The sequence below is a fragment of the Tamandua tetradactyla genome, chromosome 7 (assembly GCF_023851605.1).
Source record: "Tamandua tetradactyla isolate mTamTet1 chromosome 7, mTamTet1.pri, whole genome shotgun sequence".
Classification (NCBI taxonomy): Eukaryota; Metazoa; Chordata; class Mammalia; order Pilosa; family Myrmecophagidae; genus Tamandua; species Tamandua tetradactyla.
Window position 1 is genome coordinate 39,062,324 of NC_135333.1, and position 288,358 is coordinate 39,350,681.

General features: G+C 45.9%; 1 protein-coding gene, 2 long non-coding RNA genes and 2 pseudogenes across 4 annotated transcripts; 1 reads left to right on the top strand and 4 right to left on the bottom strand.

Moving 5' to 3' along the window:
• Positions 1-717: 717 nt before the first annotated feature.
• PHF21B (PHD finger protein 21B) lies at positions 718-140,536 on the bottom strand. 2 transcript variants are annotated; one of them, XM_077169142.1, is made up of 13 exons: positions 140,426-140,536; positions 139,421-139,486; positions 58,355-58,447; positions 56,496-56,846; positions 54,037-54,177; positions 15,853-15,904; positions 12,319-12,395; positions 9,082-9,136; positions 7,310-7,332; positions 5,328-5,486; positions 3,949-4,024; positions 3,538-3,641; positions 718-2,808 (listed from the first exon to the last, which is right to left on the bottom strand). In XM_077169142.1, the coding sequence occupies exons 1-13, from the start codon at positions 140,477-140,479 to the stop codon at positions 2,587-2,589; spliced, it is 1,473 nt and encodes a 490-aa protein (XP_077025257.1). In that variant the 5' UTR covers positions 140,480-140,536; the 3' UTR covers positions 718-2,586. The 2 variants fall into 2 exon arrangements, with proteins under 2 accessions (XP_077025257.1, XP_077025256.1); XM_077169141.1 differs by lacking the exons at positions 7,310-7,332; positions 15,853-15,904.
• On the bottom strand, positions 62,298-66,421 carry LOC143689606 (heat shock protein HSP 90-alpha pseudogene; annotated as a pseudogene).
• Positions 117,975-118,873, top strand: LOC143691115 (uncharacterized). Its single transcript, XR_013179352.1, has 2 exons — positions 117,975-118,406; positions 118,683-118,873. It is a non-coding gene; the product is annotated as an uncharacterized LOC143691115 (long non-coding RNA).
• A 59,152-nt stretch (positions 140,537-199,688) lies between the features above and the next one.
• LOC143689603 (uncharacterized) lies at positions 199,689-255,717 on the bottom strand. The gene is made up of 3 exons (XR_013178847.1): positions 255,528-255,717; positions 200,068-200,137; positions 199,689-199,863 (listed from the first exon to the last, which is right to left on the bottom strand). It is a non-coding gene; the product is annotated as an uncharacterized LOC143689603 (long non-coding RNA).
• A 6,525-nt stretch (positions 255,718-262,242) lies between these two features.
• Positions 262,243-264,922, bottom strand: LOC143690426 (actin-histidine N-methyltransferase-like; annotated as a pseudogene).
• Between the last annotated feature and the right edge of the window lie 23,436 nt (positions 264,923-288,358).

Here is a 288,358-nt window from a genome sequence, read left to right on the forward strand (position 1 = left end):
GAACCCACGGACCCAAAGGGCTGGGGGCTCTCACGGCCAAGTCCAGGGGGCTCCAGAGTTCCTCAGGGCCCACTGGGCAGAGGCCAGGCTGGCTGTCAGAGAACCCGTGAAGACTTAGTTCAGGGAGGCCACAGAGAAGGTAAGTGCATTGAAGGGGTCAGGCAGAGCAGACTTGAAACTGGCCCCCACAGCCCTAACTATGTGACCCTGGGCAGTGGGCACAGTCCCCTTGACATTTGATGCACCTTCACCTCAGCCACAGCTGGCTGGCCCAGGATGGGGCCAGTAGGAGGCCCTTTCTACATCTGCAATTAGGACTCCAGGTCCCGGGCTTCCCACTCTCCTGAAAGGCCCAGTGATAGACTCCAGGGCAGTGTGGGGCCTCAGCTGCCACGTTGCCAGAAAGCCAAAAAAGCAGGTGATGAACCTGCCAGGATGCAGGCTTGGGTGGTGGCCCACCCATCCTCGGCTCTCACAGCATCAGGACCTGGGGGCCTTTCCTGGCTCCAAGACATGCAGCAGCCACTCCCGGGCATGGGAGGCTGTGCGGGAGCAGCAGGGGAGGCCCGCGGAGGGGGAGCCTGTGAAATCTCTTCCCTCCTCCCTCCTTTGGGATGAGCAGGAGGACCCTGAGGTTTGGCCTCCACGTGCTCTCCCGGGGGCCTCCCCAGTAGGCAAATCATGGAAAACCACAGGGCTCAGAAATCATCAATCGCGTTTAATGCATCGTACAGAAGGGAAACTACATTGGCATATTTAGGACAAACACTTTTTCTCTATCCTCACTATTCACTGGACGGTCTTCCTTGGTCAAAAAAGCTAAGTCTCAAGACGCGTCGGCAGCTACCCCTCCCAGATCCAACCTTTCAGAGCCTCCCATGACAGTTAAAAAATAAATAAAATAAAAGCAATTCGATCCATCCGAGAAGAAAACAGACAAACGGAAAAGGAACTTGAAGACATCTACCTCGCGAGTCACATGGCAATGCGTAATCGGCACAGAGTAACCAATATATAAGATGTGTGTGTCACACAGTTCACTTTGCTCATCAATAAAAGAATATAAAAATCTTGTTCAACCCAGTGTTGAGTGTATTAAAATAGATCTGTATCGTACAGCACAGTTTCTCCCGGAAGCATGAGAACGACAGGAGGGACTCTTGGCTGGCCCCCGTGCTCTGCACCTATGTCGATGCGTGTGTGTCTGTGGCCGTGTGTGCACACGCACACGCATGTTCAATGCGATTCGGCACCGTGTGATATGCCCAGGGGCGGGAGCCAGGTGGCTCCTGGGTGCTGTCCCGTTGTGCTAAGTTCCTCGGAAGTGGAGAAGCTGGTGGCGTGACATGCCTGGCACGAGCCCCTCAGAGGTGGCGTGCGGGGTCCCTCAGGCTCTCAGCTAACTCAAGAGACAGCAAGAAGTGGGGTGCAGAGACCCCCAAGGCCAAACTCTCCCAAGGCCACCACCCGTTCCTCCTCCCTCCACCCCAGTTCTTAAAAAAACTGCCTGGATCTCCCCAGATTGACCAGCTTCCCTGATGGGAGGTTTTCCCCATTTGTACCTTGAAGCAGATATTTCTATAAGCAGAAAAGAAGTCAGCAGGTGTCCCCCACCCCTTTCACATTAAATATCTTACAGTAAAAACGCCATACAAAAATGTAAAGTTATTTTTTGGCATAGTGTCTGTACTGGCAAGAAAAGAGTGGAATACTGATCGGCTCTTCCAAAGGAGAAAAATAAAAAGGCTTCAGTCAGAAGTTGAACGATTCAATCCAAAATAGGAAACCTGCCAAATGCCTCCCCTGCACGGCTTCAGCTCCATCTCTGCCCAAAAGCTCCATGAGAAAAATGCATCGGTAGCAAAATGAGTCCAAAAGGTCTGCAACAGGAGGGAGGCAAAGAGCGAGGGCGTGCTGCAAAGGCGTGGGGGCAGGTCCCGAGGCCACCGCAAGAAAATACTGCAGCGTCCCCGCGGGAGCATGCCGCAGGGCTCCTTCCCAGTTAAAGGGCTGCAACTCTTAACCCTGATAATACTGACAGAAAGGGGCCCGAGCAAACGGTGAGCACCTGGGGGGGGCCTCTGAGGGCATGCGGCCCTGAGGGGACATCGAGTCCTATCTAGGGCTCGTACCGATCGCCCACCCCAACACATGGGACCCAACTACCTCTACTACTCAGCTACTCTCTGTGTCCGCCTCCTCCTCCCGCAGGACAGCCTCGTGTATGCAGAAGGGCAGTTGCTTGTCTCCCCACCCCTCTCCTCTGGAGACAGCAGGAGGCTGTGGTGGGTTCTAGGGGACCGTGGCCTGGAGGCTGAAAGCTGTAGCCAGTGCCCGGCCAGGCACCGAGGGCAGTCATTCCCCACCGGCTTCGGGGGTCCCATAAAGATTCCGTCACCACCCACCAGTGTCCCAGCTCGAGGATTCTGACCCAGCTTGCTCTCCCTTCTTTCCTCTCTCTGTCTCTGTCTGGTTTTCGTTTTGTTACTAATTCATAGTGTTTGTGAATTAAGGCCGGCAGGACCCCCAGGTTGTCTGAGCAGGGTCCCAGTAACTCTCCGTGGTGTAAAGATAGGTCGCTGGGGGTCAGTTGTGCCCCTGGGGGTGCTGGAGGGTGGAATGCATGGCTGTGGCGGCCGAGGGCTTGGTCCAGGGTGCGGCCAGCAGTGGGGTGGGGCTGGTGGCCGTCATGGTGACCTGGAGCACCTGCTCGCCCTGCACCAGCCTCAGGAGTGTGCGAAGGCGATCCAGGGACGACTGGGTGCCCCTCTGCCGGGCCAGCAAGCTTGTCTTCAGCTCCAGGCATTTCTGTCAGGGGAAACATCAGAGAGAACAGTTCTCAGACTTCAGCTGTGGGCAGCTGGGCACCCATGGAGAGGCCCAGTCCCCACCCTGGCCCTCCCCTGCCGAGACCTGAAGGAAACCAGGCAGAGGGCCTTGTGAAACCCAGGCAAAGGTAAAAATGGAATTAATTTCAGCCACGGGAGAAGTGTCTTTTAGATTTTAGCATTAGAAAAGGGGCACATTTGTAATAGCATGGGGTGTTCTCCATCCCAGGTCATGATGCTACCTACTGCCCGGCTGTTACCACCATCGCCAGCACCAGCACCAGCACCATCACCACTTTCACTACCCACCGTCACCATCATCACCATCACCATCAAGACACCATCTAACATCACCATCGTCGTCACCATCGTTACCATCACCATTATCACCACTATCGCCATCATGTTTATCATCACCCTAAGGAGGAAGAACTATGTCCCTTGTACAGAGGAAGAAACTGAGCTCAGAGAAGGTCTGGGCCTTGCTGAAGTCACACAGCTGAGGAGGGGCAAAACTGGGATGTTTTCATTGTGTGATAAATATTTCTTGAAAGAGTCACAGAGCTGCACCCTCTACCTTCTGACTCACTGAATGACCTTTATGAGTCTGTCTTCTTCCCTGGGTTTCAGTGCCCGGACCACAAACTCTGGGTCTGCATTTAGTAGTTCTAGTGGCAGGTGCCCCGTCCCCTCCCACCCCAGCACGTACCTTCATGGCTGAGGCCAGGAGCCGGTCCCTCTCCTCCAACTGCTGGTGCTCGCTCTGCAGTTCGCTGCCTCTCTGTAGCAGCTTCTGCTTCTCCTCTTCTTTGACTAGGAAAGAGGAGACCGGGCCCACCCAAGGGAAGGTAAGTGATGGCTCAGCCCTGGGTGAGCAGGAGGGACAGAAGAAACAGAAAACAGGGCCCATACCTGTGGGCCATCCTGACTACATCTTTCTATGCAAGCCAGTAGGCCTGGAAGTGCTCTCCACCCAGTTGCCCCCATAATTCCCAGCACACAGGAGTTCTCTTTCCAGAGCTCTAGCCCAGAATAGCCTGGACCACCTCCCAGCCCCTATCCCTAATTTCCCATGGGCCCAGAGAGAGCCAGAAGCCAGAGCGGGGAGAGGCCACCTTACCTGTCTTGTGGGTGACACAGGAGTGCACGATGGCCAGCATCCCAGTCCAGGGCACGCCCTCATCCTTCTTTAAGGCCTGGGGGACAGAGGTGGAAATGAACAACCCTGAGAATGCAGCAGACCTGAGCCCCGCCAGGACCTGGCTGTGTGATCCCAGAGGCATCCGGCCCTCTCTGAGCTGCAGGTTGCTCAGGGGGTGGTAGCCACATTGTTCTGACTCACAGGGGCGGTAGCGTAACAAGATCAGCTCCACAAGGGCACGAACCTTCTAGGCCTTGCCCCCTGCTCATCACCGGGGCCTCAAACAGTACCTGACACATTCTTGAATGAATCATCACTGTGTGCAGGGACACCTGAGAATAGCCCCATGCAAGTCAACAACAAATGGGAGGACCTGAGCATTGCATGCTGAAAGGCGGAAGGGAATCATCTACTCTCTTCTCAACCCCAAACAGTTGTGGCCCCAGGAGAGGCCCAGTGCAGGGATGCCCAGCCCCCCCAGATCCAGATTGTTTTCTGCAATAAAGGTAACTCCCTTTGACAAGTTATATGGTCTAAGTCACATAGCAAAGCAAGGTTTTGGAAAAGTATTCACTCGTTCCCACCACCCAGTCACACAGAAGCTTAATGTTTTGAAATATTTCCTTCCAGTTTTCTGAAGTTCTACCAAAATTGATAGCAATTATGGAGCTATTTATCTTTTAACTGAATTTCATAGCATGCACAAGTCCAAAGACTCACAAACTATGTAAAAGAACATTTTCAATGGATATATATTTTATTGCATAATAAGAACTGACATTTATTTAACCATTTCCTTTTGTCGGGCAGTTATGCTTTTTCCATCTTTCTCATTTTATAAATGATGGACAAGGGACTTGCTTGTGCATAAAACTTCATCTGTATTTGGATTATTTCCTTAGACTTGATGCCCCAAAACAAGATTCTGGGCTTCAATGGTACACACGTTTTTAGAGCTTGGGATAAAACCCTGCAGTGTGTGACCGTGTCTCTGCCCAGCACTGCCACCAATTCAGCATTGTCACTTCTGCTCGTGCGACAGGCTGCTTTCACTTGGACGTGCTGTTGAGTCTTGGTGAGATGGAATGAGTTGTGGTACGTGTTGCAAAATCTGGTTCTACCTAGGGGGAGGTGGAGTGACTTGTCCCAAGTCACCTGGCAGCAGAGGGACGCCCTGTCACTCACCAGGGGTCTCAACCAGCATGTGTTGAGACTGTTACGATTGAGGGGTGGAGGGGGCTCGCTACCACCTCTCCTAGGTAGAGGCCAGGTACGCCGCACAACATCCTCCAGCACGGGGACAGCCCCCACAGCACTGTGACCTCTCCTCACCCATGCTCTGCACACGGCTCCCATACCTTCTGCTGGCACTTGGGGCACAGCCACACACCCTTGGGTGCCGTCTTGAGGGGTGGGTCTAGGCAGCTGAGGTGGTAGGCCCCTGGACACGTGCCACAGGGCTGCAGGTCGGCCCCTCGCTTGCAGGCTGCACAGTGTTCATCATGGCTAATCTCGTTCTGGAAGGGAAGGAGAGTGGGGAGGAAGGTTGGCCAGGGCCCAGGGACCAGGCCATTGCGACCGGGACCCCCGAGACCCCAGCTCTTGTGCCAGTGGTTCTCAGCAGCTCCAGATGAGATGAGCCCTGGAGGGGAATGGCGCTGGGACAGGCCTGGGGCTCAGGACATCCTTGTCAGAGGGCTGGGCATCAAGGGCTGCCACCGGGTGGCTCTGATTCTTCCGTGCTGCCACCTGGACTCAGGCTGCGGCAGAGGGGGAGAGGGAGACAGCACCTTCAAGTCGCTGTGGCCAGGAATCCACTGGCCTCAGAAGCAAAGCCCTGCTCAGAGTCCGCCCCTGGTCCCAGAGCTCCACATCCTGAGGGGGGGCCCAAGCTCCCTTTGTACCTTCCCCCTGCACAGGAGTCTCAGGCAGGGAGGAAGGGCTGGAACAAAGCCCGGTACTCCTGGGCTCTTTGGTGAGCACCCCCTTAAGTCCTCTCCATAGCACCTCACTCAGCTTAGCCTCGCCTAACAAGCCAGGTAAGTGTCTTCTCTCCTCAACTTCTCCATCTGTTATGCGGGGTAGTGATGCTGCCCCTGGGTTCTCTGGGCAGGATTCAATAGGGTAAGTCTGTAAAATGCCTGCGAAGTACCAGATTTCTGTAGTAGGTCCTTGATAAAGGATAGCTTCCTCCTTTCCTGAGAGGAGGGGACTTCAGATGCCCCTTTCACAAAGTCTTCACCATTTGGTTGTTCTGCCTGTATTTACACACCATCAGTGACAGGGAGCTCACTACCCATCCTGGTAGGCTGCTGTGCTGCTGACAGCTCTGGACTAGAGTGAGTTACGATCTCTCAGAAACCCACCCTCCTCTAACCTGCAAAGCTGGAACAACTTCCCACCCTCCAATGGAAACCCTTCTCCTGCCAGTTAAGTCTGTCCTCTGTCATGGGTTCGCAGCTTCTAGACTCGTGAGACTCAGGGTTTGATGGTGCCAGAGAGCTCCCCTGCGCTGACTCTGAGGAGGGGACAGCAGGCACAGGTGAGGCCTCGTTACGGGGAGGGAAGCCCCTTGCCCAAGTTCACCCAGGCAGCTGGAGGCAGGGTCCTGACCTGCACTGGGAGACCTTGCCTGGAGCCAGCACCCTGAAGGACTGGGGCCCTGTGTGGGCAGGCTCAGAGTGGCTGTGGACATGGTCTATCTGGAGGTGACTGGAACCAGTTACTGAGGCTTCTCAGTGGTCTAACCAGTCCAGAGTATTGGGGCTGGAACTGTTTTTCTGGGGTTAGAAACTTAGTAAAGAAAAACTGGATCTGTCTGAAGCTGTGCCCAGGAACGAGGTTACGGCCAGCCAGTGTCCTGGAAAGCAAGGATAGGGGGTGTGCGTGGGGGTCTCCGAACTGCAGATGTATGGGGTGAGGTCCCTGAGATGATGGAGTCTAGGCCTCATGGGGTGAGCCACAGAGGGCCAGAGAGGGCCGGCCCTGCCTCGGGTCACTCAGCCAGGCCCAGGAAGAGCCAGGGAGAGCCCAGCTTGTCATCCAACCTCAGCTACTTCTGCGTGAGCTTTCGTGGCTGCTGGGGTCACTGCTGGGCAGAGGGCTCCTGGATCCATGAGCTGAACCTGTGGTGATGTCCCACTCTGCCCAGTAGGGTGGAAAATGGACTTGGTGTCTAGGAAGTTGTTGGCACCAAGGGTGAGCCCAAAGGTCTCTGCTCCAATCCAGCACTCTGCCGCCCCCCACCTCGAACCTTCCCAGGACTGCAAGGATGCCCCTTTATTGACGTTGGCAGCATGGCCCCCAACCCCAGCAGACGTGAAGACAGAGGGGCACGTACCTTCCAGCAGGGGTCCTCATTGGCTGGCACAAGGAAGAAGGTGGAGAACAGGTTAGTGGGCAATGGAGGAGTGTAAGTCAGGACTGGAGTCCAGAGGTTTAGTGTCACGGGGTTCTCACCCCAGGAAGTGCTGGGGGTCCCATAAGGCCCCAGGGACACCTGAGTGCTCATCCAGGGCCTGGTGGGAGTTCCACAGGCTGAGCCCAGGGTTCTCACCCAGGGCATGATGGTAGACCCAGCCCAGCACCCAGTAAGGCCCAGGCTCGCCTCAAGGGGCGATGGGAGGAAGGGGCTGCTCAGGCTTTGGCCAGGACCCGGCCCGGGGTAGGCTCCTGGTAGCTCCTGGGCTTCCTGAGGATCATGTAGCAGTGAGCTGCCTGGCCACTGCCCCGTCACAGGGAACCATCCTTCCAGGAGCTCTAGAAAGTGACTCATTTTCAACTCTTTTGCTATCACCTACTCTCACTCTAACAAGTGATATACCGCCACCCAGTTACCGTGACCACAAAAAGGTTTCCTTTTAGTTTCCAGGTGGGGCCCCCTCTAAATAACAACCATCCAACGGACACCACACGACACACGACAGCTCATGAAGCACTTTGATTTCCACATATCCGGTCACTGTCCACTGTAGGAGGCAGCCACTCTTACAGGGCCCATCTTATAAACCAGTAACAGGGAGGTGATGTGATGGGCTGAAGGCCACACAGAATCCTGAGGAAGGAGCAGTCATTTTCTGCCATTAAGACTATTTCCTTCTTTCTAATTGAAAGTAAGATGCACCCTGGGCTGTACTCAGGATGCGGGTTCCTTGGCTCCCTGGGATCTTGGAAAGGGGGAAGAATGGCAGAGGATGGCCTGGGTATCCTCGATGGAGGCGCGGGCCTCAGGCCAGGCCCTGCCTGCCAGATCTGTCTGACGCTTGCCTGTACAGGGAAAGCCTGAGGCCCAGAGGCGAAGGAGGGGCTCTGGTCACACAGTGAGCCGCAGGCAAAGCTGGGCTGGGGACCCAGGGCTCTCCTGTCTAGCTGGGGCTCTCTGCTGGCCGCAGGGCAGAGCCCCAAGGGAGAGCGAGGTGTGGGGGTGGGAGCCAGCCAGCCCAGCCTAGGAGCTATCTGATGCTCCTCGAGGGAAGAAGAAGGAGAAGAGGGGTCTGGGAGCAGGTAGGGCCTGGGTAGGGGCCACATGGGCTGGGCCACAAGGACAGAGGCCACCCAGCCAACGCTCAGGACCTCTGGCAGGACAGGCTGTGGCACCTGCCTCAGATCGTGTTTCTGGCTACCACAAGCTTTAAAGGGATATGCTGGTAGCAGTGGGGAGGTGGGGGTGCCCCTCTCCCTGGCACATCGCCTTCACCCCCACCCGTACCAGCCCTGTGGAGGTCGGGTTCTGCCAGGGCATGACTCTCAGCTCGGACTCATAGCCACAGTGATGCTCTGGGCTCTGGGCCTTCCTGCGATCAGGGACAGATTTCCAGCTCACAGCCTCAGTCTATGCATCTGTGGGGGGACACCCCACGGCTCCCCTCTTTCCTAAAGGGCCCTGAGGACGAAGGGGACAATGGTGTTCGGAGGGCCCTGTACCCACAAGGAAGGAGCTAGAATTGCTGCTGTGGGCATGAAAGCCTCTCCCCAGACAGGGCCAGGCGGGGACACCTGGCTCCACTGTCACCCATGGGTAGACCAGGTCGGGGGCAGAGGGCCAGTGAGAGCCAACAACTTCAGCCAGTCCCGGAGTCCCCTAGGCAGTCACAGCCTGTGGCTGGTGCTTACCTCTTGCTGTGAGGAACAGTGGGTTGTTGAGATAGTTGGATGCCAGCCGTTTCCTCTGCAGGGAACAGAAAACAAAACCACTGGGGTCATCTGGGAGTCTGCTCAGGTACCAGCTTCTGCCACGTACCCTGCCCAGACCCACTCCAGGCCCCAGACACCAGCTGGACATCCCCTGCCAAAGGTAAACACAGGGGATGCAGGTGCAGAGGGGGAGGTAGGATAAGGGGTGGGGTGGTGAGTCCGCAAAGACATCACTGGACTCTGCCCCGGGGGGTTGGAGAAGTCCCCCTCAGCTCCTGGTGAGTATATGTCCAGCTCAGGAAGATGAGTTAGAGATCCCGAATCAGGGCAAAGCAGGTAACAGAGCTGACATTTTGCCCTCCATTTGCCTGGCTCCAGTATCATTTCTCAACTGTTTCTGGGGCGATATGGATTGATCTCCCAAAACCCTGCTTCTTGGCAGGTGGGCCAGGAATTGGTGAACAGACAAGGACTGGTCCTTGGAAGCCAAAGCATCAGTGGAGACCGAGGTTTCTGGTGCATTCCAGAAGGGCGGCTTTAGTCCTGGGGTCTTAGCAACCACAGTGTTTTAGACCTTGGTGGCTGGCAGTGGTCTAGGCTGTGGCAGGAGGGTGGTTCCAAGTCATAGGATGGGCTTCTAAATCCTGTCTGGCTTGTGGCCAAGCTAAGTGCAGGGCTGTGTGGACTGAATTATGCATCACATGATAAAACATGCTCTGAATCTTAGCCCATTCCTGCAGGTGTGAACCTGCGGCAAACAGGACTTTTGGAGATGTTGTCTTTAGTGACGGTGTGACCTGCCGAAGGAGGCTGGGCTTTAATCCTTTTACCAGGGCATTTATGAGGGGAAAACCACCTGGAGGGGCAAGAAACTGGAAGTCACTGGAACCCAGAAGAGAAAGGAGAAGATGCTGCCACATGATAGGAAAGCCAAGGAGCCCAGGGACTGCCGACGGCCAGAAGACAGCGATTCCCTGAGGCCTGGCAGCCTCGGTGCAGCAGTGAACCCACGTGCGGTATCTGTCACAGGAGCCAGGAGCCCAGGCCATGGAGGGCCCCTCGGGGCTGACTGGGTTCAAGGACTAGGGACCCCAGGGCTTTGAACTGACCTTGGTTTCCCAACAAGGGCCTCACACTTCAGGGAACAGGGTCTGGGTACACCCGCAGGGTGGACAGGGTCACAGATGAACAGATCAAAAGAAACGGGCACTTGTTGGACAGAGAATAGGCTGTTTTCTCAGGCGTCAGCAGAGAAAGGCCCGTGCCTGAGGGCTCTGTCCCCGGGAAGGGGTCAGCTCAGAAATTAAGGAGCAAGCAGTGGGATTACAAATAGACCCTTCAGGCACACCCTCCACAGAGGCCCAGGAGATCAGAGGCTGTGGAGGCCAAAGCCCCTCGGGTGGGCTCAGCCCCCAGGCAGGGAAGGTCAGTCATGACTGACCACCACTCCCAGCTGAGGCCAAGCTCACGACACGCGGATTCGGGACCGGTAGCCTGGCAAGGCCCTTCCTCCCAGACCCTACAGAGCCTTGTGGTCTTCAGTGGGGACAGCATGAGTCTGGAATGGCTCTGGGTTGAACAGACTGCCCCCAAAAGGACATCTCACACCCTACCCCTGTGAGGTCCCTATGCACGGGACCGTATTTGGAAACAGAATTTTTGCAGATGACATTAAGATGAGATCACCTGGGTCATCCAGGTGGCCCTAATCCAAAGACAAATGACCCTATAAGAGGAGGACTCAGGTGGAGAAGACCAGATGGAAACAGAGGCAGAGACTGGTGATGGCCACAAGCCATCAGGGCCACAGAAGCTGGAAGAAGCAGAGAAGCTTCTTCCTCTTGAGCCTGCAGATGGAGAGCAGCCCTGCCCTCACATGGATCCTGGCCTCCGGGCCTCTAGGAACTGAGAACACACCTCTGCTGTTGTACAGCTACCGAGCAGTGCTTCAGGAGGGTGGCTCCAGGACACCAGGACAGGAATGTACTGAGCACTGACCTGGGGGGCTCCTTTCACTTAGGACGGCTGCTCCAAGGCATGGGGGTTTGCCCCCAGGTTCACTGTGCTGGGCATGGGGCTGGCTGGGGGGAATCCTGGATTTCCTATGAGCGCTTTGGACATCATTGAAGCAAAGCCAGCGGGAGGCTCGGGGTCGAACTACTGCACTGCAGGACCCCAAACCTAACCACCTCCACTGCGGGGCAGACCCAGGTGGGGCCCCTGAAGAAGCCCCGAGCGTCTGACGGCAGGACATGGGCAGGCCATCGAGGGGGGTCCTGGGAAAGAGTCCTCATTTTAGCCTAGGAACTAGGGGCTTTAATTTACAAAGGGAAAAAGGACTCCACTCCGGACCTGACTTCTCCCAGGAATATAGGATGGAGGGAACCACAGGTACTGCATGGGGCAGGCTCACCTCCTGGCGCAGCACTACTGAAGTGGCCCTTGCTGGGGTCAAGTCTCCCGGCACCACCTGCACCGAGCCACAGTGGACATGGTACTATATTTGGGATGTCCTTTCTACCAGGGCCGAGCCATTTGGGGTAAATGCACACACATCAGAAGCGGGGCCTGGAGCTGGGGTGGGTGGGCTCAGAACACCCTGAGCCACGGCTGTGCCTCTCCCCAGGTGGGGGCCATACTCTGGCAGAGCACACCTGGCTGCTGACCTCCAAGGCTGAGGAAACAGAGAGCCAGCGTGCGTCAGGGGGGTCTGGCTGCTGGCCTGGGGTCTGTTCCTGCCCCTCCTGCTCTCCTCTCCAGGAAGGGAAGAGTGGAAGCTCCAAAAGACGACGTGGGAGAGGGATCTGCCATGCTCAACTCAGCCCTCCTGGGCCTTCCTGCTTGGGCCGGCATGTTCCAGCACGTTGCTCGAGGGCCCCATTCTTGGCTTCCTCAAATGGGTGGGCTTTGTGGGTGGCTGATGGTGGTCCCGGAGGTCTGGGCAGCCCACGGCTCCTGCCTCTGTACCATGCTGTCAGCACAGCTTATGCTACGAACAAAGCCAGCATTCTGACCTTCTGAATCTTCCTCTTGGTTCTGAACTTGGGAGGGCAGAGGGCAGTTATTTATCATCATCCCTGTACCTTGAGCCCAGGAGGGAGGGATGAGGGAGATGACTGGGAGAGTGAGGGAGATCCAAGGGACGCCTACCTCCCACCCACACGGGACAAGGAGTCACCACGCTCGGCCCAGAAGCTCAGGCCTGCCGGTGCTCACCTCGGTCTCCAGGAGGCTGCTGTAGGCAGGGTTGGCTGTGCTTCTTCTCTTCCGCTCTTGGCGCTTGCTCTGGATTTCTGGAAGGTACAGACACAGCAGTTATCAGTTATGTGATTCTTCCTCAACATGTCCTGGCACCACTCCCCAGCCCTCCCCCTGCCCCCCAGAACCTCTGTCTGCCTTAGCCTGCTGCGTGGCTCAGCATCCCGACCCTGCAAGAGTCTCCAGGAGTCACCCACCCGTGGCGGCACAGCTGGGGTGGCCCAGGTTGAATGCCAGACAGGCAGTAGGGTGGCAGCACCCATAATCCAGGCGCCCTCCTTCAGGCTGAAGGTGTCCCTATGTGGTCATCTGTCCTGCAGCTGCCTCTCCTGGGACCCCTTGGACACATGTGCTTTTGAGGCAGCGGCCTGGCTGAGCCACAGAGTGGGGCTCACAGTCCTGGGGAGAGCAGGTGCACACCTGCTCAGGGAGCCTCTGCCCCCCAACCCTGAAGCCTTAAACACACTCTTTTCAAGAAGGTCTGGTAGGTTTTGCTTCATGTACATTGAGGTGGTGTGCCAGGAGGCTCTAAGTAAAAGTCACTGCAGCTGGGCTGGGGCCTGTGACCCGCCTGTCTGAGTATAGCTCTTCGAATGATCCTTTCTAATCTTTATCTCCTTAGATCTCCTTAGATCTGCATTTTCTGTGTTAATGGGTTTCCTATAAGGCACTTCAGACCCTCTGTGGAAGAGAAAAGGGTCCAAGTGAGTAAATAAACAAATATTGAGAATATCATAGGGGAAAAGTTTTCAGAATGAGGACATTTTATAAAATGTTTTTATAAAAACATATTATAATAACCACAAACATAGTAGCAAAGCACTTTTATCTCAGTCTTTCCAACCCTGCAGAGTTTTACAATTTTCCTCACGTCACAGATAAGAAAACTGAGGTTTAGAGTGGGGAAGTAGATTGTCCAAGGTCATCCACTGGGTAAGCTGCAGGGTGGAGACTCAGACCCAGGTCTTCTGCCATCACTGGGAGGGCCGTACCCCCCTGCTCCATGCCACCCCATGCTACCTCGGGCCTCTAAAGGTGAGGCAAGAGCTGCTGGATTCTTTATGCTCAAGTTCAAAGGAATGTGCAAATAGTCAGACAGGAAGCTCAGGGAACATATAACTGTTCTGTGGAGGTGAGGCTGGCTCAGATGGGTCTCCTTGCCCGAAGGCCAGGCAGACCCCACCCTGTCCCTCCCAGTCCATGTTTATGCTGGGGCTCCTGCCAGGAAGGTCAGCTTTTCTGTTTGTGCTTTGGCGAGCTGGGCACAGGGCATGGGGAGGATAAGGCTTTGCTCTCCCTCTGGGGGGTCATCAGGGAAAGGCCTGGGCCCATCTCACAGCACATTTGGCTCACTGGAGAAAAGCTTGAACTTCTGCTGTAACCTGTGGGCTTTAGAAAGCATGAACTACAGAAAATGTGCAGATAATTAAAAAGTATTGGCAAAGACTCTTGAGGGACGGGAGAAAAAATATGGAACAATTAAACCCTGTCACTGGGGAAGCCCCTGAAACTCTCTCAAACATGAGGGACTCCCAAGTCTATAGGCCAAGCCCATGATCATGAGTCTTGCTCTTGTGAAGCTTTTTTATGTAGCAGAGAAGTTAAGCCCACCTATAGTTATGCCTAAGAGTTACTTTCAGAGGACCTCTTTAATTGCTCAGATGAGGCCTCTCTTTCTTTAAGCCCAACTCTGCAAGTAAAATCATTACCCTCTTCCCTATGTGGGGCATGACATCCAGGGGTGCAAGTCTCCCTGGCACCATGGGATTGACACTGACTTCCTAACCAAAAAGGGGGAAACAAATGTAACAAAATATGGTGTCAGTGGCTAAGAGAGTTCAAATAGAGTTGAGAGGCTATTCTGGAGGCTACTCTTACTCAAGCTTTAGCTAGATACTGCTAATTACCATGGTTTGCCAAACTCCAATCAAAACTATTCCTGTTAACCCTAAAGAACACTTAGGGTTCCACAAATGTTCCATGCACTATGATTACTTTCCAGAAACCTACAACCTCCAGCTGGAAGTTCCTAGGCCAGATAAGTCCTGAAACCCAGAGGGGCCAGCCTCTTCAAGAACATCAACTAGTTTCATCCCCCTATCCCATCTTATCAATAGCCATTTTCAACATGGGCATAGCCAAATATCCCTAAAGATTGGGAGAAAGATCAAAGGAGAACAAGGAGTTATAACAGAAGATAGGATTTCTTTTTAGTCTACAGTGTCTTGGAGCAGCTAGAAGGAAAAACCCAAAATTTTGGAACTGTAACTCATACCAAACTCTGAAATCTGTTCTATAACTACTCGTTACAATGTACTTTGAAACCAATTGCTTTTTTGGGTATATGTTATATTTCACAATAAAAAATGTTTGTTTGTGTTTTAAAAATAGAAACCCATAGGCTATGTACATCAGTCAGGTCCCTGCCCTTCCCTGGGTTTTATGAGTCATCTGTCAGGAGAGAGCATCTGCCTTACATTACAGAAGGTAAGTACCTGGAGCACTGCAGGTATTCAGTTCATTCCCTTCCTCTCCTCACTTTTAGAAAGGAAAGCAAATTCACCTTCCTTCCCAAACCCAAATTTAACTTGGGTGCATGCTTTTACTTTATAAACATCTTTAGCACGTGTGCTGAGTGTTCTGGAAAATGCTCTGGACCGAGAATCAGGATACCTGGGTTCTAGCACGGGCCTCATATTGACCAGCCGTGTGACCCTGGGTAAGCGAGTGGATTTCTCTGGCCTCAGCTTCTCCACGTGGAGAAGAGAGTTGGTTTCAATGGTTTCCAAGCCCTCAGATTCTATGATGCTGCTCACAGCTCATGTTGTAATAGACTGCCTCAGTAAAGTCCAACAGCACCTCTTTTCAGGGTCATGGTGATCTGTCTGCTCAGATAAATTAATGCTCCTATGTCCACGGACACATTTGATAGGAAACCCGAGTCCACAGGCTGGTTCCACAACAGGTGGTGGCTAACACACATGCATTGTGGACCCTGCTCTTGCTGCTTTACAACAATCCCACATGGAAGGTTTGGTTATTACCCCATTTTACAGATAGGGAAACCGAGGCAAAGAGAAGTTAAGTACCCTGCCCAAATTTGTGCTGTAAGCAAAGGGTGGAGCTGGGCAGGCTGGTTCCAGTGACCTGCATTTGGGGCAGGGAGCCCACATGGTTCCTCTAATAAAACAAGAAAGTGCAGCAGCAGGTTTTGTGCAGACTTTCACAGAGCCGAGTCAGGAAGAGTGGGGGTGCTTGTCGTTTGACTTTGTGATGACACGACCAGCCTCTGACAACTAGTACAGAGCTCCCAGAAGGTTGGGTCCACGTTAGGCCCTGCCACCTGACCTGGGACATTTTGTGACCTGCTGCTTCTCTCTGATGCCCCCTCTACTTCCAGGCAGGCCACTGGGCCTGTATCTTCTGCAATCATGCCCAGTCACCCCGCCCTGTCTTGTGGACCAGGCCAGCCTGCGCAGTCCAGATCCTCACCTTCCAAGTGTTCTGTTGTAACCAGGCCCAGTGCTACCATGAAGGCGATTTTCTGAGAAGGGAAACAGAGAAACGTTAACAGGGCCTTCAACAGTCATTCATTCATTCACTTGCTCACCAAGCACTTTCTGAGCACCCAACTCCATGGCACGCGTGGGGCTAGAGCTCAACAACTGAGGCCCCCGAATTCTAGATACCAAGTAGTTTTGAAGAAACACTCAGGATATCTGCTTCCCAGTAATGGGGATCATCCAGACGAGCTCTAGGGAGCAACTGAGGGTCCCTGAAAACTCTGGATAAACACCCTTTCTCAAGTATATTTTAAAGCCCTAAAGTGCACAACATTGGGTTGGTCCAAACCATTGATTCAAAACACATTGTCATTATCGGTCCTTTCATGGCTCTCTTCATTTATTTAACAAAAAATTAAAAGCTGAATAAACAATAAAACGAACCACCAGGAATCCACCAATGAACACAAAAACCAAACCTTGTCTGACAGGCTGCATCTTTTCTGAGCTTCTCTTATCTCCTCCCTTTTGCACCCCCTCCAGCGATCCTGCTCTTGAGTTCTCTAATTATCATTCCCTTGATTTTCTGTTGACACATATACTTTTTATCACATATGCACATGTCTAAACAAGGTATTAGTTTGATCAGTTTTTACTTTATAAACAGGCATCCTAATATTTACAGTCTATGCATGTGTTTTTTCTTTCACTCTACATTCTTCCACTGTGGTAGGCAGAAGCCTAAGAGGGCCTCAAAGGTTCTGACCCTTGAAGGTAGAATAATCTCCTTTCCTTGAATGCAAATACGATGGGACAGTCATTCCTTTGGTTACACAACGTTGAGCAAGAGTCCAATGTAGCAGATTAGAGTGAGAGTCTCCTGCTAGCTTGGAAGGACCCACCGTGAGTTCTACAGCACCCCTGGTGTGAAAGGACCCCTGGAGGGGTCCCATCACAAGGACAGAGGGTAGCCTCTGTGAGCTGAGTGACCATGACTGACACCCAGCAAGACAACTGGGACCTCAGTCCTACAACCATAAGGAACTGCATTCTGCCAATGACCTGAGCGAGCCTGAAAGGGACCTTGAGCTCCAGATGGAGCTTCAGATTGGGTGACCCCTTGATTTCAGCCTGAGACCCCAACCAGAGAATCCAGCTGAGCTCTGCCTTGACTCCTGACTACAGAAATGATGATATAATTAATGGGTATTATTTTCAGCAACCAAGTTTGTTATGCAGCAATAGAAAACTAATACATCTGCTGACAGGCATTTCAGTTACTTCTAGTTTTTCTGTTGTTAGTAGAAACTGCTGTTATCCACCTTGTTGTACTTGTCTATTAGTGCATATGGGCAAGAATTTCTTTTGGGCATCTAACCAGGAGCTGGGTCACAGGGTTATAAAATGTTAACATTTTCAAGACACAGCCAAAATATTTCCAAAAACAGTTGTACCAATTTACACGCAACTCTAAGTGCATGAGAGAGATTCCTATGAAGCACCCTGGAGAACCCTGTGCTTCCAGGGGTCCATTAATTAATTAAAGTTAATTAGATGGAATTCTATGAAGAATTCCTCTGTTTAGGAAAATACTTAGAAGTATCTAAGGTATTTTTAAAACATTTGTGTAATCTAGTTACAATGCGCTGTGAGCAAGGAACATGACCTGCACAACTTCTTTCTTTTGTTTATAAACTTATTTAATCAATTTTCTTAAGTATTTCTGTAGGCACTTGAGAAGATGTCACAGCCTTTGTAGGATATATTCTGTTGAAGTCATAAGCATTTATTTCTCCTTATTAATTACATTGCTCAAATCTTCTACAATGCTTTTTTCTACTCGCATATCGCAGGTTCATTCTCAGCAAATATTTGTAGAAAGCATACTAAGTGTTAACACTGTGTCAGGTGCTGGGTGTATAATGGGAAGCAAAACAAACATGGAGCTGGGGAGGGAGCTACAATTTTTTGTTAATTTGTGCTTTAGCACATAAGAGTTCAACATTGCTATGTCCTCAAAATTAATTTCACCTCTTAGAAATACAAAATGGCTCTTTTTTCTTGTTTAATGTTTTTTTTTTCCTTGAGGTCTATCTGATTGAACCTATTTTTGTAAAGTAAATCAGAATATCCAACAAACATTTCACAGCATCTAATAGTGGATAAATGTTCGCTATGGGCCAGGCACTGTCAGATATATTAATTCATTTAAGCCTCCCAATAGGTACATAAGCTGAGGCCAAGTGAGATGCAGTGATAGGACTGGTCTGAGAGGCTGGTAAGGTGGGCTCAGGAGGTGATTTGAGCTCCTGATTACATGCAGCTTAGAAAGATGGAACTGGGGATTCAAACAATGTGCTTCAAAATCCCACAGCATTTGTGAGAGCCACAACCACCTCTGATCCTGCCAACATCAAATGCTCACCAGCAACCTCAACACGTTACAATCACCAGAGAGCTGCTCTGGTTTCTCATGATTTATTACTGAAAAGAGATTCAGCATCAAGTCGTTAGGCCAATGATTCAATTCAATTAGTGCCAGGACATGGTGACTTCTATCAGGATTTGTGCATTTTGTTCCCTGCTGTGATTCTTCCAAGAGTCAAGGAAGGAAGCAGGCACTTGGGATCCACTTGTCCCCCTACACAGGTATAGGAAGCACTGGGGGAAGGGCAGCCTTCCCACTGTCCATCATTCTTGCACTCCAAGCCTCAGGATTCCCCACATCTCCCTCTACCACACTTACCCCATCAGGTGGTCGTCTCTCTTTATACACTTTCTCAAACCCACCCTTCTCTCCATCCCCAGGCCTCCCTGCCTCCAGGTGCCCAGTCCAGCTCAGGCTCCCCTCCCTGCATCACTGGTCAAAGCCCAGACTCCCAGGCTGACATTTAAGGCAACTCAAGCTTGGATCTTACACTTTTCCTGTTTGATCTCCCGGCACAGGTCCTCTGCATCCCCCTTCCCACTCACTGCACACAACAGGCACACATGCTCAGATGGATGACTCCAAGTCCCCTGGTAGACCATGGGTTCAGGCCTCCTCATCACTGCACACACCATTCCCTTCCCCTGTGACAACCCTCTACAAGAATGACTGTCCCACACTACCAGCCCTATGCATCCCCTGCAAGGGCTGTGAAATGGATACAGGCCTGCTAGATTCTGCAAATGAGTGGCACAGGGCCTGGGTCAAAGCAGGTAGGCAGAAGAAATCCTGGTGACTCTTGCTAGTGACCCACTTGCAAATATCTGCACACATGAAGAGGCCATAAACTTGTGGATGATTTAATTATTAATGAGGGCCCATTTGGGTCCTGTTGGCCAATTTCACCTTCAGCAAACCTTCCTCAGCTATTTGAGAGGCTCATTCTGAAGGGAGAAAGGTATTCTACTTTTCAAATTAATTCTCAGTATCGGCTTATTATTATGATTGGGTGAGAGAGGCACTGGAAGGCCTCCTGTTTTAACAAAATTAAGTAAATTAAAAGGAAAGATATTCCTTTCTGACTCCAGCAGCGAAAACAGTGACTATTTACCCAAAGTGCCCTCTGACAGAGCTCAATATTCTTGGAACAAGGTTAAAGATGAGTGAGAAGAGGACAAAACTTATTTCTTCTGTTAAATCCACAAATACAGGATTAAGTCTAGATGATTCTGTGAAGACCGGATGGCTCCCTCAGCAAGGAGTCTGTTGACTGATGCGGAGGGGACTTGACACCCTGCAGAGGAGAGAAGCCCTCCTGAATTATCCAATTTGTAATACACCTACCCTTGCATTAGCACTGTATAATGAATACAGTGGCTTGCTTTCATTGTTTTCCTACCTCAGAAACAGTTTGTAATGTAGAAATGTTCCACTCCTGGAAAGTCTGGTGAACCTTACTGTGCTGGTTTGGAACTATAGTATACCTCAGAAAAGCCATGTTCTTTAATCTCGATTCAAGATTGATGAGATGGCTAAGTGGACTTTTTGCTTAGGTTGTTTCTATGGAGATGTGACATACCCAACTGTGGGTGTGACCTTTTGATTAGATGGAGATGTGACCCTGCCCATTCTTGATTAGTTTGCTGGAGTCCTTTAGAAGGGGAAGCATTCTGACACAGACATTTGGAGATTCTTGGAGTGCTCAGTGAGATGCACAGGGACGCCGTTTGAAACCAGGGCACAGACACTTGAAGAGAAAAAAATCTCCGGCCCTGAGAGATACTAATAACTAAGAGATGAAACTCAGAGTTTTGCCCCAGAACAGCTAAGTGAGACCCAAAGCCATTTAAAGAGGAAGCTACTTGAATCAGAAGGTGGAAGTAACACAACCAGGAATAAGGACCAGCCGCTGCTAGTCACGTGCCTTCCCATGTGACAGACCTCGGCCTTTCTTCAGAGTCAAGGTATCTGTCTCTGGATGCCTTAGTTTGGACATTTTAGGCCTTAAAACTGTCAACTTGTAACTTAGTAAATCTCCTTTATAAAAGCAGATCCATTACTGGTATTTTGAATTCGGCAGCTTCAGCAAACTAAAACAGTTATCCATAAAACAATCTGGGCCCCATTTCGGCTTTAGTAGCTGTTTGGTTTTTTGGAGGGGGATTGGGTGACAGGCAAGCATGGTAACTTTTGGATTTCTAGTTTCATTTCTTTAATAGTTTTTGTACTTAAAGATTTTCAATTTATTTCCTAAAAAAACTATCCATTTTATATTCTAAAATTTGCCAATGCAAATTAAAATTAAAAATACTTAACAACTGAAAATACTCTGTGACTTAGCCATCTCATTCATTCATTCATTTTAAAGAAAAACAAGGAAAGAGCATGAACACCTACTTCACAAAGAACTCTACTGATGCCCAATCACTCTTTTTTTCTGGGCCCAATTTAAAAAAAAATTCTGAATAGTTTTTCTTTTCTTTCTTAACCAGTCTTGCTAGACATTTACACTTTAAATTTTTTTAAAGAACTTTCAGTGCTCTTAAGTGTGTCTTTTGTGTATTTCTTATTTCACTAATTTCTCTTTTCATATCTCATTTTCGCTTTTCATATCAATCATTTTCTTTCTATTTTTGGGGGGGTTCTGTTATTCTTTTCCTAGCATCTTGCTACAAAACTTGTCATTTATTTTCACTCTTTCCTGACTTAAAAGACAAAATATTTACATTTAAGTATCATTTTAGCTACATCTGACAAATTTTAATGTTTAATATTTATATTATAGTTTAGTTTAATAATTTTCACAATTTCCATTGTAATTTCGGAATAAACATGTTCCTAAATGTGTGTGTTTCTGTCTCTGGCTGTGTTAGGGGTGGGTGCATGTGGCAGAGCACCTCGCTGCTCAGAAGCTCCAGGGACCAGCAGTTTTAGCTCACTGGGGGCCTCCTGGTAATGCAGAGTCCCAAGGCCCACCTCAAACCACCTAACTAGAATCAGTATTTTAACAAGACCTTCATGTGCCTGTTAAAGTTTGAAATGCGCTTAGAAATTAGAGGAAACCGTAAGGTTAAAGAGAGCAATGAACCAATGGTGGCTGTGCAGAGGGGAAAACTATGATCCTTGTCCCAGGTTCTCCAATCACCTAGAGATACAATGTCAGCTCTTCTGGGTAAAGGCTATCACATCTTTGCCCTGACCTCCCTTGATTAGCAGTCTCAGTTAACCAGAGTGTCGCCTAGGATCTGAAGTCACAAGAAAACATTCCGGGAGACCAGTATGCAGGCCTCAACCTTCATACCTGGGTTCCTGGGTTCTAGGTCTTGGAGACAGTTCAGACTCAGACTATCCTAATAAACTCAGGGTTATGGCACCCTGCCCACAAAGGGTTACAAACAGCAAATTTGAAGTAGATGAGAAGGAACTAAGTGGAGTATGGGGTCAGGTGAGGTTTACAATGAGAACTGACAGTAGAATATAAGTATAGCTCTAATGATTTCATGCTTATTTAGTTCAATAGCCCCACTCACACCTCAAAAACAGTGACTTGATTCTTAAAGAGTGGTTCTCAACCCTGGCTGTGCATTAGAATCCCAGAGAAGTCCTTTAAAAAAATACTCATGAAAGGGGGGAAATTCAACTTCCTCAAGTGGAGAATTCTTGATATTCCCACAAAAGTGGGGACAACCAAAGCAATAGGCTAAGCCCCCAATCCTGGGGTTTGTTCAGATGAAACTTAACCCTGCAAAGGACAGGCTAAGCCTACTTAAAATTAGGCCTAAGAGTCACCCACAAAAGAACCTCTTTTGTTGCTCATATGTGGCCTCTGTCTCTCAGGCAACATGACAAGCAAACTCACGGCCCACCCCCTCTCTACATGGGACATGGCTTCCAGGGGTGTGGACCATCCTGGCAATGTGGGACAGAAATCCTAGAATGAGCTAGGACTCAGCACCAGGGGATTGAGAAAACCTTCTCGACTTAAGGGGGAAATGAGAAATGAGACAAAATAAAGAGTCAATAGCCGAGAGATCCCAAACAGAGTTGAGAGGTTATCCTGGAGGTTATTCTTATGCATTAAATAGATATGACCTTTTAGTAAATGTCTAACAGAGAGGGTGGAGGGAACTGCCTGAAAATGTAGAGCTGTGTTCCAGTAGCCATGTTTCTTGAAGATGATTATATAATGATATATAGCTTTTGCAGTGTGACTGTGTGATTGTGAAAACCTTGTGTCTGATGCTTCTTTTATCTACCTTATGGACAGATGAGTAAAACATATGGATTGAAGATAAATAAATAATAGGGGGAACAAATGTTGAAATGAATTAAGTAGATTGAAATGCTAGTGATCAATGAAAGCGTGGCGTAAGGGGTATGGGTATGGTATGTATGAATTTCTTTCTGTTTTCTTTTTATTTCTTTTTCTGAATTGATGAAGATGTTCTAAAATGATCATGATAATGAATATACAACTATGTGATAAAAAAAAGAATGCTCATATTGTGTGTTGATCGGTTTTATTAATAAAATTTTTTTAGAAAACCCAAACTGTTGAACTCTTTAAAAAAAAACTCACACCCAATCCCCACCACTTAGAGATTCTTGTTTCATTGGTCTGGGATGGGGATGGGCTCAGGCAGGTTACAAAGCTTTCCAGGTGACTCCAATAGGCAACCAGATTGCAGAGGGTGCTTTCTAGTTAGCAAATATTGATGGCTGATTTCTAATTTAACTGTATGATGGTTAGAAAGCAGGGATTGCACAATGCCAAACCCTGAAAACAAACAGTTCTTATTTTCTCAAGCTATTCGATTTCTGGGCTGGGAGAGCTGGTTGGGAGTTCACAGAAGGTTAGAATTCCTTCTCCAACAGCTGAGGCCACAGTGATGTGGGCTTTCCAAGGTGCATCTACCAAGCCCACTGTCAGAACATCAGGTCCCTTTAGATTAGTACTCTCTCCTTTACAACAGGAAATGTGCAAGTCATAGGCTTTGAACTGTCAAATGTATTCTATTTAAATGCATGCAAAAAATGAACTGCCTGGAAGATCATGTATCTCAGAATAAAAGGGGGAGGTGAACTCTGGAAAACACACCCAAAATGTCACCAAGGATCTGGTCACAATGTCAGTGTTGGCACTAAACTTTACTACTATTACTATTATTACTATAATGATTGATAGTTTGGCTACGTATAGAATTAGAGCAGACAGAATTCTCTTTTGGATTTTTGAAGGCAAGATCCATTTTTTCTTGCTTCTAGTATTGATGATGAAAAAATGAAAGTTGAGAAGATGGTGGCTTAGTGAGGTACGTGCGTCTTAGTTCCTCCTCCAGAGCAACTACTAGGTGAACAGAAACAGTGCAGAACAGCTCCCGGGGCCACGGCAGGGAATGGACACACAGCGTACCCCAGTCTGGACTGGCTAGTCTGACTGCGAGACTCGGCTGTGCTGAGATCCCCGAGCGGCGCGTGATTCCCCGAGCAGCGGCAGTGGTGGTGGCCGGAGCTCCTCCCTCCCTCCTTCCCGGGCCGGCTGAGAGTCTCGGAGAGGCAAGATTCCCAAGCCGCGGCGGCCGGCGCCCCTCTTTTGCGGGCAGCTTCCTGGACCGGCTACGAGTCTCAGATCAGAGGGCTACCCAAGCTGCAGTGGCCCTCCCCCGCGGGCGGCTTCCTGGTCTGGTGGTGAATTCCCCAGGCCGCAGCGGCCAGTGACCGATGCCCCTCCCCCGCGGGCGGCTTCCTGGTCCGGTGGCGAATTCCCCGGGCCGCGGCGGCCGGCAATCGACACCCCTCCAGGGAGAGGAGGGAATTTCCGACAGTGGCAGGGACTGGGTCCAACCAAACACCAATAGGGGAATTAATAAAGGAGCCACAGGGTCCCCGCAAGCCGTGGAGGCTGACGCCCCCACCACGCGCGGCCCCCCGGACCAACTGAGAGAATTGGACCGGAAATCCCCAGGTCGCGGAGAACGGTGAATGGGGGGATCCCTTCCAAACACGTGAGACAAATGTGTGCCATGAATGCCACCTACTGGGCAGGATAAGAAAAACAGAACCCAGAGATTTCACAGAAAAATCTTACAACCTTGTTGGGTACGACACCCAGGGAAATCTGACTAAATGCCCAGATGCCAGCAGAAGGTAACGGTTCATGCTCAGAAGATTGAGAACATGGCCCAGTCAAAGGAACAAACCAATAGTTCAAATGAGATACAGGAGCTGAGACAACTAATGCTGAATATACGAACAGAAATGGAAAAACTCTTCAAAAATGAAATCGAAAAATTGAGGGAGGACATGAAGAAGACATGGGCTGAACAAAAAGAATAAATAGAAAAACTGAAAAAACAAATCACAGAACTTATGGAAGTGAAGGATAAAGTAGAAAAGATGGAAAAAACAATGGATACCTACAATGATAGATTTAAAGAGACAGAAGATAGAATTAGTGATTTGGAGGATGGAACATCTGAATGCCAAAAAGAAACAGAATCTATCAAGAAAAGAATGGAAAAATTTGAACAGGGTATCAGGGAACTCAAGGACAATATGAACCACACAAATATACGTGCTGTGGGTGTCCCAGAAGGAGACGAGAAGGGAAAAGGAGGAGAAAAACTAATGGAAGAAATTATCACTGAAAATTTCCCAACTCTTATGAAAGACCTAAAATTACAGATCCAAGAAGTGCAGGGCACCCCAAAGAGATTAGACCCAAATAGGCGTTCTCCAAGACACTTACTAGTTAGAATGTCAGAGGTCAAAGAGAAAGAGAGGATCTTGAAAGCAGCAAGAGAAAAACAATCCATCACATACAAGGGAAACCCAATAAGACTATGTGTAGATTTCTCAGCAGAAACCATGGAAGCTAGAAGACAGTGGGATGATATATTTAAGTTACTAAAAGAGAAAAACTGCCAACCAAGACTCCTATAGCCAGCAAAATTGTCCTTCAAAAATGAGGGAGAAATTAAAACATTTTCAGACAAAAAGTCATTGAGAGAATTTGTGACCTAGAGACCAGCTCTGCAAGAAATACTAAAGGGAGCACTAGAGTCAGATGCAAAAAGACAGAAGAGAGAGGTATGGAGAAGAGTGTAGAAAGAAGGAAAATCAGATATGATATATATAATACAAAAGGGAAAATGTTAGAGGAAAATATTATTCAAACAGTAATAACACTAAATGTTAATGGACTGAATTCCCCAATCAAAAGACAAAGACTGGCAGAATGGATTAAAAAACAGGATCTTTCTATTTGCTGTCTACAGGAAACACATCTTAGACCCAAAGATAAACATAGGTTGAAAGTGAAAGGTTGGGAAAAGATATTTCATGCAAATAACAACCAGAAAAGAGCAGGAGGGGCTATACTAATATCCAACAAATTAGACTTCAAATGTAAAACAGTTAAAAGAGACAAAGAAGGACACTATCTACTAATAAAAGGAACAATTCAACAAGAAGACATAACAATCATAAATATTTATGCACCGAACCAGAATGCCCCAAAATACGTGAGGAATGCACTGCAAGCACTACAAAGGGAAATAGACTCATATACCATAACAGTTGGAGTCTTCAATTCATCACTCTCAACAATGGACAGAACATCTAGACAGAGGATCAATAAAGAAATAGAGAATCTGAATATTACTATAAATGAGCTAAACTTAACAGGCATTTATAGGACATTACATCCCACAACAGCAGGATACACCTTTTTCTCAAGTGCTCATGGATCATTCTCAAAGATAGACCATATGCTGGGTCACAAAGCAAGTCTTAACAAATTTAAAAAGATTGAAATCATACACAACACTTTCTCGGATCATAAAGGACTGAAGTTGGAAATCAATAATAGGCCGAGTGCCAGAAAATTCACAAATACGTGGAGGCTCAACAACACACTCTTAAACAATGAGTGGGTAAAAGAAGAAATTACAAGAGAAATTAGCAAATACCTCGAGGTGAATGAAAATGAAAACACAACATATCAAAACTTATGGGACACAACAAAGGCAGTGCTAAGAGGGAAATTTATTGCCCTAAATGCATATATCAGAAAAGGAGAAAAGGCAAAAATTCAGGAATTAACTGTCCACTTGGAAGAACTGGAGAGAGAACAGAAAACTAACCCCAAAGCAAGCAAAAGGAAAGAAATAACAAAGATTAGAGCAGAAATAAATGAAATTGAAAACATGAAAACAATAGAGAAAATCAATAAGACCAGAAGTTGGTTCTATGAGAAAATCAATAAGATTGATGGGCCCTTAGCAAGATTGACAAAAAGATGAAGAGAGAGGATGCAAATAAATAAGATCAGAAATGGAAGAGGAGACATAACTACTGACCTCACAGAAATAAAGGAGGTAATAACAGGATACTATGAACAACTTTACGCTAATAAATACAACAATTTAGATGAAATGGACGGGTTCCTGGAAAGACATGAACAACCAACTTTGACTCAAGAAGAAACAGATGACCTCAACAAACCAATCACAAGTAAAGAAATTGAATTAGTCATTCAAAAGCTTCCTAAAAAGAAAAGTCCAGGACCAGACGGCTTCACATGTGAATTCTATCAAACACTCCAGAAAGAATTAGTACCAACTCTGCTCAAACTCTTCAAAAAAATCAAAGTGGAGGGAAAACTACCTAATTCATTCTATGAAGCCAACAGCACCCTCATACCAAAACCAGGCAAAGATATTACAAAAAAAGAAAACTACAGGCCAATCTCTCTAATGAATATAGATGCAAAAATCCTCAATAAAATTCTAGCAAATCGTATCCAACAACACATTAAAAGAATTATACATCATGACCAAGTAGGATTCATCCCAGGTATGCAAGGATGGTTCAACATAAGAAAATCAATTAATGTAATACACCATATCAACAAATCAAAGCAGAAAAATCACATGATCATCTCAATTGATGCAGAGAAGGCATTTGACAAGATTCAACATCCTTTCCTGTTGAAAACACTTCAAAAGATAGGAATACAAGGGAACTTCCTTAAAATGATAGAGGGAATATATGAAAAACCCACAGCTAATATCATCCTCAATGGGGAAAAATTGAAAACTTTCCCCCTAAGATCAGGAACAAGACAAGGATGTCCACTATCACCACTATTATTCAACATTGTGTTGGAGGTTCTAGCCAGAGCAATTAGACAAGAAAAAGAAATACAAGGCATCAAAATTGGAAAGGAAGAAGTAAAACTATCACTGTTTGCAGACGATATGATACTATACGTCGAAAACCCAGAAAAATCCACAACAAAACTACTAGAGCTAATAAATGAGTACAGCAAAGTAGCAGGCTACAAGATCAACATTCAAATTCTGTAGCATTTCTATACACTAGTAATGAACAAGCAGAGGGGGAAATCAAGAAACGAATCCCATTTACAATTGCAGCTAAAAGAATGAAATACCTAGGAATAAATTTAACTAAAGAGACAAAAAACATATATAAAGAAAACTACAAAAAACTGTTAAAAGAAATCACAGAAGACATAAATAGATGGAAGGGCATACCGTGTTCATGGATTGGAAGACTAAATATAGTTAATATGTCAATCCTACCTAAATTGATTTACAGATTCAATGCAATACCAATCAAAATCCCAACAACTTATTTTTCAGAAAGAGAAAAACCAATAAGCAAATTTATCTGGAAGGGCAGGGTGCCCCGAATTGCTAAAAACATCTTGAGGAAAAAAAACAAAGCTGGAGGTCTTGCACTGCCTGACTTTAAGGCATATTATGAAGCCACAGTGGTCAAAACAGCATAGTATTGGCATAAAGACAGATATATCGACCAATGGAATCGAATAGAGTGCTCAGATATACACCCTCTCATCTATGGACATTTGATCTTTGATAAGGCAGTCAAGCCAACTCACCTGGGACAGAACAGTCTCTTCAATAAATGGTGCCTAGAGAACTGGATATCCATATGCAAAAGAATGAGAGAGGACCCGTATCTCACACCCTATACAAAAGTTAACTCAAAATGGATCAAAGATCTAAACATTAGGTCTAAGAGCATAAAACAGTTAGAGGAAAATGTAGGGAGAGATCTTATGAATCTTACAATTGGAGGTGGTTTTATGGACCTTAAACCTAAAGCAAGAGCACTGAAGAAGGAAATAAATAAATGGGAACTCCTCAAAATTAAACACTTTTGTGCATCAAAGAACTTCAACAAGAAAGTAGAAAGACAGCCTACACAATGGGAGACAATATTTGGTAATGACATATCAGATAAAGGTTTAGTATCCAGAATTTATAAACAGATTGTTCAACTCAACAACAAAAAGACAGCCAACCCAATTACAAAATGGGAAAAAGACTTGAAGAGACACCTCTCAGAAGAGGAAATACAAATGGCCAAAAGGCACATGAAGAGATGCTCAATGTCTCTGGCCATTAGAGAAATGCAAATCAAAACCACAATGAGATATCATCTCACACCCACCAGAATGGCCATTATCAACAAAACAGAAATGACAAGTGCTGGAGAGGATGCGGAGAAAGAGGCACACTTATCCACTGCTGGTGGGAATGTCAAATGGTGCAAACACTGTGGAAGGCAGTTTGGTGTTTCCTCAAAAAGCTGAATATAGAATTGCCATACGACCCAGCAATACCATTGCTGGGAATCTACTCAAAGGACTTAAGGGCAAAAACTCAAACGGACATTTGCACACCAATGTTTATAGCAGCGTTATTTACAATTGCAAACAGATGGAAACAGCCAAAATCTCCATCAACAGACGAGTGGCTAAACAAACTGTGGTATATACATATGATGGAATATTATGCAGCTTTAAGACAGGATAAACTTATGAAGCATGTAATAACATGGATGGACCTAGAGAACATTATGCTGAGTGAGTCTAGCCAAAAACTAAAAGACAAATACTGTATGGTCCCAATGATGTGAATCGACATTCGAGAATAAACTTGGAATATGTCATTGGTAACAGAGTCCAACAGGAGTTAGAAACAGGGTAAGAAAATGGGTAATTGGAGCTGAAGGAATACAGACTGTGCAACAGGACTAGATACAAAAACTCAAAAAAGGGCAGCACAATAATACCTAATTGTAAGGTAATCATGTTAAAACACTGAATGAAGCTGCATCCGAGCTATAGGTTTTTGTTTTGTTTTGTTTTTTACTATTATTACTTTTATTTTTTTCTCTATATTAACATTCTATATCTTTTTCGGTTGTGTTGTTAGTTCTTCTAAACCGATGAAAATGTACTAAGAAACGATGATCATGCATGTATGTGATGATGTTGAGAATTACTGATTGCATATCTAGAATGGTATGATTTCTAAATGTTGGGTTAATTTCTTTTTCTCCATTAATTAATAGAAAAATAAAAAATAAAAAAAAGTAAGTTATTTTATTTCTTGATACTCTGAGTTATGACATGCTTTTTATTTAGATTGTAGATATTCTCTTTGTCAAAAACACTTAAAATTACTCTATTATGCACCCTAGTGCACCTCTATTTTAATCCATTATTCTGGGCATGAGTAAGACCATTCTGTTCGGAAAGTCATATCTTAAGGTGTGAGAAAATTTCCTGCATTATTTCACTGATTATATATCACTTCCATTTTATTTTCCTCTGGACTTCCTGGATTGTCCTCTATTTTTCTTAACTTTTCTTTCTTATTTATTTCTACTTTCTGACTCAGTTTACACCTTTGTTTTGGTGGAATATACTTTTGACTCTACTTTCTGGGAGATTCCTCAACTTTATTTTCCAACCCTTCTATTGAGCTTTTCATTTCTGAGATGGTGCTTTTAAGTTTGCTCTTAAAATGTTTCTCTTTTATATCTTATTGTTTCTTGAATGGCTTAGCTGAGTATATTATTGCTACTATGTGCGTTTGTGTCTGTTCATTTTTTTCTCCCTTCATAGTCTCTGCTCCTCCACATTGCTTTCCATCTTTTCTTTAGTCTCTGTTTTTGCTCAAATGTCTGCAAATCCTTGGATGTCTGCCTGTTATTAGAAGTGGAGGCATGTGAGAGGCCTTGTCAAGTTTGAGGTTCCCAAAAGGATGATGTGAGAGTTTGAAGCTTGTTACATACCCTAGAAATGGTCATGTTCTTTTTTTACCTCTATTCTAGGTTCATGTAATTATATTGTTTAAATAAACTGACCAGACAGGTTAAATTAGATAGTGTGCTACAAAAAGTTTAAATTTTGGATAAAATAAATAAACTCTTCCTTTGATCTCACACAGAAGGGGAGTTTTTAAAGTACAGGCAATATCATCCTTTGCCCTATCTTCTGAGTTACCTTGGTCCTAACTGGGTCCATTTTATTCACATCTCTGAAGTTTGAGCTATTTTTCAGATTCTTTAACAGTTGCTGTATGGAGTAATGCTGACTTTCTGAGTGGCAGAACTTGATAACTCTTGGGTCTCAGGTGTCACAGAAATACCCAAAGTTCAGGGAACTATCAGGTTATACACAAAGATCAGGTTATTCACAAAGAGCAGAGCATTTCAAAATTTAGAAATAACAGTCAAAACTTAGGAATAGATGTAACTGCTATAAGAGCTTATATTCCAGGAACCCTTACAATGAACTTTAGTCAACATTCTATACTCCTTAATCATTGATTACCCAATCTCTGTCTTTATATCCCCTGATAACCTATGCTCTCAAATTCAATTCTCAGAGTTTGTTCCTTACAGTTAGTTTATACTACTAGTAAGACCATACAGTATTTGTCCTCTCATCTCTGGCTTATTTCACTCAACATAAAGTCCTCAAGGTTCTTTCACCTAGGTGGACATCTCACAACTTCATCATAAGGCATGATGCTCCCGCAGCTGCTCGATATTCAGTCATATGTATACACCACAGCTCGCCCTTCTGATTATCAGGTTATGTACCCCTTACCAAATTCTGAATAAAGCTGCCATAACCACCACTGCGCAAATGTCTATTCAGGATCATACAGCAACTCTATACTTTGCCTCCTGTGGAACCACCTCACTGCCCTCCAGAGGGGCTGCACCATTCTACTTCTCTCTATATATATCTTCCTCTCCAACACTTGTATCTTTCTGTTTATTTTTAAGACAGTTTCATTCACACACCTTACAATCCAATCTAGGTATACAATCAATAGCTGCCAGTATAATCACATAGTTATGCATTCACCACCATGATCTATATGAAAATATTTTCATTTCTTCCACAAAGAAAGAAGAGGAAAAGAAAAGGAGAAAAAACAACAAGAATTCCATACCCCTGCTTTTATATCCCCCTCTTAGTGACATTTAGCTTTGGTATATTGCCTTTGTCACAATTAATGAAAGAATATTACAATGCTACTGTTAACAATAGACCCTAATTTGCATGAATTGTATTTTTTCCATATAGCATCCCATTTTTAACACCTTGCAATATTGACATGTAAAAACTTTCTTATATTTGTACATTTAATCCCCATCATTATCCGCTCTAGGTTTTGCTAAGTTATACAGTCCTTGTTTTAATACTCAATCTTTCCTTCTGGAAAGACAGCCCCCCTAGCCCTCCACTTTCAACCATACTCACACTCAGCTTTGTTCATTATACTTACAGCATTATGCTACCATCACACAATACTGTGCTATCCATATGAGAATTTTTTTTCACTTTTTTTTATTAATCAAAGAAAAAAAAATTAACCCAACATTTAGAAATCATTCCATTCTACATATGCAATCAGTAATTCTTAACATCATCACATAGATGCATGATCATCATTTCTTAGTACATTTGCATTGATTTAGGAAAAGAACTAGCAAAACAACAGAAAAAGATATAGAATGTTAATATAGAGAAAAAATAAAAGTAATAATAATAGTAAAAAAAAAGGAAAAAGAAAAAAAAGAAAAACAGACAAACAAAAAAAAAAAAACAACCTATAGCTCAGAGGCAGCTTCATTCAGTGTTTTAACATGATTACTTTACAATTAGGTATTATTGTACTGTCCATTTTTGAGTTTTTGTATCTAGTCCTGTTGCACAGTCTGTATTCCTTCAGCTCCAATTACCCATTATCTTACCCTGTTTCTAACTCCTGCTGGACTCTGTTACCAATGACATATTCCAAGTTTATTCTCGAATGTCGGTTCACATCAGTGGGACCATACAGTATTTGTCTTTTAGTTTTTGGCTAGACTCACTCAGCATAATGTTCTCTAGGTCCATCCATGTTATTACATGCTTCATAAGTTTATCCTGTCTTAAAGCTGCATAATATTCCATCGTATGTATATACCACAGTTTGTTTAGCCACTCGTCTGTTGATGGACATTTTGGCTGTTTCCATCTCTTTGCAATTGTAAATAACGATGCTATAAACATTGGGGTGTAAACGTCCGTTTGTGTCTTTGCCCTTAAGTCCTTTGAGTATATTCCCAGCAATGGTATTGCTGGGTTGTATGGCAATTCTATATTCAGCTTTTTGAGGAACTGCCAAACTGCCTTCCACAGTGTTTGCACCATTTGACATTCCCACCAACAGTGGATAAGTGTGCCTCTTTCTCCGCATCCTCTCCAGCACTTGTCATTTTGTTTTGTTGATAATGGCCATTCTGGTGGGTGTGAGATGATATCTCATTGTGGTTTTGATTTGCATTTCTCTAATGGCCAGAGACACTGAGCATCTCTTCATGTGCCTTTTGGCCATTTGTATTTCCTCTTCTGAGAGGTGTCTGTTCAAGTCTTTTCCCATTTTGTAATTGGGTTGGCTGTCTTTTTGTTATTGAGTTGGACAATCTCTTTATACATTCTCGATACTAGACCTTTATCTGATATGTCGTTTCCAAATATTGTCTCCCATTATGTAGGCTGTCTTTCTACTTTCTTGATGAAGTTCTTTGATGCACAAAAGTGTTTAATTTTAAGGAGTTCCCATTTATTTATTTCCTTCTTCAGTGCTCTTGCTTTAGGTTTAAGGTCCATAAAACCACCTCCAATTGTAAGATTCATAAGATCTCTCCCTACATTTTCCTCTAACTGTTTTATGCTCTTAGACCTAATGTTTAGATCTTTGACCCATTTTGAGTTAACTTTTGTATAGGGTGTGAGATACGGGCCTTCTTTCATTCTTTTGCATATGGATATCCAGTTCTCTAGGCACCATTTATTGAAGAGACTGTTCTGTCCCAGGTGAGTTGGCTTGACTGCTTTATCAAAGATCAAATGTCCATAGATGAGAGGGTCTATATCTGAGCACTCTATTCGATTCCATTGGTCGATATATCTATCTTTATGCCAATACCATGCTGTTTTGACCACTGTGGCTTCATAATATGCCTTTAAAGTCAGGCAGCGCGAGACCTCCAGCTTTGTTTTTTTCCTCAAGATGTTTTTAGCAATTTGGGGCACCCTGCCCTTCCAGATAAATTTGCTTATTGGTTTTTCTATTTCTGAAAAATAAGTTGTTGGGATTTTGATTGGTATTGCATTGAATCTGTAAATCAATTTAGGTAGGATTGACGTCTTAACTATATTTAGTCTTCCAATCCATGGACACGGTATGCCCTTCCATTTATTAAGGTCTTCTGTGATTTCTTTTAACAGTTTTTTGTAGTTTTCTTTATATACGTTTTTTGTCTCTTTAGTTCAATTTATTCCTAGGTATTTCATTCTTTTAGTTGCAATTGTAAATGGAATTCGTTTCTTGATTTCCCCCTCAACTTGCTCATTGCTAGTGTATAGAAATGCTACAGATTCTTGAATGTTGATCTTGTAGCCTGCTACTTTGCTGTACTCATTTATTAGCTCTAGTAGTTTTGTTGTGGATTTTTCTGGGTTTTCAACGTATAGTATCATATCGTCTGTAAACAATGATAGTTTTACTTCTTCCTTTCCAATTTTGATGCCTTGTATTTCTTTTTCTTGTCTAATTGCTCTGGCTAGAACCTCCAACACAATGTTGAATAATAGTGGTGATAGTGGACATCCTTGTCTTGTTCCTGATCTTAGGGGGAAAGTTTTCAAGTTTTCCCCATTGAGGATGATATTAGCTGTGGGTTTTTCATATATTCCCTCTATCATTTTAAGGAAGTTCCCTTCTATTCCTATCTTTTGAAGTGTTTTCAACAGGAAAGGATGTTGAATCTTGTCAAATGCCTTCTCTGCATCAATTGAGATGATCATGTGATTTTTCTGCTTTGATTTGTTGATATGGTGTATTGCATTAATTGATTTTCTCATGTTGAACCATCCTTGCATACCTGGGATGAATCCTACTTGGTCATGATGTATAATTCTTTTAATGTGTTGTTGGATACGATTTGCTAGAATTTTATTGAGGATTTTTGCATCTATATTCATTAGAGAGATTGGCCTGTAGTTTTCTTTTTTTGTCATATCTATGCCTGGCTTTGGTATGAGGGTGATGCTGGCTTCATAGAATGAATTAGGTAGTTTTCCCTCCACTTCGATTTTTTTGAAGAGTTTGAGCAGAGTTGGTACTAATTCTTTCTGGAATGTTTGATAGAATTCACATGTGAAGCCGTCTGGTCCTGGACTTTTCTTTTTAGGAAGCTTTTGAATGACTAATTCAATTTCTTTACTTGTGATTGGTTTGTTGAGGTCATCTATTTCTTCTTGAGTCAAAGTTGGTTGTTCATGTCTTTCCAGGAACCCGTCCATTTCATCTAAATTGTTGTATTCATTAGCGTAAAGTTGTTCATAGTATCCTGTTATTACCTCCTTTATTTCTGTGAGGTCAGTAGTTATGTCTCCTCTTCCATTTCTGATCTTATTTATTTGCATCCTCTCTCTTCATCTTTTTGTCAATCTTGATTTTCTCATAGAACCAACTTCTGGTCTTACTGATTTTCTCTATGGTTTTCATGTTTTCAATTTCACTTATTTCTGCTCTAATCTTTGTTATTTCTTCCCTTTTGCTTGCTTTGGGGTTAGTTTTCTGTTCTCTCTCCAGTTCTTCCAAGTGGACAGTTAATTCCTGAATTTTTGCCTTTTCTCCTTTTCTGATATAGGCATTTAGGGCAATAAATTTCCCTCTTAGCACTGCCTTTGCTGCGTCCCATAAGTTTTGATATGTTGTGTTTTCATTTTCATTTGCCTCTAGGTATTTACTAATTTCTCTTGCAATTTCTTCCTTGACCCACTCATTGTTTAAGAGTGTGTTGTTGAGCCTCCACGTATTTGTGAATTTTCTGGCACTCCGCCCAGTATTGATTTCCAACTTCATTCCTTTATGATCTGAGAAAGTGTTGTGTATGATTTCAGTCTTTTTAAATTTGTTAAGACTTGCTTTGTGACCCAGCATATGGTCTATCTTTGAGAATGATCCATGAGCACCTGAGAAAAAGGTGTATCCTGCTGTTGTGGGATGTAATGTCCTATAAATGTCTGTTAAGTCTAGCTCATTTATAGTAATATTCAGATTCTCTATTTCTTTATTGATCCTCTGTCTAGATGTTCTGTCCATTGATGAGAGTGGTGAATTGAAGACTCCAACTGTTATGGTATATGTGTCTATTTCCCTTTTCAGTGTTTACAGTGTATTCCTCACGTATTTAGGGGCATTCTGGTTCAGTACATAAATATTTATGATTGTTATGTCTTCTTGTTTAATTGTTCCTTTTATTAGTATATAGTGTCCTTCTTTGTCTCTTTTAACTGTTTTACATTTGAATTCTAATTTGTTGGATATTAGTATAACTACTCCTGCTCTTTTCTGGTTGTTATTTGCATGAAATATCTTTTCCCAACCTTTCACTTTCAACCTATGTTTATTTTTGGGTCTAAGATGTGTTTTCTGTAGACAGCATATAGAAGGATCCTGTTTTTTAATCCATTCTGCCAGTCTTTGTCTTTTGATTGGGGAATTCAGTCCATTAACATTTAGTGTTATTACTGTTTGGATAATATTTTCCTCTACCATTTTGTCTTTTGTATTATGTACATCATATCTGATTTTCCTTCTTTCTACACTCTTCTCCATACCTCTCTCTTCTGTCTTTTCGTATCTGACTCTAGTGCTCCCTTAGTATTTCTTGCAGAGCTGGTCTCTTGGTCACAAATTCTCTCAGTGACTTTTTGTCTGAGAATGTTTTAATTTCTCCCTCATTTTTGAAGGACAATTTTGCTGGATATAGGAGTCTTGGTTGGTAGTTTTTCTCTTTTAGTAATTTAAATATATCATCCCACTGTCTTCTAGCTTCCATGGTTTCTGCTGAGAAATCTACACATAGTCTTATTGGGTTTCCCTTGTATGTGATGGATTGTTTTTCTCTTGCTGCTTTCAAGATCCTCTCTTTCTCTTTGACCTCTGACATTCTAACTAGTAAGTGTCTTGGAGAACGCCTATTTGGGTCTATTCTCTTTGGGGTGCGCTGCACTTCTTGGATCTGTAATTTTAGGTCTTTCATAAGAGTTGGGAAATTTTCAGTGATAATTTCTTTCATTAGTTTTTCTCCTCCTTTTACCTTCTCTTCTCCTTCTGGGACACCCACAACACGTATATTTGTGCGGTTCATATTGTCCTTGAGTTCCCTGATACCCTGTTCAAATTTTTCCATTCTTTTCTTGATAGTTTCTGTTTCTTTTTGGCATTCAGATGTTCCATCCTCCAAATCACTAATTCTATCTTCTGTCTCTTTAAATCTATCATTGTAGGTATCCATTGTTTTTTCCATCTTTTCTACTTTATCCTTCACTTCCATAAGTTCTGTGATTTGTGTTTTCAGTTTTTCTATTTATTCTTTTTGTTCAGCCCATGTCTTCTTCATGTCCTCCCTCAATTTTTCGATTTCGTTTTTGAAGAGGTTTTCCATTTCTGTTCGTATATTCAGCATTAGTTGTCTCAGCTCCTGTATCTCATTTGAACTATTGGTTTGTTCCTTTGACTGGGCCATATTTTCAATTTTCTGAGCGTGATCCGTTATCTTCTGCTGGCGTCTGGGCATTTAGTCAGATTTCCCTTGGTGTTGGACCCAAGAGGTTGAAAGATTTTTCTGTGAAATCTCTGGGTTCTGTTTTTCTTATCCTGCCCAGTAGGTGGCGTTTGTGGTACTCGTTTGTCTGTGGGTCCCACCAGTAAAAGGTGCTGTGGGTCCTTTAACTTTGGAAAACTCTCGCTGTGGGGGGGGGGGGGGGCGCCAGCCGCCACGGCTTGAGGGGACTGCCTGTCCAATTCTCCCAGCTGGCCCAGGCAGGAGGAAGGGAGGGACTCCGGCCGCTTGCCGCCCCGGCCCGGGGAAGCCTGCGCCCCTCGGCGATCTCATCGGAGCGGGTTTTCCCAGCCAGTCAGCCCTTCCAGAATGGGGTACGCTGTCTTCTTGATCTCTGTCATGGCTCCGGGAGCTGTTCTGTATCGTTTCTACTCCCCTAGTAGCTGTTCTGGAGGAGGAACTAAGACCTGCGTGTCTTACTAAGCCGCCATCTTCTCCGGAAGTCTCCCATTTCTGAATTTTTACATTCAATCTTGTTGACATTTGTGTATTCCTTCAGCATCAAATGCCAATCTCTACTCTCTATCTCCTGATAACCCGTGTTCTGAACTTTAACTCACAGAGTTTACTCATTCTAGTTAGTTCATGCTATATAGTGAGATCACATAGTATTTGTCCTTTCATTTCTGGCTTATTTCACTCAACATAATGTCTTGAAGGTCCATCCACATTTTTGATGCATCATGACTTCCATCTTCTTGGTGGGTATTATTCCACAGCATAAATACCAGTTTATTTAATCACTCATCCATTAACAGACATTTGGGCTGATTCCGTCTCTTGGCAATCATGAATAATATCACTATAAATATCATTTTGCAAATGTGTGCTAGCGGCCTTGCTTTCAGATACTCCAAGTAAACACCTAGCAATGGCACTGCTGAACCACATCCATATGGCAGTTCTATAATTAGCTTCTTCAGGAACCATTAAACTGCCTTCCAGAGTGGCTGCAATATTCTACATTCCCACCAACAGTGAATAAGTGTACCTCTTTCTCCACATCCTCTCCAGCAGTTATAGTTTTCGGTTTTTTTGACAATGGCCATTTGGGTAGATGTGAGATATCTCATGGTTTTGAAAATTTGCATTTCCCTATTAGCTAGTGAAGCTGAGCATCTTTTCATATGCTTTTGAGCCATTTGTATTTCCTCTTTGGAAAAGTGTCTCTCTGTATCTTTTGCCCATTTTAAAATTAGGTTATTTAGTCTTTTTGTTGTTGAGTGGTAGGGTCTCTTTATATATTCTGGATATTAAACCCTTATTCGATATGTGGTTTCCAAATATTGTCTCCCATCGTGTAGGTTGATAAGCTGCCTTTTTACTTTTCTGACGAAGTCCTTTGACACGCAAAAGTATTCAATTTTGAGGAGATCCCATTTTTCTATTTCTTATTTCATTGCTCGTGCTTTGGGTGTAAGGTCTAGGAAACCATCTCCTACAACAAGATCTTTAAGATATTTCCCTATATTTTCACCTAGTTATGGTCTTAGTTCTAATGTTTAGGTCTTTGATCCATTTTGAGTTAATTTTTGTACAATGTCTGAGATAGGGGACCCCTTTCATTCTTTTGAATGTGAATTCCAGTTCTTCAAGCACCATTTGTTGAAGAGGCTCCTCTGTCCAGTTGACTTGACTTTACCACCTTACCAAAGGTCTACTTTCCATACTTGCGAGGATCTATTTCTTAAGATTCAATTCAATTGCATTGGTCAGTATATCTAGCTTTATGCTAGTATCATGCTGTTTTGACCACTGTAGCTTTGTAACATGCTTTAAAGTCAGGTGGTGTGAGACCTCCCACCACTTCATTTTCCTTTCTCAAGATATTTGTAGCTATTTGGGGCACCGTGCCCTTCCAAATAAATCTGATTATTGGTTTTTGTATTTCTGCTAAGTAAGTTTAATCCATTCCTGTGGGTGCAGTGTCAGTATATTTGCTTCTTTCCTCTTGAGTTGGTCAGACTCTCCAGAGACTAGCCTTTCTAGAGTCCCATCTGGAGTAGGCGGTTTGGCTGCCAACATTCTGCAAGCCAAGTAGGGAAAGGGAGCAAGAGCCTCATTATCCAGTATTCAGTTATTAATTCTCATTTTCAGTACAGGGCCCAGAGTCCCCCAGGCCAGAAATCTTTTGTTTCACCCTTTCCTGAGTATAAAATCCTAGACTTGTGCCACAATGAGCTAAGGGCTGATTGAAAGTCGAATGATGGAGGAAGTCCAGTAATCTAATTCCTTCTCAAAAGCTTTCATCAAACCTTCCTTTCTTTACCCAGCCTTCCTCCTCACTTACAGACATACTAGTTCCTGAGCCTTTTGAGAGCTTTCCCGACTGCTAGTTTAGAATTCAGCATTCTGCAGTCAATCATTTAAGTCAGGTACCACCATATTACTGCTGCCTCCTCTTCTGTATGAGTTACCATTGGCCTTTAAAAAACATCCATGTGGCATAGGCCAAATAATCCTAAAAAGTGGGAGAAAGATCAGGGGTGATGATAGAGTTATATAGAGAAGGCAGGGTTTAACAAATGAGTATGAGCGCTGAATCATAATGACATTTCTTTCAGTCTCCAATATTTTAGAGCAGTTAAAAGTAAAAACCTGAAAGTGTGAAATTGTAACCCATACCAAACTCTGAAATCTGCTATGTGCTTTGGAATTTATCATTTTGTATATACGTTATTTTTCACAAAAAAGAAAAAGCCGATTGCCATAAAAATGTACTTTGAAATTTTTCAAATTTTTGAACATATATTTCACAATAAAATATGTGTTTTAAAAAAATCCATGTGTGGTAGTTTTGGTGGGGGTTTGAGAGGGAGCAGAATTAAATGTGTTCAGTCTGCTATACAGTTATATGGTGTGCCTTTATAGGAACGTACCACATTTTATTTAACTAATCGCCTACTGATGGTATCTTGAATTCCTTTAAATCTTTACTATCAAATAAAATGTTACAATGAATGAAACCGCACATTCCGTTTCATATGTGAGCATGTACAGCTTCAGGACAAATTCCCAAAGGTGGAACTGCTGAGCATAGGATAAATCCATTGGTATTATTAATAGACATTATCTGTTGCCTTCCACAGGGGTTACGCGAATTTGTACTCTCCCAATTACTCCATATTCACCCACAGGTTACCAAGCTTTTGGAATTTTGCTGCTCTTATAAGTGAAAAATGATATCCGAGTATAATCTTAATTTGTAATTCTATTATATGTGAATTTTAATGTCTTTTCCTGTTTTTAAGAGTCATTCATGTTTTCTTTTCTTTGAACTTTCTGCTCATACATTTTGCCCATTTTTTGGGGGGGCATATAAATCTCTTTCTCCTTGATTTCTACTGGTGTTCTTTATACGTTAGGGGAAATAAGTCCACTAGAACATAAGCTCTGTAAAGGCAGGGGGTCATGTTCTATTTCCTCCTGCATTCCCAGTGCCTGCTCGGCATCTGCTCGGTCAGTATCTGTTGAATTAATGGATAAATATTTATTTGGAACATGACTTGAAAATATATTTTCCAAGTTTACTGCTTATCTTTTAATCTACTCATTTTAGGATAATTTTAGATTTACAGAAAAATTGCAAGTGTATTACTGCTAGACCCAGTATACCCCGTACATGTTCTTTCTTTTGTTAACATTACATTGGTACCTCTGTCACAACCAATGAGCCAATTCTGACACATTTTTATTAACCAGAGTCCCAAGTTTATTTGGATTTCCTTAGTTTGTACCTACTTGCATTCTCCTATTCCAAGGTTTTATCCAGAGACCACATTATACATTTAGTTGTCATGACTCCTTAGATTCTTCTCGGCTATCAATACAATTCTCAGACTTTCCTTGTTTATGATAACATTGACAGTTTTGAGGGCTGCTGGTCTTGTATTTTGTAGAATGTCCTTTTGGTGCTTTTTTTTTTTTTCATGCCTACTGTGGAGCTATTGGTGTTTAGGGAAATCAAAGAGGTGAGGCGCCATTCTCATCACCTCGTATCAAGAGTACATGCTGTCAGTATGACTTCTCACTGTTGATGCTGACCTCAATTACTGGCTGAGGTGCTTTTGTGAGGTTTTCTCAGGTAAAGTTACTAATTTTCCTCATTTCCATACTGTCATCCTTGGAAGGGAGTTAGTATGCACAAGACAGAATGAAGGAGTAGGAAATTATGTTCCACTGTGGCTGGATTTTATGGTCATGTAAGCTTTAAAGATAATTATATACAATAGAATGCATCAATACTTTCTTGATTTGTGTTTGGATTTCCGTGTCTTGGCTAGATTCTCTGAGATTATAAAGGAATTTGCTTATGTTTTATCTTAGTACCTATAGTTTTACTTTTTACGTCTAAAGTTTTGATCCATTTGGACTCCTGGCATAATGGTGTGAACTACAGATTCATTTTCATTCCATATGGCCACCAATTTGTTCAAATACCATTTATTGAAAATTCTATCTTTCTGCTTTCTACTGACTAAGGTGCCACTTCAATTATATACTAAATTATAATGTGTATTTGGGACTTTCTGGGCCTTCTATTCTGTTCCTTAACTCTGTCTGCCTGTTTCATGAACTGCTGTTCCACTTGTTGGTTATGAGGCTTTAAGTATGTTTTTAATATCTAATAGGATAATCCCTTTATTGTTCTTCCTGCTCAATGTTTCCTTGGCTCTTCTTGCTGGTTCATTTTCCCATATGAAATATAGAATCATCTCAGGCAATAAACAAGGAGGGGATCAGTTGATAGACGTATTTACTGGAACAATGTTAAAAAATTATATATCAACTTAGGAAGTACTGTTAATTTATAAGGTTGAATTTTTCTATCCAAAATTATGGTGTATCTGTTCTTTCTTTCCCCAGCAGTGTTTAAATTCTTCCTCATACAGGTATGCAACATTTTTATGAGGTTCATTCCTAGGCATTTTATCTTTTTTGTTGCTATTACAAATGGGGCTATCTAGAACAGGTTACTATGTGTATATACAAGCTCACCAATGTTTATATACTGATTTTAATAACCTGTCTGCACATTGAATCTCTGATTGTAATAGTTTCTTAATCAATTCTCTTGCATGTTCTAGGTATAAAGTCACATCATCTGAAAATAGTGATTCTTTATCCCTTCTTTCCAATTTTTACTTCTATTCTGTTAAATATAGTTCTCCCACTCGATTTATCAGCTTTGATTCCCACCTGCTGCAGATGAGGCGATCGGAGAGCTTATTCCAGCCTTCCTCCACCTTCTTCCCCATAGTTTCCTCTCAATTTGCTAGATGACTCTTTTATACATTATTGGGACATAGAATATTTACATTCTATTCTGACATTTTTACTGTTGCAATATTAACGTTTCAGGCTTGAAAGGAGAGGTCAGAAGTGAGAGAGAAGGACCTCATCACAGCCAGCACAGCACAGCTCCGAAATCAGAGCTGCCTCAGACCCAGACATCTGGAGATGCACAAAAGAACCGCCCCAGGGAAAGCTGTTTGAACCCAGAAGCCAGGAAAGAAGCCCAGCAGATGTTGCTGCTGTGCCTTACCAAATTAGTAAGGCTGTAACTAAAAAATTCTCTTTTATAAAAGGCAACCCCGGGGGTGGGCCACCGTGGCTCAGCAGGCAGAGTTCTTGCCTGCCATGGCAGAGACCTGGGTTAGATTTCCAGGGCCTGCACATGCAAAAAAACCCAAAAACAAACTAACAAAAAAACAAAGCCAATCTCTCCCACCTAAAAAAAAAAAAAAGAAAAAAAAAGCCAATCCATCTCAGGTATATTGCATTCTGGCAGCCTTAGCAAAGTAAAACCTACTCAGTATTGGTACGAAGTTTAGGGAAAGCTTCAGTTCCAATCAGCTGCCCTATTTATGCTAGAAGCTCAGTCAAATCTTTTCTCTCTGCTTGATCTACTAGTTGCTATGGAAGTGTGTTCTAAACTCCAACTGTTTCGTGGGTTTGTTAAATTTGCCTTATAATTCTGCCATCTATCTATCTGTCTATATACTTTCTTTAAAAATATGCTGTTACGGAGACATGAGTTCATGATTTTTAAATTATTTTGATGGATATTCCTTTCATATTTATATATCTTTCTCATTCCTATATTGCCAACTTTTCTGTATACTTTTGAGTCTCTTTCAATTTTTGCTATTGAAAAGAAATCTGCTACTTATTGTGGTGACTGATACAGTTGGAACGATTCCTTCATTTTGTTCTGTATTTTCAGTTTCTCATTTTTCTTTTTCCTTCCCCCCTCTTTGCTGTTTGCTTGCAAAAAAAAAAAGTCCTATATTTGCTTTTTCCTCTGCTGATTTGGACATTATAGGTGGAATTTTATTCATCTTAGTAGCTAGTCTAAACGTTTAAAGCATTATGCTAATTGTGCATTATTCCAGTGCAGTCTATAGTTAGTATTTCTTTCATTCTCTCAAATGTAACATGGACCTTTGCATGTTCTAATATCCTCTAAAAACTCCCCACCAACTTGCTATTATTGCCTAAAATTATCCCCTTACCTGTTGTGAAAAATCAGAACTCTTTACTTTTTGCAGTGAATTTAGGAATTCAGCAATCCCTGTATTCACTGTGGTTTCTTAAGCCCTCTTGCTTCTTTTCTTGTCTTCCTTTGCCTTCTCGCTAAAGCACAGTCACCAGTAGCTCTTTTTTTAAAATCTACTTTTATTATCAAACCCAAACAACATGTAAAACTGAACATCCTTCACATACAAACGTTCTGTGCATGGGGTACACTCAATGGTGTACAAAATATCATCACACATTAGTATACACATCATCACAATCACTTTTTAGAACATTTGTGTCACTCCAGAAAAAGAAATAAAAAGAAAAAAGAAATAACTCATACATACCATACCTCTTACCCTTCCCTTTCATTGACCACTAGTATTTCCATCTACTCAATAGATTTTAACCTTTGTACTCCCTATGTTTTTCTTTATCTCTTACGACTCCCTTTCATTGTTCACTAGTATTTTAATCTTCTAATTTATTTTAACATTTGTTCTCCCTATTATTTATTTTTAATCCATATTTTTTTATTCATCTGTCAATACTGTAGATCAAAGGAGCATCAGACACAGGTTTTCACACTCACATAGTCACACTGTGAAAGCAGTATCATTATGCATTCATCCACAAGAAACATGGCTAATGGAATACAGCTCTACAGTTTCAGGCACTTTCCTCTAGCCTCTCTAATACACCTTAAACTAAAAAGGGGATATCTATAAAATGCATAAGAATAACCTCCAGGATAACCTTTTGACTCTGTTTGAAATCTCTTAGCCACTGACACTTCATTTTGTCTCATTTCTCTCTTCCTCCTTTTGGTTGAGAAGGTTTTCTCAATCCCTTAATGCTGAGTCCCACTTATTCTAAGATTTCTGTCCCACATTGCCAGGGAGGTTTATACCCCTGGAAGTCATGTCCCATGTAGAGAGGGGGGAGGGTGGCGAGTTTGCTTGCTGTGTTGGCTGGGAGAGAGATAGACCACATCTGAGCAACAAAAGAGGTTCTCTGGGGTTGACTATAATTTTAAGTAGGCGTAGTATATTCTTTGAGGGGACAAATTACATAGGGACAAGCCCCAAGATTGAAGGGGTGTCCCCACTGCTTGCGAGAATATCAAGGATCCTCCCAAATGGGGAAGCTGAATTTTCCCCCTCATTCACCATTCCCCCAAGGGGACTTCACAAATACTTTTTATTCACTGTTCAAATCACTTTGGGATTTTTCAGGGCATCACTCTGGACAAACCTACAAAATCTCATGCCCTATTCAAGGTTGCATGGACTTAAGATGTTCAATTACACTGTCAATATAAGTTGTATTAGGAAATGCACTAGTCAAAATATAAATTTTGTACCAAATAAACATTTTTTGCTTTAGTCTCACACATAAGTTAAAGTTTTAAAATACGAATTACCATCTATTTTCATCATCTGGCAAAATTGACATTCCTTTGTTATTTCTCATGCAAAAACATTTTTTAATTTGTACATTTAATCATATCATTGTACACTCTAAGCATTCCTAAATTATACCATCTCAGTCTTTATCTTTCCTTCTGGTTTCATTTGTGCCCCCAGCCCCCCTCCCTCTATCATTTTCACATTCAGTTTCATTCAGTGTACTAACATTATTTTGCTATGATTAGGTAGTATTGTGCTATCCATTTTGGAATTTTTACAATCAGTCCTGTTGTACAATCTATATCCCTTCAGCTCCAATTACCCAAAATCTACCCTATTTCTATTTCTTGATGGCCTCTGTTCTTAACTAAAATTCTCCTAGTTCATTCATTGTTACTTCATATCAGTGAGACCATGCAGTATTTGTCCTTTTGTTTCTGGCTAATCTCACTCAGCATAATGTCCTCAAGGTCCATCCATGTTGTTACATGCTTCATCACTTTTCTTCTGTCACACAGCTGTGTAATATTCCATCATTATGTATATACCACAGCTTGTTTAGTCACTCGTCTGTGGATGGACATTTGGGCTGTTTCCATCTCTTTGCAATTGTAAATAATGCTACTATAAACACTGGTGTGCAAATATCCGTTTGTGTCCTTGCCCTTATATCCTCTGAGTAGATACCTAGCAATGGTATTGCTGGATCATATGGCAATTCTAGACTCAGCTTTCTGAGGAACCACCAAACTGCTTTCCACAGTGGTTGTACCATCTGACATTCCCACCAATGGTGGATAAGCGTGCCTCTTTCTCCACATCCTCTTAAGCACTTATTGTTTTCTGTTTTATTGATAATGGCCATTCTGGTGGGCATGAGACAATATCTCATTGTGGTTTTGATTTGCATTTCCCTGATAGCTAGGGAAGTTCGGCATCTTTTCATGTGCCTTTTAACCAATTGTATTTCCTCTTCTGAGAAGTGTCTGTTCATGTCTTTTGCCCATTTTGTAATTGGGTTCTTTGCCTTTTTGTTGTTGAGTTGAACAATATCTTTATATATGTTGGTTACTAGACCCTTATCTGATATATCGTTTCCAAATATTGTCTCTCATTGTGTAAGCTGTCTTTTTACTTTCTTGACAAAGTTCTTTGATGCACAAAAATGTTTAATTTTCAGGAGTTCTCATTTATATATTTCTTTCTTCAATGCTCATGTTTTGGGTGTAAGATCTAGGAAATTGCCTCCTATTATAAGATTTATAAGCTATTTCCCTACATTTTCTTTTAAAAGTTTTATGGTCTTAGATTTAATGTTTCAGTCTTTGATCCACTTTGAGATAAATTTTTGTGTATGGATCCTCTTTCATTCTTTTGCATGTGGATATCCAGTTCTCCAAGCATTATTGAAGACACTTCTGTCCCAGGTGAGCTGTCTTGACTGCCTTATCAAAGATCAATTGTCCATAGATGAGATGGTCTATATCTGAATACTCTATTCTATTCCCTTGGTCAGAATATCTATCTTTATGCCAGTACCATGCTGTTTTGACCACTACAGCTTTGTATTATGCCTTAAAGTAAGGTAGTGTGAGAGCTCCAACTTCATTTTTCTTTCTCAGTATATTTTTAGCTATTCGGGGCACCTTGCCCTTCCAGATCAATTTGGTTATTGGTTTTTCTATATCCAAAAAGTAAGTGTGGGGGATTTTCATTGGTATTGCATTGAATCTATAAATCAATTTAGGTAGAATTGACATCTTAACTATAGTCCTCCAATCCATGAACATGGTGCACCCTCCCATTTACTTAGGTCTTCTGTGATTTCATTTAGCAATTTCTTCTAGTTTTCTTTATAAATGTCATTTGTCTCACTAGTTAGATTTATTCCTAAATATTTTATTCTTTTGGTTGCAATTGTAAATGGAACTTTTTTTTGGATTCCCCCTCAGATTGCTCATTACAAGTGTACAGAAACACTACAGATTTCTGAGTGTTGATCTTGTAACCTGCCACTTTGCTGTACTTATTTATTAGCTCTAATAATTTTGCTGTGGATTTTTCATGGTTTTTGACATATAGTACCATATCACCTGCAAACAGTTAGCGTTTTACTTCTTCTTTTCCAATTTTGACGCCTTGATTTCTTTTTCTTGTCTAACTGCTCTGGCTAGAACTTCCAACAAAATGTTGAATAACAATGGTGATAGTGGACATCCTTGTCTTTTTCCTGATCTTAGGGGAAAAGTTTTCAGTTTTTCCCTAGTGTGGATGATGTTAGCTGTGGGTTTTTCACAGCTTCCTTTATCATGCTGAGGAAGTTCCCTTCTGTTCCTATCACTTGAAGTATTTCAACAAGAAGGGATTTTGAATTTTGTCAAATGCCTTTTCTGCATCAATCAAGATGATCATGTGGTTTTTCTGCTTTGATTTGTTGATACGGTATATTACATTAATTGATTTTCTTATGTTGAACCATCCTTGCATACCTGGGTTGACTCTTACTTGGTCATGGTGATGAATTCTTTTAATGTGCTGCTAGATTCAATTTGCAAGAATTCTGTTGAGGATTTTTGCATGTATGTTCATTAGAGAGATTGGGCTGTAATTTTTTTCTTGTAGTATCTTTGTCTGGCTTTGGTATGAGGGTGATGTTGGCTTCATAGAATGAGTTAGGTAGCCTTCCCTCCTCTTCAATTTTTTTTGAAGAGTTTGAGCAGAAATGGTACTAATTCTTTCTTGAATGCTCGGCAGAATTCACTTGTGAAGTTATCTGGTCCTGGGCTTTTTTGTTTTTGGGGAGCTTCTTAATGACTAATTCAATTTCTTTATTTGTGATTGGTTTGTTGAGGCTGTCTATTTCTTCTCGAGTCAATGCTGGTTGTTCATGTCTGTCTAGGAAGTTGTCCATATTATCTACGTTGTCTAGATTATTAGCATAAAGTTGTTCATAGTATCCTCTCATCAACTCCTTTATTTTTGCAGTGTCAGTGGTTATGTTCCCTCTTCCATTTCTGATTTTATTTATTCGCATTCTCTCTTCTTCTTTTTCTCAACCTTGCTAAAGGTCCATCAATTTTATTGATTTTCTCAGAGAACGAACTTTTGGTTTTGTTGATTTTCTCAATTGTTTTCATGTTCTCAATTTCATTTATTTCTGCTCTAATTTTCATTATTCCTTTCCTTTTGCTTGCTTTGGGGCTAATTTGTGTGTCCTCTAGTTCTTCGAAGTGAACAGTTAATTCCTCATTTTTTGCTCTTTCTTCTTTTATGATATAGGCATTTACGGCAATAAATTTCCTTCTTAGCACTGTTTTTGATGCATCCCATAAATTCTGATATGTTGTGTCTTCATTTGCATTTGCCTAGAGATATTTACTGATTTCTCTTATAATTTATTCCTTGATCCACTGGCTGTTTATGAGTGTGTTGTTGAGCCTCCATATATTTGTGCATTTTCTGGCCCTCTGCCTATTATTCATTTCCAACTTCATTTCTTTATGATCTAAGAAAGTGTTTAGTATGATTTCAATCTTGTTAAATTTATTAAGACTTGATTTGTGACTCAGCATATGGTCTATCTTTAAGAATGATCCATGAGTACTTGAGAAAAATGTGTATCCTGCTGTTGTGGGGTGTAATGTTCTATAAATATCTGTTTAAGACTAGTTTCTTTATTGTATTATTCAAATTCTCTGCTTCTTTACTGATCCTCTGTCTAAATGTTCTGTCCACTGATAAGAGTGAGATGTGTCTATTTCTCTTTTCAGTGTTTTCAGTGTTTGCCTCTTGTATTTTGGAGTATGCTGGTTTGGTGCATAAATATTTATGATTGTTATGTCTTCTTGTTGAATTGTTCATTTTATTAACACATATGTCCTTCTTTGTCTCTTTAAATTGTTTTACATTTGAAGTCTAATTTGTTGGATATTAGTATAGGTACTCCTGCTCTTTTCTGATTGTTGTTTGCATAAAATATCTTTTCCCAACATTTCACTTTCAACCTATGCTTATCTTGGGTCTAAAACGTGTCTCCTGTAGACAGCATATAAATGGGTCCTTTTTTTAATCCATTCTGCCAGTCTATGTCTTTTGATTGGGGAGTTTAATCCATTCACATTTAATGTTATTACTTTAAGGGCAGTACTTTCTTCTACTATTTTGTCTTTTGGATTTTCCATGTCATATCTGATATTTCTTCTTTTTACCGTTATTGATAGTCTTCACTTCTATACTCTTCACCACACCTCTTCCTCCTGTCTTTTCCTATCTGTCTCTAGTACTCCCTCCTCTAGTATTTCTTGCAGAGCCAGTCTCTTGGCCACAAATTCCCTTAGTGATTTTTTTGTCCGAAAATGTTTTAATTTCCTCCTCTTTCTTGAAGGACAATTTTGCTGGATATGGAATTCTTGGTCGGCAGTTTTCCTCTTTTAGTACCTTAAATATGTCATACCACTGTCTTCTCACCTCCATGGTTACTGTGAGAAATCTACACATAGTCTTACTGGGCTTCCTTTGTATGTGATGGATTGCTTTTCTCTTGCTGCTTTCAAAATTCTCTCTTTCTCTTTGACATCTGACATTCTGATTAGTAAGTGTCTTGGAGTATGTCTATTTGGATCTATTCTGTTCGGGGTACGCTGCACTTCTTAAATTTGTAATTTAAAGTCTTTCGTAAGAGTTGGGAAATTTTCAGTGATAACTTCCTCCATTAGTTTTTCTCTTCCTTTTCCCTTCTCTTCTCCTCCTGGGACACTCACAACACGTATATTGGTGTGCTTCACACTGTCATTCAATTTCCTGAGTCCCTGCTCATATTTTTCCATTCTTTTCCCTGTATTTTCTTTTGCTTGTTGGATTTCAGATGTCCCATCCTCCAGTTCACTAATCCTATCTTCTACCACTTGGCATCTAATATTGTAGGTTTCCATTGTTTGTTTCATCTCTTCTACTGTGCCTTTCACTCCCATAAGTTCTGTGATTTGTTTTTTTCAGACTTTCAATTTCTTCTTTTTGTTTGTCCCTTGCCTTCTTTATATCCTCCCTCAATTCAATGATTTTATTTTTATTGAGGTTTTCCATGTCTGTTTGAATACTTTGAATTAATTGTTTCAACTCCTGTATCTTATTAGAATTGTTGGTTTGTTCCTTTAACTGGGTCATATCTTCAATGATTCATTATTTTTTGCTGGCATCTAGACATTTAATTTCCTTAATTAATTAATTTTGGAGATTGTTTTCACTTTTTTACCTAGGATTTTCTTGCTGGATGGCTTTGTTGTCCATCTGTTCTTTGGCATTCAATTCAGCTTATTCTAGACCTCTAGCTTGGGTTTTGTTTAACAGATCCAAAGTTTTCAGTTCTCGTTTTCTTGCCCTGCCTGTATGATACCCTTTTTTTCCCCTTAGGAGGGTCTACTTAGATAATATAGGCCTCTGTCAGATTTTCCCAGTCCAGACTGGTCTCCTTTTAGTAGGAAAGAGTCATCTGTGTCATTTTTCCCAAAGGGTGAGACCCAGGAGGTTGAAAGACTTTCCTATAAAGCCTCTAGACTGTGTTTTTCCTATCCTGCCCAGTATGTGTCTTTGTTTGCCTATGCCTCCCACCAGCATAAAGTGATGTGGTTCCTTTAACTTCAGCAAACTCTTCCTGCTGGGGTGTGGTTGAGACAGAGGAGAGGTTGTAGGCTGGCTTTAATCACTTCAGTTTTCCAGTCCCTGGGGTCTGAACTCCTTGAGGGAGGGATTCTACCTGAGCTGGGCACCACCCCTCTCCTGGGGAAGGTACAGCCTCCAGGGAATTACTTCCTTTCACCTGACCAGCCTCTTCGTCTCCCAGACAAGCTTAATTCCACCCTTGCCTGGGACAGTTGGAGCCTGAGAAGCCTTGCAGTTGTATCCAAAGAATAGTCAACCCATAGAAACACAGCCACAAAAAGAAAAAAAAAAATCCTTTTCAGAGCAAGACCCCTGTTCCTCAGGTTTGCCCATCAAGAGCTTAATTTGGTACGTTGTTCTGGGTATCTCCAGGTCCTATGTGTCCCCTCCTTTCCTTCAGGGCCCAGACACTTTCAAGTATTTTGTGCTGTCTGATCAAAAAAAACCTGTTTTTTTTTTCTTTTTTTTCTTTCTTCCTTTTTCTGTCAGCCCAGCCCCATCTATGGCAGGGCAAAAACCAGCACCCTCAGCTTTTACTCAAGGTTCAGCTGAGCTGGGAGCCTATTTTTAGTGTTCAGAATTTGTTAATTAAGTCCACAATTGGAGCTTGGTTGAGCTCAGCCCTTTGCTGTTAGTAAAGTCTCTTTCCTTTCCCCTCTGGGAAGCAGCCTGTTGGGGAGGGGCACTGGCCTCTGCAGCTTGGGGGAATCACAGTTCTGGGTGGGATTGTAGCTGGTTCAGCTTGTCCAGACTGGCGTACGCTGTGTGTCCAGTCACAAATGTGGCCCCAGCAGTTGTTCTGTACTGTTCCTGGCTATTTACTAGTTCCTCAGAGGATGAACTAAATCCCACACCTCACTAAGCTGCCATCTTGATCTGTCTCTCTTGGTGAGTAGCTCTTTTATTGACAGTTTGTGGGTAATAAAGCTCTTATTTTTTGTCTAAAAGTATCTGTATTTTGCACTTGCTCTTGAAGAGCAACTTAACTGTGTATAAAACGCCTTCCCATGGCAGCTGGCACAGATTCCTCTGCAGTCCTTCTGGCTGCTGTTCTGATGGATGTCAGTCACTCCTCTTGGGTAACTGGTTTTTCTTTCTGTGGCCATTGTTACGATTTTCTCTTTCTCTCTGACGCAGATGTCTAGTCTTCAAGTGCTCTTAAACTCTTCATTTACCAGGTTCAAAGGACAGCCGCAAAGCCCATGTATCTGGCAGCACAACTCTTCCCAGCTCTCTTTGTAGAAAAACTTTAATCAAAATTTTTACCCCAGTGCATATGATAATTGCAAGTTCTTTTAAGCCATTACACATATTTACATTAATTATGTAGTTAGATGTAATTACACTAATTGTATAAATGTACAATAATAGGCTAGGATATACTTGGGAGAATAAAGAGAATTTGCCCAGGAAACCTTCCTGAACATTAAGGGTGCAATAAAACCCCACAGGAGAGCAGAAGGGTGCTTAGAAGCCTTGGGCTGTAAGCCAGGTAGGGCCTCACTGTGCACACAGTCGGTGCTCACACATAACCATAAATGGAACTGATGGTCTCTCGAGTCATATTGGACCTGGGGCCACAGGGGTGCTTGGTTCACTTCTTAGCCTTGGCTAGAAGTTGGCTTTATACCTCCTAGGCAGGTTTTTCTTAAGAAGGAAAAAAAAAAAAAACCAATCAAGTCACTCTCCAGCTCAAAAATATTCCATGGTTCCCAAGTGCCTAAGAATAAAGTTCAAATTTCACAGCCTGCATTCCAGGCCTTCAAGGATCAGGCTCCAACATCTGCCTTTGACCCGATGTCTAGTTATCCCCATCAATACAGTCCTCTTCAGTCCAAACAGACCTCCTGGGCACTGAGGACATTCCTGCTTTCAGGTCTGCCCCCATAGTACCCGCCTGCTGACTCCTCATCATATTCCTCTGCGAAGTCCTACCTATTCCTCCAGCCCTTCTAGATGTAAACCAGCTCTCTCCCTCCCCAGTCCCCTATAGAAATTAATTTGGAGTCTTCTGATGGCATTCAACATTTTCTAACCCTACTCAGAGTGCCCTGTGGCCATGCTGGTCTCTGCAGGAGAACGTGGCTTGTAGGATGATGACAGCATCTGCCCCATCTTGGTGTCCCCAGTACTTCAACAGAGCCTGGCAAGGGGCAGACTCTAAGATATGTTTGATAGATGAGCAGAGAAAGGAATGAAGGAATAACTGATGTCCTCTGATGATGAGGACACACTGACAGAATCCTCTGGGAAGGGAGGAACCCAGATGGGCTCTCAGGTCTGTTGGGGGTGGGGCCACCAGGGAAGGCCAGCAGCAGATGTGTGACCCAACTCTTGCATGATGAGTCAGGCCTAGCAGGAGAGGTGAGCAAAAGCCTGGTGGAGGGGTCCCAGGGGAAAGACTCAGACAGGAGGAAGCAGAGTTGAGTATGGCCTGGCAGGGCCAAGGATGGCGGCAGCACCACAAAGAATGACTGTGGGCTGAAGCACAAGCTCATCAGGGACTGCCTGGAGTTAGCTGCTGTCTCTTTTACCTCCACTAGTGCAGGTCAGGGCAGCTAACCACGTGTTAGGAGGTGCAGCAAAACCTATAATACCCCCCCTCTTTAAGGTGGGGAAGAGGTATTATGTGCAATTTCTGAAACGTTCTATTGGCCTCTTCTGGAGAACCCTGCATCCAGGGCCCGCTCTTCCAGGCTTGGATGCTCACAACTGTCTGGTGGGCACAGAGAAAAAGCAAGGAGCCGCTTGAGAGCCAGGCTGCCAGAGGGGAGGGTGGGCAGGGCCCAAGCAGGGTTCCAGCAATGCTGTCTGGCAGCCAATAGTCCACCAGGGTCTCTGACAAGATAACTTTGCATCAATGAGGAAGACTAATGCTCTCCATTTTATGGAGAAGAAAATGAGTGATTTGCTCAAGTCATGCAGCTAAAGGGGGAGGTGCTGGGACTCAAATACCACAGCTGGGCTCTAAAACCTGAGATGCTAACCACGACCTGCTCTGCAGCTAAGCAAATAAATCGAGAGATGCAAAAGTGGGGCCCTATTCTACTTCGGGGACCCCACCAGGTCGCTGTGTCCCTGGGCTTGTGAGGGCCCTGCCCACCCGCGGCCAACCTACCTCAGGGTTCTCCTGGCCCAGCGCCCTGTCTTCCCTCTTCTTTCTGGTGGCCTGTGCTCCCTGAGATGGCGCCTCTGTGGACGGCTGCGGCTCCGCCGTGCTCTCGGGCTGCGTCTGAACTTGAGGCTGAATGATAATGACCTGGGAAATAGTAGAGGGGTGAGAGGGCCAAAGGAGTGAGAACGGACTGTGGGGTGAAGAGTGAGGAGCATGGGAGGCACCAGCTGCCGGGTCCACAGGGGCCCTGGTCCGGCACCTGTTCCTGCTCCCCTCACAGCCCTTCCCACAGAGACAAGGGGTGGGTGTGGGGAAGTTGGGTGAGATGGCACTGGCCTGGTTTAGGAACCAGAGCAGCCTACTGGTCTCACCCTGCCCCACTCCCATCCAGCTGTGCATCCCCAGGGCACTGACTTGGGCTCTCTGAGCCTCACATCCTCAATCAGTAAAACCTGTACAATACCCACCTCCAGGGAAGCTGTGAGGACTCCTGCAGTAAGGGCTCAAGAGGAACTGGTCTCCATGCCCAACTCCATGCACGTTAACTGAAGCAGAAGATATCCGACTGCTCCTTTTTAAGGCCTTCAAGTTAGGAAGCAGGGGGGCAGAACCCGAGGGGTCTGTCTCTGTCTGTCATATGGCACCTAAGGCCCTGAGGGCACTGCCCCTGGCCTCCTGGGCCTCTGTTTCTGTCACTCTTCTCTGAGGGCCCTGCCAAACCCTGGGGCAGGGGGAAAAGAGTGGGGGGGAGCTCCAGAACCCACCCAGTTTCACCTAAGTGGCCCCATTTTAGCCAACCCTCATAGGGTTCAAGTATAATGTGGTTTGATAAAAGAGTCTGAGATTAAAAACCAAGTGTGAGATCAACTTACTCAGCCCAGCCTGTTTCTGGGCAGGCCTCCCCTCTGTCTGGGGCTTCATGACATTAAATTATTTATTTGGAAAGGGAATGGGAAAGAACGTTATCATTCCTGGATCAGTCAGCAGGGTCTAGCCCAGGCCAGGGATTACCTGAACTTGTATTTCTATTTTGAAGAGTACAAGGTGGCTGGCTGCCTTATGAATTTGAGGCTCTTGAGCATAAACAGAAAAATACATTCCATTTTTCTGCTTGCAAAAGGGAAAACTCTTCGCTCTTTATTGCATCAGATTTTTAAAACCTAGTTTTCCCTGGCTGGAAAATAAAAGCATCCCTTTTTATATTCATGGAAAGAAAACATTAAGTTCTCTAATAGAGAAAGTGGAGAGCCTATCCTCAAACAAGATACACCTAAGGAGATAAAATCCCTAAAAAATATACAGGGAAAACATCCAAGCTTAATGATAATCAAAGGAATTCAATTTATAGTAATAAGCAGCTTGGCTTCACCAATGAGCAAAAATTACTTAAAATGTCAACAACGAATGCTGGTGTGGTTGGAGTGAAATAGGTACTTTCTTGACAAGCCCTATGAAGTACCCGTGTTAACTCAGGCACTGTCCTGGGCCCCCATTCTTCGCTGCTACTTAGGGTTGAACCACGGACCACAATGATACTTTAATTTTAGGCTCTCAGGAGCCCTCAGTAAGCCGCTGGTGGGTGGGAGGGCTTGAAAGCACAGGACTCCCAGGGAGATATTTTATGTGATAATATAATGCTGTATGAAAGTCAAGTGCAGGGGTGCGAGTATCATTCAGTGGTACAATTCTCACCTGCCATGCAGGAGACCCACTTTCAATTTCCAGTCCATGCAGTTTCCAAAAGCAAACAAACAGAAATTCAACAAATGGTGCTGCAATAATGGGATACTTACGTAGAAAAATAATGAAATGTGACCTCACCACACAGCATATTAAAAAAAAAAGTCAAGCGCAAATATTCAGGCGGGAGACAGAAAGGATACAGGCCAGAAGCAAGCAAGGGGTGGCCAGTGGACCTTGAACTGGGAGAGGAGGGAAAGAGGCCAAACTGAGGAAATGGCATCTACTCCATGGCCTCATCCAGTTGTAATCACCAAGGAGCTCAGGGGGCAACAGGGAGGGGATATTAAGCTTAGTTTTGAATCTTGGCAGAGAATCACAGATTTCCCATTCAAGCATCTGGGGTCCAAGAATGCCTTAGATAACCTGATTCCACCAGCAGAGACCCAAGGTCTTAGGCAGGCTTATGTCCATTCACTCAGCCACACGTTTTATTAGTTAATTAGTTATTTCAATGAATGAAGTAATTCATTCATTCATTTGACCAGTCTTTGGTTTTCCACTCTAGTTAATTAACTCAGCCTCATATTCTTTCAACCACATGGTCATTCATTCATTCACACACAGATTTATTCGTTTCATCATTCATTTGTGCTCTTTCCTTCAGGGAGTTGCTCTCTTCCCATTCAGGTACTCACGGCTCAACTACCTGCCATTGCTTGGCCACAGACTTGCTTGGCTCACTGCGCCTTGGTGGTCACCGTGGCCAGGAGGGCACCCACCTTGTTGTCGGCACTGATGAGGAGGGGCTGGACTCTGAGGCTGTCGCTGACCATGGACACGGCGGTGTTGGGGGCGATGGCGGTGGCATTGCTGGGGGAGGTGGAGATGATGGCATAGGCCACCCCAGCACTGCTCAGAGGAGAGGTGAGGGAGGCTGGCTCGGCGAGGGCCTGGGGCTGGCTGCCGGGCGCTGGCACATGGCTGACGGTGTTGTTGGCGGTTGGAAGGGCTGGGCTGGGGTTCTTGATACTGACCACAGTGGCCTTCTGGAATGTCGGGGGCTGCTTGAGTGGCCGGTCCCGGCCCGGGGTGACGGGGAGGCTATCAGGAATCAGAGTCTTTGGCCTAACCTGAGGAGGAAGGGACAGATGCTGGGTAAGACAGACAGACACGCACAGCAGGATGAAGCCTTGGCAGGCGCAGCGGAGGGCAGCCCTGTGTAGAGCTGGCCCTCCGGGAGGCCACAGGACTCATCCACAGTCACACAACCAACATGATCTTGGCTCTCTAACCTCCCAGTAACCCCTACACACCACTTCCCTGACCCAGGCTGCAATGACTGGCCACCCAGGGTCAGGCTGCGATGACTGGCCAACGCTGTGGTCCCCAGACTCTTTCCCAGCTCAATTCAGATGACCAGGCAAAGGACAGAGGGAAGAACAGGGGAGGGCTGCACTGAGAGAGTCAAAGGGAGAGCCCGTGCAGCTGGATTCAAGGGGTCTGGGTCCTCATCAGTCCTTCCCCTGGAGTCCAAACTCCTTACAGGCAGCGAAGGCTGCCTTGTGAAGAGAAGGTCCGGATAACAGCCCCACACCGTCCCCAAGCTGGCTGCACTCAGGCCCAGCCCTGCGGCCCCAGGACACCCGAGTAGAGGGCAGACCCAGGCAGGTCCGGCACACACTGCAGGAGCTCAACAAAGCCGTGTCAGCTGTGGGGTGAGCACTGCTGCAAACGTGTCAGCAGGCTGAGCCAACACTCACACACGTGGACGGGCACCTCGGCGGCCCCTTTGCCGAGGAGGAAACCTAAACCCAGAAAGAGGTCAAGCAGCTTGTCCGACACGTCCAGCCCAGAAACGGGGGCTCCTGGGTCACAACCAGCACCTGCGCTACATCGTGAATGAAGTACCTCGTCCAGAGTTTCCCGCTCTCTCGACCACAACCATAATTAAACATGTACAATACGGCAAGGTTTATACCCACGTCGATAACGAATTGAAGGTGGTTTCACAAGCCTTGTTCTTAGAAAATGTACGTGGGTGTGTACATCCGAGGAGCATGATGCACACTGCCTCTCTAAAACGTTTAGAAAGTAGATGCAGACACAGATGGAGAGAGAAAATGATATAGTACATGGAACAAAATGTTAAAATTAATAGATCTGGATATGGGGGGGTGGAGCATCCTAGACTTCATATTAATTTGGCAACTCTCCTATAAATCTGAAATTATTTCAAAATCAAAAGTTTAAAGAAAAAAATGTATGTATACATTAGGTCGTGATTCAGGACAGAGACACTATTCAAAAAGCCATGCTTATGATGCATCTTCATGGTTTCTAGACTATTCCACTGTAGCCTAGACTATTTCATTAAAAAAAAAAAATCTGGTCCTGACTCCTAAATTGATGTCACAATCGCTCACTACTGAGAAAAAAGATGTGATCCAACCGCTCCTTGTAAGGACCCGAGGGAGAGGTTGGAGGGAGGGTGCCAGACGAGGGTGGGGCAGGGGCTGAGGGGTGGAGCAAGGGGTGGGGCCTGGATGAGGGGTGGGGAATGGGGCAGGGTGAGGGCCAGGGGGCAGTGAATGGGGCGGGGCCAGGACACGGTGGGAGCAGGCCCCCACGGGCTGCTTACCTGAGGTAGCACTGTTGCTCCCTGCCCGGCCAACCTCTGCAAGGAGCTGACCTGAGGACCTGTGGCAGGGACTGCAGTGATGGCTCCCAAGGCCTGCAAGACACAGAGGGCGGTGCTGGGACCCTGCTGCACCCCAGGCAGGCGATGGGGGAGAGGGCAAACTCCCAGCTTGTTTCTCGTTATAACTTTTTGTTTTCATCACAAAAGTAACACATTCACAGAACACATTTCAGAAAAGAGAAGATGAAAACAAAAAAACATCCAGGCAGCCCCAGAAATCAGAAATCAGTCGTCCTTCGTCACGTCTTAGCTTCCATTTCGAAGGGCAGGGATGGTTTTAAAGCAACTATGCAGAGACTTCTGAATGCCGTTTTCCTATTTTTTTCTTCACGTTACAGGTGGCATTTCCTATGCTGAGACACTCTGCATCATCACTGTTAATGGCTGCATCCATTCCCCAGCTGTAACCACGTTTCCTCAACCGGTACCCTCTTCTTAGACATCGGGATTTTATCCCTGACCTTTCCCAATTAATAAGCAGTGCTGTAATAAACATCTCTGGGGATAAAGCCATTTCCACATCACCAAGTATCTCCTTAGAAGAATGTAAGAAGAGGGATGAGTGAGTCAAACCGTAGGAATACTTTTCTGGCCCTTGATGCATATCCCCACCCCTCCCCTCAGGTGGTCTGTGCACCCCCTGATCACCTCTGAACCCACCTGCAGTGCTTTCCACGCATCTTGGGATGGCGAAACCACCAATAGAGTGGACATCTGGGGTGGGGTGCCCTCCCAGAAGCTCCAGGCCCACGTGAATGGGGAAACCAGGCTTTGGGGTGCCCGCCTGCCCAAAGGTACCTTCTGTGGAAACCACCGACAGCCCCGGCTGCAGAGGCAGCTCTAGACGGCCATGGCTGTGCCCCACGGCCCAAAGGTGCCCCTGCCCCAGCCAGCTGGGCCTCGGTGCCGGCCACAGCTACCGTCTCTTGACAGGCATGGGACAGGAAGAGTGAGCAGTGCCTGCTGACACGGATGCAAGTAGCTCAGCTGGAGGGAGGGCGAATGAATGGGTGTGAGGAGAAAAGCTGAGAGCATGTAACAGGGTACAGGGTCTGTGAGCAGAGGTGGGAAGGTCGCCTAGAGACTCACCCCCAGCTGGCTCCGGATGTCATGCCCTTGAGTTCTGGGAGACTTGCTTGCAGCCTCACCACCCCCACCCCCTCAGCCCCCTTTTCCTCCCGAGAGAGCATCTCTGCCCCTACTTCTTTCAGAGCCTTCCCAACAATGGCAGTTTCTCCCTTGTCCAGAGGCAACCTAAAGGACAGCCCATCAGGCAGCTTCCAGAGTTGGCTTGGTGGGTGCCAGCCTGGTGGTTCTCCCCTTCTCAGACCACCAATGGCTCCCCACTGCCCACAGAGGAGCCTGACTGCCTTGGCGTGGCCCCTGGTGACCTCATGCACTGACCTCGACATACCTCTTTGGCAACATCCACCCAGGCCACCCCCACCACCAACCCCTGCATTTGCACCATCTCTGTTTTCACACCTGCATGCTTTTGCCTTCTCTGGTCCCTCAGTCCGAACTGTCCACCGCCTTCTCAGCCTCCTTAGCTCCTGACTCCACGGGCACCAGAACCCTGAGCCCAGCTCTCCATTCAACACTGATCCCGACCCTGCACTGGCAGCACCTGGGCATGAGTGTCCCTGCCCTTGCCCCTTCCCAGCCCCAGACAAGAGCTCCAGAAGCCGAGCCTTCTCTGCATCCCAAGGGCCAGCCAGGGCCATGCACAGAGGACCCAGCAGGATGTGTGTGACAAGCAGCTGCGCAAACACAGGACCTCCCTAGCAGCTCTCCCAGCTCACCATGGCCTTTCAGTAAGGCTGTGGATCCTGTGTGCTAGAACTCACACTTCCTTCCCTACTTACCCCACATGATGCTACAGCAGGCCTGGGAGGAGCAAGGCAAGGCAGGGCCATGAGTCTCTTTTCCCACCTGCCGTGATACTCATTTTTCAAAGAGCATTTACTAAGCATCGCCATGCCAGGCCCATGTCATGTACCTGGCAAGTGGGGGGGGGGGGGGAGAAGAGTGCTGGGCAGCCCCTCAGCTCAGCCACCAGCTCAGCCCCACCACCCTCAGCCCCTCGCTTGCCCTTCAACCTTTCTACAGTCACGATTATCTTCATTCTTAGCAGAGGAACCTGAGACTTAGAGAGGTTAACTGACTTCTCTAGAAGCCGCCCTGTTAGGAGCTGGTAAGAATAGGGCTTCAGCCCAGACCCAGCTGCAAGGTCAACGTTCCTGTCAAAGATGAGCCTGAATCCTGAAGGCTCTTGCAGGGGCAGACCTACACCACTGGTTAAGTGCAGAGCAGGGAGGGGGCATCCAGAGGCCTACCAGCAAAGGGGCACACAGAGCATTTACCAAGATAGACTATATCCTGTACCCCCACCCCCACCCCAAAGTCTCAACAAATACGAAAGCACTCAAGTCACACAAAGTCTGTCTACTACTGACCTCAATCAAATTAAATTACAAATTATCAGCAGAAAGTTATCTGGAAAATCCCCAAATATTTGGAAACTAAATAACACATTTCTAAATAACCCATGGATCAGAGAAGAAATCAAAAAGAAAATTAAGAAGTACTCTGAATTGGATGCAAGTGTGATATATCAAATACCTGTGGGATGTAGTTAAACCCATAGTTAGAGGGAAATTTAAAACATTCTTATACTAGTAAAGAAGAAAGGGTTCAAATCAATGACTTCTGTGTCCACTTTAACTAGAAACTATATATAAAAAAAAAAAGAAAATAAAACCCAGAATAAGCAGAAGAAAAGAAACAATAAAAATCAGAGTGGAACCAATGAAGCAGGAAATAGAAAAATGATAGAGAAAAAGAAATGAAACCCAAGGGTGGGTCCTGGAGAAGGTAAAAAATAAAATACAAGAATAGGGAAAAAAGGAGGGAGGCACCAATTACCAATGAGAAAGGCAACGTCCATACAGATTTTACAAATATTAAAAGCATAGTCAGGGAATCTTATAAATAACTCTGTGCCACCAAACTTGACAATTTAGATAAAATGGACACATCCATTGAAAAACATAAACTCCCAAAATTTTTAACCTGGATAGTCCTATATGTATTAAAATGATTGATTTGTATTTACAAACCTTCAAACAGACCACTGACTCATGAATGGATAAACGAAATGTAGTACAGCCATACAACGGAATACTATTCAGCTACAAGAAAGAAGATACATGCTACAATGTGGAGAAATCTTGAAAACACTGTGCTAAGCGAAAGAAGCCATACAAAAGAGGTCACATATTGTAAGATTCCATTTATATGAAATGTCCAAAATAGGCAAATCATCCAAACAGGCAGAAAGTAGATTCCTGCTTCCAGGAACTAAAGGAAGAGGAATGGGGAGTGACTGCTGATAGGTATAGGGTTGTCGGGGTTTTTTTTTTTGGGGGGGGGGGGTGGTGGTGGTGGTGGTGATGAAAATATTCTGGAATTAGACAGGGGTAATGGTTGCACAACTTTGTGATATAGTGAAACCCACCGAATTGTATACTTTAAAATAGTGAAATTTATGGTATGTGGATTAAATCTCTTTTTTCGTACAACTTTTCTTGTAATTCACCAGTATGTGTTATCACCTTTTTAAGAAGAACAAGATTTGGGCACTAAATTTCCACTCATAGGCCTGGATGAGTCTTTCCTCTGCTTTACAACAGCATAGACAGTCTTAGAATTGTGCTATTCTAAACCATATTTTTCTTTGGAAAACAAGCTCTATGGATATTTGCTCCCATTGAGTTGGTTTAACATGCTAATTTCTAGAGGCCTAGTGCATGCAGAGTTGTTAACTATAGGAGATGCAAGGGTTAAAAAGTAGATTCTCAAAGACAAAACTCAAATCATTAAAGACTTGTTTTAAACATCAAGGTACACGCCTCAAAACACACACACTTCACTGACAGAGAAGTGGTTCACTAAGGAATCTGCTTGCTAGCTAAACACTGAGACCACAAAGCTAACATGAGGTTACATACGTCTTACAACAAGTTACCTCAACCAGTTAAAATAAGCCGACATGAAACGAGCAAAGAACTACTAACTCTGCTTTAGTGCCTCAAGTATCACAGTATCACATTTTGAAGTAGAAAGAAATCTAATCTTCCCCTTAAGTAGTTGTCATGCCATACAGATTTTTATAATGTTAACAGAAATAAACAAAAAGTAATCCTTGAAAATATATTATGATTGGAAATGACGAGCAACTACTGGACACATGCATGCATATTCTGCAAGCAGAGCTCAGTCCACTTCCTCCATGTGTGAGGTATCATTATCTCCCACAAGAGATGGCATTTCTTCAATTATAGCAGCACTGCTATCATCAGCAGTAGAGTTGTCTTCATCAATTCCCAGGCCAAGTCTGATCATCCTGCAGATCCTGTTCGTATGTGTCTGGGGGTCTTCCAGACTGAAGCCAGAAGACAGGAGTGCAGTTTCACAAAATAAGATGATCAGATCCTTCAGACTTATCATTCTTGTCAGCTTCTGCCTTCTGCCTTAAGGTTTCAATAATGGAATGGTCAGGGATTTGATCTCCAGGTGTTTCCTTGCTACCATGCAACCCATCACTGAGCCTTCATGATTATTTCCATAACTGCTGTCCAGTCGTATGTGCTTGTGACAATGCAACATGAGACATGACCAATCGGCTTGAGACTATCACCTTTTTGACTCTTTTCTTCAAGATGTCTTTCATGATTTTGCTGAGGTTTTCAAACTTTGTTTTTTTCTCTTCCTATCTCGTTTTCTCTTTTTCATCTTCTGCAAGTTCCAGACCTTCTTTGTGACAGACACTGAAGTCTTCTCCTCAAATTCCTCCAGCTGTTGGACACAGTACTTGTTGACAGGCTCGATCATATAGATTATTTCTAGACCATGCTTCTGGAGACATTCCACAAAGGCAGAGCTGGCAAACTGGTCCATGGTTTCATCAGGGATGTAGCAGGTATGTTTTTGGTTTTCCTTCATTCTGGTGCAGTAGTCCTTGAAAGAAACCATCTCATCAATAGAATCAGATCTGTAATATCTTAACAGCTCTGAAAGTGTCCTCTGGTTAGAGTCTTCATGGATTCCAAGCTTAATATTTTTAGAGAAATGCTCATTCAACTTTTTGTAGTTCTTTTCTCCTGCCAGTTCAGTGGAGAGCTGTAAGCACTTTTTGACCAAATTATTTCTGATAACTTAAAAAATTTCACTTTTTTGCAACATTCCATGGGAAATATTTAGAGGGAGATCCTCCGAGTCTACCATGCCTCTAAGGACATTCAGATACTTAGGGATCAGCGCCTCAGTTACTCACAATAAAAACCCTGTGTACATACAATTTAATGCTGTTCTTTTTCTTTCTGGTTTCAAACAGGTCAAAGGGAGCATGTCTTGGGACAAAGAGAAGGGCTCTGAATTTCAACTGTTCTTCAAATGAAAAATGTTTCACTGCCAAGTGGTCTTCCCAATTGTTGGTCAAGCTCTTAAAGAATTCTCCATATTCTTCATTAGTAAAGAATTCTCTATATTCTTCATGAGTAATATTGCCAGGACTCCAATCAAGTTCTTCTTGATTTGTGTACTTTTCCTTGAACTACTTCTTTTATTGTATAATATAACATATATACATAGAAAGAAAGAAAAAAGCAATAGTTTTCAAAGCACTCTTCAACAAGTAGTTACAGGACAGATACCACAGTTTGTTGTGGGCCACTATACCATCCTCTCAGATTATTCCTTCTAGCTGCTCCAGAACAGTGGAGGCTAGAAGGAATAAATATTTCAAAGCACAGCACGACAGTTAGTTGTAGAACAGATTTCAGAGTTTGGTATGGGTTACAAATCCATCATTTTAGGTTTTTACTTGTAGCTGCTCTAAGATACTGGGGACTAAAAGAAATACCAATTTAATAATTCAGCAATCATATTCCGTTTGTTAGACCCTACCTTCTCTGTATAATTCCACCGTCACCTTTAATCTTTCTATCCCGCTCTTTAGGGGTATTTGGTCTACGCCCATTCTAGCTTTTTCATGTTGGAAGGGGCTGATGTTCTGGAGAGACTAGACCCTCCTTGATCTACTTTTTCCTTTTGTTTTTGTTTTTTGTCACCAACCTTCTTTTCTTCTTCTTTATCATAACCAACATCCTCTATTTCAATTTTATCATCAAACACCTTTTCTTCCTCTGTATCTTCCTTTTGTTCAGCCTTGCCATCACTTACTTCTTTATCAAGTTATTTCTCCACAAAGAGAGTAACTGGATAGCCAACAAGCTGAGAATGTTTCTTCATGATCACCTTTATTCCTCTTCCCTCCAAGTTTGGTCTTCTTTCAGACGCAGAATAATCTTTGCTCCATGACCCATGGGTTCGCCTGTGTTGATGCTAACCCTGAAGAAGCCTCTGCCGACAACCCCTAGGCATGCTGCTTATCGTCATTGTTCTTGGTGACCACTGGCACCTTCTTGGCCACCAACTAAGCAAAGCAAAAGCTGACACCAAACTGGCCAATCATCGGGATGTTGACGCCTGCCTGCAGCACATGGATGGCCTTGCTGCCCAACTTGGCAATGGTGCCCAGGTGGTTGACTGGGTCGACCTTGGTCATCCCGAGGCCGGTATCCACAATAGTGAACATCAGTCTTGCTTGCTGGGGATGAGACTGATGCACAGCTCCTCTCAGAGTCCAACTTGCTGGGGTTGGTCAAGCTCTCATATTGGATTTTGCCCAGAGTGTCCCACAAGTTTGAAATGAGCCCCCTCAGAAAGATTTCTGTTCGAGTAGAAAGCATTGATGATCAAGGACATCAGCTGGGCGTCTCCACCTCCTCCCCTTCATGGGCTGGTCCTAGATCTAGGTCTCCTTTGGCATTTTGGAGAAAGGACTGCACAAGTTCTGTGGAGCAGCGACACCAGGACACAAAAGCAACTCGGATTAAATCTCAATAAAAAATAACTAAAAAAAGAGAAACAATCACATACACACACACTATAGACCCAGAATTCTACCAAGCACTTAAAGAAATAATAATACCAATTCTATACAAACTTTTCCAGAAAAGTACAAAGGATGGAACACTTCCCAACTTATCCTATGCGGCCAGCAGTATTTTGATACCAAAAAAAGATACAGACAATACAAGAAAAAAATTACAGACCAATGACCAATAACCTTAATGAACTCAGATGAAAAAATCTTTAACAAAATATTAGCAGACCAATTCTTAGAATAACAAAAAGGACAATATAATACATACAAGTTGGATTTATCCTAGAAATGTAATAAGGCTGGGTCACCATTTGGAAAGCAGTCAGTGTAATTTATTGTAACAACAGACTAGAGAAGAAAAACCACATGGTTTTCTTCATAGAGGTAGAAAAAGCATTGGGCAAAATTCAATGAATAATGAATGTTCACGGTAAAAAACATTCAGCAAACTAGGATAGGAAAGCAACTTCCTTAACTTGATAAGCAGAGGCACCAAAAATCTTAATGATGAAAGACTGAAGGTTCCCCCTAAGATGAGGAACAAGGCCTGGATGATACCACCTTGTATTCATCATTGTATTAGTTGAGTGCAACAAACAACAAACAAGAAAAAATTTTTAAAAAGCCCTCCAGATTGGAAAGGAAGAAGGAACACTGTCTTTGCAGACATCATTACTGTCTCTGAAGAAAATCTTATAGAATCTACAAAACAGTGACTAGAACTAAGTTTAGCAAAGTTGCAGGATATAAGAACGAAATGCAGAAATCAATTGTATTTCTATATACTAGCCACCAACATTTCAGAAATGGAAACATTTTTTTCATGCCATTTGTAATAGCATCAAGAAATAAATAATCAGGGATAAATCTGACAGTAGATATGTAAGACCTGTTTATGGAAAATTTCTAAACACTGCTAGAATTTTAAAAGACCTAAATAAAGAGAGAAATATAACACATTCATGGATCAGAAGACATCGACTCTGACCTCTGCCCATAGTGATCTAAAGACCAAATATAACTTCAATCAAAATCTCAAAATCTCAGTGGGCTTTTTTTTTTATTTGGTGGAAACTGACTGGATGATTCTACAATTCCAAGGGCAATACAAAGGACCTAGAATATCTAAAACAACTCTGTAACAAACAACAATATAAAAGTAAGGACTTACACTATCTGACTTCAAGACTATTATAAAACTAAATCAAAGCAGCGTGGTATTGGCATCAAGATACACAAACAGTTCAATGGAACAGAAAAGAGAGTCCAAAAATAGATTTACACATATATGGCTAATATGATATGGTTAACTGATTTTCAGCAAAGGATATGATTTCTATGAATTCTATAGAGTTAGAATAGTATTTTCACAAATGGTGGAAGTGGACACCCATATACAAAAAAAGAACTTCAATCCATACTTCATACCATATTTTTAAAACATTAACTTAAATGGATCATACCCCTAAATGAAAAGTATAAAGCCATATAACTTCTAGAAGAAAACACTGGAGAAAACCTTTGGGACTGTTGGCTTAGGTAAAGACTTCTTAGATACACCATCAAAAGCATAATTCATATAAGAACAAATTACTAAACTGGATTTCAACAAATTAAGAACTTCTACAGTTGGAAAGGCAGTGGTAAAAGAATGAAAAAGCAAGCCAGAGACTGGAAAAAGCACCTGCAAATCACGTATGTAATGAAAGATTTTTATCTTGAATATATAAAAGAACTCTCAAAACTCAACAGTAAAACAAACAACCCAATTAAAATATGAGCAAAAGATTTGAACAGATTCTTCATTACAGAAGATGTACAGATGGTAAATAAACTTACAAAAAGATACTAAACACTGTTAGTTATTAGGGAAATGCAAATTAAACCTACAATGAGCTATGACTATACACCTGCCCAAATCAAGTGTTGGTGAAGATGCAGGGTGATTGGTGGGGATGCAAAATGGTCCACCCACTTTGGAAAATGGCTTAGCAGGTTCTTACCAAGTTAAACCCACTTTTACCATATGATCCAGCCATCCTACTCCTGGACACTACCCATGAGACGTGAGATTTGAACACGAATGCTCAGAGCCGCTTCATTTGTAACAGTGCAAAACAGGAAACAACCCAGATATCCAGCAGCAAGTGCCCCATAAACCAACTGTGGGGTGGCCATCCAATGGAATATTACTCAACAGTTAAAAGGAATGCACTGTTATTACACAACACAACACGAATGAATCTCCAAGTAACTTTGCTGAGTCTAAGAAGGTAGACGATAAAAAAGCACTATGTTGTAGGGTGTCAATTTACATAAAATTCTGAAAAAATGCAAACTAATCTAGTGAGGTTGCCTGGAGATGAGGTGTGGGGAAGAGAGGGAGGGAAGGGGCATCAAGGGGCATAAGGAAACTTTTGGGGGCAAAGCAGATATTGACTATCTTGATTTTGGTGATAGCTTCACAGGTATATACAGCTGACAAACTTCTCACACTGTATACCTTAAATACAGGTAGTTTATTGCATGTCAATTACACATCAACACAGCTGTTGTAAATAAACTCCCTCCCAATTTTCCCTTTATTTTCTCTCTCTGCTCCCCAAATGGATGTCACCTATCTCTAAGTGACACAGTGGAGGGTCTCATGGCCCCCAGACCAGCTTTTCCTGTTTGTGAAAGTGTCCCTCCCTCTCTCATCCAAGAGCAAAACTCTGGGAGGCCCCTCCCAAGGCCAGCTGCCTGCCTCTCTGCACAGAGCCAAAGTCTCCACATCTAACTGGAAATTCTCTTTGGACATTGTAGGGACAGAGCTTTGTATGCAGTCAGCCTGCATTTGCAGATGCGGTCATTTTTTGGAGGAAGCCTCCCAATGCATGGTGCTCCTCTATGGAAGTCACTATACAAGAGCACAGACTTTGGGGGCAGGAAGGAGCTTCCTTGACACTAGCCAACACCCACTTTCCCAAATACACACATTTTAGGAGATACCAGGCCCTGGGGACGGGTGCTTCCCATGAGAGTGGCCCCCTCCACCCTGGCACCCTCCCCTCTAAAAAAGGGAGTACGTGGAAGGGCCTGACCTCTCCCCGCACTGGACCTGCCGGCACCTGGGCAGCACGTGTGAGTTTGGTGACGGCCAGCTCCCTGGGCCTGGCCTAGATCCACCAGGTAGGGACAGACACATGGAAGCCAGCAGCCAGCTTCTAGGTGCTTCTGCCAACCTGGAGGCTCAGGCCCAGGGTAAGCTGGCCCATCCCTCCAGCAGATTCTTTCTGATTTCATTTATGCCCACATTCAGCTTCATTCAGTGTTTTAAAATAATTGTATTACAATTAGGTAGTATTGTCCTGTCCATTTCTGAGTTTTTGTATTCAGTCCTGTTGCACAATCTGCATCCCTTCAGCTCCAATTACCCAATATCTTTCCTGCCTCCAGCAGATTCTATGGCCCATGTGGGGACGCCACTCACATCCCTGGGGACTTGGTGGGAGGAGGATGAAGGCCCTGGGAGAAGGGAGTCCTGCATGGGGTGGGGAGACTGACTGCTCAAGGGATCTTAGGACCCCAGAATGTTGATACACACATAAGACCTGTAGGAGTTGGAAAACAGGGATGAAGCTGCCTTCCCTGGGGAGTCCCTCAGGCTAAGATGACACCAGTTAGCCTGTGAGGGGGGTCAAGGCAGCTTTGACCTCGTTCTTGACAATAAGCAAGAAACAAACAACCCACGACAGGGAAAATATCGGAGGCCTGCACACAGCTTGCAGGAATGTGTGCCTCCCAGCTCGCCTATGGCTCCAGAACTAGAATATTTTAGATATTCTGATATTCCCATCACCCGAAAGCCCTTCAAGGAGGACCAAGCCAGGGTGACCCCAAGTCCATGGGTTCCCTCAATGTCAGGCCAGTAGGAGGACACTGAGGTCTCTGCTGTCCTGAGCACTGGAGACGGGACAATGGTCTGAGTCCAAGGTTTTGGGAGGAGTTTGCCACATGCCAGGCTGCTGACCAGAGTCCCCGTCACCACGTGTGGGAGCAGCAGGTTCCCCCAGGATATCACAGTTGCCGCACTAACCATCCACTCCCTGCTGATGCCCCATGCCCTTTCACCACCACCCCATCCCTTCTCATTGTCCTTCTCTTCGCTAAGGCCCCCCTGGGGTGCATCCTTCCAAGTTCCTATAAACCTTTATTAACAAGCTGGAAAGACACTTTATCTGGCAAGAATGGCCACTACTGTTCTGGGTCGGAATTCACTGGCGGCAGTAGAAACAATAGTCTCTGGGCAATTTCCCCAGTAGCAGATAGTTTACAGTCGCACTTCAGCTGAGATAAACAAGCTCCTTGCACTTTAGCTGAGATAAACAAGCTCTTTATGATGCTGTTTACAGCTCTAAACATTTTAATAGGAAAAAAAGGAGCATAAAAATCAAAGATAACTTCACATTTTCCCTGCATTGGCTGAGCCCTTTCAGCAGCCGGGGAAGCCTCGGAGCCTCCAGCAACCAGGGATGAGTAAATGGCAGAGCAGATTATCTGCCCTCCCGGGGTAGGAAACCACACTGAACTCTGGTGAGCTCAATCTCCAACCAATGCCCACGGTGTGTAGGCTGGGCCGACTCAGGAGAGGCTGAGGGGGCAGCCTGGGTTCAGGGTGGGCTCACATGCCAGCTGCATGGCCTCAGCTCAGAGCTCACTTCCTACTGCAAGGGTGTGTGGGGGAGTCAGTGGGGCTGGTGCTGAGGGCTGGCACAGTGCCTGGTGCACCACCCAGAGGTTCAGGGAGTCCTGGGGGGATGGGGAGTGACTCGGCCTTACCTGGGGCTGGGAGGGGACAGGAGGGTGGCAAGGGTGTGGCCTGGAAGGTCAGCTCTGTGCCAGGGCAGGGGTGAGTGCCCAGACGGGGCAGGAGCCCAGGCCTCAGCATCAGCACGTCCAGGCCACTTCCTTATACTGACCCCTGGAAAACACAGGCAGCAATGTGGGAGGAAGGAGAAAGGGAACCTGCTGCCCATCAGGCAACCTCGGGGACAGGCTGGAAAGCCAGCAGCTTCCTCCCGCACTCTCCTCAATGGGGGTTCCTTCTGGGACCCCTCCCCAGGCACACACATGCCCACTCCATCCCCCCGCCAGGAGTCTATTTCCTGCACCCTCCCCGGCAGGACTCTTGGCTGGGTGGGAATGAGTCGTGGGCTTCTGAAGTGGCCCTGCCTCATCCATGTAAACAGGTCCCAGAGGCAGACAGAGGCTGGCCTTGGGAACCAGGCTCCCCCAGGACCAGACAGGACAGCGTCCTGCCAGCATCCTGAGCCATGCTAATGTTTGACAGACACATGCATCCAAAGGGCTTGGAGTCTGGTTCCTGAGCCTACAAAAGTCACACGTGGACGACAGTGGCAGCCACAGCCCTGCAGGATAGATAGCAACAGAGCAGGTTCAGGGGGAGCCATGAGAACGGCGCTGCTGGCAGGCCAGTGGCTGGACATCCACCTCCCCCCACCGTGAAGCCCTGAGCCTTGTAGCGTGGTTGCAGCTAACCCCGCTGGGACTGGGTGCTCAAGGCTCTGTCCTCATCACGGGAGGGGTGCGAGTGGAGGAGAGTGGAGGAGACACAGTGCATCACCTCGACCCATCCCACCCTCCACCCAGCCACCAGGGGTGAGCATGGAGAGGAAGGCAGGGAGTGGAATCTGCAGGCCTCAGAGCTGGGCCTGTAGTGAGATGCAGGCAGGGAGGTGGACCCCTCCTGTAGTAGTCAGATTCAGGTGTCAACTTGGCCAGGTGAAGGTGCCTAGTTCTGTTGCTGTGGACCTGAGCCAATGGCATGTGAACCTCATCTGTTGCTGATTACATCTGCAGTTGGCTAGGAGGCATGTCTGCTACAATCAATGATATTTAATTGGCTGGTGCTTAAACGAGAGCACTCAACGGTAGTACAGCCCAAGCAGCTCAGAATACCTCATCTCAGCACTCACAGCTCAGCCCAGGCCCTTGGAGATGCAGAAAGGAATTACCCCAGGGAAATTTTTTGGAACCCAGAGGCCTGGAGAGAAGGCCAGCAGAGATCACCATGTGCCTTCTTGCATAATAAAGAACCTCAGATGAAAGTTAGCTGCCTTTCCTCTGAAGAACTAATGAAGTAAATCCCCTTTTATTAAAAGCCAATCCGTCTCTGGTGTGTTGTATTCTGGCATGTAGCAAACTACAACGCCTCCCCAGGCCACCCTTTTCCAGACCTTTTCTCCACTTGTGGGATTCACAGTTCAGGTTGACCGCTGCCCAGACCTGGGCATTTCCCTCAGCGGGTACAAGGTTTCTACTGATCTCAAATCCCAGCTCTGACCTCGACGACTGTGTCCCCTTGGGACTGCTCCCTCACCTGGCCACACAGCCCAAGGAGATCTTCACCTATGAAAACCTCAGGACCTGGGGCGAGGAGCCCACTGTCACCGTCAAGAAGCTGAACAATTTGAAGTGAGGCAGGGCAAGTGGAGGCTGGGAGGTGGGGAGGTGGAGGGCTGTGCACCCCTATCAAGGGGCTCAGACTTTAAATGGGTACAGAAGGGCCCACAGGCTGCAGAGGGATGCAAAGACTCTAACCTGCCCATCAGTCCCTCCTCTGAGCCCCTCAATGCTTCAGAGTGTGGGTTCTCTGCCCCACATCAAGGCCAGGAAAGGGCAGAGCTCCCAGGACCGCCCCCTCCCAGGCCCTGCTCACAGGCACTCCTGGCTCTGAAGCCCATGCTTTCTCTGCTGGCCAATGCACCCCTCAATGGCAGGGGTGTAAGCCAGCAAATGTGGACACAGAAGCAGAAGTTCCCTTTGACCCTGACTTCCCCACAGGAGGAGGAAAGGGACACTATGCCCAAACACTCCACATACCCAGTACTTTCCAAGTGACCGCGTGTGACTCTGGCCTGGGAGGCGGCCATCATTTTCCCGGGTCAGCCTGGCACATCTGGTCAGGCAGCTGGTCAAGGCAGCTGCTGGGAGCTCTGCAGGAACGGGGCTTCAATGTTCTGGCTTCCCAGCCCCGCGTGGGCTTGGGAAAGGCTGGTTGAACTAGCCAGAGCCAGTGGGATGTAGGTGTCCCACACCCCCGAGGCACCTATCTCCACCACAGGGAACATGTCAGAGCCCCCAGGGGAAGGAGGCTTGCTACCCATCCCTCATGGGAGCTGGGCAGGGACCTGGAGTACAGCCATCTGCTTCTGGTTTGCAGCTGTCTGTGCATCTTTATAGAGCTGCGGTGATGTCAGGCAAATGTAACGACTAAACTCCAACATCAATAATAAGAACTAATAAATATTAATACAACATAAGTACCGCTCTTACTACCAAGTGGAACCCGATGATTACTTTCAGGTGAAACTCAGCTGCTATCTTCATCGCTGTCAGGAATGGCTGCTGAGGTGGTGCTGCTTGCTGCTGGTGGGGTGGCCATTAGGCTGGGCCTGGCCACCCCCCACTCCCCTTGCCAGCACGCACCGACCACGAGCTCTCAGCACAGGGCCATCCGGAGGCTCAGAGAAATGCATGGCCAGCTCCTGCCTTTGCAGCTGGTGGCCCCATCCCTGGAAGCCCTTCCTCCCAGCCCATGTCTGCATCTCCCACGGGGCATCACCTGGAATATTTGCTGGGTACCAGCCCAGTTTATGGTTGTGCTTGCCCCGGGGAGCGGGTCCAAGAAGGGCGTCCACTTCACCTGTGATGTTTTAACTCTTGACATTATCAGAAGGGCTTCCACTTCACCTGTGATGTTTTAACTCTTGACATTATCAGAAGCAAAATGTTGATCCATTTGGGTGAACAGAGAGTAGGTGCAGGTGGATATAGATATTTTGCATTATTTTCTAATCAACACAAAAGCATAAAAGGAGGGCAGAGAAGGAGCTCTGTATATCGCTGGGAAGGCTTCCTGGAGGAGGTGATGTTTGAGATAGACCTTGAAAGCTGGACCAGAATTTTTCAAATGCGCAAGTTGGGAAGTGCTTGGGAGTAAGAAGGAAGGACAGGTAGGGGTGAGGAGATAACGGGAGGGGTCAGGGGCTGGTTACAGAGGCCTTGAAGGCCACGGCCAGGAGCTTGGCTATTAGCCTGTGAGCCAGGAGGGCTAACGGACAGTTGCGTGGCTGCCTGGGGAGGCCAGGGTGGCAGGTCATGAGTGGGAGCCAGGACAGAGCCAGCAGGGCGGGGAGGAGTGGGTTCTCCACCTCTCTGGACATGCTGAGCTCCAACTGCTGAAGTTCCTGGTGGGGCAGGGTGTACGAATAGCCCAAGAAGGTGAAGAGCTTTTAGCCCTCCGAATTTCAGATCTCCTTCGCCCAAGACCTCCGTCATGTGAGGTCCTTGCCTGCCCTGCACCCAAACCAGCCAACCCCTTCCCTGACACAACTGCTCTCTCCCAGGGTGCTGGGGGCCAATTTCCAATACACAGCAGCTCCCCAGAGGTGAGGGACCACCCTGGAAGGGTAGTCGGGGGATGCTTAAGGAGTCACAGTGCCAGCTTTTGAAAGCAGGAACCCTGTTCTGGCACAGGCTTCAGTAGTCCTCATGAGGGAACTCTTTCCTAAAGGCTCAGGGCCTGGGATGCTGTGCATGTCTGCAAGGAAACTGCACTCCATGCAGGAGCTTTGGCACGTTGGGTTTTGGCAGTTGGAACAGGTGGTTCCCACCTGGCTTGGTCCTGGTGACCCCAACATAATGGGCCAGGTGCCGAGGCTGGCTGCACCAAGCTACTTAACCAGCTGCAGAGGCCCTGGCAAGGAAGGTTGTCATCCTAAAAGCACACACCTTTATTTAAAGCAGCTCTCCGCAGCCACCAGCACCGGCCAGTGGCTTAATTAACCAGAAAGATGCCATTTTATGCTATTGAGTAGGAAATGCATACTCTGTGTAACCTCATGGACCATGGAGGGGGGTGGGCTGGGATCTCAACGGTGGACCAATATATGTTAAAAGGACCCTGGGTATCAACAGGTGCGGGATGGGGCATTCTGGAAGCTCACAGCTAAAACGGATGCATCCACACCAACTCAACTGGAAAACAAATCTGGCTCTGAGGAGACCTTGAGGCACAAGGGAAGCAGTCAGAGCCCTCCAGGGAGTCCCTCCCACCAGGTCCCTACGGTGCCTCCATGCCCAATGGCAGGGGGAGGGAGATGCAGCTGACCGCAACAGGCACAACCAGCTGCCCGCCTGGAACATCCTAAATCAGGCAGGGAGGGTCCCAGGCTAGAAGGCCTGAGAGAGGCAAGCTGCCCGCCGCCATCGAGGGCCCCCTGTTCTCACCCACATGTGTTCCCTAAGGGAGCAGGCGGGACACTGCTGAAGACCCAGCCCTGGAGAGGGACGGGTGCAATGATGTTACCAGGATGGGGTTTGGCACCACCGCTGGAAAAATGCTGGGATTGGTTTTCCTTCCTCTCACTTGTTCCCTGGAGCACCATGGCTAAATCTGACATTAAAGGGATCTATGGGTCCCAGGGATGCAGAATAGGGGGTGGGTGCAGATGGCTGGGGTCCTCCCCCACCTGTGCTCCCGCAGACCTCCCAGGCACCTTACTGCATGTTTCCCACCTCCTGAGACTCAGAAGCGTGTGCAGCCATCCTCGGAGGATGCCCCAGAGCCCTCAGACCCGACAAGAAGCAGCTGCCCTGGCCCAGCCCGAGTCTTCCAAACAAATCACAGTAACAGCGCAATCCAAGCAACAGGAGCTTCTAACTGCCTCTCCTCCCTCCACTGACCTCCAGACCTCAGTAAAATAAACAGTCATTTAGCAAATCTAATTTCCACGTGTGATTGGTGGACGCTCACTCCCACCAGCCTCGACCTCATCATCCTGCTGCCTCCAACGCCTGCGGAGTTTTAATTCAGGGGCCGCACATCTACCCAGGCACCACGGGAAGCTCAGCAGCCCTTGGCACCTCCTCTCTTCTGAGGGGTCTCCTGGAGTGGGCTGGGCATGAGCAATGATGGAGAGGGCAGATCTGACCCCCACCAACCACTCCTGGCTCTCCAAAGGGCCCCGAATTGTTTAGAAATTGAAATACCGTTGACTTGCAGTAAATGGCATACAGCTGATGTGCAGTTTGAAGTATTATGACAAGCACCTATACTCAGGGAACCCCTCGCAGACCAAGACCAAACATTCCAGCAGCCCTGAAGGTTCCTGCATGACTCTCGTTCAACAACGGCTCAGTTGGGAAGGCAGGGTTCTATGCTCCGCAATCACTTCCTTGTCTGCTTCACAAATGCGCTGGCCCTGGGCCAGCAGCCCTTAGGGAAAGGGTCAGTCACTGCTATTTTCTTACCCTGTCGTTACTACCCAACTCAGCCACTGTTCCCTGAGCGCATGCCTGTGCTGGCCCATTTGTGTACAGATGTAAGCAGGTCAGGCTCCCGTCCACAGTCTTGTGGGGAGACAGAGTCACAGCAGGTGTTAGGCCAGGACTTGAACCCCGATCTGTGGGTGCCGCGTCCACAGGCTGGCCCTATGCCGCTCATGACTCAAGGCCTTACCAAAGGAAGGAGCGGATGGTCAGCCAGTGTTCAGAAGGGGCAACTGGGAAGGAGTGGTATAAGTGGGCACTCGGAAGGGCCGGTAGTGCTGGTGTATAGCACGGGGAAGAGGCGGTGTAGGGCGCGGGGAAGGGCCGGTGTAGGGCACGGGGAAGAGCCGTGTAAGGCGTGGGGAAGGGCCATGTAGGGCAGGGGGAAGCGGCGGTGTAGGGCGCAGGGAAGGGTGGGTGTAGGGCGCGGGGAAGGGCCATGCAGGGCACGGGGAAGGGGCGGTGTAGGGCGTGGGGAAGGGGCAGAGTAGGGTATGGGGAAGGGGTGGTGTAAAGACATGGGGAAGAGGCCATGTAAGGCAGTGTAAACGGGCATTCAGGAGGGGTGGCCGGTCAGCAGGTGTCTGAGGGGTACCTTCCAGGTGCACCCAAGAGGTGTGCGAAATGGGAAGTCAGGCAAACTGGGGTTCAGTTCAGTCCCACCATTTGACCCCAGTTAGGACATGGAGATTCCCTGTGTGGTGGTCTCCCTTCTCCAGGGGCCATGGTGAGTGTCCAGCAGAGGCAGACCAGTGAGGCAGTTTCCTGCTGGCATGTGGGCCCAGAGCCCAGGCTGGCACAGCAGCCAGGGGTCTCGGGCCCCCCTTGCAGGACTTGCCCTCTGGACTGAGATGGGCTCCCGGAGGGAGGTGGAGCACACTGCTATCGGGGTCTAATAGAGGCCACTAGGGAAGCAGCTCCCAGCCCAGATTCTTCCCAGGTAGGCCTCACAAATTGTCTCTCCAACTGACCTCTGCTGGTCGCACACAGGCCTCTGCCCCTCTTTCTGGGACATTAGACACTAAGGCTCCCCTCCCTCTGGTCTGGCCTCTGCCCAACCATGACCCTGAGCTCCCCTGGAGCTTTAGAAAATGCAGCTCTGGCCCATCATACCCTCCTTGGTCCTGGGCCTTTGGCTCAGCTCCTCCATCCTCCCTGGCGGCTGTAGCTCCATCAGGCTCTGCAGCCGCTCAGCTCTGGCTTCTGCCCCCACCCTCAGCCCCAACTTACAGGCCAGAGCCTCTCATTCACAGGTAACTGAGCTAGGCTGGGATCCTGGGACAGCACACACATGTGCCCTGCTCCACCCTCAGGCAGGGCAAACGGAAGCCCAGGCTATGACGGGGGGAATAGAGGAGGGGGTACTTTCCTGTCTCCAGGACATGTCTGGGGTGGAGTTAGGAAACTCTGTGCTAGGCTGGGCCCCATACTCAGCTGTCACGTCTACCCCCACCCAGTCCTTTGCCATCCATCTGGGGGGTGGGGGGAGGTGCTGCACACCGAGGACACAGAGTTCCTGCAGGCTAAGTCTGCCCTGACCCCTGCCTGCTCCATCCGGAGGCGACCTTGATGACTCTCGGTAACGCACCTTCTGCTGCAAGGGCCCAGCCTGACCCCAGGAACGCTCAGACCGGTAATCAAGGTGGGAGTGGGGGCCCGGCCCCATCCAGGCCCAGTCCCCTCGAGACTCACCCCCCAGGCCTCCTGCCACCATGTCCGCATCTCCACCCTAGGCCGCCCTTGGACTCTGGCCTCTACCCACAACCACTGACACCCCCACGTGAGCTGCCCAGCAGCTCCACACACCTGCATAAAAGGGCCCTTCTTCCCAAGCCTCTGGAGGTCAGCGGGCTTGACATCAACCCTGGGTTCTGCCGAGAACTCCAAACGTTTTGAAATTTAAGTAGAAAGAGATGACTACACAGTTCTGCTCATCCAGACTGTACAAGTTTAGAATTCCTGATAACTCAGAAAAAGACTGGACTAAAAGTGACCTTGACATTATGATGAAATTTAGAGCAAATTAACTGCAAATGCAATTGACACAATGACTGTTGAAGCCCTTCGCGGTCCCCGATAACTGCAAGGATGGGACAATTAAGCGTCCTTGTCCATTTGTCTGTGCAAATCCTACAAGCTCAGTATTTGGTCACACCTTTCCAGCTGGTGTGAGTGAAAAAAAACAATGCGGGACCAGAGCAGCCTCTCCTCCAACTCGGGGTGCCACACCCTCCCTGTGCCCAGTGTCTCCTAACCCCAGAGTGGGGCTCAGCACCCCCAGCAGCTGGCTTGCAAAGAGGCTTTGTTCCTCCTGCCACTTGTTCCACCCACTGGGTGCTACAGCTCTCGCTGGCACCTCAGCCAGCCTCTGCACAGGATCTGTGCACATGGCTGCGGTGAGGGCGAAGTAGCGACATCATAAGTGACGTCTTAGAGAAAAGCAGAAGCGGAAGGATGATGCTAATGACAAAAATAATCACAGTAAATATAAATTAGGCTGGACGAGGCCTCTTAAAGACATTCACATCCAAACAAAGGGACTTCTGAGAAGTTTTCCAGGCTGGGAAGAGATAGGAGCAGCCCAGGCGAGGGGTGGCCCAAAGCTGGGAAGGAGCACGATATGTCCTGGAATGAAGATCCCTATATTTGGACTGTTAGGCCCATGGTGGGAGTGACTGAAGGGCATTACGGGGAGATGTCGGGGCTCTGTGCTTGGCCGACAGGGAACCCCAGAGGGTTTTCAAACCTGAGAGCAGCAGGAGGTTCAGAGAGTGGGAGAGGCAAGGTCTTAGACGTGCAGCCTGGGAAAACAGGGCGGTGGGCTGCACAGCATTGCCTCCAGTTCCTGAAGGTGGAGGTGACACAAGTGGAGAGTGTTAGTGTAAGACTCGAATTCTTCCAAAGTTCCTCTGGTGCAGATCCTCCAGGATCACAGGATACCACATCCCCCACCCCCAGCCGACCTGTACCCTTGCCCCATCAGGCTGCCAGGAAATGTCTGTTGACCATGCTGAGAGCTCACAGGCAAGGTCTGCTGCAGCAGACGCTCTGCAGATGTCAGCTCATGCTCCCCCAGGCCAGTCCCTTCAACTGTCTTGTCTGTTCTGGGTAATGAAGGGGGAGGATGAGTCATGTGGTCACCGGCTCAGAGCTACACAGCAGGAGACTCAGCACTGCTCTCCCTTCTCACAGAGTTGAACTGGGTCAGAGGTCCTATTCCAGAGCTGTTCCACCTGCTGGTGACATTAGGGAGAAGCCAGAGCTAGATTCCCTCAGCCCTGGGGACTGACCATCTGAGTGCTTCTGTGCCAGAGAGATCTCCAGGCTACCCTTTCCATAGGAAGGAGGCCCCAGCACCTGGTGGGAAAGATGTAGGGCAGATGCCTGTAACATGTGCTCTTTTAATGAGAAAAAGAACCAATACCAAGTGCCCCCATGTGCAGGCTGCACCTTAGTAAAATATTCATCTAATGCTCCTTGAAACTAGCCTGAAAATCTGCTAGTGCTCTGAGGGTTGACAGATAGTGCCTCATTTAATCCCACTACCTGTGAGTAGGGGTTACTATTATTCCCTTTCACACATGGAGAAATTGAGCTCTGGAATGAATCATACAGCCTGAAAAGAGAAAGGGAAAGGAACCAACAGTTAACTCTTTTGGCCTTTTAAATAGCCACCTGACTACTGCAGTAGTCCAAGCAAATCTATAGGAATAAGAAGAACCAGTGTTTATTGTACTGGGTACTACACACACTATGTCAGTTAAACCTCCCACAGACCCTGTGAGGCAGATTCTTATTGCCCATTTTACAATAAGAAAGTGAGGCCCCAGTACTTGATAGTGCAATTCTACACAGAAGCAAGGAGAATTTCAGCCAATGAGCTTTCCTGGCACAATTCCTTCCCTTCTCACCTGGATGAATGAATGTTTGGGTGGATTTCTGGGGCCCTTTTCCCAGGTTCCCTGAAACACACTCCCCTCCCAGATTCAGGCCCCCACCAGGGTCCCCTAGGATGGGATGCCTCCAAATATCCCCCCCCAGTCCAGTCCAGCCCACAGAGAACACAGTGATGAGAGCAGAGACTGAACCAGGAGACGTGAGGACAATCTCCTCATGATCTCCTGTCTCTGCGTGCACATATGCAAGCATGTATGAGCATATGCCCACACAGACACAAGAATCCATATGAACACAGATACACACATACACTACTCACCACTCCCACCCCCGGCCATAATGCCCTGTCCCAATTACAAGGCCATCAACCCCTCTCAGCCTCACTCAACGGGGTGGGTGGGGTTACCCATGGCCCCCAGCTAGGTGCCCACCAGCTGGGTAGGTTCTGGTCAGGGACACAGGGATTCATTTTCCCTTCCTCTACTAACAGACCCTGGCCACCGGCTTCTGGCTGGGCCCATGACTCAGGCTGGCCAATCACAGCACTGGATTACCCAGAAGCGACTACTGGTCTAATGGACAGGCATGTGACCCTGTAGAGCCAATCAGAGTCCTTCCCTCAGCCAATTCCCCAACATGGCAGGAGAGGCCATGGTCCTGCTGGAGCTTGGTCCCACTGGGGCTGCCAGGGGGGTGGGGGTGGGGCACTGGAGCTGGAACGCCAAATAGAGACAGCACTGAGTGTTAGGGCAGGTATGGGGTACCCACAGCTAGTGCCCACTGCCCTTGGAGACTCACAACATTCTCTGATGTGGTAATTTTAAAAGGATCAGCACTTCTTACTGGAAATGAATAATGTGTTGAAAACAAGACTTTGATTTTGAGTCTAATGTGGTGGGGGTGGGGCAATAAAACCTCCCAGGATAACTACGGTGGGGACGCCTCTGAGAGGAATATCTAGAGAAGCAATACTCCTGCGCCCCCAGGACTAATGGCTCTCTGGAGGCGCTCCTGGGAGAGTGAGGGCAATGGGCTCTGGCTCCAGCTTTGTCACTCCTGCCCTCATGCGGCCTTGAGGGGCACTCCCTCAAGCACCACCAGCTACAACAAGAGGCAGTGGCCGAGGCAGTGGCTGGTGCAGGCAGAGTTGTTGCTGGACTACAGATGGAAAAAGCTGCCAGTAGCAACTCAGTCCTAACACATCTCCTAAAAAGGCCCGGGACAGTCCAGATCCGAGGCCACATGCTCTCTCCCTGGTCTCCAAGGCTTCGGACCAATGTGCTGGGAACATGCCCACTCCTGGTATGGAACGCTCACCTTCTCCCTGCATAGATGGCTCTGTGATCCCTGATCACGAACACTCTCCTCTGACTTCCAGCTCTGTGTCCAGCTTCTCTTGGCCATATCCATCTGGACATGCAAAGTGAGCACTCCCCTATCCCCCACTTTCCTATCAAGCTTATCCCCCTTCCTGGGGTCCCCATCCCAGAAAACAGTGTAATTGCCCCCCCTTTGCCCATGTCAGAACCTGGTTTCATCTTTGCCCTGTTCCCCGTCCCCATACTCCATCTGAACAGTTGGATCCTTCAGAGTCTGTGCCCTTCTGCTCCAGCCCACTGCCAGCACACTGGTCCAAGACCCACAGTCCCCAGGTGCACCCTGCACTCACCACCTCACCCCCCATGGCAGCCACACACCCTCTGTGGCCTCCACTGCCCTCATTTCCACACTCAATGGCTCGGCATCCTGTGATGCAGGCCATGACCAAGGCCCATGTGAAAGACGACCCTGGGGCCAGCTCCCTGCGACCCTGACACAAGTAGCCTTTCAAGCTCTGATCAGTTCATCATGGGAGCCAGCCATGTACCCACCAGGACAGAAGCCAAGGACAGATAGCTCGGCCCAGGCAGGAGGCCAGGGCTCTGGGTAAAGCCTCTGGGTAGGACCCCACTGTGGGTGATGGGGGGGTCCTGCCCTCACCACTGCTTTAGGGTCAGTATCCCAGGCCCTTCCTGTCTGAAGCCACTTTACCACTGCTCAGGTCCCTGGGTCCCAGCAGGCCTTAGAGTTGGGGCTACAGATAATGTCAGAGGCAGACTCTACAGAGAACCTCCCACCAAACATCCTTCTTCATAGATGGGGAGACCAGGGCCCTGCAGGGAGAAGGGCCTTCCAGTACTCAGCCTGGAATGAGAAAGAGGCCCCCGGGCCCAGGAGAGTGAACCTCCACGGTGCCGCCTTCTGCACACAGACCCAGCAGGCTCTCCCTAGGACAGGCGAAGCTGCCCTGAGTCTCCGCCTCACTAGTGACCATGCACACACTCTTATACCTTGAGACTAGACAAATGTGCCAGCTCTAGAGGCTACTGACCTTCTGGGAACCTTTACAAAAGCAAAAATTGTCTGGAGACCCCATCCACACCACCCACCTTTCCATCCCAGGTCACTGGGATGTCTTTCAGGAAACAAGACACAAGAGGAAAGCAACAACCGAGAGAAGTGCCACCGTTCACCAGGTCCAAAGCATTGCTGGCACCAATAGCTCTGTGATGCATCCATTTCACAGATGAGAAAAGGGAGGCTCAGTGAGGGGGTATGGCTGGATCAAGGCAAGGCTGGGTTTGAACTCAGGCCTCTACAGCATCAAAGCCCTCTCTAAGTTCTAGGCCTGAGCTGTCCAATACAGCAGTCACCAGCCACCTGTGGCTGGAGAAGCCTAGAAATGGGGCTGGCATGAAATGAGATGTGCTGTAAGTGGAAGATACACATTGGATTCCTAAGCCTTAGCATGAACACAGATGTCAGTCATAATTTTTCTATTGATTGAAATGATGATAGTTCGGACATACTGTGTTTCATAAAATCCATAATTAAAATTAATTTCACCTGTTTCTTTTTACTTCTTTTATTGTCCTAGAGGTTTTAAATTACATGTGTGGCTCCCATATTTCTACTGGACCACACTGTTCTACAGGAATGTTTCAAAGTAATGAAAGTCACGGACTTTCACTTCTGGTAAGGATGTTGAAGGGTGAAAAAGCTTTCACTCCATGGTAACCACAAGTAACATTCAGACAAAACAAAAACCATACTTTTCTATGGGACTAGAGAAGAATGGTGGCTGCAAGAGAACCCTAAAGAACAAAGTTCCAGAGAGAAAGGAGCCTTCACAGAGTGCACAGCAGTGTCCCCACTGTGTACCTGATCTGGGTGCAGGTGTGCGGAGGAGCAAGGCTGCAGGGATGGAGACACTGACAGGCCAAGGAGCAGTTGGCTGAGCTAACAGTGAGCAACTGGGGCTCTCACCAATGGCTGGTGGTATTGGGAGATAGCAGAACCATTGGGAAATTAGCTTGGTAGTTTCTATAAAGTTAAACACACACCTACCCTATAACTCAACAATCTCACATAAGAGAAATGAAAACATGTCCTCAAAAAAAATTGGGTGCACAAGTGATCAGTGCAGTTTCATATCACCAAAAACAAGGAACAACACAAATGTCCACCAACCGGTGAACGGGTAAATGTGTCGGTATATTCGTGCCATGAATACAGCGAAGAAGGAACTTCTGATCCCACAACGACGTGCATGAGCCTCCAAAGCATTATGTGGACTGAATGGAACTAGACAAAAACGCTATATACCCTATGCGGCTGTTCCCAGGAAGCTCAAGAACTGGCAAAATGAATGTGAGGAGATGGAAACAGAGTGTCTACACCAGCGGAGGGCAGGTGGGCAGGCACAAGAGAATGTTCCGAGGAGACAGAAATGTCCGTGGTCCTAACTGGATCCTGTGAGGGACTTGGGTGCATACAGCTGTTAGAACTCATCAAACTGTACAACTAGTATCATGAACTTCAATGTATCTCAAGGAGAAAATTATATATTTTTTTAATAAAAGGCAAAAGCCTTAGTTCTATCCCTCTTCTAAACTTCTTCTTGGAGATCAGGGAAGAGGGGCAGCTAAAGGCAGTATCTCCTGGTGAGATGGAGAAAGTAACCACTGATGTTCCTACTCCCCCTTTCAGTGGCTTCATAGTTAACCTACTTCACTTGGAATGGGATCAATATTCTAAACGATGTATTAGGGCCTGAAAAATAAGGTGTTTTCTACAGCGGAGGGCCATAGGAAATCAGGAAAAGGACTGGAATGGGGAAAGATTTCTGGGTAGAGCCGAGAAAGCAGCAAGACTCAATATGTGCTGTTTAATAAATCATGCACTGGTCTCCCTGATCACCAACGAGGCTTCAGAGACTTTGCTCTCCTTCCCTGCTAAGCACAGAGAGCAGTCTCTGTTCTGTACCCGAAGCTGTAGAGAAGGGGGAGCTGGTTGTACTGAGGATGACCACATACTTCACACACCCTCGTTCGTGCTCCCCTGGCTCTGAGTGAGATGAGCGGCCTGGCTGGGTGCGGGGGCAAACCCATCCTGACTTCTGCAAAGACCTCTTAGGAGCTTCCAGTGGAAGAACTAAGCTGGGGTCAGACAAGTCTGGGGCACTGGGGACTCCTGCTGGGAGTAGATTGTAGTAATTTTCAATGTATATAAATTACATCTCAAGGAGAAAACATATATATTTAAAAACAAAGGCAAAAACTGCCATTCTAAACCTCACAGAAAGAAGTGACAGGCATCTGGGAGGAGGTGAGCACTCCTTCTACCACTGGGTAAATGCAGTGACTCCAAGGCATGGTATGATCAGAAAAAGAGGAGCAAAGAGTTTGGGGCCAGGCACCGCCCTGGAATTTTCCAGACAGCAGAGGACAGCCGGGGGCTGGATACACTGTGAATCACAAATGGATTTAGCAGAGGGACAGGCGGGAGCTCCTCCGGGAGCTCCCAGGAGGAGGTGAGGGAGGAGACACTGGAACTGAGCCTTGGGAACCAGTAGGATTCCCACTAATGGGCATTCCGGGGACACCCAGCCTGGTCTAGGATCAGCAGTGGAAAGCAGGGCCACAGGGACAGCTTGGAGGTGATGGACTGAGGCTGGGAAGGCAGCACATGGGCAGCAAGTCCCAGGGCTACTGAGGAAGAGACGAGGGCAGGTCAGGGAGGAGGCTACAGGGGTGTCCAGGTGGACAGAGCACAGGGAAAGGTGAAACGAGTGAGCAGGCAGAGGGGTGGGCAGATGAGAGAACTGGGTACTGTGGGGCTTCAAGCAGGTGGGACAGGCTCCTTGAAAAACCCAGCAAGAGATGTGGGGTAGGTGAGAAAGGAGATCAAGCCCCCATCCTCAGAAAGCTCACAACCCAGAGGGGAGACTCTCAGGCAAGCACCAGCCACTTAGAGCCTCAGTTTCCCTATTCATAAAAATGAAAAATCAACCTGTGGCACACACTAGGTGAGAATAATTGTACAAGGGTTTAAATACACGGCCCCCAGCACATCGGTGTGGCCCGCTGAGATCACTGGGAAATGAACCTCTCCTGGCAAGAGGGCCCAATCCTGCCATGGCCTTCAGCAGGCCTTGCCAGGAAACCTTCTGTCAACTCAATTACGCCTACACTCTAACATGAATCCTGGCCCTTGTGCCAGAGCCCGCTGCCTCATTTCTAATACGGGCATGAGCTTTTCTAACCCCAGCTCTCCTGCTGCGCACACACAGCACAGGTCCTAGAGTTCCGCTCCTGCTCCCTCCTGCTAATAAACCAGAAAATAAGCCACCAAGTAGCAGCACCTAACAGGGTGGAGGGACATTTTGATGTCAGATTTAAGGATCTCAAATTACCAGGGATACCTGGAAGAAGAGGCAGGTGTAATCTGAGAGCGGAAGGGAGGAAACCAAAATGCTGCCCCAAGGACTGGCCACAAGAAATGGGCAGGGAAAGGGGAAGGGGTAGGTGGGGGCAGGGGGGGCAAGAGGCAGGAAAGGGAAGATGGAAGGGGGCAAGAATGGCAAAAAGCTATCAAATGAGTTTAGTACAGGGTCAAAAACCACTGGGAGTGAAGTGTCTGTCAGGCCTCAGTTTCCCCACCCAGAAGCAGAGGGGCTTCAGGAAGAGCTCTAAGGCCCAGTAGCTCAGAACAGCCCAGAGTCCAGATCCACAGTTGCAAAACAGGGGCTACCTAAGGACAGTGCGGATTAGAGGGGCCCAGGGCTCAGCCCTCTGCTCAAGTCCCAGAGGTGTGGAACCTCACACACCACTGCAGGGCACACCCACACTCTGCTTGGTTACACTTGGAGCCGGGGCAGAACAGGGAGACCAGGAAGGGGAGGCCAGGCAGAGAAGGCCTCTGCATAGGCCCCAGGCCTCAAGGGGGCAAGGGCGAGCCTCCCTCGGCCATAGACCCTCCCCATGCATTCACCTCCATCTCTGAGCACAGAGGGCTGGTGCCCCGAAGCCCCCAGAGTGTCAGCAGGTGAAATAATGAACGAGAATCAGGCAGCTCTGTGCATGCACTCAGAGAGGAGAATTCAACATGGAACCAAGACCCACCCCATGCAAGGTCATTGGGCCAAGGGAGCACAGCTATCCGGATGGTCCCCTCGAGGAGTCAGCTGGGCCAGGAGCCAACCCAGTCTCCCCACCAGGTTCTCACACCCCCACCACAGGCTCCCCTTCTGCTCACTGACCCCCACCCCCCTTCCTCTGGCCCTCACACCTTTACTCTTAGCTCAAAGCTGAGTGCTCTCTCTGGCTCATAGTTCAGTGGGGCAGACCTCTCTGGAGCAGCCAGGGAGAAGAAAAGTCTGTGGGCAGGTCTAGGACACACGTCACCTTCCCAGAGCTGGGTATGAGGGAAGTGGCCACATTTCAAGACCCAGAGGAATAAGGTTCTGGAGGACAGAGAGGAGGCCGGGAGTGGGGCAAGGACGAGGTGGGAGAGCATACAGTCAGGAGCAGCTCCAAGCTGGACAGACACCTCCAAGTTGGACGGACACCTCTAAGCCAATATCCAAGAGTGGACTCTGCCGACTGGGGCTGAGGGTTAGCCTTTTCCTCTGCCCAGCTGGACTTAGGAGCCAAGAAGAAAATCCAGTGCCAGGCCCATCTCAAACCCGGCCAGAGGGGCCTGGAAGGGAGGGCAGAGGCATGGACCTGCTGGCTTCCTGAGCCCTGGCAGGGCCTTGGGGCACCTTAGAACACCAGCCAGTGGCAAGAGAAGAGCCACAGGATACAGTCCCCCCTGACCTTTTATGCCCTGTCCAGAGTGGCCAATTCTATTCCCACACCAACCCTGGAAGAAAGGCACCCTCATCATCCCCGCTGAACAGAAGGGGAAACTGAGGCTATTGACGTAGTCAAACTTGTTGGTGGAGTAGGTGGATTGGGGTCAGGCAGAACCTAGGCTCCAAGCCCTTCTACCATGGCCACCCCCTCAGGGAACTGAGCCGGCAGCCCATAGGGACAGGCACAGCAGAGGCTCAGGGTCACAGGAGGGGCCCACAGCCTTCCAAGGCCTGGTTCTTGGGCACTCGAAGTGAGCGGGATATCAGAAAGCTGTGCTTAGGGCAGGACACCCAAGCTGCCCAGGGAATGAGGGGCCCACTGGGAGGTGGGGGTACAGTGGCCTGGCCCAGTCCCAGTAAAGCCCTTCTCTCGACTAGACCTGCTTCTCCCTCTGAATAATAGTGGGGCTAGAGGGGCAGAACTCTAGAGTCCAGACTGAGGGTGTGATACAACAACAGGGGGATTGGAGAGCTCTGGAACAAGCCAGAGATGCCTGGGTAGGTGGGTGGGTAACCCATGGCAGGGAGTGGGGGGATTACCCCAGCCTGGGGAAGGCTCAAAGCACACCAAGACGGCATGGATTCCTGTTCATTGTGGCCTCTACCCGCCCCCCCTGCCCTCCACCCCTGCCTCTAGACCAGCGTTCCAACATCCTCCTACCTGGAAGACCTGGGATCCCTGACCCTATCCCACAGCAGCGCACAGCCAGGTCAAGACACAGAGGATAGCAACTGATGACAACAGCAGCACGAGAATCCCCAGGACAGCACCAGGCCAGGCTCTGGGGGAGGGCAGGAAATGCCAGCCCCTGTGCTTCCCACAGAGGGTGGGTTTCTAGCAGTCCTGGGTCAGTGAAAGCCCTGGGGGCGTAATTAGTAAGTTCAGGACTTCTCAAGGAGCTACAGAGAAGCTTTTGAGGCTCTGGAAAGCCTCAGGTAGAGAGGTTAGAGGCCCAGCTTCCCCCAGCACGTTTGCACTCCCTTTTCCTCTGGAGACCCTAATGTTGCTTGGGGTCCCACAGGACATCTAGAATGCTGGCAGTGGGTGGACCTGCTTTGCCTGCTCCAAACCCTTTCTTCCTAAACCAAGCACACAACCCACTGGCAAGGGCTGGTCCCCACATGCCACGACACAAAACAACCCTGCCCGGACCGTTTTCGGCCAAGCCCCTGGGAGAGCCGGCACTCATTTCTGTTGGGTCAGTGCCGGGGTGGGGCTGCCAGGCCCCAGGTCCAGAGCAGAGTTCACTCTACTGGGTTCTATCAGCTCAGCAAACTTTCCATCTCATTTTTTCTCACCTTTTGTCCTTTATTAGTTCAAATTCCTTTGTAAAGAGGCGGTGAATAGTAGAATAAAGATTCTGAATCATAAGTGGCTATGATCTAAAAGTTCTCTGTTTCTAGGACTCTGATTTTAAGATCTTACCATTATAATTTCCTGTGAAGGTATTCATTGCATACTGTTTAGACAATGGAAAATGGAACCAAGGTGTGAGCCCAACATTAAAGAAATTGTTCTGTTCGCTGCGGCAGCCTCCCAAAACGAAACGGCCTAAGGCTGGTCAACAAAAACAAAGTTTTGATGTGGGAAAGTGCTTTTGGCCATTCTAAGAGGGAAATAAAAAAGGTGGAATACACAGAAACACCAAGTATGGCTCCAACCAGACTGAACGACACAAAAGAATTTTCCAACTTTTTGAATGGTGGAATGATCCCCAATGTACCAATAAGGGCTGCTTCTGGTGAATAAAATTATGAATTTCTATTTTTGTTTTTCTTTATTCTTTTCTATACATTTTACATCTTCTATGATGAATATGTATTTTTATAATAGAAAAAATATATCTGAGAAAAAAGAGGGGGAATAAGCTATGATTCTAAGACTCTATGATTTTCTTAAGCACCTGGGGTTAAAAACCTCCTCTAATGAATCCCAGAGGTTCAGAGACCTCAGTCACCCTCTGTGACCACTGGGAAGGTGGTTTTTGGATTGCAGTGGGAGGGGGCAGCTCTCAGGACAGGAGGTGAAGCCCAATTCCAGGACTAGCCAAGTGTAGCCGATAAGACTCGGAAAAGATGAGTAGCGCCCCCTGAACTCCACAAACCAGCCCCTCCCCATTCCGGAGGTTTCTTCTACGGTGGGAAGTAGGGTAGGCCAGGCCGGCACCAGGGAGCCCTGGGCAGCCCCTTCCATCTCTGACCCAGAGCACCCCAGGACACTGGGGCCAGGAAAAGGCCCCTCGGGACCCTAGGCTTAGCCACTGAGGGTCCCAACCAGGCACACAGACGGTTCTTGGGGGCTGGATCCCACACCCTGGAGCAGGAGACACTGCTCATCTGGATGCAGTTTCCCCACTTGCTTGGTTTTAGACAGAAACAAACAATTTGGAGCACGAACCTGGAAATGAGAAGCTGTTGCAATCCCTGCTGTGGGAGTCCTGTGCCGCAACCCCACCCCCACTCCAGTCTTCAGGAAACCCAACCAGGTCCCATTGGGCTTTCATGGTGTGATCACTTCTCATTTCTTCACACCCCCCTTTCATTTTCTTCTTCCTGCTCTAATTTATTAATTAGCCTTCCTGCTCCCAATATAATTTCAGCCCTAGGGTGGGTCTTTAAATACCCATGAGCATCTCTGAATGTTTTCTAGTGTGTCACTGCAGGGAGTGGAGTGGGGGCTTCCTGCTAAGATGGAGACTCTCTAGGGGTGTACCCCTTCCCCACTGAAACTGCAGCTTCCAAGTGTGTGGGGTTGGTCCCTGGGGTCACACTGCTTCCAAGTTCTGACTGTGTCTTATTTGATTTGGTGCAAGGGGTCCCCAGGCAGCTGAGGCTCTGTGGGTACCTCCTCTCTCCTCACTGTTCCCACCCCTGCACCCCAACCTGCAGGCTCAGCATCACCAGCACACCAGGCAGGCTTTATCTGGCCTCAGTCTTGAGCCAATGTCCCAGGGCAGCAGTTCAGGGCCCTCAGTCTGACAGAGGACCACTGGGGTCTACTCTGACCTGCTGAGGTCACTTCAGATGACCCCAGGCCAGTGACACAGACCTGCTCCCTGCTGGCTCTCCAGTTCCGGCAGCTGGCCAGCTCCTGCACTCACACGTCCACACTCCCCAGCTAAGCTGTGGCAAAGCTGCTGTGCCCACTTGGGGGCCCAGAGCTCAGAACATATTTAAAACAGAAAAGGCTGAAATCCTTTCTGGCTTGAAATATCAATGTCTAAAGGCAAGGCACCCCCTAGTAGAATGTAAAGATGAGGCACCTGGGCCAAGAAGGGGGGCCCCAGCCCCAAGAAGGGAAGGAGAGGCATCCGGCTTCACCAAGGGCTGAGTAGCATCCCCACCCTAGTCCAGTATCCCCTGCCTATACCAGGACACGGACCCCTCCTGACCTCCCGGCATTCTCCTCCACCTCATTCTAATCTGTTCACATGAAGAGATAGTAACCCAGTGCAAAGAACACCCCCATGCCCCTATGCTCCCCAAGAGAACCCTCAAACCCCACAAGGCTCTCAGCACAGAACCAATCCCCCTCCTGGTCTCACCTGACAGCCCTGAACTCCCACTGTCCTCATGCTGCACCTCCAGCATCATCCCCTATATCACATCTGCTATGCCTCCCTCACTCAGGGCCTTTGCATATGCTGTTCCCCTGGACTGGGAATACTTTCCCTACTGGTCTCTGCCTGGTCATACCCACTCAGCTCTCACTCAAGTGCAGTATCCCAAGGAAGCACCTGCCAACCCAGACAAGGACGGGATCCCTGGTCCTGTGCTCATGGCACCCTCGCAGGGAGTCACTTGCTTGTTTGGTGATAAACGTCTGCATTCCCTCCAGGCTGGAGGTCTCCCAGTGGCAGGGCCCAGCACTGCTTCTGCCCACTACCTATTCCTCCCAGATACCAATGGGTCCTGGTGCAGGAGAGTGAACCTTGCAGGTCTGAGGCTACTTGCCTCTGAAAAGCTGCTTACAAGCAGAGCCCTTGGCTGTCACCTGGGAACTGGGAGTGTGGGGGGTGGGGTAGTTCCACCAAAACTGTACAATGAGGTTTATGTTGAGCACCTGCTTTCCTCCTAGGAATCTGGAGTTTGGGTACATGCCCTGCAGACAGTGCTCACGTGACCAGCCCCCAGTAAAAACCCTGGGTCTCTTAACAAGCTTCCCTGGCAGTTGGCTGGGCACGTGCTGGCACCACTTGTTGTTGGAGGGTTGACGCATGCCCCGTGGGAATCGACTGGGAAAGGACCCTCAGAAGCTTGTGCCTGGCTTCCTCACACTTCACCCCATACCCCTTTTTCCTTTCCGTGATCTTTTGCTATAATGGATGCTGAGTCCTAGCAAATCACCAGACCATGGAGTGGTTTTGGGGACCCCCACAAGGTACTCAATAAAGACCTGTCAAGTAAAGAGAAACCCAAAGCAAGTGGGTAAGCCACACAGCCAAGTGCATTTAATGCCCCTTGTGCAGGACAGGTTGGAGCCCTGGCAGGGGAAAGGAGGCTTTCATTCACTCATCTGTTCACTCATTCATTCATTCTACAAGTATTTCCTGTGTGTACAGAGGGTAGCCCAGCACTGGGCACGGAAGGACTGGGGTGACCAAGACCACACTCCCAGGTGTGGGCAAGAAAGGCTCCTTAAGATCTTAAGATCATCCTGCCCCAGAGTGTCACCAAGCTTGAGGCCTTAGAAAGCAGCTCACAGCCATAACCACTACCCCACACTGCCTCCTCATGTGTGCAGGCTCCATGCGCTTAGGGGTCCCCAAGCAGAAAGATGGTGGCAGGGTCCAGGGGTAGGGGGCCACGGAGGGCAAGGCAGCTAGGGATGCAGGCTGGAAGTGACAAGTCACAAAGAGTGAGGTGGCCAGGCCGTGGGTAGGCATTTTATCCTGGGTTCAAGGAAACCACTCATTACACGGTGAGCCAAACCTGTGTGCCAGAAAAAGTTCTGCCTTCCTGAACCAACGCCAGGCTCCTGGGTCTGCTCTTCTCCCAGGAGTTACACTTGGACCTCCTGGACTCTGTCCATCCATAAGGTTCTTCTAAATGAACCTACCTACCCCAGCTGGGGACCTCCCCCCAGAGGGTGGGGTCTGACCCCATGCATCTCCTCTGACCCCAAAAAGGGTCCATGTTTACAAGGGAAGGGAACAACAAAAAGACAGCCAATCCAATTACAAAATGGGAAAAAGACTTGAACAGACACTTCTCAAAAGAGGAAATACAAATGGCCAAAAGGCACATGAAGAGATGCTCAATGTCTCTGACCATTAGAGAAATGCAAATCAAAACCACAATGAGATATCATCTCACACCCACCAGAATGGCCATTATCAGCAAAACAAAAAATGACAAGTGCTGGAGAGGATGTGGAGAAAGAGGCACACTTATCCACTGTTGGTGGGAATGTCAAATGGTGCAACCACTGTGGAAGGCAGTTTGGCGGTTCCTCAAAAAGCTGAATATAGAATTGCCATACGACCCAGCAATACCATTGCTAGGTATCTACTCAGAGGACTTAAGGGCAAAGACACAAACGGACATTTGCACACCAATGTTTATAGCAGCGTTATTTACAATTGCAAAGAAATGGAAACAGCCAAAATGTCCATCAACAGACGAGTGGCCAAACAAACTGTGGTATATACATACGATGGAATATTATGCAGCTTTAAGACAGAATAAACTTATGAAGCATGTAATAACATGGATGGACCTAGAGAACATTATGCTGAGTGAGACTAGCCAAAAACTAAAGGACAAATACTGTATGGTCCCACTGATGTGAACCGACATTAGAGAATAATCTTGGAATATGTCATTGGTAACAGAGACCATCAGGAGATAGAAATAGGGTAAGATAATGGGTAATTGGAGGTGAAGGGATACAGACTGTGCAACAGGACTGGATACAAGGGAAGGGAAGCTGCACCAACCAGCAGAGTGGGGAAGATCACAAAGCAGCCATTTCAAGGGCTGTCGACGTTATTTTTTCCTTACTGCATTGAAGGCTACTATTCCTTTCTCTTTACTCAAGTCCCCTTGAGTATAAATACTTTTGCATGTACCCAATGCTTGAACAGTAACTCCCAGGCCTCCTGAAAGAATCCACAGTCACCAGAGTCCATCTCTCCCTCCCTCCTCTGCACCCCCCACACCTTCATTTCAGCATGAAGAGAAAACTCTTCAGGATGTTCCTCCAAGCCCATCTTTGTCCCTGAAGCTAGTTTTCTCTATATCTGAGCCTCTCTTGTGCAGGGATCTTGCTAGATTCTTCTCTCCTGTTCCGGGCCAACACCGCATCCAGAAAAGGTGCTCAAAAAACTGCTGCAGTGAATGAAGAGACCTGGGTGCCCTCTGTCCCAGCCGCCCTCTCCCCTGGTGGACCTCTTGTGGAAATGAGCCACCTTGTGCCAACTGAGCCAAAGGGAGAACTGCAGGATAGATTCTACATTAGGTTATGCCATGATTTTATGATTTTCTCTCCCATTTTGCCTGTTCCTTTCATAAAATTATTTGGCCTTTCCTGAGCAACTAAGAAGGAATTATTCTCACAACAAAACCATTATTTAATCAAAGACATTAGTGTCCCTTAAAGCAGCAAGGGCAAGGAGTTTACCCAAATTGGGCTTCAGCGCCGAAGTCCCTTCCCATACTGCATTTCCAGAACATTCCTGAGCTACACGAGAACACGTGAATCTGGTTCTGCTCCTTTTACTTTAAATGAGGAGACCCCAGATCCTCGGAAGAAAATCAGGATTCTAAGTTGGGAGCTGGGAAGCCACAGCCCACAGGCCCAAACTGATCCACTGCCTGTTTTATATTGCCCACAAACACAAAGGTTTTCAAATGGTTAAAAAAATCGAATGAAGAATATTTTTGTGAAAGTTATATAAAATTCACATCACTGTGTCCACTACTAAAGTTTTATTAAAACACAGGCCACCTATTGCTTTGCTTTACAAACCATCTATGGCTGCTTTCGTGCTACATGGCAGAGTTAAGAGGTTACAACAGAGACTGTATGCCCATAAACCTGAAAATACTTACCACCTGGCTCTTTTCAGAAAAAGTGTGTTCACTCCCTCATCTAAATGATTACAGGAAAATGTCGAGTGTCTACTGACATACAGATGTGAGTGAAGAACACATTTGCTTCTGGGGCCACCTGTGACTTCAGAGGCCACCCAGGAGCACACAACTTCACAGCAGCATCACTCCCGACAGCCACAAGGTGGAAGCAGCCCAACGTCCATCAGTGGACAAACAGACAAAATGTGGTATAGCCATACAATTGGAATATTACTTTCTTTTAATGTCACAGGGGGGAGGGGGCACTTGGGGAGGGTAAGTTCCAGCGTCTATCTGATAAACCCACAACGAGCCCCCAGCTCGGGGCAGGCGGACACTGCACACGCTGGGGACACAACAATGGACAGTTTGGAAAATCTCCCCATCCGACAGCACAGTAGTGCAAGCAGGAAGTAGATGGTCCTTGAGCGCTGTGATGCACAAAGCCTCGACAGGTTGGCCTTGACAAGCCAGAGACCCAGGCTCCCTGTGGGGAACAAAGTAAAACGAAGATCTCCAGGGAGGAGGAAGAGCCATCAGCATTTCACCTGGTGGAGAAGCTGAGTACAAGCGGCAGAGACATGCTCTTCTGAGTATCCCTAAGCACTGGGCACTGAGTGGGTGGGTGGAGGTCTGACCCAGGGCCTACGCGCAGGGCTCGCTTACTGAGACAAGTGCGTCGTCTTCTCATTATTCAACCCTGAACAGGGATGACAGCTGGGATTAAAGAGGAACTCAACTCCAACAACATCCTGACCCTGCAAGGTGGCTTCAAATTAAATCTAACAGTCAATGAAATTGCCAATATTTAATCTATTCATTGCAGGTGGCAATTTAGTGCTCATGATGGTACTGTTTAATGGCAGATTCACTGGCACTTATCATTCGTTGTGGGCCTGCAGAGGAGCTGGGCTTCCTTCAGGAGAGTGTCATCTGGCCATGGCTTCCACGCTGCTCAAGGCTGCTGACCCAGCCCCCAGAAGAGACCCTGGGGCCTCCTGCTGAGCCCACCCAATGCAGTGGTTTCCATCTTTGGAAACAAGAAACTTAGACAGTACTAGGGGAGAGGGTGGCCACACCCAGTGGCCTTTCTTCCTCCTTGTTCTCATGCGAGACATGAAGACTAACCTCGGGATCCACCCCACATCATCCTGCACTCACCGTCCCTGTCCCACGCCCTCTCTGTGGTGGTAGGCACCCTGCTAGTGGCCCACATGGAAGCCCCAGACCCCTGTGATGTCAGATCAACTCACACTTACCCCTGCCTACGCTCCTGAAGTCTTCATCCTTGCTGTGCATCAACAAGGACCAACTCTCTTTGAAAAAGTTGTTTATTTCCCTGATTCTTTTTGCATGAAAAACCCCATGAAGGCACAGAGGTAGATTAATATTGTTAGCCCCTCAACAAGCGACAGACATCCTGTCCGTGGTGGAGGGGCTGGCGTGTGAGGCTGCTTCACAGGGCCCATCTCTCCATCTGCTGCACCCCTCCTCCACTCCACCTTCAGAGGGATTTCCTGCAATTAATTTTCCCTGTATTAGAGTAATGCACGTACATAATCAATAATGAACCATAAGACTCTTATGCAACAGCTTTTTTTTTTCACACCAGATGTGACTAGCGATTTCAAGTTTTCATTTGCTTGGTTTTCTATATCCCTCCATTAATTTCTCCTAAAATCCCATTACTTTTTATCTGCTACTCTCAATCTCTTGGATGAGGCTCCAGCCAGAATGGGTTTCTTTCAAGGCTCCTAGGGCCATTTCTTGAGAATAGAATTCTTGTTTTTCTAGATTAAGTTCCTTTATTTTGGTGGCTGTTTTAGCTTTCTAGCTGCTAAAACAAATACCATACTATGGGTTGGCTTAACAACATGAAGATTGACTCAGTGAAGATGCTTGGAAGGCTTGCTTTCTTCTGGTGACAGTATCTTCTGGCTCGCTGGCAATATTCAGGGCTCCTTGTCTCTTCCACCACATGATAATTCATGTGGTGGATTATTAAGTTACAAGTTTTATGGTTCTAAGGCCATAAAAGTGTCCAAACTAAGGCATCCAGGGTGAAATACCTCAACTCAAGAAAGGCCAATGAGTCCAGAACATTTCTGTCTGCTGGGAAGGCACACGGCTGGTGTCTGCTGGTCCTTTGGCTTCTGCTTTCATACAGCTCCCTGAGGGGCATGTCTTTTCTCTTCAGGTTCCACTGACGTCCAGCTTCTGGTTGCTCCCCATAGTTTCTTTCTGTGTCCAATTTCCTTTGCTTATAAAGACCTCAGCCAAGTTAGATGAAGGCCCACCCCCATTCAGTTTTAGGACCTTAACTGAAAATCCTTTTCACAAATGGGCTCCTACCCACAGGACCAGGGGTTGGGACTGAACATGGCTTTAGTGGGTGTGCTGGTTTGAAACTGTTGTGTACCCCAGAAAAGCCATGTTCTTTAATCTTGATTTAATACTGTAGGGTGAGATCTTTTTTATAAATTGTTTCCATGGAGGTGTGACCTACCCAATTGCTGGCGGTACCTTTTGATGAGGTGGTTTCGCCCATTTAAGGTGAGTCTTCATCTGCCTGCTGGAGGCCTTTAAGAGAGAATGATTTTGGAAAATGCTTCAGAGCTGACACAGAGAGACACATCTGCAGATGCAGAAAGAAAACACCCCCAGGGAAGCTGTTTGAAACCAAGAGCCAAAGGACCAGCAGATGCCAGCCACGCGCATTCCCAGCTCTCAGAGGTGTTCCAGAGCCATTAGCCTTTCTTGAGTCAAGGTTTCTTTCCCTGGATGCCTTAGTTTGGACATTTTTATCGCCTTAGATGTGTAAACTTATACCTTAATAAATTCCCTTTATAAAAGCCAACCCATTTCTGGTATATCGCATTTCTGGTAGTAATAACAAACTAAAACAGTGGTGGACATGATTCCATCCCCAATATAACACACAGCATCTAGCAGCTTCCTGGGAATGGCTACATACGGGACATGCTTCTATTAGACAAGCATCTAATAAAAATGCCTTTATTCCACCCACACATGTGGTTGGTGGGGATGGAATTCCAGGTTGGAAATCATCATCCTTCTGCTTTTTGAACATATCATACTACCATCTTCTGGCACCATCTGGCTTACAGCACCTCTAACTGCCTCCTGTCTTGCTGATTCTCATATAAGTGAGTTTTTTTTTTCTTATTCTTGATCTTCTTGAATCCCATTTTCTGGAATTCCATGGTGATGTGCTTCCGTGTGGACTTTTCTCTATTAATTGTGCTGAGGTCTCTGGGGCTTTATCTAAGTGAAAGCATGTGTCCTTCAATTATGCTCATACTCCCATGATGCTGTCTGTGACTCTCCGTTTTTATCTGGAGTCCTCTCGGTCAGGTAGAACCGCCACTATTTTAACTTCTCTTGTCCATTCCCTTCTATTATTTTATTCTACTTTTCAAGCAATTTCCTCAACTTGACCTTCCAACCTCCTACTGATTATTTAATTCTGCTACAGTATAATTTGTTTCCAGTAGTTCTTCCTCGAGTTAGCACCTACTCTGATTTCATAGGTGCAGCAGTTAATTGCTGGATTTCTGGAAGGGTTAGATTAAGATTTGGGGGAACATTTTTCTGCTTCCTGCATTGCCTCTTCTTCCTTTGACATCCTGTTTTCTGTGCATTTCTTCTCCTTCATGATAGAAACTCTCGTGTGTACCATAATTGCCGACTGTCCTCTCTCATTTTAGAACAAGGCATGGAAAGTCTTCTGGGAGGTCGAGGTTGGTAGCACCTTGGCAGCTCCACTCTGAGGTGACTAGGTAGACTCAGCTCTCTCACCCAGGTCTCCTTCAAAGATGTAGCGTTAGTGGGTCTCATGTGTGGGACAGTTTAGTTTCTCCAGATAAAAATTCTCCAGTCCTTTCCACGCAGCACAGCCCACTGGGGTGGGAGAGCTACTGAAGGTCACACTATTCATTATGAAGATTTCAGTCAATCCCCATTTCTGCAAACCTCACCCCTACTTTGCTATGTCTGGTGTCCCAAGTCCAGGGGGTCTCTAGCTCAGTGTCCCTCATCATTACGACCATGATCACTGTCATCACCATAATGAGGGTAATAAAACCCTCATCATCACCACCATCATCACCACCAAGACCACCATCATCATGACCATCAAGACCACAGCATCACCATCATGTTAGTAACAAGACACTTATCATAATTGCCATCATCACCACCATCACCATCACCACCGCGATTGTAATAAAACCCTATCACTGCCACCACCATCATCATGATTGTAATGAAATCCTCATTGCCACCACCATCACCACCATAATAGTAATGAAACCCTCATTATAATCAGCAGCATCATCACCATCATCACCACAATCATAATTGTAATAAAACCCTCATCTCCACCACCACCACCACCACCACCACCACCATCATCATCTTCATCACACTCCGCTAGAAGTGCTGCCCAAGGATCACAGGAGGGAGTGGACACGAAGGTGCTTTATGAGCAGTGAGGCAGCACCCAGATGCTAACTGCAGGCTGTTTTAACTAAGTGTGGCCTTTCTCTGTAAGCTCCACAGGGTCTTGTCCAGCTGATGTCTGTGCCAGGACCTGCTCAAAGCAGGTCTGAAAACATTCACAAGGGTAAATGCCACCAAGGTCCAGAGAAAAGGGACCACCCCTGAGCCCTCTGTTCAAGGGTTCTTTCTCCATGGAGAGTATCCAAAGACCCTTCACCTGAAGCACTTTTAGAAATGCATTTCATTAACATATATGTAAACTGCCTTAGACTCAACTAATTGAATCCCTCCTGAAAGGTAAGAGCCTGGCATATAAAGAGGGCACTCAAAAGTTATCCTTTGAAAGGGCAGCAACTTCAGAGCCACGCAGCCTTCCTCCGAATCTCAGCCTTGCCCCTGTCCAGCTGGGGTAGAAGTGGGGGAAGGGGGCACTTTAAGCCTCAGCTTTCTCATTAACAAAATGGGCCAATGAGAGCCTCCACTTCACAGAGTTGTTGGGAAGAGTAAAGACTTGTATATATTATGTATATGTGGACAGCAGTGAGAACAGCCTCAGACACGCAGTAAGGGCTCTGTACATTCATTATCCCTAATACTAAATGAGGTCCCCATCCTCTGCCCTCCCTTCACCATAAACAGCTGTTAGTGTCACTAAAATGCAGGCCCACAAAGAAACACAGTGGACGGTTCAGCCACTCTTCTCATTGACAGCCTCAGCCCCTGAAAGGGCATGGACTTGCCTGGCCCACTCCGGGCCCACCCCACCCTCGGGCCCAGCTCTGCTCAGCATCCTCTTTCCCCTCCAGGGTTTTGTCTCTCCACACTAACAGCTCAGGCCTGCAATCCCAGGGCAGCAGAGAATCACTTCTGCACCTCGGATCTCCAGCAATAAAATGACAGCCCCTGACTTGTGGAAGATGTTCACTCACTGCACTCTCAGCATTTAAACGAACAGATTATGCTAATTTCAGCTACAGTGATTAATAACTACATTTTAAAGGGAAATACCTCCCAGGGTGCGATCTTTCAGGGAAAGTTTGTGCCTCCAGCAAATGTTTCAATGTGACTTTCCACAAGGAACGGGTCTATTCGATTCGTTTCTTTATTTGGGGGAGGGATGAAAGTCTCTTCTCCTATCCCCAGGTTCTGGGTGACTTACACACAGCCTGAACAGGAGACACACACAGCCTGGGGGTCCCCGTTCAGCCTTGGCTGAAGCTGCCTCCCCCAGGTCTCAGCACTTGAAGTGACGAGGGTACCAGGAGTTCACAGCCTGCTCCCTATAAGTCAGGGAATGGCCTGGCATCCTGAGGCCTGCTCTACAACCCCAGCAGCTGACCCACACCCTAAAGCCTGCTTTATTTACTTGGTTACTGAAACGGTAAAACAAAAAACACAGGGCGGGCCGCGGTGGCTCAGCGGGCAAAGTGCTTGCCTGCTATGCCGGAGGACCTCGGTTCGATTCCCGGCCCCAGCCCATGTAACAAAAACGGAGAAACAGAATACAATAAAACAAGAAAATGCTTAAAAATGTTTCCCTTTCTTCCTTCCTTCCTTCCTTCTATCCTTCCTTCCTTCTCTCTGTCTTTCCTTTAAAAAAAAAAAAAAAAAAAAAAAAAAAACACAACTAACTTCCCTAAACCTTCATTTTCATCAAGTGAACACCTGCTTTATAGGGCAAAGCCGCTACCGCCTGAGTGTTTATTTTTTCTTTCAATCTATAAAATAAAGTTTATTTTATAACAGTTTTACAGAAAATTTTAAAGACAGTGCAAAGATTTCCCACAGACCCCATACCCAGCTCCTTCTACTGTTAACATCTTCCATGCATGTGAAACACTTCTATCAACTAAGGAACCAGTGTTGACACATTCTTAAACTACAATCAATACTTTATTCAGAGCTCCTTACTTTTCTCTGAATGTCCTTTTTCTGTCTAGGATCCATCATTACAGTTAGCTGTCACATCTCCTTCGGTACCTCTGGGCTGTGACAGTCCTTAGACTTTCCTTGTTTGTGATGACCTTAACAGTTTTAAGGAGGACTGGTCAGGTATCTTGTAGACTGTTCCTCAACCGGGACTTATCTGATGTTTTTCTCATGGTTAGACTGGGGTAATGGGTTTGGGGGAGGAAGGCCACAGAGGAAAGTATTCTTCTCATCACTTCACATCGAGGGTCTGGACGATCCACATGACTTAACGGGTGTTGACTTTGACCGCCTGGCTAAAGGTTGCTGGACCAGGGTCCCCACCATGAAGTTATTCTTTACTCCTTGCCATAGCGTCCTCTCTGGAAGGAAGTACGTGGTCAGCATTTAAGGATGAGGAGTCTTGTTCCAGCTCCTAGAAAATGGAATATCTGCATACCCTATTATGAGGCAGAGGAAATCTGTCTCTTCTCCCCCACTACTTACTTATTCCACCATTTATTTATATCAAGGGGTCACACAATCATTCATTTCAAACTTTGCGGTATAATCCAGTACTCAGCTACTTCTTTGGTCGGCTTCCAGGAACTCTCTCAGTTGGCCCCTCTTATGCACTCCTTGGACACACCCCATGGGCAGGGAGTCCCCTCTGACAGCACATCTGCCTCTGCACAGCAGCCCCTCTGCAGACCTGCTGGCGGCACAGTGGACTCGGCACGGGCAGGGAGTCCTCGCCCTCGAGCCTCTGCACCAGAGCCTGCTCCCACTCCAGGCTCATGTCCCAGTGCTCCCAGCACACCTCCAGCACCAGACCAGGGTGTGAAGGGGTGTCCCTGCATGGCCGTTCCGTGTTCAGAGGTGGATACTCAAGTCATCATCAGCAGGCCCACAACGTAGTCACTGGTGTTGCTGAGTGGCTCTCAAATTCGCTGCTGCCTCTCACCGGCGAGGCATCTCGGGTTCCTTGGCTTTTATCATCCCTTGAATTCTCTGCAACTTTTTCAGATGATGAAAGAAAACACTTGCTCCTGGTAAGCAGCACCACTCCATACAATGCAGCAGGTTTTGGGATTTCAGCCCCTTTCATGGGACTGGTGAGTTGGGGCTGAGGGCAGATAGAGTGACCCCACCAGAAAGAAAGGCAGACGCTGAGAAGGCGCTCAATTTCAACTCTCTCTTGGTCATTGTTATGTATTGAATGCGTCCTCCAAAAGAGACAGGTTCAAATCCTAACCCCCAGTACCTCTGAATGTGCCCTTATTTACAAACAGGGTTGTTACAGATGCAATCAACAAGTAAAGATGAGGTCATTTAGGATAGACCTCAAATCCAATGTGACTGATGTCCTCCCGGGCCGGCTGGGAGGTTCAGATCGGCGGTTCCCCAAGCCGCGGCGGCTGGCGCCACTCCCCCACACGCGGCTTCCCGGGCCAGCTGGGAGCCTATGATCGGCGGTTCCCCAAGTCGCAGTGACCGGCAACCGGAGCCCCTTCCACACACGTGGCTTCCCGGGCCGGCTGGGAGCCTCAGATCAGCGGTTCCCCAAGCTGCGGCGGCCCTCCCACACGTGGCTTCCCGGACCAGCTGGGAGCCTCGGATTGGTGGTTCTGAAGCCGCGGTGGCCGGTGACCGGAGCCCCTCCCCCCACACGCGGCTTCCCAGGCCGGCTGGGAGCCTCAGAACAGCGGATCCCCAAGCCACGGCAACCGGAGTCCCTTCCATACACGCGGCTTCCCGGGCCGGCTGGGAGCCTTGGATCAGCAGTTCCCCAAGCCGCGGTGGTTGGTGCCCCTCCCCCACAGACGACTTCCCGGAGGGAAAAGAAAGAGTCTCCAACAGTAGTAGAGACTGAGCCCAACCTAACACCAATAGTGGCATTAAGGAACAACTTCTGACTACTAAAAATAGGCCCTCAGCTCAGGTGAAACTGATCAAGGCAGAAGTCGCCAATTGGGCTAATTGAAAAAGAGGAAAGGGGGCGAAACAGAGCCTTCTGCGGCTGTTTCTACAGAGGCTTAGTTGCCTCTGGGCTCAGCGCTGGGATTACACAGGTTGCAACTGCCCTGAACGCAGAAACAGGCTGCTTTCAGGGCTCTCTACCACCTAAACCTTCCCCACGGGAGGGGTGAAACGCAACTCAGGTGGAATCCCTCTCTCAAGGAATTCAGATCCCAGGACCTCACAATTTGAAGCCATTAAAAGCAACCTACAACCTTTCCTCTGTCTCTACCACACACCCAGCAGCGAGAGACTTCCAAAGCTAAAGGAGCCACAACATCTTTTGCTGGTGGGACCCGCAGACAGACAAGCGCCACATACTGGGCAGGATAAGAAAAACAGAGCCCAGAGACTTCACAGGAAAGTCTTTCAACCTGCTGGGTCCCACTTTCAGGGAAATCTGATTAAATGCCCATACGCCAGCAAAAAATAACAAATCACACCAGGAAAATTGAAGACATGGCCCAGTCAAAAGAACAAACCAATAGCTCAAATGAGATACAGGAGCTGAGACAACTAATTCTGAATATACGAACAGAAATGGAAAACCTCTTCAAAAACCAAATCAATAAATTGAGGGAGGACATGAAGAAGGCATGGGATCAACAAAAAGAAGAAATGGAAAGTCTGAAAAAACAAATCACAGAACTTATGGGAATGAAAGACACAGTAGAAGAGATGAAAAAAACAATGGAAACCTACAATGGTAGATTTCAAGAGACAGAGGTTAGAATTAGTGAACTGGAGGATGGAACATCTGAAATCCAAAAAGAAACAGAAACTGTAGGAAAAGAATGGAAAAATTTGAGCAGGGGATCAGGGAATTGAATGATAATATGAAGAGCACAAATATACGTGTTGTAGGTGTCCCAGAAGGAGAAGAGAAGGGAAAAGGAGGAGAAAAACTAATGGAAGAAATTATCACTGAAAATTTCCCAACTCTTATGAAAGACCTAAAATTACAGATCCAAGAAGTGCAGCGCACCCCAAAGAGAATAGATTCAAATAGGCGTTCTCCAAGACACTTACTAGTTAGAATGTCAGAGGTCAAAGAGAAAGAGAGGATCTTGAAAGCAGCAAGAGAAAAACAATCCATCACATACAAGGGAAACCCAATAAGACTATATGTAGATTTCTCAGCCGAAATCATGGAAGCTAGAAGACAGTGGGATGATATATTTAAATTACTAAAAGAGAAAAACTGCCAACCAAGACTTCCATATCCAGCAAAATTGTCCTTCAAAAATGAGGGAGAAATTAAAACATTTTCAGACAAAAAAGTCACTGAGAGAATTTGCGACCAAGAGACCAGCTTTGCAAGAAATACTAAAGGGAGCACTAGAGTCAGATACGAAAAGACAGAAGAGAGAGGTATGGAGAAGAGTGTAGAAAGAAGGAAAATCAGATATGATATATATAATACAAAAGGCAAAATGGTAGAGGAAAGTATTACCCAAACAGTAATAATAATAAATGTTAATGGACTGAATTTCCCAATCAAAAGACAAAGACTGACAGAATGGATTAAAAAACAGGATCTTTCTATATGCTGTCTACAGGAAACACATCTTAGACCCAAAGATTAACATAGGTTGAAAGTGAAAGGTTGGGAAAAGATATTTCACGGAAATAACAACCAGAAAGGAGCAGAAGTAGCGATACTAATATCCAACAAATTAGAATTCAAATGTAAAACAGTTAAAAGAGACAAAGAAGGACACTATCTACTAATAAAAGGAACAATTCAACAAGAAGACATAACAATCATAAATATTTATGCACCGAACCAGAATGCCCCAAAATACGTGAGGAATACACTGCAATCACTGAAAAGGGAAATAGACACATATACCATAACAGTTGGAGACTTCAATTCACCACATTCATCAATGAACAGAACATCTAGACAGAGGATCAATAAAGAAATAGAGAATTTGAATATTACAATAAATGAGCTAGACTTAACAGACATTTATAGGACATTACATCCCACAAGAGCAGGATACACCTTCTTCTCAAGTGTTCATGGATCATTCTCAAAGATAGACCATATGCTGGGTCACAAAGCAAGTCTTAACAAATTTAAAAAGATTGAAATCATACACAACACTTTCTCGGATCATAAAGGAATGAAGTTGGAAATCAATAATAGGCGGAGTGCCAGAAAATTCACAAATATGTGGAGGCTCAACAACACACTCTTAAACAACGAGTGGGTCAAGGAAGAAATTGCAAGAGAAATTAGCAAATACCTCAAGGCGAATGAAAATGAAAACACAACATATCAAAACTTATGGGACGCAGCAAAGGCAGTGCTAAGAGGGAAATTTATTGCCCTAAATGCCTATATCAGAAAAGAAGAAAAGGCAAAAATGCAGGAATTAACGGTCCACTTGGAAGAACTGGAGAAAGAACAGCAAACTAACCCCAAAGCAAGCAAAAGGAAAGAAATAACAAAGATTAGAGCAGAAATAAATGAAATTGAAAACATGAAAACAATAGAGAAAATCAATAAGACCAGAAGTTGGTTCTATGAGAAAATCAATAAGATTGATGGGCCCTTAACAAGATTGACAAAAAGAAGAAGAGAGAGGATGCAAATAAATAAGATGAGAAATGGAAGAGGAGACATAACCACTGACCTCACAGAAATAAAGGAGGTAATAACAGGATACTATGAACAACTTTACGCTAATAAATACAACAATTTAGATGAAATGGACGGGTTCCTGGAAAGGCATGAACAACCAACTTTGACTCAAGAAGAAACAGATGACCTCAACAAACCAATCACAAGTAAAGAAATTGAATCAGTCATTCAAAAGCTTTCCAAAAAGAAAAGTCCAGGACCAGACGGCTTCACATGTGAATTCTACCAAACATTCCAGAAAGAATTAGTACCAACTCTGCTCAAACTCTTCAAAAAAATCGAAGTGGAGGGAAAGCTACCTAATTCATTCTATGAAGCCAACAGCACCCTCATAACAAAACCAGGCAAAGATATTACAAAAAAAAAAAAAAAAAAACTACAGACCAATCTCTCTAATGAATATAGATGCAAAAATCCTCAACAAAATTCTAGCAAATCGAATCCAACACCACATTAAAAGAATTACACATCATGACCAAGTAGGATTCACCCCAGGTATGCAAGGATGGTTCAACATAAGAAAATAAATTAATGTAATACACCATATCAACAAATCAAAGCAGAAAAATCACATGATCATCTCAATTGATGCAGAGAAGGCATTTGACAAGATTCAACATCCTTTCCTGTTGAAAACACTTCGAAGGATAGGAATACAAGGGAACTTCCTTAAAATGATAGAGCGAATATATGAAAAACCCACAGGTAATATCACCCTCAAAGGGGAAAAATTGAAAACTTTCACCCTAAGATCAGGAACAAGACAAGGATGTCCATTATAACCACTATTATTCAACACAGTGTTGGAGGTTCTAACCAGAGCAATTAGACAAGAAAAAGAAATACAAGGCATCAGAATTGGAAAGGAAGAGGTAAAACTATCACTGTTTGCAGACGATATGATACTATACGTCGAAAACCCGGAAAAATCCACAACAAAATTACTAGAGCTAATAAATGAGTACAGCAAAGTAGCAGGCTACAAGATCAACATTCAAAAATCTGTAGCATTTCTATACACTAGCAATGAACAAGGTGAGGGGGAAATCAAGAAACGAATTCCATTTACAACTGCAACTAAAAGAATAAAATACCTAGGAATAAATTTAACTAAGGAGACAAAAAACCTATACAAAGGAAACTACAAAAAACTGTTAAAAGAAATAACAGAAAACCTAAATAGATGGAAGGGCATACCGTGTTCATGGATTGGAAGACTAAATATAGTTAAGATGTCAATCCTACCTAAATTGATTTACAGATTCAATGCAATACCAATCAAAATCCCAACAACTTATTTTTCAGAAATAGAAAAACCAATAAGCAAATTTATCTGGAAGGGCAGGGTGCCCCGAATTGCTAAAAGTATCTTGAAGAAAAAAAACAAAGCTGGAGGTATCACGCTGCTGGACTTTAAGGCATATTATGAAGTCACAGTGGTCAAAACAGCATGGTATTGGCATAAAGATAGATATATCGACCAATGGAATCGAATAGAGTGCTCAGATATAGACCCTCTCATCAATGGACATTTGATCTTTGATAAGGCAGTCAAGCCAACTCACCTGGGACAGAACAGTCTCTTCAATAAATGGTGCCTAGAGAACTGGATATCCATATGCAAAAGAATGAGAGAGGACCCGTATCTCACACCCTATACAAAAGTTAACTCAAAATGGATCAAAGATCTAAACATTAGGTCTAAGACCATAAAACAGTTAAAAGAAAATGTAGTGAGTTATCTTATGAAACTTATAATTGGAGGCGGTTTTATGGACCTTAAACCTAAAGCAAGAGCACTGAAGAAATAAATAAATAAATGGGAACTCCTCAAAATTAAACACTTTTGTGCATCAAAGAACTTCACCAAGAAAGTAGAAAGACAGCCTACACAATGGGAGACAATATTTGGAAACGACATATCAGATAAAGGTCTCGTATCCAGAATTTATGAAGAGATTGTTCAACTCAGCAACAAAAAGACAGCCAACCCAATTACAAAATGGGAAAAGACTTGAACAGACACCTCTCAGAAGAGGAAATACAAATGGCCAAAAGGCACATGAAGAGATGCTCAATGTCCCTGGCCATTAGAGAAATGCAAATCAACACCACAATGAGATATCATCTCACACCCACCAGAATGGCCATTATCAGCAAAACAAAAAAATGACAAGTGCTGGAGAGGATGCGGAGAAAGAGGCACACTTATCCACTGTTGGTGGGAATATCAAATGGTGCAACCACTGTGGAAGGCAGTTTGGCGGTTCCTCAAAAAGCTGAATATAGAATTGCCATACGACCCAGCAACACCGTAACTAGGTATCTACTCAAAGGACTTAAGGGCAAAGACACAAACGGACATTTGCACACCAATGTTTATAGCAGCATTATTTACAATTGCAAAGAGATGGAAACAGCCAAAATGTCCATCAACAGACGAGTGGCTAAACAAACTATGGTATATACATACGATGGAATATTATGCAGCTTTAAGACAGAATAAACTTATGAAGCATGTAATAACATGGATGGACCTAGAGAACATTATGCTGAGTGAGACTAGCCAAAAACTAAAGGACAAATACTGTATGGTCCCACTGATGTGAACCGACATTCGAGAATAAACTTGGAATATGTCATTGGTAACAGAGACCATCAGGAGTTAGAAATAGGGTAAGATAATGGGTAATTGGAGCTGAAGGGATACAAACTGTGCAACAGGACTAGATACAAAAACTCAGAAATGGACAGCACAATACTACCTAATTGCAATGTAATTATGTTAAAACAGTGAATGAAGCTGCATCTGAGCTATAGTTTTTTTTAAATATATTTTTTGTATTTTTTATTTTTATTTTTCCTCTATATTATCATTTTATTTCTTTTTCTGTTGTCTTGCTAGTTCTTTTTCTAAATCGATGCAAATGTACTAAGAAATGATGATCATACATATATGTGATGATATTAAGAATTACTGATTGCATATGTAGAATGGAATGATTTCTAAATGTTGTTAGTTAATTTTTTTTTAATTAATAAAAAAAGTTCACAAGCATAAAAAAAAAAAAGAGATAAAGGCTGGGTTTTCAAATTCAAATGCCACTGCTTTCTTCATCAGCTTCCTACAAGCTGATGATGATTCAAGACTGGTTTCTGCAGACCAAACTGCTTTTATGTTGTTAATGAGAATATGAAAAGTGATTAAGGAAGACACTTTTTTTCATTTTAAGAAAATGTATGAGTTATAGATTTGGGCCTTACAACAAGAGAAAGCTGAACTAATGGAAATTCTATGACTTGAGGTCACAGGACAAACTGCTCACCTGAAAACTGGGAAGACAAGTGAATCCAAAGTGTCACAGCTTACCGGAAGCAGAAGCTGCTGGAGCGAGGAACTGGAAGGAGTGCTCACATGGTAATGGATGGGTGGCTGGAGGCTGCATATGGGCTGGCCTGAGAGTGAAAAGCTGCTGGGGGCCAAGTCTAAGGAAGGGGGCAACCACTCCTCTGTGGATTTTATGCCATGTTCTCAGGGATAAGAGTAGAGAAAAATCTCTTCATCATGGCCAGGAGGGAAGATAAAAGTAGCCACTTTGAAGTGTGACTTACACATATTGAATACCTACTGTGTACCAGCTTTGGCAAGGCACTGTGAGTGGTAGGGTGGGGGCACCACGAGAGGGGACTATGGGGCCCCACCCCCAGAAAATGCACAACCAGATAACAAAGGCCTAGTCCAAAGCTTCCTGGAGGAGGTGGCGCTAAGTCTGTTTTTAAAGAATGAGCTGGAATACGGCAGAGGAAAAGTGGTAGGAACAGATGATGCAGGCAGAATTAGCAGAGGTCCAGAGACAAGAAATCGTACTAGGTGTGCAGGTGTGCTGGACACTGAGGAGATGTCCTGGTGGGGAGCTTAGAGGAGATTGTGTTCCAAGATGCCCGCCCCAGATGACCTTCCCCCTTACTCAAGAGCACTATAAGCCTTGGGCTGGGCTGACAGCAGGTATGACAACAGATGGGAGTGAAGTATCAGTCCCATTCTCCACCTGGGTATGTTTATGTGTGATGCTGGAAACACACAGGGGGCTGCACAGATCTGTCCCGACGTGACACACACTTGCATTTTCATGCATACGACTCATACTCATATGTGCTGGTTTCACTCAGTGCACCACACCAGCACAGCGTATGCCAAGTTTTAACGCTAGACTCCACCCATATCTAGTCACTTCCAGTTCTTTTGTCCATCTGCCTAGCTGTCACGGACGTCCCAATGCAGTACGGCATGTGTCGCATCAAACCAGAAATCGGGGAGAAACCCAGCTCTTCAAACAGCAGGCACCATTCCACCCATGCTGGGCTTACAGTTCAAATCAGCACTGCCGTGTGTGACGATGATTTACATTTAATAAGATGAGGGTGGGATATGGAGACACAGATGCCAACCAATTTGTTTCAATTAATGGTATGACAGTCTCTCTGTTATTCAAAGTTCAGCTCATATAAGACTGCTCAGTACCCAATCACTGAACAAATATATCAAAATGAAATGTGAATTAGCAAATGGGTTTTGTTGTGACTAGAAGCAAATGTCACAGGATTTAAGTAGAAACAATCCTCCAAGACTTTGTTCTAAGTCCTGTGAGAGAAGCAAATGGGATTTGTCAGTTTTGGCCTTTCTGCCAGCCTGGAGCCACAGTCTGGCCCATGGCCGTTCTGGATGGGTGAGCTCCCACCTTCTCCTTTCTGCATGCATCCACCAACTCTCCCCTGTTCATCCCCATGGATGACGGAGAGCTTGGGTTCTCATCTCATTGAGAAAAAGAAAAGGAAGCAGAGAACCTTCCTGAAGCCCCTCTGCTGCCATCTTCCCATCAACCTGCCTCCAAGTCCTGAGGCCTGCTTCTCTCCAGTGACAGAGTCAAGAGTCCACCTCCTGGCCAGTCAACCCACTGAGCCCTGGGTCCTGACCCATCTCACCCGGTCATGGCCCCACAACTCTTCCCTCTGTCAATCGTTTGTTTGTCCCTCCCTGCTGAATCATTTCCAGAAGCAAAAATGCAGGTATTTCTCCCAACTCAAAAAAAAACAAAAACAAAAAAAAACTACCTGGACCACTTTTTTCTCTAACTACTGTCCCATTTCCCTGCTTCCCTTTACAAAATAACTCCTCAAAGGACTCCTCCATAATCTGTCTCCAAATCTCTCCTCCAATTCTCTCATGTGCCTTCTCCAAGGTGGCTTTTGCCCTAACCCAGCTGTCTAACTCACTCTCAGTCAGGCCACCAACAGCAGATGGTTGCTGCAGCCAACGAGCACATCTCAGTCCTCACCTTACTCAAACTGGCAGCCGCAGCTGACACAGCCCAACCCTCTCCTCCTGGACACTTCCCTCCCTTGGCCGCTGCCAGCTCTCGGCTCTCCTTCTGCACTTCCCCTCAGCACTCTTGCAGGCTCCTCTTCATTCTGGCCCGTAAGCCCTGAAGTACCCCAGAGCTCAAGTGAGCAGAAGAGGGATGTGGACCTCAGATCTCCCAGGCTGTATTGCTGCAACAGGCAGGTGAGGCAGGAGCAGGGGCAGGAGCACAGGGACATTGACTGGGATGCTGAGCTCGGTGCTGGGTCAGTTCTCATCCCCTTTACCCTCACTCCAGAAGGTAAACGTAAGTCTCCTTGCCAGCAAGACTTGACCAGCTCAGTGCCCACACCCAGAGTTTCTGCCTCAGAAGAATCAGATTCAAATCTCAGCTGTCGTCTAGTCGAGGGATGCTGGGCGAGGAAACAAGTTCACTGCACTTTAGGGGCCACATCAGTAATAGTAAAAACAAGCTCAACTGCTTGCAGAATATTCTCAAATAATGTTCACAGTCTTGGAGTTCCTCCCCTCACTTCTCCTACTAGATGGGCTCACTATCGCACTGCCATGTCCCACTACAAATTGACCCACGCAGTCAAGCCTTGCTGGCAAGAGAGCTTACAAAGTACGTCCTTGAGTGAACAGTTCAAGTTCACCATGTCCAAGACTGGCTATATAAAACCTGTGGCTTTTTCAATATTCCAGGTCTTGTTTCTTTTCTGTGAGAACTATTTGCCATCTTGTCTGCCACTGTCGGATTCCTTGGTCCACCCCATATATACAACCTCCTAGAAGCCAGGTCCCTGCCAGGGCTTGTTAGGCTGCATTCTGATGCCCAGTTGTGGAGAGCAGTGAAAAAATCAGTGCCCCACGTAGGGAGTGTGGGGAGACACAACTAGCCTAGAATCAAACAGACCTGAATTTCAGCTCCCCATTTACTATGAAGCCTGGGGAACGGGCCTTAACCCCTCAGAACTGCAGTTTCCTCAGGTGCAAAAATGGACTTTGTAAAGCCACTGTGAACATCAGAACAAAACACTGAGAAAGCCCCTCTGACAGCTCCTCCTTCTCTGACACAGAGCAGGTGCCTGATAAATGGTGGAGACGATGATACCAGCAGAGACAAAGGCCAGTAACCATGGAGGTCACATTCCTGGGCATCCCTACATTTGCCAATGGCACCCATAGTCAGAGCCCCTGGAGCCCCTCTCCCTGTCCCCAGCCAGCCCCTGCATAGTGTGACCAGTGGGTTTTTCCTCCTAAATCAGGAATGATTTCCACTGTCCTATCACTGGCCTGCACTGACACACATCTGCTTCCTCCATCTGGGCCTTCACTGGGACAGGCTGAGGCAATGCGGATGCCTGCCTGGCCTCCTCCTGTGACTCCCTTGGGGCTGGTCCTGAGCAGGAAGTGCAGGAGGCTGAACAGGCACCTTGCAGGGCCACACTGGGGCTCCCGTGTCCCCCTGCTGCTAGCCAGCCTAGGAAGTGTGGGAAGAGCAGGTGCTCCTCTGGGCGAAACCAGCCACCACTCATGGGTGTCCCACCAGGCACATGACACCAACAAGCAGCACTGACCCAGTGCCTTCTGCCTTGCCCACCCACCCAGGCCCCTTCACCATCCTTCGGTCCCTTCCCCTCTGAAAGCAGAAAAGCTTTTCTAACCAGGGCCACCACTTACAGAACACATGGTGGGCACCGCAGCAGGAGACCCTCACCACCCCCATCTCATCCCATTCCAAGGGCACCAAAGCTCCAGGTCTAAGCGACTCGCCCAAGGCCATATTGCTAAATAGTGCAAGAGCCAAGATTCCAACCCAGGTCTGCAGACAATTTCATTCTCCCTCCCCAAAACTGTCAGCCCAGCTGTGCCAGCAGCACATGCGGCAATAAGCAGGGAAGAAGCCGTGTGCTGTCCGTGGTGCTGAACCAAGGCGGGGCTCCGGCCCAGGCGGTCCTCACAACCAGGCACACCAAGGCTCCACCCCATCCTAACCAGGAGAGGGCGCGAATCAGCTTATCGTCATTTCCAGAATTCATACTGGTTAAAGACGATTCTTAGTAAATGTGGCTTTTATGCTACTTTAGGAAAGAAAACAAAATTACGACAACATTTCACAATTTACATAGCTGGTTTCATGCCCTTTTGACTGTTCTATCGTGTTTTTTTTTCTCCTCTGGGCAGCTGAAGGAACCCTCTCCCCAGCTGCTGTCAGGCAGAGAGGTCAGCCTGACCATGGTTGCCTTGCCCTAAAGCACAGAATCCCACACGCAAAGCAGGAAGCTCCAAGCTCACAGGCCCACTCTGAAAATGTATATGGTTTTATTAAGTACTGAATAGTACCAAAAGTTATTAAATATGAGTAATGTATGAGAGTAACATCATGGACATCTGTGTACACAATACCCAGTTTAAGGAAAGAAAATGAATTTTAGCTTTGAAGTCTTCCCACCCCTCCCTCACCTTTTAAAAAATGTACCATGTGTGTCACTAACAATCTATTATTTGGGAACTTTATATCAACGGTTTCATACTAAAGTACTCTTCTGCACCTCCCTGCTTGGACACAGCCACCTGTTCTTATGAACACTGTTGCAAGCATAAAAACAATGTATTTATCCACCACACCATCCTTGGACATTTTGGTTGTCACCATTTTAGGTTGTCCTGCTGCTGGGAACACCCAGGTCTCCTAGTACACTCATGTAAGAACTTCCCAAAGCAATATACCTAAGAGTGGAATTTCTGGGTCATGGGGTACGGGTACATTTAGCTTTATTATGTAATTCCAAATTGCTTTCCAAATTCTTCAATATCCACACCCTCCAGCCACGTCTGGGAGTGTCAGCTGCCCCTCACACTCACCAGCCCTTTTACATGTTCTTGGGTGGTTTTCACCTGGTGGAGTGAGATGGAATTTCACCATGGTTTTCATCAGCCTTTACCTGACAGTGGTAAGGCTGAGCACATCCCACATGTCAAACGGCCAGTCTTTTTCTTATCTTAGGAAAGCCTGTCCAATCCCCAACCTCCCTCAGAAGGCTCTGGCCCACCATGGTTTTAATCCAAGGAATCAACGATGAATACTTTGGGGAACTGGACAGGCTGGTGCTTTCTGTTGATGCTGCACGGGGACCCTGAGTCTGGAGGCCCTCATAGGGGCAGGCCCCGCATCCCAGGGTCCTTGGCTTGCAAGAGGATACACTCTTTGCCCCTATACCCAATAACCATAATCCCTCCGAGTTCTGAACTTTGAGTTCAGAATGCATTTCCTCAAGCTTTACCCATCTCCAGCTCCCAGACACCTCTACCATGCAGCCTCAGGCAGCTCTACACTGGCAGCCCACTGTCGGTAGACTATGTCTGTCCTTCTCTCACCCAGATCCACAATGCCTGGCACAGATCTCAAGCCCAGAAGATCCTCTTAATGGTCGGTGGGCAGAGGGGGAAGCTGCTATATGGGGACACCCTTCCAAGCAGCTCTGACTCCACTGTTCTGATGGCCTGCTGCATGCAACAGCTGTGGTCAAACCTAATCCTAAACACTCAAGAAGCCACTGATGTCCCTGACCTGACACCTCAGAGTCCAGGGTGGGAGACAACCAGGAGGCCTTGACAAGCAGAGCCATAGGCTCTGTGTCACCTCCTGCACACCCCAGACGGCAGCCAGAGGCAGAGAGGAAGGGAGGGTCTGTCCCTGCCCATGTTCCTCTCCAGCCTCATTCACTTTTCCAAAGGATGTCATCATGGTTTCCCGGGGCTGAGTAACAAAGAACTGCAGACTAGGGTAGGGTAGGGAGGTGGGGGCTACAACAACAGAAATTTGTGCTCTCGCAGTTCTGGAGGCCAGAAGCTTAAAATCAAGGTGTGGGCAGGGGCGCTCCTTCTGAAACCTATGAGGGAGGATCCTGCCTGGACTCTTATGGTGGCTCCCAGCCATCTGTGGCCTTCTCTGTCTCCTTCATCCCATAATGTTCTCCCCTCTGTCTCTCTGTCCAAATTTCCTCTTCTTATGAGGACATCAGTCTTACTGGATTGAGGGCCCACCCTACTCCGTCATCATGACCTCAAGTTAGCTTGCCAACTAATTCCATGTGTACTGACTATTTCCAAGTAAGGTCACATTCTGAGTTACTGAGACGGAGAACTTCAACATACCTTTCTGAAGGACACATCAATCTCTTAGCTGCACCTGTGCCTCCTGAGCCCAGACACTCCACTGGGCCTGGGCCTCGGTGGATATACATATCCCCTCCTCACCCCCCCCCCCCGCCCCAGCTCTTTCCTAATGCAGAGACAAACATGGCACCCATAACAATCTACCTTTGCCAGGTACAAAGGACAGGGCTATGTGATTTCAGGAACTTCACACATCTAAAAATCCACAGTGGATTTACTGGTTTCAGTAAAATCCACACACCTACCCTGAGATGGCCCAGTTTAGTGTTTGTGCTCCCCAAAAACCTCTTAGCACTTTGCTTTCTACTGCAGGACATTTACCTGTCTGAAACCCCCGTGGGAAGATGGGACACGATGCAAGGGCAAGTACAGAGTCTCAGGTGTCTTCTCTATCCCACCCCCAACCTTGTTTATGGCCAGCATATGCTGAAATCAACTAACTTCTAAAGATGTGCTCCCTGAGTATGTCCCCAGCACCATGCATGTTCCCAAGCATCCAACAGATGTAATCGAGACTGTCCTCTTTGGTGGTGAGGACAAAACAGAGCCTGAAAGTAAATGCAAGTGGACAATGGTTAGAGGTGCTGTGCCATGGTAAATATCCACAAGAGGTCAGCGGGAACAAAGGAAGCCAGTAAGCGGTGCGGGATGCCATCGATGGTGCTAAGTCAGGGGCGTCAGGCCCACTGCTCCCCCAAACACCACCAAGTCACTTCACACCAACACAAGTGGGAGCTGACCCGTGTGTCTCTGCAAAGTAAATAGTGGGTGGGCCGGGGTCCTGAGATCTGCCCTCCCCCCCACCAGGAACTGAGTACCTTCACAAGGGTAAAGCCCCCTCTCATGCTAACCCAGGACTAGGAAACAGCTGTCACCCTGCACTGCCACCCCAAGTCATCAGCACAGCTAATTACCACTAATTGTAATATCATTTCTGTCTTGCTGCTAATACATTTAGACTTGCTAATCAAATCAAACTATTCCACCTTGCCGTGCTGCTTTCAAATAAACATTTCAGCAAAGCAAGAAATAAATAAATCCCAAGCTTTGTTCTCTATTTTCTGTGGCTGCATGTGCAGAGACACAGAGGGTTTGCCATTTATTTGTCTCTGGAGCCACAGGCACAGAAGAAACCTGATGAGGAGCTGGACTTCACTGTCCACACTTTCCCATCAGGTTGGAGAAAGAGAGGGAACTAGATGCCTGGGGACAGGAGGGAGGGAAGCAGAGAGGAAGACAAAAAAGTGAACTGAGTCCATACTGTTAAGCACTTTCCCTGTGTCACCTCTACCCTCCTTAGGGATATGGTCTCCAGCAACCCCTGGGTGGCCAGTGGTCCCTTACCCGGACAGCCTCCCCCACCTCCAGGGCCTACCCACTTGTGGTGTACTGATCTGTTTGCAGATGTGGCTCTGTGCTTCCAGAGGGTAGGTATCCTTTGCTGTTGGTCTGGGTTTCCCCAGCATTTAGCCCAAGGCCTGGCATACGCCCAGCAAATGAATGAACAAACAGCCCAACAAGGTAAATGTTCCCCCCCTCATTTGCAGATGTGGAAGTCAAGGTCCAGAAACACTAAGTAACCGCCCAGCATGTGGGATCAGAAAGAGTAGGAGCTAAGAATCACTCTCTGGTAGTGATTCTGGGCCCACACCTGTGCCCTCTCAGAAAAGAGGGAGGGAGAGATGGATGCAGGGAGATACTGGCTCCTCTGCAGCCCTGAAAATAGCCATGCTGGGACCAAGGGAGAAATGTGAAGGGCTCTAGGGCACTCTGCTCAAGGACACACTGGAGTGATTCTGACAATTCTGGAATGGAAACTGACAAAGGTTGACTGTGGATGCAACATAATAACATAGATGAATCCAGTTACTATAGCAATCCTGCTGCAGGACTTATCCCCACACACCATCCCCTTGCTAACAGAGGGGATTATGGACCACAGGTCTCCCCAGCCATGGCTCTCTGCTGGCACCCCCTTCCTTGGCAAACGCCAATTCCTGAACACTCCATCAGCCTCGAGAGAGGACGAATGCGGTGGGGTGAAAACAGCATTTGGCTAGCAGTTGGGAGAGCCAGTTTCTCATGTGGTTCCTCCAGGACTGGCCTGACCATGTCCACTCTGAGCCTCAGCATTTTCATCCAGATGAGAGGAGCTCCATGCCCCCCACCCCTGCCACTCTGCTGCCCAGCCACTTATCTCATGGTGGAAGTGAGCAACCCAGCTGACTGCACAATACATGTGCAGGCTAAGCCTTTCCAGGACTGTCTGGGGCAGGGAGCATGTGGAGGAAAGTGGGAAAAGAATGAACGTTGAGCAATGGCTTTGAGCAGGCACCCCCTCCCTGTCACCCTGGGCACCCCAACGATACCACAGGTTGGTGTTATCAATCCAATATCACGGATTAGGAAGCTGAGCTTGGAAGTGGAGCTTCCCCCAGTCATCCAGCTACTACTAGGGGTACAGGGTGGCCAGCCAGGCCTGGGGAACCCCAAGTCCAAGTTCTTCCCGCCCTCTCCAGAGGGCCAGCAGCTCAGCTGTTCCTTCAGCACATTCCCAGCCTGGGATCTCACGGCAACACTTGTGCCCATGCACCAGCCACACGGTTCACATCCATAACTCAGAAACAAAAGCACAGCCCGCATCAAATGAGGCTGTCGATATTAATTAATTTCAGACTTTGTGTGTTTCTAGCAATTATTTGTAACAAGGTTTACAGAGGGCATTTAAAATTAATTGTGATTTTTATCTGGAAATCAATGCTTATTTTTTAAGTAGCTCATTAGAGGTGAGTATGTATTACAGGAGCAGCAGGGTCTGTGTCAGAAAGGAGTCACCTGGGGCTGGAGGAGAAGCCAGAAGAGGGAAGATGTCTTAACTGCGATGACAAGATCAAAGCCGGCAGAATGATGAACTGAAGCTTCAGTAGACAAAACAAAATCATTCAGATTGAGATGTATGCAAAAGCAAAATTTTTCAAAAATCTTAAATTATTTTTTCTTCTTTGTGTGTTTATTAAATTTTTTTAAAGAAATATATTTTTAAAAACCCAATCTAAGAAAAATCAATACAGATACAATATAAATGAAAACAGTTTAACATCACAGACTATTACAAACTGTTATTCCCCTTTCCTCCTGCTCTTTATATATAAAGATGCCACATGGTTAACCAAACATAGTCCTCTGGGTTATAATAATAAAACCACTAATATGTGATAGGCCTCTACGGCTTATGAAGATTATATTAATTCCATTCTCCGGGGGGGAACTGAGGTTCAGGAAGTTTCCACTTCTTACCCAAGTGTGTGAGGTTAGTAATAGGAGGAATTAGAGATGGGCCCTATTCCATGCTCCAAAAGCCTTAATCTTTCCCTGCAGTTAACAAAATATCACCACCATCATCACAATACACACAATCATCACCACCATCATCACCACCTCTACCACCTCCACCTCTACCACCACCATCATCACCATCACAATACTTGCTATGACTGTCATCACCAAAGAGACAAAAGATCCAATAAGAGCCAAAGAACCATCACATCCACGCCTTTGCATTTGATTGGGTGGTGAGAGATTAGTCTCCTCACCTAGAGCCACCGTTCTCAAATTTAAGGTGTTGAAATTCCCTGAATCCTTCAAGGTTCCAGAATCTTGTATGGAACACACAGACTCACAGGCCCACAGGTTCCTGGTTCCCCAACCAGGGCTTCTGGTTCCCCAAGTGTGGGGTGGCACCAGGCAACCACAGGCAGACAGAGCTACTTGAGGCATTCAGAGGGTCAAGGCACAGCTCTGAGGGATTCTGAGAAAGGCCAAGCAGGGCGTGGGTCTTTTCAAAGCCTAAAAACACAGCAGGTGAGAATGACGTTTCACCTGAGAGTTAAAAATTATATGTTAAGAATGATAAATAGAAGTTATGTTAATGAAATTACCTAATATATGGCTATTTATGTATTTTTCTATTTTTAAATATATTTTAAAATTTCATTCCATAATTTATCAATTAAATTTATAGGGCAGTAGGATTGTTTATCCTGTTATTTTTTTATGTAAGATTTTATTTTTCAAGAAAAATCACCATTAACGAGATTTTTTTTATTCCTGTTTTTTATTCTGCTTCTGGAACCTCAGCTTTACTCACTGGCAACCAACAGAACTGCTGACCCAGCCAGAAGAACAAACAGAATGTAAGGAGCTGAGCTGGGTTTTCTCAGATCTATTAAGTGACCAAAATGTCACAAAAATGATTACATAAACAAGACATACTTGCCCAGGAAAATGTTACCGGACCCCAACAGTCTTTAAAACCAAAATTTTTTGATTGTTTGTTTTATGTTATCTTGTTATTAACTCTGTAGGGGATTCTCAGGAGGTATCCTAGGATGACAAGAAACTTCACTGCTTAAGTATCAACTTCAATGACTTATGAACTTTTAAAGCTATTTGCTCTTTTTTCATACATACACACAAGCATCTTGTCTTTGGGGATGTAATATAACAGCAATAACATTTACATCATGTATTAGTTAGGGTTCTCTAGAGAAACAGAATTAACAGGAAATACTCACAAATATAAAATTTATAAAAGTGTCTCACATAACCGTGGGAACGCAGAGTCTAAAATCTGTAGGGCAGGCTGTGAAGCTGACGATTCCGATGGAGGGTCTGGATGAACTCCACAGGAGAGGCTCGCCAGCCGAAGCAGGAAGAGAGCCTGTCTCTTCTGAATCCTCCTTAAAAGGCTTCCAGTGATAAGATTAAGCATCACTCATTGCAGAAGACACTCCCCTTGGCTGATTACAAATGGAATCAGCTCATGCTGGCATGGATGCAGCTGACATGATCATGATTTAATTCTATGAACTGTCCTCATACCAACACACAGGCCAGCACTTGCCCAACCAGATAAACAGGTACCACCACCTAGCCAAGTTGACACATGAACCTGACCATGACATTATCACATATACAGTTTTTAAGGCACTTCCGCTTCCAGTATTCATTTATTAAAATGCACGTGTTGTACACCTGCTGCATGTCAGACACAGACCTGTACCATACCCTCTTTACTGATGAGGAAACTGGACCTCACAGAGTATGATGTGCCAGAAAGTAGCAAAGGCAAGACTAGCAAAGCTCTAAGGGTTAATTATTTAAGTATTAAAAAACTCTCCAAGGCTCTTTTTCCTCCACTGGGTTAAAAAGGGGGAAATATCTCTTCATACAGATGTGCTGTTCACATGAGATAACTTGTAAAATACTCAGATCTAACACAGGCCAATAAACGGCAGCTGTGATCACCATCACTGATGTTATCATCACCATCGTCACCATGGCACCAATATCAGCACCAGAATCATCATTATCACGAGCACCACCATCATCATCACCATCATCACAACAACCAACATCATCACCACTATCACCTGCATCCCTGGAGCTACCATCACCACCATCACCATAATCACCATCCAGATCATCATCATCCCAGCCAGGCTCCATTCCAGATGAATCCAAAGGTGCCTTTTTTGAGGGTAAAGAGATGAGCTAGGACTTGCTGAATGGGCAGGATCTCAATAAAGAAAAGGGCAACTCAGGCAGGAGAGCTCAACAGGAACCAACAGGTAGGTGGTTAATGTGTTTGGGAAAATCGTTAGATTTATGTGTGATGATGACGACGATGACGTATCTAAAGCCAGGTAATAAAAAGCTCTATCTGGCAATGAAAAGACTGGACTTTATTCCTCAGGGCACTGGTTTCCAAACCGTTCCCTGGAGCCTAGGTATTTCCCCACTTGCCAGTGGTCCTGTAGTTGGCAAAGGGAAGCTTCAAGGTGGGGCCTCTTATCCCAACTTCAAGCTGAGCAGCTCCTCTCCTACCTGATTCACACCTGGGTGAGAGGCTAAGGAAACATTTGAGGCTGTTGCTATAAGCCATGGAGAATTCGAGAAGTTTTTAGCACAAAAGGATAACATAAGATCTAAACTTCAGAAAAACAACCTTGGGAGCAATGTGGAAGACAAAAGCTGGAGGCAAAGCCAATTAAGAGGCTGTTGGACTATTACACCCGAGAGATGCTGGAAGTGGCCAGGGATGGCAGCAGAGAGGGGAAAAGAAGCCATACTTAGAAGGCAAAAATCGGCAAAAAGTAGAGATGAGAGCCAAGGCGATGGGACCTCTGCTGAGCAATGAAACCTAGAAGTCCAGCCTGGACACATGGCGGAAGCTCCCAAATCCAGGGCCCTCACTCTGCCCCAGGCTCTGTGCTAAGCTCATAATATCCATCATTCTACTTCGTACTTTCAGTTTTCAGAAACTAGTACTAGTAATATCTCAACCTTACAGATGAGTAAGTGGAAGGTTCAGGATGTTAAATAACTCACTCAAGGCTGCAAAACTAAACCGTTAGGAGTTGGGCTCTGAAAGGTGAAACCACAGAGAGTTGTCCAGGGTCAGGGTTCAGAGCAAGAAGTTTCCCCATGCTGACCACAGAAGCATTGGTGGCAACCAGCACTGGTCACCATGCCCTGTCCCCAAACTGTCACTTGATGTCTCTCTGTAGTGATGAGGAGCTCCTTAAGGAACAGCACTGAGGTTTACATTTCTTAAATCCTTAGTCCCAAGTGCATGCGTGCACACACACAGAATCATCCATCAGGCCATGGATCATAAAGGTCTCCTCCATGGGATGGATGAATGGATGGATAGATGGATGGTGGGTGAGCGAGTGGGAGGATAAGAACATGGATTTGTTTTGGAGATAGTGAGCTCCCTGTCACAGAAAAGACTAAACCAGTAGCAATGGTGAGGGAATTCCTGGAGGTTTAAGCTGGCATTTGTCAGGTTGATTTGGAACACAGAGCTTAAAAGCAACATCTTTGCAAAACACCATGAGCTACCAACATATTTTGTTCCACAATACAACCAAGGAAAAACTTCACTGTAGAAAATATAAATGCATTTAACTGCATGCATGCAAAAAGTTATTAGCAGAAGTCTCTCAAGTCTTAAAAATAATTATCAACTGTAAATATTTGTCTGTTACTTATTATATCATTTTGTCCTCAGCTAAAACCCAGGCACTGAAGATTTAAGAAATATTAATGCCAGAAAAAAACGTTCAATTGTGAAAGTCTCTAGATGGCTCCTTTTTTTCTGCAAATTGGGAAAAGCCTGCATTGTTGACATTTAGCAGTGATACACCACAAACCGGCCTGGGGCATGCCAGCATATAGCAGGAACATCTTCTGAAGGACCACTTAATCAGGAGATACGAGAACCTTTCAACATTAGATTCCTTGAATCCCTGGGTTGGGGAATGAGTTAGAAGCAGTGGAGGCGTGGGTGAGCTGCCTCTCAATCCCACCATGACCCCCTCTACCCCTTCATTTCTATGTGTAGGTATCCTTGGATTAAGCATGCTTCCCACACCCAAGCCTCAACTTCTTTGTTCGTGAAACATGCAGTCCAAATGGGTTAATGCACATGGAAGTGCCAGTACCCCAAGATGCTGCTATACAAATGTCAGCTGCTGCTAATGAATGAGCAGACTTAGGGGAACTGGCCCCACATCTGTGTTGACAAATCACAAAGGAAAAAAAAAAAGGAAATAGAAGATCTGGATAACCCCCCACAACTGGGCTACATTTTTAAGGTAAACTCAAGTCTCCAGTGGGAGAATTCCTTTACAACTCATGCACACCCCTCATAAACAGCACACTGAAGGGGCCTTACAGATGCTTCTGCGTGTCCCCTTTTTCTTATGTCCATGTCCCCAGCCAGGAGATGCCCCATACTCCCGAGCAGACAGTGATGTCAATGTGGAGCCCCCAGCTGCAGGCCACAGGTCTGATGGAAGGACCCTCTTCCCAGGGACGACCAGGCAGCCCTCAGGGCTTGTCCCATGGCCACTGTGGGCATGTCCAGGATGGGATGTGGAAGTCTACTGCACCCCCGAATGGAATGAGCTCCTGCCTGGAGGTGCAACGAGAGGCTTGTCCCACCTGCCAGCTGGACAACGCCAGGCACGGAACACCCCGCCCCGGCTCCTCTGTGCAGGCATGCAGATGCCCACGTGAAGTTTCCCTGTGCTTTAGGTAGACACTTCAATATGAAAAACTCAAGTACTCACATAACAGCAAGCTCACTGCAACCCACCTTTGGACCTGGTTATTCACGCATGTGTATGGCCTGGATGTCAGGCCACCTCTGCCCTGGGTGACTCAGACAAGTGCCCACACTTCCTGGGTCTCAGTTCTTCCTTGTGAACCAATCCAGGCCCCTCTACCCTGCAGACGGCAAAATGAATCCCTGGTGGAAAAGTTGAAAGGGCCACACATGGGCCCAAAGAGCCAGGATTCAGCCCAGGAGACCAGCCCCATGCAGCAGAGATGCTCCAGAGACCTGCGGCTCACATCAAGCCTTCGGGAACCACTCCTATCAGGTCTACTCACGGGTCTCCCAGTAGGGTCCATCGGGCAGCAAACTGGAAGGACAATGGGGACAGTGGAGAACAGAAAGACAAGGCAAGGGGCCACCTCCCAAAGGGGAAGGACAGTAATCAAAAACTGCAAAAGAAGAACTCAAAGGACAAAGCTTCCAGGCCTGGAGTGTGGGCCAGGTGATGGAGCATGGCTTGATCACTTTACTATCACCCCCCTAAGTCTGAGCTCAAATGCCGGAATACGGCGGCCCCTGTGCCATCTGAGGAGGGCTGGGTGCCTGCTAACTTTACACATCAGCCATTTCCCTGGGCTCCCTAAGAGCAAGGGTCTCATCCATGTGGGACCCCCTCAGTAGCCGTGCCCAACGCCCAGCACGAATCCCCATGGCCTGAATCTACGGGAGGTCTCAGCAGTCGGCTGCAGGACCTGGCACAAGTCACTCCCCCTCCTGAGTCTATTCCTGGGTCCCTGAGAGGATCCAAGACCCTGCCCTGCCCTATTCCAGGGCTGACTGGAGGGTCACATGCCACAGTGGGAGGGGACAGCCTCGGCAAAGTGCTGGGAGAAATGCGATCAGGCGAGTCTCCTCTTCCCACAGGGAAAGAGATGGGTTTCATGTCGTACACAACCACAGGAGATGGGGAGGACGGGGAGGCTGGGCCGGGGTTCCTGGCCTCCCACCAGCTCATTAGAAGTGCCCCCACACCTGCCCACTGGAGGCAGGAAGGCCAGGGAACCCATGGAGGGAGAGCTCCTTACAGACAGCCTGGCAGCAGCTCTCCATGTCCACAGCCCGTGTGGCCTCTGTTCTCAGACTTACTGACAGGACTTGACCCCTGACTCTGCTGGCATGGTCCAGGAATGGAAGAGGAGAGCTGCCTAGGAAGGCCTGGGATGGCCTTGGCCACCCTCACTGGACCTCCGTGCTGGGTGGAGGGGTCCGCTGGGCTGAAAAGGGAAAAGGGTGCTGAGAACTGTCATATTCACTTTCTTTAGAGTTCTCCAAAAATGCACACTGAGTAAATGTAATCGAGTTACTGAGAAATGATTTTTTTAAATGAAGCTGCTGGCTGGGTTGCACAATGGACCATGTAGAGAACTTCAGAGAGGCAAAGCCCACCCCAGTCAAAGAAGCTCACTATGTGCAGGTAACTGAAGATGCAAACATGCCTCCTCCCACATCTTCTGACACGAGCACGTGTCCTTCTGAAGCAGCCCACTCTCTCCCCACACACCTCCACTCCAAAATTGGGTCCCGTGTAGCTCCCTTCCTCCACTGCCCTGGGAGGTCATACAGGGCCCATTAACACCCCTTCCAGGGGAGACATCTCCAAGTGGCTGAAATGAGCCACCCTGATGCAGCTGCCCAAGCACCTGATCCCTAGACAGACCTGAGCTCACGTCTCCCGTCCAGGAAGGCTGTGGAGACCCTAAGTCCACGGGCGCTGGTCCTGACTGTGAACCACTCACCAAGGCAGGAGAACTCCATGAGCGGCTTGGCCTGCAGGACACAGGTTCTGGGTCCTCTCAGCTAGGAAGGAGCATCCCTATGAGAGTGCCACCACACACCTGCTTGACCTCGCACAAACAGGGCATTTCCAGGCTTGCTGGCGGCCACGCACCTGAACAGGCCGAAGCATTCATAGATTCTCATCCAGACCCTCACAATGGTCCGTAAGCAGCCCAGAAATTCATCAGGAAGTATGAAGCTGCCAAGACCTGAACCCCAAACCAAAACTTCACTTGTCAAATTTCCCATCTCTTCTTCTAAACAACGCATACACTACAAAAATCAAAACAGCCAGCCATTATGAGTGTGTTTTGGGAGACTAGAATCCAAGTTCCTCCCCTCCCTAGAGCTGAAAGGGTTTACTGTAGCAGCCGGGAGGAAAAGGGAGGATCTGTGGTCAGAGCACTGCCACGTGTGAGCAGAGCAACCTTGGAAAAGATACCTAACCTCTTGGTCCCTCCAATTTTCTGCAAAGTGGGGATGATGACACCCTCATGGGTCAGGCAGATTCACCCACAATCCTGGTGCTGCCTCTCACCTGCTACGGGCCTTGGGCAACTCATTCAATCTTCCTGCCTCTCAGTCTCCTCATCTGTAAAATGGGGAAATAATACCAAACTGACCACACCTTCCCCAGAGCTGCCACCATCCCTCCAGGGGCTTCTAGCACAGCCCCTGGAATGACCAATGGATGCCACTATCTGTCTACTCTTCATTCAGGTGCCGTGTCTTGTTTATACTCTTATCTCCAAGGCTGCAACAGGGTGAGACTCAAGGATGGGGCACAGAGGCTTTACAAGGCCCCTGGCCCCCAGCTCTCAGAGGCCCCTAGCCCCCAGATCCCAGTCCCCCAGCCCCCAGCTCTTCAAGATCCCCCAGGCCCCCAGCTCTCCGAATCCCCTCAACCCTGCTCTCCAAAGCCCCTGGCTCACAGCACTCCAAACTCCCCTAGTTCCCAGGACCCTGGTCGCCAGTTCTTCAAGACCCCTGGTACCCAGCCCCCCAGTTCTCCAAGGCCCCCAACCCCCAGCTCCTGAGGCCAATCTTCTCCTGTATTTGTACATTTCACCCTCATAATCACCCATAAAGTAGACAGAAACGTCACATCCCACTTTACAATGACAGATATTGACTTGGGAACACCCAAAGCCGCACCTGTGGCCAGAGCCCAAGGGGACCAAGGGGACATGCTGGGGAAACCCCCAACCCCTCGGAGACGCTGTGCTTCCTTACACTCAGTCAGACAGGGGCACCCCCATGTCCCCCACTTCCTGAGATCCAGGGGAGCAGGCATCAAGTACAGGGGAGAACCGTGTGAACCCCAAATGCCACAGATAGCTATGGCAACCTGGGCTGGGGCTGTCAGTACACTGGGCCTGCTCCCAGGGGCCAGCCAGTGCTTCTAGTCCCCAGGTCACCCTGGTTTCACATTTCCATTCCCGGACCACACCCTGTTTCTTCCCTTGAGCCTGGGCTTGCTCACCTGTGGGTGGGGGCAGGAGTAGGGCACAGCGGTGGGACGCAGTCCCCTAGCAAATGTTGGCTATGCTCCCTGTCACGTGGGGTCCTACTGCAGCCAAGAACTCCACCCAGACCCAGGCCATAGTTGAAGGGCAGCAAGTCCAGAACAACCGACGTGAAAGTGGCAATCTGCCGATTACACACATGCCCCCAATTGAAGCATTTACTTCCGCCCCAGGCCATAGAGACCTGGTCCTTCATTGCAGCTATTTCAGAGTTCATGGAGGTGAGCCCACCAGTGTGCCATGAGCCTCCTAAGGGGGGGTCTCTGCCCCAGTCGAGGGATTCTTGACCTTCCAGCAGGCCAAATGGCCACAAGGAGGCTGTACCTCTTTCGACAAGCAGCGTTTCCACATTCATATTTACAACCTGCTTCTGAAGCATCCTTTCCCCATTACTGAATGAAAACGCATCATGATGAAACAGCCAACTGGCTGGTTTTCAAAACCACCCATACAAACCAACATTGAACTGTGCCTCTACAACAAATTATACAACCCTGTTTTTCCGGGATGGTCCTGATTTGAAATATTCCAGCCACTTGCAAGGTAATGTGTTGAGAAAATACAGCCTTCATCCTGCTCACGAAGGAAGCAGATGCAGAGACTTCCTTATCCCAACTGCTGCGCTGCAAGGAAAGGTCCGGGAACATGAATATTTCCTGACCCTGCTCGGGCCAGTCATCAGAGGTAGGCAGGACCAGCTTCAACTGGCAGGTAAGAAGGGCTCATGAGCAGCCAAGCCAGGACAGGCAACCCCCTCTGTCCAGGGCCCAGGATGAGGGCAATCCCTGTGCCTGTGCCGTAGGCCAGGGATCCTCTCTGCCCAGTGCCCCCGGCCAGGGGGGCCATGGGCATACCCCAGCCCTCTCTTCCCCAGCCATGTGCTCCCTTCTCCACATGTCCATTTGGTCTGGGAGTAGCCTCTCCTCGACATACCCCATTCCCACTTACAGGCTGCTGATTACAATGAAAGATTTGCAAATTCTCCTACTTCCAACACATCCAAATTAGTGCCAAGAGAGGAAAGAAATCCAGATAAAAATATCCAGACTCAGGGAGCGATGGGCCACGGGGCAGCAGAACCATCAGACAGCCACAGCCCAAGAGCCAGCACGGGCAAGTCCAGCAGCCTAGCACCCGGAAGGGCCACCCTCCTCTCGGGCCTGGGCCCCGCAGGCTGTCCCCAGCAGCATCAGCCTCCGTTAGCCGGCAAGGTCCCCGCTTCCAGCACCAAGCTGGCCTTTTTCATCAACTGAACAAAGCAGGAGCGATGCAAGTGCAGCCTTGGAGAAGCGGGTCTGTGCATTCCTCCCTTCAGTCACCAAAGGGGAACAAAGTGGGGGGACGGGGGGCGGGGGATAAATTACTGTGCAGCAACTCCATCTGCACAGGATGTAATAAAATGTGTTGCTAAGATACAAGTGCCAAAGAAGTTCATTAAAGGACACTTTAAACCAAGCTGCCAGACTCGTCTCCCTTTAAAGCCTGCTTATTTGGTACTGTCCCTTGGGTTTATAATTAGATCTGCGATATCTGGAGCTGCTTTCGCCATTTGAGCCCACTCAGCAAATCATGAGGACAAAATAACTCCAGCAAGACACTGACTTAGGCCAGGACGAGCGTGGGACTGAGGGACAGTTTTGTTTACAGATATATCTGAGTTTCCCTTATTGAAATGAGAGATAAACACCCATAAAGGACCCAGCAGCTCTCAAGAGGAGTTTGTGTTCTTCTCCCTCTCGGACCACCACCTCACTGGATCACGGGACAATGGACTATTCTAGGCTATTACAGTCTTTGCATCTTGGGGCTTACTTAGCATCTCAGAATCCTACAAGTGCAGAATCTTAGTGCATTTGGGTGTAAGTTCATCAATAACTCCAGGCTACTCTACATAGGCCATGAGGGGTGTTAAATGGGGGCAGAGGTGAAGGAGGCAGCTAATCATCAGATCGCTCCCAGCATGACAGGAGTCTGATGGGGACAGAGCCGGGAGCAGGGGTAGCTGCCCTCACCCCCCTGAGCTGGGCCCTGGGAGACAAAGAGAAGGAGTAAGTGTGAGGGGTTGGCCACTGGGGACGATGGGTCAAATCGGCCTGCAGGAGAAGGCTTTTAATGCCAGTCCACACCTAAACCTGAGGACATTTCATAGAGGAAATGATTTCTAGCTTCTCCTAAGAAATCAAAAGGGCAGGCTGCAGGGCTGGTGCCACAGGAAGTGCGGGGAGAGCTCAGCATCCCCACTGCCCCTGCCACATCATTTGCGGCCCCACCCTGGTCACATCTCAGGCTGTAATTAGACAGCCACAGAATCGGAACCACAGACTTTCAGTGCAGGAGGAAGCAGCCTGGTCACCCAGTGCCTGCACCCACTAATGCTGACCAAATGGTGGTTTGGCACAGTGATGGTTGGGGAATGTCTCAAAGCAGCTGATCCTATGCCTGGGCAGCTGTTATTATCCAGAAATTCCTCCAGCCTTCTGGTAAACTTCCAGCTCTTATTTCAAATGCCCCTTACACTTTATGGCCAGTTGGCAATTTAAAGGCAGAGGTCAATCATGCCCAAGAGGACAGCCCCCACTCTGTCCTAGCAGCTCTCTGACCTCCTCTCTCACAATCACTGGCCACTTGCTCTCTTCAGCCACACGGGCCTCCACTCAATAGGCCAGGCACATCTTACTCAGGCCTTTGCACAAGCTGTTCCTTCTGCTGGGAGCCCTCTTTCTGCACAAAGCCCATGGGCTCAGTCTCACAACTCTTGCAGGCCTTTGCTCAAGTGCCACCTTCTCAATGAGAACTCCCTGGTCACCCTAGAGCTCCCCGGTCTCAGGGCACAACAACCCCCATAAGTCCACTCTGGCCCCTCTCCTTTCCAGCTAGGACACACTCTTAGAGAGCCCTTCGTTAGCACATGTTCCTCTGCAGTTGGAGCGCTGGGAGAGGGATGTTGGTGATGGGGAAAGAAAACTCGGTATCATTAGTGCTGTCAAAAGGGGAATTTAAGAAATATTTCCAGCATCTACCTGAGGTGCATTTATTACGACCTGGGATACATTAATCAGAGGATCGCTGGCATCGTGATTGTCACTTTGTAACTGGTATCTCACATTAAATTGTTTCACAGTCTCTAACAGGCATATATTTTTAATTACGTCTTCAAGTTCATTTACGTGTACAGATTGGCTTTCCGCCTGAATGACATCAAAAAGAAGCACCTCTCCCTCTCTCTCGCTCTCTTTCCCGTTCCTGCTTTTTTCTCTTTTCTAGAACAAAAAGCCTCTCCTAAAATTGATTATAGTTTCACTGAGACAGCATACCCGAGTATGTCTGTTTGGACCTGCCACTACGGCTACATGTAAATGTCTGCTGCCTCCACTCAAGAGGTCAAGAAAACAGTGACTATTTTCTCCCAAAGATGAGTGTAATACCCTCCCATCAGCATCTTTCAGCACTTTTTCTATTTAGGGGAGTGATTCTTCCCTTACAAGCCCACAATAAATCTCTTCCCCTACATTAGGACTCTGTAGTAGACAGGTCATCCACCGAGGCTGGGTAACAAACATCCCCTGCAAACACTATTTCTGGAACCACTCTTTCTGATGCATAAGGAATACAAGATGCAAGGAAAACATACCTGCACATGGAGATCTACAGTCCATTCGGCAAAACTGAAAATTACAGCATACACTGTACCTTGAGCAAATCAGAGATCAACTGCCCTGAAAGTCTAACAACTGTCCCAAAAGCCACTGGAGTGTGGCATCCAGGTGCTCTGCTGGTGGCCTTGCCATCAGCACCCCATGATATTCTGCACAGGTTTGCTGTTCATATCTTAAGGGACTGCTCGCCCAAGCAGGGAGCTTCCCAGAGAAAATTCTGGTGAACAGAGTCTAGTTGTTTAAACAAAAATAGGCTTCTTGTGTGCCCGCAGTGCAATGGTTGGGAAAACCAGAGTCCTCAGGGCCACTTCTGGATGCAATCCCCACCCCCACCCAGGGCCTCAGTTTCCCACGTGTCAGGGTGAGGGACTTGACCTGGGTACCCTCCAAAGTCTGCCTTGGCTCTCATGTCCCATTCTTTTAGTCACAAGCGATCAGGTCAAGTTTGAAGAACATGTGACCTCAATTTCCATGGACTCTCAACTCTAGGGCTCAATTCCAACACTGGACACACCAGCTTTCAGAGACGAAAGCCACTTTGTCTTGATGATAAAAATCCACAGCGACTGCTCTACTTCTCTACAGCAGCCACGTCTTTGGGCACCGCAAGCTTTCTATATTCCTGTTGATTAAGCAAAACTGGGAATAGTGTCCTTCTACTCCATAGCCCTGCTTCGAGTTGGGAATTATGCCGGAACCCTGCCTGAGAGGCACCCCATCCCTGCCCCACAGACAAGCACCTAACACCTTACCCTGTGTGCCTCCCAGCTTCCTATATGGAGCTAAGGGTTCGATCCATCTCTAAGCAAAAAATAAAATTAAAATCCCCCAAGGACGCAACCCTTTCTGCTGTGTTTTAACAAGATGAGCACAGGTGCCAAGCAGAAAATTAAACAAACGCTAAGGTGGCCGGTAAGAGACCGCCCGGGACGCCCGCTGTTGGCAGTTAGAGGTGGAAACCAGAAGGAAGCTGCATCAGCAGTTTCTCACCACGCTCTGGAAATTGCTATACCCGAACAGTAAGTAGCCACCAATATAAAAATAAAAATAAAAAATATCGTAAGGAATCCTATGCGTTCCTTCAGAGAACAGCAATCACTTCAAAATGAGAAGGTGCCTCCATCTAAAGTATAAAATAAAAATAGTAATAATAATGATAATAGAAAGTGCAGCAGCTAAGCCAAGAAACCAGCAGAGGGTGGGAAAGACAGAGCCAGTGGCTCGAGAGGGCCGAGACATCTCTTTACGCCAAGGCCAGGGGAAGGTTCACTTTTGGGTCAGCTCAGACCTGCCCCCAATTCCTGTTGGCTCAGCTTCTATATTGCAGAGAGAGCTCCCCCGGCTCCTAGCTTGCCAACAGCATGGCCCCCTGAGCTGCAAGCTGGGCAGGCGGCCTTCTGTGGGGTGCAGAGACTAGATGCTGACCCAGACCCTTTAAAGTTCCAGGACCTTCTCCTCCAGACTGAAATTCCTACCCATTATCAGTAGTGTGTTACTAATCATCGGTGGCTGTCTCTGACATGCTAACTCCATTATTTTCATCTGAACAATGTGCTGATAGACCTAACTCTTCACATCCGTGGTAGAAGGTGCTGCCCTTTCTCCTCACACACTCATTAGGAAGTCAGGAGACCCCAACAGCCCAAGCCAGGGCAGCTTCTCCACTCGCCCACTGGGTGGCATCAGCAGGCCTCTCACCCTCTCTGGGCTTCAGCCTCCTGGTCAATGAAATGGAAATGCTCAGCAGACCTCCTCCCAAGGCTGTGGTGAGGACTGACGAGTATCAGGAAATGATGCCCAAGTCCTCCTGGCTGCAGACTGACCAGGGGCCAAAAGCTCAAGGTGTCATCTCATTTCAGCCTCCTTACTGTTGTTATTGGGCACCTCATGCCAAGCACTTTGCCTCCCTACTTCCGGTTTATGGTTAAGAACCCTGAGCCTACACAGCGGCAGGACCTGCCCAAGGTGGGAAAGCTATCAAAAGGTAGAGCTGGGTCCAGGGCTCCAGTCAGTCTTGTTTCAGTTCTGCACCATACACCCGCATGTGACATGCCTCTCAGGAATGTTTGAACATTCTTAGGGGCGTTCTTGGGAAGGTGAAATCAAACCCGGACAATGCCTCCTTAAATGCTGCAAATTTCAAGCCGTGCCAGGTAGATGAATGGCGTGGCCCAGACTGCACTGTCCTCCAGGAGCCTGCCTCTTCCCCAAAGTCCATTGGCTGTCTGGGACAAGAGCCTCTGAGCCCCTGCTTCCCGCCCAAACGGGTTCCTTAAGTGCCTTGCATCTGATATGAACATCTCCAAGATGCTGCCCACGCCACGAGCCTCCACTGTGGAAGATGTCCCTTCTTCGGGGCCAACAGCAGCTTCAGCCGATGCACCAGGTGACAGCCACGTTTATTACCTGCCCACACATGAATTTAAAAAGGCACTGAGCCCCTAATTCCAGGTACTGAGTAGACAAAGTGTTGGCGGAAAAACTTGATAACTCACAGGGCTGATCAGCAAAGCCCGCAACTCTAACAGGGCCTCTTGGGATTACCAAAATTGTTGGAGTCATCTTACTGAAAAAAAGTTCAGTTAGTTGAAATCAATTGTATGCTTCCAACAGATGTTTGAAAAGGCTACCAAAATATACATATAATATAAAATAATTATCAAAATGAGCTCTATGGAATCCTGAAGATGGCACAGTCAAACAACCTTTACCAGGGGCAACTAACAACATGGCACCCTTGTGCAGAAAAGAATGCCCAAGAATGGGAGTGGGTGAGAGTGCAGGGTTCCACCTCCCCCAGGTGCGCAGGGCAGGACTCACTGCCGCTGTTTCGTGCGTCTCTCCATCCAACACTTTGTCGTGTCCATGCACTCTCACCCCCATCATGTGATCTGACCTGTGGGTGACCCAGTGGGTCTTATCACTGACCCTGCTTTACAGCTGGGGGCAAGCAGTTTGGACACAGGGACACACGGAGCCAGGATGTGCACCCCATGGCACTGACTTTGGTTACTGTGCTCTTCAAGCCACAACAGATCACAAGTTATGATGCAGGGGATCAGCTGGAACAAGGAAGATGGCAAAACGGAGGGTGCCTTGAGCTAGGGAGGAGAATCAGAAGTTATGTTCTGGAAGCCCAACTTCTCTGAACTGTCCAGCAGGGAAGAGTCAACTGCCCAGTCTGAACCAAGTCACAAGCCTGTCCTGACAATCAAAAAGTTGTACCTCAAGGGAGGTGACAAAAAGGAACCTGCTCTCAAGTACCTATGCTGCCAACAGCCAAGGCACTGACATGCAGCTAGTCTCCACACTTGGGCCGGCACAGACATTCCCTCCTTTGAGCTGTCCCACAGCCCCAGCAAAGCACATCATCCCACTTACTGCCAGGGTGAATCTGGCAGTTAAACTTCTCCTGCAGATGCCTTATTGGGCCTTGTCAAAGAGTTAACTGGGGGTGCATCTGTCTCCCCAACTGTTTGTTAAAATCTTGCTGGCAGAGACCAAGAGAAAGCATCCCCTAAGTGCAAAGCCTTACAAAATGGGAGGGGTCGTTATCAGGAAAATCAGATCACCTCCCACCAGCCCATAACTGGCAGGAGCGCACTCAAGTGAACTGTTCCCCAATGATGTCAGGACACACCATCACATGAAAACAGCAAGTGTGGGGACAGTATGCTTAGTACTTCCACTCGTGCAAGGAAATGCATGTTTACCCAGGTGATAACTGTGTGTGTCTGCAGAGAACACACCTGATGAACAACTCAAAACCTACACATTTCCAAATTTTTCCCACTGAGCATATGTGGATTTTATAACAAAAGCTTTATAAAAAAGTAGAATTCTTCTTCATATCCAAAAAATGGTAGAGGAATAATCAAAAGAATGTTAATTACCATCTTCTTAGGTGAGATTTTACTTTAGCAGGAGAACGGTAATTACGTTTCTTATTTTAAAAACAGATCTTTTTGATTTAGTAACATAATCCTGGGTAAATTAACTGATTTTAAAGATAGTACATATACCTCACATATATTATTGATATATACCAATACAAACCTGTTATATATTGATACGCACATTATAGGTAATCAATATAAAATAAATATAATCAATAGAAATATAATCAATCAACCCAAATACGCATACAGTATATATCTAATATATAAATGAAAATATATATCTGCAAAAACAGAGATACATATAAATAGAAAACTCATGCACACTTTTTTTTCTTAAGCCAAGTGAGCAGTCACCCACTGAGTTACCTTCTGGGGGCCTCCAGAGGTGCATGCCCCAAGCCTGTGACCATGTTGTAGCCCCCGTGGGGGCTGGTCCAGCAGCCAGAGGAATCCTGCTCCCTTCTCATGCACATTGGACACAGTCCCACCAGCTCTGACAAGAGCCTCCACCTAAGGGGCTCAGAGCCCGGGCCAGTTGGCAAACTCAGGCCTCCTGCACTAAGCCCTCTCCTGCCCCCAGCTTCTAATCCACCCTCGGGCCCCAAGCACACATCTTCCTGACTCACAGCCTAAAGTGCTTGATGATTTCGAATCCCACAGCATCTATCCAGACCCTTCCAGTCAAGCTTTGGCCACTTCCTCACTCTACCCCCAGCTCGCCTGTTCTGCCTTCTCTCTCTTTCGCTTGCTCTCATGGTCTAACTGCCAGAAAACTTACCACCAGCCCTGCTTCCCATATCCAGGTTTTACTCAGGCCGTTTTTCCTCTCAACTAGTGTGGCAACCACTCTCACCCGTCCATAATCCTAGGAATTCTCAAAGTCCCAACTTCTAAGCAACCTCCTCCAGGAAGTTGTCCTGGATTGCCAGGTCCGAAGTGACACTGGTGCTCCCAGTGCGATTTTTATGGCACTTATCAGGACGTTCCTTGAACTGTGGTTAACTACGCCTCAACTTTCACACTCTTTTTGAAGTTTGCAAGAGCAAAGAGCTGGTTTTGTTCATTTCTAGGTCCATTCACTTCAAACCCATGGTTTTAAAAACTACCATTTATTGTAGGCCTGCTTCAGGCTAGCAGGTCCTCTAAGGAAACCTTTGGTAATCCTCACTCCACCCCTGGGGCTGGTTCCATCTTCTACTTACAAAATCACCCACACACTCAACAAACATGCCTTGAGCACTCACTGAGTGCTTCTCTGAGGAAGGTAGGAGGGGCAACAAGCAGACACATGTCCCGTGGTGGACACCAAGTCTTCACTAACATACAAGGACCATGGCAGACACTGCCCAGCACTCTCCTGAAGCAAGAAAATGCTCGTGGGTCTGAGGAGCTGCTGGAAAGAACACAGGTGGCTACCCCATTGGGCATAAGGAGTGAGGGGGAACTACCCTGTGCAGAGGCGCAGCAGGTGGGCAGGTGGGCAGGGGTGGTGCCGGCAGGTGCCGAGGACCTTCGGGCTCCTCCCTAAGAGCCAAAGAAAACCACCAGGAGGTTCCGATCTTGTTTAGGTTTTAAGAGACCAAGTCCAGTGTCTGGAGCAGGCACAGGTGGCTGCAGGTAAATGGCTACTATAACCTTCCAGGTGGAGGGTGGCAGTGGCGTGATGGAGCTGGGAGTGGGCCTCCAGGATGGCTACTGGGATGAGAGTAGCCGAGGCAGCCGCAGCCATGCAAGGGGGTAGAAAGGGGCCGAGCTCCAGGTGGCAGTGGATGAAGCCAGGTCTGTACCTTGCACAGCCTGAATCCCACACTCTTTCCCACCTGGCATGAAATGTGGTGCTTTTAGAAATGGCATTAATTTTTCTGATACTATTTCAAGAATGAGAGCTGGCACTCTGGGTCAGGAAGATTAAATTTACTTCCGTGGGCAAGCACAGGTGCAAAGGAAAGCTTGGGAACTGGAACCTCCTTTGAGGAAAGGGCAGCAAACAATCCTGGGGGGGCGGGGGCGGGCTTCTGGAACAAATCCACTCACAGCTTCACTTGGTGGGGTGGGTGGGGGTGGGAGGGGTGCTTCTAAGGAGGAAACTCTGGTGTACCGCGCGGCCAGGGAATCAGGGTAGACATATGATTCAGTGCCGGGTGAGCGCCATGGACATAACACCTTTCAAGAAGACATATTTTTATTGCTGCACTTGAGGACAACCCCTCAGAATCAGGAGCACATCAAATCGACAGATAAAGCGGTGCAGAAGAACCCAACTTCACCTCCAGGGTCTCATCTGCCCCGCCACCCAGCAGGAGCTGCACCTCACACAGAGGCTTCTCTCACACTACAGTAAGGCTGAACTTGCACAAAGTTTAGGTCTGGAGATGCCCAAGCCACGTGATGTGAAATGTGGTGCTGAGAATACCAAAGAGTTGGGGGAGAAAAACCTCCAGTATTTATGATGGGTTTGTTATTTACATGGAAGTGTTTGTAGGTTGACAATTTAGGTAAAAATGTTACTGCCTCTTTGCATGTGCTGTGAATTCACAGTGTAAAACCACTGGGGCAGCACATGGAGTCTTTGCACATCTTATCTTGTTAAAGAGTGACTCTGTCCTCCAGGGAACCAGCAGGTCGCGCCAGGCAACTGGGGGGCCACACCCCAGGCCGCGGCTTGGCCTTTCCTGCTGGGCCACAACTTGGCACTGACCAACCACCACCTCCACACACTGCAGCTTGTTTGCTTTTAAAGAAAAATAATATCTGAACTCTGTTTCCAACTAGCAAGTTGAAAACTAGGCTGGAAGCTAGTTTCCTGTTTATTCTGGAGTCCACCAATGGTGGAGGAAAAACTGGACAATTATACAGAATTTGCCTTACCAAGGACCTACCTACTTATATGACTCTTTGTAAAACAATCTTTACATATATATTCTAATTTCTAAAAGTAACCTACAAAATTTCCAGAGCTAAGGATATAAGTGGAAAATTGACCGCTGGGCCCTGAAACATATCAGCCAATGCAATCATATTTCTAACTGACAGGGATAATGGGATCCTCTGTTATTTTACTATCTACTTCATTGCGGGCATGTGTACTTTTAATTGAAAGTTAACCTTTATAGCTGATAATTCAAGTGGGGGCAGCACAGAAACACATCGCCAAGGTAGAGCAGGCAAACTTATAAAAAAAACCCACCTTTAAATTTAGACAAACAAACAAATTCATTGAAATATTCGCTCCTTCATCACCTTTCCCACACTCCCAGCTCCTTCTGTGCAGAGTCTGGGGGCACCTGGCAGAGCACGGAGGCTCCTCCTGGAGGCCCTGGGTTCATGGCCCAGAGCTTGCTCATGGATTGAAGCCCAGCTGCCAATCACCACCAAACTCTCCCAAGGAGAGAAAGAGAGACTAATCAATGTTAAATCTACCCAACTCATTGCATAGGTGACCTCTGAGAGATTTCAACCTGGGGCTTGGGAGAGGGAAGGAGGCAGCTTTATTAGCAGGCTGGGCACTCAGCCTCCTCCCCTCCCCCCCTTTACGAGTCCTTGTTACATAAAATGCCACAAAGGGAGAAGGAAAACAACACACTTGCAGTTACAAAAATGAGTTCCCATCCAGGCCAACCCCTGGCTGCTTAACGGATGTTATTTTTAGTCATTTAAAAGAAAAACATTTTTAAAAGGGTAGAGAACAAAAGTTTTCCTTGTTTGCTTTCCTTCTTTCTTTTCTAAGCACACACTCAACACATGCAAAATGATGGAGGTGGGTCGCAAGCATCCTTCCTTGGAGTTCAGCTTTAAAGGCAAGGTCTCATAGAGTAGAGCAGCCCCTTCCCTAAGCTGCCCACATCGTTGAGAGTATTTTCAAGTGTTTCTCCTGGCAGTATCTAAATTCCGGAATGACAGATAATAAATAGCTATTCATTTACTATCATCATAAAAATTTAAACAGCCTTGAAACAGTTGCTACAATACAGAAGAAATGATCAAACCCAAGCTCCGAATAGTAAAACTACTGCCATGTGGGGGATACATAAAGAGCATTGTTGCAATAAAACCTGGATTATTGGATTTTTTTTTTTCTCTTTTAAACCTTCCACTCTAAGCAAAAGAGAGTCAACAACTTGCGGTTGCAGCCGGTGAAAAAAGGGCTTAGCAACCCTCAGCTATCACGTTGAGCCAGATTTGGTACTGGATTTTTTTTTTTTTTTAAGAAAAAGTCTCTGATTCGATTCTGCACAGTGATTAAACATCTTTGTGCTCCGCGGAGAAGGGTCTTCCAGCCCCTCCCCCTCCAAAAATGGCATCAAAGCAATCAAAATGGTAATGCAGGGCCTGTGGTTCCCTCCCCCCCGCACGAACTCCCCGACTTCGCCGGGCCCCCCTCCGCCGGGAATGGAAGCTTCCACTCCCCGGACGGGGGCGCAGGCCCGGCGGGCGCGCGCAGCTGGGAAGGGGGCTCCGTCGACCCAGGCAGAAAGGGGTTAACGCCTTCGTCCCAACCCCTCCCGCGCAGCCGTGCGCCCCAACCAGGCGCGGACCCCAGGGAACAGCCGTATTTCTTTCCACACCCCCCTCGGTGCCCCCTCCTCTCCCGCAAGCCCCCTCCCACCACTTTTCAACTTTAAAGACTCGAAATGAGCACCAGGCCTCCGAGTTCTCTGGCGCCCCCTCACCCCCAACCTGGTCTAGGCCCTGCTCCCCGAAAAATGCTCCAGGGAGGGAGCGTCAGAGGGGCCGCCCGGGCCGAGTGGGGCGGAGGGGGGAGAAGGGGGCGGGGAGCTGGGGGCGGGGCGGGAGCTGTCCAAGTTTGGTGCTGACGGCGGTGGCCGGCATTCCGAAGGAAGCTCGATCGATGACGGGGGAACGCTGGGGAGGGAAAAGGAGGGGGAGGGGCAGAGGGGAGAGGGACCCCTGCCACCTAGACCTCCGGGGCGGCGCGGGGAGGGGGCGGTGGGCGTGGCCAGAGGAAACGGAGTGGGAGGGCGAGGGGCAGGGGCAAGCGGCCGGGGCGTGCTGAGGCGACGGCATCTGTTCAAGGTGCTGAAATCCCGCGCGCCGAGCTCAGCACAACTAAGTCACAATGGACAACTTTTCCTCCCCGGAGGGAGCCAGGAGGGGGCGGAGGCCGTGCTCCCCACCCCGTCCCCTCCCCCCCCGCCATGAGGAGCCGCTCGGGAGTTCCAATGGACACCCAGTGCCCTCAGCCCAAAGTTGGGGCAGACTTGGGGTATCTTGGGGGCGCCGTTCTTTTGTTTCCCGGGAGCTGGCGCCAGGTTTCAAGAATAAAAAGTGAAGCTGGAGAAGTGCAGGGGCGCGAGGGGCTCCGAGGGGCTCCGAGGAACGATTCTTTTCTAATAAGGTTTGTGGAAGAGCACAGAAATCGCTTCCAAGCAGTTGGGTGCCCAGGCCCGAAATGATGCTCTCCCCCCATCTCCCCCCCGCCCCCCCCCCACAGGTCCCCAACATGAAGCGGGGGACGCTAAGCCGGTAGAAATGTCCATACTCCCAAAACATGTCCACCAACTCAAAATGGACGCCAGTCTGCTCGCCGCCTTTTAAGTGCAGCTTCTCTCTTTTGGCCACTGCTGGTGTCTCGCTCTACCCCCTCTGCCTCCAAGAAACCGGCTCTTTCTTTTCAGAAAAGGGGGGTGGCGGTGGTTGGAACGGGTAACTTTGAGGATTGAAAACAGACCCCTTTGGGGAGACTGAGCGTGAAGCGCCGAGGCCGGCACTTTTTAAGGTGCTGCCAAAGTGCCCGTCGACCCCTCCCCAATCTCACCGCCCCCACCAAGGCAGGCGGGCGGGCAGAGGGGGGCGCAGCCTTCTCCTATCTTACTTGTTTGTCGCTAAGCGTTGCGATCCGCGGCTGCCTCTCGTGGAGCTGCTTCTTGAGGTCGCCGTTCTGCGGAAACACGGAGGAGCGGACTCAGGCCGGCTCCCCCCAGGGGTCGAGTGTCCCCGGCGCGCCCCCACCTCCCACCAGGGTGCCCAAGCCCTCAACCCCGTAGCCCCACCGAGGCCCGGCCGGCCGCCGTGCGCCCCGCGCCAAGTTTCCCAGCCACAGCCCGCCGAGCGGCGGCCGTCGGTCCGGGGGCCGCTTACCTGTGGCTGCCGCCGCATCGGGGCCGCTCCGCGGGCGGGCGGGCGGGGGCCAGGCCACCCGCAGCGGCGCCCGGAGCGGTCCAAGTTGGGAGGCCGGGGTGAGTGTGCGAGTGAGTGTAAGTGTGAGTGTGTGCCGGGGGAGGGGGGAGGAACAAAGAGCCAAGTAAACACGGCGAGTCCGTGTCTAGCAAAGCTCATAAATATTCAAGTCTCGTCCTAATCTCTCCAGCACACACACGCGCGCACGCCGCAAGACTGCTGGAGCTCCAGCCGCCGCGCTGCTGCTCTGGGGAGCAACAATCGGCCAAACTACTTTTGCAAACTGTGCAGGATTGCACGGCGGGGTGGGGAGTGGGGGGCGGGGGTGCCGGGAGGGGGATCGTGTACACTCCCCCAACCACGGGAGAAGGCTCAGAGGAGCCCCCTCCCGGCACCCCCAGTCAGGCCGACCCTGTGTCAAGAAAGAGAAAGCCCCCGGCTCGGGTCCCACGCGCCCCAGTACCCCCCAAACTGCGCAGAATTGTACGGGGGGGGGGGGAGGGCAGGAAGAGGGGAGCCCGGGAGACAAACTCCCCTCACGCGGGGCAGGCTCACGAAGGGGCTCCCTCCGCACACCACAACCACGCAGACCAGCGACGAGAAAAAGCTGACGCCAGACTCGTGTCCCAAGGGCGCTTCCCCCCTAAGGACCCCCCTTCAGCCATACCCCAATCCCGGCCCCCAGGCCCCGGCCGCCTACCTGGTGGCGCGCGAATTCCACCGCGAGCGCCTCGGGCCGACTCTGCAGCTCCATCCCGGCAACTTGGGTAGCACTTTGCGCCCACTTTGCCCCCGGCTCCCGGGAAGTTGTGAGCTCCGCGGGGGCGGGGAGCGGGCGGGGGCGGACCCGGCCTCCCGGGAGGGGGGACGCGAGCCCCCTCCCCCACGGCCACCAGGGAGGGGGCGAGCCGGCGAGGGGGAAGCAAGGCAGCCGGGCGCCGAGCCCGCGGCCGCCTCAACTCCTCAGGCTGCCCGGCAAGTTGTGCCGGGTCCCCCGGCTGCCGGCGCGGCCCCGCGCATGGCCCCCCAGTGCCCGGAGCCCCGCGCCGCCCCGCCGCGCGCGCTCTCCCCCACGCCGCCCCGCTAGCGCCCGCCGCCCGCCGGCAGGGACTATATTTCCTCCGGCGCGCGCGCCTGTATCTCCCTGGGCCTCGGCAAAGTTGTGCCACGGCACGATGCTAATTCGGCAGTGCCCGGATGGAGCGGGCCGGAGCCGAGGGGGCGGGGCCGGGGCCCACCGCCCGCCCCGCCCCCGCCCCGCCCGCGCCTGCGCACTGCAGGTCCGCCGCGTCCGGGCGCCCCGAGCGGAGAACAAAAGTGGCGGCGGAGCGGGCCGCAAAGTCGCCGACCCGCGGCTCGGGGCGGCCCACCCAGGATCCGCTGGGCCGAGGTCTTGCAGAATGGGGCGCCCGCCAGGTCTTCCTCCTCACCGGCTCCTCCGGTTGGATCCGTGTAACACCGGGCGCCTCCCTTCCCACCCCCCGTTCACGCCTGGTGAATAAATAGTACTTTTTTCCGATGGAAGGGAAAATGCCCATTTTCCATTTCTTCCCTCGCTCTCTCTGTGCCTTCCTTCCCCTTCTCGTTTTACCTCGTTCGGCTCTTTTCCGGCCGCCGTCTCCCTCTCTTACTTTATTTACCTCATCCTCCACCCGCCCCTGCTGCTCTACACCAGCTCTGCGGCTGGGGAGATTGAATTAGTCATGTCGCCAGATTCCCCCGCCGCCTGATGGCCACCGTGTTGTTTAAACAGTATGAAAATTGATCTCTTGACTGTTCCTTTAATGATTTTTTTTTTTACACTCACAATTAAACTCTCGACAGATGTCACTGGACTTTTTAAGACTGTTGTTAAAAATCGTAAACACGCGAGGTCAATGTGACATAAAGCAATTAGAAGCGCAGCTTGCCGAGATCGCATTTCAAAACTCCCAGCTCCGAGCCAGGAGGTCAGCATTCCATCGCCCGTGCCATCTTCATCAATTAACGAAGGGGATTTGGGGGCTCTCCTACCTGTCGATATATATGAAAGACGCTGGAGAGAAATGGCACAATCATATTTCAGAGACAGTTTTCAAGCTGATAATATTTTTCTTCTTTTTTCGGGGGGAGGGTGGGGAGGGTGTACAATGTCAGGAAATCGAACCGGGGTCTCCAGCATGAAAGGTGAGCATTCTACCACTGAACACCCGTGCATCCCTCAAGGTGATAAATTGCAGTATTTCTCCACCACCCAAAGCATTCCCAGACACGCATAACCAACAAATGCCCCTTTACTCGAATACCAACTCCTCCTGCATGTTTTCTACAGTCAGCAGAAGTGATTGGAATGCCTTCCTCCCCTCCCCCACCCCCGGTGGGGTCCCCAATGTTATTATGTTTCTGTTCGAGCATTTGCCACCAGAGACTTGTGTGCTTGCCCGCAGGTCACTCAAAACACTTGCAGCCCCCGTCCTGCACCCCCAAACGCTGTAGGAATTGGGGCTTTGTTGTCCTATGCAAAACTAGCACGTGTTAAGTTGGCCCCAAACTGGGAGAAGCGGACTGTGTGAAATGAAAAGCAAATGGGCGCCACTGTGTGTGCCCCAGGAGGGGCTACTGCCACCTGGTCCTGGTGCTGGACTGGAGACCAGCCTGGTAAAGTGGAGCATCCCAGACCAGCATCTAGGCAGCCAGAGAGAGAGAGAGAGAGAGAGAGAAAGAGACAGAGAGAGACAAACAAACAGAGAGAGGATTCCTGCTGTAAGCTCTGTAAATGTCACTAGGTTTTGGTAAAAATTCAGAGTAATTTCGCCTCGGCCGTCTATGGTAATTAAATCAACAGAGAGGCACTCATGAAGTCTCTGCCTCCTGAGGGTGGTAGCTCCTAATGTGGAAAATTTAAAGTGGTGTTTGCTGGTCTGTGTTAATTAAACTCTGTTGCCCTAATGATCATCTGCACCTCCGGGTTTGTTCCTAGTTACCTTCTTCCAGAGGGGACACGAAGGCCAAGGCCTGGGAGGCTGTCTGACCATGGGGTGATGGGAGCATGTGAGGAAACAATGCATCTCCTGCTTGCACTCTGCACTCTGGAACCCCCACCCTTTTCCCTCCTGGAATGCCTTTTCCCTCCTAACCCACCTTTCCAAGATCCTGCTCTTCCTCCAAGAGTCACTTCTAATGCCACCTTTTCTTTGAAACTTCTCCTGTTTTGCACAAGTAAATTCTTGGCTTGTCCCTCTGGAGGTCGCCACACAGACCTCACGTTCACTTTGTGTACTCTACATGGGGTCACTCTGTGTCATCATAAAGGTAATCGTTTCTTTTCCACTGGAATGTGAACCAACTCCACGGCTGGCCTGTGGGAAAAGCCCAGTGGGTGTGTAGGAGGGAGTAAGTGCTTCATGTATGGATAAGAGGGAGGGGATGAACCAAGCAACTAATGAATGAATGCTAACGGAGAGATAAAGTCCATCTCTGAAAAGGTGGGCCACAGGTCATGGCCACAGAAATGAGCAGTGACTACAGTTAATTCTAGCATCCAAGTTTCCCCTCGCTTGCGTTGAAGTCAGGTAACAGGTACGTGACCTTAGGTAAGTTACTCAGCATCTCCCAGCCTCTGTTTCTTCAGATATGAAATGGGAATATATGGGGGTTGTGGGGTCAGGGGCAGTGCAAGTGTGGTTCAGTGGTAGAATTCTTGCCTGCCATGCAGAAGACCCGGGTTCGATTCCTGGTCCGTGCACTTCCCAGAAAACAAACAAAAATTTCAACAAATGGTGCTGCAATAATGGGATACTCACATGGAGAAAGAATGACCCCCCGCTGTACAGCATAAAAAAAAAAAAAGGGAATGTATGGAGCCAACCCAGCCCCTCCCACCCCAGGGCTGCTTGCTCAGTGGGGAGTCACCCACAGCCCCTGGCTGGCTGAGCCTGCCCCACGAGGGACCCCCTCCACATAGCCTCTAGCCTGTGCCTGCCACGGTGGCAGCTGCAGTGGCTCCAGCTCCCAGGTCCCATCCTAGGCCCTGGGGGGACACCGGCTGCTCCCTCCCTCTGGCTTCTGAATGAAGCGTTGCTGTAGGACAGAGATCTGGCTTCCCCAGTGGGTGGCTGTCCAAGGGATTGGATAACACAAATCGGAAACCCAGGCAGTTAGTTCTTCATGGAATGACCTTGAACCGACCAAAGACGGGGTTCAGGAGGGAGCCAGCAAATCAATCTCTCTCCTTCCCTTGGGGGTGGAGCTCTCTGAGGATGGTGGTCCCTGGCAGGCTACTGGAAGACATGCCATGTAGCCGGGCACACACTTCTATGTCAGTGTGATGTTGTAAGCAGTCCATTTGATATTGCATTCGTTCATTTTGCTTTCCTTCTCTGCCTCGCATCCCTTTCCCTCTTACCCTGGCTGCCCTGGGATTAACATCAAAATAGAGTGTAAGCTTTATTTTGCTTCTGTTTTCTAGGAACACTTGCCTAACATGGAAAACGGTGTGGTGGTTGAGAGCTGTATGTATCCTAGAAAAACATGTTCTTAAACTCAATCTGTTTCTGTGGGTGTGAACCCATTGTAAGGAGGACCTCTTGATGAGGCCTCTTCAGTGAAGATGTGGCCCAGGATGGGTTTTAAGCAGAATGAAACTCAGACAGATAAAGAGAAAGCCAGAGGAATCAAGAAGCTGTAGGTCAACAGAACCCAGAAGAGAAGGGAGAGGCCAGGAGAGGCCGCCATGTTCATCCACATGACAGAGGAGCCCAGGGCCAAGGATGGCCGGCAGCCAGCCTGGAGCAGTCATCTTCGGAAGAAAGCATTGCTTTGATGACACCTCAGTTTGGACTTTCCCTAGGCTCAAAACCATGAGTAAGTAAATTTTCTATGTTTAAGCAAAACCGTCATATAGTATTTGCTTGAGCAGCCCAGGAAAATAAAACAAATGGCTGTCGCCATTATGCCATAGGGTGTGAGGATTAACTAGAGCACGTCTATGAAAACCCTTAGTACACTTAAAAGAGGAAATTTTAGGTTATATTTATGTTACTAGAATAAAAATTTAAAAAATATAGGACTGAGAAGGGACAAGAGTTAAGGGGAGGTTTGGGTTTTCTATTTGGTGAGGGTATATTTATTGGTTATTTTTCTCTTGGGAGCAATGGAAATTGTCTAAAATTGAGAGTGTTGGTGGACTATTGACTTTGGACAACATACATGATGCCCAATGGATGGAGGTGGCTGAAGGATACACTGACTGAGAAGTAGAATGGCAAACTATGATATATGCATATGATCAAATATTGTGCTACTACAGAAGGGAACAAAGTCATGAGGCATGCAACACTATGAATGAACCTGTGGGACATTATATGTTGCAAAATAACCCAGAAATAAAAGAGTGAAAAATGTATGGTCTCATTTCGAAAATACTGATAAGAAAATTGGGGCCTAGATTGTAAGCTCTTCTGGCAGTCAAATTTAGTCAAGAATGATGTAATTTCTAGATTTTGAGGGCCTGTGCCATATATGTGTAACCTGGTATTTCCCTGGAACTTTGGGTACTTGTGTGACACCAAAGACTCAGAGTAGGAGTTCTGCAGTTCTGAAGGTCAGCATTGTCACACGCAACAACAGTTAAAGAAATTGAAAAAGAGATCAGGTTTCGAATAGAGATAAAAAATGAGGTCAATCAAGTTGGGACTAAGGTAAATCAGAACACAGGGTATGCCAGTTTGAAAGTATTATGTACCCCAGAAAAGCCATGTTTTAATCCTGATCCAGTCTTGTGGGAGTAGCTATTTCTTTTCATCCTGACTCAATACTATAGGTTGGAATCTTTTGATTAGATTAACTAATCTAATTAGATGAAGATGTTATGCACCCAATTGTGGGTGTGACCTTTTGATTAGATGGAAAAATGTGACTCCACCCATTCCAAGTGGGTCTTGATTAGTTTACTGGAATCCTTTAAAAGAGGAAACATTTTGAAGAGAGAAGGAAAAATAAAACAAAAACTCAGAGCTGACAGAGAGAGCAAATGTAGACACTTGGAGAACAGTTGCTTCAGAGAACAGAGACACAGATGTTTGGAGATGCTTGGAGCCCAGCAGACATTGCCATGTACCTTCCCATGAGATTTTGAGCAAGGCAGAACCTGGAGAGAGCCAAGGGAAGCCAAGAGATGAAAACCAGCCCTGGAAAAGCAAAAGTGAGGAACCCTCACAGCAAGGCACCAACAGATGCCAGCCGTGTGACTTACCCAGCTGACAGAGATGTTCCAGACCCATCGGCCTTTCTTGAGTGAAGGTAACCTCTTGTTGGTGCCTTAGTTTGGACAATTTTATAGGCTTAGAACTGTAAATTTGTAATATTAAATTAAAATTCCCCTTTTTAAAGGCCGTTCCAGTTCTGGCATATGGCATTCCAGCAGCTTGCAATCTAATACATAGGGGTAAGGAAGACATGGTCTGTATTTCAGAACTTCACCTATCTATGAGACCAAAGGAAGAGAGATTTCTTTTGTCCAGAGCCTAAATTTTCTGTAGCACATAATCTAACTCAGCCTGTCTAGATAGATCATTTAAACAACTCAAACACAGGAAGCCCAAAATGGGCATGAGGGCTTGTCATTCTGTATAGGTTAACATAATGCCCAAATGCTTCCCAGAGTATATTGAGCAGATCATTAAAAAGTATTGGCAAAGTCCTTTGAGGGATGGGAGAAAAAATATGGAACTATTAAGCTTTATCACCGGGGAAACCCCTGATACTGTTTCAAAAATTAGGGACTCCCAAGTCAATAGGCCAAGCCCTTGATCTTGAGGCTTGTTCTTATGAAGTTTATTTATGTAGCAGAAAAGTGAAGCCTACCTATAGTTATGTCTAAGAGTTACTTCCAGAGGACCTCTTGTGTTGCTCAGATGTTGCCTTTCTAAATCCAACTCTGCGATTGAAATCATTACCCTCCCCCCTACATGGGACATGACATCCAGGGGTGAAAGTCTCCCTGCCAACTTGGGAGATGACTCCCAGGGATGAGCCTGGCCCTGACACCTTGGGATTCACAATGCCTTCCTAATCAAAAGGGGGAAGAGAATTGTAGCAAATAAGGTATCAGTGGCTGAGAGTTCAAATAGAGTCAAGAAACTACCCTGGAGTCTACTCTTATACAAGCTTCAGCTAGATATTGCTACTTATCATGGTTTGCCAAACCCCAACTAAAACCATTCTTATTATTCCTGAAGTACACCTAGGGCATTATCTGAGATTCTACAAAGATTCCATGCACTAGGATTACTTTTCAGAAACTTATAACCACCAGATGGTTTCCTAGGCCAGAAAAGTCCTGAAACCCGGAGGACCAAGCCTATCCAGAACATCAACCAGTTCCATCCCCCATCCCAAATTATCGACAACCCTTTCGTACATGAAAAGTTGGAAAAGGCATAGACCAAATTCTCCTGAAGTTTGGGAAAAAGATCAAAGGTGATGGTGGAGTTATACAGAGAAAATAGGGTTTAATAAATGAGTATGACTGCTGAATCATTATATTGATATTTCTTTTAGTCTCCAGTGTCTTGGAGCAACTAGAATTAACCTAAAATGTGGAATGTAACCCATACCAAACTCTGAAGTCTATTCTACAAGTAATTGTTGCAGTGTGCTTTGAAATTTATTGCTTCTTTGTATATATGTTATTTTTCACAATAAAAAAACATAGGACTGTACAACATGAGCAGTGAACGCTAATGCAAATCAAGGACTACAGTTAAAAGTACAATTACAATTATATCCTTTCACCATTTATAACAAAATTACCACATTGACCATGTTAATAATAGGGGGAATACAGGAACTCTGTATTTTCTACATGACATTTCTGTAAACCTATAAGTTATCTAATTTAAAAAAAGCTTAAGAAAACTAAGCTAGTCTTTAGTTTCTCCCCTACATGAAAGGTTCATATAAAAGGCCAAGGTAGATCTTGAAAAAGAATTTCAAAAGCAACTCATGAGCATTTAATGTGCACCTATGATGTACAAGGCCCCATGCTAGGTGGCATGAGGCACACAGAGTTCGATTAGATGGGCCTGGACCTCAGAAGACCATGGTGTAGCAAGGGCTCAGGCCCAGGTGACAGGGACAGAAGGTATCCTAATTCACGGGCCTCTCACAAGGGTGTGAGAAGGGAAACAGAAGGGAAGGAATATTGCTGAGAGGGGCTCCTCAAGAAGGAATTCGAGCAGCTTTGAAAACATAGTGAAACATTTGTTCTGAGCTTCATTGTTTGCAAAGCATACTCCATATCCTCTATCTTATTGACCCTCACCAGAGTTCTGGGAAGCAGGTCTGGTACTCCCACTTTACAGGTTGGAGAACAGATCTTGGGACGTTCGGTTGCTCACAGGCTCTTTTGGCTGAAGGTAGACACACAGGCTGAGGTCGAAGACAACGGACCTGACATTTAGACTCTTCCACCTTGGCACTGAGGGATCTCGGGCAGGTTGGCTGAAGGATGGGTTGGTTTCTGCATTGGTTCCAGTGGCTGCTGTAACAAAGGACCACAAACTTGGTGGTGTAAAACAACATAAATTTATTCTGTCACAGTTCTGGAGGCCACAAGTGGGACCTGGGGGAGAATATCTCATGCCCCTCTCTTGGCTTCTGGTGATGGCCATTCATTTTGGCATTCCTTCACTTGAAACTCTTCACTCCAGTCTCTGCCTCCATCCTCACATGGCATTCTTCTTCTGTGTCTCCAAGTCTCCCTCTCCTTATTAGGACACCAGTCATTGGATTTAGGGCTCATCCTCATGCAGTATGATCTCATCTTAACTTGATATGTCTGTAAAGACCCTATTTCCAAATAAAGGCACATTCATAGGTTCCGGGTAGACATGAATTCTGGGGGTCACCAGTCAGCCCAGTACAGTGTCCATAGATAGAGACGGGGAAGGATAAGTCATAAGTCAAGGTCCTCTGCAGCAGGAACCTCAAGGGACCTGCAGTGGGTCACTGGCTGGAGAGAAGTGGGGAAGGAAATGGGGTGAAGCCAGACCCTAGGGCCTAGGATTCCAGGCTGTCGGTTGAAATGTGTTTTGGAGCAGGAGGGACCTACTCAAGTTTTCCACAGAGCTGTGGAAGACATGGTCAGAACCCTGCTCTGAGAAGACGGAGGGTGATGGGGTGAAGGGCACAGGGAAAACCAAAGAGGTTTGTATGGTAGCCAGGAGGTGGGAGAGGAGACCAGGAGGCAGGCACAGATCCCTGCAGACGCTGTGGCCCAAGCCCCGAGGCTCAGATGTCTGAGCCACTCCTTTCTTGGGGTTCCAATTCAACTTTCCTTGAGTAGGGCTGTCGTGGATGCCATTTATTGGGAGGTGCCCTCTGCAGGTGCTGTTGAGGGCATCCTTCATTTTACTTGCTCTTATGGGGTAAATACAATTATCCTCCCCCTACAGATGAGAGAACTGAGGCTCAGGGGTTCAGAAACTTTCCCAAACTGCAAACTATGGATGGAGTGACCACACATGTCAGGGGCCCAAGACATACCCCTTTTGCTCTCCAAGATGCCCCAGTTTGGATGATGGATTATATGGTCATCCCAGCTGTAGGTAGAAATCCCCTCCAGTCTTCTGGACTCCAGACTCTACCATCTTCCCAGTACTCCTCTTTGTCTTACCCGGCACAGTGTCACTCAGTTTGTGGCAGTAGCCTGAGGTGCTGGGGGTGGAGGGCATTGTCTGGGGCCTGGGACCCTGGTGCAGGGGACTCAGGTCCCAGCCTGGTAGAGCCACAGAGCTGACCACAGCATCACAGCCTGGTCCCTCTTCTTCCTGCAAAGTGGGGAGCCAGGCCCGGCCAGCCAGCTCAGCAGCCGTGCGGTGCATTTGGGAGACTTTGATCAGGCCCTGACAGGCCCAGACCTGGGATCTCAGCTGCCTCTGCACATCCTCTTGGATGCTCCCATCTGAGCTCCCCACCCCTACCCAGGACTCCCCATGTTTTGGTTTCTGGGGTCACCCCTCATCTCTCAGGCCCCATATCACATACACACTGAGCCCCACCTACCTGAATTCATCATCCAGGAGTCCCCTTCTCTGGTGCCACCTCTCAGCTCAGCAGCTCTACCCCATCCTGCCATCTCCATCACCTCTGAACCTAAATGACATCTTTCCACTTCACCCTGGTGGCCTCCCCTTCTAGTTGGGTGTTCATCCTGGTGTTTTTATGAGTTTAGAGTAAAAAAGCCTTTTGGGGGGCAGTTTTCTATTCCCAAATACACTTTCTTACCTCCCCTGCAAACAACGGTAAAAAATTTTAAGGCAAAGTTGAAACTCAAAAAACAAAAACATCCCCCAAACCCAGTGACGCTCAGGGAAGGCTTTGGTGCACCAGATTCAGGGGCCATTTGCAGATGAGGTCTAACAGCAGTCAAGCAAGCCACCAGGCAATGCAAAACAACTCTGGGATGCTATTTAAAAGAAGTTCTAGAGGTCTGCCCTGTGCTAGCTGGGATTTGTCTGCCATCTGAGGTGATGAGCTCCCTGTTGCTAGAGGTGACCAAGCCAGGATGGCTGTAGAGAGAAAATCCTATGACTCAAATGAAGACTTCAATGTCCTCCTCTGGGATACACATCCTACCTCCTAAAACTTGCAGTTTGTTGGAGAGGCGAAATGTAGAAGTATTATATGAAAATAATAATAGTAATAGCTATTATTAATATAATAATAATATAATATTAATAGTAGTAACTATTTTATATCAGGTGCTATTCTAAGTGGGTTCTGCCTAATTGCGTGTCTAACCTGTGAATCGCCCGATTTTCTAGCTGAGCAAACTGAGGCTTAGTAGGGCTAAGTGGTCCCCCAGACATGCCCCTCATAAGTGACAGAGCTGGGACTCAGCCCCACCCTCTTTTGTAATGCACCTGAGAAGAGAGGTGTGGACAGGACATCCCATAATAGTGGAAGTGGCTCCAGCAATGTGGAGCTTCCACATGTCAGAAGTTGTTTCAGAGCTCCACCTGCATCATCCGTTGAATCCTCCCAACTTTATAATAAGGTTCTATTATAATCCTCATTTTACTGATAAGGAAACTGAGGCACAGGCAGAGGGAGGACCTCTCCCCAGACTACTGGCTGGTAAGCATCACAGCCAAGGGGGGCCACAGATCTGCAATTCTTTTACAGGCCCGATGTCTGTGAGAATAGAGATGTGGACGGGAAGTAGCATTTGTCAGGGACCCACGATGGAGCTCTAAGTGCATTGCATCACATCATAGGTGTGGGAGGTATGATACGATGCCCCATTTACAGATGGGAAAACTGAGGTACAGAGATGTAGCTAAGCCCAAAGGCTCCCAGCTTGTATATTGGGAGCTTATGTTTGAACCCAGGTCTGCCAGATCCCAAAATGACAGTGCTCAATGGTTCAGCAGGTCAGGGAACAAAGAAGGACAGACAAAAGGAAGGCTTTCCAGGACAGAACATCTGGGGGTGCCTACAAATCCATGGCCTTTCTTCTCCTCCGTGCTGACAGCCTCAGCAAACCTCCTGCCCGCACCACTTCCCCGCACGTGCTGCTCCCTGGGGAAGGAAGAAGAAAGGACGGGGTGGCCTTTGTCCCTCAGAGGTAGCTGTGAGTGTGCTGACTGCCTAGAGTTGAAGCCAAAGGTCCGAACACTGGCAGGTGGTTGCAGGCTCGTGGCTGCACCTCGGAGAGTTTGGGTTTCCTCCTGGATACAAGAGGGTTGATGCAGATATCATGAGAGAAAACCGGCAAGGACTGGCCACCCAGAGGGAGGTGTGGTCCCATCTGCCTGTGTTCCTCTGGAGCGCACAGTGGCGAGTTCTCTCTCACTTTGAGCCTTGAAGGCGCGTGGATCTGCTAGAGTAGAATCGGCTTTCTGACTTTCTCCCACACATTCGGTCATGCTTTACCTTTAAGCTTCTGGCAAAGTAGTGGATTCTGACTGGGGAAGCTTTTGTCAGAGTCTTTTTTTTTTTAACAACAAACAAATGCAAGCATTCTTAATTTTTCATCATTCCATTCTATGTATATAATCAGTAATTCACAATATCATCACATAGTTGCATATTCATCATCATGATCATTTCTTAGAACATTTGCACCAACTCAGAAAAAAATAAAAAGACAACGGAAAAAAATTCATACATACCATGCCCCTTCCTTTCAGTGATCACTAGCATTTCAATCGAAATTTATTTTAACATTTATTCCCCCTATTATTTATTTTTATTCCATATGTTTTACTCATCTGTTGATAAGGTAGACAAAAGGAGCATCCGATAAAGGTTTTCACAATCACACAGTCACATTATGAGAGCTATATCATTAAACAATCATCTTCAAGAAACATGGCTACTGGAACACAGCTCTACATTTTCAGGCAGTTCCCTCCACCCTCTCCATAACATCTTGACTAACAAGGTGATATCTATTTAATGCGTAAGAGTAACTTCCAGGATAACCTCTCGACTTTGTTTGGAATCTCTCAGTCATTGACACTTTATTTTGTCTCATTTTGCTCTTCCTCCTTTTGGTCGAGCAGGTTTTCTCAATCCCTTGATGCTGAGTCTCAGCTCATTCTCGGATTTCTGTCCCACGTTGCCAGGAAGGTCCATACCGCTGGGAGTCATGTCCCACGTAGACAGGGTGAGGGCAGTGAGTTTGCTTGTTGTGTTAGCTGGAGAGAGAGAGGCCACATCTGAGCAACAAAAGAGGTTCTCTTGGGGATGATTCTTAGGTCTAATTCTAAGTAGGCTTGAACCCTTTGTGGGGTTAAGTTTCATATGAACAAACCCCAAGATTGGGGGCTCAGCCTATAGCATTGGTTGTCCGCACAGCCTGTGAAAATATCAAGAATTCTCCACCTGGGGAACTTGAATTTTCCCTCTTTCTCACCATTCCCTGAAGGGGACTTTGCAAATACTCTTTTATTCGCTGTTCAAATCACTCTGGGATTTATCAGGGCATCACTCTGGACAAACCAACAAAATCCCATGCCCTATTCAAGGTTCCATGTACTTATGGTGTTCAATTAAGCTGTCTATATAAGTTATATTAAGAAATGCACTAGTCAAAATATAAATTTTGTTATATTTCTTCCTTTAGTTTCACACATAAGTTAAAATTTTAAAATATTAATTGCCATCTATTTTCAACACCCTGCAGTAATGACATTTCTTTGTTCTACCTCATGCAAAAACATTTTTTTTAATTTGTACATTTAGTCCCTATCATTATACACTCTAGGCATTCCCAGATTATACCATCTCAATCTTTATTGTTTATCTTTCTATCTGATTTCATTTGTGCCCCCAGCCCTCCTCCCTCTATCATTCTCACATTCAGCTTCATTCAGTGTTTTAACATAATTGTATTAAAGTTAGGTAATGTTGTGCTATCCATTTCTGAGCTTTTACAATCAGTCCTGTTGCACAATCTGTATCCCTTCAGCTCCAATTACCCAATATCTTACCCTATTTCTATCTCCTGATGGAATGTTACCAATGAAATTCTTCAAGTTTATTCACTAATGTCAGTTCATATCAGTGAGACCATACAGTATTTGTCCTTTTGTTTCTGGCTAATCTCACTCAGCATAATGTCCTTAAGGTCCATCCATGTTGTTACATACTTCATAACTTTATTCTGTCTTATAGCTGCATAATATTCCATCGTATGTATATACCACAGCTTGTTTAGCCACTCATCTGTTGATGGACATTTTGGCTGTTTCCATTTCTTGGCAAGTGTAAATAATGCTGCTATAAACATTGGTGTGCAAATGTCCGTTTGTGTCCTTGCCCTCATGTCCTCTAGTAGATACGTAGCAATGGTATTGCTGGGTCATATGGCAATTCTATATTTAGCTTCCTGAGGAACCGATTTGGCAGAGTCTTGATAAAATGTTTTTTTCACTTGTCCAACCCGGATGGGCAGTTCTTGTCTTCCCTGACCAAGCTGCAGTGTCACGGGGAAGTCATTGTTGGGAACGGAGGGTGGGCGAACTGGCTTTCGTTCTGCTGCCTGCACCAGGCTTGCAGTCTGCATCATGCCGGGGGTTCTGGGGACAGCCTGTACCTCCAAGGAGGTCCCAGGCAGGTGGGTGACAGCCATCCAGCCAGCTCACCACCTCACTAGTCCACCCAGGGTGGACACTGCTGGGAGGTGTGGTAAAAGCTAGAGGCTGCCCCTTCCCCTCCTTTCACCCACTCTCCAGCCGCCGTGCAGGGGCGGGGGGCACCTGGGATGTTCTCAGCTCCCTTCATCAGGAGCCTGGGCTCAAGGTGATTGGGTTACTTGCAGCCTCCTGGCAGGTGGAGATGTGTCTTGAGTCTGGGCTCTGCACTTTCTAACCAGGACATGAAGTGCAATGAGCCCTGACCTGCAGCCTGGAAGGCACAGGTGGGGTTGCAAACAGGTGGGCCTGGAGAGCAAGGAGGAGGGTGACTTAGATGGGATTTCACCCAAAAGCAGCCCCTGAGGCCAGAATTGGAGTGAGGGGTTTATCTGAGACGTGATCCACTCGGACAAGGGAAGGAATTCCCAACAAGGGGAATGATGAGCAGTTACCACTGCAGGCCATGGGGGGCCCCTGGGGGACGGTGGGGAATCCCCTCCAAGCTGTACTGCTCAAGGAAGAGATTTTTTCCCCCATTTCCATCCATCATAGGTCGGGGGTTTCTTTGGGGGATGGTGCCTCACTGGCAGCCCTGAGCCGGGGGGCCCAGCCTATTCCTGCACTTGAGAAGGGCCTCTGTCGACGCTCATAATGGGAAACACCGGAGTGCAAGGGAGGGGGCAGCATGGAGGGGCCATGGCACAGGCAGGGCGCAGGAGCATCTCCCACAGTGAGAGGGGCTTCCGGGTAAGCCAGCATGGGAAGCAGAGAGCACACACTTCCTAAAGCAGACGGGACATGGGTGACGGAAAGCCACCAGCCTTTAGAGTGTCGTGGTGGAGGTGGTGGTTTTCTGGGATGGGAACTGTGTCTGCAGAGCCTAGAGGTGGGGACAGGGCAGGTCTCAGCCCGGGCCTGGGGCTGCTCGTGTTGGCACAGCTGGATCTTGGGGCAGATGGCACACCCAGGAGGCCGCTGCTGGGGGAGGACCTGCAATCCAAGGCCTTGGAGGGTTTGGGGCAGGGACTGCCAGCATCGGTGTCACGGGACAAGGGGATGGAGGCCCCTGGAGGCTGGGACAGCGACCACAGATGGAGAAGGTGGGACTCACGGGGTGAAAGCGACGATAAGAAGTTGATGGGGAGATTGGGAGGCAGGTTTGGACAGAGAAACCAGAGCCTAAGAGTGCAGGGAGGAGAGGCTGGGGAGAGGCTGGGAGTGGGTATATAAATGCCTTGCTGCCCCCCAGGGGTGGGGTAGATTTGATGGGCATTTTGTGAACTGTAGGGGACCAGGTCCCCATGTGGGTGATAAACAGGCAGACCTGGAAGAGAGGCCAGGAGGGGCAAGCAAGCTTTGTTTCCACCCTATCCCACCTTTCCCTCTGCTTTCCTCCCTTTCTTCTCCTTCTCAGCCAAGCCTCATCTATTTGTAGAATTCCGCATCCTTCTCCAAGCGCCTGTGATTAATTCCTTACTTGAGGGAGGTTGAGTTGAGCTGGATTCTCCTAATTAGTATAACCCCGAGCCAGGCCACAAATCCAGGCCTTGGTTGGATTTTACCTTTTCTCATCCTCCGGTGGATGGTTTAATCATCTCCCTCTGGTCACTAAGGCAAGCTGATGCAGAGTTTCAATCCTAATGCTTTGTTGTTCTCAAATCCTGTTGGTTTTGTCTTTGATGACCTGTTTTCGCAGGCATAGAAAGTAGAGGTTGAGATTTCATTCATATATTCAGCACATATTTTTCCCATAATAAGTTGAAAGCACTCAAGTCCATTTGAAAAACATCCTTTTTCACTGCTACCTTTTTTAGCTGAATGCCAAAGGAGCAGCAGAGCCGAGCAGCACCTTGCTTCCTGTTTTACCTGCCCCAACCTCCTGGCTTCATGCCTGAGCATGTAGGTTTCCAATTTAAAAAACATTTTTTAAGCATACACCATATGTCGTTATCATAGTGGAGACTTTAAATATTACTGCTACTACTAAAAAACTGGCTCGTTTTTATTGAATGCATGCATATTTATTGTGTTAAGGGCTTTATCATTTTAATCACGCACAAAAACCCTATGAGGTAGATATTTTTAACCCATTATATAGATGAGGAAACTGAGGCCAACATATACTGGATGACTTATCCAAAGAAGCACAGCTGGTAAGTTATTCTTTCCAACCTGGTCTGGGTTGAATGAGTCCCCAAAAGACAAGTCCAATCCTAACCCCTAGTTCCATGATTAGGAGCTTACTTTGTAATTGGGTCTTTGAAGATGTGATTAGTTCAGATGATGCCAAACTAGAGTAGGCTGGGCCCTAATCTAGTATGACTGGTGTCCTTATAAGAAGAGGGAAACTTGGACACAGACAAGAGAGAAGACAACCCAGTGAATTTGGAGGCAGAGATTGCAGTTCTGCTGCCACAAGCCAAGAAATGGCAACTTCCCCATTAACCTCCCCTAAATCCACTGAGTCCTGGAGGCTGGGGGATGACTTTGACCAGCTCAAAAAGTAGCAAACCTGTGCTTGTATCAGAAGCGTCCCCCAGCTCTGGACCCCAGCTATTCTTGCAAGCCCCAGGAAAAGGGCCTGGAGAACAGGGTTATGTATAAAGGTCCCTGAGAACTGCCTTCTGTCGTTCCAGACACCAGAAGAGTCCACTCACCCCTCTACTTGCACACTCTTGTCTATAGATCTGCTTCCTAACTGCCCAGGGGGTCATGTGCACAGCCAGGAGGAGCCGCCAGCTGGTCAGTAATCAGGAGCCTCTTCCTCATTCTTTTGTAAAGATGACTTACACACGAGATTAAGAAGACCCTAAGCTCATCAGGGGATCTCTGGGTGAAAGTAAAGGCTGGGTTTTCAAATCTAAGGTTTAAAAATTTAATCATCCCAGGCCTTCATAATTATAGTCTAATCCAAGGGAGCAAGATATCAGTATTGCAGAGCAACGAGTACAGATGTTCAAATTTACCTGCTGGCAAACTGGGGCTTCCTGGCGGTGGATCATAGAAAAGCAAAACAGAAGAGGAAAAGGAGCAGCAAGGTGGGGGCTCACTGGAGACCTGGAAGAACCAGTGGCTAGTGCACAGGCTCCGGAGTGCCCCACCGAGGAGGAGGTTATGACACCTGTGCCTCAGTTTCTCCAACTGTTGCTCCTCAGCTGGCTCATGCTCCCCATCCCTGGGAAGAACCAGGAACTGCTACCAACACTCTTCCTTTGTCAGTTGCCCAAGTCCTAGAATTCCGCAGGCGAAAGCAGTCTCCCTTCTCCTCTCCCGCTGCGTACAAAGTCAGCACTGGCTGGGAGGAAGCTGTTAACGGGATGTCCAGGTGACCTGAGACAGGTCAGAACTGAAAGAGATGCTGGTCCAACTCGTCGTCTTACGGCCAGGGAGACTGAGGCTCAGAGATGAGCAGAATCAGCCAGGGTAGTCTCTTCTACCTCCTGGATTTTCTTTTCTCCAAAAACTTCCCTGTAATCCATCATGGCTGTTGGTGAGATGGAGAGGTGGGTTGTTTCCCTCTGATAACCTGGTCTACAAATTCACCACATTGTCCCATGGAGGCCACTGGGCACCCTAAATTAAAGATGAGCTCAGTATATGCATGTACAGTGGAGAGGAAGCAGTGGCTGTGGTTGGTAGACCCAGCCTTAAATGCCTGTTTGGCACTAGCTCTGTGGCCCCGAGAAAATCAGTTTTATTTTAACCCTGCTTCTTCAAATATAAAATGGGGGTGGTAATGACTGTCTTGTTAGGTTGTTATAAATATTCCCTTATCTAACCTGTTCCAAAGTCCTTGGCAAAGAGCAAGCACTCAATAAGTGCTTCTTCCTCCGTGGGCACTTTGGAGAAGGCAGGTGGGGCAGTGGGAGAGGAGGCGTGGTTCTCCTGGCTGACAGAATCCCTCATCAGGCTGGGGCCCTTCTCCCTGATCTATGCTCCCAGTCCTCCTTGGAAAAGCTTCCTGCTTCCTATTGGAAGCTTTGGGAAACAAGGAAGACTTCAGCACACCTTTTTCTCTCCAGAATAAGCAGGTGCCATGTCAGTAGACTGGAGCCAGAGCATGGCAGCCAATGCCTCCCTCTCCATCGCTCCTCATGTACCATGGGTCTTCTCCAGCTGAGAACTCCAGGCTCACTGGAAACTTGCTCGATGTGCCCACAACCTGTCAGGGACGTTGAAAGGAGCTGGCTGAGGGCAAGGAGGAAGGTGACATGGACCTCACATGTGAAAGGAAGCATCCTTGTATTTTCCTTTGGGAAGGAAGGAAGGAAAGAAGAAAAAGGGGAGGGAGGGTGCGAGGGTGGAAGGATGGAAGGAAGGAAGGAAGGAAAGAAGGAAGGGAAGGAGGGAGGGAGGGAGGGAGGGAATGTGGGCTCTGCACAGAGAAGAATTCATAATATAAGAGAAAACTTAGAACTAAAAGTCAACTCTGGAAGGGCTTTCCACTAATTAGGATGTTCCAACTGTATCCACAGCTACATCTACAGCTACATCCACATCCATTTATACTAAAGTCTAAGTCCATGCCTGTATCTCTATCTACAACTCTAACACTATCGACATCTACCCTCTTCATGTGTGTGTCTATACATGCCTATATTTATATCTGTGTCACATTTACATTTGTCTGTCTATCTATCTATCTATCTTTTTATCTATCACCCAACTTAGTATTGGTATAAGAACTTAGTATGCCAAATCTATGCTAACTGCTTTACATGCATAATCTACAGGCATGTCCATCTATTTGTTTGCCTGTCCCTGGAGTCAGGTTCAGCATCTGAGCTCAGCCCAGGTCTCAGCACTTGGACCACCTTTCTAGCCCCTGTTGGGCAGGCTGAGGAGTGGTGTCCCCTAGCTACGGGTGCATTCACAGCTGAGCATAGAACTGACACCTGGCTTTTATAAATAGAGTCTGAGGGGTAAAAATACATCTGAGAAGAACATAAGGCAGAATAAATAGTCTGTTTTCCCTTATCTGGGTGACCAAGGGTCACTGAACTGAACTGTGTCACTTGGCCACCCAGAAGCAAGAACCTGATTTAGCTGAAGCCATCTACCCTGTGCCCCCAAACCCCAGCCACACCCCATACCCACACCCCACTCCAGGCTTTCTCTGCTCAATAGATCACCAAGGTTGATCTGCTGCAACTGTGTGCTGAGGGGGTGTCCCCGGGAAACAGTAGGCATTAGGTCCATGCTGGTTTATGGTTAACTGTGTAAAGAGCCCTGTTAGGAGAAGCAGAGAACAGGAGACTGGAACCTGACCTTAGGTTTTTCTGAGTCCCTTGCCCCACTGAGCCTTCCTACTTTCACACCAAAGAACTGTTCACTGGATCTGAGGCAATAGGCCTTCTTCTCCTTCCCCCTTGCCCCCTCCCAACACACATAATCACACTGATTCCAGACAAATTTTGACAGACTCTGCCAGTTTAATCCAATTAAATTCTCAGAGTTGAGAGATACCTTCAAGCTCATCTCATCCATTCTCTCATTTTACAGATTTAGAAAGGATGGGTAGGAGAACTTTCATGACGTGTTCAATTATGTCTCACACCAAGTCAGTGTCAGAAGGAGGATTTTAACCTCAATCCCACTCACATTTTTCCAAACAGAGAGAGTAACTATGTGGCCTGCATGACACATTCCCCTCCTGCTCCCAAGGCAGACATTAATAATTAATTGCTGCATCTGAGGTATAGTTTTTATTTTATTTTTTTATTTTTATTTTTTCTCTCTATTATCGTTTTATTTCTTTTTCTGTTGTCTTTCTATTTCTTTTTCTGAATCGATGCAAATGTACTAAGAAATGATGAATATGCATCTATGTGATGATATTAAGAATTACTGATTGTATATGTAGAATGGAATGATTTCTAAATGTTGTGTTAGTTAATTTTTTTAATTAATAAAAAAATAATAATAATTAATTGTGGTTCTCTTCCTGGCTGAGCTTGACCTTGGTCTCTGAATCCTTCTCAACACAGCTTTCCAGGCAGCCACTGGCAAATGGTCAAATTGTGACGGGTCTTGCTTGCCCTCCCAGCTGCCTCCACGAGCATGGACTGCTCACTGGAGCCCCCAGGTTGCAATGCTGGCCACAGAGCCAGAGAGCTGGACACAACATCAGAGACTTCTGCAGAGAACGCCTGGCTGGCCATTGACGATGTGAAAAGGCCCTTCTGTGACTCCACCACCTCTCTGGCCAGTACTTTTCACGCTGTTTTAACCTTGACCTACAGTAAGAAACAAATTGTTCATGGAAACCAAATACCCACATACACATATGTAAATAAGTGCAATGAGTCAACGTGTCTTGGAAAATTCATTTTAATACTTTCTATTCTTGTCTTAAACATGTTCGTCTCAACCACTAAATCTATTTCATGCCCCCATCTGTGGTGTGAAAAAACAGCTCTAATGACCTCTTGGAGTCTCTAGTGCTCAGAATCCTGGGTCTTTAATTTTTCTTCCCATCAAACTCCCCCACCATTTGCTCAAAGCCCTTCCTTCAAAGAAATGACAAATGGTTGTACAGAAACAACCAATTCAACCAAAGAATAGTTGACTTAGCTGTGCTGCCTCTGCCACTGTGAAGAGCATAAAAACTGGAAATTTTAAAAATTGGATACACTACTATCATCTGTTCCAGGGATTCTCATCCCCCCCCATCCCCCCACCCATAGGACATTGATTCACTACATCCAGAAAAGGGCCTGAGCCTTTACTCTTTGAAAATGCCCCAAATGACTCTCACTCTCAGTTTCTAATCAAGAATCCCTGAGTTCATCCAGCTCTTTAATTTAAAAAATGGGGAAACTGAGGCACAGAGGAGCAGCCATTGGCCAATGATTCCAGGGATCCAGAGGTCAAGCTGGGACTACTAAGGATCACAGAAGAATACCCAAGATTGAGTCTGTTCCCTTCATTTACTGGGGAGATGACCCTTTAATGGCACATGGTCCATCCATACATGGTGATTTGGACATGATACCCAAAGCAAGATGGGAACCCCATTTACTGAACCCGTGTCATGTGCTGGGGACTATACTAAGTGATTTAATCATATAATCAGAGCTCTCTGATTATGACACCAGCTAAGTTAGTCCCCAATCTCCCCATGGACCACAAAGGACCAAGGGCAAGGGCCAGTAAGTAGAGCCAGGATTTGAACCACATGCGTCTAACCCACCACTCTTCCCCCCTGGGGCTCTGTGACGGCCATGGGGGTGAGGGCAGGGCTTTTGTAGGCGGAGGGGGTCTTCTGACCCTTGGTTCCTACCACATGGCCATCTACTGCTAAGCCTGATGTTAGAACCAGACTCTGAAATGTATACTTAAAATTTGAGGAGTAGCCCAAATTAGAAGATGGAACATTTAAAAGGAGAATCATATTACAGGCTTTTTTTTTTTCTCCTTACCCAAGATGAAGAGGAGTGGCTATATTCTCTGCACTAAATTTAGTAGAGAGGGAGGCACTTTTGTTTATTAAAAGAAATGAGAGCAGAGATGCTTGGTAGTTCTTAAGTTATTTAAAGTCCTTTCTTCCGCTTAATATTCTCTGTATGATATTAAGATATGTGACAACACACACCCAGAACAAAGAACCTATGGAATCCAGTCCTTTTTATATTTATCCAAGTTTCCGAGTCTCACAGGTCCACAGATGGAATGGAACTCTGCCCTAGGATGGGTGATATCCAGAGTCTAACCAATACCTAATTGAAATTATTTAGATGATGAGATTTGGAACTTCGCTAAGTTGATGATTTTTGGGTAAGATTTGAGATTTGGAGTTGATGCCGATATAGCTTAAGACTTTTGGAAGTGTTAGGATGCATTGTGTACATGGGAAGGATGTGAATTTAGGGGGGAGGGAACAGACAGCAGACGGTAGTGGGTTGAAGAGCATACCCCTCAAAGTGTGTGTCCACCCAGAACCTCAGAATGTGATTTTATTTGGAAATGGGGTCTTTACCTATTAGTGAAATGTAATCAGTTAAGGATCTCCAGGTGAAATTATCCTGGACTAGGGTGGGAAGAAGTGGGGGCACAGAGAAGAAGTCCAGGTGATGATGGAGGCAGAGGTTGGCGTGATGTATCTACAAACCAAGGTCCTCCAAGGATTGCCAGCAACCACCAGAAGCCAGGAGAGAAAGAGAATTGAGTCTCCATCAGAGCCTCAAAAAGAAACCAACCCTCCCTTCATCCATATCCCAGACATCTAGCCCCCAACACTGCAAGAGAATACATTTCTGTTGTTTTCAGTCACAGGAAACTAATCCACCAAGAAAAACAGCTAATGTTGAAGAATTTATAAGCAGAATAAAGTGCCCGTGGGCTACCAAATAGGAGTAAGTCATGAAGAAAGCCCTGGAGGAAAGCTAATACACTGGGATTGAGAAATCACACAATGAACCCCAGGGTTGGAGGGCTCCAAAGTGGAACCTAAGTCTCAAGGAGCTCTCCTTGAAAGCTGATCCATAAGGCAAGGAAGGGCCTTCAGACTCAAAGGTGTCCCTCTTCTGGTACAAAGTAAATGGGCTTTTTGATGTCTTGCACTCAGAGCACTTTTAGACTTTAAGAAATACGTTAACATCCCTTTTCATTTAGTTCACAAAAAAATTCCAGTGAAGGAGAAGAAGTGTTACTATATAAATTATGTAGAGGAAAAAAAAACCCACTGAGATTCAAGTTAAGGGTGATTTATCTAAAGTCTTGTCCTAATGAGTGACGGTGGAAGTTGAAAGTAGATGACAAACATTAACTCCAACCCAGAGAATGGCCAAGAGCAGCAAATCCCCCACTAATCAGTCAATTGAACACCCACCACATCCGACATGACATCATATTCTCCAGACTTTAAATTTTTTTCCTCCTTAAAACAGATTCCCTGTAGATGAAATGTCACACAGGAAGTAATGCTTCCTTAACTGACATCGTCTCTGCAATTCCCACCAAGGCAGATACAACCAAAGTTGCAATCACAGCTTTACTTCTGTAATATTTACTCCTGTCATGAACTGACTGTAGGACTCAGTTTCCCCATCTGAAAACAGAAAGGTGGATCTGAAGGATCTGCAAAGTCTTCCCAGCTCTAGAACTCCACCCAAGGCCACTGTCATGAGAAGGTGACCCACGACCCAAATGTCCACATAAAGAAATCAACATGTCCACGATGAAAGTGCCTTGCCCTTAACAACGTACTTCCTACCCACACTTCTGTTTGACTGTGAGTTCTCCTCATCAGTGAGAAGTAGACTTGTTGAGGATTGCATCCCCAATTTCAGTGGGAAAACTGAAGCTCAGAGAGGCAAAAGGACAAGCCCAATGTCACATGGCTGAATACAGCAAAGCCTAGATTCAAGCAGCCCTCCCAATCTGGGAATAGACGGCCTTGTTTAGGTTTGGTGGTGTAATTTGCACCCTCATCTCTATGAGGTTGTCCTTTGGAAGGTACTTTCATGTGATCTGGTCATTGCTGGTCTCCTACCCGTAGCACCTTGACAAAGGAGGACACTGGAGGGGAAGACTTTTGTCATTGCTGTCCTGTTGAAGCAGGTGTCTAACAGAGTCTGCAAACTCTCCCTGTGAACATTCTCAAATGTAGAAGCTCAGCAGGCACATGTATCAAGATGTAATCCAACCCAGTCGAGTCTTCCAGATGCGTTTTGCAAAAAATCACTGGCCAAACCATTCTCTCTCTCTGGCCTATTGTATTTTCATTTGCTTCATTCACTTTGATCAATACCTCACCCTCTACACTCCCTCCCACCAATGTGTGGCTGATCCAACTTTTTAAAGTTGGTTTAACACAGTATTATGGAATACTCATATGTACTGAACACTGATGGATTCTGCTGGCAGAGAGGGCCAAGATGTTGGCAGCCCTTCCCTTCCCTAAATAGCTCCAATCTAGAAACAGGTCCATCATGCACAGAAATCAAGGTAGGGTAAAGCAGAAGAGAGGAGGGGAAACACCCCAGACCTGGATGAACCTGAAGGGCTGCAGCACCTGTCGGGATGTTAAGGCAGGTTTCACGGAGGAAGCTCACTTCTGCCAGATGTAGGTGGGAAAGAATGCATTCAACCACAAGTTTAGTCATGGGCCCAGAAAGGTGAGGGCCACAGTTTGCCTCCCTGGGACAACATGGGTCATGCACTCCTGGTTTTGTTGTGTTGATTCCCTTTCACTCTTCCCCCACTTCTTCCTGGCTTCCTCTTCTAGAAATTGCTCCTGGGGAGTCACCAATGATCTCCACTCCCTAACAGCCCATGCTCAGTCCTAACTTTCCTGGACTTTCAATAGCTTAGGACCCCGTGGACTTTTCCCTCCTCTTTGATACACTCACCTGCCCTTTCTGAGGCCCTTAAGCTGTGGAGTTTGCCTGTATTTGGCTCTCGGCCCCCATGTGCCCTCCCTAGGAGATGGCTTTAATTATCAGTCCTATGACAAAGCCCTTGGATGTTGTTCAACTCTCACAGACTTCTGGCTGGAGAATCCATTGGTATCACCACCTGGGAAATCAGTTTGCCATTTTCTAGAGCAGTTGAAGATGCACACAGCCTGTGACCCTCTTCTTGGAGCACCTCCTGCCTGTATGCACAAGATGCATGTGCTATAATGTCCATTGCAGCTTTTTCCTTAGGAGATTCAGACAGACAAACAACCCAGATATGTCTACCAGCAGTGGAACAGATAGATAAGCTGTGATTTGCTCAGTTAATGGAATTCTATGTAGCAGTGAAAATGAACAAATCAGCACTTCCATAGACAAAATGACTGGAGGAAACAAAATGAAATAATACAGACAGAATGGCTCCATTCCTATATTGTTCAACACCAGGAAAAGCTAAATAATTATTTGGAAATATTTACATAGGTGGTAGAATAATAAATAAAAGCCAGGCCATGACTATCATCTCTATTTGCGTGGTGGTTATCTGAAGGAGAGTGTAGCTGGAAGGGGCTAGGGGGCCCAGTAGTGCTAGCGAATCGACAGAGGCGTATTGGCCTTGCCAATATACCTGTCTTTATATATGTTACACACACAAATTCAATGAAAAAAAGATTTAAAAAAGATAATATTTGATTTGGTCATGGCCAAATCAGCCTTTAGCAAAGACTTTCTAGGGCACTACAGAGGGGAGTTTTGTCTTGACTGGAAGTTGAAAGAGAAAGTTCCCCTACTCCTTGGGGAAGATTTTGTGAAGAATCCCAATTGATCCTTCAGAAGCCCACTCTAATGTCACCTCCCCTAGCGTGGCTTTGCCCCCCATCCCCTAAGTACCATGCACACCTATCTGACCACACTCGCCCCTCTTACCTGCAACTGTTAGGGTCATACCTGTTTTGCCCACCATCTAGAGAACTCAGCTCTCAGCCTGGTATCAGGCACATTTGGGGGCCTAAAAAGTATTTGTTGAGGAAAGAAGAAATGAAGGGTGGGGAAGAAAGGGAAAGGAAATGAGTAGAGAAGGGGGAAGGCAAAAGGTAATTTGGAGTTTTTCTAATGGATTACCAAAGAATTTAGATCTTTATCCTATAGGTATGAATTGTTATGAAGTGGCACTTGTCTAAGATCCAGCACCTCCAAACTTCAGCCAGCCACCTCTCACTGCCCTGGTGTTCTAGTTTGCTAGCTGCCAGAATGCAACACACCAGAGACGGATTGGCTTTTAATAAAAGGGAATTTATGTCATTAGTTCTTCAGAGGAAAGGCAGCTAACTTTCAACTGAGATTCTTTCTTACGTGGGAAGGCACAGGGTGATCTCTGCTGGCCTTCTCTCCAGGCCTCTGGGTTCCAACAATTTTCCCCAGGGTGTTTTCTTTCTGCACCTCCAAAGGCCTGGGCTGAGCTGCAAGTGCTGAGATGAGGTATGCTGAGCTGCTTGGGCTGTGCTACGTTGAGCTCTCTCATTTAAGCACCAGCCAATTAAATCAAACATCATTCATTGCAGCAGGCATGCCTCCTAGCTGACTGCAGATGTAATCAACAACAGATGAGGTTCACATGCCATTGGCTCATGTCCACAGGAATAGAACAAAGCACCTTCACCTAGCCAAGTTGACATCTGAATCTAACTACCACACCTGGATTCCTGGGCAGTACCCCAGGGGGTCTCTGTTGACCAGCCCCACCCCACAGCCCAGCAGTCTCCTTGAGAGTTAGACCACTTGGCAGAACCTGCAGGCATTTTTGATGGGCTCCCAGCAGATCTGTAGTGTGCAAATGAGTCTCGAGGGGCTCCTGGTCCCTTCCCCTAAGCACCCCCACCCATCTCAGTTCTCTAGATCTCATTATCTGGATGGGAAAGAAAGCTGAACCCAAGACAAGAAAGGGGAGCTGGAGGGTCCCCCAGTCCACAGCAGAGCCACCTGTGCTGCCTTTCCTGGCCTCCTTTCTCGGTGGCGCTGTAATTGTCCTTCCCATGAGCAAATTGTGCTGAGGGTCAGGGACCCTGGGAGCAACCACAGATGTGATGTTGGGTGATGCTGGGGAGGGCCGGGCCAGCCGGGCTTCATGGGCCATGTTATGTGGCCTGGGTTTTATTCTAAGGCGAGGGGGAAGCGATTTAAAATACTGGAGCAGCATGGCTCAATTAGCCTTTGACGAAAGATCCCTCCAGTTGCACAAAGAACAATTGGGGGTGTGGGTCTCTGAGCAGAGGGATGCCCTGTGTGATTTGCAGTTTTGCAGGGCTTGAAAGGGGAGAGGCCGAACACTGAGGGGTAGGGGTGGCATTCCATCGATGGATGATATGCTCACCCACGGGTGGCCCTGCTCCTTGGGCAGGTGCGGTGTTCCGCTGGCCCAGCTAGGCTCAGGCCCCAGTCCCACTTGCCCTGTATGACCACAGGCAGCTGGTCCCAGCTGTCTGGCCAGCAAAATAAGGATGGTAGCATGGCCTGGCTGGGAGTTGTGCTGGGTGGGGCTGAAAGAGAACATGTATTTCTATGTCCACTGCCCAGGTCCCTCCCCAGAACAGTGGACACCCACATGTGCCCTGCCATCCGCTGGCCCAACGGGCACATGACTTTGCCATGCAGCCCCCTGAAGCTCCCTTTAATGCTGAGACAACACCTGGGCCAGCAGCTTGAAGTTCCAATTATAGATGAGTCAAAATAGGGTTTATCAGACATGCACACCTGAAAAGAAAATGCAGAACAGGTACACCCTGCCAGAGTCTCCTCCTGAAAGGGCTTCTTTTCTCCTATTTTTATCCCATCTCTCCCTGTTCAGAAAATCAGAGCTTCCAAATGCTGGAAAAGCACAGTATCTTGGGGTCAGCCAGACCTGGATCAAATCCTGTGGTGCCCCTTCCCAGCTGCTCTCAGGCCTCAGGTTCCTCCTTTTAAATGAGGCTAATAATGACAGGGAGTGGAGCTGTGGGATTAAATGACATGGTGCAGGAGAGCTGCTCCAGGTAGCACTCGGAACTCCACAGGTGCTCGGGAGATGTTAGCCATCCCTCTGTGGTCGCCATGGTTTTGCTGCTGATGCTGCTAGTGTCTTGCTAGCTGCCAGATCTTCCAGGCCAGAATTCCCCAAACCTCACTCACCTCCTCCTCCATTATTTCTCGCCTCCCCCCACTTGCCCCCTGCATGAGAGTTTGGCCATCCTTCCCTCTAGGTTTCTGCCTGCAGTCTTCCCTGGGCCGAAGCACCCTCCCCACCTACCCCCATTCTCTGCTCAGATCTAACTCTTGACCATCCATAAGGTTCCAAGTGGCTCTCCCAACCCCATACCAGAAACCTCCCCAATGCCTCCAACCCACCCACTTCCTCTCCCCCTCCCACCTGAGGCCAAGTTTCCATGGCTCCTCCCTTACCTCATCTCTCCTTGACTGTACAGTTTCTTCCACCACCACATCAGAAACTTCCAACAGAATACAAACATCAGGGGTCAGCCTGGGGGGACTGTGCTCCCTGGGCTCCCCAGGTCCTGGTCTGACCTCACTAAGGTGTATACACACTCAGGCTCATAGCTCCCTCCCCTGGCCCTAGAAATGGGCTAGTTATCCTCAACAGTCCCAATTCCATCCTGGTGTGGGTTGAATTGAGTCTCCCCAAAAGAAGTGTTGAAGTACTAGACCTCCAAACCCCAGAATTTGACCTGATTTGGAAATAGGGTTGTTGCAGATGGTGTTAGTTAAATCAAGCTGAGGTCACACTGTGGTAGGGGGTCCCCAACCCAACAGGACTGGCGGCTTGATGAGAAGAGCAAACAAGACAGACAAGGGTGAAGATGGCCACGTAACGACTGCAGCACTGAGTCTACAAGCCAAAGCACACCAAAGAAGGCTGGTCACCCCAAGAAGCTGGACGAGGCCAGGCAGGCCTCCCCTCACCACAGGTTCCAGAGGGTGCCTGGCCCTGCTGGTACCTCGATTTCAGACTTCCAGCCTCCAGAGCTATGGGGGGATATGTGCCTGTTCAAAGCCCCCCGGTTCGAGGTGCTCTGTAACAACATCCCTGGACGTGGAGACATTCCTTTGGACTCATCCAACGTTCCTCGGCCTGCTCCCCTTCTCTCTTGCCTGGCCCCTCTGGTGTGGTCATTTTCCAACACTGGTGTCCGCCAATTCCCAGTGGATCAGCCTGGTTCTGCCTTCCTGTCACTGCCGAGGTCTCCTTCCTGGGACAGAGCTCTGATGGTCACAGCCCCTGCACCCTCCACCCTCACTCCTCAGATTAGCACTGAAGCCCTGCTCTCTGCCAGCAACCAAGCTTCTCCTCTCCTCTCCCAACACAACCCTCCTTCCAATGCAAATGCTTCTGAGTCTCCCCCTGTCTGGAGTTTCCACTTGGCTTCCTGCCTGGCAAGGCCCAGGGTGTCCTTTCAGATCCCCACGTGCATCTCCCCTGCTGAGCATGCCCCATGTCCATTTAGGAGGGGCCCACCAGCTGCAGAGACTACCAGGCCCTGCCCAGGGCTGGCACAGGGCAGCAGCTCAAGAGAACGCCGGCTAAACAAGGCCCAAGAAGACCCCGTGTGGATAATTTTTAATATGTTAAAGCACATTAAAAATGCATTAGAAGAGCTGGCTATTTAAAGGAATTCCATGGGTAATCATTTTCTTAAAACGAGAACCTTTTTTTGATGGGAATAATCACTTCCTAATTCTTAAGCTATGTTGGAATCTTCATGGCCGTGCTGCCCCCCAATAAAGAGAACGTCTTCCAAGCACATGCTTTGTGGCTGGAAACTGCTCTCAGGGGCAGAAATTATGCTGAGTGAATGGTTAGACAGAAAATACGATGAAATATTGACTAAGATGATGTCAAATGCCCAAGAAACCTCGAAGCACACAGCTAGTTGTCTTTATTGGAGGTAAGCGGTTAAGGCTGGGTCAGGACCAACTATGCAATTTGTGGGTCTCAACAGGAAATGAAAATGCAGCTCTTGTTCAAAACCACTAAGGATTTCAAGACAGCAACAGCAGAGGGTCAAACCAGTGGAACTCCAGGGCCACACGTCCATGAAGCCGACGCAGGACTGTGGCTGGGGGAGTCAGTCTTTAGCAAAGACTTTCTAGGGAGCTGCAGAGGGGAGTCCTGTCTCAACTGGAAGTTGAAAAGATAAAGTGGTCTCAGTGGACCCAAGTCCTTGGGAAAGATTTTGTGAAGAATCCCAACTGATCCTTCAGAAGCCCACTTTAATGTCACCTCCCCTAGAGTAGCTTTGCCCTCCATCCCCTAGGTACCATGCACAATGTCTGACCATACCCACCCCTCTTACCTGCACCTGTTAGTGGCACACCTGTCTTGTCCACCATCTCAAGAACAAGGGCCTGTACCTAATTCCCTTATGGGACCTTGGCATTGTGCCTGGCAAAGAGAAGGTGCTCCTAGAATGAGTGGTTAGATGAACAAATGAAGAAATGTCTGCAGAGGCACAGGGAGTGCCTACTACAAGGTCTGCACCGAGGCTTCCTGGTTCCCCTGAAGCAGTCTCAAGGGTGGGAGGGGCAGTCCCTTGGAGCTGCCACGTGTCCTACCCCTTCCTCCACCCCAGCAGTTGCCCGGACAGGACTGGAGTTCAGGCAGGGACACCACAGACTTCCTTTGGGGACTACATGGGCTCTTCCCACCCCAAGCTCACCAAGGAGAGAGAACAGCTTCCAATGCCTCAGCCAGTCCCTCCCAGAGCCTTCAGCCACTTTTCCAGTCCAGAGCCAGAAGTGACTCAAGGACTGGGACCCAAGGGGGGTGTGAGCTGAAACATCGTTGTGGCAAAAAATACTTCAAATTGGTATAATGCCTGAACACTTGCGAGATTCCTTAGCTTTCATTATTTTATCTAACCCTTGAAATGATGCAGTGTGTGTGTGTGTGTGGGGGGGGGCGGGTGATGGATGAAGAGAATGAGGCCTGAAGACAGTACCACCCTTAGACCCTAATGAATGGGTTCCTATCTCAGGGCTGGACTTTCTAGTGTCTTCCTCCACATTTTCTGTTAATTCCTCTCATGTCCAGGACTGACTGGGCCAGTAGTGCCATGTGGCAGGGGCACCCTGGTCCTGGACAGGGTCCTGTGTGGACTTAGTCCCCAGATTCCCCCTTCCAGGTATCGTCCAACCTTCTACACAGCATGTGGGGTTGACTAGATGGCTGAAGGAGGTGCAGGCTTCACACCTATAGGATGGCCTGGGGCCCTTGACCAGTGCGGTGTTTTCTCTGGAGGCTGACAGAAGGTGCTGGCATGTTGGTTCTGGGTGACTCTGATTCACATCAGACAGAAGATGAGTTGAGTATTCTGGGCTGCTGACCATCTGCTGCTGACCCTTGGGCCTGAGCAGCTTGTGGTCCAGGGTCTCAGCTCTCACCTGAGCATACTCCGACTGGTCTGCAGCACCCAGAGGTGGCAGGGGTGGCAGCAGCCGTCCTTCACTGTGCACCCCCTGCTAGGTGGGCATCCATCCCCTCTGTAGGCCCTCCAGGGTGGCCACCCTGTTTCCCCCAAGGGCATTCCAGACCATTGCTCCTACCCACCAGGCCCTTCCAATCAGCATCCTCTCTTGCTTCCAATTGAGAAGTCGACGCCATGTCTCCTTGGTCAATCGCAAGTTGTGCTGGAGGAGGGATGGGCCTCCCTAGTATGGACAGGACCCCTCTTCTTGCTCCCCCTAAGGCCCATCTCCTGTCTCCCCAACTGGTGCCGCCTGTGGAAGATGGGGGAGGGCAACATTGAAAGGGACTGTGGCCTAAACAATTCAGAAAAAGCCCCAGATAGAAGATGTGCTGTTCTTTGTCTTCACCTGCATGGATTGGTTAATAAATACAGGCACACGCAACACCCTCTGCCCATTTTTCTAAATCTTCATCAATAAACCCCCATACCTCACATGGATCCATAAAGCTTCATAACACCTTTCTCTTTTAATGAAATATTTTCTATAGATGGGAACACGCAAAAATACCTGCCTAGGGCTCACACAGTTTAAAGATGGGCCTGTCTGGAAAGACGTCAAGCTGGAGGCTGGCTCCATGGTCCATAAATTAGAGGCCCTTTAGTCCAATTATATTCACATGCAGTCCCACTTGTTAGGGAACTGGATTTCCTAAATGTGTCTTTCCCACTGGGAGAAATAGGACGCCTTTCATTTAAGGTCTACATTTCTTTTTTTCCTTTTTATTTTTTTGAATAATTAAAACAGATCATATATATTTTTCCTGGTAAACTGTTTTAATTAATTAATTAATTTATTTATTTTTGATTTTTTATTGGATAGTACTACGTATATACAAAGCAAAGAAATAAAAAAGCAATAGTTTTCAAAGCACTCTTCAACAAGTAGTTACGGGATAGATCCCAGAGTTTGTCATGGGCTGTCATACAATCCTCTCATATTTTCCCTTCTAGCTGCTCCAGAATACAGGAGGCTGGAAGGCTTAAATATTTTTTTATCATAACAATAAACTTTTTCCCCTCCTTTTTTTTGTGAAAAATAACATGTATACAAAAAAGCTATAAATTTCAAAGCACAGCACCACAATTAGTTGTAGAACATATTTCAGAGTTTGACATGGGTTACAATTCCACAATTTCAGGTTTTTACTTCCAGCTGTTCTAAAATACTGGAGACTAAAAGAGATATCAATTTAATTATTCAGCATTCATATTCATTTGTTAAACCTATCTTCTCTGTATAACTCCACCATCACCTTTGATCTTTCCACCCCTCTCTTCAGGGGTGTTTGGGCTATGGCAATTCTTAATTTTTCATATTGGAAACGTCTGTCACTAATATGGGGTAGGGAGATGGAACTATATGATGTTCTGGAGAGGCTGGGCTAGGTTTCGGGAGTTATCTGGACCAGGGACCCATTTCTGGAAAGTTACTCTAGTGCCTGGAACCCTTGTGGAATCTTATATATTGCCCTAGATATTCTTTAGGATTGGCTGGAATGGTCCTGGTTGGGGGTTGGCAGGTTATGATAGGTAGCAAGTTCTAACTGAAGCTTGCATAAAAGCAACCTCCAGAGTAGCCTCTCGACTTCATTTGAACTCTCTCTGCCACTGATACTTTATTAATTCCACTTCTTTTTCCCCTTTTGGTCAGGATGGAATTGTTGATCTCACAGTGTCAGGTCTGGATTCATCCCTGGGAGTCATCTCCCAGGTCGCCAGGGAGACTTTCACTCCTGGATTTCATGTCACATGTAGCGGGGAGGGCAACGATTTCACTTGCAGAGTTGGGCTTAGAGAAACTGAGGCCACATCTGAGCAACAAAAGAGGTCCTCCAGAAGTAACTCTTAGGCATTCCTATATGTAGTCTAAGCTTCTCTACTACCTACATAAACTTCACAAGAGTAAGCCTCATGATTGAGTGCATGGCCTATTGATTTGTGTGTCCCTAAGATTGACACAGTGTTAGGGGATTCCCTGATTATCTGCTTAATATACTCTAGGATGTATCCAGACATTACAATAACCCATACAGGATTAAAGGATTTCTTTCTTATTCTGTGCTCCCTGTGTTTCAATTGTTCAAATGCGCTATACACATAGGTTGAATTAGATTATGCACTACAGAAAATTTTAGTTCCAGACCAAACAAACCTCTCTTCCATTGGTCCCAAAGAGTATGTGTGGTTCTAAAACATAGACACTGTCGTCCTTACCCCTATGTTCTGAATTACTTTAACCCCAACTTGTTTGGCTTCATTCTTATCTCTAAATATCAGGTTATATATATATAAATTATAAATATATATATGTATTATATATATAAATAATAATCACCACTCCAGACATAATGTGTCTGCTCTAAAAGCTTACAATATTGGCCCTTGATTTCTTAGAAGCATTTTCTAAAGGTGACCATACCATTATTGTTCTTTTGTTTCTGGCTTATTTTGTCTCACCAAATGTCTTACATGTTCATTCACATCGTTGCATGCCTCATGACTTTGTTCCTTTTTTTGTAGCCGCACAACCTTCATTCGTAACTACACACCATCGTTCACCAATCTACTTCTCTGTCAGTGCATCCTTCAGCCACCTGCATTTATCGGGCATCATGTAGAGGGCCCAAAGTCCACAGTCCATCAACATTCTTAATTTTAGATAATTTCATTGTTCCCAAGAGAAAATGAAATAATAAACACACCCTTGCCAAATAGGAAATCTAAACCTCCTCTTAACTCTTGTCCCTCCCCCCATTATTTACCTCTGCTGTTGCTGTGGTAGTGCTGATGGTTTCCATTTGAACATACCTCATAGCATGCAATAGCAGTTTTCCCCCTGTGCCCTGGACTTAAACACTCTTTGTACAAGAATTATATCTTTGAAGTAATTCTTATGAGAACTAATTCATATTTCTAGTGTTAATCAGTGGGACACATAGGTCTATACAACCCCTTTCAATCTTGTTCATCTTCAATATGGTGATATTACTTCTAGACCCACTAGAGAACCACCTTCACTCCTATCTATAACCTTATATTGGAGTTCAACCTCATTAGCTAACAATTCACCCATCTCTAGCTTCTATGTATCTCTAAGTCCCCTATATTCTATTCTATATGCCTCTAGTTATACCTTTATACTGGCCATAAAAGTGGAATCATACATATCTATCTTTTGTGTCTGGCTTATTTCACTCAGCATTATGTCCCCAAGGCTCATCCATCTTGTCATGTGCCTCAGGATGTCATTTTGTCTTACTGCTGCATAATATTCCATCGTATGTGTATATCACATTTTCTTGATCTGCTCGTCTGTTGATGGACATTTGGTTTGTTTCCATCTTTTGGCAAGAGTGAATAATGCTGCTATGAACACTGGTGTGCAAATTTCTGTTTCTGTCATTGCTTTCAGCTCTTCTGGGTATGTGCCAGTAGCATCATTGCTAGGTCATAGGGCAACTCGGTATTTAGTTTCCTAAGGAATCACCAGTCTTCCATAGTGACTGCACCATTATCCATTCCCACCAGCAGTGCATAAGTATCCCAGTTTCTCCACATCCTCTCCAACATTTATAGTTTCCTGTTTGTTTAATACAGCCATTATTATAGGTGTGAGGTAGTATCTCATTGTAGTCTTGATCTGCATTTTCCTTATAACCAATGAAAATGAGCATCTCTTCATGTGCTTTTGAGCCATCTGTATTTGCTCTTCAGAAGAGTGTCTATTCATATCTTTAGCCCATTTCATAACTGGGTTGTTTGTTCTTTTGTTGTTGAGTTGCATGATTTCTTTGTATATACAGGAAATCAAACCTTTGTCTGATATGTGATTTCCAAATATTTTCTCCCATTGAGCTGGCTGCCTCCTCACCTTTTTGACAAAGTTTTTTGAGGTACAGAAGCATTTGATTTTGAGGAGTTCCCATTTATCTACTTTTTCTTTTGTTGCTTGTGCTTTGGGTGTAAAGTTTAGGAAGCTACCTCCTTTTATTACGTTATGAAGATGTTTCCTTACATTTTCTTCTAGAGGCTTTATGGTGCTAGTTCTTATATTTAGGTGTTTGATCCACTTCGAGTTATTTTTTGTGTAGGGTATAAGATAGGGGTCCTTTTTCATTCTTTTGGCTATTGATATCCAGTTCTTCCATGCCCAATAATTGATAAGACTATTTTGTCCCAATTCAGAGGATTTGGGGGCCTTGTCAAAACTCAGTTGACAATAGATATAGTGGTCTATTTCTGCACTCTCAATTCAATTCATTTGTCAACGCTTCTATCTTTGTGGCAGTTCCATGTTGTTTTGACCACTGTGGCTTTATAACAGGTTTTAAAGTCAGGGAGTATTAATCCTTCCACTTCGTTCTTCTTTTTTAGGAAGCTTTTAGCTATTCGGGGTCTCTTTCCCTTCAAGATGAATTTGGTAATTAGCTTTTCCAAGTCTTCAAAGTAGGTTGTTGGAATTTTGATTGGTAGTGCTTTGACTCTGTAGATCAATTTGGGTAGAATTGACATCTTAACCATATTTAGCCTTCCTATCCATGAGTAGGGAATGTCTTTCCACCTATTTAGATCTTCTTTGGTTTCTTTTAGCAATGTTATGCAGTTTTCTGTGTACAAGTCCTTTACGTCCCCAGTTAAGGTCATTCCTAAGTACTTAATTCATTTAGTTGTTATTTTGAATGTAATTTTTTCCTGAACTGATTCCTCAGCTAGCTCATTGCTTGTGTATAGAAATGTTACTGATTTTTGCACATTAATTTTATATCCCCCCACCTTGCTGAATTTGTTTATTAGCTCAAGTAACTTCACTGTAGATTTCTCTGGATCTTCCAGATCATCTGCAAATAATGAGAGTTTTACTTCTTCCTTTCCAATTTGGATGCCTTTTATTTCTTTGTCCTGTGTGATTACTCAAGCTAGAACTTCTAGCATAATGTTGACTAATAATGGTGACGGGGGCATTCTTGTCTCATTCCTCATCTTAGGGGGAAGTTTTCAGTCTCTCTCCATTGAGTACGATGCTGGTTATTGGTTTCTCATATATTCCCTTTATCACACTGAGATAGTTACCTTTGATTCCTATCTTTTGGAGGGGTTTTGTCAGAAAAGGATGCTGAATTTTGTCAAATGCTTTTTCAGCATCAATCAAGATGATCATGTGATTCTTCCCTTTTGATTTGTTAATGTGCTGTACTACATTAATTGATTTTCTTGTGTTGAAACTTCTTTGCATTCCTGGTATAAACCCCACTTGGACACGGTATATAATTCTTTTAATGTGTTGTTGGATTCAATTTGCTGACATTTTATTGAGAATTTTTGCATCTATGTTCATTAGGGAGATTGTCTTGTAGTTTTCCTTTCTTATAGCATCTTTACCTGGTTTTGGTATTTAAATGATGTAAGCTTCATAAAATGAGTTAGGTAGAGTTCCTTTTTCCTCAATTTTTTGGGGGATTTTTGAGCAGGATTAGTATTAGCTCTTTTTGGAATGGTTGATAAAATTCCTCTGTGAAGTCATCTGGCCCTGGACTTTTCTTTGTAGGAAGATTTTTGATGACTGATTGAATCTCTTTACTTGTGATTGGTTTGTTGAGATCTTCTGTTTCTTCCTGAGTCAGTGAAGCTTGTTTGTGTGTCTCCAGGAATTTGTCCTTTTCATCTAAGTTGCCTAGTTTGTTAGCATATAGTTGATCATAGTATCCTCTTATGATTTCTTTTATTTCTTCAGGGTCTGTGGTAATGCACCCCTTCTCATTTCTGATTTTGTTTATTTGCATCCTCTCCCTTTTTTTCTTTTTCAGTTTTGCTAGTGGCCCATCAATTTTATTGATTTTCTTCAAGAACCATCTTTTGGTTTCATTGATTTTTTCTATTGTTCTTTTGTTCTCCCATTCCTTTAATCTTTGTTATTTCTCTCCTTCTATTTGCTTTGGGGTTAGCTTACTGTTCTTTCTCAAGCTCCTTCAGGTGTGCTGTTAGGTCCTCGATTTTTGCTCTTTCTTGTTTTTTAATATAAGCATTCAGGGCAATAAATTTCCCTCTCAGCACCGCCTTTGCCACATCCCCTAAGTTCTGATAAGTTTTATTCTCATTTTCATTCATCTCCAGATAGCTACTGACTTCTCTAGCAATTTCTTCTTTGACCCACTGATTGTTTAAGAGTGTGTTGTTTAATCTCCATATATTTGTGAATGTTCTCATTCTTTGGTGGTTATTGAGATCCAGTTTCATCCCATTTTGATCAGAGAAAGTGCTTTGAATAATTTCAATGTTTACAAATTTGTAAAGACCTGTTTTGTGCAGCTCAGTATATGATCTATCCTGGATAATGTTCCATGAGCACTAGAGAAGAATGTATATCCTTGTGCTCTGGGGTGCAATGACCTATATATGTCTGTTAGGTCTAATTCATTTATCAAATATTTAACTTCTCTGTTTCCTTGTTGCTCTTCTGTCTAGTTGTTCTATCTGTAGAGGAGAGTGGTGTATTGAAGTCTCCTACTATTATTGTTGAAACATCTGTTGCTCCCTTCAGTTTTACCAATGTCTGTCTCATATACTTTGGAGCTCCTTGATTGGGATCATAAGTATTTATGATTATTATATCTTCTTGGTGAATTGACTCTTTAATTAGTATATGATGTCCTTCTTTGTCTCTTATGATGTCTTTACATTTTGTCCAGTATTAGTATAGCTACTCCTGCTTTCTTTTGGTTACAAATTGTGTGGAAAATTCTTTTTTCCATTCTTTCACTTTCAATCTATTTGTATCCTTGTGTTTAAGATGACTCTCTTGTAAGCAGTGTATAGCTGGATTATGCTTCTTAATCCATTCTGCCAATCTATATCTTTTAATTGGTAAATTTAGTCCATTAACATTCAAAGTTATTACTGAAAAGGTGTTTCTTGAACCCACCATCTTATCTTTTTAATTTTATTTGTCAGATACATATATTCTTTTCCCTCTTTCTATTTGTATTCTTTAAATTACCCTTAGTGGTACTGTTCAATTCTGTGCCCTCCTACAGACCTTTCTCTCCTGTCTTCCTCTTCTTCAGCTGGCAGAACTCCTTTTAGTATTTCTTGTAGGGCCGGTCTTTTGTTGAAAAATTCTTTCAGGACTTTTTTGTCTGTGAAAAAAAATAATCTTGCCATCAGTTTTGAAGGACAATTTGGCTGGATACAGAATTGTGAACTGGAAGTCTTTCTCTTTTAGGACCTTGAATATGTCATACCACTACCTTCTTGTCTCCAGGGGGCTAGTTGAGTAGTCTGAATTCAGTTTTATTTGATTTCCATTATATGTAGTAGATTGTCTTTCTCTTGCCACTTTCAGGATTTTCTGCTTCTTTTCAACATTTGACAGACTGATTAGTATGTGTCTTGGGGAAGGCCTATTTGGATTTATTCTGTTCAGAATTCATTGGGATTCTTTGACTAGTGTATTTATGTCCTTCATGAGGGTTGGGAAGCTTTCCCCCATGTTGTAGTGAGGTTCAGGTGTCAACTTGGCCACATAAAGATGCCTAGTTCTGTTGCTGTGGACATGAGCCAATGGTACGTGAACCTCATCTGGTGCTCATTACATCTGCAGTTGGTTAGGAAGCATGCCTGCTGCAATGAATGATGTTTGGTTTAATTGGCTGGTGCTTCAATGAGAGAGCTCAGTGTAGCACAGCCAAAGCAACTTAGCATACCTCATCTCAGCACTTGCAGCTCAGGCCAGGCCTTTGGAGATGCAGAAAGAAATAACCCCGGGGAAAGTTGTCAGAACCCAAAGACCTGGAGAGAAGGCCAGCAGAGATCATCCTGTGCCTTCCTGCATAAGAAAGAACCTCAGTTGAAAGTTAGCTGCCTTTCCTCTGAAGAACTAACTAAATAAATCTCCTTTTATTAAAAGCCAATCCATCTCTGGTGTGTTGCATTCCAGCAGCTAGCAAACTAGAACAGATATGGTACCTGAGAAGTGGGGTGCTGCTGCAGTTTACAAATACCAGATATGTTGGAATGGTTTTTTGGATGGTCAAGGGGAAGATTTTGGAGGAACTGTCAAGAGAATGATGGAGAAGTCCTGGAGTGCTTGAAGAGACTGTTGGTGTAAATGGAACCACTGCCAATCTGGACTAAAGGGGAAACAAAAGGGACAAAATGGAGTTTGCAGAGTGAGAACCATGGAAGCTCGAATCTAAAGTCAAGAAACCTCGGCCAGGAGAGTGGATCCACCCATATACCTGGAGAGGGTGAGTTTGCCCTGAGGGCAGAGGATGAGTCTCCCATCTCGTTGCAATGGAAGAGTTGTGCTGCCTCAGGCCTGGAGAAGGTACAGCATGCTCCTTGGGTACTGGGGAGAGCCTGGCTGCCACCACATGGAGGGGTTGAGCGTGTTCCCCGGAAGTGGCAGAGAGCCCAGGTGTGGCCTCAATGCCTGGAGAGAGTGGAGCCGAGAAAAAGGTGGTCTCCTCAATGTTCCCCGAGGTTGATTTGGGAAGAGGTGGGCCACTGCATAGGCCCTTGGAAAGGGTTGGACTGCCACTTTCTAAAGCTGAAGGATAAATGACTTTCAGATTTTGAAATCCAATGGTGTTTGCCCTGCAGGTTTTCCTTCCAATTTCTTCCTATGGATCCTGTGACTGTCCCTCCTTTGCATATTGACACCAGATAACTTGTTTTGAGATTCATAGGTCCAGAGCTGGAAGAGAATTTGTGTCATTTTAATATCATTTAAGGTGAGGCATATTGTTGCCAAGTTGATAAGGGGTGGACATGTGGTAGTTAGGTTCAGGTATCAACTTGGCCAGGTGAAGGTGCCTAGTTCTGTTGCTGCAGACATGAGCCAATGGTACATGAACCTCATCTGCTGCTCATTATATCTGCAGTTGGCTGGGAAGCATGCCTGCTGCAATGAATGATGTTTGGTTTAATTGGCTGGTGCTTAAATGAGACAGCTCAGTGTAGCACAGTCCAAGCAGCTCAGCATACCTCATCTCAACACTCGCAGCTCAGCCCAGGCCTTTGGAGGTGCAGAAAGAAATCACCCCTGGGAAAGTTGTTGGAACCCAAAGGACTGGAGAGAAGGCCAGCAGAGATCACCCTGTGCCTTCGCACATAAGAAAGAACCTCAATTGAAAGTTAGCTGCTTTTCCTCTGAAGAACTAACTAAATAAATCCCCTTTTATTAAAAGCCAATCCATCTCTGATGTGTTGCATTCCAGCAGCTAGCAAATTAGAATGCCTCTTTATATCTTCAACTACTCTTCCTAGCCCTTTACTCCTCTCTTCTCCTTTTGGGACACCAATGATTCTTTTATTTGTACACTTTATTTTGTCTATCATTTCCCTGAGATCCAATTCAATTTTTTCCATCTTTTTTGCCATTTGCTGTTTTGAATCTTTGAAGTCAGTTATCCTGTCCTCTATATCACATATTCTTTCTTCTTTCTCTTCAAATTTGGTGTTGTGTGCCTCTAGTATGTTTTTTATTTGATCAGCAGAGTCTTTAACGCCTGTGATATCTGCTATTTTTCTACTTATTCTTTTAATTCCTCTTTATGCTTTTCTACTGTCTTCTTGATCTCCTTTATGTCATTTGCTATCCCACTTATTTTATTAAGTAGAGTTGTATGAACATCTCTGATTAGTTGTTCCAATGTCTTTGTCTCCTCTGTTGTTTTAATTTAGTCGTTAGGCGGGGCTGTATCTGTCTGCATTATGAAATGCTTAGTGATTTTCTAAGTGATCTTCTACTGTCTTCGTGGCATGTAAATATCTTGATTGATTTACTGTGGGAGTTGATTTCTTTCAGTAGTCTAAGGCCTTATGTTTGCAGGATGGTTGTACAGCAGGGAGCAGGGCACAGAGTGGGACACTCAGTGTAGTGATTTGTTTCAGGCAGGTATAGGTGCAGGTTGGGACTGTTACACTGATGCTTGTGAACGTGGGTGCCCAGCGGCAAGGGAGGATGTAGGTGTGCAGGTGCACAGGTCTGGGGGGTGTAGCCCTGGTGTGTGCTGGTCTAAGGCACAGGGCCCTTTGTGCACATGTGTAGAGCTGTGGCAGCAGGTTGACATTGTGCCTTCATGGATTGGGGGCAGATGTGACCCAGCTGTGCAAGTCAACACTTTCTCAGAGCTGGGAAGTGTGGCTGAAGACCTTGTGCATGTGCAGTTCTAGGACTGCTGTAATGTGTGGTTCCCAGAGCTGAATGACGTGATTGGGGGCCCATGCACATGAGTGGGCCTAGGAGTGCCTTAAACTGATGCACAGAACTCAGGGGGTGAGGCTGTGCAACACTGTGGGCAGGTGGCAGGGATAGCCTGGGTATAGAGGTTAATGTCCACAGCCTTTATCCACTGGAACAGCCTGCAGGAAACAGGGAGGGGGAGATAGTGCTTAGGAGGGGTGCAGTAGAGGTGGGTAGGGTTGTACTTGGGGTGGGGGTGGGGGACAGGTATGTGCACTGGGGGCTGGTGGTGTAGAGGAACTTGGAGCATGCGGAATGGGAGTGGGTGACGGGGTTCAGGTGCATGGGGTGTGGGGTGAGTCGCCAGTCACGGGGCTGCACTGGTGAGGGTAGTGCGCCCAATGTATGCAGTCTGGCTTACTTCCTAGTACCCAGCTCCCATCTGTGTACTCCCGCAGACTCTGCTCCTCGGCTCCAGGCTCCAGCTTTCTGCCTCTCAGTTCCTCGGCCTCTGCGACCAGGGCTGCCGCATGTGATGCAGAAGGCTCTCCCAGGTCAGCCACACTCCCGAATCGCTACCTCAGTCGCCCTCTTGTGCCTTCTCTAACTTTTCTGTGGAGCAGGGCTAATCTGAAGCTACTCTGTTCAGCCATCTTCCTGGAAGTCTAAGGTTTACATTTCTTACAACATTGATTTGTTTTGACTTTGGGCTAGGCACTGTGTGAGGTGCAGGGGTCAGCCACCCAGAGTAGCCAGTAATCTGAAGGGGAAACCAAGAGAAACCCAGTGGTCATGGGAGAGGGCAGCAAGAGGAAGGAGTGGGAAGGCCCTGCAGGAGGTGGCTCAAGCTGAATTTCCAAAGATGAGCAGGTGAGTCAGACACAGCGTGGGAGCCACAGGTAGGTTCCAAGGTGCAGGAGGCTGGATGAGGCCTCAAAACTAGCCATGTGCCAACCCCCAGCACCTGTGAGTGTTACTTTATGCAGCATACCTGACATGCAAAGAAGACTCTGCAGGAGTGACAAAGTCAAGGATCTTGAGAAGGGGAGGCCTCCCTGGATTAGCCAGCAGGGCCCAATATCACACCAGGGATTCCCATAAAAGGGGGGGCAGAGGGAGATTTGATGACAACCAAGATAAGGCGAAGGGATGACGGGAGGGGAGACTGGAATGGTGTGCTCTGAAGTTGGAGGAAGAGGCCGTCTTCTAGCGGGAATGCAGAGGGCTTCCAGAAGGTGAAAGAGGCGGGAAACTGAGTCCGCAGAAGGAACCAGCCCTGCTAAAACCGTGGACGTTCACCCAGTGGAACTGATGTCAGACTTCTGACCTCCAGAACCGTAAGGGAGTAAATCTGTGTGGTTTTAAGGCACTAACTTTGTGGTAATTGTTACAACGGCCACAGGAAACTAACACATAAGAAGGTCCACAGTTCTGGGGTCCATCATGACTACACGGGTTTCTGTGGCAACTCTTCTCCAGCCATTGCCCTGAATCCTCATCAATAAACCACCATGCCTCACAGGGGCCCAAAGGTCTCATACCTTTCATCCTTTCATATTTTAATGAGATATTTTCCATAGACAGGGCCGCCCACCAGATTGCCACAGTGGGCAATAGTTCCTGGCTCAGGACCCTGTTTTCTCACTTCTAACTCCACTCGATCGCCGAGGCAAGTGCCTTCACGTTCACGACAGAGATGTCTCCTCCGCCTCTGGCTGCTCCACGCCACCCTCACCGTCCTCTATAATGCCTTCTGCCTCACGTGTTGACCCTGCTCGATCAGAAACTCACTGTATGAAATGAGATGCCATTTCTCACCTACTAGGATGGCTAGTATTTAAAAAACTGAAAACATGAAGGGCTGGTAAGGATGCGGAGAAACTGGGACTCTTGTACTTTGCAGGTGGGCGATGGTGCTGCCTTTGTCGGTTCCTCAAAAAGTCAAACATAGAATTACCGTATGACCCATCAGTCCCATTCCTAGGTATATTTGTATACCTTCTCCTCTTATGAGAAGGAAAAACAGGTGTTCAGACAAAAACTTGTATGTAAATGTTCATAGCAGCATTTTTCATAGGAGTCAGAAAGGCAGAAAAATCCAACTACCCATCAACTGATGAATGGATAAACAATGTGGTATAGCCATACAATGGGATGTAATTCAGTCCTCAAAAGAAATAAGGTACTGATACATGCTACAGCATGGATAAGCCTCAAAACTACAATGCTGAGTGAAAGAAACCAGCCACAAAAAGATAAGTCATTTATGATTCCATTTATATGAAATATCTAGAATAGGCAAATTCATAAAGACAGAAAATAGATTAGAAGGTACCAGATGCCAGGGGGAGGAGGGAGTGGGGGATTATTGCTTCCTGAATATGGAGTTTCTGCTTGGAGTGAAGAAATCGGAAGAATTTGGAAATAGGGTTACACAGCATTGGGCATGTAATTAATGCCACTGAATCGTACATTAAAAATGGTTAAATTGGCAGATCTTATGTTAAATATATTTTAATTTAACATATAATAAATAAAATATATTAAAATATATTTTAATTATATATTATAATTAAATATATTATATTTAATTATATAATTATTATTATAATATAATATAATATATATTATATATTTAATTACATACAAACCCACAAACATCACTGTGCAACCACACCCAGTCACTCAACCTCTGTGGACTGTTTCCTCATCCATGAAACAGTATTGGATCCAACCATCCATATGGCTATTCCAGTCCTAGAATTTCGCAATTCTGGATGCCATTGGTCCGGACTGCCTGCTGAATCACAGCTGATATGTCGGAGCTGTCATGTGAGCAGCACAGTGGAGTTACCTTTCCCTCAAGGCGTTAGCTAATGCTTGCCAACATCGCGCTCCTCTGCCATGTTCCTTCCCACCCACCTGCCTCGGGGGACCTGCCAGGAGCTGCTCTCCCTTGGCCTGGCACATCGTCATCCAGGGGAGTCAGCGACAGCTGGGAACTCAGGTATTTCCCTGCGGGCCTCCTTTTCCTGATAATTTATAAAAATGTCAGCAATTGGCGGAGGGTCCCTCCAGTGATTATATTTTTTGATTCAGAGAATTGCTTGATTACCCTTTCCTTTGTTTCTTGATTTTATACCATTTATTTAAAACAAAAAAGCTTTTTACTTAAAAAAAATGTTTTTTGATGAGATAACTTAGCTGAAGATTTTTAAAAATTCCATCAGTGTATGTCTTAGTTATTCCCTTTTCACTCTTTCCAAAAAAAAAATATAAATAAAACTCAATTACAGTAACTAGGCAAGACTTTTCCTTCTAGAAACTGGTCATATATGTCCCAATTCGGCCCTAGGAAAGTATGTTGTCAAATCAGCCGGTTTTCAGTGACACTCTTCAATATATGATAGTATGGGTGGGGAAGAACTATTTAGGATCTGTTGGCGTGACCCTAAAAGAATGACGGGGGAGAGGAACACAGAGGATGCCGCATGCGTCGTGTTCTGTGCACGGAGCACTGTGCAGCGCTGACTTTGAGTGGGTGGCCTGTGGGAGCTGGATGGTCAGGAAGACATACACAGGATGAGGCAAAACACGAATGCAGGGGAGGGTTAGAACGGTTGGCAAGGCTTGCAGGTTCCCCCAGGCCCTGTGCCCGCCAGAGCCATTGCTGTTCTCCAATTGTTTTGTCCTTACATGCAACGCACCTCCCCCTGAGACTGAGCAGGGACCACTTATCACCCCCTGTAACCCCAGGGCCTGGTCCATTCCTAATACAGAACTGGCTTCACTAAATATATTTAAATGTACTAAATGAACATCTTTCTAAGAGGCCACCTTTTAGATAGAAGAAACAGTTTTGGGGGGCATGGTCCTATTTAGCATTAAGGAAGATTGAATTAACTAGACAATGATCTCTTGGTCTCTCACAGGAACTGAAGAAATGTACAAAGAATGTTTCTTTTCTGTTTTATTGTGAAAAATAACATATATACACAAAAGTAATAAATATCAATGCATACCACAACAATTCGTTACAGAATAGATTTCAGAGTTTGGTATGGGTAACAGTTCCACTATTTTAGGTTTACCCTTCAAGCTGTTCCAAGACACTGGAGACTAAAACATACCAGTATGATTTAGCAGTCATACTCATGTGTTGAATCCTATCTTCTCCATTTTAACTCTACTTCTCCTTTGATCTTTTTCCCAATCTTTAGGGGTATTTGGATTATGTCCATTCCAAGTTTTCCATGTTGGAAAGAGCCATTGATAATATGGTGTAGGGAGATGGAACTAGCTGATGTTCTAGAGAGGCTGGGCTCTCTGGGTTTCAGGACTTATCTAATCTAGCCTAGGAACCCATCTGGAGGTTTTAGGTTTCTGGAAAGTAATCATAGTGCATAAAACTTTTATAGAATCTCAGATAATGTCCCAGGTGTTCTATAGGGTTTGCAAGAATGGTTTTGGTTGGGGTTTGGCAAACCATGATAAGTAGCAATGTCTAGCTGAAGCCTGCTTAAGAGTAGCCTCTAGAGTAGCTTCTCAACTCTATTTGAACTCTCTCAGCCACTGATAACTTATTTGTTATAATTCTTTTCCCCCTTTTCATCAGAAAGGCATTGTCAATCCCACAGTGCCAAGACCAGGCAAAGGAGCCTTCTTTCAATCAGGGATCCCTAGAAAGACTGGGCTCTAGGAGGCATTTCCAGATGGCCAAAGGGAATTGTGTGATTGGAAGTGATTGATCCTGCAAATATCTTGTGATATTAGATAAGAAATCATTTTATTCCTAATATCAGGTGAATTATGAAAGAGAAGGAGCCCATGCAAGGCCCCAAGATAAGTCAGGAATGGAGCCAAAAGAGCCTTTGGCAACCATCATCCAGTCTACACATCTGGTTCATTCACGCAGCAAGAAGTATCTAAATGAGTCCAACCATCAAGCCCTAGGCAGAGAGATGCAGGTGCAGAGATGGACCAAGCATAATCCTCCCCTTCCCTGGGCTCATCAGCTCATGCAGAGGAGACTCAGGAACCAACAGTGGCATAGGATAAGTGCTACCACCGTGGCTGATTCTCAAACCATCAGGCAACTGTGGTCACAAGGATACAGGGTAACAAACAACCACAGAATCTCAACAGCATTTGGAAATAAGTATTTATTTTTATCTTGCATCTCCCAATTGCTGTGTGCCACCAAGGGACCAGCAAGTCATAAGGACAGAAATGAGAGTCCAGATTGCCAGGTATTAGGGGATGGGGCGGGGGTTGGAGGGGTGGGAAAGGAGACTTGGTCCATGATGGGAGTAGGGTTTCTGTTTGGGGAAATGGGAACGTTTGGGTGGTGGAGGATGGTGAGGGCACCACCGCATTGCAGATGTGATTGACCTCACAGGATGGTATGCTTGGGAGTGGGTGGGATGGGAAGATTTTTGTGTTGTATGTATGTTCCCACATTGAAGGGGGGAGGGAGTAACTGAAAAGACAACAACAACTGGGTGCAGTGCATGGTCCTGGATGGAATTCAATGGAATTGAATGGAATCCTGGAACTCAATGGAATCCTGGAAGGAGGAGAGGAGGCTTAGGGGAACACTGTTGGGCTTATGAAAGGATTGGTGTGTGGACCGTGGCATTTACATCAGGGTCAAATTTCTTGAGCTTGACGGCTGCACTTGGGGTGGTTGCATGAGTGAGTGTCCTTGTTCTCTGGAAATGTACATGACAGTACTAAGTGATCAAGGAACATGATGTATAAACCTATGCTACATAGTTCAGAAAATGGATTGATAAGTAGACAGACGGATGGATGGATGGATGGATGGATGGATGGATGGATGGATGGATGGATGGTTGGATGGAAGGATGGATACATGGGTAGAAAGAAGAATGGATTGATCAATAGATGGATGGATAGACTGTACAGCAAATGTGGCAAAATGTAAAACTGGTGGATCTGGGTGTCAAGGGAAATATGTTGGAGTTCTCCATGTGGGGTTTGTATTACTTTTATAACTGTCTTGTGAGTTTGAAACCACAATTTCAAAATTTAAAAAGTATTTTTAAATTGTAATTAAATTATAGTAAAAGATTGTTCTAGTTTACTAGCTGCTGGAATATACTAGAAACAGAATATACTAGAAACAGAATGGCTTTTAGAAAGGGGAATTTAATAAATTGTTAGTTTTACAGTTCTAAGGCTGAGAAAATGTCCCAGTTAAAGCAAGTCTATAGAAATATCCAATCTAAGGCATCCAGGGAAAGATACCTTGATTCAAGAAGGCTGATGAAGTTCAGGGTTTCTCTCTTAAGTAGAAGGGCACAGGGAAAATGCAGTCTGAGTTTCTTTTTCATCTAGAAAGGCACATAATGAACACGGTCAGGGTTCCTCTCTCAGCTGGAAGGGCACATGGCAAACATGACATCATCTGCTAGCTTTCTCTCCCAGCTTCCTGTTTCATGAAGCTCCCCAGGAGGCATTTTCCTTCTTCATCTCCAACAGTCTCTGGCTCATGGACTTTCTGCTTTGTGGTGCTGCAGCATTCTCTGCTCTCTCTGAATATCCTTCATTCTCCAAAATATTTCCTCTTTTATAGGATTCCAGAAATGCATCAAGATCCACCCAAATGGGTAGAGACATGTCATCACCTAATCCAGCTTAATAACCACTCTTGACCGAATCACATCTTCAGGGAGATGATCCAACCACAGTTTCAAACATATAGTATTGTATAGGGATTATCCTGCCTTTATAAAATGGGACCCAGATTAAAACATGGCTTTTCTAGGGGACACACATCCCTCCAAACCAGCACAATGAGGGAGGGAGAGAGAGAGAGGGAGAATGACTTGTTTCTCAATCTAATGGTTTGTTTAATTGACAGCCCCATTAGGGGCTTGAAATGTATTAAGTACTTGGAAATACAAACGTACATTTGGTTTGGGTACAAATGAGAAAATACTTGTATCCTTGGTGTGCTAGTTTGAAAGGATTTATGTGCCCTAGAAAAGCCATATTTTAATCCTAATCCAATATTGTGGGAACAATCATTTCCTTTAATCCTTATTCAGTACTATAGGTTGGAAACCTAATTAGGTTATCTCCACGGAGATGTGACCCATCCAATTGTGGGTGGTAGGTTTTGATTAGATGGCTTCCATGGAGTTATGACTCCACCCATTCCAGGTGGCTTGTGATTAGTTTACTGAAATCCTCTAAAAGAGGAAGTATTTTGGAGAGAGTCCTTTTCAGATCCATGAGAGAATCCATATTGTCAAAAACCTTTGGAGATGAAGAAGGAATATGTCCCCAGGGAAGGTTCATAAAACAAGAAGCCTGGAAAGAAAGCTAGCAGGCGTCACCATGTTTGCCATGCGCCTTCCCATTGAGAGAGAAACCCTGAACTTCATCGGCCTTTCTGGAGTGAAGGTAACCTCTTGCTGGTGCCTTAGTTTGGATATTTTTATAGACTTGCTTTATTTGGAACACTTCCATGGCCTTAGAACTGTAAATTTGCAACTTAATGCATTCCCTCTTTTTAAAAGCCATTCCATTTCTAGTATATTGCATTCTGGCAGCTAGCAAACTAGAACACTTGGCTTTTGAATCTCTGCAACTGAGGTACCAGTATAAGAAAACAGATTTAGGTGAATCCAAGCCAAACTTTGTCCACACCCAAGACTGGATGACCTCTGCTTTGACCAAGGAAGAGGGAGAGAGTCAGTGGTGGGGCAGAGGCCACTCAGGGATGGGTGTGATCCCTGATCAAGAGGTTCTGTGTCCTGCCTGCCATTCCCCTCACTGAGGAATAAAGTGGTTTGGGCTTAAGAGGGTCCATGCCTTCCTGTTTTCATAGGCAGGGCCCAGCAAAGCAGCATGAGGGCTCCATGTTCTCCAGGGGCCCCGTCTGCAGGGGCTGTCCTGACAGCAACTCCAAGAGCTGATTCCGCACACTCGGCTACCCAGAGGGCAGGAAAGAGGCCAAGCAGGGCCCAAATCCAAGGACCTGAAGATGCAGAAGGCTCTCAGCGTTCCAGGCTGGATCTCAGTGACACTGAGAATGATTTGGCATGGTGTAAGCCTCCCCAAACACATACTGTCTCTGAGAGTGGGGTTCTGGGAGACCCAGATGGACTTGGATTAAATTGTTATGGTACGGAGGCTCAGAAGACAACGTCAGATAGGGTATATTGGTTGCATAACTTCTTCATTTGATATTCAAGTATGAGATATATATTCACATCTGAGCTATCAAGGGTTCTTTCAGGTTGGTGTTCATGAAGTGAAATCAACCCATCACTTGAGCTTCATCATTGTCTACTTTAGTGTTTTATGCCACTTTTGGCAAAGTCGTGAAGCCCTCACAGCACATGTGCAGAGGGTCAAATTCCCTCATTTCCACTCTTTGTAAGTGCATCACTGCTGAGATCTGGGCAGTTCCACTGTTGTGGTTCTGGTGTTAAAAAATATATTTGCAGATTCAAAGCTATCTGTTGCTTTTGTCAATGATTTTGTTATTATGTCATTGCTGTGCTGTTACAATTTTTAATGCCACTTTGTCCTTCTCCTATTCTATGGTGTCACAAAGTTCTTTGCTTCCTCTGACTATAACAACAGTTATTTTTAATCCCAACAATGAAATTACTTTTCCCACTAAAATGAAGAAAGGTGGAGGAACCTGTAAATGGCTATGAATGAGGAGAGGATATACAGAAGCTAACCAGGAGGAAGCCAAAGCTCAAGGGCAGCTTTGCTAGGAGCAGTATAGGTAGAGGGAGCCTGGGTTATGCAAAGGTGAGGGGTCTACACTAGTGTCATATCTGGGCCAAAGGTGCCTAATGAAGAATGGTGGGAGATGCTCAGAGAATTGGGGGGAACAGGGCAGGAGGTCCCAGTGGGCAAGCAAAGAAGTTTAAACCTGGATCTTCAATGGAGAAACCAGCAAGAAATTGTATGCAGGAGAGAGACTGACTTAGAACATAATTTGGGAAAGATCACTCTTTCCATGGCTTGGAGGATGAGAGCCTGGAGGCAGGGAGAAGGTTAGAAAGCTGCTGTAGAAGCCCTGGAGACTGTGGGCACCATATACCCCTGTATTCCCAATGCTTGTCACAGTGGCTACCACCTGATAGGACCAATACTTGTTGGACAGATGAATGGATGAAAGCAAGAAATGACAAGAATCTAGGTCAGGTAGTCCCAGAGCAGGTCAAGAGGAAGAGGCCGACCGCAGAAGTAGAGGTGGCAAGGATGGACTTGGTGGCTCATTGGATGAGAAGGAAATGAAAGAGAAGAATCTGGTGACTTCCAACTTATTAACCAAACTAGCAATATGGAGGAGAAGAGATGAGTGGAGCAGGAGGCCAAGTTGGTTGTTGGGGACAATAGCCCAGGGAGTATCCAAGTGGGGGCAAAGCAATTGCCCTGTCTATGTGGGTCTGGCAGGCAGGAGAGCCCAGTTGATACGAAAGGAGACCAAGGCTAAGAGCAGCTAAATGGCTCACCCAGGCCACCCAATCTTGTGGCTTCTGCTTCCTTGTTTCTGTTTTCTCCTCCTTACCACATAGTTTTCCTGCGCGGCTACTGTCTGTACAAGGAGGAACTCTGAGGTCTTCCAAGTGTTGGCACGCCATCAGCCTGCAGTCCTCAAGCAAGAGGGTGAGCAAGAGTTACAAAGGAATTTGTTAAAGACATAGACCCTGGCCCCACCCTATGGGTTTCAGCATATGAGGAGTGGGGGCTGAGAAGGGGCATTAAAAAATTTTTTTTTTCAATTTTATTGAGATGTATTCACACACTATACAAACCATCCAAAATATACAATCAATGGCTCACAGTGTCATCACTTCGTTTTGCATACATCCCTATAATTGACTTTAGAACATTTTCATTACTCCAGAATAGAAACAGGAATAAAGAAATAAAACCCAAATCTTCCCATAACTATAACCGACCCCCCATTGTTGACCCACAGTATTGATGCAGTAAATTCGTTACTGTTGAATGACTATTAAAATATTACTGTTAACTATGATTCATAGTTTGCAATAGCTATGTTTTTTCCCACATATCCCACTATTATTTTTTTACATTTGTAGTGGTTCATGCAAGAACTTATTTACACACTTGAATTCAAACAACCACTTTCAATCAAATTCACCTACAATACATTATTATTTCCTATAATCCCAAGAACAAGATACTATCACCTCTATCCATTCTCAAACATTTAAGTTCAACCTCATTAACAATTCTGTACGTATTAGGCAATTGCTCCCGCTCCTCTAGCTTCTCTCTATCGCTAGCTCCTCTATAGCTTGCATCTTTCCCCATGCATGTCATCTGCCCACACACTGAATAAGGGAGGCACCAGTCACAAAGTTTTTACAATCACACTGTTGCAAGATAAAAGCTATACAGTTATACAATCATTATCAAAGATCAAGGCTACTGGGTTACAATTCAACACTTTCAGGTATTTCCTTTTGGCTATTCTAATACACTAGAAACTAAAAAGAAATATTTATACAATGATTCAGTAGTGATAATTGTTTGTTAATCCTAACTTCTCTGTTACAATTCCTCCCTCTCATTTGATCATTCTCTTGATATTTAGTTTTCTGAGGAACTGCCAAACTGTCTTTCACAGTAGCTGCATCATTTTACATTTCCACCAACTGTCAATCAGTATTCCTATTTTTTCACATCCTCTCCAACACTTGTAGTTTCCTGTTTGTTTAATAGCAGCCATTCTTATAGGTGTAAAGTAACATATCATTGTGGTTTTGATTTGCATTTCCCTAATAGCTAATGAAAATGAACATCTTTTCATGTGTTTTTTAGCCACTTGTATTTCCTCTTTGGAAAATGTCTATTCATATCTTTTGCCCTTTTCATAGTTGGGTTGTTTGTACCTTTGTTCTTGAGTTGTAGGATTTCTTTATATATACTGGATATCAAACCCTTATCAGAGACATGGTTTCCAAATATTCCCTCCCATCGAGTGGGCTGCCTCTTCACCTTTTTTGTAAGGTCCTTTGAGGCACAGAAGTTTTCTGTCTTGAGGAGTTCCCATTTATCTATTTTTTCTTTCATTACTTGTGCTTTGGGTGGAAGGTCTAAGAAGCTACCTTCTATCACTAGGTCTTGAAGATATTTCCCTATATTTCTTCTAGGAGTTTTATGGTACTGACTCTTATAGTCAAGAGAAGGGGCATTTTTAACAGACCCTTCTTCTCCCAACTCCCACGCCCCCGGTATTTCTTATTCAGGGACCCTCTGTCCTCACTGTGTCACTCCGCTCCACAAGGATGACATCACGTCTGTTTTCTTTCCTCTCCCCATATGTCCAGCATATATAGGTGCTCATGAAATACTTGTTATATGGATGGATGGATGGATGGATGGATGGATGGGTGGGTGGGTGGATGGATGGACGGACGGATGGATGGGTAGATGAGTGGATGGATGTATTCCATCCTGTTTCATAGCCATGCCTCTCAGATGCAAGTAGAAAGTGAAAGAGGCAGTTCCAAGAGTCAGGCCAGGAAAATGCTTCCCTTTTCATTTTCTTGATAATCAGGCTGGTATCCATCTGACTTCCCAAAACGTGTCAGGGCAGTAAAGGAAGTGAATTCCCCAGGAAATACAGGCAATAACTTAGACCAATATGACTTTAGAGCTAGAACTGGAGAAGTCATTGGTTCCAACTGCCACTCCTATTTTACACATCAGGAAACTCAAGTCCAGGGTTCAAAGAGGTGAAGTGACTTCTCTAAGGCCACAGAGGTAGGTATCCATCATGATATATGCAAATAGAGCCCATCTGGGCTGGGGAAAGAACCATCCTGGGTCAAGAAATTCCCAAAGATAACTCAGTGTCCCCACAGCAGCCTACCCAACTGCTGTGTGTGTGCAACCAAACTGACATCACAATGAACTAACAGTTGGTGGTCTGAGTTGCCTGTCCTGTAACACATTTTAGAGGCTCCCTCTCTGGACTGCTGAGATCCAGCAGATGCACATTAAACAGAAGGAAGGAAATGTCCCTTTCCCTCTAAATCTTTTTTCAGTTAAAGTCTGCAATTACTTTATGCTCTTACCAAAGCTCAGGTCTTGCTGAAGGACAGCTCCCAAGAAGACGCTGCCTCCAACTCCAATACCCTCCTCTCTAAGTCTACTTCTAATGAAAACTGTCTAAAGTCTGCTCAGCTAAAGATACACAGCTGGCATTCCTGTTTATTTATTCCACCATTCCTTCAATAAATATTCTTTTTAATGGCATCACCCAGACAAAGCAAATGCAATGTGCCCCAAGCAAAACCTCTTCTTCTCCTCAAGCCTGTGCCACCCCCCACCTGCAGCCCCACCCCTGGTCAGAATCCAGCCCAGAGCTCCTCTCACTACCTGGGCCCCCGTGCATAGTGACTCTTTAGGCATCCACTCACACCTGGCCTGCTTCTCACACCTGGCCTGCTTCTCTCACCTGAGCAACTGCCTTCAACCTTGCTGTCCCCAACCTGGCCACTTTCCAGCACATCAACCAAGTGGTAGCAAGTTTGAACATGTCCCTACCCAGCTTAAATTCATCGGCTCCCAGACCAGGTGCTTCTGTAAGCAGGCACCCACACTCCCAGGCACACCCCAGTCTCTCCAGCCAGCCTTGGCCCCAGCAGTGCCTCACCCCCCTGAGCTCACTGGACCCTTGATGAATACTTTAAGCAGGAAAGGTTTACAATGTGACTGTCTGATTGTGACAACCTTGTGTCTGATGCTCCTTTTATCCAGAGTATGGACAGATGAGTAAAAAAAAAATATGGATAAAAATAAATAAATAATACGGGGAATAAGGGGTAAAATAAATTGGGTAGATTGAAATACTAGTAGTGAATGAGAGGGAGAGGTAAGGGGTATGGGATGTATGAGTTTTTTCTTTTTATTTCTTTTTCTGGAGTGATGCAAATGTTCTAAAAATGATCATAGTGACGAATACACAACTATGTAATGATATTATGAGTCATTGATTGTACACCATGTATGGACTGTATGTGTGTGAAGATTTGTCAATAAAATGTTGTAGTTAGGCACAGTTTTCTTATAGTGATAATAATGCTTGTGGCATATGCTTCTTTGACAAATACGTGTCTTCTCTAAGATGATATTGTGAACCATTGATTGTATATTTTGGATGGACTGTATGGTACATGAAGATATCTCAATAAAAATATTTTTAAAAAAGGAGAGGGATGTAGCCATGTTTTCTTTAATAAATATATGGATTTTTAAATTACAAAGTGATGCATATTTATCATTGCCACTTAAAACAATACCACATTGCATAATGTGAAAGCCACTTCTTCAGATCTCATTTCCCAGAGGCAACTGCTGCTTTTGCTTTGGTATGAACCTTTTCATAATTAAAATAAATAATAATAATAACAACATATGCATCTATACATACACAAAGAAGAGTTTTAACAATGATAATAAAATAATAAATATTACATATATACTATCTTGCAACTTGCTTTTGTCTATAAACCTATTAAGGACATTTTCCAGGTATGTAAATAGAGGCTTACTGCCTTCTTTTTCTGGTCTGCATAATATTCCACTGCAGGATTGTACCATAACTTGATTTATTTTAAATTTTTTTTTTTTTGCACAGGAAAGTTGCAAAGTTAGTACCTAGAGTTCCATATACCCCTCACCCAGCTTCCCCTGACATCTGTGTGACCATGGCCTATTTACTAATGAAACTTTTTATTTGGATTCCACTGGTTTTCCCACTAATGCCGTTTGTCTCCTCCAGGATCCCACCTGGGTCTCATTTATTTCACAGTGCTCAGGCAGTGGCAGTTTGGTGGTAGCTCACTTTTGCCCCTGGTGCTGCAGTTAGCAGCCTCTGCTTCTCACTCTGGGCTCACATGCTCACAGATCCTAAGTGCGACGGCTGAGTCGGAGAGCAAGGACATTTGAAGCTGTGATAGCCAAGAAGAAGGAAGGTGGCAGGGGTGCTGGACAGGCCAGATGGGCAGCCGTCCCCTTGGCGCTTTTCCCTTGTCTCTGAACCTTGTATTTTAGGGGCTCTCTCTGGCTGCGAGGGCAGAGGCTCAGGGCATCCTAAGGGACAGTGGGAATAGGAGGAGTCAGAGATGGGAGAGCTACAGACAAGACTCACAACAGATTGGGTGTGGAGTCAAGGGGGTGGGGCTTGAGAAGGACTCCAAGTTTCTCAACTGGGCAACTGAGAGCACTTGGGTCCCTTCAGGAAGAGAGCCGGGATGAGGGGTGCAGGGTTTGGTTTACAAGAGGCCCATGGGCTCAATTCCAGGGAGGCTGTTGAGCTGCTCCCGGGAGGCAGGAGAGACAGGTGAAGCGGGAGATGCAGATTGAAGAGCTCTGAGTGCACAGATGGAAGCCGAAACCAGGGCACCTTCCTTCCAGATCGGATCTACCAAACTAGAGACACACACGCAGGAAAGCCTGATGACAAGAACTAGAAAGCTGTGTGTGTAAGCCATTTCTAGGCGTGCATGAGGCTGAAGGGTGACCGCGTTGTAGAACTTGCACTTCTGGAAAACACAAGAGGAGCTAAGCTACCTGGATTCTGCCTGTCAGACCCGCTGTCACACCTGTGACATGGAGGCAGGGAGGTGCGAGCCACAGCTGAAGCTGTTGGGACGGCCCCTGGTGCCCCCGGCCAGCCGGCTGGCCCTGTAGTTCTGAGCCTGACAACCTCCGTCCCCATTCTGGCACAATCCTTCTTCGTGCTGCCTCCTGCGCTACATCTCCAGCCCACCAATGCTAGCCTGTCCCCGAAGGGCCACCAGTCCTCCCTCCCCTCTGCTTGGACCCACCAACCTGGGTGCCAGCTCTTTGTCTGACTCTCTGGGGACCCGGGAGCTGTCCTCGTGGCCTCCTGCCTCCCTGCGGAGGGCTGTGAAGGAGGACGAGAGCACGGCTTCCCAGCACCTTCACCTGTGCGCGGGCTCCCCTGGGGAAGCGGGAAGCCTGGGCAGGCAGAGCCGGTTCCCACCTGAGCCTCACCGGCAGCTCGACCCGTCAGCCTGGCCGAGACGCGGCTCCCTAAGCTCTTTCTCCCGTTTCTATTTTTAGGTGGGGATCATCGCTCGTAACTTGCAGAGGTTTTTTTGGAAGCGGAGAAAATGGATGTAAACCATCTAGAACATCACTGGTACTCGCTGAAGAGCAGCTGTAATTACAATCATTAAAAGAATCCCAAGCTATTTCAACTCCACAGCTAATGGGGGTGCATATTTCTAAAGTTCAAAATCATTTAAGGTAAATGGGGTACAATTCACACTGCGACTGTCTCCCAGAGTGAATTATTCGCCCTGAGAAGGGTGATCGATTGAAAGCATTCACTTGCAGAGGGAAATTAGGTGGTGTTGTTTTAATTAAGTACCGTTTTTCTTGGTTCCCCCAGAAAGAACTAGTTCCCCAGTTGGCAGGAGGCAGAGGTCAATTGCAAGGGGAGAAAATAGTTTAGAGGATTCCTGCAGGTGAGGCCAAAGGAGAGACTATTGTCTGGGCTGGTTTGGCTGCTATGATGCCCTGGTTGTGGCTTTAAGGACAGGAATCTACTGTCTTGGGGTTTGGAAAGCTGGCGGTCCAACGTACAAGTGATGGAACAGCTGTGCTTTCTTCCCCAAAGTCCATAGTGTCCCCTCTGCTGGGCCGCAGCCCCTGGGGCACCTTGGCTTGTGTCTCTGCCTCATCCCAGGGCCGACTCACCTTCCTCATCTCTGCTCTTCCCGATTTCCGCTGACTGCCAGCTGTTCCCTGCACTTTCTGTATAGGAGGCTTCAGGATTAAGATTAGGATTAAGACCCACCCTGCTCCAGTTTGGCCACATCTTAACTGGTAATAATATTCCCAAAGGCTCTTATTTTCAAATGAGTTCAAAGCCACAGGAAACTGGATTAAGAATAAAGAACATGGCTTTCGTCAGGGGACATATTTCAATCAACCACTGCTCTCAATGGGAAAAGACCTCGTGGGAAAATACCACCCTATTCCCTGGGATGGCACCCCAGCGGCGTCAGTGTCTTCCCCCGCCCCGAGTCACCTGGGTCCACTGTCCCCTCTGCTTCAGGCATCGGCCTGTTGCAGGCACAGTAAAGGCCCCATGACATGCATGGTTTGCAAATGATGCTGGTGCCCCGCAAAGAGTTATTTGTGAGGTTGAAGCAAATGAGTGCATGTAAGGTAGGGCAATGCTCACAGTGGCAACCACTCTGGACTGCTGGAGGTTTTATTATCAGGAGCACAGTGTTATAACAGAGGAGGAGAGGAAGGGAGAGTGGGCAGGCGTGTGCAGGGATAGCAAACAGGCAGACACTGCAACTAGAATCTACAACAAAAAAATCATAGTGCCTTTATTGCTATAACCAAATACATCTTGCTCACGGGCTCCCATTTCCACTAAGAGCAGAAAAAAAAAGCAAAAAAAAAACAAATTGACACGCTAATGCAGGCTCTTCCAGGTGAGAACAGCCTTTGGTTAACACAATCCCATTTGAATAACTTCTCTGTCAAGGCAAAGTTCAGACTTGCACGAAGGCTATTTCCCCAGTAGCCCCTGTCCCTCCCCTCACGCTTCTCAAGGGAGCATCTGTTCAAGGGAAGCCCGAGAACACTCGTGGCCGTGGGGAGGGGTGGGGATAGCAATGGAGCGCTGGTCCTCACTGGTTGTCCTCAGGGTATAGTTCACTCCATTTTGCCCCCAAGAGGCCTGGCGTCTGCAGAGGGGTAGCTGACCACACCTTGTACTTCGGGGTCAGGCTGTCCCCCTTACCTGAAAGTCTATGTCCCACCATTTGCTCTGAGGTCTCTCTGCCCCAAATCCAGGCCTTCTGACCACCCTCCAGCCCCCCAGGAGCTCCAGAGTCCTTGTGAGCCCGGCTCAGATCATGGCACAGCCCCTCTGTCTAGCCCTCCTCCCTCCAGAAGCTGCTCCGTGGCTCACCCACCATGCTGGATATCTTGGGAAACTGAGCTCCCACTGGATGTTTCCAGATCCCCTCTCGGTCTGTCTCTACCGCAAGAGATCCAAGTCTCTATTCTGGCCCCAATGGTTGCTCCAGTGTAAGCAAGGGTTAGGAAGTGGGGTGCTGTACCCCTTGAGAGGGACCCCGGAGTCCTCATGTTGCACTCCCGTTACCTCTGCCGTAGATGCTTTCTGCCCCCCACCCCTCCTCTCCTTTGGAAGCTTCTTTCTGGTGCAGCTTTTGCTTCTCTCAGTGGCTTCTTTTTTTTTTTTTTTTAACATGGGCAGGCACCAGGAATCGAACCCAGGTCCTCTGGCATCACAGGCAAGCATTCCTGCTTGCTGAGCCACCGTGGCCCACCCCTCTCAGTGGCTTCTTGCAAACCTTCATGTTGCAAGCAGCCAGGCTTGGCTTTTGGATGGTAAAGGGGAGCTTTCGTCATTTAAAAGATCTTTTTCTTGTAAGAAAAAGCTAGCTTTTCGAGACAATTTTCTTACTCTAGATCTGTGGTTCTCGACGGGCGTGATTCTGCCCCCCAGGGGACATTTGGCAATATCCAAACACTTTTGTTTGTCTGACTTGAGGGGGGTGGGTGCTGCCAGCATCCAGGGGTCAGAGGCCATGCACAGGCCAGCACCCCCACCTCCCACACACCCAGAGAAAGCTCCGAGCCTGAGTATCAAGAGAGCTGAAGCTGAGAGCCCTGCTCTCGACCTCAAAAGTCCTATTTTGGATACAAAAGCTGAGCCCTGATTCATTTTCTCTCTTTACGGTCCTGCTGAGTCAGTCCTAACTGTCCCAGAATGAGGGACACACCTGGCTGGATCGGGGTGGCGGGGGGAAGCTCACAAGCAAAACTGGGCAAAAAAGTACAAAGTACCTTGAATATATATTTTTAAATGTCCCCTTTACAAGTGCTACAATAAAAAGAGGCCCTTAGAGTGATGGAAATATAGCAGAACCCCTAATTTCACCCAGCAGTCAGGGAGGGGGCCCCCTGGGGAGTGGTGTTCAAACTGAGACTTGAAATAGGAGAAGAAGGAACTGGAGAGAGAGAAGCTGGCAAAGCCGGGGAGTGAAAGGAATTTGGGCTCCGTCCAAGGGCAGTGGAAGCCACCCCGAGCATCGGAGGAGGTGGGAAAGGTCAGTCCAGCAAGGCCATTAGCCACAGGTCTTGAAGGCACACAAATGCCTTGCTAAGGAGCTTGGACTTTTGATCCACAGATGACGGTGCCAATAAAGGCTTTCAAGCAGCCGCAAGGTAAGATGTCCTGCCTTCTGAGCCATGGATTCCAAAAGCCCAGCAGCCAGATCACTAATGTATCCCTGGCTGCAACCCCAGACTCTATCTGGGGAACCCCAGATGCTAAGCACTGGCCGAGCCCTGGGAGCATTCTTAGGTGGGAACCCCGGAGTGTCTACATTCCACCGCTCATCTCCCATCCAGTGGGAGCGTTGTTCAAAGAGTCACATTAAAAATGTTCCCTTACCCTGAAAATGGGCTATAAATGTGTCTCCTTCTGGATCTCAGAATGTCAAAATGGCATTTGCTTTCTCCTCTTTCTCTCTGCTATCTGCTCACCATAGCAAGCTTCAGACTCTGGAGTCCTTGAATTAAGACCAGTGACTTTGCTGTTACTGAAAGGAAACGGAATTGGTTTTTAAATAACATGGTTATGGTTTTTATGAAGCTCACACACTGAAGTACACAGCACACATTGGTTTGCTCAGCTTCAAGGAGAAACAAAAACACGCAGGGGCCTCTGCTCTGCTGGTTCCCAGATTAGGAGGTGGAGGGAGCGCTGAGGTTGCCACGTGTTCGGCGTCAAAGGCAAGGAGGGATCACGCTGACTTCAGCCTTCCAGATGCATCCGAGAGGCAAGAGGATGTGAGGCTCCCCTGTGGAATTCAGAACATCCAGTTGCTCAAATTAGAAAGGACCTGAGGGTCACTACATGCTGCTGACGGGTCACAGGGAGATACAGGAGCCCACCCGGGGCGGGGCAGGTGGGTGCGCCTGGGTGCCCGGCTCTGCCTCTCCAACCTCCTGGCTCCTCCCCTGGCCTCCTGGGCTCCCCACCTCCCTAATTTGTCAGGTCTCACCATCTCATCCCACGGATGCTCCTTCCTCTCTTCTCCTCCGTCTTCTGCCCAGCCAACGCACGCCTGTTCTCTAAGAACCAAATCGCACATCACTCTTGAGGCTCCTAGCTCATGGACAAACACCTGAGTGGGTCCATTCAGGCCTGACAATCACAAAGGCTTCCTCTGGCAGGGCCCGCGGGGTGGGGGCACTGCCCTCCCTACAGACCTAGTGAACAGCCAAGAGGGGAGATGTGCTCAGGGGCTCGGAGCCCTGGCCGGCCCTGCACCCCTACCCCAGCTGCTGCATTCAGAGACCTCCCTCGCAGGGGCTGGAAACCAGGACCTTCCTCAGGCACCTCTGCTGAGATCACCTTATTTGGGAGGAGGGGAAATTTTCTGCAGCCTGACTCAGTACATCTTCACTGGTAACTCTTCCTCTTCTGCCTCTCCCACCCGACCCTGGCCCCCAGGTCCATAAAAGGGCAAGAGCCTTTTGTTGGGGGGGGCTCCCTTGGCAGTGAAATGACTCCCCATGTTTACAAAGACCCACCTGGCCCTCACCTGGCAGCCCCATCCCATGGAGAAAACAGAACAGGGAGGGAGCTGGTGGTGTCTGCTCCAGGTAACCAGTTCGTGATACTCTCACAATAAGTGGGTAAAGATTCGCCTCGTGGCTTTTCACGATTATCCTCATAAACCCCGAGCGAAGGGGGTCACTTGGGGTGAGCACTCCCTGTCCATGGACCAGTCAGCCCTTGCCAGGAAGACAGGTCACAGAGGCCACATGCGTGGGTTCCGGGGGCCAGGCTTCGAGGTCTGGCCCATCCCAGGAAGAAGGTGAGCCCCCAGTTAGTGTCCTTCTGAGTCAGAGACAAAGCTACCGCCCCGCCAAGAGCCTATTTTAGTGCATTTATTGATTGACTGGGTCCTCATACCACTTCCCGGGACATACACAGATTTGCACAAGGGACTGTGTGAGAGGGTTTGTGAGTGTACTTATCTGTCATTTAGGTCAACTTTTCCCCTCTACTCCCAAAATTTCCTCTACAACTTAAATACACACTGTTCTAGTTTGCTAGCTGCTGGAATGCAACACACCAGAGATGGATTGGCTTTTAATAGAAGGGGATTTATTTCATTAGTTCTTCAGAGGAAAGGCAGCTAACTTTCAACTGAGGTTCTTTCTTACACGGAAAGGCACAGGGTGATCTCTGCTGGCCTTCTCTCCAGGCCTCTGGATTCCAACAACTTTCCCCAGGGTGATTTCTTTCTGCATCTCCAAAGGCCTGGGCTGAGCTGCAAGTGCTGAGATGAGGTATGCTGAGCTGCTTGGACTGTGCTATGTTGAGCTCTCTCATGTAAGAACCAGCCAATTAAATCAAACATCATTCATTGCAGCAGGCACACCTCCTAGCCAACTGCAGATGTAATCAGCAACAGATGAGCTTCACGTACCATTGGCTCATGTCCACAGCAACAGAACTAGGTGCCTTCACCTGGCCAAGTTGACACCTGAATCTAACTACCACACACACCCAAGATGTATAAGGACCAGCAACATTTTCTTTGCAACCCTTAACTTTGCAGTCATTCACCCAAGTTTATAATAGTTTGGAGAGCTGAGATTTTCTGCAACAGGTCATAGCCATCAGCAGATGCACAAATAGGCAAACAAAAAAAGAGGGATTCCAGGCTCTCAGGGTCTACTTGGACTTGACCACAGGGCCAGTGGGTATCTGGCCACAACTACTTTCTCCTTCTCCTTCATGTGGAATGTTCTACAGTCACCCCGGGAGGCTCAACAGCATCCAAAGTGAGGACACTTGTCCAGTGCCTAATCTCTGCATGCCAAGCACTAATTAAGGCTTATTCACAACAATCATAATAGCAACCATCTTCTGTAAAGTTTTCCCATGTTCCAGTAACACTATATGGATGCAGAGATGTTTCTCATTGTAAGAGGATCCCAAGCACCAGAGAGGTTTAGCAACTACACAAGGACACACAGCTACTGAGTGGGTGGCAGACCCAGGAGTCAAAACGGAATTTCTCTGACTCTCAGCCCCTCTGCTCTATTGTCTTTTTCATCACTATTCAAGAAGCTCCACTGGCCAGGAAACAAGGAAGGGAAAGAGAAAGAAAGTTACATGATAGTGGTGTTAATGTAAGAATGATACTTCACAATTAATAGATATGTAAAACAGGGAAACTATTCTGCAGATGCATACAGATGCAAAAATAAAACATAGGTCTCTTCATTTCCTAAAGATATTATTTGGAGAAGTTAAATTCAGGAAATTTACTTTGGATGCTGTTGAGCCTCCCAGGGTGACTGTAGAACATTCCACATGAAGGAGAAGGAGAAAGTAGTTGTGGCCAGAGACCCACTGGCCCTGTGGTCAAGTCCAAGTAGACCCTGAGAGCCTGGAATCCCTCTTTTTTTGTTTGCCTATTTGTGCATCTGCTGAAGGCTATGACCTGTTGTAGAAAATCTTAGCTCTCCAAACTGTTATAAACTTGGGTGAATGACTGCAAAGTTAAAGGGTTGCAAAATCCAGGAAAATTCAGACAAAGAAATAAAAGGGAAAAATTAAGGAAGGTATAAGTTGCTGAATTTACCATGGCATCACCCTGAAAGCTGAGGGAATTGCTATCTTTACATGCTGGATTTATAAACTATAGTTTTTAGTACCAAAGAAAAACACACTGACATCTGAAATGGTGCCTGCGAAACCACTCTTGCCACACAGATCTCCAAAAATAATATAATGAGCTGTAGAGACTCAAAGAATCTGCTGATGAAATCTAACCCATAAATGTAAAATAACAAGGTTAAAAATGTCTCCTTAAATGAATGGAATAATTGAAGACCTTTTTAAAGAAAAATTTTTTTAATCAAAGGAGATTTTTTTTCCATTGGGATTTTAAAAAGGGAGACTTGGAAATGGTGAAGGAGATGATATTGAAGGCTAAGATTTTAGAAAGTAAATTATAAAGGTCAAAGCCAGGGAGCCTCAAGAATTTAATGAGCCCCTCACCGTGTATCTGAAGTAGGTGCAGTTTTTGAAACTTAGCTGCAGACTGTATAAGAAGGACATGGCAATCCCAAGTGACTGCGGCCATGAAGTTTGGAATCTTTCACAGGTGACAGGGCTATCCTAGCATGCAAAACCATTCAGGTGAGACTGCACCCACCTGTCCAGCACCTGGAAGCTGCTTCATGCCCCTGTCGACTCTCCCAGGTCCCCCGCAGCTTCCCTGCCCTGTGAAAGCAGATGGAGGTGGGTGGAGCAGAGAGCAAGGGTGCAGGCCTGAGGCCCAGGGGCTGCTCGATTCCTGGACCCAGGGCCATCCCTGCGCAGGAGGCTAAGCAGCTTATGTCACTGCCTGGGCCTCAGTTTCCCCGTCTTCAGAACACAGGTGAGAGTACCCACCTTACAGGTTGTGATGAGAGTGTAAGGAATTATTTCATAGAACGTGCCTGCAGCAGTCCCTGGCAGTTACTGAGAGATCAGTAACTGTTAGCCACCACAAGGTCCTCAGTTTGTTAGCTTTTTATAAAGCCTGGACATTTCCATTTTTCCAACATAGAAGAGGAAACAAAGGTATGGGGTACAAAGTCTCTCTCCCACCCCTGACCCCACCTGCTTGGCTCCTCTCACACACGGATAACCACCTCATTCATTTCTTGTGTATCCTTCCAGAATTTCTCATGCCAGGCAGAAAGGAATATAAATCTCCCTTCTATTAAAATGGCAATATATGCATACCAGTTTTCTATTGCTATTATAAATTAGCATATACTTAGCAACTTAAAACAGCACGCATTGAGAATCTCACAGTATCACAGTATCCCTGGCCCGGGAGTCCAGGCCGGCTTAGCTGGCTCTCTGCCAGGGTCTCACGGGGCTACAGTCGAGGGGCCAGCCAGGGTACCTTCTTCTCTGGAGCTCACGTCCTCTTCCAAGCTCACATGGTTGTTGGCAGAATTCTGTGTTTTGCAGCCGTGGGACCAAAAGCCCCGATTTTCTTGCAGGGGTCAGCCAGGGACTGGGTTTGGTTCCTAGAGGCCCCCGCAGTGCCTGCCCCAGAGTGTCCCTAGAGACCTCTGGGCAGCATGGCAGCCTGCTCCTTCAAAGCCACTGAGGGAGCAACCCTGGCAGCAGTCTGCTAAGGTGTGATCAAGGTGCCTGGCTTCCAGCACCTTTGGTGAGAAGCAAATCACAAATCCCACATACAGGGAAGACCACTGGCATCATCCACCATGACGCTGTGCTACACTTGATGCTTTTTTCACCCTAATTCTTTTGGCTTTCACCCAAGTCCAATATGCTCTCCATATGATCCTTTAGAAGACCAGCCCTGAGAGGTTAGGCAGGGTGCATGCCTGCGTCTATGGCTTGCGCAGACGCAGGGCCGTGATGCCGGTGCTCACATGTCCTGCGGACAAGTGCTTATAGAGTTCCCTCTCCGTGTTCAGTGCAGTGCCATGGACCGAAAGCACGAAGCGTGCTCAGCATCTCTCTCTGCTTAGTCCTCTACATCTGGGGTGGGGGTGGGGGCTGACCTGGAACCCTTGGCCCCATCCTCACTACCCACCTGTTTCATCTGGTTGATGCATGCGCATCCCCCATCTTTTCTTCTGGAAGCTTCTCTGAGTTCCCAGGCTGGACTGGAATTACTCCTCCACATTCCCCCAGCACCTGGGCCCCACTGTCCTGGCCCCTTAGCACCCATCCTGGAGATGCCTGTCTCCTTGACCGTATTTCCACCACATGGCAGGCTCCCGGAGGGAGGGGCCATGACAGGCTGGCAGGCTCCTGTGGTGCCCCCTGGGAGGGATCTTAGAGCTCCCAGAGCCCTCCGCAAAGCATCATCATCCTCTGGCTTCACAGAACCCTGATGTTCGTGGTTAGGGTTTTACTCTAGGCGCTCTTTAAAATGCTCAGCCTCAGTGCTGGACTACTGGTCTAAAGGGCACAAAAATGGGTGGCCCCTGCCCAGCTCGGAAGAGAATAGAGGTTCTGCTGGCTGCAGGGAACAGAAGTGGCCTCCGTGGTCTGCCCTACAGGAAGGAAATTCTCGTGGCTCCACAATGGATGTCACAAGGCAATCAGGATGGAGAAAGTGCAAGGTAGGTGTGACCGTGAACCTGTGTGCAGATGTGACCATGAACCCGTGCCCATTGTAGCCATGAACCCAGGTGCAGGTGTGACTGTGAACCATGGCCCCACGCACAGGTGTGAACATGAATGTGATGGTTAGGTTCTGTTTGGTCAGGAAAGCACTGGCCTGACCGTTGTGCAAGGGTGTTTCATGGCTGGTTGATAAACGGGAAGGCTGGTATATGAAGTCATCAGTCAGCTGATTGCATCTGTGGCTGATTCCATCTGGATCAACTAAGCCCTGTCTCCCTCAGTTGATCCAATCAATTAAATACTGTCAAGGATGAAGAGAGACTTTCACTGCTTCTTCAGCCATCGAGCCTCTCCTATGGAGTTCGTCCAGACCCTTCATCAGAACTGCCAGCTTCATAGCCTGCCCTGTGGATTTTGGACTCTTTGATTCCCACGGTTTTGTAAGACACCTTTTTAAATCTCATATTTACAGATTTCTCCTGTGGGTTCTGTTTCTCTAGAGAACCCTGACTAACACAACGAACCTGTGCCCCGTCATGGCCACAAACCCATGCACAGGTGTGACTGTGTACCATTGCACAGGTGTGACCATAAACATGTGCCCAGGTGTGAACATGAACTCCTGCCCAGGTGTGACCACAAACCCCTGCCCAGGTATGACCACGAACCCCTGCCCAGCCAACCTCCTTTGCTAGGCGGCCTAGGAATATCCACCTGCAGAGGATGTGGCTCAGGAGGACAGGCCGAGGGCTCGCCAGGTCAGGAGGGACTGGGAGAAGGTCAGGCTGCCCCAAAGCCATGAGCGTCCCGGGAAGCCAAGTGCAGGGTGAGTGTGAGGAGAATCAGGTGCTGCAGAGTGGGGATGGGGGATGTGAGAGAACTGGGGAGAGGAGAAGAGGAAATGGGAAATGTCCCAAGAAATGTGATGACCCTCGTGGCTGTTGTCTTCATGGGCGTAGGCTGGCGCCTTCCCTGGGACGGGGCTCGGGTTTCGTGGCCTGTGGTGTAGGGACTCCAGCCCTAACTGTGGCCCCAGAGTGACAGAGTGACCTCCCCAAGGTGTGGCTGGTGTAGGACGAGTCAGGCTCAGCGTGAGTGGGGAAGGGACGGCTAGGAGAGGCAGAGTGACTGGGGAGTGGAGGCACCCTGAGTCTCGGTGCCCCACCTCTGAGACGGGGCTGCTCGTCCCCAGTAGGCCAAGCTCAGAGGGCTGATATCAGATTGAAATGCGGCAGTGCAGGAGGAAGCGCTGAGCGGGAGGGGGCCAGGGAGCACACACCTGCCGCACTGAGGGCTGCATTCGGCCCCTCACATGCTCCAGGGGCCCCCGCTTGTCCTGGGTGGCTGCACACATCCATCACCCTTGCTCTCTCCTAGGGGGGACGGGCCTCACCAGCCATGCAACATCGCGGCGGTCCAGGAAAGCGCGATTAGAAAGAACCCCAGGGCTCCGCTTCTGAGCTCTTCACGTGCAACCTCCCTCGCCAAGACAGGATGCAAACGCAGAGTGGAGCCCGTCCTTCTACCCCTGGGGGGTGGGGTTTGTGTCCTTCAAGACCACCTCCCCCACCAGCCGAGTGTCTGTCCCGACTGGGAGGATATATATATATATCCCTGGGAGAGATATAAAGCCCCTGCGAGTCCCCCAAGAGCAGCACGTAAGTTCCTTCCCCTGCAGCCACCAATAGGCTGCAAGCTGTGGGGTCGGGGGCTTGTTTGGGAGAGGAGCATCTGCACATCTCAGGTCCCCCAGCAATGGGGATGGGGGTCCATGGACAGACTGTGGGAGCCCCCCACAGAGGAGAGGCTGAGCAGAGTTTGCCCCAGGGAAAGCAAGGCAATAGCTACCTTCAAGCTTCCACAGGGTGGTCTTGTTGATGAGGAAATGGGTTTTCCCATGCAGATTCATGGAGGGATGTCTTAGGATGGCGTGTTTTGCCTTCCCTTGGTGAAAACTCCAAGGAATATAAGGCCCATGTGCCACTGACCACAGAAGGGCTTTGGGCTGGGGACCATCTGCTGGAACCACCCAAGCAAGCATCTGATGAGCCCCCCAGCCCCCGGACTCAGGGTCCTAGCTCTGTCACCAGATCCCCCCAAATTCATGCCCAAGACCTGTGAACGTGACCTTATCTGGAAATAGTGTCTTTGAAGACATGATGAGCCAAGATGAGGCCAAACTGGATGGGGGTGGGCGCTGGTCCAGTAAGACCGGGGTCCTGGGAAGCAGGGTAATCTTGGACACAGATACAGATGGACAGACAGACAGAGGAAAAATGACAACTGAGGCTGAAAATGCCGTGGGTTGCCACCAAGCTACCACCAGAAGCCAGGGGCAAGCAGGGGACAGCTTCTCCCCACCGACACTGGGGGATGGCAGCCCTGCCCTCACCTTGATGTCAGGGTCCGGACACCCAACCTGGATGAGAACACCCGGTGGAAATCCCCCCTGGTCAGTGGTGCCACGCCACTGCCACCCCGGGATATGGAGACTCTCACCCTATGACCTTGGGCAGCATGCTGGATTTGGCCAGGGTTTCATTTCCCCATTATTTCCTCATGTTGCTATTTCACCACCTGAAACTCAGAACACGGGATTGGCGACGCCTTCCCCTACCCTCGCACACCTGGCGCAGGCCCAAACCCCAGGCAGGGCCTCGGCTCTATTCATTGAATGGAACTCAGAGCGACTGCAGGGGGTTCCTAAGTGAGGGGCAGAAGGGAGTAAGCCCAATGGCCTCAAACTTCCAGCATGAAAACGCCAGAACTCCAAATTGCTGGATTCTGGTCCAGGCTGCGAACACCAGACTTCCCTGCCTACCTTTCCTCCCCATTTGTAGGTTCTTTTGAATGCCACACTTTCTGTTCTAAAGATACTGATGGATTTCAGGGGAAAGGATGAATCACCACCCTGAAGGCATCATCGTCCTATAAATAGCACCGAGCTGTTGACACAGCGTAAGTCCCACATCCACGACTCACCCCCTCACCCCACCCCCCACCACCTGCCAGGCCATAATGCTAGTCTCTCGCCCACCTGGCAGCCCTAAGAGCCTGGGTGGGGGGCTGGGATGCATGAGGAGGGGTGATTGCAAAGGAGGAGCCAGTCCTGCGCCCTCGGTCCATATCAGAGGCCACCCCACTGCTGCCACCAGGAAGGGTGGTGGTCCTTGGCACAGGGTGCATGGACACAGACAGGAGAGGAGCCCTAGAGCTTTGCTTCCTCACCTTTGAAAATCAGGGCTAAGCGCACAGTGAAATGCACAGACCAGAAAGTTCACAGATATACACACCCGTGTAACCCACACCCCAATCAGTATCTAGAACATTCCATCCCCAGATGGTTCCCAACGCCTCCTGCAGTCGGTTCCCCCACCCCACCCCCGACCCCACAGAGGAGCACTGTTCTGATTTCTATCACCATAGACTAGTTTTGCTTGTTTTAGACGCTCGTGTACGTGGACTCATACAGAATGTACTCTTGTATAGCTGGTTTCTTTTGCTCAACATAATATCTGGGGGGATTCACCCGTGTTGATTCCTGTGTTTTTAGATCTTTTCTTAATTACATTAAGATTTTATGATCTAATAAGTATAAATTCCAGCATTCTATGATTCTGAGCCTAATACCAATAGATAAACACGAAGCTAAGATTTGAAAGCATCACAATGCCAGATGATGGTCAACAGTTAATCTCTACTTGGAGTGGCCCAGGCTGAACATACTGTTCTAGTTTGCGAGCTGCCAGAATGCAATATACTGGAAACGGAATGGCTTTTAAAAAGGGGAATTTATTAAGTTGCAAGTTTACAGTTCTAAATCCGTGAAAATGTCCATATTAAAGCAAGGCCTTGCAAATGTCCCATCTAAGGTATCTAGGGAAACATACCTTGCTTCAAGAAGGCCGATGACGTTCAAGGTTTCTCTCTCAACGGGACAGGCACATGGTGAACATGGCAACATCTGCTATTTTCTCTCCAGGCTTCTCGTTTGATGAAACTCTCCCAACAGCATTTTCCTTCTTCATTTCCAAAGGTCTCTGGCTGCATGGGCTCTTGTGGTTCTCGTCGCTCTGAAGCTTTCTCCAGAATGCTTCCTCATTTAAGAGATTCCAGTAAACTGATCAAGACCTCCCTGGAATGGGTGGAGTCACATCTCCCTCTAATCCAAAAACTCACAACTGGGTGTGTCACATCTCTGTGTAGATAATCTAATCAAGCTTCCAATTTATGGTGCTGAATAGGGATTAAAAGAAGCAGCCACCTCCACAAAATGGATCAGGATTAAAACATGGCTTTTCTAGGGTACATAATCCTTCCACACTGGCATACATACCCTTGCCAAAAAGTCCTCGTCTGAGATTGGCACCATCACTCACCTGTGCGGTTGTCCTCCTTAGAGATCCTGCCTTATCCTTGCCTGTCAGGGCCCTCTAAGGCCCCGGAAAGTCAGGCATCCTCACATCTCCTCCACGGTCACATCACGCCATCCCACAGCCAATGCATTGGCCCATCTCACCATCTCTCCCCACAGTCCCCAGGGCTCTCGCTCACTACGAGGTGGAGGCGGATAGGGTCAGGGGGCCCCTGGTGACCCCAAAGCAAGGCCGGAAAGGCAGACACGCCAGCGGGCGGCCCGGCAGAAAGAGCAGAGCGGGTGCTGGCCGAATCCCGTGTCTCACCTGGGAGCGGGAGCAAGAAGGTCTCCCTTCATTACCTGGTCCAAAAAAATGATCACGGAGGAAAATTCACTGGCACAAAAGTACCTTTACCCAGCATCAGAAGACACAAATCCTGTTCATTCATTTATCTGTTCACTGAACAAATATTTGCTCAGCATTTGTGGGGGGGCCGGGCCCTGAGCTAGGCACCCGAGAATTCAAAGACAGACCCTGCCTCAGAGCTGGGACAGATGCGGAAGTAAGGGACAACAGTGCCCGGAAGAGGCACCGAGGACCCTGGCCTGGGGGGAGAGTGGAGCACAGGATAGCACTTCCTCAAGGCGGGACGTTGATGATGGGCCTTGGAGAACAAACTCTCCAGGCCCTGGGAAGGAGTGGGAAGTAGGTGAGGAGGAGACAGAGGCCCATCCAGCCTGATGGAGGCGTTGGTGGGGAGGCAGGGAGGAGGGTGGGGAGAGAAGCATCCAGAGCGACACGGAGTTTCCACCATGGACAATCACGACACTGGTGGGGCGGGAGGGAGTGTCAGGTGCTCCCAGGGCACCTCCGGGGACAGGAGCAGAGCCTGGCATTGGGGGCTGGAGCCCAGGAGCCTGGCATAGGGGAGGGGTCCCTCAAGGGTCTTCTGCAAGAATGAATGAAGAGGTCAGAGGGGCAAGAAGAGATGGAGGCATCATCAGCAATTCGACCAGACGGTACTGACATCATAGGAGGAGGGAGGTCCTCCGGGAGCGGGGGGGTGGGGAGAGCTGAGGACAGACCCCAGGGTGGGCAGTGGGGGCAGGGGCCTCAGGGAACCCCACGGAGCTGCTGCCCAGAGCCCTCAGTTCTGGTTCCGGCTTAGCCGAGGGCAGTAGCGCCAACTCAATTCCCTGCTCTTGGCCTTGGCAGGTGTCCGAGCTGCAAACAGGGGAGGGGCTGGGCCAGAGGGTCCGCCAAGGTTCTGCCAAATCTGACACACCAGGCCTGGCAGGGTTTTCAATCATGTGACTTGATTTCTTTTTTAATGAATCCAATTAACTATGAAGCAAAGAGCAACAACATGACCTAAGAAGACTGTGAATCTTTAAAAGACCAAAATAAATTCAAAATAAGTAAATTTATATTTCCATCGATTACATTGTGGAGAACACAGTATTAGAGGGACAGTTCTGGAAATTGAGAAATAATTGCAAGTTTTCTCTTTTCTCTATCTCACTGTCTTTCTTTTTCTCTCTCACATACACACACACACACACACTCACCAGGCATATGTGTTCTAACATGACTCTGCCACTCACTAGTTGAACGATCTTGGATGATTTATTTAATGTCTCTGAACTTTGGTTTTCTTACCTGCAGTATGGGAGTTTGAGCAGGTATCACGTGCGTTCAGTTGTTGCACAATCAGAAAGAAACAGAGACAGAGAGACACACAGAGAGAGATGCTAAGTGTCAGAGGCAAACACTGAGTTCTGACACAAGTCAGACAACATCATGGATTCTGGGAGAGCCACCGCCAGGCCCCATGGGCTTCAGAGGGAGCATGGCACTGCTGACACCATGGTGTCTTGCCTTCATACCTATGAGACAATAAATTCCTATAGTTGAGCCAACTAACCTTTGGCTCTTTGTTACAGTAGCCTTGGCTCACTGAGACACCCAGGTTATGGGACACCCCAGTGTTCTTGACGAGAGTGCCTTTGATTTCCCACAAAGATGTAACAGCCACTGGGCTTGAGACCCAAGGTCAGGGAATGGCCTGAATGTTCCTGTTGTGGGGGAGGGGCCAAAGGACAGCTGGGCAGGCCCCCTTCAGGTGAGGCAGCACCCCCTGCCTCCCAGTCAGCAGGTGAGAACTCAAAATGGTCATGAGTCACCATGACAAGGGGGAGTGTCCAGGTCAACTAATGGCGACTACAACCACCATGTTACTCTTCACAAGGCAACTTCACATCCACCCTGGAAGGCGGGCTGGGCAGGCTGCATCTCCTTTGTCAACGAGAACTCCAAGTGGGGGCTACACATTTAATCACCTGTCTCGTTATCAGGTCCCTCCGCTAACTTGGGCAAACCCCGGGTGGGAGGGAGGAATGGACAGGCCTTCACTACAGAGCCCTGTCCAGGCACCCACCTGTCTGTGAACTGTGACAAGGACGGCCGTGGGCAGCGCTCGTTTCCAGTGACTTGCCTCCGGTTGCAAATAAACTGTTGCTTCTTCCTTTTGCTCACAGATTGCATATCCCCTGGGCCGACGTTTCGTTTCTTTCTTGGAAAGTTTGGGAGGTGGGCGGTGACATTTTCAGATGCTATTTTCATGCATCATTCTTAGTCACCGTGGGCAGCTCAGAAGCCAGCACAAAGCCCTCCCACCGCCTGGCTGGTGCTGGTTATTCCTGACACAGGAGAGCCTGCACTCCAACCTGCCAGAGAAAGTGCGTCCTGGGGGGTGGCTCGAGGATGGGGCCACAGCGATGCCCCAATCTGGAGAAAGACAAGGCTAGAATCAGAGACAAAGCCAACCCCACAGGGACACCTGGCTTCTTGGAGATCTGTTATCCAGCTCCACTGACCATCTGGAACCCTCCCCAGAATGGGAAGTAGCAAGGGCGGCCTTCGAGCATTCAGAGGAAATGTCCAGGACCCAAACCCTGGGCCATGTAATAAAGAGAGAAGCCCTTGGGCTCCTCCTGTAAGGCATTTGTTTTCATCTTGAATATCACTTAGCCCTGATGGCGCGTACAATGAATTTAAAGCAACCAATTCCTAATGTGTTGCTCCTGCAGGGCTGCTTGCGAAGAGATTAAAGCTCCAAGTGGGCAATTACGTTGGATGAATCTGAAGGTCCCTTCCGACCCCAATATTCCAGATTTCCTTAATCCTCAGCATAGGTTGTTATAAAAGAAATCTGCATAATGGACATAGTTCGAAGATTCATTTCTCAGCATCAAACCAACCAACTATTATTTTGATTTCAGGAGCTTATAATTGTCTTTCTCTTATTTTGCCCTGTTCTTTTTACTTTTTGTGCGTGTCTTTTTAGAGAGGCAATTGGGCTGCATGGAAGGAGCCCTGGATTTGGGTTGAATCTGATATAAATGGTGTGTCTTCAATAAAGTGTGGCGGGAGGAGGTGGATAATTTCAGATGGTGGGAGGGAGAGGAAGGGCGAGACGGCAGGCCAAGGGGACCGAGTGCGACCCGGCCGGGAGGGACGCTGCTTTAGACTCTGGGATCAGGAGAGAAGGGACCCTTGGAGCTGTCAAGATGATGAGAAGGTGCCAGCTACTAGGAGACTGAAGGAACTGTACCCCAAGGAAAAGGGCCCAGCAAGGTGAGGGTTAGCTTGGCATGTATAAGGAATCAGGAGGACAAGTGAGGCTGGAGGCAAGCATGTGAGGGGGCAGAGAGGGGGCGCGCCCCACCTGCTCCAGGGAGCTCAGCCCCCCGCCTCATGTGGCCTTGCTCCATAAAGAGAAGGCCCCACACTCAGAGCCCGAGAGCCTGGGAACGAAGGATTTGACAGCTCAGTGGGGTGCCCGAGGACCCAGGTCCTTTCCTGTTCTCCACTCTGAATCCACAGAATACTGTTCATTCGTTCATCCACTCGTTCATTCATTCAATACATACAAACCAAGCACCTATGGGGAATACAGGAATGCAACAGAATATCACTGCTTCCTCAGGGATAGAAATGTCATCCCCAGGAGGAGATAAACAAATACCTGATGTGTCAGATGTGAACCATGGCACGGGGAAGGAAGCATGGGGTCAGTAAGGCTGTGAATGTGACAGGAATGGTGCATTTCAACAGAGGGAGGCGGGGAGGTCTCACCGTCTCGGGGACCTTTGAGCAGAGTCTGAAGGAGGGAGGGGGTGCTGGGGAGAGTCAGGGAGCATCAGTCAGTCAGAGGGAAGAGTGAAGCAAGGCCTGGGGGGAGGGTATGCTGGGCATGCTGGAGAATCAGGGTAGGAGGTAGGATGCGAGGCTAGAGGGGAAGCCGGCCAGCCATGGAGGGGCATGTCGACAACTGGGATGAGAGCTGGGTGGTGCGGGGATGTCCCTCGTGGGTCCCAGATGACAGCAGGAGTTCCAGTATCCGTCGAGACCACAGTTCCCCAAGGAAGAGAAGGAATCGTCTCCTTCCTTTTCTGTAGGCACCATGAAACCTCCTCCCAGCCCCTCTCCCATGCCCGGTGCGCTTGTGCTCATGCCTCATTGACAGAATTGGCTTGTGGCCTTCTCTGGGCCAATCAATGGGAGGCAGATGAGCTTGTCCCAGCCGGTGAGGCCACCTGCGATGAAGCAGATGTCTGGCAGCCGAGGCGTCCACTTCCACGAGGCCAGAGTAGGAAAGGGCTACGTCCTGTGGAGTTGTGAGAGCTGGGCAAGGGGTCCGGGGTTTATTCCACCTGCCGTGGAAGCCTTCAAAGGGTTTTGAGGGTCTTTATTCTACAGCTGTCCTCAATTTCAGTAATTTCTGCTTTTATCTGTATTATTTCCTTCCTTCTACCTTCCTTGTATTAATTTTGCTTTTCTTTGTCTAACTTCTTGAGATGAATACTTAGATTACTGATTTCCAAACTTCCTTCTCTTGTAAAATATGCAGTTAAGGTAAATTGCCCTCTAACCATTATAGCTCCATCCTACAAATTTCAAAATGTTGTATTTTCATTATCGTTCACTTAAAAATGTTTTATAATTTCCACCGGGAGTTCTTTTTTGATGCATGGGAATTATTTTTTCAGACGTGTATTGCTTCATTTCTAAATATTTGGAGATTTTTTACTTATCTTTTTGCTACTGATTGATAGCTTAATTCCACTATGGCCAGAAAACATACTGTATATGATTTTAATCATTTGAAATTTGTTGAGATTTGTTTGATGGCCCAGCATACGGTCAATTTTATTAAGTGTTTTGTGCACACTTGCAAAGAATGTGTAATCTACATGACAACTGGGTCATGTTTGTTAATTGTATTGTTCAAATCTCCTATATCCTCACTCATTTTTTTTTTTTGCTTTTTAAATTTTATAATCTATGAAGGAATATTTATTAAAGTCTCCCAATATGACTGTGGATTTTTCTGTTTTTCCTTCTAGTTCTACTAATCTTTGATTCATATAATTAGAAAATATTATATTATTTTAAATTGAAATAGAAAATTATTATATTTTCCTATGGATTGACCCTTTTAAGATTATTAAATCTCTCTTTATCTATACTAGTACTTTGGCATTAAAGTGTACTTTGGCTATTATTATTATAGCATCATTAGCTTTCTTTTGCTTGGTATATTTACATCTGTCATTTACTCTCAAACTTTCTGTTTAATTCTTTCCTCATTTTTATTTGTGTCAACTTTTTATTTTAAACTTTGAAGCCCACAGATAAGTCATAAGAATAATACAATGAGACCCATATCCAACTACATTTACCAATTAATATTTTCCCACATCTGTTTGAACTACATCTTAATATACGTATTTTTTCTTGTAATAGTAGTGAATTAGTTGCAGACATCAAGACATGTCACCCCTAACTACTTAGCATGTTCCTTCCATGAACAAGAATATTCTCCTACATGACCACACTATGATTGTCATTGATTTAACGTTGCTACAACCCTATATTCTAAAATACAATCCATAACAACAGTCAGTCCCCCAAATGTCCTTCAGATCTTCTTTTTTGGATCTAGGAGCCAATCCAGGATCTCTTTTAATATTTAGTTGTCATGTCCCTTTCATCTCCTGTAAAAATGCTCTGCATCTCAGTTTGGATTTTTCTGACTGTTCCTCATGATTTGATTCAAATTAACATTTTTGGCAAGAAAATACATGGCTGATATTGCTTACTCTGCAGTGCCCCCCCTTAGGTGGCACATGTTGACAGTTTGTCTGGTTATGCCAATGTTATGACTGACCATTTGGTTAAAGTGGGGTCCCCCAGATTTCTCCATATGCCCTTTCCTAGCATTGTTAAATCCCAAAGTTTGAACATCCATTCATAGTTCTTACCTGCAACAATTCTTACTTTGGTGGTTTAAATATAATATTTTTCTATTTTTATAATTTCTTCTATATTTATTTGTTGACATGCTACTGAAGGAAGAGATTTCTTGCTGAACCCCCAGGTTCAGTCTTCCTCCGTCCTTGTATCTAAGATATGTCTCTTGTAAGCAGCACAGAGTTGTTTCTTTTTTAATCAATTGTGACAATTTTTGTCTTTTATCTGGAATATTTCATGTTTACATGTAATCATTGAAACATTTCAGTTTGCATCTTCCATCTCCCTATTTGTTTTCTATTGTTCCACCTTTTCTGTTTTTTCCTGTTTTCTGTCTTCTTTGAGAATAATCAAGCTTTTTGTTAGTCCATTGCCCAACTCCCTCCCCCAATTAACTTGATAGTTATCCACTCTTTTATGTGTCTTTTAGTAATTCTAAAGATCACAGCATGCACCCTTAGCTTATTGTAAGTTAATATAAAGTAGTATTTTACTATACTTCCTGGATAATGCAAGGATGTTAAAACAATTAATAGCATTTACTCCTCAATACACTTTTTGTGAAACTGTTGTCTTGTATTTTGATTATGGATACTTCTAACTCAATGAGGCATTATTATTATTGCTCTGTACATCGTATATAAATAATTTATCCACCAAATCACCCCTTCTGGTGATCTTCATTCCTCTGTCATTTCCATGCTTTTGACAGGGAATTTTTTTTCTACCTATGGAAAAAATTTCCGAAATGGGTGTACTGGTAACAAAGTATCTCTGTTTTGTTTGTCTAAATGCATTTTTTCACATTCTTATTTTTTTTTTGACATGCAAAAAAAAATTCTTTGACATACAAGAATGTTTGACATACAAACATTCTTGATATGATTACAATCAATGGCTCACAGTATCATCACATAGTTGTGTATTCATCACCATAGCATTTTTTTTAACATTTGCATCTCTCCAGCAAAAGAAAGAAAAAAGAAAAAATGCCATACCCCTTACCACTCCCTTTCATTGACCACTACTCAATTTATTTTAATCCTTTGTTCCCCTTATTATATGTTTATTTTTTTTATCCATATCTATTACTCATCTGTCCATACTGTAGATAAAAGGAGCATCAGACACAAGGTTTTCACAATCACACAGTCACATTGTGAAAGCTATATCATTATGCAATCATCTTCAAGAAACATGGCTACTGGAACACAGCTCTATGTTTTCAGGCAGTTCCCTCCAGCCTCTCCATTACATCTTGACTAACAAGGTGATATCTGTTTAATGCGTAAGAATAACCTCCAGGATAACCTCTCGACTCTGTTTGAAATCTCTCAGCCACTAACACTTCATTTTGTCTCATTTCTCTCTTCCCTCTTTTGGTCGAGAAGGTTTTCTCAATCCCTATATGCTGAGTCCCAGCTCATTCTAGGATTTCTGATTCATTTTGCCAGGGAGGTTTACACCCCTGGGAGTCATGTCCCACGTAGAGAGGGGGACGCAATGAGTTCACTTGCCGTGTTGGCTGAGAGAGAGGCCACATCTGAGCAACAAAAGAGGTTCTCTTGGGGTGCTTAATTTTAAGTAGGTTCAGCCTATCCTACTTATTCCTGCAGGAATAAGTTTCATAGGAACAAACCCCAAGATTGAGGGCTTGGCTTATTGATTTTGTTGTCTCCACTTCTTGTGAGAATATCAAGAATTCTCCAAATGGGGAAGTTGAATTTTCCCTCTTTCTCACCATTACCCCAAGGGACTTTGCATATACTTCTTTATTCACTGTTCTAATCACTCTGGGATTTATAGGGACATCACACTAACCTGGACAAACCTACAAAATCTCATGCCCTATTCAAGGTTCCATGTACTTAATGGTGTTCAATTAAACTGTTCGATATAAGTTAAATTAGGAAATACACTAGTCAAAATATAAATTTTTTACCTAATAAACATTTCTTGCTTTAGTGTCACACAGAAGTTGATGTTTTAAAATATGGGTGACCATCTATTTTCAACACCGTGCAATATTAACATTCCTTTGTTTTTCCTCATGCAAAAACATTTCTTAATTCATACATTTAGACACTATCATTGTACCCTCTAGGCATTCCTTGATTATACCATCTCAGTCTTTATCGGCTATCTTTCCTTCTGGTTTCATATGTACCCCCAGGCCTCCTCCCTCTATCATTCTCATGTTCAACTTCATTCAGTGTACTTCCATTATTGTGCTACAATGAGGTAGTATCATGCTATCCATTTCTGAATTTTTACAGTCAGTCTTGTTGCACAATCTGTATCCCTTCAGCTCCAACTACCCAATCTCTACCCTATTTCTAACTCCTGAAAACCTATGTTCTTAACTGAAACTCTCCAAGTTCATTCAGTAATGTTAGTTCATATCAGTGAGACCATGCAGTATTTGTCCTTTTGTTTCCGGCTAATTTCACTTAGTATAATGTCCTCAAGGTCTATCCACATTGTTACATACTTCATAACTTTATTCTGCCTTACAGCTGCATAATATTCCGTAATATTTATATACCACAGCTTGTTTAGCCATTCATCTGTTGATGGACATTTGGGCTATTTCCACCTCTTGGCAATTGTAAATAATGCAGCTATAAACATTGGTGTGCAAATGTCCACTTGTGTCCTTGCCCTCATTTCCTCTGAATAGATATCTAGCAATGGTACTGCTGGATCATATGGAAATTCTATACTTAGCTTCCTGAGGAACCACCAAACTGCCTTCCACAATGGTTGTACCACTTTACAATCCCACCAACAGTGGATAAGTGTGCTTTTTCCTCCACATCCTCTCCAGCACTTGTCATTTTCTGTTTTTTTGATAATGGCCACTCTGGGGGGTGTGAGATGATATCTCATCATGATTTTGATTTGCATTTCCCTAATAGCCAGGGAAGTTGAGCATGTTTTCATGTGCCTTTTAGCCATTTGTATTTCCATTTCTGAGAAGTGTCTTTCCATGTCTTTTGCCCATTTTGTAATTGGGTTGTCTGTTTTTTTGTTGTTGAGTTGAACAATCACTTTATATACTCTGGATACTAGAGCCTTATCTGATATATTGTTTCCAAATATTGTCTCCCATTGTGAAGACTGCCTTTTTACTTTCTTGACAAAGTTCTTTGATTTACAGAAGTGTTTAATTTTGAGGAGGTCCCATTTATCGATTTCTTTCTTCAATGCTTGTGCTTTGGGTGTAAGATCTAGGAAACCACCTCCTATTATAAGATTTATAAGATATTCCCCTACATTTTCTTCTAAAAGTTTTATGGTCTTAGATCTAATGTTTAAGTCTTTGATCCATTTGAGTTAATTTTTGTATAGGGTATGAGATATGGATCCTCTTTCATTCTTTTGCATATGAATATCCAGTTCTCTAGGCACCATTTATTGAAGAGACTGTTCTGTCCCAGGTGAGTTGGCTTGACCTCCTTATCAAATATCTGAACACTCAATTTGATTCCATTGGTCAGTATATCTATCTTTATGCCAGTACCATGCTGTTTTGACCACTGTAGCTTCGTAATACACCTTAAAGTCAGATAGTGTGAGATCTCAGACTTCATTTTTCTTTCTTAAGTTACTTTTGGCTATTTGGGGCAGCCTGTCCTTCTAAATAATTTGATTATTGGTTTTTCTATTTCTGCAAAGTAAGTTTTTAGGATTTTAATTGTGTATTGCTTGAATCTATAAATTAATTTAGGTAGAATTGACATCTTAACTATATTTAGTCTTCCAATCCATAAACACAGTATGCCCTTCCATTTACTTAGGTCTTCTGTGATTTCTTTTAGCAGTGTCTTGTATTTTCATCTTATAGGTCTTCTGTCTCCTTAGTTAAATTTATTCCTAAATATTTTATCCTTTTGCTTACAATTGTAATTGGAATTTTTTTCTTAATTTCCCCCTCAGATTGCTCACTACTAGTGTATAGAAACACTACAGATTTTTGAGTGTTGAGCTTATAACCTTGCACTTTGATGCTCATGTATTAACTCTATTAGTTTTGCTGTGGATTTTGGGGGGTTTTTGACATACAGTATCATATCATCTGCAAACAGTGAGAGTTTTATTCTTCCTTTCCAATTCTGAGGACTTCTATTTCTTTTTCTTGTCTAATTGCTCTGGCTAGAACTTTCAACACAATATTGAATAACCATGGTGACAGTGGGCATCCTTATCTTGTTCCTGATCTTAGAGGGAAAGCTTTCAGTCTTTCCCTACTGAGGATGATGTTAGCTGTGGGTTTTTCATATATTCCCTTTATCATGTTGAGGAAATTCCCTTCTATTTCTATCCTTGGAAGTGTTTTCAATGAGAAAGGACGTTGAATTTTGTCAAATGCTTTTTCTGAATCAATTGAGATGATCATGTGGTTTTTCTGCTTTGATTTGTTGATATGGTGTGGTAGTTAGGTTCAGGTGTCAACTTGGCCAGGTGAAGGTGCCTAGTTCTGTTGCTGTAGACATGAGCTAATGGCATGTGAACCTCATCTGTTGCTGATTACATCTGCAGTCGGCTAGGAGGCGTGCCTGCTGCGATGAATGATGTTTGACTTAATTGGCTGGTGCTTAAATGAGAGAGCACAACGTAGCACAGCCCAAATAGCTCAGCATACCTCATCTCAGCACTCGCAGCTCAGCCCAGGCCTTTGGAGATGCAGAAAGGAATTACCACAGGGAAAGTTGTTGGAACCCAGAGGCCTGGAGAGAAGTCCAGCAGAGATCACCTTGTGCCTTTGCACGTAAGAAAGAACCTCAGTTGAAAGTTGGCTGCCTTTCCTCTAAAGAACTATAAATAAATCCCCTTTTATTAAAAGCCAATCCATCTCTTGTGTGTTGCATTCTGGCAGCTAGCAAACTAGAACATATGGTGTATTTCATTAATTGATTTTCTTATGTTGAACTGTTCTTGCGTACCTGGGATAAATCCAACTTGGTAATGGTGTATAATTCTTTTAATGTGCTGCTGGATTCAATTTGCAAGAATTTGGTTGAGGATTTTTGCACCCATGTTCATGAGAGAGATTGGTCTGTGATTTTCTTTTCTTGTAGTATCTCTGGCTTTGGTATAAGGGTGATGTTGGCTTCATAGAATGAGTTAAGTAGTCTTCCCTCCTCTTCAATTTTTTTTGAAGAGTTTGAGCAGGATTGATACCAATTCTTTCTTGAATGCTTAGTAGGATTCACATGTGGAGCCATCTCATTCTGGACTTTTCTTTTTTGAGAGCTTCTTAATGACTGATTCAATTCTTTACTTGTTATTAGTTTGTTGTAGTGGTTTCTTCTCAAGTCATTGTTGGTTGTTCATGTCTTTCTAGGAAGTTGTCCATTTCATCTACATTGTCTAGTTTATTACCATAAAGTTGTTCATAGTATCCTCTCATTTCTTACTTTATTACTGCGGGATCAGTGGTTATGTTTCCTCTTCCATTTCTGATTTTATTTATTTGCATCCTCTCTCTTCTGTTTGTCAACCTTACTAAGGGTCCATCAATTTTATTGATTTTCTTGAAGAACCAGCTTCTGGCTTTGTTGATTTTCTCAATGTTCTCATGTTCTCAATTTCATTTATTTCTTCTCTAATCTTTGTTATTTCTTTACTTTGCTCGCTTTGGGGTTAATTTGCTGTTCTTTATCTAGTTCTTCCAAGTGAACAGTTAATTCCTCATTTTTTCTCTTTCTTTCTCTCTCTCTCTCTCTCTTTTTTTTTTTTTTTTTTTTTTTTGCATGGGCAGGCACCAGGAATTGAACCCGGATCCTTGGCATGCCAGGCAAGAATTCTGCTTGCTGAGCCACCGTGGGCCACCCTTTTTCTTCTTTTTTGATATAGACATTTAAGGTAAAATTTTCCCTTTTAGTACTGCCTTTTGCTGCTTCCCATAAATTTTGAGAAGTTGTGTTTTCATTTTCATTTGCCTTGAGATATTTACTGATTTCTCTTGTAATTTCTTCCTTGACCCACTGGTTGTTTAAGAGTGTATTGTTGAGCCTCCATATATTCGTGAATTTTCTGACCTTCTGCCTGTTATTCATTTCCAATTTCATTCCTTTATCATCCAAGAAAGTGTTTTGTATCTTTTCAATCTTTTTAAATTTACTCAGACTTGCTTTGTGACCCAACATATGAGAATGATTCATGAGCACTTGAGAAAAAGGTGTATCCTGCTGTTGTGGGGTTTACTGTTTTATAAATGTCTGTTAATTCTAGTTTATTTATTGTGTTATTCAAATTCTCTGTTTCTTTATTGATCCGTTGTCTAGATGTTTTATCCATTGATGAGAGCAGGGAATTGCATTCTCCAACTATTATGGTAGATGTGTCTATTTCTCTTTTCAGTGTTTTCAGTCTTTGTCTCATGTATTTTGGAGCCCTCTGGTTTGATGCACAAATATTTATTATTGTTATGTCTTCTTGTTGAATTGTTCCTTTTATTAATACATGGTGTCCTTCTTTGTCTCTTTTAATTGTTTTACATTTGAAGTCTAATTTGTTGGCTATTAGTATAGCTGCTCCTGCTCTTTTCTGATTGTTTTTTGCATGAAATATCTTTTCCCAACCTTTCACTTTCAACCTATATTTATCCTTGGGTCTAAAATGTGTTTACTTTAACAGCATATAGATGGGTCCTGTTTTTAAATCCATTCTGCCAGTCTATGTCATTTGATTGGGGAGTTTAATCCATTAACATTTAGTGTCATTACTGTAAGGGCAGTACTTTCATCTACCATTTTACCTTTTTAATTTTAGATGTCATATCTATTTTTTTCTCTTTTTTTTCCTTTACTGGTAGTCTTCATTTCTATGCCAGTCTCCACACCTCTTTTTCCTGTCTTTTCCTATTTGTCTCTAGTGTTCCCTTTAGTATTTCTTGCAGAGGCAGTCTCTTTTTTTTATTATTAATTAATGGAAAAAAAGAAATTAACCCACCATTTAGAAATCATACCATTCTACATATGCAATCAGTAATTCTTAACATCATCACATAGATGCATGATCATCGTTTCTTAGTACATTTGCATCGGTTTAGAAGAACTAGCAACACAACCAAAAAAGATATAGAATGTTAATATAGAGAAAAAAATAAAAGTAATAATAGTAAAACAAAACAAAACAAAAACCTATAGCTCGGATGCAGCTTCATTCAGTGTTTTAACATGATTACTTTACAATTAGGTATTACTGTGCTGTCCATTTTTGAGTTTTTGTATCTAGTCCTGTTGCACAGTCTGTATCCCTTCAGCTCCAATTACCCATTATCTTACCCTGTTTCTAACTCCTGCTGGACTCTGTTACCAATGACATATTCCAAGTTCATTCTCGAATGTCGGTTCACATCAGTGGGACCATACAGTATTTGTCCTTTAGTTTTTGGCTAGACTCACTCAGCATAATGTTCTCTAGGTCCATCCATGTTATTACATGCTTCATAAGTTTATCCTGTCTTAAAGCTGCATAATATTCCATCGTATGTATATACCACAGTTTGTTTAGCTACTCGTCTGTTGATGGACATTTTGGCTGTCTCCATCTCTTTGCAATTGTAAATAATGCTGCTATAAACATTGGTGTGCAAATGTCTGTTTGTGTCTTTGCCCTTAAGTCCTTTGAGTAGATACCTAGTAATGGTGTTGCTGGGTCGTATGGCAATTCTATATTCAGTTTTTTGAGGAACCACCAAACTGCCTTCCACAGTGGTTGCACCATTTGACATTCCCACCAACAGTGGATAAGTGTGCCTCTTTCTCCGCATCCTCTCCAGCACTTGTCATTTTCTTTTTTGTTGATAATGGCCATTCTGGTGGGTGTGAGATGATATCTCATTGTGGTGTTGATTTGCATTTCTCTAATGGCCAGGGACATTGAGCATCTCTTCATGTGCTTTTTGGCCATTTGTATTTCCTCTTCTGAGAGGTGTCTGTTCAAGTCTTTTTCCCATTTTGTAATTTGGTTGGCTGTCTTTTTGTTGTTGAGTTGAACAATCTCTTTATAAATTCTGGATACGAGACCTTTATCTGATATGTCATTTCCAAATATTGTCTCCCATTGTGTAGGCTGTCTTTCTACTTTCTTGATGAAGTTCTTTGATGCACAAAAGTGTTTAATTTTGAGGAGCTCCCATTCATTTATTTATTTCTTCAGTGCTCTTGCTTTAGGTTTAAGGTCCATAAAACTGCCTCCAATTATAAGTTTCATAAGATAACTCCCTACATTTTCTTCTATCTGTTTTATGGTCTTAGACCTAATGTTTAGATCTTTGATCCATTTTGAGTTAACTTTTGTATAGGGTGTGAGATACGGGTCTTCTTTCATTCTTTTGCATATGGATATCCAGTTCTCTAGGCACCATTTATTGAAGAGACTGTTCTGTCCCAGGTGAGTTGGCTTGACTGCCTTATCAAAGATCAAATGTCCATAGATGAGAGGGTCTATATCTGAGCACTCTATTCGATTCCATTGGTCGATATATCTATCTTTATGCCAATACCATGCTGTTTTGACCACTGTGGCTTCATAATATGCCTTAAAGTCAGGCAGTGCAAGACCTCCAGCTTTGTTTTTTTTCCTCAAGATGTTTTTAGCAATTCGGGGCACCCTGCCCTTCCAGATAAATTAGCTTATTGTTTTTTCTCTTTCCGAAAAATAAGTTGTTGGGATTTTGATTGGTATTGCATTGAATCTGTAAATCAATTTAGGTAGGATTGACATCTTAACTATATTTAGTCTTCCAATCCATGAACACGGTATGCCCTTCCATCTATTTAGGTCTTCTGTGATTTCTTTTAACAGTTTTTTGTAGTTTTCTTTATATATGTTTTTTGTCTCTTTAGTTGAATTTATTCCTAGGTATTTCATTCTTTTAGTTGCAATTGTAAATGGGATTCGTTTCTTGATTTCCCCCTCAGCTTGTTCATTACTAGTATATAGAAATGCTACAGATTTTTGAATGTTGATCTTGTAACCTGCTACTTTGCTGTACTCATTTATTAGCTCTAGTAGTTTCGTTGTGGATTTTTGCAGGTTTTCGACGTATAGTATCATATCGTCTGCAAACAGTGATAGTTTTACTTCTTCCTTTCCAATTTTGATGCCTTGTATTTCTTTTTCTTGTCTAATTGCTCTGGCTAGAACCTCCAACACAATGTTGAATAATAGTGGTGATAGTGGACATCCTTGTCTTGTTCCTGATCTTAGGGGGAACGTTTTCAATTTTTCCCCATTGAAGATGATATTAGCTGTGGGTTTTTCATATATTCCCTCTATCATTTTAAGGAAGTTCCCTTGTATTCCTATCCTTTGAAGTGTTTTCAACAGGAAAGGATGTTGAATCTTGTCAAATGCCTTCTCTGCATCAATTGAGATGATCATGTGATTTTTCTGCTTTGATTTGTTGATATGGTGTATTACATTAATTGATTTTCTTATGTTGAACCATCCTTGCATACCTGGGATGAATCCTACTTGGTCATGATGTATAATTCTTTTAATGTGTTGTTGGATACGATTTGCTAGAATTTTATTGAGGATTTTTGCATCTATATTCATTAGAGAGATTGGCCTGTAGTTTTCTTTTTTTGTAATATCTTTGCCTGGTTTTGCTATGAGGGTGATGTTGGCTTCATAGAATGAATTAGGTAGTTTTCCCTCCACTTCGATTTTTTTTGAAAAGTTTGAGGAGAGTTGGTACTAATTCTTTCTGGAATGTTTGATGGAATTCACATGTGAAGCCGTCTGGTCCTGGACTTTTCTTTTTAGGAAGCTTTTGAATGACTAATTCAATTCCTTTACTTATGATTGGTTTGTTGAGGTCATCTATGTCTTCTTGAGTCAAAGTTGGTTGTTCATGTCTTTCCAGGAACCCGTCCATTTCATCTAAATTGTTGTATTTATTAGCGTAAAGTTGTTCATAGTATCCTGTTATTACCTCCTTTATTTCTGTGAGGTCAGTGGTTATGTCTCCTCTTCCATTTCTGATCTTATTTATTTGCGTCCTCTCTCTTCTTCTTTTTGTCAATCTTGCTAAGGGCCCATCAATCTTATTGATTTTCTCATAGAACCAACTTCTGGTCTTATTGATTTTCTCTATTGTTCTCATGTTCTCAATTTCATTTATTTCTGCTCTAATCTTTGTTATTTCTTTCCTTTTGCTTGCCTTGGGATTAGTTTGCTGTTCTTTCTCCAGTTCTTCCAAGTGGACAGTTAATTCCTGCATTTTTGCCTTTTCTTCTTTTCTGATATAGGCATTTAGGGCAATAAATTTCCCTCTTAGCACTGCCTTTGCTGCGTCCCATAAGTTTTGATATGTTGTGTTTTCATTTTCATTCGCGTTGAGGTATTTGCTAATTTCTCTTGCAATTTCTTCTTTGACCCACTCATTGTTTAAGAGTGTGTTGTTGAGCCTCCATGTATTTGTGAATTTTCTGGCACTCTGCCTATTATTGATTTCCAACTTCAGTCCTTTATGATCCGAGAAAGTGTTGTGTATGATTTCAATCTTTTTAAATTTGTTAAGACTTGCTTTGTGACCCAGCATATGGTCTATCTTTGAGAATGATCCATGAGCACTTGAGAAAAAGGTGTATCCTGCTATTGTGGGATGTAATGTCCTATAAATGTCTGTTAAGTCTAGCTCATTTATAGTAATATTCAGATTCTCTATTTCTTTATTGATCCTCTGTCTAGATGTTCTGTCCATTGATGAGAGTGGTGAATTGAAGTCTCCAACTATTATGGTATATGAGTCTATTTCCCTTTTCAGTGTTTGCAGTGCATTCCTCACGTATTTTGGGGCATTCTGGTTCGGTGTGTAAATATTTATTATTGTTATGTCTTCTTGTTTAATTGTTCCTTTTATTAGTAGATAGTGTCCTTCTTTGTCTCTTTTAACTGTTTTACATTTGAAGTCTAATTTGTTGGATATTAGTATAGCTCCTGCTGCTCTTTTCTGGTTGTTATTTGCATGAAATATCTTTTCCCAACCTTTCACTTTCAACCTATGTTTATCTTTGGGTGTAAGATGTGTTTCCTGTAGACAGCATATAGAAGGATCCTGTTTTTTAATCCATTCTGCCAATCTATGTCTTTTGATTGGGGAATTCAGTCCATTAACATTTAGTGTTATTACTGTTTGGATAATATTTTCCTCTACCATTTTGCCTTTTGTATTATATATATCATATCTGACTTTCCTTCTTTCTACACTCTTCTCCATACCTCTCTCTTCTGTCTTTTCGTATCTGATTCTAGTGCTCCCTTTAGTATTTCTTGCAGAGCTGGTCTCTTGGTCACAAATTCTCTCAGTGACTTTTTGTCTGAGAATTTTTAAATTTCTCCCTCATTTTTAAAGGACAATTTTGCTGGATATAGGAGTCTTGCTTGGCAGTTTTTCTCTTTTAGTAACTTAAATATATCATCCCACTGTCTTCTAGCTTCCATGGTTTCTGCTGAGAAATCTACACATAGTCTTATTGGGTTTCCCTTGTATGTGATGGATTGTTTTTCTCTTGCTGCTTTCAAGATCCTCTCTTTCTCTTTGAGCTCTGACATTCTAACTAGTAAGTGTCTTGGAGAATGCCTATTTGGGTCTAATCTCTTTGGGGTGCGCTGCACTTCTTGGATCTGTAATTTTAGGTCTTTCATAAGAGTTGGGAAATTTTCAGTGATAATTTCTTCCATTAGTTTTTCTCCTCCTTTTCCCTTCTCTTCTCCTTCTGGGACACCCACAACACGTATATTTGTGCGGTTCATATTGTCCTTGAGTTCCCTGATACCCTGTTCAAATTTTTCCATTCTTTTCCCGATAGTTTCTGTTTCTTTTTGGAATTCAGATGTTCCATCCTCCAAATCACTAATTCTATCTTCTGTCTCTTTAAATCTATCATTGTTGGTATCCATTGTTTTTTCCATCTTTTCTACTTTATCCTTCACTTCCATAAGTTCTGTGATTTGTTTCTTCAGTTTTTCTATTTCTTCTTTTTGTTCAGCCCATGTCTTCTTCATGTTCTCCCTCAATTTATCGATTTCATTTTTGAAGAGGTTTTCCGTTTCTGTTTGTATATTCAGCATTAGTTGTCTCAGCTCCTGTATCTCATTTCAACTATTGGTTTGTTCCTTTGACTGGGCCATATTCTCAATCTTCTGAGCGTGAACCATTATCTTCTGCTGGCATCTGGGCATTTAGTCAGATTTCCCTGGGTGTCGGACCCAAGAAGGTTGTAAGATTTTTCTGTGAAATCTCTGGGTTCTGTTTTTCTTATCCTGCCCAGTAGGTGGCGCTCGTGGCACACGTTTGTCTCACGTGTTTGGAAGGGATCCCCCCGTCACCGTTCTCTGCAGCCTGGGGATTTCCGATCCAATTCTCTCAGTTGGTCCGGGGGGCCGCGCGTGGTGGGGGCGTCAGCCACCGCGGCTTGAGGGGACCCTGTGGCTCCTTTATTAATTCCCCTATTGGTGTTTGGTTGGACCCAGTCCCAGCCACTGTCGGAAATTCCCTCCTCTCCCTGAGGGGGTGTCGGTCGCCAGCCGCAGCGGCCCGGGGAACTCGCCACTGGACCAGGAAGCTGCCCGCGGGGGAGGGGTGTCGGTCGCCAGCCGCCGCGGCCTGGTGAATTCGCCACTGGACCAGGAAGCCGCCTGCGGGGGAGGGGCATCGGTCGCCGGCCGCCGTGGCCTGGGGAATTCGCCACCGGACCAGGAAGCCACCCGCGATGGAGGGGCACCGGTTGCCGGCCACCACGGCTTGGGTAGCCCTCTGATCCGAGATTCGTAGCCGGTCCAGGAAGCCGCCCGCAAAAGAGGGGCGCCGGCCGCCGCGGCTTGGGAAACTTGCCTCTCTGAGACTCTCAGCCGGCCTGGGAAGGAGGGAGGGAGGTGCTCCGGCTGCCAGCTGCTGCTGCTTGGGGAATCGCGTGCCGCTCCTCGGGATCTTACCGCAGCAGAGTCTCGCAGTCAGTCTAGCCAGTCCAGAGTGGGGTACGCTGTGTGTCCATTCCCTGCCGTGGCCCCGGGAGCTGTTCTACACTGTTTCTGTTCACCTAGTAGTTGCTCTGAAGGAGGAACTAAGATGCACGTACCTTACTAAGCTGCCATCTTGGCCCCTCCTCAGAGGTAGTCTCTTGATCAGAAATACTCTATGTGATTTGTTTTGTCTGAAAATGTTTTAATTTCCCCTTCATTTTTGAAGGACAATTTTGCTGAATATAGAATTCTTGGTTGGCAGCTTTTCTCTTTTTTTTTTTAGAATCTTAAATACATCATACCACTGTCTTCTCGCCTCCATTGTTTCTACTGAGAAAATCTACATAATCTTATTGGCCTTCCCTTATAAATGATGGATTGCTTCTCTCTTTCTGATTTCAAAATTCTCTGTTTCTCTTTGACATCTGGCATTCTGATTAGTAAATGTCTTGGAGTATGTCTATTTGGATCTATTCTGTTTGGGGTGCGCTGCACTTCTTGGGTCTGTAATTTTAAGTCTTTCATAAGAGTTGGGAAATTTTCAGTAATAATTTCCTCCATTAGTCTCTCTCCTTCTTTTCCCCCCTCGTCTCCTACTGGGACATGCACAACATGCATATTCATGTGCTTCATGCTGTCATTCAATTCCCTGAGTCTGTGCTCATATTTTTCCATTCTTTTCCCTATATTTTCTTTTGCTTATCAGATCTCAGCTGTCCTGTCCTCCATTCACTAATCCTTTCTTCTGCTTCTTGAAATCTACCATTGTAGGTTTCCAATGTTTTTTCTTCATCTGTTCTACTGTGCCTTTCATTTCCATAAGTTCTGTGATTTTTTTCAGACTTTCAATTTCTCCATATAGGTAGGACAAGAAACAAGAAAACAAGAACTGAAAATTTCTAATCTGTTAAACAAACGTTTGCCCATTACCTTCTTTATATCTTCCATCAATTCATTGATTTGATTTTGATGAAATTTTCCATATCTGTTTGAACATCCTGAGTTAGTTATTTCAACTTCTGTATCTCATTTGAATTTTTGGATTGTTCCTTTGACTGGGCCAAATCTTCAGTTTTCCTAATGTGACTTGTTATTTTTTGCTGGTGTTTAGGCATTTAATTTCCTTAATTAGTTTTTTCTGGAGATTGTTTTCACTCTTTTACCTAGAAAAAGTGAAAAAAAAAGATATTTTTGCTGGATGATTTTGTTCTTTACCTGTTCTTTGACGTTCAGTTCAGCTTATTCTAGACCTCTAGCATAGTTTTGTTTAACAGATTAGAATTTTCAGTTCTTGTTTTCTTGTTTCTTGTCCTGCCTATATGGAGTCTTTTAATTTTCCTTAGGAGAGTCAACTTAGATATTATAAACCCTAATCAGATTTTCCCAGACCAGACTAGCCTCCTCTCAGGAGGAAAGAGTCACCTGCATCAGTTTTCCCTGAGGGTAAGACCCAGCAGTTTGATAGACTTTCCTATGAAGTCTCTGGACTCTTTGCTTTTCCTAACCTGCCCAGCATGTAGCACTTGTCTGCCTGCAGGTCCCACCAGCATACGGTGATGGGATACCTTTAACTTCAGCAGACTCTCCCTCCTAGGGGCGTGGTTGAGACAGAGGAGAGGTTGCAAACTGGATTTAATTGCTTCCGTTTTCCAGTTCCTGGGGTCTGAATTCCTTGAGGGAGGGATTCCACCTGAGCTGGACCCCACACCTCTCCTGGAGGAAGGCACAGCCTCTAGGAATTAATTCCTTTCACTTGACCAGCCTCTTTGCCTCTCAAACAAGCTTAATTTCACCCTTGCCTGGGGAAGTTGCAGCCTGAGAAGACTTACAGTTCTATCTAACGAGCAGTAAAGCAGTAGAAACAAAGAAAAAAATCCTTTTCAGATCAGGACCCCCATTCCTCGGGTTTGTTAATCAAGAACTTAAGTTGGTCTATTGCTTTATGTATCTCTAGATTCTATGTGACCCCTTTTTTTAAATGTTCAGCCCTTTTCAAGTATTTTGTTCTGTCTGATCCAAAAAAAACTCTTTTTTTTTCTTTCTGTCAGCCCTGCCCCCTCTGTACCAGAGCAAAAACTTCTAGTACATTTAGCTCTTATTTGAGGTTTATCTGAGTTGGGGACATATTTTCAGTAGTCAGAATTTGTCAATTAATTCCACAAGTGGAGCTTGGTTGAGCTCAGTCCCTGCTGTTGGTAAAGTCTCTTTCCTCTCCCCTCCGGGAACCACCCTGTCGGGGAGGGGCACCCGCCTCTGTGGCTTGGGAGACTTACAGTTCTGGGTGGGGTCTCAGCTGGTCAAGCTTATCCAGACTGGTGTATGCCATGTGTCCAGTCACTGATATGGCCCTAGTAGTTGTTCTGTACTGTTCCTGGCTATTTACTAGCTGCTCTGGAGGATGAACTAAATTCCCCACCTCACTAAGCCACCATCTTGGAACCCTCCTGATACACATTCACATTTGAAGGATATTTCCAATGGATATAGAATTCCAGGTAGGAAGTTATTTTCTTTCAATACCTTAAAGACATAATCCCACTGCCTTTGGATTCCATTGTTTCTGTTAGGAATACAGCAGTAGATCTTATTGTTGTGCTTTTGGAGATGATCTTTCCTTTGTCCTTTGCCTAGTTTTCAGGTTTTTCTTTGCCTTTGATTTTTAGCTATTTTATTATGATAGCTATAGGTATGGTTTGATTTTGTTTAGCCTGCTTAGAGTTCACAGCACTTCTTAAACCTGCAACTTGTCAGTTTTGGAAAATTCTTGACTACTGTCTGCTCAAATATTATTTCTGCTTTATTTTCACTCTTCCTTCTCTTCTAGGAGTCCAATTACACATGTGTTAGAACTTTCACCGCACCCTCTATGTTTCTTTGGCTCTTTTCTATCTTTCCCATCCTTTTTCTCATTCTATGCTTCCCTCTAGATGTTTTCTAGAGGGAAATTAATTCTCTCTGGACCAATCTGTGAATAATATAATATTAAACCCACCTACTGAGTTCTTAATTTTACTTACTGTGTGTCATGGTCAGGTTCATGTGTCAACTTGGCTGGGTGGTGGTTCCAGGTTGTCTGCTCAGGCAATGCTGGCCTGTCTGTTGCTATGAGGACATTTCATGGACTTAAATCATGATCACATTGGCTGCATCCACAGTTGATTGCATTTGCAATCAGCTAAGGGGAATGTCTTCTGCAATGAGTGATGCTCAATCTAATCACTGAAGGCTTTTAAGGAGGACTCAAAAGAGACACTCACTCTTCCTGCTTCAGCCAGCCAGACTCTCCTGAGAGTTCAGTGAGGACATTCATCAGAGCTGCCAGCTTGTGGCCTGCCTACAGATCTTGGATTCTTATGTCCCCACGGTTGTGTGAGACACTTTTATAAATTTTATATATACAGATATCTCCTGCTGATTCTGTTTCTCTAGAGAACCCTAGCTAATACACTGAGTATTTCAGTTCTGGTGTTTTCACTTGCACTATTTTTAATAAATTCCTGTTCTCTAGTAAAATTCTCCACCTCTTACCTATATTCTTAAGCATATTCATCATATTTATTTTCATTTTCAGGTCTAATAACTCCAGATTCTAAATCACCTGTAGATCTGTTTCTATCATCAAGTTTTTCTTGTGGTCATATTTCTTGATAGACCTCTTAATTTTTCATCCAATGCCAGATATTATGTGTCAACATTTCAGAGATTCTGGATGTATTATCTTCCTCTAGACAGTATTTATTTTTAGCTTTTATCAGGTAATCAGAAGAAGAATAAGCTAATTAGAGACTAGAATTTAGTTTTGTAAATCTTGGTTTATTTCAAGTTTATCCTTTTACTTGGGGAAAGCCCTTTAGGATTCTTAGCAAAAAGTCTGGGTTGTTTACCAGAGCTTCTCCTCCTTAGTGTGTTCTGAACTCCAATTCTTGCTTTCCAGCACTGTGAAGCTGCCAAAATATTTGCTTAGCTTCTCATCTTCTTATAGTCACTTTCTGCTCTGTTTCACACCCCTTGAGCCCATGTTGCTCACAAATTAGTAAATGTCTTGAGAGGAACAGCAGTACAAAGTAGTAGAATCACGTCTCTATGCTTCTCTTCTTTCCCAAATCTTAGCCCCTCAAGTTCTGCCTGCTCTACTACCTCTAATTTTTTTTTTCTTCCCAGCCCTGTGAAACTGCTTAAAGTTCTGTTTGACCACTACTTTCTGCTTGGCTTCTCATTTTCTTGCTTCTGGATTCTTAGGAATAAGCAAATACGTTGAGGGAGAAAGAGGTGCTAAATATTAGTCTCATTTTAATAAGTTTTCTCCTCTCTAGGATCTTGATCCCTCATGCCCCTCATGGTTTGGTATTACACATACACACACACACATACATACACACACATGCACACATACACACACACCTTAAACAGTTTGTCTAGTTGTTTTCATTTGGAGTATGTTCTGATGCAAACCAGACTACCATAATCAGAAGCAAGAATCCCATTGAAAAAATTTAGCAGGGAAATGGTATGATTTCATTAACATTTCTAAAAGGTCACTCTAGTTTCTGGTGGAGATCATATTGCAGTGCTAAGAGTGGAAGCACTAAGAAGCTGTTCTAGTTTGCTAGCTGCCGGAATGCAATATACCAGAAAAGGAATGGCTTTTAAAAAGGGGAATTTAATAAGTTGCTAGTTTGCAGTTCTAAGGCAGAGAAAATGTCCCAATTAAAACAAGTCTATAGAAATGTCCAATCAAAGGCATCCAGAGAAAAATACCTTGGTTCAAGAAGGCTGATGATGTACAGGGTTTGTCTCTCATTCTGGAAAGGCACATGGTGAACACCATCAGTTTCTCTCTCAGCTGGAAGGGCACGTGGCAAGCAAGGCATCATCTGCTAGCTTTCTCTCCTGGTTTCCTGTTTCATGAAGCTCCCTGGGAGGCATTTTCCTTCTTCATCTCCAAAGGTCGCTGGCTTGTGGGGTCTCTGCTTCTCATGGCTATGTCATTCTTCTCTGCTCTCTCTGAATCTCTCATTCTCCAAAATGTTTCTTCTTTTATATGAGTTCAGAAACTAACCAAGACCCACCAAAATGGGTGGAGACATGTCGTCATCTAATCCAGCTTAACCACCACTCTGGATTAAATCACAGCTCCAGGGAGATGATCTCATTACAGTTTCAAATGTACAGTATTGAATAGGGATTATTCTGCCTTTATTAAATGGGATTTAGATTAAAACATGGCTTTTCTAGGGGACACACATCCTTTCAAACCAGCCCAGAGGCTATGAGCCTTTTTCATGCAAGAGATGATCATGGTTTGGACTAGGGTGGCAAAGGTAGTGTTAGAAAAAGGTGAGTCAATTTGGGTGAGTCATTTTTAAGGTAGTGCTGAATCCCTGTTGATGGATTCAGCATAAGGGATAATGTCTGCTCTCCCTAATAATAGGTTATTGTTCAGTTTAAATGAAAAAGTGTTATACCGTGTGAGCTTAGAGAACACCATTATGTGGATAAGACACAGAATAAGGAGTCTGGTTCCCCCATGGACAAGGAGCATCCCAAATTAACCCATATCCTTGTCCCATGCATGAAAGTCTTAGGTGAAATGTGCCTTCTGCAATAACTTCCCTATGCATCTCAAATCACAGTGTCCTTCTCTTCCCACTTAGCTGGTACCACAGCTAAGAGCACTGTGTAGGGCTCTATAATGGGAGTCAAACTACAGAGAAGAATCAGGAGTTCATGGGTGAATGTGTGGGAGAGGGAACGCATTGAATTTGGTTCATATGATAGGATCTGAAGGAATTAGAAAACACCTCACAAACAAAAAAAAATGCCTTCCCTCATCCCAAATCCCAAACTTCCATCATTGGAGAATTGCTTCTTGTGCCTACTGAAAAGTAAATGCCTCCTGAAAGAAATCACTAAGTGCCATTAATTTCTGAATGCACTTTATTATTTCTCTCTTCAGTAAGACTGGTCACTTCAAAACTATGTCTTAAAAAGGAATGGTGTAGAGAGAGAAGGGATGCAGAGAATACTGTCATGAAGCAGGAACCCTGCCCTGGCTTAAGCCTTCATCATTCCTGCTAAAATTAGTGCAGTAACCTCCCCCAATGCATTCCTTATTTTCAGTTTCTCCCAAACTAGTCTGTTTTCCAAAAGGTAAATGAGTTTATCTCTTGTTATTATAAAGTTATACATGTTCACTAAAGTGAATGAAGGTCACAGGGCTTTTGCAATGCCATCTCCAGCCCGTTACAGCTACTCAGACTCCTCTTTGCCCTCTGGACTGTAGGCCAAGTGTCTTTTTGGGTTTCCCACAGAAAACTGCCCTGACCCCCTTCTAGGTCAACTTCCCAGTTAATGTTCTCATAGTCCGTATCTTTCATTCAGAGCTCTTCTCTCCACTTTTAATTACATATCAGTTTGCTATTTGAATAGTGTCTCTCTTCCCTGCTAGACTGTAAACTCCCTGGGGTCAGGGGCCAGGCCTGGCATTGTTGCCACAGGGTCTCTGGCATGTAGGAGAGCACCTGGCACATTGGCCCTTATCAGAAATTCACAGATAGAGTCAGGAAAAAGAAAGGAAGAGGGGATGGGAAGGGGAAAAGGGGCTAGGAAGGGACAGAAAAGATAGTGAAGAGACAGGAGAGAAAGGCAGAAGGAAAGGGAAGCAAAAAGAGCAGTAAGTGAAGAAGGAACAAGAGCTAGGAAGAGGAAAAAGAGAGGAGAGGTGGAGAGGAGAGGGGACAGGGGATAGTTAGGGTAGGGTAAGGGACAAGGAGGAGGTAGGGTAGGGCAGTGGGGGAGAAGAATGGAGGGTAGGGATGGGTAGGAAAGGAAAGGAGGGAAGAGGTGAGCAAATCTTCCTGGCCAGTTTTGCTGGGGCTGACTCAGGCAACTTGAGGGCCTGACTGCTGGCACCCCCTCTACACGTTCCCTTTGGCAGAGATTGTAGAGACAGGTGGCAGCAGCAGCTGTAAAAGGTTCTTTTTGGCTGTATCTCACAATTTAGAGCTTTTCAGCATCCTTGAAGTGGCAGAAAAGATGAAAAAGAGGAAAATCCATCCCTATATCAGGAGATTGGCGGGTTCTGTGGCTCTCCTCCTCTACCCTCCCTTCCTTTCCTCTCCCCTCTCCTTCCCTCTCTCAGTGGCTGGCCCCACAATGCATACTTCATGGTTTTCAGGAAAGATACCAACTGTGCCCCTCCCAGTGCCCATGGGAAGGATCTCTACTGCAGGAGTAGGTCCAGTCTCCAATCAGAAAGTCCTACTGGATCCTCTCCCCAATCACAGGGATCAGAGCTTCACAAAGCATGAGAACCTGCTCCCAACTCACAGCTATACCTAATTCCCTCCCTTGTGTTTGTATTTTCCTTTTTTTGTTTTTTTGGTTTTTACAAACACTCCTATTCCCCCCTCCATCTCCCCTTCCTCAGTAAACGCTAATATGCTTTCTATCTCTGTAAGTTTGCTATTTCTAATCACCTCTCATAAGTGATATGATGCAATTTTTGAACCACATTTTGCTTATCCATTGATTTTGCTGATGGCAATTAGATTGTTTTCAGCTTTTGGCTTCTGTGAATAATGCTGTTATAAATATCAGTGTACAAGTACCCATTTAGCATCCTGTTTCATGCTCTTTGTGTGTATACCTAGAAGTGGGACTGCCAAATAAAATAGTAATTCTGTGTTTAACTTTTTGAGGAATTGCCATATTGCTTTCTATGTGGCTACCCTCACCAACAATGCACTAGAGTTCCAATTTCTCCACATCCCCTCCAAAACTTGTTATTATCTGTTTTTTTTTCTTTAATGATATCCATACTTGTGGGCGTGAAGTGCCATCTTATTATTTTTTTAATTTGCAATTCCCTAATAGTTAATAGTGTTGAGCATCTTTCATGTGTTTATTGGCCATTTGTATATTTCCTCTGCAGAAATGTCTACTCAAATCCCTTGCCCATTTTTAAATTGGAGTGATTGTCTTTTTATTATTGCATTGTTCTTTATATATTCTGGATATTAAATTGTTATCCAATATATGGTTTGAAATGATTTTCTCTCATTCTGTATGTTGCCTTTTCATTTTCTTGAAATTTCCTTTGATGCACAGAAGTTTCAAATTTTGATGAAATCAAATGTTTTTTTAGTTTTTTTTGTTGCGTATGCTTTTTGTATCATATCTAAAAATCCATTGTCATATCCCAGGTCATGAAGATTTGCCTCTATGTCATCTTCTAAGAGTTTTATAGTTTTAGCACTTATTTAGATCCTTGGTCCATTTTGCATTGATTTTTAAATATGGTGTGAGGTAGGGGTCTAAATCCATTCTTCTGCATGTGCTTATCCAAAATCCCAACACCATTTGTTGAAGAGACTTTTCTTTCTTCATTGCATATACTTAGCTCCTCATCGAAATCATTTGGCCCTAGATGTGTGGTCTATTTCTGGACTCTCAATTTGTTCCACTGATCTATTTGTCTATTTTGTTTTTGCCCATACCACACTGTTTTGATTACTGCTGTTTTTGAAATTGGGAACTGTGAGTACCCCAATCATGCTTTTCTTTTTCAAGATTATTTTGGCTTTGGGGGCTTCTTGCAGTTCCATACTAATTTGAGGATCAGTTTTCCCATTTCTGCAAAACAAGCAGCTGGAATTTTAGTAAATATTGCATTGAATTTGTATTTTGCTTTGGTAACACTGACATATTAGCAATGTCTTCTTTCATTTCTTTCAGCAGTGTTTTGTAGTTTTTAATATACAAGTCTTTTACATCCTTAGTTAAATTTATTCTTGGATATTTTATTCTTTTAGATGCTATTATAAATGGAATTTTTCTTAATTTCCTCTTCAGGTTGTTCATTGCTAGTGTACAATTGTGTTTTGCGTATTGATCTTGTATCCCTGTCACTTTCCTAAATACGTTTATTAGCTCTAATAGTTTTCTGGAGGAATCCTTTGAATTTTCTGTATGTAATATCCTATCATCTTCAAATAGAGATCATTCTACTTCTTTTTTCCCAATGTAGATTCCTTTTATTTCTTTTTTCTGGCCTGATTATTCTGACAAGAACTTCTAGTCCTATATTGACTAGCAATAGTGAAAGCAGGCATCCTTGCTCATTTCTCATCTCATAGGGAAAGCGTTAAACCTTTTGCCATTGAATGTGATCTTAGTTGTAGAGTTTTCATAAATGCCCTTCATCATGTTGAGAAAATTTGCTCCTATCCCTACTTTTCTGAAGGTTTTTAATTAAAAAAAAGGGGTGGGGGCTGAATTTTTTCAAACGCCTTTTCTGTACCTATTGAGTTCAGCATGTGGTCTTTATCCTTCATTCTATTTATGTGATATATTATGTTGATTGTCTCTAAGTATCTCCTAACTTCTGTTGTAATTTCTTCACCAACCCATTGGTTGTTTAACAGTGTGCTATTTAATTTATATATATTTGTCAATTTTTCAGTTCCTCTTTTGTTATTGATTTCTAGCTTCATTTCACTGTGGTTGGAGATATTAATTTTTATGATTTCAAAATTTTAAATTTTATTCAGACTTCTCTTGTGCTAAAACATATGGCCTATCCAAGACAGTGAGTGTGCACACTTCAATGGAATGTGTAGTCCTGTTATTGGGTAAAAAGTTCTGTATATGTCAGTTAGATCTAGTTGGTTTATAGCTTGTTCAGGTCCCTTATTTCCTTACTGAACTTCTGTTTAGATGTTCTATCCAGTATTGAAGGTGGTGTATTGAAACCTCCAACTGTTATTGTAGAACTTTTTATTTCTCCCTTTAATTCTGTCAATGTTTGCTTCATATATTTTGGTGCTCTGAAGTTAGGTGGATATATATTTTTAATTGCTAAATCTCCTTATTGATTTGATCCTTTTATTGATATACTGATATATATTTTCTTTATTTCAAGTCCATTTTGTCTGATATTAATATAGCCATCCCAGCTCTCTTTTGAATACTATTTGTATGAAATATTTTCTTCCACCCTTTCATTTTCAACCTAGTTGTATCTATGGTTCTAAGGTAAGTCTCTTGTAAAGAGCTTATTGTTGGGCTGTGTTTCCTTATCCATGCTGCCCATCTTTGCCTTTTGATTGGAGAGTTTTAAATACATTTACATTTAAGATAATTACTGATAAGACAATAATTACTTTGGTCATTTCTAATTGTTATTTGTAAGTCTTGTACCATTTTTGTCCCTCCTTTCCTCCATTACAGCCTTCCTCTTTTAGATTATCTTTTATAATGGGCTATTTTGAATAACTTATCCTTTTCTTTCATTTTTATTTTAAAATAGTTTCTTTATGATTACTGTATTAGTTAGGGTTCTCTGGAGAAATGGAATCAACAGGGAACACCTGCAAATATAAAATTTATAAAAGTGTCTCATGTGACCATGGGAACGCAGAGTCTAAAATCTGCAGGGAAGGATGTGAAGCCGAAGATTCCAACGGAGGGTCTGGACGAACTCCACAGGAGGGGCTTACCAGCCACAGCAGGAAGAGAGCCTGTCTGTTCTGAATCCTCCTTAAAAGGCCCCCAGTGATTAGATTGAGCATCACTCATTGCAGAGGACACTCCCCTTGGCTGATTACAAATGGAATCAGCTGTGGATGCAGCTGATATTGTGATTGTGATTTAATTCTACGAAATGTCCTCATTGCAACAGACAGACCAGCACTTGCCCAACCAGACAAACAGGTACCACCACTTGGCCAAGTTGACACATGTACCTGACGATGACAATCCACCCCTTGTCAACTTGGCAGCTATATATATCACCTTAAACTATACCTAATTTCTAAATAAAAAACATTAAAACACATTTTTTTCTTTCACCTCACAATACTCAACTGTCCTGCATATAACTGGAAACACATTAACTCTCTCCAGAACAGGGTGCAAGTCCTTGGGTAATATTTATTCTTAAACTTGATATCTTACAACTTAAATAGTATAACAGGAACGAAACAGCATCGCAGTCCTCATTTCTGTAACTGATCATGTGGTCATAGTTCATATTTATCACTATCTTCTTCCACTACCATTTCCATGTTCCCTTTACCCTCAGCAAGCACTTCAGCTGGCCGTGGATCTTTGCCTGGTGGGGTGACCCAAACTTTCATTCCTGAAGTTTCAGACCCATTGGTAGTCCTGCCTGGATTGGACTTTTGCAGTTCTCCATTGATTTTAATCACAGGGCATGGTAGTACTAAAAGACACCCTAAGGGATCTCCTATATTCCAAGAAAACTCTTCTTTACCTCCATTGTGTAGTTGCAATTCTATTTCCCCCTGATAGTCAGGGTCAATTACCCCCAGACAATAATGCAATCCCCTTCCTGGCTTGTTGATCCAGGGGCATGAGTAACCCAAAGTGACCAGGTGGCAGTCTTAGATTCCAGTTCAATGGAATCATTGTTGTTTCTCCTGGTGGATGCACTCTCCCTTTTGGAACTAAAACCTGTAGACCAGCAGAGCTCAGGGTCTCAGGGACAAGAAGCAAAAATTTTCCTAGTGGATCACTAGGAGTAACAGTGAGTGGCACCATTCCCACTTCTACCCCTTGGTTCCTGGACCCATGGATCCTGGCTATGGGAGAAACAGCACCATACAGCGGACGCTGATTCAGAGCATACACAGCTTCCTGGAGAACATTACCCCAGCCTTTCAAGTTTTTGCCACCTAGTTGGCACCATAATTGAGTTTTCAAAAGGCCATTCCACCATTCTATCAATCCGGCTGCTTCTGGATGATGGGGAACATGGTAAGAACAGAGAATTCCATGAGCATGTGCCCATTCCCTCACTTCATTTGCTGTGAAGTGTGTTCCTTGATCAGAAGCAATGCTATCTGGAATACCATGATGATGGATAAGGCATTCTGTAAACCCATGGATGGTAGTTTTGGCAGAAGCATTGCGTGCAGGGAAAGCAAACCCATATCCAGAGTATATTTCTATTCCAGTTAGAACAAATTGCTGCCCCTTCCATGAAGGGAGTGGTCCAATGTAATCAACCTGCCACCATGCAGCTGGCTGGTCACCTCGGGGAATGGTGCCATATTGAGGGGTGAGTGTAGGTCTCTGCTGCTGGCAGATTAGGCACTCAGCAGTGGCTGTAACCAAGTCAGCCTTGGTGAGTGGAAGTCCATGTTGCTGAGCCCATGCATAACCTCCATCCCTATCACCATGACCACTTTGTTCATGAGCCCATTGGGCAATGACAGGAGTTGCTGGGGAAAGAGGCTGACTGGTATCCACAGAATGCGTCATCTTATCCAGTTGATTATTAAAACCTTCCTCTGCTAAAGTCACCCTCTGGTGCGCACTCACATGGGACACAAATATCTTCATGTTTTTAGCCCACTCAGGAAGGTTTATTCACATACTTCTTTCCCAGACCCTTTGTGTTAATATTGTGTGCTTTAAGGAGCCTAATAATACATTGTTGACAAAAATGTATAGATCGTGAAGCCTGCTGTTTTTTTTGTTTGTTTGTTTGTTGTTTTTTTTTGCAATGTTACTTCCTGAGTATTCTAGTTTGCTAGCTGCTGGAATGCAATATACCAGAAATGGAATGGATTTTAAAAAGGGGAATTTAATGAGTTGCTAGTTTACAGTTCTAAGGCCGAGAAAATGCCCCAATTAAAACAAGTCTATAGAAATAGCCAATCAAAGGCATCCAGGGAAAGATACCTTAGTTCAAGAAGGCCGATGAAGTTCAGGGTTTCTCTCTCAAGTGAGATGGCACATGGAGAACACAGTCAGGGCTTCTCTCTTGGCTGGAAGGGCACATGGCGAGTATGGCGTCATCTGCTAGCTTTCTCTCCTGGCTTCCAGTTTCATGAAGCTTCCCGGGAGGCATTTTCCTTCTTCATCTCCAAAGGTCACTGGCTGGTGGACTCTCTGCTTTGTAGTGTCGCTCTCTCTGAATCTCTCATTCTCCAAAATATTTCCTCTTTTATAGGACTCCAATGAACCAATCAAGATCCACCCAAATGGGTGGAGACATGTCGTCCCTTAATCCTGTTTAACAACCACTCTTGACTAAATCACGTCATCCAGGGAGATGATCTGATTACAGTTTCAAATATACAGTATTGAATAGGAATTATTCTACCTTTATGAAATGGGACTTATATTAAAACATGGCTTTTCTTAGGGGGCATACTTCCTTTCAAACCAGCACACTGAGCAATAAGAAGTTTGCTGTGACTGACTTATTCAGTGGTTAACAGGAAAGCTTATCTCAGACTCTGTTCTCTGCCATCAGTCAAACCCATTTTTTGATTGTTGGATGCCTGCTGTACTGTTAACTGCCTGGCAAGGTGGAATCAGGTATAGTCATATAGGATGTGATGGTATTCAGGGAAATGGTAAAAATTTGGTGGAGATGATGTATGCCAAGGTAGACCTTTCTTTTGGAGGATGAAGAAAGTAGAGGCTGGGAACAGCTAGTTGTTGGCATTAGGTGTCCATTTTTGGCATCCCACTTATGCTTGCAACTATACAATTAGGACAAAATACACTTAGAGGAAACAGTGTTTGCTCTCATTAGTTCTGATGAGAATGCCTTGCTTTGGTGTCTGTATTAGTTAGGGTTCTCTAGACAAACAGAATCAACAGGGAACACTCGCAAATATAAAATTTATAAGTGTCTCACATGACCATGGGAACACCGAGTCCAAAATCTGCAGGACAGGCTATGAAGCCAATGATTCTGATGGAGGGACGAACTCCACAGGAGAGATTCACCAGCTGGAGCAGGAAGAGAGACTGTCTGTTCTGAATCCTCCTTAAAAGGCTTCCATGATTATATTGAGCATCACTCATTGCAGAAAACACTCCCCTTGGCTGATTACAAATGGAATCAGCTGTGGATGCAGCTGACATGATCATGATTTAATTCTTTGAAATGTCCTCATTGCAACAGACAGGCCAGCACTTGCCCAACCAGACAAACAGGTACCACCACTTGGCCAAGTTGACACATGAACCTGACCATGACAATTACCATGGGAATTGCATTTCTCATCCTAAATCTATTGCAATGTATTTTATGGTGATTGCAATTTGGCTTCAAGAGCTTACACACACACTATACACATGTCCTTCCATCCCTCCCTTTTATGTTGTTCATGTCACAAATTATCTTTATGCCTTGTGTGTCCAGTAACAAAATTTGTGCTTGTTTCTGTGCATTTGAATTTTAAGGCTTATAAGAAGTAAAAGACATCATTACAAATGAAAAAATAAAATAATACTGGCATTTATATTTACTTATATTGTCACTTACACTGGAGATGTCTATTTCTTTATTCAGCTTTAAGATACCCTCTAGCGTTCTTTCCTTTCAACATGGAAGACTCTCTTCAGCATTTTCTGTAAGGCAGGTACAGTGGTAATGAACTCCTTCAGTTTTTGTTTGTCCAGACGTGTCTTCATTTCTCTCTCATTTTTGAAGGGCAACTTTGCCAGGTATATTATTTATAGGTCTCATATTTTTTCTTTCAGAACTTTAAATATGTCCTCAGTTCTAGTTTGCTAGCTGCCAGAATGCAATATGCCAGAAATGGAATGGCTTTTAAAAAAGGGGAATTTAGTAAATTACTAGTTTACAGTACAAGGCTGAGAAAATGTCCCAATTAGAACAAGTCTATAGAAATGTCCAGTCAAAGGCATCCATCCAGGAAAACACACCTTGGTTCAAGAAGGCCGATGAAGTTCAGGGTTTCTCTCTCAAGTGAGAAGGCACATGGTGAACACAGTCAGGGCTTCTCTCTCGGCTGGAAGGGCAAATGGCCAACATGGCATCATCTGCTAGCTTTCTCTCCTGGCTTCCTGTTTCATGAAGCTCCCCGGGAGGCGTTTTCCTTCTTTATCTCCAAAGGTCGCTGGCTGTGGACTCTGCTTTGTGGTGCTGCAGCATTCTCTGCTCTCTCTGAATCTCCTTCATACTCCAGAATGTTTCCTCTTTTATAGGACTCCAGAAACATATCAAGACCTACCCAAATTGGTGGAGACATTCCTAACAACCACTCTTGATTAAATCACATCTCCAGGGAGATGATCTGGTTACAGTTTCAAACATACAATATTGAATAGGGATTAGAAGAAATGGCTCCCTTTACAAAATGGGATTAGGATTAAAACATGGCTTTTCTAGGATCCATACATCATTTCAAACCAGAACATCCTCTCACTGACTTCTGATATCCATAGTTCTTATTGAGCAATCAGATTTTAATCTTATTAAGCATTCTCTGTATGGGATTACATCCCATACCATCTCCTGCTGTTTTTAAGATTCTTTCTTTGTTTTTGGCATTGGACAGTTTTAATCCAAATGTGTTTTGGTCTGAATCTGTTTGGGTTCATCCTTGGCATTCATTGAATATCTTGGATTTGTATATTCGTATCTTTCATCAGATCTGGGAAGTTTTCAACCATTATTTCTTCAAATATTTTTTCTGGCCCTTAATCTTTCTCTTCTCTTTCCGGGACTCCTGTGATGCATCTATTGGTATGCTTGATGTTGCACCACAGTTTCCTCAGGCTCTGTTAAATTTTTCCATTCTGTTTTTGTGTGTGTGTGTGTGTGTTCCTCATTTCAATGGTCTTATCTTTGAGTTTGCTGATCCTTTCCTCTGCCTCCTCCAATCTGCCTTTGGACCCCTCTAGTGAATTTTTCACTTCATTTATTGAACTTTAATTTCCAGAATTTCCATTTGGTACTTCTTTACAATTTCTATCTCATTTTTATCTCATCTTTTTGTTCATATATTGTTTTACATATTTCCTTTAGTTTTTTTGTATATTTTCCTTTAGTTCATTGATCCTATTTATGAGCACTATTCTAAGATTTTTGATTAGTAATTCCAGACACTAAACTTCTTCAGGAATATTTTCCATCGAATTCTTTTTGTCCTATGATTGGGCCACACTTTCCTGTCTGCTTGTATGTTTTGTAATTTTTTTGTTAAGAACTGGATGTCCTAAGTATTATGTTGTGGTCACCCTGGAACTCTAGTTCTCCCACTCTTCAGTCCACCATACTAAGAACAAGAAGAAAGCAAGCAAGCAAACAAGCAAAAAAGAAAGGAAATAGGAAAATACTGGCAAAACACCCATGAAGGGGGGGAAAAAACAAGGAAAAAAGAATGATGTGCACTCCCTCTCCAAACCTCTTGTTATGTGCCAGTGGAAAGCCAAAAACTGCTGCTATTGAGACCAAAACCCAGACCAGTGTCCCTGCTCATCCCTCAGGGATCTCAAAAATACAAAACAGAGAAGAAGAAAAAAATAGACCAACCACCTGCAGCACCCTCCCCAAAGAAAAAAAGAAAAAGAAAAGGAGACACACCAACTCTTTATGTCCCTGCAGATGCTGGTGTATGGACAGAAAACATTGCTTCTGAAAGAAACCAAGGCCTGGGCCCTCAGGGATCCACCTGACCAAACCACACAGAACAGAGAAAGAAGAAACCCAATCAATGAAACAGTGCCCTGAGTCTTTATGGATAGTAGAGTTTGGTGCTGGGCCAGAAGCTGCTGCTCCTGAGAGGGCTGAAACCAAGGCCAGAGCCTAGGCTGGGCCCTTAGGCATCTGCCAGTAAGTGCCCACACTCAGAAGAGAAAAGCAAAACAAACAGCCAAAGAACACTGTGTATACCAAACACTGGCTGCTTATGCCAAAGGTGGATGCTGGTGGGAGGCTGGAAGTGCCACTGCCCCGGGGAACAAAACTGAAGCCAGCTTCCATGCTGGTCCCTCAGGGATACCCCAGATGGACCTCAACCCTTAACCCCAACTTTGTGAAGAGATGGTTTCCTCTGCCAGTTCTGGCCCCAGCCACCTACTCTGCAGCCATTTCCACAGTCCCTGTCATGGGGCTGAAAAATAAAAACTGCTCACTGGTTTGTACTTTCATTGACAAAAGCTCAACTACAGGTTTCCCTTGCCTCTCCTGTAATTGTTCTAAACATCCACTCTGGTTCCATGGTTACCACATAGTTAAATTATCTCATTTCCCAGCTCTTTCATTTTCCTAGTAAAGGGAACCATTTGCAAAGTGTCCTACCCTGCCATTTTGTGCAGCACTCCCTGCAAGGGTTCTCTCTAAGAAACAAGCATTCTCTTTTCTTCTGATGATATCCAGAAGAAAGCCTCAGTTAGATGCTCCTCTCCTTAACACTCACTATAGTCCCTTTGAATAAGGGGTGGGGTTCTGACCTCCCCCCGCAGCCCCACCCCCTATACACATTTGTAGGAGCCAAAGATGAAGTTGCTTTGATCAGCTGTCAGGCCAAATGCCCTAAACCATGAATTCAGAAAATTGTAGAGGATTCCCTCAATTGTATTTTCTGTCTTTTCTATATGCCTCTTCCCCAGAACTGCCACAACCTAACACTTGTTTTTTTGCCCATCAATTCTGCTTCTCTCCCAGTCTTGCCACCTCAGTAAATGGAACACCACCCACCCAGTTACTCACACCCGAGTCATCCATGACAAATCCTTCCCTTCCCCTGCTCTGAGTCCTTCCAACTATACCTGTAAATGGAGCTGGAATCTAATTCCTTCTCTCCACCTCCCGGGCCACCTCCAGTATGTGCCACCACTCTGCCTTCCAGCTTGTCCAATGTAGTCCATTTGCTGAAGCCAGAATAGCCTTTTCAAAGGCCAAGAGTAAGCACAGGACAGGCTCAGAAAAAGGGCTTGGAGGAGGCCCATGCAAGTGAGGTCTTGCTGCAGAGCTGTAGGCCTTACATAAACTCCTGGGGGTGCCCCCCAAGGAACCCATGGCCAAGCCTCCACCCACATGTTCCCTCTGCCCAACTTGGCTCTTCCCCAGACCAGTCATTGCTTCCATTCACTCCCCCATTCTACAAATGCTTTTACAGGCCCCACTATGTACCTGGCACAGCTGCAGGCTCTCGAAAGCTTGAGTTCCAATTTCTCCAAGAGGCTTTCCCAACTCCCAAATCAAAGTGAGGGCTCCCTGTTTTCCTTCTACCTGGGACCCCACATACTTTCTCCACCTCATCGCAGATTGTATTGACATTTATTTTTATGATTCTTTGTCTGTCTGCCTCCCTTCCAGACTGAAAACCCCAGGAAGGCGGGTTCTGTAAGACCAGGACGAGGCCAAGTGTCTAGGTGTCCCATAACAGTAGGGCACAAATGAACGAATGAATGAATGAACGAATGAACAAACGACTCCTCCCTCACTGCCCCCACATCCTTGCAAAAACACTCAACATGTGGAAGAGATACATTCCAACCAAAAGGTGACCTCAAAATTATTTTTGACAAAATATATTCTATTCTTCCACAGAGCCCATCATGGCTGTGTTCTCATGATGATACCTTTTCTGAAGACCTGTTCCCGAGTGAGTGGTTCTCAGCCACTGCTGCACCCCAGAAGCCTCTGTGGCAAGGCTGGGACCTGGGGCCTCTGGAGGTTTGTTTTTTTTTCTCTAACATTTTAAATATATAACATATATACAGGGCAATGGTGACTCGGTGGCAGAGTTCTCGCCTGCCATGTCGGAGACCTAGGTTCAATTCCCAGAGCCTGCCCATGCAAAAATAAATAAATAAAAATACATATATAAATATATATACATACATACAAAGTAAAGAAAGAAAAAAGCAATAATAATTTTCAAAGCACACTTCAGCAAATAATTACAGAACAGATGCCAGAATTTGTCATATCATTCTATCATCTCAGATTTTTCCCTCTAGCTGCTTCAAAGCACTGGAGGCTAGAAGGAATTTTAATACCGTGATCCATCGGCCATACTCATTTGTTAAATCCCATTTCTCCCCCCTCTCCTTTGATCCTTCTCCCAGTCTATAGGGATCTTTGGGCAACGCCTGTTCTGATTTTTCACTGAAGGGTTTTAAGGCTCTTTGGATTCAAATGCACAGCCAGGCTGAGGTCTGCCTCAGTCATGCCATCACTCATTTGCTCAGTTGGCAAACATCAACAAATGTCTACATGCCGAGGAGGCAGGTCTGCCAGCCGAGACCCCAGACGAGTCTTGACCATGTCACCCCCTTGGTGCAGAGCCACGGGGGCCAGGCCAGCTCCCTGGGCATGTGCCGAGTCTGCCACTCGTGGGTACATATTAGCCCCCTGTGGCTGCTGAAACAAATAACCAGAAACTCAGTGTCTTCAAGCAGTACAAATTTATTCTCTTGCAGTTCTGGAGGTCAGAAGCCCTGAAATTAAGGTGTCAGCAGGGCTACGTTCCTTGAGGAAAATCCAGGTAAGAGCCGTTTCCTTGCCTATCCTGGTTTAAGAGGCTGCCCGCATTCTTTGGATTGTGCCCCCTTCCTCCATCTTCAAAGCCAGCAGCACAAAACGTCTTCCAATCTCTCTCCCCCTGACCTCTGCCTCTGTCTTCACATCTCCTCTCTAACTCTCTCTTCTGCCCTCCCTCCTTCCGTTATCAGGACCCACGTGATTACAAAGGGCAAACCTGAGTAGGCCAGGATAACCCCCATCTCCACATTGGCAAGGTCATCACATCCTCGCAGTCCCTTTTGCCCTGTAAGGTAACTGTCGGGGATTGAACCTTGTCCCCCACAAAGGCATGTTCGGGTCCCAACCCCTGGTGCTGGGGCGTGAACGCTTTTGTAAACATGGGCCTCTGAAGATGTTATCAGCTAAGGTGCCCAGATCGAATGGGGGTCAGCCTGCGTCCCCCATGGCTGGAGTCCTCATAAGCCAAGGACATTGGTCACGGGAGAGAAACCATGGGGAATAGCCAGAAGCCGGATGTCAGTGGAACCCAGAAGGGAAAGGAGAAGACACTGCCATGTACGTGGCCATGTGATGGAAAAGCCAAGGAGCCCCAAAGACTGCCGGCCAGCCAGGAGAGACCCACCTGGAGAGGAGGAAGCCTTCCAGCCTCTGGAACCGTGAGCCAAAAAGTTCCTGCGATTACGCCACCCATTGTATGGTATTTGTTTTAGCAGCTAGAAAACGAAAACAGTAGTATATTCACAGGTCTTGGGGGTTAAAATATGGACACCTTGGGCGGGGGGCATAATTCTGTCTGCCCAGAGGCCTTGGCAGGAACCACCTGCTCTGTGCCTCAGCGACTCAGGAAACTGGGAGGATAATCGTCGTGGTACTAACGCCTGCCTGTGGGGGTGTGAGGACTGGATTTCCTTACAACCACTCAGAGCGGTGTCTCGTGTAGAAGCTCAACGTATCTCGGCTATTCAGGATTTTGTGGTAGTAATTTTTATTAGCTCTGTGACAAAGGGCCCATGAGCTTTAATAGCCTATGAAATGGTTTTGAGGCAGAAAAAAAAGAATGTACAGATGTAAAATTAGAAAAAGATAATAAAATCAAAATAATAATTTAATCCATTGCAAAAACATGCTCCACAAGAAAAAGACAAACAACCCTTTAGGAAAAAGAAAAGAAAAAACGAAAGAAGAGGTTGTGAATTTATAGAAGAGGAAACCCAGAAAGTTAACAAACAGAGGATAAGATGCTCAAAAGCAAAAATAATCCCCAAAACTAAATTGTTAACAAATGTTTAACAAATTGTTTAACAAATGTTAAAATACATTTAGTTTGACATGCTAGTGATCAATGAAAGGGATCAGTAAGGGGTATGGCCTGTAAAAATTTTTTTTTCTGTTTGTTATAATTTTCTGTTGTCGTTTTATTTCTTTTTCTGAATTGATGCTAATGTTCTGGGAAATGATCATGATGATGAATATGCAACTATGTGATGATATTGTGAATTGCTGAGTGTATGTGTTGGGCATGTTTGTTTCTTGTAATTTTTTTTAATTGATAAAAAATTTTTTAAAAAAAGCAAAAATAATCCCCAAAACCAAATTAAAGCAACAACGAGGGCTCGCTTTACACCTATCAGACTGGTGAGAATGAGAAGGTCTGACGATGCCACGGGTTGAATGGGAAGGGGGCACCCGGGGCCTGCTGGTCCGCTGGTGGAGGCCGGGGAGCCCAGGGAGGTGTCCGAGTCCTTAAGTGCACACCTGAGACGCAGGGGATGCCCTCCAGAGAGCACCTGCCCTAAGGACAGTCTCACCTTCTCTCAGATCACTCGCTGTGGGCGGGAGCAGGCACCCATCGCTGGGAGGGTGGAGGAGGGACGTGGATGGATGTAAGGAATCAGCATGGATGGTTAAAAAGTGAGAAGGAGGATGGGATAAATGACGTGACATCATGAACACAAACTAAAAGCACCGGCTTGCAAACAGCAGCACCCGCTTCGCAAAAACACAATCAAGAACTAATGCTGATGCTTGAGAATGGTTGCCTATGGTAGAGTCTGGGAATGAGAGGGAATGAATGAATGAGTGAGTGAATGAATGAATGAATTCAAGAGAACAATTCACAGCTGCTGTGGGATGTGGGCACAGTTTAACGGGCTTGCTGCGACGTGGGAAATGGCCTTTCAGAAGGAGAACACGCAGGGAGTCCTCAGAGGCCCCTCGCCCGCAGCCCAGGGCCCGGGAAGGGGCTGTCAGACCGTCAGCCATGGGGTTCGGGGGAGAAGGCGGGCACAGGGTTTAGAAGGACCGGGATGGAGAGGACAGGTAGGGCCGTCCAGTCAGAGGGGACAGGGTCAGTGACGGCACAAAAGGAACAAAGTACAGGACACGCCCAGAGCTGAGGCCAAGCTTGCTGGAGTATTCCTAGCTGGCCAGGCTTACCATGCAGAAGTACCAACCTTGTCTTCCCCCCTTGGTCCTGGGGAAAACCAAGGCTCAGAAAGGCCAGGGGCACTTGCCAAGGGGCGCAGCTCCAAGCATCTGACGTGAATTCTCCCTGGGAGTTGAGGTAAAGAAAGTGAGCCGGAGCAGGAGCTGCCCTGGAATCTGGGACCCCGCTACAGTGACAGCCCCGATCCCACAGCTGAAGAGGCAACTGTGCTCGCGAGAGCCTTGCCCAGGACCACAGCTTCCTTAAAACGGAAGCTGATGTCCCTGGTCACAGACCTTCATAACTTAACTGATGGTAATGTGTTACATCCCAGCACCCCATGGCATGCAGGAAAGGAGAATGGGGGCCGACAGGCCACAGGGTGGGTCTGGGGTAGGACCCTGGGTCACGGATGACAATAGGGGTGCAGTTGATAGCAGCTGTGGTGGAGCTGGTCCCTCATGGCCCCCCACCCCCTGTTGTGATGTAGCAGAAAGTCACTTGCCTGATGTCCAGCCATCTGGGATGGGCAAGCAGAGGATGCTGGAGCCACACGCTCGCAGGGACCTCTCAGTCGGAAGAGGATGATTTCAGCAGTGAGGGCTTGAGGATGACATTTCCTTTCACTGCAAAATCATCCCCTGGACAAGATGCTCTGAGAGCCCTCTCCCAGTTCAGCCCCTAGCCTGATCCCCTCTCCCCATCTTGAAAACACAGCGATTCCCACTTGCGGTTGGCGGCTGCACTTGGCATCAGCCTGCCAGCCCTAGCCCAGCACCGGGGTTTAATTTGTTTTCTCTCACATGAGTGGGTATTAACAATTGCTGAAATGTAATATCCTGCTGGGGAAAGAGTGTTAACGAAGTGGCCTGGAGAAGCTGCTCTGCTGGTGGTCCATCTGGGCGAAGATGGAAAGACGCCTGTCCTTTTCACCCTCCACGCTTAGTCCCTACCACCCATCCTGGCAGCTCCTGGGGCTCTCCTCCAGCCCCTGAGAGCCACCAGCATTTGTGTCCAGGGAGTCAGAGACACAGTCCAGCCCTGACCTCCAGGGCCCCCTGCCTTATCTGAGGGAGCAGAGAAGGAAATGAGAGTGACCCTCAATGGGCCCCAGCAGAGAAGGGGGCAGGGATGAGTGCGGGAGGGCATCACAACCATGTGGGGTGCTGCTGGGACCTGCTGAAGCAGGGGCGCCCCAGGGGCACAGGGCATCTGTGGGGAGCCACAGATTTAAGTCAGCTTGAAAACCGTCCCCAGTGAGGCTTTCTGCAAAGCAGTGGCAGCAACCTCAAGACTGTCCACACTCAAGCCACCACCGTCCCTCTCCACTCCTAAATGGGCCACAGCCCATACATCCCTGACCCAGCTCCCAGCAGCTGCCGGGGGTACCCCAGGACCCATGCATCATTCTCATCCATTTCCACTTAGGAAAACTGTCTAGCAGAATCTATTAACACCAAATATAGGTCTATCTATGATCTAGCAATTCCACTGTTGGGTGTATGCCCAAGAGGAGCGAGTACATATCCCCCGAAACACACACGTGCAAGTATTTCACAGCCATTTCATTCATCAGCACCAAAGAATGCGAGCACCCTGCGCGGCCATCAACAGGACAAGGGATCAATAGATCATGGTGTGTTTGTCCTGTGGACACCATGCAGAGTACGAAGGAGTGATACTGAACGGAGCTCACTGACATTGTGTTGGGGGAAGGAACCCAAGAGAAGTCAGGCTGCTTCCATCCGCAGAAAGCCCAAATGCAATCACATGAAGCCATGGCTCTCTGGGCCAGCCCTGTGGTTCTTTCGGCAGGGAGGGTGGCTGACTGGGAAGGAGCACAAGCCATCTTTGTGGGTGCTGGAAGTGTTTCTAAATCTTGATTTAGCCTGGAGATTTAAGGATGGTGCACCTTGTCTACTCTATGTATGTTGTACCTTAATTTTTCAAACTTGAATGGCTCCCTGTTGCCACCAGGGGCAAGTCCAAGCTCAGCAATGTGGTCCCCTGCGTGTGACCCTCCACGAGTCAGTCTTTGCCACCTTCCCAACCTCATCTTCTATTCCCTCCCTCCTGCACCACGCTCCAGCCATACTGGGCCCTGTGCACATGTGCTGTCCTCACCTCCCTGCCTTCACATGCTGCTCCCTGCTTGCAATGCCTCTCCCCAGCTCCACCTGGAAAGATCTCTCTCTGTCCCCAATCCCTCTCCTGTCTTCTCTCCCCCATCTCTGCCCCCCTCTCCCTCCCTCTCCTTCCCCTCACCTCTCTCTCACAAGCCAGGCATTCTACTGGCCACCTTCTAATCATCATCACCTCACTTTATCCTCACAGCAACCCTGGTAGACAGACATGATGATGACCATTTGACAATGAAGAAGCAGAGCCTCAGAGAAATCAATGACTTGTGCGAGGCTGAGGCAGGATTCATGGCCAGTTCTGCTCGACCGAGTGCCCTGCTCAGTGGAGTCCCTCCTTGTCCCCCGGGGCTTCCCCTCTGAGCAGAGGCAAAGCACCAAGTAGGAAATGGCCATGGAAAGTGCATGAGCTCTGGAATGGTCCCTTTTTCACCACCTGGCAAGTTACTAAAACCCTCTGAGCCTCCTTTTATTGATCTATAAAGCAGTGACAATTCCTTCTTCCATCTTCCTGTCACCTGGCAGTAAGTGACAACTGATAGCAATGTCACTGCCCAATTTCTTAAGAGTGGAATATCCTCCCGAGCCATCACATCTTCCCAGGGCATCGAGGGCCACCACTGCTATGAAGACCTCCTCAGTTTGCTCTTTCCCCAGATTCTAATAATAATTGTAGTAATAATAACAATAATCGTAACTCATATAGCCTGCACTTACAATGTGACCAGGGACATAAAAAGTGCTTTGCGTCCATTTGCTCATGTCATTCCCATCCCAAACCTCGAAGGGTGCAACTCCGATCGCCTCTGCTTCTTAGCTGAGGAAACTGAGGCTTTGAGCAGTAGATAAGGCCAATGGAAGCCTCTGGCTACACTGCTCATAAGTGGGGACGTGCAGGTCCAGCCAAGCATGTGTGACCGCTGGACTCAGAATCCTAGCCATGAGGGCACGCTGCCTCAGGTAGGAACCCACCTCTCCTTTCACACGGAATAACATCAGCTAACACTTGGAAAGCATTTTATATTTATAAGGCACTCCCTTTATTCTGCAAATGAGAAGTCCGAGGTGCATTACAAAAATCCCAGGGATGAGGCAGAGATCTGCACCCCACCAGAGGTAACGACCTACTGGGGAGCAGGGGCACCAAGTCAGCTGGCCACACAGCCAGGAAGAAAAGCAAACAGGTGGGAGAGAGCACCTTGGGGGCGGGGATCAGGAGCCAGGGAAGGTTCCCCGAGGAACGGCGTTTGAGAGGGTCCCTAAGCGCTGACCTCGGCTGTGTGGATGAACCCCAAAAACGTCATGCACAGTGGAGGGAGCCAGGCACAGAAGGCCGTCCCTTCTCTGACTCCCTGGATATGAAATGTCCAGAAGGGGCAAATCCATCAAGGCAGAAAGGAGATGAGTGATTGCTGGGGGCTGGGGCGGTAGGGCTGACAGTTTAATGGGGCAGCCCTTCCTTTTGGGGTGATGAGAAGGTTTGGAAACTAGACAATATTGTGAATGTACAAAATGCCACTGAATTGTAGACTTTCAAACGGTTACGTTTATGTGATGTGAATTTCACCGCAATAAAAAAAGGGAAAAAGAAGCCTAAGTAACCCGAGGAAGCCAATCACGTAGCGTCTGGAGGGAGGGCACGCCTGGGAAGTCACAGCAAGGGCAAAGACCCAAGGTGGGGGGACAGCTCGGAGTACTGAGGGTACAGACAGAAGGACAGAGTCCCCCGGGACAGGGCACACGAGGAGAACAGTGTTGTGAGACAGGGATGGGGAGGGAGGCAGGGGCAGGGACGAGGCTTCCTGAGCCAGGGTTAGGAGTGTGGGTTTTATTCTGTGAGAGGGGAAGGCACTGGAAGGCTCTAAGCGGGAGAGAGGTGTGATCGTATTTGTGCTTCGCAGAGCTCTCTCCAACAGCTGGGTGGCCGGGGGGACAAGTTAGGAGGCCCAGACCAGAGATGATGGGAATCTGGGTGAGGTGGTGGCAGTGGAGTTGGAGAGAAGAAGGCAGAGTCTGGAATTGGGGTGGGGGTAGAATCCTCAGGGCTTGATGGGCACCATGTCAGGGATGAGGGAAAAGAAGAATCTGCAATCTAGGTCTTGGCTTGTGCTTCTGGATAGATGGTGGTGACTCTCTCATGCTGGGGAATATCGGGGGTGGGCTAGGTTTAGAGGCCAGCAAAAGAGGCCAGAGGGAGCTGCTGGGAAGGTAAGAGGGTGTATGGGGAGTAAATAAAGCCCCCCAAAATCGGGTCCACCCAAAACCCACGAAATGGGGCCTTCTTTGGAAATGAAGTCTTTTCAGATGGAATTAGTTGGGGATCTTGAGAGGAAGTCACCCTGGATTTAGAGTGGGCCCTAGATTCAGTGGCTGGGATCTTTATAAAAAGAAGAGGACACAGAGACACATGGGGGGAGAAGGCCATGTGAGGACGGAGGCAGAGACCAGAGGGGTGCAGCCATGCGCCAAGGAGCACCGGGACCCCCAGAAGCTGGAAGAGACCGAGAAGGAGCCTCCTCTCAAGGTTTCAGTGGGACAGCAGCCCTGCCGACCCCTTGATTTTGGCCTTCTGGCCTCAGAACTGTGAAAGAACAAACGCCATTGGTCTTAAGTCCCCCAGTTTGCGGCGCTTTGTTGCGGCAGCCCTGGAAATTCATCCAGAGGGGGTCCCTAGAGTGCAGTGCCTGGTGAGCCAGGGGGACACGAGACTGGCCTGCTCTGCCCTCCTTCCTCCTTCTGGGGACACCCTCCTCTGACCCTGCCTGACTGCCTCGCCTTCACCACCCAGCCTCGGGCTGCCCTGGCCAACCCACCCCCGAGCACTCTGGCACAGACCTGATTTCAGCTTCTTCACAGCACTGGCCAGTGTCCACTTTCAGCTTGTCTGCCCAGGTGCTTATTTTCTCTCTCCCAACTGGACCGTCGGCCTCCTGAGGACGTGTCATGATCTGAGCGCTTGGTCCCTCCAGGGCTACAATAGGGCCCCACACACGAAGTAGTCAACATAATTAGCTAACTCACTGCCTTGAAGATCCATCCAAACAAATAGATGGAATTCTTTCCAGTTCCCCATGGAGACAGAATGGCATTCAGTCAGAGGATGGAATGGAAGCTAAGCCTGACTTTGGGGTCAGACTCTTTCTGCTGTGTGACTTTGGACAAGTCCCACAACCTCTCTGAGCCTCACAGTGAATAAAAACATCCACCTCTTGAGGCGTGTAGTAGTAAATAAAGGGCCCATGCCTTCCTGGCTCATTGTCAGAGCTCCTAAAGTAGACCTAAGAAAATAAAAGGAGACACCCGGAATTGTTTGTGTTTTGTTTGTTTGTCTGGCATGGGCAGTCATGGGGAATTGAACCCGGGTCTCCGGCATGACAGGCAAGAACTCTGCCACTGCTCCACCATTGCCCACCCCAGAGTTTTTTAAATTATGCTTTTCTATTTGTTCTCTATAATCATCACATGGAGAATTTAGAAATTATTAGTCACATTGGCACCAATCTCCCTTCCCAGCTCACTGACTCATCCCAAGGAGGATTGTGGCGTACAAAGCTGTGAATGGATTAAGATTAAAAAACAAAACCACTTATGTGGCTTACAGGTGTCTGCCATTCTCTCTTGCCCCCTGATAAAGACCATGACTCAGCCAGGCACAAGTAATGGCTACAAAGATTTCTTCCCAATAAGGATAATTGTCTCTCATCTTAGGAGTTGAGTCATTTGCCCACTGGTGTTTCCGCTAGGATTCTGTCCAGTAGCTTTGCAAAGGATCAGATAGGAGAGAATGCGGCAGAACCTTCTCTGCCCCATCAGTGAGGAAGTCGGCAGAAACGGCCTCACTTCTCCACCCCTCCCCGGGCCCAGGCCCTTTTCTGGATCATCTTCCTGCTCCAGCAATAGAAGGAGGTGGAAGTGACCGTGTACCTGTTGCAAGCCTGGATTCAAGGAGCCTGGGTGCTTCTGACTGCCCCTTTGGAAACTTAGGCCCCAGAGGAGGGAGAGAGCCCAGACAAGATTGGCAAAGCTGTCTGCTCCACCTGGAGCTGACCACAGGTGCACCCAACTGGGGCAATGCAATACCTCTATGCATTGCCAAATGTTCCTTGTGGGGGTGGGGGTGAGGGAGACAAAATCAGCCCCAGCTGATTTTGCTCCAGAGTCGGATCTTCATTCGTCTTTCTTTCTTCAACCCACCATGCAAAGAGCTGACAGAGCTCTCCTGCTTTAACAGAAGGTTTGCAATTGCAATCATTCATTCTAGAAGGTGAATTGGAAGAGGGACCAAGAAACCAGCCAAATACCTATGCGTTTCAAAAGCAAAGGTTTCAATTTATATAAAAATTCTTACATTCTTAATATGGGTTATAGTATATTATTTTTCAGATAAAAATTCCAATTTGGTTATTTTTTTATGATTTCCAATGACCTGTCATCCACCATCTTCATTCTCTTACTATGATTATTTCTCCCAGACAACCAATCAGGATGACAGGCTTTTTAGAGATCGAAAGTAACATTCCCAGGGCACAGCAGCAACCTCTGAAGTCTGGGAATTATGAGTCCTTTTTTGGAGATAATAATTGCAAGGACAGTTTATGATGCAGAATAATACCTGTTTTGCTGCAGCTTCAGGAGAAGAGGCACTCCTTTCTCCTTATCTGGTTGAGATTTCTGTCTCCAGCAGTTAGCCACAAATCTAGAATTCTCTTGGTGGGCATCAAGAGGAGAGTAGGCATGGCTGAGAAGCTCCAAACTCGTAAGGAAAGAAAACAGGTTGAAGAAGATTGCTGAAACCTGGGTGGGGTACACGCAATGTTTTACATCAATGGTGCTCGATAAATGTTAGTTGAGCAAACAGACAGGAACTGAGGGACGCCATTCCCCAGAAGCAGAGAGGACTAATTAGCAAGTCCAGTAACTGGAATCTTGTTTATGTTTCTTCTGTCAACTCAAATCATTTGTTTGAACTCGCACCACCCGGGTTCCGGGGAGTCAGTGGCTGCAGTTGGTAGGGGAGAGTGTTTGCATTTCAGAAGCCTGCACAGCTCTGCTCCCTCAGCTCCATAAGGGGCCTCTGCTCTGCTGGTATTTTCATAGGCTTTTCCTTGTAAATAGTCTATGTGGATTAGCAAAAGCTTACTATTCGTAGTAATAGGGGAAGCTAAAGGACAGAAGAACAAAAGAACAGCAAAGGTGGAAATGGCATTCTAGTAAGTGATGTCCACATTGCTTCTCTCTACTGAGTTTCTGGGGGACAAACACACGCACACCTCCACAGAAGAAATATGACATTCATGCTTTCGGTGATAACCTATACACTGATATTTTAGCTTGCGTCAAGATGGGTCACTCTGAAAAATGTAAGTACCAGTCAATAAAATGAAAGTCCAGTTCCAAAAAAACCTATAGTTGCTAACTAAAATCACCTTAATCAAACCAAAACATAAAGGATTTACCTCTTGATTCTACCGGTCACTGGTGATGGATTATTCCCTTTCCATTTATTTTAAACTGTACCCCCCTGGCTGCAAGTGGTTTTGTGGAACCCTTGAGCTGCCAGGTTGCCTCAAACAAGTGCACACAGGCACTACACACACACACACTCAGAGGGAAGACTCTCAGAGCCTGATAAAGTGAATCTGCATTTCAATCCTGAGCAACACCACCTGACATTTTCTGACAGGAGATACTCACCGGGTGTGGGGGCCCAGGAGATCAAAAGACTGGGGCAGGGGCAGGCCACAGTGGTTCAGCAGGCAGAGTTCTCGCCTGCCATGCCAGAGACCCAGGTTCGATTCCCAGTGCCTGCCCATGCAAAAAAAATTTTAAAAGTTGGGTCAGGCACAAATTTGAGTCAGGGAAGAGTGAATTTATGGGCAAGAAAAGTCACAAATGAACAGAGATCAAAGAAGCAATGCAGGAAGGATTTTAGCCCTATCTATGTTTCTAACCCACTGATGACCTTGGACCTTATGTATTGGCAATTTGTCCCTAATATCCTCTATAATCCCCCCTTTTACTTCTGACATTAGAAATCTGTGCCTCCACTCTTTTTTTCCTCCTTGATCATCTGTCTCACCAGGGGTTCATCAACTTCACTGGTCTTTTCAAAGAATCAACTTTTAGCTTTGTTGATGATCACTAATGTGTATTTGTTTTCTCATTTCTGTATCATTCAGTCCAAGTTAAGCTTTCCATTGAGATTTCTTCTTGGACTCATGGGTCATTTAGAAACATAGTGCTTATTTTCAAATCAGTGGGCATCTGTACTTACCTTTTTGTTTTAATTGCACCATAGTTAAAGAACATATTCTGCATGATTTCAATCCTAGAAATGTGTTGAGACTTATTTTATGGTTCAGGATGTTGTCTGTTTTTGGAAATGTTCCTGGATGCTCTTGAAAAGAATGTGTATTCTGTAAATATTGGGTGCAGAGCTCTATATATGTCAATTAGGACAATTTTGCTAGTGTTTTTCGGTATCTTTACCCTTACTGATATTATTGTCTGCTTGTTCTATTAGTTACTGAAAGTAATATGTTAAAATCTCTTGCTTTGATTTATTTAATTCGATTTGTTTTTCTTTCGTTTTTGCTTTCTATATCGAGACTATTTTATTAGGTGCATACAAATGTAGAATTGTTATATTTTCTTGGAAAGTTGAGCCCTTTTATCATTATGAGTTATTTCTGTTTCGGATAATAGTGTTTTGTTGCATTAGAATTACCAACAAATTTTCCATATTCATTCTTTTCTATGTTTCTGAGGTTTTTTCTGCCTGAAGATCACATTACTGTTTTCCTTGATATTTTCTGCTCAAAGGTTATTACAGTTTTTGTATGTCTGAAAATGTCTTTATTTCACCATCATTCTTGAAGAATAAAACTCTAGGTTGATGGTGCATCTCTTCCAGCATTTTAAATATAACATGTCATTGTCTTCTAGATTTCATTGTTTTGTTGTAAAGTCAATTATCAGTACTCCTTTTTGAGAAATCTTTGGTGTCCCACATTTCCCTTCTGTTATGCTTGGATGTGGTTTTCTTTCTGTTTGGTGATCACAGTTCTCCTCATTCTGTGACTTGACGCCTTTCTTCAGTTTTGGAAAATTCTAAAATATTGTCCCTGCAAATATTGCTTCTGCTCTCTCTTCTCTCCTTCTGGGAATCTAAATTATACACATATGTTAGACCTTCTCACTCTATCATTTATGTCTTTTACCCTTTATTTTGTTCATGTATATTCCATCCTTTGGTCTCTCCATATTTTATTTTGGATATTTTCTTGTCTCCTGTATTCTAATTCACCAATTCCCTCTTTTGTTATGTCCATTTTGCTGATGAACCCTTCATTACATTCTTTTTTTTTTTCAATCATCTTTTCCATTTAATAAGGGTTTTTAATCAAAAGCATAGCTTTGAAAATCTGTAGCTGGTTGTGAAAACCAGAAAAGCCAAGAAGCTGCCTGATTTTGAACACCACCACATAAAAGCTGTGGGTCACGTGTTTGTTTTCAAACTCCACATTACCAGCAGTGGAAATCAAAGGTACCATTTAAAAACTAGAGCCAACATTTAAAATTAGGAGGATGATGCAGTGTCCCATTTTGATGCAAGGAGAAAGGACAAGTTCTTAATACAGTAAAATAAAACACAAAATGTAAACAAATCTTTAGAAATCACGAGGTATATGTATGTGTGCATATATATACTTATTAAGATTCTCATCAATACTTAAAATTATTAAAACTAAGATTGCCACCTTAACTTTCTTTTGGTACTGAGTGTTACTTTTTTTTTTTAAGGGAAAAACTAAAAATAAAAAGATCTTGCCCAGAGACTAAAATTTCTTAACCCAATCCCATTTTCTGATGTGCTACTTCCCCACCTTCACGCTGAATTCCCGGAATCCTGCTATTGATACTTGTTGGCAGGAGACAGAACAAGCTTTAATTTTGGTTGACAAAATGACAGGCCCACAAAAGCACAGCTGATAGAGAAACTGAATTCTTCCCCAGATGAAGAAAGTCTATTTGCCCGCAATGGGTCTGCAAAATCTTCCAAAGGCCCCTGTCTCCTGTTTGGTGGTGGTGCTGGTGAACTTGTGTTCTGCCTAGAAGCAAGATGGCAATCTGAATCAGAAAGGGAAGCCAGACTTTAAAAATTACTTTAAAAATCATATTTATATAAAACAGCAAAAATATATCTTCCTGTCTGCAGAAAGAAAAATGTTTACAAGGAAACACAGTGATGTAAATGGACTATTCATAAATTTTGCTAAACTGAATTTCCCAACAGATCAGGCTTCATCTCAGAGCCACTCCTTAACTTCATCAGTGCTGTCTGAAGAAGGTTCTTGGGCATCTCTGATCACTCCTTTACTTTCTTCCTGTTTTAAGTTTTCTTTTTCTCAACTGATCCCCTTGGAGATAGAGCATACACCATTTAAAAGCCCGTTTTTTGTGGTCTCCTGCCCATCTGCCTCCTCCTCCAGGTTTCTCAGGACAAGGAGGAGCTCTGGGTCCACCACACAGCTCTCCCACACACCAGGGTTACGCTCCTCTTATTTAGAAAGTGAAGCCTTTTCTTCCGTCTGTTTGCAGAACTATTCCCAGTTGACAGCCATACTCTTGAAGTCTCCTCTTCACCTAAGTGCAATTTGATGGCCATGGTTGCACAAACAGAAAGTTCATGGTTTTTCAAGAAGGACTTATCCTCCTCAGTAGTTGATTTATATGTTTTTCTTTTTCCTTTCTCTCTCTCTCTCTCTCTTTTTTTTTTTTTTTTGGCATGGGAAGGCTCTGGGAATCGAACCCGGGTCTCTGGCATGGCAGGTGAGAATTCTGCTACTGAGCCACCATTGCCCAGCCCTATATGTTTTTAAAAGAAGTGATGTTCCATGGGGAGAAGTACGAGAGAGAACTGGGCTAAGTTTATAAGATTGGCAAAGATTATTTGATATGAAGCAATGAAATCTAAAAGGGAACATTGAAAAAAATGCCCTTGAGTTGTCCCCAAATGAAAATCCTTCCATCATGAAAAAATGTAGCACCTGAGTTCAATGTATCTATATCAAACACTCAGGTTCTTACTTAAAATGGCAGTCTTATATGGTTTGATAGCATCAACCCTTCAGCTTTTGAACTTGCTACTTCATTATGTTGATGCATGTTGACATTTTATAGAGGAAAAATTATATAATGGAAAATCTAAGCAAAAAAGAACTGATGTTCTGTCTTCAAGAAACATCCAGAGTTTGACTTCATTGTCCCAGCTAACTGAAAATTCAGAGTTATCCAAAACAAAGATTCTATCGATAGTATTTTTTCCTAGCAAATGTTCTTTCAATTCTTCTTTGGTAGTGGAGAGGACTCAGAAAAGCCAGGTGTTGGGCAGAGTTACATGGCAATAACTGTCTGTAAAATGCAATACAAAGACAGGGGAAGTTGGGATGCCAGTGAGAGCCAAGACCTCAGCTTTCATGGCATAGAGTCTCTCACTGCTACTTACTCTAAGCTTTGTATACACTATGTCATGTGAATTATTGTCAAAGAAGAAAACCACTGTGGATCACAAACTCTGCATTCAACTGAGCGCCATAAAAAATGCACATCTGCTCCCCAGCTTTAAAGTCCTGCAGAGCCACACACTCACAGTGGTCACAACCTAGGCTACAACCTAGAGGATGTCCCATAAAGGAATCAGTGCCAGGGTCACCCGAGAACCATCCACTGTGGGGATTTGGTTTTGTTGCATCATAACAGAAGAGGCTGCCCACCTATAGCCCTCATAAATGAAAGAATCCTTCAAGGGAAGTTTGTTGGCATGAGGATGGGTTCTTTGCTGGCAATTAGTTTGAATGCAACTGTAGTTTCCTAAACATAGTTACACAGGGGATGGGTGAGGAGGTTTCCCCAAAGAGCTTGTCTCGGCCACTCGATAGAAATAGGCATGCCATCAACCTGCTCTTTTATATTGGCTGAAGACATCATGTATGGCTTGTATTGACTGAAGTTACCGAACTTCATCTTCTTCAAAGCAGAGAAGAGTATTGTGTTCACTGGGTAGGGTCTGAATGTACAACTGCCAGAAGTAGTTAGGACTGGCTCACTCAAGCAGCTCATGAAAGGCCAGTGTGACATCTTCCATAGCTTAAAGAATTTGGTCTTGAGAATATAAGGGCCCCCACACTGAATTTTTAGCAGATTCAACAGTCATTGGTAATTTTTCTTGAAACCCATAAAAATAATTCTTTTGTTTTGATATCTCTTGTTTCTCTCAAACCAAAGCCCTCTTCTTTGAAGTTAAACATGTCAAATCCTCAACAGTAGCTCCATTTTCAGAGACCCATTTCATTAGACTAGGAAAATATTCTCTTTTCCCATCAAAAGTAACAGAGAGCCTTTTTTTGCCTTTTTCATAGTTTCTCAACTAGAGACCAGATCTGCATGTACCCCCTTCCCATTTTCCTCCTGGGCCAGGTGCATGAATACTGCATTCTGGCTGCTTATCCTTGCATGCAGCAGCAGTGCCTCATTCCAGCTGGACCCCACCATCCACCTCAACCAAGCTCCAGGCCGTGGCAGCAGCCCTCCATTACATTCTTAATAGGGGTTACTGTATCTTCTTTTTCAGATATGGAATTCCAATTTGGTTCTTTTTTATGATTTCCAGTGATCTGTCATCCACCATAATCCTCATTCTCTTACTATGATTATTTCTTTAAACAGATCAAAATGGTTATTTTTAAAGTCTATGTCTGTCCATTCCATTACCTAGAAATCTTGTGGGTCTTTTTCTATTGTCTGTTGCTTCTCTTTGTGTTTGATCACATGGTTTTGTTTCTTTGTGCGTTTGATAATTTTTGACTGAGATTCAGACTTTGTGAAAAATTGTAAAAAGAATAGTTTATTCATTGCCAAAACAAATACGTGACAAAGAGGTTGGCCTAAGCAGTGGGAATGTATTGGCCCACAGTTTGGAGGCTAGGAAGAGTCCAAATCAAGGGATCATCAAGGCGATGCTTTCTTCCTGAAGGCCGATGTTCTGGGGCTGGTTGCCAGGGATTCTTGGTCTCGGGCTTCTCTGTCACATGGCAGTGCACACGGCAGCCTCTCCTGGCCTCTACCTTCTCTTCCAGGATCATTTACTCTCAGCTTCTGGCTGCTCCCCCTGACTTTTTTCTCTCTGTGTGTCTTCCCCTAAAAAGATTTCAATAATATTATTGAGACCCATCCTGGGCCACACCTGATCTAAAGTAACCTCATCAAAAGGTCATACTTACGGGCCACGGTGGCTCAGCAGGTAAGAACGCTTGCCTGCCATGCCAGAGGACCTGGGTTTGATTCCTGGTGCCTGCCCATGTAAAAAAATAAATAAATAAATAAAATAAAATTATATAAAAAAAAAGGTCATACTTACAAGGGATCACACCCACAAGAATGGATTAAGTTTAAGAATATGTTTTTATGGGATACAGAGCTCCAACCCACCACAAGGGCTCAAATGATAATTTTTTTCGAAAAAGAGTTTACTTGTGCTTCTGACAGGTACCTAGGGTCTCTAAAAATCCCCTAATCCAATTATAGGGTTTAAGGTTTTTCAAAGTTGTGTAATGAAAAAGGGAGCAGGGAGGAGACTTGAAAACGTATTTACTCTCTAAGCCAAATATGAAAGATCAGAGCCAAGTCCAGGAGGAGGTGACATTGTGCAGCCCAACAGATACAGATCTCACTGAAGCAGTGCTCTAAAGAAAATGACTGCTGCTTACTTGACTTACCCCCTTTCAGCACCTTGAGATCATTCAGCTATATACAAAAAATAACATAGGAAAGAAGTCTTTAACGCCAGATTTTGTGTAGTGAAAAAACAATTTTTCCAGAATTGAATCCAATTTGTGGAAAGAAAACTTCAAACATTTTATTCTGCATATAGCAAACCATGAATAATAGTCTACTCACTGAAAAACCATCAATGATCCTTCATCATCTGGTCCAAAGAAAACTTACCATCTATTCCAGCCCTACACACACACACACACACACTCCCTCTCTCTCTCTCTCTCTCTCTCTCTCTCTCTTTGTTCCATGCCTACCCATAGCAGAACATTCATTTCTCATTTCAAGGCCAAAAGGATTCAACTCAGAAAGTTCCAAGCCTTTGTTTGCACCTTTAGTCACAGCCCAGTCTTTGAGAATGGAATCTTTTGATGGAAAGTCCAGCTCACCCTCATGGTGCTGCCTCACACTGGCTGCTGACCTGCTGGGGGTGGAGGGGCAGTTCTTGCACAAACCCATGGGACCCATTTACATGCTCAGGACACTACCTGTCTGAGTCAGCATTCTCTAGGGCAATGCCATTCTGTCTACAGCTGTGAGCTCTCTCCCACTTAGCTTTCTCAGAGAGCTGGAAGCATGAGTAGGAGGCATTTAAATGCTATTGGCAGTAGTAATTTCTTCCTACTTGTGTCCAAGCTGAAACAGACTGCCCCAACTCACACCCTGAATAGGCTAAATGCCATGACTCACTAAATGGCATTTCAGAACATCGTTGGAACATGTCAGCTGTACCACCATCCAGCCCATCAGAGTTATGAGTAGAGCGAGAAGAGTTAAGAACCAGGAGTTTCATAGCTTCTCAGGGAGGTAAAGACATAAAGCAAGAACAAGACAGACGGTTTGAAAGGTCAAATAATAGAAATTTTTTCCTCCTAGCCAGGTGCCACATATACTTCAAGGCTCAAGTTAGGCATCTGTGTCAGTCAAAGTTCTCTAGAGAAATGGAACCAACAGGAGATACCTGTAAATATGAGATTTATAAAGGTGTCTCATGCAACCATCGGAGTGGAAGATTCCAAAATCCACAGGGCAGGCTGTGAAGCTGGCAGCTCCAGTGAAGGGTCTGGATGAACTCCACAGGAGAGGCTCACTGACTGAAGAAGCAGTGAAAGAGTCTCTCTTCTTCCTTAAAAGCCTTCAACAGATTGTATTACCTCATTGTGGAAGACACAGCTTAGTTGATCACAGACATAATGAGCCACAGATGCAATCAACTGGCTGATGATTTAATACACCAGCCTTCTGGTTTATCAACCAGCCATGAGCTAACCTTGCAGCAATGGTCAGGCCACTACTTGCCTGACCAGACGACTGGGCATCATCACTTGGCCAAGTTGACACTAGAACCCAACCATCACAGTCCACTGTTTGTCAACTTAGCAGCTATACACATCACTTTGAAACTCACTTATTTTCCAAATAGAACACAATAACAGACATATGCTTTGCCTAGCAATACTCAACTAATGTGAATGCAACCAGAAATGCACTACATCTCTCCAGAATAGGGTGCAAGTTCTTAGGTAACATTCACTCTTAAACTTCATATCCTATGACTTAAATATTATAACATAAGCAATAGAACATACCATATGATAAGAGGAAAACAAGATATATGCTTATGTACAAATGCAAACACACTCATAACAAAACAGGGACAAAATATTCATACGGCCACAGTCCTTGGTTCTGTAACTGGTCACGTAGTCATAATTCATATTTATCACTATCTTCTTCTACTACCCATTCCATGTTCCTTTTACCCTCAGCAACCACTTCAGCTGGTTGTGATTCTTTGCTGGGTGGTGCAACCCAGACCTTCATTCCTGAGATTTCTGGGCCATTTTGGTAGTCTTGCCTAGATTGGATTATTGCAGTTTCACATTGACTTTAATCACAGGACATGGTAGTACTAAGAGATACCCTAGGGGATCTCCTGTATTCCAGGAAACTCCTCTTTACCTCCATTGTGTAGTTGCAGTCCTGTTTCCCCTTGGCAGGATCAATCACCCCAGACAGAACATTAATCCCCTTTCATGCCTGTTGATTCAGTGATATGAGAAGCCCAAAGTGGCGAGGTGGCAGTCTTAACTTCCAGTTCAAAGGAATCATTGTTGTGTCCCTTCATAGAAGCACTCTTCCTTTTAGAACTAAGACCTGTAGACCAGCAAAGCTTAAGGTTTCAGGTACAGAAAGTAAAAATTTTCCTAGTGGATCACTAGGGGTGGTAGTGAGTGGTGCCACTCACATTTCCACTCCTTGATTCCTGAACCTGTGAATCCTGTGTTCTAGTTTGCTAGCTGCCAGAATGCAACACACCAGAGACGGATTGGCTTTTAATAAAAGGGGATTTATTTTGTTAGTTCTTCAGAGGAAAGGCAGCTAACTTCCCACTGAGGTTCTTTCTTACGTGGAAGGCACAGGATGGTCTCTGCTGGTCTTCTCTCCAGGCCCCTGGGTTCCAACAACTTTCCCTGGGGTGACTTCTTTCTGCATCTCCAAAGGCCTGGGCTGAGCTGCAAGTGCTGAGATGAGGAATGTCGAGCTGCTTAGACTGTGTTACCTTGCGCTCTCTCATTTAAGCACCAGCCAATTAAGTCAAATGTCACTCATTGCAGCAGACACACCTCCTAGCCGACTGCAGATGTAATTAGCAACAGATGAGGTTCACGTACCATTGGCTTATGTCCACAGCAACAAGACTAGGTATGCTCACCTGGCCAAGTTGACAACTGAATCTAACTAACACACCTGGCTATGGGAGAAATAGCAGCATATGGTGGACTCTGATTCAGAGCACACACAGCTTCCTGGAAAACACTGCTCCAACCCTGCAAGGTATTGACACCTAGTTGGCAGGCACTGTAATTTGGTCTTCAAAAGGCCATCCCACTATTCTGTCTACCCAGTTGCCTTTCAATGATGGGGAACATGGTAAGACCAGAGAATTCCATGAGCATGTGCCCATTTCTGCACTTCATTTGCTGTGAAGTGGGTTTCTTGATCAGAAGCAATGCTGTGTGGAATACCATGATGGTGGGTAAGACATTTTGTAAGTCCATGGATGGTAATTTTTGTGGAACAACTGTGTGCAAGGAAGGCAAACTCATATGCAGAGTATGTGTCTATTCCAAATAGAACAAATTGCTGCCCATTCCATGATGGAAGTGGTCCAACGTAATCAACCTGCCACCAGGTAGCAGGCTGGTCACCTCAGGGAATGCTGCCATATCGGGGGCTGAGTGTGGGTCTCTGCTGCTGGCAGATTGGGCACTCAGCCGTGGCTGTAGCCAGGTTGGCCTTGGTGAATGGAATTCCATGTTGCTGAGCCCATGCATAACCTCCATCCCTACCACCATGACCACTTTGTTCATGAGCCCATTGGATAATGGCAGGAGTAGCTGAGGAAAGAAAATTACTTGTATCCATAGGAAGGGTCATCTTATCCACTTGATTATTAAAATCTTCCTCTGCTGAAGTCACCTTCTGATGAGAATTCACATGGATACAAATATCTTCATGTTCTTTGACCACTGAGAAATGTCTATCAAACATACTTCTTCCCCAGACCTCTTTGTCACCAATTTTCCAATCATGCTCTTTCGAAGTCCCTGACCATCCAGTCAAACCACTAGTAACAGCCCATGAGTCGGTATACAAACACATCTCTGGCCAGTTCTCCTTCAAAGCAAAATGAACAATCAGGCGCACTGCTTGAAGTTCCACCCACTGGGAGGGTTTCCCCTCACCACTGTCCTTCAAGGATATCCCAGAAACAGGTTGAAGTGCTACAGCTGTCCACTTCTGGCCAGTCCCTGCCTATTCGTGCAGAACCATCTGTAAATCAGGTGCAAGTTTTCTCTTCCTCAGTCAACTGATTATAAGGAACTCCCTAAGAGGCCATAGCTCTGGTCTGGGAAACTGAAGGTAATGTGGCAGGAGTGCAGACCATGGGCATTTGGGCCATTTCCTCATGTAACTTACTTGTGCCTTCAGATCCTGCTCTGGCCCTACCTCAAATATACCATTTTCAATCTTATGATGGGGTGCTTCTGTACACATCCAACTTTATGGTGTGGTGGGTCAGACAACACCCAATTCATGATAGGCAACTCAGGTCTCATGGTAACTTGGTGGCCCATGGTTAAGCATTCAGTCTCTACTAAGGCCCTGTACAGACTAAAAGCTTTTTCTCAAAAGGAGAGCAGTTATCTGCAACAGATGGTAAAGCTTTGCTCCAAAATCCTAAGGGTCTGCCTTGTGATTCTCCTATAGGGGCCTGCTAAAGGCTCCAGACAGCATCCTTATTTGCCGCTGACGCTTCCAGCACCATTGGATCTGCTGGATCATATGGCCCAAGTGGCAGAGCAGCTTGCACAGCAGCCTGGACCTGTCACAGAGCCTCCTCCCACTCAAAACTAGCAGCTTTTCTGGTCACTAAGTAAATGGGTCAGAGTAGCACACCCAAATGAAGAATATGTTGTCTCCAAAATCCAAAGAAGCCACTAGACATTGTGCCTCTTTTTTGGTCATAGAAAGGGCCAGATGCAACAGCTTATCCTTCCCCTTAGAAGGGAGGTCTCAACATGCCCCACACCACTGCTTACTTAGAAATTTCACTGAGGTGGAAGACCCCTGTATTTTTGTTGGATTTATCTCCCATCCCATGACACACAAATGCCTTACCAATAAGTCCAGAGTGGTTGCTGCTTCTTGCTCACTAGGTCCAATCAGCAAGGTATCATCAATATAATGGACCAGTGAGATGTCTTATGGGAGGGAGAAAAAATCAAGTTCCCTAGGACAAGACTGTGACATAAGGATGGAGAGCTGTCCTGACACAGGACAGTGAAGGTATACTGCTAGTCTTGCTAGCTGAATGAAAACTGTTTCTGATGGTCATTACTGATAGCTTTTGAAAAAAAAGCATTTGCCAGATCAATAGCTGCATACCAGGTGATGTGTGGATTTGTTCAAGCAGTGATATCACATCTGTAACAGCAGCAGCAATTGGAGTCACCACTCAGCTAAGTTTATGATAATCCACTGTCATCCTCCAAGTCCCATCTGTTTTCTGTACAGGCCAAATAGGAGAGTTGAATGGGGATTTGGTAGGAATCACCACCCCTGCATCCTTCAAGTCCTTAAGAGTGGCACTCATCTCTGCAATCCCTCCAGGAATATGGTATTGCTTCTGATTCACTGTTTTGCTAGGTAGGGGCAATTTTAGTGGCTTCCACTTAGTCTTTCCTACTGTTCTAGTTTGCTAGCTGCTGGAATGCAATATACCAGAAACAGAATGGATTTTAAAAAGGAGAATTTAATAAATTGCTAGTTTACAGTTCTAAGGCAGAGAAAATGTCCCAATTAAAACAAGTCTATAGAAGTCAACTAAGGCATCCAGGGAAAGATACCTTGGTGAACACAGTCACAGTTCTCTCTCGGCTGGAAGGGCACATGGTGAACATGGTCAGGGTTTCTCTCTCATCAGGAAAGGCATGTGGCAAACACGGCGTCATCTGCTAGTTTTCTCTCCTGGCTTCCTTTCACTAAGCTCCCCAGGAGGCATTTTCCTTCTTCATCTCCAAAAGTCACTGGCTGATGGACTCTGCTTCTCGTGGCTATGTTGTTTGCTCTGCTCTCTTTGAATCTCTTATTCTCCAAAATGTTTCCTCTTTTATAGGACTTCAGAAACTCATCAAGACCCACCCAAATGGGTGGAGACATGTCGTCACCTAATCCAGCTTAACAACCACTCTTGATTAAATCACATCTCCGGGGAGATGATCTAATTACAGATTCAAACATACAGTATTGAATAGGGATTATTCTGCCTTTACAAAATGAGATTTTGATTAAAACATGGCTTTTCTAGGGGACATACATCCTTTCAAACCAGCACACTTACCATAATAGCCCTCACTGCATGAGTCAGAGAACCAATGTGGGGATTCTGCCAGTTACTGAGTATGCCCATTCCAATTATGCATTCTGGAACTGGAGAAATGACAACAGAATAGGTCTTGGGACACACTGGACCCTCTGTGAGACAGACCTGAGTTAAAACTAAATCAATCACCTGACCTCCATAGGACCCTATTCTGACTGGTGGACCAGAGTGATGTTTTGGGTTTCCTGGAATTAGTCTCACTTCTGAGCCGGTGTCTAATAATTCCAGAAACATCTAATCATTTCATTTTCCCCAGTGCACAGTAACCCTTGTAAAAGGCCATATGTCTCCTTGGGGGAGGCTGGGAAGAAGGTAAACAGTGTAAATTTGGAGGCACTGTAAAAGGCCCAATGATACCCAGCCCTCCCCTCATTTGAGGGGCTCTGGGTCTGTAAACTGTCTGAAGTCTGGTAATTGATTAAGGGACCATGACTCTCTGTTTTTGTAATTCAAGTTAGACTTCTGTTAACTTGACCTAAAAGTCTTCTGTTTATACAGTTCAAACAAGAATTTAGTAGACTGCCTATCTATTTTACTTCTAAGTACCCCATGATCTATTAGCCAATGTCACAGGTTTCTGTGAGCCAGATTATTTTGACTGCTGCTCTGAGTTTGTTGTCTATTATGGTGGCCATGCCCACTTGTCTATGGTGATTAACTGCCACGATATGGCTTCTGCCAACTGGGGATCCAATCATTCCCATTCTGTTTAAGGATTCCTGCTCAGTGATAGCAGTTTCCACAGGACTATCTGACCTACAGAGAAGGGCAATTACACAGCTCTTCAGGGATTAAGTCTCACAAACTCATTTCTCAAGGTTCTGGTGAAAGATGTGTCCTCTGGACATTCCTGGGGTGTGTGAAAGGTCTTACATGATAAATCCATTCAAGCATTCCCATCTCTTTAAGCTTCTGGATCCCCTCATCTACATTATACCAGGACTATTTTGGAATTTCAATCTCAGGTAATGTCAGCCACTTTTGAATCCTTGTTTCAGCCAACCACCCAAACAAACTATTAATGCCCTTTCTAACCCCTCAAGCTACAACACTGAATACAGAATCTCTGTTTAGTGGGCCCATGTCAATAAATTCAGCTTGTTCCAATTTTATATTCTTTCCACCATTATCCCACACCCTTATTATCCATTCCCACATATTCCTCTGCTTTCTGTCTATATAGATTGGAAAACTCATGCAGTTCTTTTAGAGTATAACATACCTCCTCATGGGTGACACTTTGTACCTCACCTTTTGGGGCCTGTTGGGACGTTAGTCTAGTTGTAGGTCTTGAAGAAAAGAAGAATGGTGGGGGTGGGTCATGAAAAGAAATAGAAATGTCTTTCAAGCCAATTACCTCAGGGCATTCCTTTACACTTTCATCTGGTGAAACAGGATTTGTTGCTCCAGACAGGAGTGAGGGCCGTTTCCCCAGGGGAGGTAGTTACAGGGTTAGCAGTCGATGAAGGGTTAATCTAGTTAGGTGGAGGTTGGATGGAAGACTCCTCTGGGCAGACTGGAGGCAGGGATGCTGTTTCCTCAAGGCATGCCATTACAGATCTCTCTAGTAAAGGCTCAGCAGATTCCAGGGAGTCCATCTCCCCTTTGCCATCATTATCAAGCCAAATATCCTTGTCTCATGCCTCAGGTTCCCATTCTTTTCCAATCAAAGCCCTTACTTTAACAGCAGACACTCTGCAAGGTTGAGGTTTTTAGCTTACGTTGTAAATCTGCTACATGCACAATGAGGCTCTGTGTCTGGTTTTCAGAGATCTCAAGTCTGAGACCACAGGAAATAAGATTTTCTTTGGGGGCAAACATGGAAACTTTTCCATCGTTCATATACACTCAAGTTTCAAAGTTGAAGCTTTCAGCTCATCCGTGTCCTTCCTCACTATATCCAGCCCATCTAACAACAACCAGCCAATGTCATTATACTTCTTAATTCCACAAAACTCCGTAAAGGTGTCGAACACACTCTCACCCAGAGCTTTTCCTTGTATAAACATACAAGCAGAATCTAATGTGATATTCTTAGTACCTCTTTTGCCAACTCACCCCATGGACTCTCAGTGCCATCTTGATTATTGCAAACAGAATCATTAGTGCCACTGAGTTTATCAGAGTAGAAAACCAATTGTAAAAGCCCATTTTTTTCTTTCTCCTTTTTTTTAATTATTATTATTATTTTTATTTTTTTCTCTATATTAACATTCTATATCTTTTTCTGTTGTTTTGCTAGTTCTTTTCCTAAATCGATGCAAATGTACTAAGAAATGATGATCATGCATCTATGTGATGATGTTAAGAAAAACCCATTTTTAAGATTCTGTTTCTCAAGAACCACTCCTGGTACCAAACTGTGTTAGTCAGGGTTTTCTAGAGGAACAGGACCAACAGGAGGTATCTGTAAATATGAGATTTATATAAAAGTGTCTCATGCAACTATGAGAATGGAAGAGTTTAATTTCCATTGAGCAGGCTATGAAGCTGGCAGCTCCGATGAAGCTCTGGATGAACTCCACAGGAGAGGCTCATTGGCTGAAGAAGTGAAAGAGTCTTCTTCCTTAAAAGCCCTCAACAGATTGGATTATCTCATTGTGGAAGACAAATCTTAGTTGATCACGATGTAATCAGCCACAGATGCAATCAACTGACTGATGATTTAATACACCAGCCTTCCGGTTTATCAACCAGCCACGAAATATCCTTGTAGCAGCGGTCAAGCCTGCGCTCGCCTGACCAGACAACTGTGCATAAACACTTGGCCAGGCTGACCCCAGAACCTCACCATCACAGCATCTCTCCTCCATAAAGACTTTCCTAACCTAATGGAGAAAGTGAGGAGCCCCCACAGCTGGCCCTCACCACACTGTACTATAATTTTTATATGTTTGTAAGTCTGTCTCCCAGCCTGGCTATGGCTTTGAAGGCAGCGACAAGCCTGATTCATTTTTGTATCACCCCGACCAGAACTGGGCTGGCAGAGTAGGTGCCCACCAGCTTATCTGAGTGTCCAAGGAAGTGAGGCCAGCCCTGGCCTGAGGCAATAACCATGCTGACTGCCATAGCTCATCTCCCTTCCTAAGGGACGGAGGGGCTAGGGATGCAACCTGACCTAGAGGTCTGCACTGAGGTCAATGGAAACTTTATGTACTCTCCCACAGCAGACAGTCCCCTGAAAGGAGAGGCTGGGCATTAAGGGCACTGTACCCTTTTAAAAATGGTGATAGTAAACTTTAGTTTTAGAGAAGTTCCAGTTTACAGAAAACTTTCACAGCTCAGTGAGTTCCCATATGCCTCCATACTCACACACACACACAGTTTCCCCTATTGTTAATATGATACATTTGTTACAATTGATAAATCAATATTGATCCCATTATTAGTACCTAAGCTCCATGGTTTACATTAGGGTTCACTCCCTTTGTTGTACTGTCATGTGGGTTTTGACAAATGCACGATGTCATGTATCCACCAATAAAATGTCATACAGGAGAGCTTCCCTTCTCTTTTTTCATGGTTTCTAAGTGATCCCTCATCACCTATATCCCCTAAATGACTCTATCAGCAAGTGTCTCCTGAACCTCAGGCTTTGGAAGTGAGACCAGGCTAAGATGCTTGCACACATACAAAAATAACCAAGCAGCTACCAGCCAACCAGCCTGTTCATTTGCCAAAGCCCTGCATGTGGCAGTGAGGCTTCAGCTTTGCTTTGAAGCGCTCTAGGAAGCTCATGCAAAGTGCCATGTCTGGCGAGAAGCTAAGTGAAAATAAGCCTTCTACAGAACTGGCAGCTCCTGGGTGCTTCCCAAGGGAAGGGGTACCACATCTTCCACTCTCTGGGAGGCTTCTCAGATACAATGCTGCATTGGTATGGACCCCAGAAGGGGCTTCAGGCTCAGAGCTGGGGAGGAGAGAGAGGAGTGATGTGAGGATACACACAGGCCCCCCACTCCTGGTCCCAGTAGTCAGACCCCGTCCACCCCATACTTGGACTTTGGAATGATACTCACGCCTCATGGTCACCAGCTGCAGCAGAGCAGGAAGGAGAACAGGTGTGTAGGTGCCACATCCCAAATTACCTGATTGCAAATACAGTCGAGTCACCATGAGGGAGGTCCTGGGTGGGTGGGAGCTTGTCTGGGCGAGCAAGGAAGGCTTTCAGGGAATGGAGATGCAAAGGTGTATCTGCCCCAAATGGTGTCTGGACATGGTTTGGAGGTGATTCAGGGGGCCCTGGAGCTCAGCCCCCAGCCCACGTGATGAGTCACCCACTGCTAGTTGTTCACCCAGTCCTCGCCGAGTGCCTCCCGATATGGCACATGTGTTGGCTGGGGCATGACGAGTTGAATCAGACACAAAAGCTTTTTGTTCCACTGTCAGGGCTCTGGTAAGTCCACCTGCAAGTCCATAGCAAAGAAGACAGTGTTTCAGGGGCAGGTTTTGTTAACAGGAGGATAGAAGTACAGGTAAGCATGCTTGGAGTAAGGCAGGGGGCGCGGAATGAAAGGGCAAATCAGGGGTTCCTGTGCCAAGGCAAACTCAGCCCAGAACCCCTGCTTCCAGGACAAGGTCTGCTGTGACCAAGGACTAGCCATTATCCTATGGAAGGGAGGACTAAAAGGGGCCCAGAGAATTCCAGCCATGACCACCACTGGAAAAGAGAAGTGCCAAAGAGAAGGCAGAGGGCAAAGCTTGGGGTGGACTAAGGGAAAGATACATCTTCATACTCTGTAATAGTTATCCCTGGTACTTCAGCCATCTTACCAAGTGTTTCCACATGAATGATCATGTTTGATTATCATGAAAATGCCAACACAGAGGCAGGGAGGACTATGTCCCCCCTGTTTTAGTGGGGAAGAAGCTGAGGTTAGAAGTAACCTAGTGATCCGAAGTTGTAAAGCAAATGGGGAGGGCTGGGGCCTTTCCTGAGAAGCCTGGGGCTGCCTCTCCCATGACATCGCATCCTTCTAACGAGAAGACATCACAGGCATTTGCTTCCGCGTCCTGGGGTTCCGGGTGACTCCACGTGACAGGAAGTCTGAGACGAAGGCATCGGCACCATGCAAAGGCTCCAGAGGAGACTGTTCATTGCCTCTTCCAGCTCCTGGGAACTCCTGGTGCCATTGGCTAGTGGATACATCCGTGCCCTCTCTGCCTCCACCCTCACACAACCCCCTCCTCTGTGCATCGCTGTTCTCCTCAATAAGGACACCCGTGAGGGCATTTAGGGCCTCTCAGGATAATGCAGGAAAATCATATCTGCAAAGACTTTTCAAATAAAGTCACAGTCACCGGTTCTGGGGAATAAGATGCTGCCACGTCTTTGGGAGCTATTATCAGCACCCATAGAGCCTTTCATTTCATTCCTAACTTGGCTGAAGGTGGGTGTTCTGCTGCTAGAAGGTCTTCCCAAGCCCCTGACCTCATTCATTCATTCATTCATTTATCCATTCACATATTTTCATTGAGTACCTATTATGGGCCAGACAGTGAAAAGTTGCCCAGAATGCATCCATGATCAGCCACCAGACAACCCCTGCCCTGCAGACCCTTTGTCCTGGCAGCTGGCAGAGGTCCTCCTGTCATCTGCCACCTCCCCTGCCACAACCTCAGCTCACCCACCCACCAGCCAGTTTCAGGGTGAAGCTTTCAGACATGGGCATCACACACCCTGGCTTGAATCCTGGCACCATTTTGTAAAGCAAATTACTTAAGCTCTTTGACCCTCAGTGTCCTCTTCTGTGAAATAGAGATGGAGTGAGTGCCTTCCCAACCCTGTGGCTGTACCAGCTGTGTGACCTCATGAAAGCCACTTGGTTGCTCTATAAAATGAGGGTGACATACTTTCCTAGTCAATTTTGGGAGGATGGAATGAGCTCATGGCTACAATGCCCTTAGAACAGTGCCTGGCCGCAGCCAGCACCCATCCTGCTAATTTTAGAGTTTTTAAAGGTTTTAACTTGCTCTGTCTGTATGTTGTGGGACCCAGCCCCAGAGGCTGTTCACCAACCCCCACCCCACCCCACTACCCCCAGCCCCAGACCCAACCTTTCCCACTGCCGAGACTTTCCAGACCTCATTCCTTTTCCTGGAATTCTCTCCCCAGCCCAATCTCTCCATATGCTAGCACCCTCGCCCTACAGGGTTCCTCCTTCCTCCTGGACAGCCCCTCTGGGCTCTGAGCCACATGGCCTGGGGTGTCCCATTAGGTTCTTGGGCCCCAAATTGACCCCGAGCTATCGGTATATATGTCCTCCTCTCCCCACCCCGTTGGAAACCCCCAGGGCAGGACTGCACCTTTCTCTGAGACCCCAGCCTCAACCCATGGCTGGGCAGGGGGCAGCCTGAGTCAGGGGGGAGCACCCAGCAGAGTGGGCTGGAACTGTTCCCCGGAAGCCTGAGGGCTGGACACAGGTCCCTGCAGGTGTCTTCTGTGGCATCTATCTCACAGGTCAGCAAAGGCCCCCAGATCTTGTGAAACCATGGTTATGGGCTGCGATTCATAAGAAGGAAGAGGGGGAGAGAAGACATAGATGGGGAGGAGAAAGAGAGAAGAGGAGAAATGGAATAGAATATGTTGGATTGGTGTAGAAAATAGAGTGCACATTTCATAATAAAAAGGAGCATTACTTCATGAAGTTGTGTGTGAGTAAGTGTGTGTGTGAATGGGCTGGTCACCTCAAAAGGCTGTGCCTCCTGTGCAGCCAGAGGAAGCAGCCGGGCCCACCCGGCTCTCCCTGCAGGTGAGGGAGGAAGTGGGGTCTTTTCTAGGAGCCCAGGGGGGCCTTTTCTCCACTTTGCTCTTGCTCCTGGTGCCAGCAGGACAGCTGCTGAGAACCAACTTTCCAAATAAAGGAAGGAGTTGCTGTCGTTTTTGTGTGTTGGCCAATGGTGCCTCAGGGCTCCGCCCTCTCCTGCCTTCACCGCCAGTAGGGTCCTGCAGGGACTGCGGCGTGGGGGCATGTCCATACAAAGGCCCCCAACATGAGGTCCCCGACAGCCAAGGGCCTCGGCTGGGGCTCCATTGTTTCTCTTTTCGTCTCCCCAAATCCTCCCCCCTCTCAAGCTTTCTCTGTCCTTTTAAAGTTTGACCAGCATCTCCCCAGTCTGCTGGGTACCAGATCCAGGATGAATACAATAATTTTGTTCCAGGAAGGGCTTCTGCCAAAATGACGTCTACTTGGGTCTGTTTGAGGTGAGCGAGCCTCCAGCCCAAGTCACACACCAGGCCGGGTATGGACAGGTGAAGTGCTCAGGTGAACCAGTGCCCACGGGGAAGGCCCGCCCAGTGGCCGGGCTTCAGGTGACATGATTTAAGATCCCGTCCCTGGCCTGTTGAAGGGTGCTGTGACCTCGGTGGAGGGGTCCTTAGGCTGTTTGGGTCCATGCCTAGCCACAGAAAGCACCTTATCCAAGTGGCTCATCCTCCAGCACCCTGAGGGTGAGTCCTTGTCCCTGAATCAAGAATTTTCCGCAAGTTGGGATTGCACCTTCTATGGGGACGAGCTGAAGGTTGGGAGCATCTTCTGTTCTCCAAGTGACAGCCATGCCGGGACCGCGGGTCCTTCAGGTCCATAGCATCTTCCAGGGGTGGGTGGGCTGAGGGGGGGGGGGGCGCGGTGGCCCTGTGAGACCTACAGGCTAGGCCACACATGGGCCAGCACTCCAGCCACTACCTCCCCCTGCTATGGAGTTGGAGCCACACCTCTGCCTCAACTCTATTGCCACCTCCACTGTCACCTCTAGGAAAGGCAGGAAAGAGCCCTGAGCACGGAGTCAGGCAGTGTCAGGCAGAGCTCCTTGCCCATGTCCAGTGCGTCGGCAATGCCGGTGGCTCTGCCTTGGAAGTATGTCCCGACGGGCCACCCCCACCCACCACTGCCACCATCAGCCCACAGGACCACCCAACAGTGGCAATCACTTCCAGGTGAGCCCCCTCTCCCCACCCTCCCCCTCATCCCCACACTTCCTCAGTGCCTAAAGAACGGGTCCCCTCCTCTCCATCCCGTGTCTGCCCCAGCACTCCTTGCCAGGATTGACCTCCCAACAGGCCCCCTTCCTCCTCAAACTTCTCCTTCCTTCCTTCCCCACCCTCACCACTCCCGTCAAACATCCCTGGAAGAGTGCGCTATTGTTAAAGCCAAGTAGTCTTCACTCCCCTGCTTCAAACCATTCCAGGGCTTCTCAGAATCCTCAGGACAAAGTTCTGACTTCTTGGTTCTGCCCAATAGGGTCTGGCTTCTGTCCTCACCTCTTGTAGCATCTCCACTAGAACTTAAGTTTCACAAGGACTGGCTTGTCCTACAGCTCAGCAGGATGCTCAGCCGGAGTGAAAGCTCCAGGAAGGCATGAACAAGTGTCTCCTTGCTGCTGCTTGTCCCATGAGTCACATACTTTTCCTCTGCCCAGAGAGCTCTTCATCCTACTTTGACTTGCTAATTGCAGTTTGTGCTTCTCAGCTCTGGGATTATTTTCGTCTAGGAGTTCCCTTAATTAAATGAGCTATTTAATCAAGCATTTACTGAGCATCTAGTGAGTGCCAGGCAGGGTGTCGAGGTGCTGGGGGCTTTTTCGAAGAACACAGGGTCTGGCCCTACTCAGTCCTACTTCTCCAGAATCTCACCATCTGGGTCCCCAGGCAGGAGTCTCTTGACGTCACTCCACCACCCACGCTCTGGGAACAACGGGTCTAAAATATCAAGACCCTCTAACGTCTGGTGTGACTATGTGCCAGGCCCTGTGCTAGGTGCTTTGCTCACATCACCTCCTCCAACCCTCACTCCCTGTGTGACAACAGATGCTATTAGCTTTCCCATTTTATAAGAAGGAAAAGTTATTTGCTCCAGGTGCCCAGCTGGTAAGGGGTAGCGCCTTTTAAAGCTGAAAAGGATCTCCGGGGCATCTAACCAGGGGATCCCCACCTCGCTGCCTTCAGATTCACCTGGGGCCTCCAGAAAGCATTCCTTCCAGGCTCTGATTCGGCCAGTCTGCCGTGGGGGTGAACCCCATGCATTACCAGTATTGAGAACCATGTACCAAGCCAATCTTTGATTTTACAGGCAGGGAAACTGAGGCCAAGAGCAACCAAATGACTCGTCCAGGTCGCATGGAATTCTTAATAGAACTAGGATTAAAATGTGGGTTGTTCTGATACCCCATCCAATGCTTTTTCCAGTATACCAATGTTTTCGCAATACCTCTACCCCCTTTACAGAGGGCAGTGGAGGGGCTTTGACTAAAGACATTAGAAGCCCAAAACCTTCGCTAAGTTTCCAGACTTTGCTGAAATGTAATCCCACCCAACCTGGCATGACAAATTTCGACCATAACCTGGAAGGAAACAAAAGAGGACTTTGTCCTGGAGGAACAAAACCAACCTGCTCTCCTGCGCCACCTAGTGGCACAGCGGTGCGGGGAAGGACAACACCGAGAGGAGCCTGGGTCTGCAGGGCAGGGAGGAGAGCCCGGGACTGGCCAGGAGGCAACGAGCATCCACAGATTGGAGGTGCTGTGGGTAGCGACAGCCACAGAATTGTCACCATGGAAGTGAGACTCAAGGAAAGGTAGGAGCTGACCTTAAAAAAAATCATTTTACTGGGAAAGAAAAGGAGTGGATGTCAGCACCAACGCACTGACAGAATTAAGTAGCACTTCCCCCCAAAAGATCATTCATTCTTCATTCATTCATTTAGTCATTCACTAGAAATTACAGGCACCACCATGTGCAGAGACTGTTCTGGGCATTGGAGATCGGTAATGGGACCAAATGGACAGATGTCCCTGCCCCGGTGGCGCTCACAATCTAATGGCAATAACCAAGTAGGCTAGGAGATACAGAGCATGGCAGGAAGTGTTGAGCGCCACAGGGAAAAGCAAAGCAGAATGAGGGTGGGACCGTTGTCTCAAATAGGTAGGGAAGGAAAGAGCTTCCTGAGATGGTGACATTTGACAAAGGACCCTGAAGACTGAAGGAGTGAGTTCCTGGGTGTCAGGAGAAGGAAGTCCAGGCAGATGGAGACTGAAGGACATGGGCCATGGAGGGGACCCTGCTCTGAGTGCTGCTGGGGGGTGGGGAAGTAGAGAAGAAGGGGTAGGAAGGTGGCCAAGACCAGATAATACAGAGCCCAGCTCCACCATGAGGACTGTGGCTTTCCTCTTGAGCGACATGGAAGCCACAGAAGGTTTTGAGCAGAGGACGTTTGAATCTGTGCCATTTTGAATCTGTCATGTACCCCAGAAAAGCCATGTCCTTTAATCCTCATTCAATATTGCTGAGTGGGAGCTTCTTGATTATTCCCATGGAGATGTGACTCATCAAATTTGGGTGGTAATTTTTGATTAGATGGTTTCCATGGAGATGTGTCTCCACCTATTCAAGGTGGGGTTGCCATTTGGAAAAAGCTTTAGTGCCCATGTAGCCAGAGACCTTTGGAGATGAAGAAGGAAAATGCCCCCCGGGGAGCTTCATGAAACAAGAAGCCTGGAGAGAAAGCCCACAGACGTCGCCACATTCTCCATATTCCTTTCCCATTGAGAGAGAAACACTGGGCATCATCAGCTTTCTTGAACCAAGATGTCTCTCCCTAGATGCCTTAGATTGGACATTTCTATAACCTTACTTTAATTTGGACATTTTTATGGCCTTAAATCATGTAAATTTGCAACTTAATAAATTCCTCTTTTGAAAAGCTGTTCAGTTTCTGGTATATTGCATTCTTGCAGCTTGCAAACTAGAACATGGGTCATGATCACACTTAAGTTTTAACAGGGTCATTCCACTTCCATGAGAGAAAGACTAGAGGACAACATGGGTAGAAGTAAAAAGACTAGCTGGAAGGCCATCACAGAAATCCAGACAGGAGACCACGAAAGCTTGACAAGGAAAGCAGACGGGGAGCTGGTAAGATGTGCCCCAATTCTGGTTGTACATCAAAGGAAGACCTCTGGACGGCTTTGCATCGGGTGTTAGAGAAAGAGTTGTGTCCAGAATGACTCCAAAACTTTGGGCTTTTATCCTGAAAGCAGAAAAGATGGATTTGTGCATTCACTGAAATGGAAGACTGAAAGAGGTACAGGTTTGGGAAAAGAAAAATAAAAAATACATTTTTGTTGAGTCTGAAATGGAAGATTGAGCCCCAGGCAAGCAGCATTCATATGGAGACTTGAAGAGTAAGCCACAAAGGAGCGTGGGAAGGAACAGCCAGGGAGTGGAAGTAAATCACAGGAGTGGGGTGTCCTAGAAGTTAAGGGAATAAAGTTTTTCAGGGAGGAAAGTGGTCAGCTGAATGAAATGCTGCTGACTGGTCAAGTTAATGAGGACTAGGGACTGACCATCGGATTTGGCAACATGGAGTTCATTGACCCTGACAAGAGTGGGTTAGGTGTAGAAATGGGGATTAGAGTAAGATGTTCTAATTCTATTATCCCCGCATTCTTGAAAACAAGGATTCTTGGTGTGGAAGAAAGGAGGCACAGGTTAATCCAGAAGAGGTTAAGGAAAAACCCTGGAGTCCTGAATGAACTCACAAGGATGGAGACTAAATATACATACCTTGGCTCTATCCACTGAAGAACCCTACAAACATTGACCAATTGACCAACTCAGGAGCAATGAGCATTTCTAGTTCCCATTTGTGGTCTTTAAAAGTCATTTCCCAGGTGGTGCGACAGTGGCTCAGTGGCAGAATTCTCACCTGCCATGCTGGAGACCCAGGTTCGATTCCTGGTGCCTGCCCATGCAAAAAAAAAAAAAAAAAGTCATTTCCAAAAAATAATAAATAAATAAATAAAATTAAAAAAATAAATAAGTAAAAGTCATTTCCCACTGGCAAAAATACAAGGCTTTTTAGAGAAATGGCCAATTCCAGGTTTAGAACAAGAAATGTACAAGATAAACCTGGTACAGCCTGTCATACCAGAGAGGAGAGAAACTTCAAAGAACAACTAGGATTATATCAGAAAGACTCAGGAAGCTCTGCCCCACTCAAGATGGCAGAGTGAGAAGCTTCAGGGCTCCCTCCACAGAAGTTTGAACAACCAGCAAGAACTGGCAGGAACATCTTTCTCAAAGCTCTAGAACACAGTTAAAGGATTGCAGTAATGAGACAAGTGTTGAATGAAAAAAAAAGGTCACTTAAAAACAGTAGCATCTCCTGGTGCCCTGGCTGGTCTCTATCCCACCCCTCACTGGCTTGGTGCAGAGCCAGCCCACGCTTCTAGTGTGAGTCCACGTCCCGATTCCAGAGGCAGCAGAGTAACCCTCGTGCACACACTGGGAGCATGTATGTCTGGTCCAATCTGTCTGGTGGTGGCCTGAGGGTCTCACCATCCCAGAACTTGCCCTACTTGTAGAAGGTGGCTCACTGAGCTCTCCTCCAGAAGGCTGGAGCAAGAGATTGCTGGCAGTAGGATATACAGTGCAGTACCCAGACTGTGATGAAATTGTTTCCTAGGGATGAAGAGACATTCACATCCATGTAAGTGGGATCATTTCTAGGGCCACGAGCACATGTCAGAGCCAAGATGCATGCACAGAAAAGACCAGGCAGGCTCCTATGCCTTGGCGTGGAGATACTGTTTAAATTCATTTTATGGATAAGCTCTGAAGGAGAGCACTTACACAGGGCAGTCTACAAAGACTGGAAAAGGTGATTTCTTTTTTTCCTTTGCTGTTGTTAACTCCTGGCATTCAAGGAAAACTCTGTCATAACACTAGCTAGATTCAATCTAAAGGAACAGATACCTCAGAGTGTGATAACACATTAAAATATCAACAAAAGATTACAAAACAAACAAAGAAACAAGAAGCAATGACCCAGGCCAGGTAGCAAATTAAAGCATTAGAAAACACCAATGAAGAGGATCAGACCTGAGACATTTTAGACAAAGACTTTTTAAAAAGTGGTCCTAAACATGCTCAAAGAGCTAAATGAAAACATGGACAGAGAAATAAAGGAAATCAGGGAAACAATAGATGAACACGATGAGAATATCAATATAGAGATGGAAAGTATGAAAAGGAACTAAATATAGCTGAAGACCACAGTAACAGAAATTTAAAATTCCCTAGAGGGATTCAACAGCAGATTGGAACTGGCAAAAGAAAGTATCAGTGAACTTGAAGCTGATGATTGAAATCATCCAGTCTGAAGAGTAGAAAGTAGAAAGAATGAAGAAAAGTGAGTAGAACTTGAAGAATCTGTAGGACACCATCAAGCTTACCAGCATCCGCTTTGCTGGAGTTCCAGGAGGAGAAGAAAGAGAGAAAGGAGCAGAAAGAATATTCAAATAAATAATGGCTAAAAACTACCAAAATTTAACAAAAGACATGATTATACACATTCAAGGTGCTCAATGAACTCCACGCAGGATAATCCCAAACAGACCCACATTGAACCACGTTATAATCAAATTGTTGAATGCCAAAGTTAAAGAGAGAAGTCTGCACCCACAAGAAAGGAGCAGTGTGTCATGTACAAGGAAGTCTCAGTAAGGTTAAGTGCTGATTTCTCATCAGAAACCATGGAGTCAAGAAGGCAGCAGGGGGCGGGCCGCGGTGGCTCAGCGGGCAAGAGTGCTTGCCTGCCGTGCCGGAGGACCCCGGTTCGATTCCCGGCCCCAGCCCATGTAAAAAAACAAACAAACAAACAAAATATAATAAAACAAGAAAATGTTTCCCTTTCTTCCTCCCTTCCTTCCTTCCATCCTTCCTTCCTTCTCTGTCTTTCCTTCCTTTCCTCCCTCTCTCTTAAAAAAAAAAAAAAAAAAAAAAAAAAAAAAAAAGAAGGCAGCAGGAAGACATTAAAATGTTGAAAGCAAAAAATTGCCGACCAAGAATTCCATACCTTACAAAACTGTCTTTCAAAAATGAGGGTGGGATTAAGACATACCCAGATAAAAATAATCTGAAGGATTTTACCACTAGACCTGCCCTATAAGAAATGCTAAAGGGAGTTCTTCAGGTTAAAAGGAAAGGACATTAGACAATTGACAGAAGCCACATGAGTAAATAAAGATCCCCAGTAAAGATAATGACATGGGTAAATGTAAATACTAGTATTGTTTGATTGTAACACCACTTTATACTTCCTGTAGGATCTAAAAGGCAAATGTATAAAACGTAATGACAAATCAATTGTTTTGACTCATAATGCATAAATGTATAATTTATTGACAAGAATTACATAAAGGTGGGAGGTAGGTAAGGTTCAGGAATGTAGTTTATATATGCTATTGAAGTGTAAGTTGCTATGAAACCAAACAAATTTTTTATAGATTTAGGATGTAAATTTAAGCCCCGTGATAACTATAATGAAAATATAAGGGAATATGCAAACTCATAGAGACAGAAAATAGAGTACAGGTTACAAGGGTGGGGGCAGGAGCAACGGGAAGTTATTGTAAACTTGGGTGGAGGATTTCTTTCTGGGATGAAGCAAAATTTCTGGTAATGGTGGTTAGAGTATTGTAACATGGTGGAATGTGATTAAGCACACTGAAGAGTAGGCTTGGGAGGGGTTGGGATGGGGAGATTTACGTTGAATATGTTTACACAGTTTAAAAGGAAGATGAAATAAAGAGATAATGGCAATTAAATGCAATACATGACACTGGATGGGATCTAAAATAGTAAGAGAAAAGGCTCAAAAGGACATTATGAGACATGAGAAAAAATTAGAATACAGAAACGAGACTTTATATCAATGTTAAATTCTTGAACTTGATGACTGCACTTAAAGTGATTACATAAGTAAATATCTTTGTTCTTAGGAAATGTACATGGAAATACTATATGTTCAAGGAGTATGATGTGTGCAACTTGCTCTCAAATATTCCAAAGATAATAATAATAATAGATGACAGGATAGATAGATAGATAGATAGATAGATAGATAGATAGATAGATAGATAGATGGTGGTCAAAAAGAATGATATGGCAGAGGTGGCAAAATATGAAATTGGAAGATCTAGGTTTCTAGGGGGTATATTGGAGTTTTCTGTGTGGGACTTGTAGTATTTTCACAATTGTCCTTTTAAGTCTTAAAGTATCTAAAAATAAAAAGTTAAAATATATATAAAGCAAAAAACATGCAAAAAATGAAGACAAATATTTTAATTGTTTTAAATTAATAATACAGGAAAAGTAATAATAAATCCTTGGATAAGTTTCCTTAATCTCTTGGGAAAAAAAGACTCAAAAGCTAATTTAGTTTTCCCGCTGGGCAAAAATGGGAAAACTTGAGTTTCAACAAAGGGTAATAATTGGCATGGATTGAAATCCATCCACCAAATGTGCTTAAATCCATGAGTTCATACTGATATTTAAAGAAAGTACTTGGTCACTTTTGGAGGATGAGCAGGAACCAATTCATTTTCTTGAAATTGGTAAATAGAAGGAAAGAACCAAGCATTTCCTACATGAACCATGCCACCAGGTAATCAAAAAAGGATAAGAGAGGGGATGCATCTCTTTATAGAAATTTTCCAAACAATAAAAAAAAGGAATGATGAAATGTCAATACCCTGCAACCCCCAATGAATTAATGGATCTCAGCATAAATCAACACCTGTTAACCTCACAAAGAGGGACAATTAGACATTATGAACCTCCTGATTTACCAACAATGAAAAAAAAAGTAGCAGCATCGAGACTCTTGCTGAATGGAGGAAACCCTGGACTCCGGATCCAGCTGCCGATGTGCAAGAAACACAGCAGAGAGAAGAACACACTACATTGCACCATGAGGATGCAATTGGAAAATCCAAACAATGGAAAACCCTACATGAAATAGCTCCAGGTCCTCAGCAACTAAAGTGTAAAGAAGAAACAAAGTAAAAGGATGGAAGGGAAATTCAGGGATCAAAAGAACTTTAAAATTATATATATATATAAAGTTTTAAGTAAGCAAAACTAAATACTAGTGTCCAGGGATATACTCTTGAGTAATAAAACTATAAAGAAATGCAAGGAAGTGATTGCTATGAAAGTCAGGCCTCTTTGGAGGAAAGAAGGGGACAGTGATTAGGTTGGGTACATGGAAGCGCTTCTAGAATAGTTGGTTACCTGCTAATTCTTGACCTGGATAGTGGCAAAAAAGACATTTGTTTATAATTTATTGTTATGCATTTTTTTAGCATTTCTTTCTATCTCCCACCCCCTAGGGAGGGCATTTTGTAAACATATGGGGCATCTTTGTCATCATACTGATGAGGAGCATCTCAGGCCTTTAATAGTGGCACCAGGTCTGTAGATGTCCTTTGATGCACTGGGACAGTCCCACACAGAGAATAGTCCCACGTCCTAGATATATTTTCAAATGTCCTGATGGATGTTAAGATAGATTTAAAAAAAACATGTTTATAATAATCTAACCTAGACTTAACATATATACACAAATTATCTTTTTCAGTGTTTTAATTTACACAGTATTTTCAAGGCACTATGCAAATTGAGAGAAGAATATGGGTTCCCACTGAAACTTTACCAAAAGTTGTCCACCGCTTCAAAAATCTTGCCACCAACCACAGTATGTTGTGGCATTCAAGTCATCAATACTACCCATTCTCACAGTTCACATTTGTAACTATCAAACTTGCAATGATTCTTTAAAAATCATATGACTATGTGATGATATTGTGAGCCATTGATTGTATACCATGTATGGTCTGTACGTGTGTAAAGATTTCTCAATAAAAATATTTTAAAAATCATATGGGTTTGAGTTTATGACTCCTCTATTATACCTTCAGGTGGAGTCAAACCCAAGTATCTTTTATCATCAACCTTATTTTATCATCAATTACATTCCTTTTGGAATTTTTTCAAAATTGTGTGGGTAGGAAGGTTATATTATTTATGAATTTCATTTTGGCACAAAAAATGGGGGACACTACAAAATGTTTGCTACTAAAAGGAGGAGTGTGGTGGATTGAAGCCATATGTGCCATAGAAAAACATTCTTAAACCAAATCCATTCCTGCAGGTGTGAACCCATTATAAGTAGGACCTTTAGAAGAGGTTAAAATGTGATCCACTTCAACTGGGGTGGATGTTAATCCTATTACTGGAGTCCTTTTTAAGCAGAATGAAATTCAGACACACAGAGAGGGAGCCAGAGGGAGCAGCCAGAAGCTGAAAGTCAGTGGAACCTGGAAGAAACTTGTTCCTGGCCTGGGACCTGCCAGACCTTTAACTCCCTCCCCTGGCCTGAGGAGACTGGGTCTTGCCACCTCAGGGCTCTCATCCAAAGCCCCGGCCTGGCCCTCAGTATGCCACCATCCTGACCTTCTTCTTCATGGAAGTATGCCTCTATCCTGTTAACTGCAACCAAATATCTCTAGATTTTCAATGTTCATCATAGACCTGGGATGCATCCACAGTCTTCCTGGTAAGAATGTAAGGCCAAACATGGACCTGGTACTGTGAAGGGAAAGCATCTCACAATCTGCCTGACGGAGTCTTTGCCAACAGATTAATAGTAATTGAGCACTTTTTATGTACACTTTGGGAATCAGAAAGACTATGAGCTTACTCAGCTTCTAGAAACAGAAAAGACATATCATCAGAAGTGGTTAGCTAATAATTCCAGCCAGAAGACAAATGCTGAGCCAAGGGCTGTTCCCTAAGCAGAAGGAGCCTCTAGTTGTGGAGACAGAGTTGGACTTCAAGGCTGGGTCCAGACCCTGCTCTGCCTCTGACTAGCCGTATGACCTGGGACATGTCACTTAGCCTCTCCTGCCTCACTTTCCTTATCCGTGTGATAAGGAGGGCAGCAGCTGGCTTTCGTTGGAGTATTGTTGTATCAAACTGATTAATACAGATAAAGGATTTTAAATAAGGTACTATTTAGCCCACAGACAGTACTTGATTGGTCAT

What these genes read in the sequence shown, in the direction of transcription:
- PHF21B (XM_077169142.1), bottom strand. Translation starts at nt 140,479, where the DNA reads ATGGAGCTGCAGAGTCGGCCCGAGGCGCTCGCGGTGGAATTCGCGCGC. An exon ending in TACAACAGAACACTTGGAAG is followed by an intron (nt 12,396 to 15,852) that starts GTGAGGATCTGG and finishes TGTACCTTCCAG; the next exon opens with AAATCCAGAGCAAGCGCCAA. An exon ending in TCCTGGCCTCAGCCATGAAG is followed by an intron (nt 2,809 to 3,537) that starts GTACGTGCTGGG and finishes TTCCCCTGACAG; the next exon opens with AAATGCCTGGAGCTGAAGAC.